The sequence below is a fragment of the Bos indicus genome, chromosome 26, assembly GCF_029378745.1.
Source record: "Bos indicus isolate NIAB-ARS_2022 breed Sahiwal x Tharparkar chromosome 26, NIAB-ARS_B.indTharparkar_mat_pri_1.0, whole genome shotgun sequence".
Taxonomy (NCBI): Eukaryota; Metazoa; Chordata; class Mammalia; order Artiodactyla; family Bovidae; genus Bos; species Bos indicus.
Window position 1 is genome coordinate 37160309 of NC_091785.1, and position 288358 is coordinate 37448666.

Genomic DNA, 288358 nt, shown 5'->3' on the forward strand with positions numbered 1-288358 from the left:
TTCAGTTCAGTCACTCAGTCCTGTCAGACTCTTTGGGACCCTATGGACTGCAGCATGCCAGGCCTCCCTGCCCATCACCAATTCCTGGAGTTTACTCAAACTCATGTCCATCGAATCTGTGATGCCATCCAACCATCTCATCCTCTGTTGTCCCCTTCTCCTCCTGCCTTCAATCTTTCCCAGCATCAGGGTCTTTTCAAATGAGTCAAGTTCTTCGCATCAGGTGGCCAAAGTATTGGAGTTTCAGCTTCAGGATCAGTCCTTCCAATGAATATTCAGGACTGATTTCCTTTAGGATGAACTGGTTGGATCTCCTTGCAGTCCAAGGGACTCTCAAGAGTCTTCTCCGACACCACAGTTCAAAGGCATCAATTCTTTGGTACTCAACTTTCTTTATAGTCCAACTCTCATATCCATACATGACTACTGGAAAAACCATAGCTTTGACTAGATGGACTTTGTTAGCAAAGTAATGCCTCTGCTTTTTAATATGCTGTCTAGGTTGGTCATGCTTTTCTTCCCAAGGAGCAAGCATCTTTTAATTTCATGGCTGCAGTCACCATCTGCAGTGATTTTGGAGCCCCCAAAATAGTCTGTCACCGTTTCCACTGTTTCCCCCTCTATTTGTCATAAAGTGATAGGACCAGATGCCATGATCTTAGTTTTCTGAACTAAGGGTCAGAATACTCCATACCTAAAAGTCTAGTTGGTTCTGGATGGCCTTAAGGGGCCAGGGCAAGTCTCCTCTCTAGTCCTGGAAGATCCCCAAGCCAGTGACTGTCCTGAGACTGGGTGAGTCCAGAATGAAAACAGAATTCTGACCCAGCTGGAGCAGGTATAGAACTTTGGAACCAAGCTGATCTCATCTTACTTACTCATGCCCAAGTTGGAGAAGGCAATGGTGACCCACTCTGGTACTCTTGCCTGGAAAATCCCATGTTTGGAGGAGCCTAGTAGGCTGCAATCCATGGGGTCACAAAGAGTCTGACACGAGTGAGCAGCTTCACTTTCACTTTTCATTTTCATGCATTGGAGAAGGAAATGGCAACCCACTCCAGTGTTCTTGCCTGGAGAATCCCAGGGACGGAGGAGCCTGGTGGGCTGCCATCTATGGAGTCCTACAGAGTCGGACACGACTGAAGCGACTTAGCAGCAGCAGCAGCAGCATGCCCAAGTATGAGACCAGAATGGCTCCTTTTCTATGAAAATGTAATCCTGCTGAGAGAACTAGGCTCAAAACCATATTCTACATCCTGTGGAAGCCCAGAACCCTGCAGGGATATTTTCCTGTGATCACCTCTGGCTCCTGCCTCTGCTTCTGGGCTGCTGTCTCAGTTCTACACTCTTTCAACTCAAATGGGAAATGTAGACCCTTAATATCCACCAAAAACCTTTGTAATACTCCCGTACCATTGTAGTAAGGCTTCCCTGATGACTCAGAGGGTAAGGAATCTGCCTGCAATGCAGAGGACCTGGGTTTGATCCCTGATTAGGAAAGATCCCCTGGAGAAGGAAGTGTCAACCCACTCCAGTATTCTTGCCTGGGAAGTTTCATGGACAGAAGAGCCTGGTGAGCTACAGTCCATGGGGTCGCAGAGAGTCAGACAGGACTGAGCCAATAACACGTTCACATTGTACTAAACATCACAGAAGCTGGAGGTGAGGTGGAAGATTATCTGAGTAATCTTCACATTACTGAGATACTTCAAATTGTGCGTTAATGCATTATGCATCTTAAGATATTCTTCGCCCACTTCCCTCCCCCACACAGAAGTTGATGATTTTCCTGGGAGTCTCAGTCTCAGACTCCATCTTGCATGCTCTTCCCTGTTCTGCCCTCCTACCTCATCCTTACTCCTCAGATTACCTCTGAGAACCTCCAGTCTTCTCAACCCGTTATATAGGGTTGATCAGGTGCCCAGCAGAATTTGTCCCCTAAAGTTCATTCATTTGTGCTCATGCTCAGTCGTGTTCTAATCTTTGCCACCCCATGGACTGTAGCCTGCCGGGCTCCTCTGTTTATGGGACTTGCCAGGCAAGAATGATGGAATGGGTTGCCATTTCCTTCTCCAGGGAATCTTTCCAATCCAGGGATTGAACCGGCATCTCCTGCATTATAGGCAGTTTCTTTACTGCTGAGCCATCAGGAAAGCCCATGTGTCAGGTTTAGTGTTACAAATTTTATGTGCCTTATCCCATTTAAAAATCAAGATGTCCATAAACGTTGGCCCTGTCCCTCCACCCTGCCCAGGCCTGGGATAGCCAGGCCACCCCCTGTCTAGCTGACCTCATCATAGCCCATCTGGCCAACCCACTCCCACATTTCAACAGTGTCTGCCAGTGCAAATGTCTGCTGGGTTGGGGGCTTTTCTTCTTTTGCCTTTCATTAAGGGCAGCGAGCCCAGGGTTTCTGAACCTTGGCACTGTTGTCATTTGGAGCTGGAAAATTCTCTGTTATGAGGGATGTCCTGTGCATTGTGGGAGGTGATACTGTGTTCCTAGAAGCTTATTATTTTTAATGGCATTCTCTGGAAGAATAGAAATTCAGCAACCTTTTAAAAATATTAATGCTAGTTCACAGAAACTCAAAAGTCTGAGAACCCTTGACCCCCCAGCTCTCAACATTTATGATTCTGAGTATGTTTTTGAAGGAAGTAGTACTTAGCCAGCCTGCTGACCTTTTAATGAGTTTCAAATGATGTCATTGAAATGTATCTGCCCCACCAGCCTTCCTGGGAAGTATCCATTTCAAGGGGAAAGGCAGTTGAATACTGGAAGATGGGGTACAAATAAGACCAGCATTCTCACCAGCCAGATAGAGGCGTGAACCACTTCTGCTGTTAATTCTGAATTCCTCTTGGTGAGGGAACAAATAAGATGAGAAAGCCAAAGCATGTGAATATGGAGACTGTGAGTAACCTACTAACCATTTATAAAAATGATACAAAATAATGCAAATATCACAAGATATGGAGAAAACCGTAGAGAAGTTTAGAATGCACTGAAGATAGTTAAACAGAAAGAAGAATCTTAGAACACTGATGATACTGAAGCTATATACAACCTTGCAATCCCACCTCTGGACCTCTTTTGCTTTAGAGAAATATATCCCTTAAGCTATTTAGCTATTTCTCAGGTCTCTGTTGTAATTGTTTAGTCGCTAAGTCGTGTCCAACTCTTTTGCCAACTGAATCATGGGATTCAGTCCTGATATAGGTTCATCACGTCTTTTTGTCATCACTTGTACGATGTGTCTTATAAACCACAGTGTTTTCCAGTCCTCAACGGAGAGCTTGGAATGTAGTAAGTGCTCAACGGGTATTTATTAAATGAATGAATATATTCATGTGTCATCCTCTCCACTTTTGGTGAGAGAGAGCTACCCTATTTTTCTGAAACTTTGAGACTTCTTGTTTGAAGGAAGAGGCTAGGAAAGAGGCAGCGCTGATATCAGAATGCCCCATTAAACTGAGAGAAGAGACACTGCCCTTGGCTGTACTTCCCTGCAAAGCAGAGGAGGGTAACTGTGGGCGAGAATGATAGGCTGCAGCTGCAAGAGGCTTGAAGTTTGTAAGCCCTTGAGATCTACTGGCAAATCCAGATCTACTGTTGGGAATCAGTGTAACAGTGGGGTCCCAGGGCACATTCGCCTCTTTTGTTTTTATATTCACTCCTTCAGTCAGTTCAGTTCTCAGTCATGTCCGACTCTTTGAGACCCCACAAACGGCAGCACGCCAGGCCTCCCTGTCCATCACCAACTCCTGGAGTTCACCCAAACCCATGTCCATCGAGTCGGTGATGCCATCCAACCATCTCATTTTCTCCTCATGCCCTCAATCTTTCCCAGCATCAGAGTCTTTTCAAATGAGTCAGCTCTTCGCATCAGGTGGCCAAAATATTGGAGTTTCAGCTTCAACATCAGTCCTTCCAATGAACACCCAGGACTGATCTCCTTTAGGATGGACTGGTTGGATCTCCTTGCAGTCCAAGGGACTCTCAGGAGTCTTCTCCAACACCACAGTTAAAAAGCATCAATTCTTTGGTGCTCAGCTTTCTTTACAGTCCAACTCTCACATCCATACATGACTACTGGAAAAACCATAGCCTTAACTAGACGGACCTTTGTTGGCAAAGTAACGTCTCTGCTTTTTAATATGCTGTCTGCTACTGCTGCTGCTAAGTCGCTTCAGTTGTGTCCGACTCTGTGCGACCCCATAGATGGCAGCCCACCAGGCTCCTCCATTCCTGGGATTCTCTAGGCAAGAATACTGTCTAGTTTGGTCATAACTTTCCTTCCAAGGAGTAAGTGTCTTTTAATTTCATTGCTGCAATCACCATCTGAAGTGATTTTGGAGCCCCCAAAATAAACTCAGCCACTGTTTCTACTCTTTCCCCATCTATTTGCCATGCAGTGATGGGACCAGAGGCCATGATCTTCATTTTCTGAATGTTGAGCTTTAAGCTAATTTTTTCACTCTCCTCTTTCTCTTCTCCTCATCAAGAAGCTCTTTAATTCTTTTTCACTTTCTGCCATAAGGGTGGTGTCATCTGCATATCTGAGATTATTGATATTTCTCCTGGAAATCTTGATTCCAGCTTGTGCTTCCTCCAGCCCAGTGTTTCTCATGATGTACTCTGCATAAGTCAAATAAGCAGGGTGACAATATACAGCCTTGATGTACTCCTTTTCCTATTTGAAACCACTCTGTTGTTCCATGTCCAGTTCTACTGTTGCTTTCTGACCTGCATATAGGTTTCTCAAGAGGCAGGTCAGGTGGTCTGGTATTCCCATCTCTTTCAGAATTTTCCACAGTTTATTGTGATCCACACAGCCAAAGGCTTTGGCATAGTCAATAAAGCAGAAATAGATGTTTTTCTGGAACTCTCTTGCTTTTTCAATGATCCAGCGGATGTTGGCAATTTGATCTCTGGTTCCTCTGCCTTTTTTAAAACCATCTTGAACATCTGGAAGTTCCCGGTTCACGTATTCCTGAAGCCTGGCTTGGAGAATTTTAAGCATTACTCTACTAGTGTGTGAGATGAGTGCAATTGTGCAGTAGTTTGAGCATTATTTGGCATCGCCTTTATTTGGGATTGGAATGAAAACTGACCTTTTCCAGTCCTGTGGCCACTGCTGAGTTTTCCAAATTTGCTGGCATGTTGAGTGTGGCACTTTCACAGCGTCATCTTTCAGGATTTGAAATAGTTCAACTGGTATTCCATCATCTCCTCTAGCTTTGTTCGTAGTGATACTTTCTAAGGCCCACTTGACTTCACATTCCAGGATGTTTGGCTCTAGGTGAGTGATTCACTACTTAGGTGATCTGATTCCACCACATGGCTTCACGTATTAATACTGTGCAAAACTAAGCTGATATTCACCACTACTGGTTCTTCGGGCAGCCCTCTATTAATGGTGCCTCTGTTCTTCCAGGTACTCAAGCCAAAAGCTTCGTGTTGTCCTTGACACCTTTCTTTTGCATATATCTACCTCTGGTCTGTTGATCAATCCTGTTGGTTCTATCTTCAAAATATATTTGAAATTTTACCAATTCAACATCCTGGTTCAAGCACCATATTGGGCCTGGATTTTCAGAGCAGACTCTCCACTGGCCTCTCTCTTTCTTCCCTGGCCACCCTGATGTCTGTTCAAACACAGATGCCCCTGTGACTGCATTAAAGCATAAGTCTGATTGTTTCACTCAAGTGCTCAAAACCACCAGTGGTGCCTTGGTGGGCAGAATAGTGACCCCCTCAAAGAGGTCCACATCCTAATCCCCAGGACCCTTCCATATGCTATGTCATACAACAAAAAGGAAGTAATGTTGCAGATGGAATTAAGGTTGCTATTCAGCTTCCTTTAAGAGAGGGACATTATTCTGGATTATCCAGTTGTGTCCAGTATGATCATAAGGGTCCTTAAAAGTGGAAGAGGGAGGGAACTTTCCCAGTGGTCCGGTGGCTAAGACTCTGAACTCCTGACACAGGGGTTTGATCTCTAGTCAGGGAACTAGATCCCACAGATCACAACTAAGAGACTGTATGCAGCAGCCTACGGTTCCACGCGCTGTAACTAAGACCTGGCACAGCCAAAAATCCAAACAGAAGTTGTTTCTTTTTTCTAAGTGGAAGAGGGAGGCAGGACAGAAGATCAGAATGACGTGATGGGGAAAGACTCAGTCCACTTATTGCTGACTTTGAAGATGAAAGAGGGCCAAGAGCACGAACTGTGGTGGCCACCAGAAAGGAACACTTTAATTTCCAACCGGTGAGACTGCTGAAAGTTGGCCTTTTGACCTCCAGAACTGTAAGAGAATAAATTTGTGTTTAGCCACTGTTTGTGGTTAATTTGCTGCAAGAGCCACAAGAAACTCATACAGTTCCCTGTCTCAGGCAAGGTGAAAGCTGATGTTGAACCTTGAAGTCCAAGGTTCCAGATGACCTGGTCCCTGTTGCCTATCATCTTCCACTTTCCACCTCATTCACTCTTCAGCCACCCTTTTAATCCAGCCATTAATCTACAGCTTTGTAGAAGGAATGAATGACTTTGAAACTTTGTTTTCCAAAAGAGAAGTGATTTGCCCTGGTGTCCCAGCAGGGACTTGAACTCAGGGCTCCTGCCCAGCTGCCAGTGGGTTACTAATTCCATGGTGCTTAGGTTTTATATCCGTTACCTTCCCTAAAACGTCGTGTGGTTACATTTTCCCAACCACCTACTGAAGTGTTTAAATTATCTTTCAACAAGGGAGTCTTTCTTCTGACCATATTCCTTGCCAGAAAAGTAGCTCGTTTCTTGCTGTCTAAAATTCAAAGGATAGGGACTTCCCTGGCAGTCCAGTGTCTAAGCCTCTGAGCTCCCAATGCAGAGGGGTTGGGGTTCAACCCCTGGTCAGGGAGCTAGATGCCACATATTGCAACTAAATATCCTGTGTGCCCAAGACCCAGCGCAATCAAATTAATAAAATAAATAAAACTCAAAAACGGAAACATTTTCTCTTGAAAAGGCGGAGGAAGATATTCCAAGGGCATCAGACTATAGTGATCAAGACAGGCAAATTCCTTAGGAGGAAGAGTCAGGTGTGGTTTTCCTTCAGCCAAGGAGGTATTTACCATGTGGATTCCTGTTTACACCCTGGGATGTAGGGTGAGCTAGGTATTTAGAAACCAAGACACTTTTCTAAGTAACGTTGGCCTTGTCAATCTGAATGTAAATAGCCCTCCTTGTTTTGCTGACTTGGCACTTATATTTCCAAAAGAGAAGGTCTGATTGGTTAGCTCCCCAAGCCCCCTCACCCCTCATTTGTGCTGAGTCATCTCAGTGTTGTTCAGCCTCTCTCATGTTTCACTGGTGTGTGTTGCAGGCTGCTCTGGGACCGATCTCTGGTCTACTCCGCTCTGGCCACAGGAGCAAAAGTGGCTTCCTCTACAAGGCTTGTGGGTACTGGCCTGGCCAGTATAGATATAGCACCTAGTTATGTCACTGGATATTTTTTTGTCTGTCCAGCATTGGTTTCATTTGGAAACTCCCCCTGGATCAGGGGTCTGCAAACTTTTTCTGTAAAGGAGCAGAAAGGAAATATTTTAGATTTTGTGGGCCATGAGTTCTCTATTGTAACTACTCAACTCTGCCATTGTAGCCAAATACAGCCACAGGCGGTAGATAAACAAATGTCGCTGTATTCCAAGAAAGCTATATTTACAAAAATAGGCAGGGGGCCATAATTTGCCTACTTCCTGGTCTAGAAGATCTGGAACTTCGCCCTGTATTCACAATCCAGCCTCACTAGCCTCCTCTCAGAATCTTCATGCTCCAATCCACAGCTCTTTCCTGAAAGGGCTCCCAGCCTGAAACATTCTCCTGAGCCTTTGTATGGTTAACCCCTACTACCACCTAGATCATTGCTGACATGTCACTGCCTCAGGGAATTCTTCCCTACTTCCCTTGTAGCTCAGATGGTAAAGAATCTTCCTGCAACGTGGGAGAACTGGGTTCGATCCCTGGGTTGGAAAGATCCCCTGGAGAAGGGAAAGGCTTCCCACTCCAGTATTCTGGCCTGAGCAGACACGACTGAGCAACTTTCACTTCACCCTGAGACTGGGCCAGATTCCCCTAGTTCCCACTTTCCGAGAGCACCTACCTCTCTTTCATGGCATTTTGGATCATCGTGGCAATTTTCAGTCTTTTCTTGTTAATTTGCTCTCTGTCTCTCCTCTAGACATAAGGGTGAGGTTCTGTCTGTTTTGTCCTGAACCAGGCATAGTTCTTAGTGCATAGTATTAACTCAGTGTGTATTTCCTGAAAGAGAGAGACAGAGGAGACAGAGGGAGAGAGGGAGAGAAAAGAAGGAAAGAAGAAATCAGACCTCAGAATGAGCATCTAAGGGTAACACAGTTACATGGGACATTCTTCTTCCCTGTGTATGTTAAAGTCAAGAGAATATGAAAAACTGGCAACACTGGCACTCCTTCCCACCTGTTCGGATATCTGGTAGCCCTTGGTGCTTGGCGATGCTCCCTGGAGGTGACCTCAAATCTCTGGTCTGACTGCAAAGTCCAATGGAACGTGTCCTTGCAGCCCTTTCTCCCTATATCTTGACCCTCCCACATCAGCTTCCTCTGTCCAAGTTCCCCACAGCACTGTGCACCAAGGTTGCCTCTCCTAACTATCCTTTCCCAAAGTTACTCTGGCCTCCTGGGGTCAGATCCCAGCTCCAGGACTTAGAGGTTATATGACCTTGAGCAAGTCACTTAAACTCTTACAACCTCAGAGTCCTCTCTGTAAAGCAAGGATAATAAAATTACTGGTGACACAAGACTATTAAGAGGATTTAATAAGGTAATATGTAGAGAGTACTTAACAGGAAGTCTGACACATGCTTAGTGTCAATAAGTTATTACTAGCTAAATTTCAGGAAAAGAATAATCTGATTATCTGATTGAAGCAATGGGGCCCAGTCTTAAAATATGTGGACTCAGGGCTAGGGTAGGAATACTGAAAATGTTTGAAAATTATAAATCAGGCTGTTAAAACAGGATTTGTCTTCTCCTTCTGCATTATGAATATGGATTCACATGGCAAAGCTTTAAAAAAAATCTGCACGTTCTAGTTTTTACGTGGCTAAAAGTTGGCAAAATATCAAGGACAACTGAACTTAATTATTATTGTTTATGTGCTATTGATGGCCAAGGAATATTTGCATTGTTACAAAGATTCCTACTCAACCCCCAGAGAATTTCTGGAGTGAATGCATAATGTATATGTGTTCATTATATGTCCGATTCTTTGTGAACCCATGGACTATAGCCTGCCAGGCTCCTCTGTCCATAGGATTTCCCAAGCAAGAATACTAGAGTGCGTTGCCATTTCCTACTCCAAGGGATCCTCCAATCCAGGGATCGAACTTGTGTCTCTTGCATGTCCTGCATTGTCGAGTTCTTTATGAGTGCTGCCACATGGGACCTTTAAAAGGAAATTTGTATAGTGCCACCTGCCCTTACTGTCCCCTACTGCCTCCTGCCCCCTCCGCACTCTATTTTTTAGCTAAGCAGTAGTAGAGCCACAACTGTTCAGTAACAAAATACACAGCAATCAAATGCTTTAATTCTTTATTTCCTGATTGATAGCAGAGTTTCAAGGAAGAACTTGGACAAGTAACTTAATAATAAACACATCAAAATAAAGCAGGGCTTCCTTGGTGGCTCAGAGGTTAAAGTGTCTGCCTGCAATGCGGGAGACCTGGGTTTGATCCCTGGGTAGGGAAGATCCCCTGGAGAAGGAAATGACAACCCACTCCAGTATTCTTGCCTGGAGAATCCCATGGACAGAGGAGCCTGGTGGGCTACAGTCCACGGGGTTGCAAAGAGTCGGACACGATACTGGATGCTTGGGGCTGGTGCACTGGGACGACCCAGAGGGATGGTATGGGGAGGGAGGAGGGAGGAGGTTTCAGGATGGGGAACACGTGTATACCTGTGGCGGACTCATTTTGATATTTGGCAAAACTAATACAATTATGTAGAGTTTAAAAATAAAATAAAATTAATTAAAAAAAAAAAGAAAAGGAAAAAAAAAAAAAAGAAACAGGAATAAGATACTGATCTGCAGAAAATGCCAACACTATTTTTTAAATCAGGACAAAGTAACCAAGATACATTGCTCATAAACACCTGTTAAAAGCTTGTTAAAAACAAAGGTAACTGCAGTGGGCTAGGCCCTCAAATAAAAACTGGATCAGGATGTGTGCGTGCTAAGTTGCTTCAGTTATGTCTGACTCTTTACAACCCCATGGACTGTAGTCCACCAGGATCCTCTGTTCATGGGATCAAGATAGAATTCCTATTTTACAGAGAGGAAATGGAAGCACAGAGAGGCTAAGCAACATGCAGAAGGTCACACAGCCACTAAGTGGCAAAGGAAGCAAACGAATTCAGGTTCATGTGTCTGGATTCCAACCTGGTGACCACCTTGACATACTGGCTCTTTGCTCCCTACCATCTCACATCCAGAGAACCAAATAATCAACATTAGTGAAGAAAAATTCAGTGGGACTCCTGGCTAAGCATCTTTATTCTTCTTACTCCTCAGATTCTCTAGAAAGACAAATAAAGCTTATTAACACCTTGCAAACAGTTAATAAGCATGTGTTAAAAGTTAGTTTTAAGATGTTGTAAAACAATATTTTCTGACCTATCCTTTCCTATTGAGTAAAAACCTGACCTCTGAACTTAGAAGTACTTCTTCCCTCTAATTACAAAACTTTGACTTGCTTCATCTTTTGAAGACCAACCGGCTTTACAAGGTTATTACAAGTTGAAAAAGTGCCAAGACGGTCTTGAGTAACAAGATGGGGAAACATACTGTAGTACTAGGAAGATATCGATGTATCTTTATGTTTTATGTTTTGTTGATATCTTTGTGATTAGTGAGATTTTTAATAGGTTTGTTGAAATATTTTTCACATACCATAAGATTCATCCATTTAAACTGTGCAGTTGATTAGTTTTAATATATTCAGAGTTGTAATGCCATCACCATAATCTAATTTTAGAACATTTTTATCACCTGAAGAAGGAACCTCGTGCCCATTAACAATCACTCCTCATTTCCTCTCACTCCAACCCCAGGCAACCACGAATCATCTTCTATCTGTGTGCTTAATCTGGATATGTCATGTAAAAGAAATGACACAATATGTGATTTTTTGTCACTGGCTACACTTTGGCCACCTGATGTAAAGCGCTGACTCATTGGAAAAGACCCTGATGCTGCGAAGGATTGAAGGCAAAAGGAGAAGAAGGCGGCAGAAGATGAGAGGATTAGATAACATCACTGACTCAATGGACATGAATTTGCACAAACTCTGGGAGATAGTGGAGCACAGAGGAGCAGTTGCAGTCCATGGGGTCACAAAGAGTGGGAAGTGAATCAGTGACTGAACAACAACTTGCACTTAGCATAATGCCTTTAAGATTCATCCATGCTATAGCATTTGTATTTTATTCTTTTTTATGACCAGATAATAGTCCCTTGTATGAATATACAATTTGTTTATGCATTTAGCAGATGTTAGACATTTAGGTTTCTCTGCTTTTTTGGCTATGACAAATAATGTTGCTATGAAACAGTGTGTACAAGTGCTTGTGTGGACATATGTTTCCATTTCTCTTGAATATATACTTATGACTACAGTTGCTGGATCTTATGGTAGCTCTATGTGTAACCTTTTGAGAAACTACTAGGCTGTTTTTCAAAGCAGTTGCACCATTTAACATTCCACCAGCAGTGCATATGGGTTCCAATTTCTCCACTTGCTTACCATTGCTTGTTTTCTTGATTTTAGCCATCCTAATGAGTGTGTGGCAACCCACTCCAGTGTTCTTGCCTGGAGAATCCCAGGGACGGGGGAGCCTGGTGGGCTGCCGTCTATGGGGTCGCACAGAGTCGGACACGACTGAAGCGACTTAGCAGCAGCAATGAGTGTGAGGTAGGATCTCTTTATGGTTTTGATGTGCATTTCCCTCACATCTAATGATGATCTTCTTTGGAGAAATGTCTTTTCAAATCCTTTGCCTATTTTTAAATTGGGTTACTTGTCTTTTATTATTAATTTACCAGAGTTCTTTGTATTTCCTTCTCAGATATATGATTTGCAAATATTTTCTCCCATTCTGTGAGTTGTCTTTTCATTTCCTTGATGATTGGGCTTCCCTCATAGCTCAGTTGGTAAAGAATCTGCCTGCAGTGCAGGAGACCCTGGTTCAATTCCTGGGTTGGGAAGATCCACTGGAGAAGGGACAGGCTACCCAATCCAGTATTCTTGGGCTTCCCTTGTGGCTCAACTGGTAAAGAATCTGCCTGCAATGCGGGAGACCTGGGTTCAATCCCTGGGTTGGGAAGATCCCCTGGAGAAGGGAATGCTACCCACTCCAGTATTCTGGCCTGGAAAATTCCATGGACTGCCTGGTGGGCTACAGTCCATGGGGTGGCTAAGAGTCGGACACTACTGAGCGACTTCACTTTCACTTTTCACTTTCATGCATTGGAGAAGGAAATGGCAACCCACTCCAGTGTTCTTGTCTGGAGAATCCCAGGGACGGGGGAGCCTAGTGGGCTGCAGTCTATGGGGTCGCACAGAGTTTGCCACGACTGAAGCGACTTAGCAGCAGCAGCATACAGTCCATGGGGTCGAAAAGAGTCGGACATGACTGAGCGACTTTCACTTTTCCTTGATAGTGTCCAATGAAGTATGAAAGTTTTCAATTTGGATGAAGTCAAATTTATCTGTTTTCTTTGTTTGCTTGTGCATTTTGCATCATTACTTAAGAAATCATTGCCTAACCCAAGGTCACGAAGACTTACCCCTATATTTTATTGTAGGAATTATAGTTTTAGCTCTTACATGTAGGTAGTACATAATCCACCTTGAGTAGACTTCTGTGTATGGTGTGAGGTAGGGGTCCAGCTTCATTCTTTTTCATGTAGATATCCAGTTGTCCCAAATCATCTGTTGGAAACACTTTGTCCTTTCCTCCATTGTATTGTCTTGTGCCCTTTTCAAAAATCAGTTGACCATAAATGTGAGTGTTTATTTCTCAGGAGTCAGGTGATCCTGCTTGTCGCATATATTTAAGAGAGGTGGGCCAGGTAGCTGATAGGAACTTTGTGTATGTTAGTCTGCTTCTAGATTTTGAACTGTCTGTAGAATGATTTGAATCAGCCATCCTTAGAGTAATTGCTCATGCTGTATGATTAGATATTTCCTCTCAGACAAGTTAGATTCCTTAGAGACCGTTCTTTGATTCTCCTGGCTTAAAGATACAGATCAGAATGTCAGGGTTCTGGGAACTGTTTAAGGGGAGAAATCAGGAGGAATTCAGAGATCAGCATGCATCCATTTACAAATATTAAGTTATTTTACTACAGCAATCATGCCCTCAGCTGTGCTTTGCTCCCTCCAAGTATTATAATCCCAGTCTTCTGCCAGGGTGAGAGAGGAGTAGTGATGTGGAGTGGGAGGAGGGAATTATTTCTCACACAGCTTTCAACTAAGTCCTCCCAATTTTAACTAATTTTAATCTCCCACCTTTACTTTCATTTCTAGAGGTATGTGGTGCCGCTATTTCCTGAGTCTTTTGAATTTTCTCCACATTCCCCATTGCCAATTTAGAATTTGGCTTCCTTGTGTTTGTCAAGTCAGTTAACACTCATCTGTCTGCTCTCTGGGCTTCCCAGGTGGTGCTAGTGGTAAAGAACCCACCTGCCAATGCAGGAGACACAGAAGATGCCAGTTTGATCTCTGGGTCGGGAAGGTCCCCTGGAGGAGGGTCTGGCAACCCACTCCAGCATTCTTGCCTGGAGAATCCCATGGACAGAGGAGCTTGGTGGGCTACAATTCATGTGGTCGCAAAGTCGGACATGACTGAAGTGACTTAGTACACACACACATCTGCTTTCCAGAATTTTGATATTGTCTCTTAGCCAACTGTCTCTGTCCTTGTGGATTTAGGTATTAGAACAATTTTCTTTAATATAGTTTTAAGTGAGATTTTTAAGAGGAGGAAAACCAGATGCTTGGCTTAATACACCATCTTTGCCTGGGAATCTGATAACCATCTATTTTAAAAACACTAAGTGAAGGAGCAGGATGGAGTGGAGGCCTTTCTTCTCCTTGCAGTCTGTTTTCCCTTGGATTCCATTATGCTGTCCTCTCCCAGCTCCTGTCTTTAATCTCCGATTATTTCTTTTGGTTTCCTTTGCTGCCTCTTTTTCCTTTCTCTGTCCCCTAAATGATAAGAACCTCCACATTTGGGTCCTTAGTCCTCATTTCTGGGGCTTCCCCCATAGCTCAATTGGTAAAGAATCCACCTGCAGTGCAGGAGACCCCAGTTTGATCTCTGGGTTGGGAAGATCCCCTGGAGAAGGGAAAGGCTAGGGTCGTTGGTCCTCATTTCTGGCCTTTTCATCCTCGGCCTCATTTAACAGCCTTCATCTCAGACTAGCCTTCCCAGACCATGTTTTCCAAGCTGTTTTCCAAACCCATTACTCTGTCTCGCCTCCTGATTATTGCCTTCACAGCACTCATCACTATGTGAAATTAAGTTTATTAGCTTGTTTATCCTGTCTCAGCCCATCAGAACATAAACTCCATGAGCTCAGGAACTGCATCTGTCTTGTTTAGTGATGTATCAAGAAGTACCTGCCTGGTAGGTAATAAATATTCAGTAATGCTGTCTGAGGCTTCCCTGGTGGCTCAGACGGTAGAGTCTGCCTGCAGTGCTATCTGAAGCAGTGAGTGAAAAATCTGACCTCTCCTGGTGTGGACAGAAGGGAACCCTCCTACACTGTTTGGACTTAAGTTGGTGCAGCCACTGTGGAAAATAGCATGGCGGTTCCTCAGAAAATTAAAAATAGAATTACCATATGATCCAGCAATCCTGCTCCTGGGCATATATCCAGACAAAACTGTAATTCAAAAAGATACATGCACTTCTATGTTCACAGCAGCACTATTCACAATACCAAAGACCTCTGAATGTCTCTTGAGGTTATTAATAGATAATGAAGGTGTGGTACGTATATACAGTGGACTACTGCTGCTAAGTCACTTCAGTCGTGGCTGACTCTGTGCGACCCCATAGACGGCAGCCCACCAGGCTCCCCCGTCCCTGGGATTCTCCAGGCAAGAACACTGGAGTGGGGTGCCATTGCCTTCTCCGGCAATGGACTACTACTCAGCCACAAAAATGAATGAAATAATGCCATTTGCAGCAACATGGATGCAACTAGGGATTTTCATACAAGGTGAAGTAAGTCAGAGAAACACAAAACCATATGATATCACTTATATGTGAAATCTAAAATATGACACGAATGAATCTCTCTATGAAACAGAATCAGGGACATTGAAAATAGACTAGAGGTTGCCAAAGGGAAGTGGGGTGGGAGAGAGATGGACCGAGAGTTTGGGATTAACAGATGCAGCAGACGATACGTGTATATGTGTATATATATAGTGGATAGGCAACAAGGTCTTACTGTATAGCACAGGGAGCCGTATTCAAAATCCTGTGATTTTGATGGAAAAGAATATGAAAAAAGAATGAATCCATCCCTCTCCCACCCCACTCCCCTTTGGCAACCTCTAGTCTATTTTCAATGTCCCTGATTCTGTTTCATAGAGAGATTCATTCGTGTCATATTTTAGATTTCACATATAAGTGATATCATATGGTTTTGTGTTTCTCTGACTTACTTCACCTTGTATGATAATTGATGCTTTTGAACTGTGGTGTTGGAGAAGACTCTTGAGAGTCCCTTGGACTGCAAGGAGATCCAAGCAGTCCATTCTGAAGGAGATCAGCCCTGGGATTTCTTTGGAAGGAATGATGCTAAAGCTGAAACTCCAGTACTTTGGCCACCTCATGCGAAGAGTTGACTCATTGGAAAAGACTCTGATGCTGGGAGGGATTGGGGGCAGGAGGAGAAGGGGACGACAGAGGATGAGATGGCTGGATGGCATCACTGACTCAATGGATGTGAGTCTGGGTGAACTCCAGGAGTTGGTGAGGGACAGGGAGGCCTGGAGTGCTTCGATTCATGGGGTCGCAAAGAGTCAGACACGACTGAGCGACTGATCTGATCTGATCTGATGTATAATAATCCTTTTGCTGTACAGCAGAAATAATATAACATTGTAAATCAACTATACATCAATAAAAATATTGATTAAAAAAAGATCAGACCTCTTCCTATATTTCTTCACCTTTATCTTACATCCCTGTTTCAATACTCATCATACCTAACCATCAGCAGTCCTCTGAGTACTAAGACTTTATACCTCAGGGCCTTTGCACAAGCAGTTCTCTCATAATGGAGTGCCCTTGTCTTCCTGCCAGCTTTCCTCTTTTTTCTTGAAATTTTTTCTCCGAGCCTTCTGACACCCCTGCCTCCAGACCTCCCTGTTCTCAGTACAAACTTCTGTCCTTGACTCAGTCACTCCACAGGGACTTTTAATTTGCTAACATACCCGTCATTCCAACATGACTGTGTTCTTGAAGGCAGGGATTACATTCTATCTGTGTTTGTAACTCCAGCCCAGGAATTCAAAGTGTGTTAAATGAATGATTTGGATGCATTTGGTTTATGCGTACTCCTGTGGGTAGATGAGCACACTGATATTGTACAACTATTGACACTATAAGTCACACTATAAGGGCGTGTTTCTTATACATACTGAACAGGAGCTTAGACAATTACTGGATTCATTGACAAGTAATCAATGGTTTATTAAGAGCCTGATCAGGCTTTATACACACATATTTAAAAGAAATCCATTTGAGGACCAGAACGCATTGATCAAGTAAACTGATGACTGTCAAAATTTCTCTTTTCTTGGAACTCTATAGAAATTGACCAAGATGCTCATTCAGCCCCAGGAAATTCTGCTTTCATTTGTGCTAAAGCTACTTTGCTCAAACCACTCTTGGGCTCATTACATCCTCTAATACCTTTGATCAATAGGTGGAAGGTGCTCATGGGTTTCAGATGTTTTTACCCTCAGTGTCTCATTTCCTGGCTCAGACCGAAATATCTTTGGACTGAAGACAATTCAAAACCATCTATCCTGTCCAGTTTAGACCACATGACTTTTTATGGTTATTCCCATCAGAATGAGAGTAATTAAGACTTTGACTGTGTATGACGAGTGTATGATTTTTTCCATCAAATTGCTTAGCTGGGCAGACTTTCTTCTTCCATGTTCTTTAGTGACCTCAAAGGTCTCTGGGGGTGGGTTTGGGTGGGGTCTCATTCTTAAAGAAAAGGAACCAAAATGTCTTTGACCAAGGACAAATTCCTACTCCAATACTTAATACTCCATGTTGTCTAATGAACAAATCTGACACATGTTCCCAATGTATTATGAAGGTTAGGAAACTTCTACTTTGAAACTACTCTCTACTTTGCAAAAGATCCTTCAAGGGATTTCATACTAATTTTAACCACAAAACCACTGCAAATGGCCTTGCATTATTCCCTTCCCCTACCCTTCATGTTCAGAGGTCATATGTAAGCAAAAAAGTGAAAAGTGAAAGTGTTAGTCACTCAGTTGTGTCTGATTCTTTGTGATCCCATGGACTATAGCCCTCCACGCTCCTCTTATCCATGGGATTTTCCAGACAAGAATACTTGAGTGGGTTGCTATTCCCTGCTCCAGGGGATCTTCCCGAACCAGGAATCGACCTTCATCTCCCATGTCTCCTACATCGGCAGGCAGGTTCTTTAGCACTAGCAGGACTTGATGACTGATTGGGCACGAGAGAGCTGAGGATGACGTCCTGGTGGCTGACTTGGGTGGGTTGACTAGTGAGGAGGAATAAAGGGGGAGGTCAGTGATGATCTTGATCTGCACCGTGGATTGGGAAAAATTCCACTGACAATAAGGAGGAAGAGGGAAACTATGAGAATAGGCTTTTGAAAGTAAATTCTTCCCTGGGGTTGGGGTAGAAAACCACCAAGACAAAACATGTACCAGGAGACGCCTTCCCTCTGGGGCATGACCTTGCAGGCTGCTTCACTTGAGTTCTCATCCAGGCCCACAACTTGAGAGGTGATATTAGCAGCTTCTCCAGCGAGAAGAGTATTCTAATTCAGGAAGTGCTTTCTCACCTTCAGTTTACAACTGCCACTCTGGTGTCTACCTGTGTTGTGTTTCCTTAGGTTGGTAGAAATAGATCTGTAGGGGCTGATAACTCCTGGCACTGATGAGCAGGAGCACATGGGACCTTGTCCTACTGACTTCAGCAGGTTACGTCCAGGGAAAGACCTGGTTAGCCTGATTGGCCTCCCGTGAATTTCTGCACCATCTCTCTCATGGAGGAACTATAAAGATCAAAGGAGATAACTGTGATGACCCAAAGACAAGCTTGACATGTGGTAATGTGTGTGTGCTAGGTCAGCTCAGTCATGTCCAACTCTTTGTGACCCTATGGACTCTAGCCCACCAGTTGCTTTTGTCCATGGAACTTTCCAGGCATGAATATTGGAGTGGGGTTGTCATGCCCTCCTCCAGGGGATCTTCCTGACCCAGGGATCAAACCCTCATCTCTTGCGTCTCCTACATTAGCAGGCAGGTTCTTTAGCACTAATGCCACCTGGGAAGCTGACGCATAGTAGGGGCTGCCCATACTAGGTCCTTCTCTTTTCTCTAATGTCCACAGCCCTCAAAGGTGCCAAATCTCCAAAAGGTCTTCCTGGTGATGAAAATGCTGACTTTGCACCAGACCAATTTGAGTGTGACTCCTGGGGATACGAAAACAACCCTCAGAAGATAATGGTGTTGCCCCATAAAGAGCCAAATACAGTGTCTGATAACTAGCACATGCTCAATTCACCACCCTATATTACCATCAATACAAATCCAGAAGAGTCTAGAGAAGACTCTTCAGATATCTCATATCTTCAGATATGACAGACCAAGGCTTGACTCCATCCCAGAACTACCAAAAAAAAAAAAAAAAAAACAAATTGCCTTTTATTTCATTTATTCATTCTTTAGAATCTGTAAACAGTTTGTGTTGTGGGCTATACATCAACTGGTCACTGACACTTTGCAAGCCTAATCAGGAATGTTTGGTCAACTCACCCCTGGGCTCAGTGGGTTGCAAGGTATAATGAGCTGAATGGCGACCCTTAAAAAGCTATGTCCAAGTCCTAACCCACAGTGACTATACACCTGATTTCATTTGGAAAGGGATCTTTGCAGATGTTATTAAGTTAAAGATCTTGAGATGAGATGATCATGAATTAACCAAGTGGGCTCTAAATCCAATGGCAAATGTCTTTATAAGTGACAAATGGGGAGAGAGGCAGAAGAGAAGAAGTTCATGTGAAAATGGAGGCAGAGATTGGAGTGATGTGGCCACAAGCCAAGGAATGCCAGGAGCCACCAGAAACTGGAAAAAGCAAAGGATTCTCCCCCTAGAGGCTTCTGAAGGAGTCTGGCCATCTTGACACCTTAACTTCAGACTTCTAACCTCTAGAACTGTGAGAGAATAATTTCTGTTGTTCTAAGTCACCCAGTTTGTGGTAATTTGTTACAGCAGTCACAGGAAACTAATACATAAGGAACAGAAACACACACTCAAAGCTCAGAGGGTAAAGCGTCTGCCTTCAATGTGGGAGACCTGGGTTTGATCCCCGGGTCAGGAAGATCCCCTGGGGAAGGAAATGGCAACCCACTCCAGTATTCTTGCCTGGAGAATACCATAGATGGAGGAGCCTGGTAGGCTGCAGTCCACAGGGTCACAAAGAGTCAGACACGACTGAGCGACTTCACTCACTCACTCCAAGTAACTTTGGCAACAAGAAAGGTGGGGAGCGGGCATTTTCTCAGGAGACACAAGAGGTATGGATTCCAAGGATGGAAAGTTCAGGCTGGCCTCATAAGGGACAAGGATCAGGATTCAGGAAGGTCGGAATGGGGTGGCTGTCTTGTTCATGGACACTTGACCTCGTCATCCTCCCTATCAGCAGTCTGGCCTTCTCTGGTTCTTCATACGTGTAGCCAACACAGTCACCTTCAACGTGACTTGTCTGCACATCACATTTCAAGCGCATAAACAATTCTATCCCACTTGAGAGGTCAGGGAGAATCTGACCTTCTTTCCAAGTCTTCTTTCCTGCATTAGACAATGTCCTTAGCTTTCTAAACTTCTGTGTCCTCAAACTCCTCGCTCTGGTATAACCGCATTGTATCACAGAGGGGAGAAAGAAAAGAGCTGTCCATTAGATTCTTGTTTTAAACATGAAGTTAATCTACTGGAAGAAAAACATTATTGATTTGTGTCTATGATTGCCTTCTGAAACAACTGGTGTGTGCTACTCTCGGCAAAATATTTGGCTTGTTTGAACTCAGATCTTAATTTTTAAAAATTCCTATGTACTATTTTTGCATTCTTCCTTCGAAGGGCTCCTTTTGGCCAACTGGCACAGGAGATATTTGGAGGTGGAAGGACTTTGCCTATAATGCCTTTGATCCACAAAAAAAGCCTCAAACCAAACAGAAATCCAAGCCAAGCAGTGGTGTGGCAGAACAGGAGAAACAAGTTCTGGGAGAGAATCTCATTACTTGAAATTCATTAAATAATCAAGGAGAATTTGCTGAGTGCATGATATGCACAGAAGTAGAGCTAGGATTGTGCATGTATGCATGCTCAGTCACTCAGTTGTGTCTGACTCTTTGCGACCCCATGGACTGTAGCCCACCAGGCTCCTCTGTCCATGGGATTTTCCAGGCAAGAATACTGGAGCGGTTTGCATTTCCTTCTCCAGGGGATCTTCTTGACTTAGGGGTTGAACCTGCACCAGGTAAGAGCTGGGATCACAGAGAGGAATAAGCTGGACTCTGTGCTTCCCACATGTAGCATGTGACCATGGGAGAGGCAGTCAGAGATAAAAGAAAATGACTCAGATGAATGCATAATTGCAAGCTACAGCTAAGGTCATGGAGGAGAGGGATTGGCACAGACAGTATGCATAACTTGGGCAATTAGCCTGAGGAGTCAGGGAAGTCATCTCTGAAGAAGGCACGTTTCCCTGAGATCTGAAGGTGTGCTGGTGTTTAACTAGATGAAGCTGATAGAGGTGGGGAGATGGGGGATATTTCAGGTAAAGGGAGCATTGCATGTAGATACTCATTATGCCATCCAGGTAGCAAGTCATAAGATGTAGAGACATTCATACACACGCAGACTGACTGACGTGTGAAGGAATGAGACATCAGGCGGTTATGTGCTGCTTTTCTGTTCATCCACAGATACAAGAGGTTGCATGAGGCTTTCCACCAGGCCTCTGACTCCAGCTAACTCTCACTAGAGCCTCTGGCGTCCCTGGCCTGACCCCTTGGGGTCAACATCCTCTAAAGTGTGTCAAGGAGCTCAATCTAAAGGAGACTAGGCAAGCCTGTATGGGAGGGGGGTTTGAGGGAGAATGAATACACGTCCATGTATGGCTGAGTTCCCTCACTGTTCACCTGAAACTGTCAGAGTATTGTTAATTGGCTATACCCCAATACAAAATAAACAGGTTAAAAAAATAAATAAAGGTGCTTTAGGCAGACAGAAAACAGATTTTGTCAGAAAGAAAATTTATTCTGAAATGAGGGACTGTTTTGTCTTATTTTGTCTCTAAAGGAAATCAACCCTGAATATTCATTGGAAGGACTGATGCTGAAGCTGAAGCTCTAATACTTTGGCCACCTGATATGAAGAGCTGACTCACTGGAAAAGACCCTGATGCTGAGAACGATTGAAGGCAGGAGGAAAAGGGGATGACAGAGGATAAGACGGTTGGTTGGCATCACTGACTCAGTGGACATGAATTTGAGCAAACTCCAGGAGATGGTGAGGGAAAGGCGTGCTACATTTCTTGGGGTCACAAAGAGTTGGATACGACAACAACAAAGGGAGAAGGTGGGATTCATAGGGCATGGGGAGATGTCCCCCTGAGATTTTTCTATTTGATGATGTGCTTGTCTGAGAAGGCTACCTGGAGGAGTCAGTTTATCACCCTAGAAAGAATCAATGCTGGCGACATTAGTAGGAGCATCTACCTTCTCCCCTGCACATTGACTTTCACTGGCCATTCCTGATGGCCCTCTCCTCACCTGTCCCAGGAGCCTGGGCTACACCTCTCTTGTGGTCCAATTTATAGTGCTTTCCTGTCTGTCGGCTTCCCCGGCTAGCTACTGGGCTCTTTGAGGGACTGTGTCTTTTTCAGTTTTTGTTCTGTGCCTGGCACCTGGCAGTCACATGATAAGCATTCAGTAAATATTAATTAAAGGAATGAATACTTCTAGTACTGCTGCTAAGTCACTTCAGTCGTGTCCGACTCTGTGTGACCCCATAGACGGCAGCCCACCAGGCTCCCCCGTCCCTGGGATTCTCCAGGCAAGAGTACTGGAGGGGGTTGCCATTGCCTTCTCCAATGCATGAAAGTGAAAAGTGAAGTCATTCAGTCGTGTCCGACTCCTAGCGACCCCATGGACTGCAGCCTACCAGGCTCCTCTGTCCATGGGATTTTCCAGGCAAGAGTACTGGAGTGGGTTGCCATTGCCTTCTCCAAATGAATACACAGACCTTATTAATTTACACTCTGTTTAGTACCAAACATTTTGAATCTGAATCATGTTGCTTAGTAATAGATGAGAGGAGACTGGATGAAGGATACGGTTCACACCGCGTTGTACAGAGTCATTGCTCAATTGTGACATACCGAGTGGGTGGTTACTAACATCTCCACGTTAATGCTCTGGTACAGGCGGTGCAGTGATAAAGAACCCTGCCAGTGCAAGAAATGCCAGAGATGTGGGTTTGTTCCCTGGGTCAGAAAGATCCCCTGGAGGAAGGCATGGCAACCCACTCCAGTATTTGTGCCTGGAGAATCCCATGGACAGAGGAGCCTGGAGGGCTAAAGTCCATGGGATGTCAAAGAGTTGGACATGACTGAGGGACTGAGCACACACACACATACACACACACTCACACACACACACCCAGCACAATTCAGTTCTTAAAGGCATTGATTTTGTAACAAAGTGGCACTTTGGGGCAGGATTTACACATTCCTAAGCTAGTTATTTCAGTGAGGCAGAATCTTCCAATTACCATTCTTTTTTCACATAAGAGAATATATTTCTGCCCTTCCATTAAAGACAGGACACAGGCTTCTTTTGTTTTTTTTGTGTGTGTGTCTTATTCTTGACCTTTGTAGAGCAGGACAACTAGATCCCCTAATGTGTGAGTGTGTGTGTGTATGTGCATGTTCAGAAAACAAAGGCTCAAAGTCCTTCAGCAAAGGCAGCTGAAGCGCCTCTCTCTCCTCCTTGCATAATGAGTCCTGCCAGTTAGGGCTATGCAAGGGTGGGAGGGGGTGGCGACTTGCCAGCATGGTCTGTGGCATTTGGATAAACAGACATCAATATTTATCAGAGCTGCTCCAGTGTGCTTCCACAGCAGCTGCCAGAACAAGGAGCTCTCCCTGTACTTGTATATAGTTTTCTCAGTATGAGATAAAAGTTTGGGGCCATTAAGGGAAAAAAATGTTTGTACTCTGATCCCCAGTTACCTAGGCTAATTTACTGCACTAGCAGGCTTGGTAGTTCATTAATAATATACAAATACAAACCAAGGGAAGAAATTGACTTGTTAATTGACTTTTGTGATGCTAATCTAAGACTCCTTGCCTTTAAACATTACTCAACAACTGGGCTTGCACCACTTTAGAGGAAGCAGAAAGTCACCCAATGCAAATGCTTGAAATCAATGCCTCTGGGTTATATAAATAGACACAATTCCATTGGTTCTCTTTAGAAGTCTGGAAGTGGAAGACTCGAGGAAAAAACGCAGCGAGATGGGGATAGATAGACTCAGCCATCCTAGAATGCAGCCCAGACATGCTACAAGTTCAGGCCAGGCTATGCTGGACTGTGCTGGGCTATGTAGAAAGTTGCCAGGCTCTCTATTCCAAGCTAGATGGCTGCAAAGCTTGATTAGATGCAGTTTTATCAGGTTTGGCTGACTGGTCCAATTAGGAGCAAAGTTCATCAGTGTCTTAAAACACCAAACCTCTCCCACTGACATCCCCAAGCTAGGCTTCTGTCTCTTGTCCTCTCTGATCATCGCCTATGGAGAAGATACGGAGCTTTGTCAGTTCACTAATGATGAATTGGGAAGTAGCAGAGGTGAGTGGCAAGGTTTCCCAGGCCAGCCTTGATCGTCACATAGATCTGGATGTGAATCCTACCCATTCTCCCACCAATTACCCGTCCCTACAAGTCTGGAGAATGGGAGTTTCAAGTTCATGAATGTGACTTTAGGGATTAACAACTTCCTCATCCCCTTTGAGTCCGCTGGGGTCACCTGGATGACAAATCTGGTTCCTCCTTGTAGAAACCACTCACCCATGGGGTGAGGACCATGCAGATTTTACTGCAGATTTCATAGGGTGGACAAAGGGGAGCCTTTATGTCGCATGCCCCACAGCATACAGCTTAATCTTTCTGCTTGATTTTTCTATTTCTCTAAGGTCCTCCTTTTCAAAGAATTTTCAAAATTTATTTACTTTTAATTAGAGACTAAATTGCTTTACAATATTGTGTTGGGTTCTGCCATATATCCTGAATCAGCCGTAGGCATACATATGTTCCCTCTCTCCCTGAGGTCCTTCTTGATTACTTAATCTCTGGGACTTCTTCTCTGACTTTGCCCTTTGGAGTCTCCTAATTCCTCTCATTCTTTTTTTTTTTTTTAATAATAAAAGAAAAGAAAAATGAGATCTGGTGTGTGAAGACTGAAATTCATTTATCTCCTGTAAAACGGGGATGACAATAATTCCTACTTCATAAGGTGACAGGGAGAATTAAATGAAAATTAACTGAATTCTAAAGCCATGTTTTTCTAACATGACCCTGAAATCAGTTTAATGGGTTTCCACTAGCATTTAAAAAAATGAAGTAAGATAAAAATAGAATAGAAAATATCAGAGGGCATCACTGTAGTTGGGGGTGGGAATCAATCTTATTTTGTGAATCTTTTCTTTCAGCTTTATATATTTTGGTGCAATTGTGTGTCACCACTGACGGAGCATAAATGGATTTTTTAAACTGTAGATTATGGTAAAAAAATGTTTGAAATGTTTGTTATTAAAATTTGTCTTCAGCTTTGAGGTGATCATCTCTGACAGCTAGGGAGACACCAAATCCTAATGTTGGTAGGATCAGAGACCCTACCTCCAGCTCCCAGCCAGGAGGCTATGACATCACACCAAGGCACACTTGAGCAGCAAGGGACTCAGTTCTGCTCATGGATATTTTTGGTAGCCTAGCACTGCACTGACAAAAAAATTTGAAATCATTACTATCATTTGAAAATCAGACATAAACATCTAGATTCTCAGCTTCTCTGAAAAATTCAGAAGATTTAACCATACCAGGTATCTTTCCCACAATCTCTGTCCTGTTTGTATCCTCACTTGTCTCCCGTCTGGGTTTGGGAAACATGCAAAGACTTCTGGTAGATTCCATGGGTGGGTTGCTGCTCATTCCTTGACCTAGAGTCCTGGCTCTATAATAAAGAATCACAAAGCTGGATTGTAGTCAAAGACTTTGGTCCAAATCCTCATTCGGAGGTGGAACAAAGAGGCCCAGGGAGGGGGAGGTGACTCATCCAAGGTCACACAGGTCATCTGTGATGGGGATGGGAAAGTACCCAGATCCCCATCCTCCTAGGTCAGTGCTCCTGTCCTCATAAACACTGAGACTTCCTTAAGAGATGTGCTTGCTTCACTTTAAAGGTCATCAGCCCTCACTTTTCCCCTCTGTCTCTACCGAGGCAAACGTTTACCTTGCAGAACTGAAATTTGATCCTGAGTGGTTCCTGCTTGTTTTACAAGGTGTTTACATGACTCCGCCTTTGTCCTCCCTGACTTCCCTGTGGCTTGGCTGTGGCTGCAGCTGAGTGAATGTGGCTTCTGCAGGAGGAAGACTCTCAGGCAAAGAGATTCACCCCGGTGGGTGTTAGGGAAGGACATGTATCTCCAACGTAGTCTGGCTATTTGTTTCACCGTCTTTAGCTGAAGAGCAGAGAAAACCAGCTTCAGATGCATTATTTGTCCAGCATGGTCACAGGCAATGCTGGCAGCAGCAGATGATGTACGTGTAATTCCCCATCACCCTACAAGAATCTACAGGGTGGCCATTCTCAGAGGTGGAAGCCTCCCTCTGCTAGGCATAGGGCCAGGAGCTTGACAAACATTTTGGCTGTTTTTAATTTTTTTTAATTTATAAAAATAGTCAAACATATACCAAAGTAGAAAAGGATTAGTACAATGAACCTCCATATACCTATCACTCAGACTCAACATTTAAAGATCTTGCTGTGTATACGTTCTAATCCCCCTTTTAAATTTTTCTTTGACATGTAATTCATATTTAGTGAGATTCCGATATATTTAGTGTACAGGTATGTGGTTTTTTTTAATTTGAACTTTTATTATTTTGAAATGATTTCATACTTATAGGAAGTTACAAAGATAACACGAAGAATTCCCATATACTCTTTAATGTGACTCCCTACATGTTAAAATTTTACCACATTTGCTTTATCATACTTTACACACATATTGTCATTGTCATCATCTTTCTGAACCATTTGCAGGTTGGTGAGTTTTGCCATCTATGCAATTATCAGTGAAATCAGATTATAAAACATTTCCAGCACTCCAGAAGGCAGCCTGGTGCTCTTTTCCATTTCTCATTTTTCATTGCTTTTCTTTCATTTTCATTTCAATTCTCATTCTCATTTTTATCATCATAGATTCATTCTGCCCTTTCTTGAGCTTGATGTATGTGGAATCATCCCCCACTATATTTTTACTCAATTTTTTAAAACCCCTGATCTCATGCTGTTTCCTTTCTGTATATTTTGTAAGTCTCTCTAAAAGTTACGGGCATTTTCTTATATAATCGTAATGACAATGGAATTATGTAAAACGTCTTCACAACAAGCTACTGGGATTATCTCTATTTTACAGGTGAGAGCACAGACCCAGGGAGGCGGCAAAACTTGCCCAAGGTCAGCCAGGAAGTAGCTGGTGGGGTGGCAGTTGTCCACCAGAGCCTGTACTTAGGGCTCCCTAGTCTCAGATGTGAACCCAGTGAAGGGTCCTTGTGGAGGTATTTGCCTTCTCGGGGGCACATGCAAGGCTGGCGCCTCTGCAGACCCTTTCCTGTGGTTCCTCTCAGCTGAGTGCCCTTGGCACATAGCACGTGACAGACCAGAAACGCACTCAGAGCGACCCTTTGAGCACCCGCCCGCATGTACACTCACTCACACCAGCACTCTTGAGAATGTTGCCTGCGGTCTCTGGCTGCCTCTCTTTAAAGACAGAAGAAAGAAAACACTCAGCGCCCCAGTGGCTGAACAGACTGAGAAGGCAGATGTGTTTGAAGGCTGCTCAGAGCTTCCCATTCACCAGAATCTAGACCTCAAAAAGATGCCAAGATGAGTTAAACAGTCCAAATGCAGAAAAATACATTTCCTGCCTTTAATATAGATATTTTAGATCATAGTTGCAAATGAGTTCCAATAATACACAAAGTCACCTTTCATTTAAAAAAAGAAACTATCAGTAACACCCACAGCAATCTGCTTTCCAGGAGACAATTAGGTATTAGTAGAAGGAAATCTAAAAGGGTATTTTCCCCACTCTGGAAGCCCAGCACAGAACTTACTGGAAACAACTTGTTGTAAGCCTGGATGAACTGCTAGTAATCACGATTTTATTCAATCTCATAAATTGTATGGCTCATGAAGCAAGTAGATAATTCAGACTTAAATGTATTCACATATAAAACCTTACCCTTTTCCCAGGAGACAGAATTGTTTGGTAAATATATCTTTATTGCCTGTTTCTAAAACAGAGCTGGATGGACCTGCTTGATTGGAAATGGATTTTCAGCAAAAACATATTTTTCAATTCCTTAGAAATAGACTCCTCCCTCCTATCCCACCTTCTTCAAGTCTCTATTCTCCACATGATGGGCCTGTTGAATCCAGGCCCATCTTACAAGGTTTTCAAGCTCTCTTTGCTTTCCACAAAAATCGAAAGAGGGGCCTCATAGACCAGGGGATGATGGTGGCGATGAGTGGAGCCTCCCTGTCTTTCCCTCCTTCCCTCCCTGCTTCCTTTCCTTCCTTTTAATTAGCTGTCTGGCTCCTTTGTAACCTGTTTTATGTACTAAGCTTGTGTACAAGGCTCAGACAGTAAAGAATCTGCCTGCTATGGCAGGAGACCTGGGTTCAATCCCTGGGTCAAGAAGATCCCCTGGAAAAGGAAATGGCAACCCACTCCAATATTCTTGCCTGGGAAAGCCACGGACAGAGGAGCCTAGTGGGCTATAGTCCATGGGGTTGCAGAGTCAGACACGACTGAACAACTAACACAACACTTGTGTATAAGATAGCCTTTGGAGAACAACTGGCCTCATTAACCTTTTCTTTCTCTAGCATGCGAGATGCTAGGTAAGTCAACATGGTGGTGGTTTAGTTGCTAAGTTGTGTCCAACTCTTGGGACCCCATGGACTGTAGCCCACCAGGTTCCTCTGTCCATGGGATTCTCCAGGCAAGAATACTGGAGTGGGTTGCCATTTCTTTCTCCAGGAGATCTTCCCAACCCAGGGATCGAACTCAGGTCTCCTGCATTGCAAGCAGATTTTTTATCGACTAAGGTAATTCCCTAGGCTGTCAGCACTGGGTAGGCCTGGGAAGTGGCCTTGGGTCCTGTAGCTGTCAATTCTGTCCTGAGGCCCATGGACTTGTTGCCATGGTGCCTCCACCTCCCCAATGACTTCTGGGTATCCAGAGAGAGAAAGTGTGATTTTAAATGGAAACCAGCAATACACACTCCAGTGTTCTTGCCAGGAGAATCCCAGGGATGGGGGAGCCTGGTGGGCTGCTGTCAATGGGGTCGCACAGAGTCGGACAGGACTGAAGTGACTTAGCAGCAGCAGCAGCAACACACAAAGGCTTGAGAGGCCTTTCAAGCTTCCTCACCTCCTCCTCTTCCTTTCTCCCCTCATCCTTATTATTTTTATAAAGTTACATGTTGGGGTCTTCCCTGGTGGTCCAGTGGATAAGATTCTGTACTTTCATTGCAAGGGGAGCAGGGTTGATCCCTGGTTGAGGAACTAAGATCCCACATGCCATGTAGCACAGCCAAAAAAATTAAACCACCACCAACAACAACATGCTCATGGAAAAATTAGTAAAACACAGAAAAGTAGGAAGGGAACTTCCCTGGTGGTCCAGTGATTAAGGCTTCACTTTCCAGTGCAGGGGGTTCAAGTTCAATCCCTGGTTGGGGAACTAAGATCCCACATACTTCCTGGCAAAAAACCAAAACATAAAACAGAAGCAATATTGTAACGAAATCAAAAATGACTTTAGAAAAAAAAAAAGAAAGAAAAGTAGGAAGAAGACCAAAAAAAAAACAAAAACAAAAACAAAACCTCATCATCCACTGGCTAGATACAAGAAGGTGTTTTCATCTTTAAAAAAATTTTTAAATGTATTTCAACATAGCTTGGATCATAAAGCATGTAGTACAACTTTGTACTCTGCTTTTTTTCGCAGACCTGGGTTCGATTCCTGGGTTGGGAAGATCCCTTGGAGAAGGGAAAGGCTACCCACTCCAGTATTCTGGCCTGGAGAATTCTATGGTTGTACAGCTGTGGGGTCTCAAAGAGTTGGACACAACTGAGCAACTTTCACTTTCATTTTCAACCTTTCACTGAGTGGGGAGGTCCCTCCCCTGTCTCTCTCCAGCACGAAGCAAGAGGGTTGCATTTTGCACAGAGCCTGTGCTTATGGTGATGGAGCAGGCAGCCCCAAAGACCAGCTAGGAATGAACTTCTTTTAAATTTTGACACAAACACTATTCACATGGAGCATGGCGAGTGCATGGTCAAGGTCTGTGACCCAGAAAAGTGCTCCCCAATTAGTGGTGCTGGAGCATCGCTGCTTCTGTGCAATAAATCACTTCCTTGGAGCTTTCAGGAGAGCTCACTGCCCTCTTGTCTCATTAATCATATGTATATTTCAGGTTCTTAAAGCCTTTCCCACACCTTTATTATTCCCTCCAAAGGACCCAGCAAAAGGTCCCCTCCTCTCCCTGCACCATCAGAAAGCACTCTCTAACATACAGCCCTATAGAATGTAATGCCCCCAAAGGAATGATGGAAATATTCACCAGATGTGTCTGCACCAGGCATCGTGCCAAGGCATTACGTGTATGAGATTTCACTTAATCTTTATGAGGCAGGACTTGTTCTCCCCACTTTGCAAATGAATGAAGTGACACTCAGAGCTAGAATTATATGCTTAAGGCTCCCAGGGCTTCCCAGGTGGCGCTAGTGGTAAAGAATCTGCCTACCAATGCAGGAGATGTAAGGGACATGGGTTCGATCCCTGGGTTGGGAAGATCCCCTGGAGAAGGAAATGGTGACCCACTACAGTATTCTTGCTTGGAAAATTCCAAGGACAGAGGAGCCTGGCAGGCAAAGAGTCGGACACGACTGAAATGACTTAGCACGCAAGGCTCCCAGGTCGGAAGGGCAGACCTGGGACTAGGACCCATCTCCCTACCTTACCTGCCCTGTCCGGCACCGCAGTCTTGGATGATCAGTTGCAGGACCCCTTCATTGTGGCCAGTCAGGACTCTCTTCCTCACCATGATCCTCTTTCTGGCTGGAGGAGCCAGCCACCCTTCCTCCCAGGCCTTCTTAGTACCAAAGGTAAAGGTGTACCCTTGGCTGCATCGAAAGCCCTCATAGGATCTCCCTGGAGCCTGACAGTGTTCAGAGAAATGAGGCAGGCAGAGCTCCCTAGAGACAGGGCCTGTTTATTTTATTTCATTTCACAAATACAATGAAAAGAAAAATTCTGCTAATAGGACTGCCGATTCAGCATGCCTAAGCAAGCAACTCCAAGTAAATACAAAGCATCCCAGCACACCTTGAGATTGATGACAAGTCAGGAACAATGACAGGCAACCAGAAACTAATCAGGAGAGTTGTCTTTTACTAAAGGGAGGGGGAGGGAGAGAGAGCAGACAGGAGGGCGCAGCTGTTATAACCAACTCCTGCTGACTTTGTGCCTGCTTCTTTTGGGGCCCCTGTGGCTCCTAGGAGCTGAGGAAGCAGCCAGGTGGCTCTCTGGGCTGCCTGAGTGCTTGCATACATACACGTGAAGTTGCTCCAGTGTCCGACTCTTTGAGACTCTATGGACTGTAGCCCGCCAGGCTTCTCTGTCCATGGGATTCTCCAGGCATGAATACTAGAGTGGGTTGCCATTCCCATCTCCAGGGGATCTTCCCAACCCAGGGATCGAACCTGAGTCTCCTGGGTCTCTTGCATTGGCAGGTGGCAACTCTGACCAAACCATCACTTTTCCTCCATGGGGAATCTCTCTGCCTATGAAGGAGGGGCTTCCTCTGGTCCAGGTGTGATAAACCTTCTGGGGTGCTGAACCCTGCCCTTCAAGCCTTGCTGGCAAAGCACGCTGTCTCCTGGGCCAACACCGCCCTCCTTCTAATACTGTCCTGGCACCAGCAGCTGTAACTTGGGGCTGATGGATCATGGCCAGCCTGCAAACTGCTGTCAGTCACCTCCTGGGTTGGGCTGGTCTTGAGTGGACCATTTGCATGTTGCCTTTCCCTGTTCTTATCTTTCTCCTTCTCCCGGCAGCTGTCTGTGGTAAGGAAGCTGGTAAGTGAGTGGGCCACTGTCCGCTGGGGGTGGCAGAGAAACCCAAACTGTGCTCTGCTCTGGGCATGTATGGTTCACAAGTCCCCTCCTCTTTCTGGTCACGGTTAGCTCACCTGGAGGTGGTCTGTGCTTGTTCAGTTCTTAGAAGGTACAGCTTAAATGTGTCAGAGGACATTCATGATCATAAGCTTACCCTTGACCTCACATCCTATATCCTAGTCAAGAATTTTCCAGAATGTCCCATGCTCCTGTACCTTCTCCATGCCCTCTCTCCATGCCTCTACTGGGCTATTTAAGTCTTAACTCCAGCATCACCTCCTCCCTGGTCCTTAGGAGGCCTTATTCCTCCTGCGTGTATCCCCACATCTTGTCTGTCCTCTAAAAGGCAGGTAACTGTCACCCAGTTAACTGCTGTACACTTTTTAAACCCAGTTCAGTGCTACATCCCAAAGAAATACACCCAAGAGAGGTATCTCAGGCACGACTTTGTAAAATGCAGGCACGTGAGAGGGGTGAGAAGCACTGGATCCATTTCCAAACCCCCAAATCCTGCTACAGAGGCACCAGACTCAGACCCCCAGTTTTCTTCTAAGATTCAGAAGGTCTTCCTGAGCCTGAGAGCCACCATCAGAGACATTAGGTTGCTTGCACTTCTTTCCATTTTAAGGTTCAGCAGTAACTTCTAGGAGCGCTAGTCCCCGTGGATGGGAAGTGCTGCTGGCTTCCTTGGTTTTCACTGTCTCTTTATCACAGGGCAAAGGGCAGAGCACCATTGTGGGGCTGGAGCCTTTTAGGTGTGTGACTCTCATATCCATGCAGACCTGTGTCTTCAGGAGCCCCTGGGCTCCACCAGGAGGGGGACACCCACACCTCTGCAGGGAGAGATGGGCAGGGCACACCCAAGTGTCCACTTGTAGGACAGTGAGGCCTCAGAGGTTTCAGGCTCTCAGGGATGGCAGCCTGGTGGCGGAGAGCTAGAAGACCGGGTTTCTGCCCAATTCTGCCCTTGTGAGCCGCGAGTTTCTTCCTGCTGGTCACAGTGCAACAGAGTTTCATCCTCTTCAGCCAGGCTTATTCTCCAGCTCCATTAGGTTCTCTGGGTACCTGGTTTTCTGGTCCTAGGAGATAGAGCAGAGGGATGTTCACATTTGGGGAGAATGTTGGGATGATAGAGCAACTGTCATCCAGAAACCACTCACGGGTAGGAGCTGGCAGGGACTTGAGAGTCAATCAACCCATTTGTCTTAAAACTTAAGGATGCAAAAAGTTGGAGGGTTTTGCTTTGTTTTAACTCATGAAGGGCATGAACCACTTAGTGCTATGAAGTAACTGAAGAGGCAGCATGGTGGTCCAAATTGTCAGGCACCAAACTGTGGTAGATACCCATGATGGGGATACATGGATCACAACCCTGAAGGAAACTCACAGAAATAGGACCAAGTCTGGGCGGTGCAGTCTCGTGCCTGTGCCACACCAAGCAATTGATTAGCTTAGTGCTGGCACCTGATTCAGATTAGACCCATCCGAGTTCTTACCTGGGAATTCAAAAACTTGGAACCATTTAGAACATAAGACAGGGTGCTCAGGGCTGGTGCACTGGGACGACCCTGAGGGATGGGATGGGGAGGGTCAGGGTGGGGAACACATGTACACCCATGGCTGATTCATGTGAATGTATGGCAAAAACCACCACAATATTGTAAAGTAATTAGCCTCCAATTAAAATTTTTTAAAAAGTCAAAAAAAAAAAAAAAAAAGAACTTACTTACAAAACAGAAAGAGACTCACAAACTTAAGAGAACCAACTTATGGTTGCCAGGGGTGGGGCGGGGGGAGGATGGGGGAAGGGAGAGTTAGGGAGCCTGGGATGGACAGGCACACACTACTATATTTAAAATGGATAACCGACAAGGACCTGTATAGCACAGGGAACTCTGCTCAATGTTATGTAGCAGCCTGGATGGGAGGGGAGTTGGCGGGAGAATGGATACATGCGTAAGTATGGCTGAGTCTCTTGCTGTTCACCTGGAACTGTCACAATATTGTTAATTAGCTATACTCCAGTTCACAATAAAAGTTTTAAAAAAGTGGGAAAAGAGATTAAAAATTTGGAACTATTTGGAGGTGGGAGCTTCGAGATGTGAGACAGATGTGAGTGAGCGTGTTCTCAGCTCATGGAGAAAACTGGGCTGCATGGACAGTAACTCAACGGGCAGAGGAAAGGTGGTGCCGGAGCTCCTGGTTTCAGTCGTTCCCGTAGCCCTGCTGCAGCTCCTTCTGTGGTTGGATGAGAGACCTTTTTATCTGAGCTACTTTGGTTGCATTTCTGGCATTTGCAACCCAGTGTCCTGACTCACAGAAGCAAAACTGTGTCAAGCCATTTCACAGGCTTGGAGCTGCTTGTCCTTAAAACCCCTATCTGATCTTAAGAAAGATCATAGCATCTGTAGGAGATGATGTCAGAAGAGAGTTCTGCAAATTGGAAGTATCTATATCGACATTACATTAGGCTCCCAGAGAGAGCTTTCAGAACCAAACAAATAAAGCGCAACTTCTGGTGTTCCCTAACTGCTTCTGACCTCAGAACCTCCTCATCGATGCTCTGGTCTGCTATGCTGCATCTAACCATTCCATGTGTTTCTAGGGTAGAAGGAGCACTGGACTGGGAGCCCCGATGCTGTTCCTTTCTGTCATTTGACGTCAAACAAACCACTCACCCTCTGTGGATGTTTCCTCATCTATAAAATGGAGGCCCCAGTGGGACTGAAGTTCCAAATTCAAGTGCTGTGACTGTCTCTTGGAAAACGAAAAACAGACCACATGGTCTGAAAACTCTTCAGTCATTTGATTTAGTTCAGTTCAGTTCAGATCAGTCACTCAGTCGTGTCTGACTCTTTGCGACCCCATGAATCAAAGCACGCCAGGCCTCCCTGTCTAACACCAACTCCCGGAGTTCACTCAGACTCACGTCCATCGAGTCAGTGATGCCATCCAGCCATCTCATCCTCTGTTGTCCCCTTCTCCTCCTGCCCCCAATCCCTCCCAGCATCACAGTCTTTTCCAGTGAGTCAACTCTTCGCAGGTGACCAAAGTACTGGAGTTTCAGCTTTAGCATCATTCCTTCCAAAGAAATCCCAGGGCTGATCTCCTTCAGAATGGACTGGTTGGATCTCCTTGCAGTCCAAGGGACTCTCAAGAGTCTTCTCCAACACCACAGTTCAAAAGCATCAATTCTTCAGCACTCAGCCTTCTTCATAGTTCAACTCTCACATCCATACATGACCACTGGAAAAACCATAGCCTTGACTAGACGAACCTTTGTTGGCAAAGTAATGTCTCTGCTTTTGAATATGCTATCTAGGTTGGTCATAACTGTCCTTCCAAGGAGTAAGCATCTTTTAATTTCATGGCTGCAGTCACCATCTGTAGTGATTTTGGAGCTCAGAAAAATAAAGTCTGACACTGTTTCCACTGTTTCCCCCTCTATTTCCCACGAAGTGATGGGACCAGATGCCATGATCTTTGTTCAGTACCATTCAATAAATATTGCTGAGTGATCCCCCTGAGCCAGTTCTGTTTTGAGAGCTGGTGATGTTGTAATGAGCTGGGGAGACAAGGGCTATTCTTATGCAGCTGATGTCCTACTGGGGGCAGCAGAAAAATAAATAAGTCAACCAAGAAATGAACACATAGGGACACTTTGAAAAAAGAGAAGTGCTATGAAGAAAGCAAAATGGGATGCAGAGTGAGTGAGCGAGCTCCTGAAGAGAGCAGGGCAGGCTATTTGAAACGGGGCCAGTCCTAGAAGACCTGGGGCATCAGGCACCATGATAATAAATCTGTCTTGTTAAGTTGTACACCCAGCATGTAGTGATGGGCCTATGGCCAGTGAAGGGTGTGGATAAACAGTTGAAGAAATCCCCATGCACACTGCTTACCCAGTTTTGGTCTCTGCAACCCAAAGAACTGATATCAGACTCAACTTTAAAAAAAAGGGTATTAACTGAACAATGGCTTGAGTAAGGAAAAAAAATGCCCATCTGAACTCACATTTCCTTTGGCATTTCTTTGCTATGGATGGTAACTTAAAAACTTTTCCAGGTTAAGGCTGATTTGGTATCAGTGTTTTTGTTTGTTTGTTTGTTTTCCCCTCCTTGGACAATTGGGTCCCACTCAGTTTGCCCAGCTGCTGACATTTTCAGAAATCTGACTTTCACCATTGGGCTTCTAAATCCTTCTTCCATAATGATTCTAATTGTTAGAAGGAAGGTACTAAGGCCTTAGACATTGTGGCAGGCACATATCATCATTTAATTCTTATAGGACTGAACTTGGTGAAGTTTTGTGATTCATCCTTGGTCACAAGTTACAAACCAATCACGCCTGCCTCTCAGTCCTGGGTTGGTCGCCTAGCCACTTGGCTTCTGAGCTTTACCAGTGGCTCTGTCTACAAATGACAGGAAGCATCCCATAGGAGGCTTTAAATAATGCCATGTTGTGGGAGCTCTGTGCCCATTATCAGTTGATTGGCACAATGGCTCTGTGAGGTGTCATGGACATTTTTATCATGACTTGTCAGCATCCCTTATTCTCTTCTCAGCTTTGCTCCCCCTTTTCAAGGAACTGCACCTGCCTCATTCCAATGAATTGGGTCTAGAGTCATGGCAATTGATCTTGCCAGGCACCAAAAAAAAGGGAGGAAGGCTTCCAGTCCTCCCAGCTCAGTAGGTGGTTCCAGATAACAGAAGAGGTACCTGCTCCCTGTGGACTGATTCTGCTGTGTGACTGAAAATTATACCTTTTTTTCCCAGCCCTTCCTATAATTATATAAACTGTAAAAAACAAAACAACCTTTCTAGGGATAGAATGGACTTCCTGGGTGGCTCAGTGGTAAAGAATCCACCTGCAAAGTAGGAGGAGACAGGGTTTGATCTCTGGGTCAGGAAGATTCCCTGGAGGAGGGCATGGTAACTCACTCCAGTATCCTTGCCTGGAGAATTCCGTGGACAGAGGAGCCTGGTGGGCTACAGTCCATAGGGTTGCAACTGAAGCAACTTAGCACGCAGCATGCACAGGGCAAGAATAGAATTTTTTTCCTTGACAGATAGACTTACACAGCAATGTAATTATTTCTTTGGGTCCGACACCCTCTGATACCTCAAGGAAGCAGGGGATAATTGGTTTATAGTTCTTTCAAATTAAGCTCAAGTAGAAAGACTGGACTAAGCTTTAAAAAATTCCACTCTGGTAATTTATGAAATCTGGCGGCACTGAAAGAGTCAGAACAATGGTCTTTAAGTCTCCAAAATCACCTCTGCACATTTTCTCTCCTATGCACACCACATTTCGCTATCTCTGGTCATCTCATAACTTCATTTAGAGCCACTTTGCAAGACTAATCTTCCTTGCCAAAACCCTAGTCCAAATACAAATGGAAAAACAAGAGAAAAAATAAAAAAGAAATGTACAAGGGTGTAGTCTTTTAGTGCAATTAGCATTAACAATAGCTCCCTTTGACATTAGAAGAAATGGTGCTTTGTGTTTTTCCTCTGGGTTATGATTCTATTTTAAAAAAACCTGTTTTATATATATGATTTTTGAAGTTAGATGGGCTCTAAAGTTACTCACCAATGTTTATCTCAGAGACTTGAGTCCAGGGCAAAATGCAGAATGCCCTTTTCTGATGAGGTCACCCTGGAAGTCCAAGGCTGAGTCTCCAAAGCTTCAGTGAAATTGGAAATTGGAAGTGTTATTTGTCATTTGTCCAAACCTCCAGAGTCACTTCTCAACATGTATTTACCAGCTCCTGTTTGCCCTACTCTGTCCATCGCCATTTCATCCTAGAAGCCCCAGCTGTAGAGCATTTCTCAGCTTACAAAATGCTTTGCAAACATTTTCATATGACACTTACCGCAGCACTATGAAGCTGGCTGAGAAGGTAGCACCAGCCTTACTTTGAAGGTGAGAAAGCTGAAGCACAGAGAGTTTAAGGGGCTTGCTCAGGGTGACGCAGAATAGCAGGTGTTGAACCAAGGTTTCTTTTCTTTGGCTGTGCTGGGTCTTACCTGCGGCATGTGGGACCTTCGATCTTCCCTGTGCCCTGCAGGATCTTTGGCTGCCGCATTTGAACTCTTAGCTGTGGCATGTGGGATCTAATTCCCTGACCAGGGATTGAACCCACGTGCCCTGCTTTGAGAGTGCAAAGTCTTAGCCACTGGACCACCAGGGAAGTCCCTTGAACCAAGCTTTCTAACTTAAAATCCAGTGTGTTTTTCAAGGCCCTGTGGCTCTTTAACATTTTAACTTTGTATGGTCTTACTGCATTGCCAGTGATGGCCCCATTTTCTCCCTATGACACTAGGGTCGGCGTTCAGATAACCCCTGCGCATCTTGTAACCTGGCAAGGCTTTGGCCTGAGTTGCTTGGCCTCTGGTTACAGATCACACCATTTTCCAAGTTAACAGCACCTATTGGTAGCTGTCAGCTTCCATAGCTCCTCCTTTCCTTGGGTGAACCAACACCCACTGGATTCTGGGAAGACACAGATGGAGAGCTTCAGGCAGAGAATTCTCTGTGACCACTGGATGTCAGTACTGATCTACACCTCTTTCCAAGCCAGGCAGAGCCACCAGCTCTGGGATTTAAAATGGAACAGGAGAGGCACGTTGATCAAAAGCTAAGTGTACCGTGACTTCTTATTTTAATTAAACAGTTGGGTTTCTGCAGCCCCATCTCTGAAGGCTGCTCTTCTTGGATTCCCCCTCTAAGTTGTTTGGCTTAGCTGTTCAACTGGACCTGATCTAGCAGGAGAGAGAGCAACTGGGATTCCAAGCAAAGCTGAGGACATCTCTGTTGGCTGGTTAATTTCCTTTCCCAGGATGGTACCACTTCAGATATAGCAAAAGTATCACCAAGCAAAGAGTTTAAGTGGCTGTCTTTGAGATGGGGAAATCGGAAGCCTTGGAGACCTCTGAGATTTTTTAAATTAAAATTATGGCAACGTGTAGTCTGAATAAAATGGAAGAAAAAAAAATGTTACAAAGCAGTCAAAAATGTAGAAGGAGGGGAACGGAGGGGAAGGTAGGGCATGTTCGTGTTCATCTCACTACTCCCAGATCTTCCAAAACGAACTTCCTCTCTGGAGGGACTTCTGACCTTCCTTATTTGGCCACGGCCTCCTGCCACCTTTGTTTTTTGCTATTTCTCATCACACCTACACACACCCACACACATTCATGTAAGTCTCCACGTATTTGCCTGTGGTTTTGCCCATCTGCGATTCTCCCACTCTCCTCCAGATTCTTCTCTTAAAAAACAACAACAGCTTTATTGAGATATAATTCACATACCACACAATCCACCAAAAGTGTAACATAAAATCATTTTTAGTATATTCACAGGTATGTGCAATGTTTCACAGTTAATTTTAGAACATTTTCATCCCCTTAAAAAGAATCCAATAAGCTTTAGCCATCACTTCCCCAGTCCCCTCAGCCCCAGGCTACCAGCCCTAGACAACCCATAATCTATTTCCTTTCTGAATAGATTTCCCTGTTCCAGACATTTCATATAAATGGAATCGTACATGTGGTCTTTTGTGACTGGCTTCTTTCACTTAGAATAATGTTCCCACGGTTTCTCGGTATCGTAGCGTGTCAGAACTTCATTCCTTTCTATGGCCAAATAGAAATATTCTCATTCTCCCTATCTTTCAAAGTTCAGATGAATCTTCGCCTTCTCCAGGAAGGCTCTGTAGTTCCTCAGGCTCTTCTAGACCTCTCCCTGGGATATTTTCAGTGTAGCATGCAATTGTCCCTGTGTCCTTTCTTCCCTGTCAGATGGGGTCCCAGGCCAGTTCCCCAGGAAGCAGGCTCTTGCACACAAGAAGTTTACCGGAGATGCCCTCATGCCCAGGCTCCTGGGCGAGTGACAGGCGCAAGAGTGGGCAGAGGGAGAAGATGAACTGCAGCTCTGCAACCTTGGTCTCAGCCAACCTCCAGAAGCACTAACACCGGAGCGCTAACATGGGAGCGCTTTCAGAGCTGGGCAAAGACTGGGCGTTTCTACCCCTTCGTCGAGTCACTGGAGGCAGCTGGTCCTGGAAGAAGGCGTGATCTTGGGCCACTTGTCTCTCTTCAGCCCAGGGCAAGTCCTGGAGAGGGACTCAGCTGAGGGCCGCGGCTAGCAGCGCCTCCAGTGACTCAGGGAAATTAGGACATCATGGCGTCCACTGTGGACTGGAAGCCCCTTGAAGTTGGGGGCCATGTCGTTCTTCCTACTTGCCTCTCCCCTCCCCTAGCACCTGAGTTTTGTTCAAAATCGGGCTCTGGAGTCAGGCAGTAATGGATTCAAATCTCAGCTCTGTAGGAACCATAGAAATGCTCCAAATTCCTTTAAGCCTGAGCGTCCTCACCTATGAAATGGGGCTAATAACAGTTCCTACCTTACAAAGTCGCTGGGAATACTGAGTTGATATTTGAAAAGTGTTTAACAAAATTGGTATGTGTATGTGTATGTGTGTGTGTGTTAGTTGCTCAGCTGTGTTTGAATCTTGCCAACCCCATGGACTGTAGTCCACCTGGATCCTCTGTCCATGGGATTCTCCAGGCAAGAATACTGGAGTGAGGTAGCTATTCCATTCTCCAGGAGAACTTCCTGACTCCAGAAGTTCTCCAGGAGAACTTCCAGGGATTGAACTTGGGTCTCCTGCACTGCAGACAGATTCTTTTCTATTTGAGCCACCAGGGAAGCACATAAGCGACTTAGCAGCAGCAGCAGCAGCAAGCTCTCAATAAGCGTTAGTTACTGTTGTTATTAACGTTATTATTAGCAGATGCTCAAGGCAATCTGATCATCAGCTGACAAAGAAATGGGAGCTGATATATAACCTGGTGCTGCTGCTGCTGCATCGCTTCAGTTGTGTCCAACTCTGTGCGACCCCAAAGACGGCAGCCCACCAGGCTCCCTCGACCCTGGGATTCTACAGGCAAGAACACTGGAGTGGGTTGCCATTTCTTTCTCCAATGCATGAAAATGAAAAGTGAAAGTGAAGTCACTCAGTCGTGTCTGACTCTTAGAGACCCCATGGACTGCAGCCTACCAGGCTCCTCCATCCAGGGTATTTTCTAGGCAAGAGTACTGGAGTGGGGTGCTATCGCCTTCTCCAGATATATAACCTAAGGGGCAACAAATGAATAAGATGTCAATATTGAGATGTTAGTATTCTAAGGTAGAAAGTTATTTTTTTAAATTAGGAAATATTTCAAACATTTAGAAAGGCATAGGGATTTACTGAATGCTCATGTTCTGAAACTGATTTGCAGAATTATAGATATATTTGAAGCCTTTTGGGTACCCCTACACCCTATGCACCTGCCCCCAAGGTAAATCTTACAGATGATGTTTATCCTTCTAAGGAATGTCTCAGTGCTGCTGTGTATGTTTGAATCTCTAGATAAAATATGTTTTCCGTATGTTTTAAAACATTTAGGTAAATGACATCATCCCTTCTGCTTTTTTTTTAACTCTACAGGATGCTTGATGTCAACTGTGTTTTTTGCTGTGACTCTGGCTCATTTATTTTCCCTGCAGTATAAGAATAAAAAGACTGCTCCCAAAGTATAAGAAGTGGAGGGAAAGAGATCCTTTCTGAGTGAGCTGCTTGGTCCCAGCTTCTTTCCAGCCACCCTCATCTTCTGGGGGAGGTAGTGTAGCCTAGAGGTTAAAGCCACTGGAGCTGGATTCTGTAGATTTGAATCCCAAGTCTATCATCTGGGGAACCTTGGGTAAGCTCCTTAACCTCTCTGTGCCTTGTTGCCTCATCTGTAACACGAGAACAATAACACCTCATGCCCACTTTAGAGGACTCCTTGGGAACACTTCATGAAGAAGCTTGAGGTTTGGTTTCAGCAGGGTTCCAGTAGGACTCTTCTACTTGGGTTGTTTCTAAGCAGATGACATGGAATGTAGCTCCATGAAGCATCATCCCAGTCACTATGGCCTGATTCCTTCTCCGTAGGGTAGGGCAGCTTTACAGACCTGGATTTTCCACATTTGGGAAAGCTGGGATGCTGACGTGGAAAGCTGACTGTCTGAATTGTGGTCCCATATCCTGCTGGTGGCTCCTGGCCCAGTTGTGTAGAAAGGGCTCCCAGGTCCCATCTGTCATTGCCTTTGAACTGTCCAGCTCCCTCGAGGCCAGTCTTAGTATAGCTCCCATTGCACAGATGAGCAGATGGGCTCAGGGATGTAAACTGACCTGCGATTAACAAGTGAGCTGTGCTGTGCTGTGCTCAGTCGCTTCAGTCGTGTCCGACTCTTTGTGACCCCATGGTCCATAGCCTGCCAGGCGCTTCTGTCCGTGGGATATTCCTGGTAAGAATACTGGAGTGGGTTGCCATTCCCTTCTCAAGAGGATCTTCCTGAACCAGGGATGGAACCCATGTCCCCATTGTAGCAGGTGGATTCTTTACCTGCTGAGCCTTTGGAAGCCCAACCTCCCAGAGACCTGAACCTGTCTCCTTATTCCAAATCCTGTGACCTACAGCTGTCTAGTTGGCCTCCTCAGATTCTATCAGTGACTTTCAGCCTTTTGTTTTCTTGCTTGAGAACAGGGCAGGACTGGAGCCTGGGGAGGGAAGAGAAGCAGTTTTCAGGACCACTCACCCCATGCGAGGCATGACCTGCTGCTGGCCTTGCAGGATCAACAATCACTCGGCAGAAAGCCATGTTAGAACCAGAGGCTATTTTGTGGATTTTTCTAATCTTTCCTCAAGGACTTTAGCTGAGTCATCAAAATGTATTTTCCAAAAGGCTGAACTGCCAGTAGGGTGGGTGTGAGGGGAATCAGTGGGTGGGTGATGAGCGTGGAGGCAGATGGTGGTCAGGCAGCTCAACTTGCATTCATCCAGATGCACAAGTTTTGCCTTGCCTCACCTTGAAATGCAGTTTCCATGGGGGAAAATTTGTCAAGGTAGACAGATTCTCTCCTTTTTGACATGTCTTATGACTATTCTTGCATGCAGTTATTTCTTTTAAAATAATTCACAGTGGCAGAGCTCACTGCCATTAATCAGTTTCTATTTCCATTACAAAACCAATTTTGGAAGGTGATGGTGTCTGCTATTTCATCTTCTTCAGGACTTAAACTTTACGTTTTTCTATTTAAAAAAAAGAAGAAGTCTGTGTGTATGTTTTAAGAAACTAAGGGTCTGGACTCTTTGGGGGTGGGTTAGCAGTAGAAATTTAGGCAAGAAAATTGATAATAAATCGGTTTCAACTCCCATGATAACTTTGACCAATTTGTACTGGGTGACTGGAGTGTTGAGTTGAGAAGGATTCTGAGACTGTGTACGGCATCAGTGGACAAGAGCTGTGATTGATTAGTGATGTCTGTCATGAATCTGCGTGGGAAGGGAGAGCCCAGAGAGAACCCTGCAAACACTCATTTGTAAATAGAGTGAGCTTCGTAGTTTTTGCCCAAGACAAACCTTGATTTCTTTGTAGCACTTGACGGTTTGGAAAGCATTTTCATGTACCTTGTATTCATTGAACCACTCCATCATCTGTGTGAAACTAAGTAGGGCTAATCTGTTTTCATATTAATTCATTATTTATTGGCAATTACTGTACTAGGCTGTGGTAGATTATCTATAAGGAGGATGACCACCAATGTCTTCCCTTCCAGTTCATGAATGCTGTCCCTCAACATAAGTAGAATCGAATTTCCTTCTAGAATCTGGATTGTTCTTACTGATGTGCTTGACTAATAAGATATAGCTGAAATGATATTCGGGGACTTCTAAAGATAGGTCTTCAGAGCCTCTTTCAGCCTTTGTCTTCTTGAAATGTTTGCTTTTGATTACACTTCTGGGACGAGAGAGAGGGTCCTAGCTGAGCCCAACCTTCCAGCCATCCCACTGCAGCACCAGTGATATGGGAAGCTGTCTTGGACTCTCCAGCCCAGCCAGTGGCCAGTTGAATGTCACTGAGTCACCCCAGTTGAGACTGTGTATAACAGAAGAATCACCAAGATGACTCCTGTATAAATTCCTGACTCACAAAATCATGATGTGAAAAGAGTGTTATTTTAAGTGAGTAAGTTTTGGGATAGTTATGTAGCAGTACGTAACTGGGACATTGACACTAGGCTTCCGGAGATGAGTAAGACCCAGTTTCAATCCGTAAGCTCATAGTCTCTTGGGAGAGATGGACCCATGAACAAACAAATCATAATTTGGTGAAACCAAACATGTACAAGATTACTCTATTTAAAAGGGGGATATTTTGACCCTGCCCATGTTTCGTGGTAAAACTAAAGTGAGGAACTGAGGACAGTTCTTGAATTTTTCTAGATACCATATGTCTTCTTGGGGCTTCCCTGGTGGCTCAGATGGTAAAGAATCTGCCTGCAATGCCGGAGACCCGAGTTCAATCCCTGGGTTGGGAAGATCCCCTGAAGAAGGGAATGGCTACCCACTCCAGTATTCTTGCCTGCAGAATCCCCATGGACAGAGGAGCCTTGTGGGCTACAGTCCTGGGGTCCCAAAAAGTTGGACACAACTGAGCAACTAGACACACATATGTCTTCTCAGTGTAAGGCAAAGGCGGAGTCCTTCTGGCTTGAGTCAGTCAGATGGAAGTGGACCTCTGTCCACCTGGCTCTGTGTGTGTGTGTGTGTGACTGTGTGAAAGAGGATCTTTTGGGTCACAGGATCAGAGATGCACTCAGGTTGTTCCAGATTACAACGGAAACTGAAATGCTCCACCTCCTCAAGCAGCCATGCCTCAGGAAGACTCCTCTCCCTCCAACATCATCCCCTCCTCTCAGCAAATCGTTCCTCTGCTCATGCTCATATTTAGTAACAATTTTATGCAGCTCTCCGTGCCCCAGGAGAGAGTCTGGTTGGTTTAGCTGCTGCTCTAGGACAGAGCTTTGGCTCCTAGTCAATCATAAATCCTGCCTTTGGGGCTGTGTCCAACTCCTGGTGAACTAGGTACAAAGTATGGTAGACCCTCTATGGGCATTTTAGAAGAGGTTTATGAGAAATCAGACCCCTGAGCTGCCCCCACAAGGGAAAGAGTCTTTGGCAGGCATGCTTATGAGTGCTGGAGTTAGGGCTGAACTGTGCAACTGATCACCCCTTGCAGATTACAGGCTGTGGCTTTGAACCGGGAATTCCCGGTTTTTCAACCAATTGGCCAAACCCAGTGGCAATGGACCAGGTGCATCCAGGGGAGGCCACTTTTGAGAATAAATTCCCTTGGGAAACTCCGAGGGCAGCTTAAATCTCAAGAAAGCGAGTCGTTAGGAGCACGGGAAGCTGTTTAATTGCCCTGTCCAGCCAAGATGCAATGCTGCCTGGCCAGCTTGCTGAAAAATAATGAATTCACTAGAAGTCCCAGCTGCCTCCCTGCCTGCCCAGGTCCCCTCCTGCTTTCTCTTCGTCTTCTCACCCCAGGCACTGTGGCCCCCTGCTGCCCAGAGGCCCTTGCTGTGGTGCTCTGTTACCTGTCTGTCCCTGGGGCAAGCAGATTCTCAGAAAGAATATACAGAACCAGGCAAAGGGATGTTTTGCTGAACTGTTAATGTAATCACTTGAAAGTTATGTTTACAAAGGTAGAAGGAGTAAATCACATAGAAATACTACTCAGCTCTCCTTAGAAAAGTATGACAGTTCAAGAAATTCATCCAGTCTTGGAAAAGCTGTGATTTTCGGTTGCCATGGCAACACCCGCCTCCGCTCTGGAGCTGCCCTGGAGCAGGCTAGTTGCAGGGTGAAGGATAGTGCGGTGGGGGCGGAGAACCACTGGAGAGGGAGCTGGGAGGCTGTGCTCTAGTTCCAACTCCGCTGGGGACCAGTCCCTCTGAGCTTCCCAAACAGGAGTGCTGCATCATAGATCTCAAAAGTCTTTTCCAGCAGGAACAATCCATTTATATCGATCTATGTTTATATCTACTGCCCCGCACTGCTTGGTTCCCAGACCAGGGATTGAACGCACGCCAAGGGAAAGTGCCAAGTCCTAACCTCGGACTGCCAAGGAATTCACCCATCCATGGTAATTATCTGAAGTCAAGGGACCTTAGACCTTTTCAAGGGGATCTAGCTTTTCACTTTCATGCATTGGAGAAGGAAATGGCAACCCACTCCAGTGCTCTTGCCTGGAGAATCCCAGAGACAGAGGCTCCTGGTAGGAGGCCGTCTATGGGATCGCACAGAGTCGGACACTACTAAAGCGACTTAGCAGCAGCAGCAGCAGCAGTAGCACAGAACTGGTGGAGAAGGAAATGGCAACCCACTCCAGTATTCTTGCCTAGAGAATCCCAGGGACAGAGGAGCCTGGTGGGCTGCCGTCTATGGGGTCGCACAGAGTCGGACACGATTGAAATGACTTAGCAGCAGCAGCAGCGTGTGAAACTGCTTGGTACTAGGAGACATTCTCCCACAGGATGGGTTAAGGTGGGAGGCGGAGCCTCCAGTTCCCTGAGAAATGCCAAGTCCAGCAGAGGCGTCTTTTCGTTCTTGTCCACTAGGGGGCAGCACTTAACTGTGCTGGCCACTGGCTCTCCCCGCTGGAACCTGAATCTCGAGTGACCCAAAGAGGCAGAGGCTGTTCCGACTGGTAGCCGCTGAATTGCTGGTGTAATGACTGTGACCGGGAGTGTCCCCTGGTGCCAAGAGTGATGTCTCAATCAAGCTTTTCTTGTGGCATGACCGTGACTGTTAACTTGGTCTTGCCTCTTTTTCTGCTTCTTAATTTTCTAAGCAATGGCTTCCCAGGTGGTGCTAGTGGTAGGCTTTCATCCCTGGGTCAGGAAGATCCCCTGGAGGAGAAAAATGGCAACCCACTCCAGTATTCTTGCCTGGAGGAATTCCATGGGCAAAGGAGCCTGGCACCTACAATCCACAAGGCTGCAAAGAGTCAGATACGACTGAGAGACTTAGCACAATACTTTCAGTAAGGATTTGGTATTTTCTCTTAGGTTGGCCAGGGTTGATTTCTCTCTCTCTCTGTCAGTTTAGTGGCAGCTTGGGGTTTCACATGTCACGTGATTCTCAGCCTATTTTTCCTATATCACCGCCATCTCACATCCACTCGACTTGACTTTAATCACCTCTGTTACTGGAATATCTTACAGTATTAGTTTTCTGTGGCTAATTAACAACAAAGTACCCAAAACTTAAACAATGTGAATGTATCTTAGAGTTCTGCAGGTTGGATGTCTTATACAGGTCTCACTGGGCCAAAATCAAGGTGTCAGCCAGGCTGCTCTTCATTCTGGAGGGTCTGGGGGAGAATCCATTTCCTTTATCTTTTCTGGCTTCTAGAAGTTGCTCATGTTCCTTGACTCATGGCCCCTCTTCCTCCACCTGCAAAGCCAGCAGTAGTCGGTTATGTCTTTCTTCCATTGAATCACTCACTGTTCTTTCTGCCTCCTTCTACATTTAAGGACCCTTGTGATCACTTTGGTCCCATCCATATGATCCAGGATAATCTTTCAATTTTCAGGTTAGCAGATTACCAACTTTAATTCCACTTGAAGCCTTAATTCCCCTTTGTCATGATAGGTAACATATTTCCAGGTTCCAGGGATTAAGTCAGGAACATTTGGTGGGGTGTGTGTGTGTGTGTGTGTGTGTGTGTGTGTGTGTGTGTGTGTCATATTTTGCAAGGGCTTAACGGGTGGCTCAGTGGTAAAGAATCTGCCTGCTAATGCAGGAGATGCAGGAGACGCAGGTTTGATCCCTGAGTAGGGATGATCCCCCCCCTGGAGAAAGGAGTGGCAACCCATGCCAGCATTCTTGCCGGGGAAATCCCATGGACAGAAGAGCCTGGTGGGCTACAGTCCATGGGGTTGCAAAGAGTAGGACATGACTTAGCGACCAAGCATGCACATGTCATATTTTGCCTTCCATACTTACCTTCTCGCTGAAGTCAGGATTTCTCATCCCGAGAAACCATTTCTTTGGTCCTGCTACCTGTGTGTATGTGCTACCCAGCTCTCCTGGATTCCATGCTAAGCTCCTTGGAGGAGGGTCTACTCTTGCTGTTTCCCATCCTTTTTCACCTACTCCTTTTTAAAAAAACTCAGATATGATTCACATACCATAATAGTCACTCTTTTGAAGTGTACAATATAGTGGTTTTAGTGTGTTCACTATAGTGTGAAGCCATCAGCAATATCTAATTCTAGAACATTATCATTAGCCTAAAAAGAAACCCTATACCCATCAGCAGTCACTCCCAATTCCTCCCTTCCTCAGTCTCCTGCAACCACTAAACTTCTGTCTCTGGATCCACCTATTCCAGCCTGGACAGTTCATATAAATGTAATCATAGAATACATGGCCATTTGTATCTGGCTTATTTCACCAAATTCCCTGGTAGCTCAGGTGGTAAAGAATCCATCTGCCATGCAGGAGACCCCGGTTCAACTCCTTGGTTTAGAAGATCCCCTGGAGAAGTGAATGATAACCCACTCCAGTATCTTGCCTGGAGAATTCCATGGACAGAGGCGCCTGGCGGGCTACAGTCCATGGGGTTGCAAAGAGTCAGACACGACTGAGTGACTTTCATGTCATAGTGTTTCCAAGTGTCATTCATTCTTACATATCTCCCAACCTGGCTTCCATGAACCTTTCCCATGCTTCACTTGCTGAGCTCCCTGTAGCATCCACTCAGTTGCTTCCAAATTTCATGGCCTTTCACAGCCTCAGTCAGTCACTGGTGGCAACCTCCCTTTTGGAGCACTCCATCCTTGGCTTCCACCATGATGCCCCTTCCTGGTTCTCCTTCCATCTCTACGCCCTTGCCTCTCCTCTGGCCTTAGTCTTTCCCCTGGTCTTCTGAAAGGAACTGCCCCCCAATGGTCAGCCTAGGTTCTCTGCTGTTTTCTGTATCCCAGAGGTTCTAACACCCCAGGCTGGGACCTTAGATTGTGGATAACATTTTGTGCATGCATCCGTAGCTTTCATCTGCTTCTCAAATGGGTCCATGAATAGTAAAATGTTAAAAGCCACAGCTATGTAATCTTTCTGCCTTTGAGAAGAGAGGTTGCCAAGAAACTCTGGGTTGCAAGTGACAGAAACCCAATGTAAGCCAAGTTGGACAAAGAGGGAATTTAGAGACTTGCATGCCTGGAGTAGCTCAAAGAACTCAAGGAAGCACAGCAGCTTTGTGGATTTGGGTGAACTATGGATTTGGGTGACAGCATGCTGCTGTCAGAATTCTTTATTTTTCAACTCTGCTTGGCTTATTCTCTCCTTAAAATTAGCTTTTTCACACACCACAGAGGCTGGCACCTGGCAGCCCTCAATTTCTTCCCACTCGGGGACTAAAAAACCAAGCCCTTCTCCTCCAACTGCAACTTAAAAGTCCTGAGGCAGGGCTCTGAGCACCCTGTGTTGGGTCATATCCTCATCACTGGAGCAGTAATGTGGCCAAGTAAGTTGTGTGCTAGGATTGTTGTGTACCCTTGTATATTGTGGGGCAGGGCTCAGCGGTCCTGCCAGATGCCCCTAATGGGCATGAAGGGGGAGCAGCTCTTAGAAGAGGTGTGTGTGCATGTGCTGGACAGTGAGAAACAGCAGATGTCTCCTTCAGGAGCCTGCCAGCCACTTTTGCCATGACTACCACCATGTGGCTAACTCCCAGTTATCCAGATGTCTCCTGAGGCCTACCCAGTGGTCCACTGGCACCCCCAAACTGAGCATCTCTGGGGTCCCCAGTCTTGTCAATGGCACCACTCTCAGCAAGTCTCCCAAGCTTCTCCCAGTTTCTTGCCCCATTGAATGGCTGTCCCCCCTCCTGCCTAGGTAGTGGCCCAGGCCCACTTATCTTTGCACTTCAACATTGTTCCCAGCCCGTGTTCTCATCTCCAAGGCTCCCTGTCTAGGGAAGACCCTCAGTGCCCGTGCCTCAATCCACCCTCCTGAACTCTTAGTGAAATGCCCTGGCTCAAGGCAGATTCAGCCACCATCCATGGAGCCCCTACTCCATGCCAGAAATGTGCTCAGCATCACTTAAAAAAAAAATCCTCATAACAATTCCATGAGTAAGATAGTGTTATTGCCGATTTATAGGTTAGGAAAGTGAGCTTTAGTAAATTAAGGGCTTGCTGAAAGAGGCAGGGGTGGTGGAGGAGAAGAATCGCAAGGAGAGATAAGAAAGCCTTCCTCAGCGATCAGTGCAAAGAAATAGAGGAAAACAATAGAATGGGAAAGACTAGAGATCTCTTCAAGAAAATTAGAGATACCAAGGGAACATTTCATGCAAAGATGGGCTCAATAAAGGACAGAAATGGTAGGGACCTAACAGGAGCAGAAGATATTAAGAAGAGGTGGCAAGAATACACAGAAGAACTGTACAAAAAAAATCTTCACAACCCAGATAATCATGATGGTGTGATCACTCACCTAGAGCCAGACATCCTGGATTGTGAAGTCAAGTGGGCCTTAGAAAGCATCACTACGAACAAAGCTAGTGGAGGTGCTGGAATTCCAGCTGCTGCTGCTGCTGCTGCTATTTCAAATCCTGAAAGATGACACTGTGAAAGTGCTGCACTCAATATGCCAGCAAATTTGGAAAACTCAGCAGTGGCCACAGGACTGGAAAAGGTCAGTTTTTATTCCAATCCCAAAGAAAGGCAATGCCAAAGAATGCTCAAACTACCGCACAGTTGCACTCATCTCACACGCTAGTAAAGTAATGCTTAAAATTCTCCAAGCCAGGCTTCAGGAATACGTGAACCGTGAACTTCCAGATGTTCAAGCTGGTTTTAAAAAAGGAAGAGAAACCAGAGATCAAATTGCCAACATCCGCTGGATCATTAAAAAAGCAAGAGAGTTCCAGAAAAAACATCTATTTCTGCTTTATTGACTATGCCAAAGCCTTTGACTGTGTGGATCACAATAAACTATGGAAAATTCTGAAAGAGATGGGAATACCAGACCACCTGACCTGCCTCTTGAGAAACCTGTATGCAGGTCAGGAAGCAACAGTTAGAACTGGACATGGGACAACAGACTGGTTCCAAAAAGGAAAAGGAGTACATCAAGGCTGTATATTGTCACCCTGCTTATTTAACTTATATGCAGAGTACATCATGAGAAACGCTGGGCTGGAGGAAGCACAGGCCGGAATCAAGACTGCCGGGAGAAATATCAATAACCTCAGATATGCAGATGACACCACCCTTATGGCAGAAAGTGAAGAAGAACTAAAGAGCCTCTTGATGAAAGTGAAAGAGGAGAGTGAAAACGTTGGCTTAAAGCTCAACATTCAGAAAATGAAGATCATGGCATCTGGTCCCATCACTTCATGGCAAATAGATGGGGAAACAGTGGAAACAGTGGCTAACTATACTTTTCTGGGCTCCAAAATCACTGCAGATGGTGATTGCAGCCATGAAATTAAAAGATGCTTACTCCTTGGAAGGGAAGTTATGACCAAACTAGATAGCATATTCCAAAGCAGAGACATTACTTTGCCAACAAAGGTTCGTCTAGTCAAGGCTATGGTTTTTCCAGTGGTCATGTATGGATGTGACAGCTGGACTGTGAAGAAAGTTGAGCACTGAAGAATTGATGCTTTTGAACTGTGGTGTTGGAGAAGACTCTTGAGAGTCCCTTGGACTGCCAGGAGATCAAACCAGTCCATCCTAAAGGGAATCAGTCCTGGGTGTTCATTGGAAGGACTGATGCTGAAGCTGAAACTCCAATACTTTGGCCACCTGATGAGAAGAGCTGACTCATTGGTAAAGCCCCTGATGCTGGGAAAGATTGAGGGCAGGAGGAGAAGGGGACAACAGAGGGTGAGATGGTTGGATGGCATCATCTACTCAATGGACATGGGTTTGGGTGGACTCCGGGAGTTGGTGATGGACAGGGAGGCCTGGCGTGCTGTGGTTCATGGGGTGGCAAAGAGTTGGATACGACTGAGCGACTGAACTGAACTGAACTCTGATTCTGAGTGTAGTGTCTATATTCTGGTTCACCTCCACTGCCTTTTCAAATAGTTGCCTAATGAATTTATTTTATTTATTTTTATACTGTTATTTTATTTTCCTAATTATGAAAGATTACAAATGCTGATTTTGGCTCACACAGCTGTTCTGAAAACTGTAGTTTATAAAAAGGTGTCCTTAAGCAGCCCTGGGGCCTTGCTCATTGCTCACAAAGGGAAGTACTGCGGAGGTCACCCTGATTCCAGGCCTCCCTGCAAGCTGGGGGGTCCCTCTCTACTGCTGGTTGTCTGGGGTCACCAGGAGGGAAGAAAGCCTGGTTCCAAAAATCAATAAGCGGGAGAATCCAGTGTTAAGCACTTAACACTGAGCGCTTGATAATAAGCAAGCATCTGATAAGGTTACTTAATCAGATAAGACTGCATGATGTGTAGTTATAGGACAGTTATGGTGGTGGTTTATTTGCTAAGTCATGTTCGACTCTTGTGACCTCATGGACTGTAGCCCACCCAGCTCCTCTGTCCATAGGATTCTCCAGACAGGAATACTAGAGTGGGTTGCCATTCCCTTCTCCAGGGAACCTTCCTGACCCAGGGATCAAACTTGGGTTGCCTGAACTGCAGGTTCTGGGGGAGAGGGGGGAGAGCTGCATTGTCCTGGCTGCCCTGGAGGAGGTACCCTGTGGCCTCCTCTGGGCGGCTTCCACAGGCGCTGCTGTTTGTTTGCTTGTTAACGTGCTGGTTTTCAGTCTCTCCCCCTAGCCCCCCAGACAAGCTGCAAATGAGGACCTTGCCTGTCTTCTTCAGGACCAGTGGTAGACCGTGAGTAGGTGCTCGATACGTACTGGCTAGGTAGATGGACGGTTGGATGGCCTGGAGGGAGAAGGAAAAGAGTTTCTAGTTCAAGTCCTAGAATGAGATATTCTGAATTGTTACTATACCACCCAGTGTTGTCATTCAGTTGCTAAGTCGTGTCTGACTCTGTTGTGACCCCATGGACTGTAGCCCACCAGGCTCCTCTGTCCATGGAATTTCCCAGGCAAGAGTACTGGAGTGGGTTGCCATTTCCTTCTCCAGGGGATCTTCCCAACTCAGGAATCGAAACCGTGTCTCCTGCTTGGCATGCGGATTCTTGACCACTGAGCCACCAGTTCCACCGAAGTGGTCATTTATTTTCTACTGAGTAGATCAAGTGTGCCTGAATAGGGAAACCCTGCAAGGACAGGGCCTCCAGCCAGGTATAGCAGTCTCCGTGCTCCCAGGCCCTCCAGGCTCCTCCTCCCGCAGTCAACCTCCTGCTGTAGAACACTGGGCTGCTCTCTAATTGACCTTGAAAGAGGCGCTGTTTACAGCGCAACTTAGCAGCCATTGATCTTGAATTGATTAAGCCAGCATTTTGAAAAGGAGAACTACAGGAACAGGGACAAAGAACTCCATGTACTGAGGATTTCACACCATCCATTTACCTCCTTTGCATCTAGTGTGTGTGTTTAAAAAAAAAAATAAACAAACAATTAATGAATTACTTAGAAGAGGAAACAGGTCCAAATTTTTCTCAGCAGGAGGGCACACTGGCTGCCTAGATCCTTGAAAGGGCTTTCCCAGCCCTCATTAGTTCTAACTGGAGAGGTCTGTCCATTCTCCCAAGCCGGCAGCTGATCAGGGCTCAGAGGGTTGGGGCTTCGTCAGAGACTGTAAACTCTTTAGATCTGCTTTTTTTTTTTTTTGTGGCAGCTCCAGCACTTGGCAGGGCACCCGGAAAGAGCAGAAAACCCAGGTTCTCCTCTTGGCTCTGCCTGGCTGAGCTCGACTGGGCAAGTGACCTCCCTTTTGGGGCCTCAGATCACTCATGTGTAAAATGAGGGGGTTGGAAAAGTACATTGGTTTCTAAACCTTTTACTTTTTTTCCCCTGAAATCTGTTCTTTAAATGAAAGCTAAGTGGGTCTCCTCTTCCCCTCCAGCACATTGAAATGAAAGTTGGAAAAAAAGATGGGGTAGGAAGAGGCAATAGGGTCCCCTATGCCCCCACTCCCAATCTCCAGTCTGAGAAGCGGGATCCATGGAACTGCCCAGCTTCTGGGGCATGCAATGTGGAAACCACTTCATGCTCTCCTGCCCAGCTCTAATTGGAGTTGTTCCTCATCAGAAGAAGCCTAATGCTTATGGTATCTAGGAGTTGTGCATGGTTATTGCTAGTAATAATTGCTATTATTGCTAGTAATAAAATGTCAGTCAGTCATGTCTGACACTTTGCGACCTCATGGACTGTCATCTGCTAGGCTCCTCTGTCCGTGAATTTCTCCAGGCAAGAATACTGGAGTGGGTAGACACTCCCTTCTCCAGGGCATCTTCCCAACCCAGGGATCGAACCCAGGTCTCTTGCATTGCAGGCAGATTCTTTACCTTCTGAGCCACCATAGGAACCTGATAAATAAAAGTTTAAGCAGATTGAGGTGGTTGTTCATTCATTCAGTAATGAGAAGTCTGAAGGCAGGCACTCCACGACTAGTATGGTAGCTCCACAGCATCATCTGGGAGAAGAGTTCCAGACTCCTTTTATTTTTCTATTCCTTTATTTTAAGCATATGGCTTCCAACCTCAAAGTTGGCTCATGGTTAGAAAATGGCTGCTGAAGCTCCAGACATCACACTCACGTTCTAAACAAGAAAAAGGTGAAAGGGAAGAAGGACAAACAAGCACTTGCCAATTCAGTCTGCTCCTTTTAAAAAGTTTCCCTGGGTGCATTACTGGAGATTCCAGTTGATGTCACCTTGGCAAGAACAGTGTCACATGACTACTGGGTGCAAAGGAAGCCAGGAAACATTAGTATCATCATTTTTTTAAACCAAGGTGTATTGGCACCCAGCATAAAATTGGCGTTCTGCTAATAATGACAAGGAAAGACTGGATATTGGGTGGGCCACAGGATAAATCAACAGCTAACAGCCCCAGAGCACTTATTAAATACCATGCATGCATTATCTCATTTAATTCTCATAACTGCCTAGTGAGGTAAACACTCATCATTCCCATTTTATAGCTGAGGAAGTCAGAGCTCCAAGAAGTTAAGTGACTTGGCCATAGCAAACAAGTGTTGAAGCCAGGATATTAACCCAGGCACTCAAGCTAGAGTCCAAACCCTTAACCACCAGATTATACTGCTATGGTAAAGACCAAAATGTAGATTACATGCAGGGCTTTTCAATGCTGTTTCAGCATCTTTACAAAAGAGAGACACAGCAGTCCAAAGAGAGCCAGTGCCTGCCTTTTCTCCTCCTCTGCAGTTTCCACATCCTCTTTCTCTAAGGACAAGCGCGGTGGCAGACTGAATTGGCTATGATGCATTTACCAGAAGGTAAGTGTTTAGATATGGTTTGGAGGGAGTTCAGGGGAAACATTTTCAGGGACTTGACTTAGAGAAATGATTGATGAAGCAAGATTAAAAGAGCTAAGTCTATATGGGCTGGCACAGTATGAAAGGGAGGGAGGGAAGAAGGCAGCATGGAAGTGAGCACGTAGGCAGCCTGAGAGTTCCAGAAACCTAGGGGCAGGCTGCGGTCCACGAGGCAGAGGGCTCACAACTCAGATCCCGTTGGAAAAGGACCAACAGCAAGCCCGTGGCAATGTCTTTAAGTTGTTTCATATTTACAGACCACTTGGGCCACTTTTTTCTCTTTTAATCACCACAATATCATCCCAGGTGACATCACATACCCTGGGCAGTGGGAAATCCAGGAGTGTGGACGACATTAACCGCAGCATCTTGGGTTTCCTTGGTGGTCCAGTGGTTAAGACTCTGCCTGCCAGTACAGAGGACAAGGGTTTGATCCCCAGTCCAGGAAGATTCCACGTACTTCAGAGCAACTAAGCCTGCGTGCCAAAAACCAGCTCACATGCCCCAACTACTAAAGTTGCCCGCACACCCTTGGGGCCCATGCCCCACAAAAGAGAAGCCAGCTCAAAGAGAAGCCCATGTACCACGACCAGAAAGTAACACCCGCTTACCAGAACTAGAGGAAACCCACGTGCAGCAATGAAGACCCAGAGCGGCCAAACATAAATCAATAAATTAAAAAGCGGCGTCTTCATTCAGTACATCCACTGACACATCATAGTTGCACAATAAAAGTTCTCTGTAGCTAATATAGCTTAGAACCAAATCCATGGACACAGCCCTTGTGGGTCAGGATTTCTCTTAAGGGAAGTGCAACTTCAGCTTGTTCATCAGGAGGCAGACTTCAGAAGAGAAAGTAGGAATACTCCACTGTAAGACCAAGGAGTAATGCAAGGGAAATTCTCGTGAGCCAACACAGGAAGAGCTAGCTCCTAACCTGGCATTTTATTTTCTAATTGAGTTCTTTTTTAACGGAGGCTTTCTGAGCTTTTGGTAACATTCTATATCTTGATCCATTTGTGAAAATTCATTGTGCTTTATTATTCATATTTGCATTTTCTTTACAAAAAAAAAAAAAACCCAAAAAACCAAAACCAGGCATCTTCAACATTTCAAGGTGCTAAAATGGCATTCTGGTTAAGACTGTGATGTGGCAGAGACCACTGAGTGTCTCACAATCTCACTCTTTGCTTCCTCCTTAGAAGGAGACTCCTGATTTTTAACTGGGCACAGGGCTAGCTGGAATGAAACTACTGTACATCTTCCACCTTCTCTTGCAACTGAGTGTTGCTTTGTGACCAAGTTCTGGGCAATGGGATATGTGATAATCATAGTAAGCAGTTTTAAGAAGTCACCTTCTTTCCTTCCCTTCTCCTTCTTGTTGGCTTAAAAGCAGACGAAATGGCTGGATCTTTGCAGCTATCATAGTCCAGGAGGCGGAAATTGTGCTGTGGTTGTTGGCACACAGCACAGCTGGTCCTTGATCATGTAGCTCTCACAGCAGCCCTGAACTGTTTTTCTCCAGTTCTCTTTTTATAAAGGTGAATAAACTGCTATCCTACTTAAACAGCTGTTTTGGGGTTTCTCTGATTTGTAGCCAAATGTAATTCCAATAGATATATAGGATGGACCCCAAATTCAGATTCTTTTGAGGAGAGGGAGGAGAGAGTGTGATCAGTTTCAATTCTATCGGTAAAAAGTTTGTTTCTTAACCTGGGTGGTGAGCATACAGGTGGTACTTATATTAAATTTTAAACTTTTGGGGGTATATCTAAGTATCACACATTAAATCTCTTTATATGTATTGGTAAAAACAGTGTCAAAGCAAGACCATGAGCTACATGGAAAAATAATCAAATGGTGGCCATTTGGGGCTTCACCCCAGCTCTGGGTTCAGATCAGCTTTGGTGTGAGACTCTAAGTGCTGTTTCTGAATAAGCTTAATGGACAGAGTGAGCTTAATGGACAGAAAATTTGAAGGGGCACAGGTGGGTTCAGCCTCTGGATACCAAACCCAGTGTTTGGGAGAAGGAAGGGAAGAAGAAGAAGGCAAGAGCTTGGCACCATTGTCTTCCTCACTCTGCCCAGGTCCTGTCTGGGATGGGTCAACCAGAATCTCTCACTGCAAACAAGCCATGGAAAGGTCTCTTTTTCCCATTCACCTACCTCATCCCTCTGCTCTCCACCAATCCCCACTTTTATTTTAAAAGAGTAAAAATAAATGTATTTACAATCCTATATTTGTATGACAACAAATTCAACTAGATGTGGTTAAAGTGAAATATCCACAAAGCTTCATTCTCTGGTCTAATTCTACCCTTCGGAGCTAGTCATGCTGAATAGCAGAGTGAGCCTGTGACTGCTGGCAAAGGCAAGTTTAAAGGCTGGAGCCCCAGGGAGACCAGGCAGATATCTTGGTGGTGCAGGAGTAAAGAATCCGCTTGCTAGGGTGGGAGACCTAGGAGACTTGGGTTCGATTCCTGGGTTGGGAAGATCCCCTGGAGAAGGAACTGGTAGCTCAGTCCAGTATTCTTGCCTGGAGAGTCCCATGGACAGAGGAGCCTGGTGGGCTACAGTTCACGGAGTCCCAGAGTCGGCCAGGACTGAGAGATTGCACACAGTCCTCTGCCTAGGTACTGCCCATGGATATTGTAGGCTGCCATGGTAGGGAAAGGCTGCTACTACGGAAGGGTCGGCCTGGGAGCTCCTTGAACCTGTAAACTCCACACCACTGCTTTCACTTCTCCTTCCACTGCCTCCCTCTGAATGCATCTTCAGTTCTCACGATGGGGGCGCCCATCCAGGAAGCCAGCCCTGATCTCTCTCCTCCCTGCAGGAATCCCCAGCCTCACCTTTGGGCCCCCAGAGCTCACGAAGACATCATGGAAACACTTGCAGCCCTTTATAGCATGGACGTGAGCCTGTGTCTCGTCTGGCCTTGGGGAGCCCCTGGGGGCAGGTTTCTCTCTCTGTTCTCTGAGCCTTCAGACCAGCTGGAGCCCACCCCACGCTTGCTGATTGAAAATGGGTGTTTGGCACAGACGTCTGTTTGGAGCCACATCTAAGACAGCCTGTACTGTGGGAGAGGCTCCCCACCTTCCCGGGTGCCTGAGCCAGTCACCACAATCCTCTCATCCCGACAAGAAAAAAAACCCGCCAACCTCTGCTGGGCTGAACCCTCTGAGAAGTGGGAGAAGATTCCAGAGCCGGAGCCCGGCCTGCCCGGAAGGCTGAGGGCAGCGTCTACCTTGAGGGCCTGGGACCGGAAATGGAGGGGCGGGGGCAGGAAGGAGTGGGGAGGAGCCGGCGGTGAAGGCTCTCCAGGATCCACGCGGTTTGTAGCGGCGTCTTCTCTGTCACCTCCATGAAAGCACCTCAAAGCAGGTGTCACTCTCCTCTCATGGCACAGAGAACACTAGGTCAGTGAGAAAGCTTGCCCAAGGTTCTGCTGCAGGAAAAGGAGGCCTGGCTTGGGACAGTCTGCTTGCTTCTAAATAAGCGGAAGTTTGGGCCAGGGCATGCTGTGACTGCTACTTGTGGGCCCACTGCACAGAGAGGCTGGTCACTTGCTGGGAGATGGGTTCAGTCTAAATAGGAAGACAGACAAGATGCTTCCATCAGTTCAGTTCAGTCACTCAGTTGTGTCTGACTCTTTGTGATTCAGATTTGGATTGCAGCATGCCAGGTTTTCCTGTCCATCACCAACTCCCAGAGCTTGCTGAAACTCATGTCCATCGAGTTGGTGATGCCATCCAACCATCTCATCCTCTGTCGTCCCCTTCTCATCCTGCCTTCAATCTTTCCCAGCATCAGGGTCTTTTCCAAGGAGTCAGTTCTTCACATCAAGTGGCCAAAGTATTGGAGTTTCAGCTTCAGCATCAGTCCTTCCAATGAATATTCAGGACTGATTTCCTTTAGGATGGACTGGTTTGATCTCTTGCAGTCCAAGGGACTCTAAAGAGTCTTCTCCAACACTACAGCTCAAAAGCATCCATTCCACACTGCTGCTCTATTGATATATGGATTCTATACCCACATCCCTGTGTACACGGACACAATAAAGCTCAAAGCTCTTTAGTCCTGTTGCTAAAGGTTGCAAAAGAAAACTATTTAAAACAAGTGCATAGTGGCTGAGTCCAGGAGAGAAGAATGCATATTTGGGAAGAGAGATTTTTGAAATCGCTGCTTAGCTGAGTGACCTTGGGTAAATGTCTGGACTCCACTGAACTTCAGTTTCCTCATCTGTAAAATGAAAATAGCCATGTTTCCTTGCCTAGTTGTCCAAGGATTACATGTACGTGAGGTATTTAACTCAAGCCTGGGCCATAGCAAGTGCTCAGTGAATGAGCTGTTATTATTAAAATGAATTGTGTGTGTGTGCTCAGTCATGTCCAACTGTGCGACCGCATGGACTGTAGCCTGCCAGGCTCCTCTGTCTATGGATTTCTCCAGGCAAGAATACTGGAGTGGGTTGCCATTTCCTTCTCCAGGAAATCTTTCTGAGCCAGGGATTGAACCTGCATCTCTTAAGTCTCCTGCGTTGGCAGGAGAGTTCTTTACCACTAGCACCACCTGGGAAGCTATCATTAGGAGACATTTTTGTCTCTCCCAAGCACACAGCAGAGTGCTGAGCCCATGGGGGCAGGAATTGTATCCTCCCTCGTCTCTGATCTCTGGTGCCCAGATATCGTCTGGCACAGAGGAGGCACTTGGTAAAGGTCTGCTGGGTTGAACTCAAGACTTGTTATTCTCCATTGTTATGGGGCACTCTGCCTTTATTCAAATCCTCTGAGTATATTATTCCTTTTGAGCTTTTCCAAATGCCTGTGGAGCAGGCAGGACAGGAGATACTATTGTTCCCACTTTATGGCTGAAAAACACTGAGGCTTAGAGCAAAATGCCTCCTGCCCAAGTCATGTGGCTGAACTGAGCTGAGGTCAGTCTCTTCAGACTGTGGGTTTCACGACCACTGTGTGTGAAAACCATCAACGGGAAGCGCATGGTGTTGCAATGAGCTGAGTTGGAAACCCCTTGGGAGACAGCCCCCTCCATCACATCCCAGGGTTCTCTGCCCACAGATTCAGAAAGGGTTTCAGAGAATAACTCTGTAGGTCATCTAAGTCACACTCATCTTGGCCCATCTTTCTACCCAGGCACAGTCCTGCTCTGCATCCGAGGTAGATGCCAGCTGGACCTCCTGGCCCATCACAAAGGACCTGGAGAGCCTGTGGATTTCAGAGCAGGTCAGACAAGGACTGCCTGGGGCACTTGGAGGAACTGGAAGTACGGGGCCTTGCCTGGCTGCAAACGACACCTACAGTCTGCATCCTGGCCCGGTTGACAGCCTCATTGACAGGTTTAGTACCGGGTTTTATGACTTCGAAGCTTAGTCACTGCCTAAGGAAGTCAGCCTGCTCAGAAACTAACATTTAGGAAAGCCATGACCCAGATGCTTAAGCAGGGAAAGGCTTCTCCACCCTTGGCAGAACTGGCCTCTGGAACCAAGTCCGGGGATACAGGAGGCAGCGAGGCTGAGGTCCTGGTATCTTTCAGTGACCCACATGGTTGTCCTTTATTTGCCCAAGTTTCCACTGCTGAGTTTTAAGGGAGCAAAGAGCAGATGTCTGCTACCACCAGAGACAGCCTGACAAGGGCCAAGGGCTTCTGATCCCTGTCCCCAGGCCTTCCTTACGAGTTGAATCTGATGGGATGAAGAGCAGAGGTCTGGTTTATCCTGTGGTAGATAAATCAACCCCCCTCCTGGCTTTCACTTCATGCCCTGCAGACAGAAGATCAGTCTCTGATCCAAAGCAGTTCAAGCCTGGATTCCTCCACATTGTTCCCCACCCCCACCTTGGCCTCTACGAAAACTGGAAGCTTCTCCAGCATCTCTTCAGCCTTGACCCAGGTCTGCAATCTACCCTTCCCGTGAGGGTGGAGCAGGCCTAGGTGGAGTGGGGAGTGGGGACACACCTCAGCCCAGGTCACACAGCTGCCCTCCTGCTATGAGGACGTGGGATCCTGCTGGGGACTCCAGCTAATTGGGGACCCCGACCCAGGCTGAAGAAGAGATGAGGTGCCCGGTTAACTGGAAACCAGCCCTGACCGAGAGTTGGGCTCTGTAGCTCTTAAGTTTGGATGGGGAGGAGGAACTTGGAGGATGCCATTGATCTTAGGTTGGTTGACTTGCCCAGTTCCCTCACAGCGTGGCTTTAGGACACTTGCCACATCATGTGTTTTCATTCTCCAGGAGCTCACTTAACCCTTTCTCCCTCACTCAAGTTACCACTGTCACTTGCCTGGTGATAACCACAAGAGTCTTCTCACGGATCTCCTGGTTGGAGTGTTAGCTCCACTCCAGCCTCTTGAAATGAATAATAATCATCTCTTTTTCCTTCTTTCCCTCACTGGGATTTTTATCTTGTCAAATACAATCCATCTCCTTCATTTCTCTTTCTCCCTTTCCAAGACATGTAAGTTTTATTTTAAAAATTGGTCCTGCTTTCTAGTGAATTTTAATACCACAAAACCTGCTGTAATACCACAGAGTGAAGTGAAAGTTGCTCAGTCGTGTCTGACTCTAAGACCCCATGGACTATACAGTCGTTGGAATTCTCCAGGCTAGAATATTGGAGTCGGTAGCCGTTCCCTTCTCCAGGGGATCTTCCTAACCTAGGGATCGAACCCAAGTCTCCTGCATTGTGGGTGGATTCTTTACCAGCTGAGCCACCAAGAAAGCCCAAAAATACTGGAGTGGATAGACTATCCCTTCTCCAGTGGATCTTCCCAACCCAGTAATTGAACCGGCGTCTCCTGCTTACCAGGGACAGCCCAGGATCACAAAACATGCTATTAAACAGGCACTTAAATTTTTATACAAATGAATTAGGATGGCATCACTGATAAGTCTATAAAACAAGTAGGATAAACTTGTGCAACTGGGCAGCTCCAGGCTCTAGGGGCCAGTTGTCCAGTACATCACGTCCAAATTTACATCATCACAGAATCAGTATCAATGCAAAGGTTTTATTGAAGCAGCATCAATACTAACCTTTTGGAGGACTTTAGCCCCAGAAAGTCCTAGCTTTGAATCCCAACTCTGCCACACGCTAATTTATGACATAGGCCAAAGAATAAACCTCAATTCTAGTTTATCCATCTAGAAAATGATAGCAAACAAAACTTCATAGAGTTGTTGTGAGGTTTAAATACTGTGTCAGCTAGCTATCGCTGTGTAACAGTCAACCAGTACATCTCAGTGACATCCAACAACAAAATATTTATTTCTAATGTTTCCAAGGGTTGGCTGGGACCGGAGCTGGGCTAGGCTGGGCAGCTCTGGTTCAAGCTGTGTGTCTGGATAACTCCAGTCTGCTCCACGAATCCTACTGCGGGCCCAGGCTGAGGTGGCAACAGCTGCCTAGGGGAATCTCTTCTCATAGCCAGAGCAGACACACAAGAAAAAGACTGCTCAGGCGCATTTCAAGTCCTTGCTTGCATCTTTTCTACTAACATCCCATTGTCTAAAGTAAGTCACGTGGCTGGGCTTGGTGACAAGCATCAGGAAGCACAGTCTGCCCACAATTGCCCCAAGGCAAGAGCATGAGTGCAGGGAGGAATTAAGAATCAGGGTTGATCATTCAGGCAACCACAGAAGACAATGCTCACCGAAAGCAGCTATTCAGCTTCTGACCTGTGGTAGGTGCTTACTGAAAGGTAACCATGATCACTGCATGACCCGTTAGAGTCTGGGCAAAGCAAAGTGTCTCAGTCTCATCCTTGGTAAGCAGCAAAGTCAGGAATGGGCCTCTAAGCTTCTTGCTACTGGTCAACATTTTTTTAAGTGGTCCCATCACTAGCTTTCCATGTCTGACTTATCCCAACCCCATACACCAAGAGAGATAGATAGGATAGATGATGGGAAGGTAGAAGTGAGAAACTTAGGCCACAGCAGCCAACAATATGTCCAAGACTTGTAGATATCAAAGGGGAGATTGATCAGCCCCTCTGTTCCCATTTGCTTAGTGATGGGGAACCACTGGGAAGGACAAGGCCGTGCATTAGAATCCTGGTTCTGCAGCTCACTGGCCGGGTCACGGAGGGCTCCTGCAGATGAAAGTTCTCTTTGAGAGGCCTGTTTGCATTAGGTCCCCACATCATTCACTCTCATGCTACCCTTGGCCTTTTTCTAACTATACTTTACAGTGACATATAATCATATATTTATTTGTGGGCTCATTTCTTTAATGTGGGCTTCCCTCGTGGCTCAGCTGGTAAAGATCTGCCTGCAATGTGGGAGGCCTGGGTTCAATTTCTGGCTTGGGAAGATCTGCTGGAGAAGGTAAAGGCTACCCACTCCAGGATTCTGGCCTGGAGAATCCCATGGACTGTATAGTCCCTGGGGTTGCAAAGAGTCGGACATGACTGAGCAACTTTCGCTTCACTTCTTTAATGTGTGTCTTCCTCACCAGACTGTAAGCTCCATGAAGCCAGGGCCCATGTCTGTTTGGGTCAGTCCTTACTTAGTGCGAGGCACAGTACTTGGTATCTTCATTTGTAAGGTGAATGAATAGATAAGTCCCAACTCTCCGAGCTTCACTATCCTCATGTAAAATGTGAGACAATATGTTCTTTAAAGAGATAGTTTCTTTGAGAAATGTAAAGAAAACTATTAAGGGCATGCCTTCCACGGAGCCTGGCATGGTGTGGGTGCATGGTCCATGGTACATCTGCCCAGCACTTCACCCTTAGTTTTTACCACTGAGTGGTTAAGGGTGCAGAGTTCAGATGTTCAAAGCAGACCCGTACTTCTAGCTTCTCTTTCCAGCTCATTCCCCATCCCCTCAGGGACAATGGGGGCCTTAACGCTAGATTCCTGGGCTGCCTCCCTCAGCTGCTCCTGTCTAGCCTATAGAGGAACCCCTCCTCATTGGTTGCCCTTCTATCCCCGTCCCCCCTTCCTCATGGCCCCTAGGTCCTTCTGACTCAGGATTGTGATTTGCTAAGGACACACTGGTAATTCCTCATGGTGATTAAAATACTGAAATCCTCTCATACCAGATGGTAAAAAGTACTAGTTCACGAGACTACGAAGCATCATTGTAGTTCCTGGCAGACTTTGGCCTTGGCAGCCTAGAGGTTACCAGGTGTCCAGATGCTGGAGAGTAGGTTGGCAGCCTTTGATGGCACCAAGTGGATGGGGGCAGTGAGAGTAAATGCCATGCCAGCCCACTGCCCCAGAGCAGCCAGCATTGGTGGGTACAAGAGAGCAGGTGGCAAGGCAGGCAGCCACAGTGGCAGAGGCTCTCTCCCTCCAGACGATGGGGTAGGTGTGTGTGTTCCTAGCCATGACATGTGGGCACAAGGCCACGCTTCACTGGCTGTAAGAGGACACCAGGTGCCCGGGACCTCGTGACCATCACCCTGACGCCGACGTCCTTGGAAGAATTTGATGCAGTCTTTCCTTCTCTCTTATATACTTTATACTCAAGGCTTTGAAACGTGAGGGATGTATAAGCTACAGATTTCAGAAACATTCAGGAGGTGAATGCATAGCTAAGAATATGTCAGGGGAAGTTAAGCAGCTCTGAGGTTTGTAAGTCCACTAGGGCAGGGTGGAGGCAGCATCCGGAACATGGCCCAGTCCTCCCGCCCATGTCGGGGAGGTGAAGGACATGTGGAGGCTGAAGGTCTGGGTAGCACTGAGGATTTTTCAGCTTTCGTATACCGTCTACTCAGGCTATGCTTGTGTGTGTTAGTCACTCAGTCCTGCCCTGCTCTTTGCGACCCCCATGGACTGTAGCCCGCCAGGCTCCTCTGTCCATGAAACTCTCCAGGCAAGAATCCTGGGTTGAATAGCCATTCCTTTCTCCAAAGGAACTCCCCGACCCAGGGATCGAACCCAGGTCTCCTGTATTGCAGCCACCAGGGAAACCTCACACTGTATTTACAATGTATTTAAATAAAAATTTTCTCTGAAAAATAAAACAAAACAAAAAAGAAATTGATGCAGTCTAGATTTCGGAGAAGGCAATGGCACCCCACTCCGGTACTCTTGCCTGGAAAATCCCATGGGCGGAGGAGCCTGGTAGGCTGCAGTCCATGGGGTCACTAAGAGTCGGACACGACTGAGCGACTTCACTTTCACTTTTCATTTTCATGCATTGGAGAAGGAAATGGCAACCCACTCCAGTGTTCTTGCCTGGAGAATCCCAGGGACGGGGGAGCCTGGTGGGCTGCCATCTCTGGGGTCACACAGAGTCAGACACGACTGAGGTGACTTAGCAGCAGCAGCAGATAGTCAATTGGGAACTTCCCCAGTGGCTCAATGGTAAAGAATCTGCCTGCCAATGCAGGAGACACAGGTTCAAACCCTAGGTCAGGAAGATTCCCTGGAGTAGGAAATGGCAACCCACTCCAGTGTACTTGTCTGGAAAATTCCATGGACAGAGGAGCCTTGCTGGCTACAGTCCATGGGGTCACAAAATAATCGGATAAAACAGAGCCTTCGCATGCATGCACTAAGTCAATCATGGCTTAGACAGGGACCTCCCAGCTAGTGGCAGCCAGAACAAATTAAAAAAATCGCTCACAAATGAGCTGGTAATTATTAGGGGGATTGAATGAATGATTTGTGTTACAACATTTATTTGCAAGATGAAATGACAGCATAAATAATTTTAACTTTGAGACAGAAGGTAGGAGTCTGTTTTGGATTTACGTAAGGACCAGGTGGTACGTATTTTGCATATTCCCTTACTCTGGGCTCCTCCCAAGGATTCTCCTCAGGGTCCCTCTTCAGTCCTGCAGTCACTCAATCCCACTTGGCTTTGGATCTGCTCTGACCTCAGAGTGGGGAACCTTAAAGACAATCAGGCCTTTCCTGGTCAAAGGTGACTTCTCTTGCATAGCGCTTAAGTGTTTTTATGCTAAGTATCCTCTCTTTTTCTACACTGAGCCCTGTGATGGTTAATTTTATTTGTCAACTTGACTGGGCCACAGGTTGCCCAGATATTTGGTCAAACACTATTTCAGGGTGTCTGTGAGGGTGGTTTTGGGTGAGATTAATATCTGAATCCACAGATGCTGGAAAGCAGATTACCCTCCTACAGTGGGTGGGCTTCATCTAAATAGCTGAAGACCTGGTAAAATGAAAAGATTGACTCTTCTGCAAGTGAGAGAGAACTTCCCCTGCCTGACAGTAGAGCGCGGACATCAGCCTTTCCCTGCTTTTGGACAGGAACTGAAGCACCAGCTCTTCCTGGGTCTTCAGTCTGCTGGCTTTCAGACTGGAACATTCACCATCAGGTGTACGTACATATCTCTTGATTTGCAGGCCTTTAGACTACATGTGCATGTCTCTAATTAGTTCTGTTTCTCTGCGGACTCTGACTAATACCAGCCCCAGTTCCTCAGGCTCCCTTTTGTTCTCCCAGTTTTGGTGTGTGTGGTGTCCATCAAGGGTTATGAGGAGGAAATCCTCCCAGGAATCTGTGGGATTGGCATTACACCTCTTATTTCTGCTGTGTCCTTCCCCTCTGGTCACCTTCCTGTCATGTTGCTGAGTCCTGCTCTGGGCTGGGCAGAGTGATCCTAAAAAGATGGTGAACTGGCCCAGAGGGTGATACAGTCATTTCCTAAACAGGTTGATAGGGAGTCTAGGGGTCCCCAAGGAGAGAGGGGTCTGGAATTCTCAAGGAGGAAGAAAGGACAAACTTTTTTTCTTTCTCCACATTCCTTAGGATTATATAACAATAATGTATCCTGCCTGAGGACAGTCTCTGGATTAAGGACAGTCTTTGGATTAAACCTTCTGGCTAATTCTGTTATCTTAAAATGTAAATTATGGGAGTAGGTCTGATGAGGTCTTTACAACCTCCAGACATTCTTTGGATTCACTGGAGAGTATATAACTTCATTAACACTAGCAAGTGGGTACTCTTTCTGCCCCCTTCTGATGCCTATGTCAGAAGCTTTCTCTATCTCCTTTATACTTTAATAAAACTTTATTACACAAAAGCTCTGAGCGATCAAGCCTCGTCTCTGGCCCCGGATTGAATTCTTCTCCTCCGGGGGCCAAGAATCCCGGTGTATTCGTGTGATTCAACAACAACCTTTCAGAGGGATCATTCCCAAAAGCACTCTTGGGGGTCACAGGGAGGCTTCCACAGGGCTGGGCTTAGTGGGTGTTGATTTATGTCGCTTTTCCCAAAGATGAGAGGCTCAGTGTCAGGGCTGCTAATCCGTCTCCGAATGGCTCCTGGCTCAACCCACATGGAATTAAATCCAGAATTAAAATTCAGAGCTTGTTCTGGACTTGAAGGGCAGACTTAGCTGTTTTCCTCTGGGATAAGGAGAGGCCTGAGGCTGGCTTGGGAAGCACTGTCATGGTTGTTTGGAGCCCAGGGGCCGCTGGGATGGTGGATTGTCTGCTGTGTGTTGAGAGGAGACAGAGGTGCCATCAGCAGGGGGTTTACAGATGTAATGGGGGAGCTTAGAGGGGGCACAGGAGGCTGATGGGCCCTCAGACAGGAACAGCCTCCTGGTCTCCCTCTTCCAGAATGTCAGCTCTCCCTGTAGGTGGGGGTACCCCTACTGCTGTCTTTGGAGCTGCCACCTCCCCCTTAGCTTTGCTTTGTGTGTGTGTGCTCAGTCACTTCAATTATGTCTGACTCTTTGTGACCCTATGGACTATAGCCCACCAGGCTCCTCTATCCATGGGGATTCTCCAGGCCAGAAAACTGAAGTGGGTTGCCATGCCCTCCTCCAGGGTAGCCTTGTTTGAGTGTGCTCAAAAAAAAAAAAAAAAAAAATTCAAATGGGTAAAATTGAAGATCTAATTGGTTTTATTCAATGATTAAAGAATGCAGCAGCATCCCACCTAGTGAGTAGAGGATGCTCAGAGGAATTACACAAAATGGATGGTTTTTATAGGCAGGAGGAGGGTGAGGCAAGGAAGCTCTTTAGCAAAAGACAAGAAAGGATTGTTTCAGACCAGGTCACCTTCTTGGGGGCAGAGGCAGGGGATGAAGGTCTATCATGCAGGTTACCTCTTCATCCCTTGGTGGGGGAAATGGAGATGGCCCCGTGATAGATGATCTCATTGGTGCTGACCAGGAAATTCCAGACTGGCTTAGTACCATTACCTTCCTGGGGAAGGGCAAACTATAGTTGTCAGATCTGTCAGCAGAGGCTTTAGTACAGGAGATGTCATCTGGGGCCTTTGGGTTTCTCTTTAACAGAGGGCTGTCTCTTTCTTTCCTGATTTTCTGGTAATGCTCTTCCACAGGCTGCCTGTGGCCATGATGAGAGAAAGACAGGAGACAGAGGGATCCAGGTGGGAAGCTGGTCTGGTCATCCTTCACCCCAGCAAGCCTGCTTTTCACTCCACTCAGCCGTGCTGTTGGGCCTGTGCCCAGCTGAGTCTCAGTTCAGTTTCTCCAGTGTCCAGGTCATAACCTAAACCTGGGAGGCCCACATGGCAGAATCCACTCAAGTGAGGAGGTGGGTAGTGGAGTAGATAATTACGGAAGGACTATGTGGGTTCAAGCCCCAGCTCTCCGCTCTCAGCAGCTGTGTGACCCCATGTCAGTGCATGCCTATGGGCCTCACTTTCTTCCTCCCACTTTTTGGAGTTGTTCCAGTTAATGTGATTAACAGATTGAATGAGTCAAGACCATAAAGCACAGAGTCAGGTTTATCATAAGCACTTGGTTATGTTGACTATGACATCATAATGAACTGTGATTAATTATAGGAGGGCCACCATGTCCTTCTTCATTGCTCAATGAGATGATGTACTTGCCAGGTGTTGCAAGGGTCCTGGGCCAGTTCTCTGAATTCTATTTCCTTCCTTTTCTCCTTGATGAAGGCCCTTTTCTTTCATTGTTCATTGTAGGAGACTCAACTTTAATCAATAAACCTGCAGAAATGTAATCAGAAGGGAGACATCCTGGTCTAAGATGTAAGGGGCCAGGTCCTCCTTGGCCCCAGATAACTGTCCAAAGGCCTGGCTTTCTAATGGTTCAGGCCCCACAGGCCTTTCAAAGTTATCCTACCTCTATGGCATGCTCCCCACTGCTGCAGGACCAGGAAGAACTCACAAAAGGGGAACCCCCAGCCCTGGCACAACCACCAGCCTGACCTGGGGCCTGGGGCAGCCAGCTTCTCTGCTCTCCCTCCTTCTGAGTGAGCACCATCTTTCCCTCTTGATTTGTCTCCCTTTTTCTGTGGGTATCTGTGTTGAGTAATTCTATGTGTCAACCTGCCTGGGCCCCAGGGCACCCGGATATTTGGTAATACATTATTTTGTGTGTTTTTTTGTGAGGTTGTTTCTGGATAAGGTTAACATGTAAATCAGTAGCTTAAGTAAAGCAGATTGCCCTTCCTATATGGGTGGGCCACATCCAATCAGTTGAAGGCCTGAAAAGAACAAAAAGGTAGACCATCTCCTGAGTAAGACCGAATTCCTCTTGTCTGACTGCTTGCTGACTGAGATGGTGGCTTTTTCCTACCTTCTGAGAGGAACTGAAGTACTGGTTCTTCCTGGCACTTGAGCCTGCCAGCTCTTGGGATGGAACTTATACCATTGGCTCTTCCACTTCTCAGGCCTTCAGACTCAGACTGGAGCTACACCATTTGCTCTCCTTGGTCTCCAGCTTGCCGACTCACCCTGCAGATCCTGGGACTTGTCAGCCTCCATGTCATGTAAGCCAATTTTGTAGAATAAATCTTTCTATGTATCTGTATGTGTTATTGCTCAGTCATGTCCAACTCTTTGCAACCCTCTGGACTGTAGCCCGTGAGGCTCCTCTGTCCATGGGATTTTACAGGTAAGAATACTGGAGTGGGTTGCCATTTCCTTCTTCAGAGGATCTTCCCAACCCTGGGACTGAACCCACATCTCCTGAGAGACCTGCTTTGGCAGGTGGATTCCTTACCACTGAGCCACCTGGGGTGCCCCTTTCTATGTATATGCACATCTTATTGGTTCCATTTTCTGGATTACCCTGACGACCACCCTACTAGGGAGCACCCTACTCCCGTAGTGCAGGGACCTTCCTTCCAGGCTCCACAGCCCTTCCTCATTTCTCCCATGTGGCCCAGGAGCCCCCCTGCTGAAGAGGCTCCTAGTCCTCCCAAAGGGGCATGTCATTTGATACCCCTGGGCCTGTGACCCCTCCTGTTCCATAAATGCCCATGTGTTTGGGGAGCTCTGCTTGGCATCAGCAAGAAGACACTGCCAATCCCAACTCCATCCTGGCTTCACTTACTCAGAGGGAAGCAGAAAACGTGATGAATAAAATCCATCCGAGAGCCCTGACCTGGGTGTTGATCAGACCTTGTGTCAGAAGCAGCAGTGTTACAATTAAGTAAATGGATGACCTCAATTCGGAGACAGTGTTTGTTGAATTGAATCTTCAGCAGGTTAACTTTCCTCAGATGAGTAAAAATGATATTTGGGATTAAGTTTTCACTGTGCTGAATGCATTACTGGATTTCTGCTCCACGTCATTGGAAAGGGGACGTAACCTTCACTGAGGAGGTCTGTGGGGACTAGGACAGGTGGCTAGCTGTGGAGCGCGGAGTGACCACAGGGGATTAAGGCTGTGCATGACTCATTTCACACTGAGAATAAGCTGATTTGTTTTTGTTTTTCAATAAGCCTTATTAAACTGTCTGCCACTCACGCTGGATCTGCAGGAGCATCACAAGGCAGGGCTTGGCCGGCAGAAAAACCACTTGCAAACAAGAGCACCTTCCTGCATCAAATCAGGAATAACCTGGAGAGCATCGCTGGCTGGGGGCCCCAGGGAAGGGCCGGAAGGCACACTCTCAGGGAGCAGTTGACTGTGGGCAGCCTTGGGCCACTTGCCAAGCTTCAGGGGCTGCTGTACCAGGTCAAGTGGGCACGGCTGGCTTTCCCTGCTGGTCTCCCTGCATCTGTCAGCCTTTTTGGAGCTCCTTGTAGTGAGGCTTTTCTGAACTGTACTTTATTTCCCTTTCAGATACCCTCGTCTCCCCTTTCCCATCCTCTCCGCAGCCCCTCTAGAGACCTTGCCTTAGTCCTAGGATAGAATGTTCTGGGGGGCTTCTCTGGTGGCTCAGTGGTAAAGAATCCACCTGCCAATGCAGGATACAGGGGTTCGATCCCTGGTCCAGGAAGATCCCACGTGCAGTGGGATAAGCCCCTGTGCCATAACTACTGAACCTGTGCTCTGGAGTCCAGGAGGTGCAATTACTGAGCCTACACACTGCCACTACTGATGCCCGAGTGCCATAGAGCCTGTGCTCCACAATAAGAGAAGCAACTGCAACAGAAACCTGTGCCCCACAACGAAGATTAGCCACAACTCGAGAAAGCTTGAGCACAGCATCAAAGTCCCAGCGCAGCCAAAACCAAATTTAAGAGAAAGTATGTTCTGGGAACGTTCAAGCATCCTCTGGATCCTTTCAGGAGACCCAAGAGGTCAAAACTATTCTCATCAGAGAATATTATGCTGTTATTTGCCTTTTCCCCTTTCCTTCTCTCATGAGTGTGCGGTGGGGTTTTCTGGAAGCTATGTGACATGTGATAATGTCATCACCCTGATGGACTGTGCACTTCTGTGTTCTTGTTTGCTGCACATTTCTCAGCTTTAATTGTGAGTATGGAAAATATCAATAGATACAAACGCCATGAGCATAAGCCCTTTGGGATTCTTCAAAATTCTTTAAGAGTATAAAAGGGTCTTGAGACTAAAAAGTTTGAGAATCTCTGTTCTGTATCTTTCCTGTATTTTTCCTTCAAGGTGAAGTACCATGTTTATTGTCATATTTATGTTTTAACCATTCAACACATACAAAACTGTGCTAATGTTTGGCTCGGTAAAGACATATTTTTTAAAATGTGTAATCAACCAAGTTTTTGTGTTATGTCCCAACTCCATTTTCCCCATGAACTCTATTTTTATTATGTAATTTAAAAAATTGTTTTAATTGTGGTAAAATATATGTAACATAGGGTTTCCCTGGTGGCTCAGACAGTAAAGAATCTGCCTGCAATGCAGGCGACCCGGTTTCGATCCCTGGGTCGGGAAGATCTCCTGGGGAAGGGTATGGCAACCCACTCCAGCACCCTTGCCTGGAGAATTCCATGGGCAGAGGAGCCCGGTGGGCTACAGTCCAGGAGGTCACAGAGTCAGACACAAATGAATGACTAACACATTCACTTCCTCTGGTTTTAAAGCTATGAGGACTTAAATTCTCTGTGCCTTAGGCTCATCCTCTCTAAAACCAGGATACACCACCCTCCTCTCTGGGTGGTTGTGAGGATGAAGAAAGCTACAGGGGAATCACAGGGAGCTCTGAAGGAGGTCTATGGTTGTGTGAAGGCCTGGGGAGGGGGAGAGTCTGGTACAGGGAGGACTGGCAGGTGAGGAGGGGGCAGCACCTCAATTTGCCAAGTGAGTAGCAGACGGTGAAGAGTGGAGAGAAAAGAGGAGGAGAAGCCACGTCACGATGGGTCTCATGGTACTTGGAAAGTTTGGGTTTTGTTCAGAGGCAATGGGGAGCCATGGAAGGTTTTAGGCAGAAAGAGACAGTCAGATGTGCATTTCATAAAGGTCCTTAGACTGCAAGGAGAACTAACTAGTCAATCCTAAAGGAAATCAGTCCAGAATATTCATTGGAAGGACTGATGCTGAAGCTGAAACTCCAATACTTTGGCCACCTGATGCAAAGAACTGACTCCTTGGAAAAGACCCTGATGCTGGGAAAGATTGAAGGTAGGAAGAGAAGGGGATGACAGAGAATAAGATGGTTGGGTGGCATCACTGACTCTATGGACATGAGTTTGAGCAAGTTCTGGGAGTCGGTGATGGACAGAGAAGCCTGGTACGCTGCCGTCCATGGGGTCGCAGAGAGTCGGACACGACTGAGTAACTGAACTGAACTGAAAGGTCAATGTGAGCAGGTGGGAAGTGCAGTGGTGGGGGACACAGTGAGAGACAGTGAGGACACTATTGCGGCAGCTAGGAAAGACACAGCTGGGTGACTTCACAGCAGAACCCCAGAGAAATGCCCTGGGCATCTCTGATCTTTCCTAGAAGTTTCTCTTCCTTGCTTCACGTTGCCTCTTTCTTTTAATGTACAGTCTCCCAAAACTTCATCATTATCCCAAGCACTCCTGGGTCCACCATCAGCACTCACCCCCTCTTGAGGTAAGCCAGGTGGTTAGCAGGACAGAGACCACTCCCTGCCCCTCGAGCATGCCCCTTGGGGTGCCTCCATTCAAGAGCTTATCAAGGTATTCAGAAACAAGCTGACTGTCTGGCTAGGGTATCTTTGCCAAGAGAATACGAGCTGATGCAGTCACTACAGTGGTTGCTTCTGGTTCCTCCTGTCCTCTGGTGCCCCTCCCCCGGGGCCATCGGACCATCACCCCAAGAGAGGATCGCTGTCGTAACACAATGAAGAGGACAAGAGTTCAATTTTTGGCTTTTCAGTTTTGAAAGCCAAGGTCCGGTGATGGAACAAAAGATCTGGAAGGCTGTGTGGCCAACTCAAGCCAATTTCCACACACCCACCAGAGAAGATCCAGTGAATCCCAGTGAGGACTGGGTGGTCGGGGGGTGAAGGGGAGCAAGAGGCTGAGGTGGGCTTGTCCTCCCCGGCTGAGTTTCTATGTATACTATGAGCAGGGAGAGGGGAGGTGGGGAACACAACAGAACCTAAGTACGTTTGAAGATCTGCGAGCAGAAATGGGTATGTGCCTAGCAAAAGGATGCAGGAAAGGTCGCGGTTCTGTGCCCAGGAAAGGGATTTGGATTCTATTCTAACAGCTTTGGGAAGCCAGTGTGGATGGACCAGGGCTGTGAAGTCTGATTTACATTTTTTAAAAACACTTTGGAAGGACTGAATCGGAAGCTCCAGTACTTTGGCCACTTGATGCAAACAGCTGACTCACTGGAAAAGACCTTGATGCTGGGAAAGATTGAAGGCAGAAGAGAGCAACAGAGGATGAGATGGCTGGATGGCATCACCGATGCAATGGACATGAACTTGGGCAAGCTCTGGGAGATGGTGAAGGACAGGGAAGCCAGGCAAACCGTAGTCCATAGGGTTACAAAGAGTTGGACGTGGCTGAGTGACTGAACAACAGCAAAGACACTCAGTTCGGGGTGGAGAATGGAATAAAGCGATGAACCTTTTGGTGTAGAAAGGAGAGAAAACTTTTTGTTACTTACAACCCACGCTCCTTCCTAAGGAGAGTAAACTCCATTATACAAAAGACCCTTCTGTCCCCCTATCAAAAAGTCTAGGGGCAGAGGCTGGAACGAATTGAATTTCAGTGTATAAGAAAAGGGAGGGATTTTATTTATTCTTGGCAACTGTTCTTCTGAGAGAGGACAGAAATATGGAGAGAAAAGGAAAGATCAAATATAAGTCCAAAGATCAGAGCCCCAATTTAGAAATGTTTGGGGGAATTTTTAGCAACAGGCACACTGAACTCAGAATTTTAAGTTATATGTACCTTAAGGTGGGCTTCCCAGATGGTGCTAAGTGGTAAAGAATCCCCCTGCTAGTGCAGGAGATGCTAGAGACATGGGTTCGATCCCTGGGTTGGGAAGACCCCCTGGAGAAGAAAATGGCAACCCACTCCAGTATTCTTGTCTGGAAAATTCCAAGAACAGAGGAGCCTGGCAGGCTACAGTCCATGGGATCGCAAAGAGACATGACTGCGTGACTGAACACAGCACGTCTTAAGCTATAAATCCTTTCAGTTCCCCTAAAGTTTCAGTAGTCTGCATGCACAGTAAGAGGGTGTGTGTGTATATTACAGGAAAGGGCTTCATCTGGATTAACGTGGCACAGGAAAAAACAACATGTGTGGGATCATTAACAGAATTTCAGGGTTGCTCAGAGTGGAGAATCAGTGGTGTCCCTAAAACTTCAACAACTCACCCTTCTCTCAGAAAACATGGCAGGGCACTGACCTGGGAAGATCTATAGAATGGAGATTGGAAGCATTATTATTTAGAATTTAAGGAGCAAGTCATCACCAGCTGGTATCTGATCTGTGAACACTTAGGTGTTTATAAGGTAATTTCATGTTCTACCTAAAACTGACATGACATTTTAAAAAAGGCTGTCCTTGAGAAATTATCACCCTCTGGTTTTGGAGTTGAAGATTATTCTGAGTGAGAACTGCAAGATCTTCTTAAGAAGTGATCAGGCGGTGTCTAGTACAATTTAAACACATACTTCCTCTCACTCAGCAATCAGGACTCTGCCCTACAATATCAAAACCCCAGAATGTCAGGAGAGATGTATAGTAATTATTAGAGGATCCTTTATAATAATAACAAAATAAAAACAAAACCCCCAACAACAACAAAACCCAACCTGGAAACAACTTGAATGTCCATCGACAGAAGGAAAAGTGAAGTCACTCAGTCGTGTCCGACTCTTTGCGACCCCATGGACTGTAACCCTACCAGGCTCCTCCATCCATGGGATTTTCCAGGCAAGAATACTGGAGTGGGTTGCCATTTCCTTCCTCCAGAGATCTTCCCAACCCAGGGATTGAACCTGGGTCTCCCGCATTGTAGGCAGATGCTTTACCATCTGAGCCAAAACTCATGGTTACTGTAGACTGAATGTTTGTGTCCTCAAATTCATGTGTTGAAAACTACCCCTCAACATGATGGCAATTGGAGCTGGGGCTTTTGGAGGGTGCTTGGTCATGACAGTGGGGCCCTCATGAGTGGGATTAGTGCTCTTATAAAAGAGACCCCATGGAGCTCCCTCCCCTCTTCTGCACATGAGAACGCAGTGAGAAGGCCATCCCTGAAACAGGAGGCAGGCCCTCACCAGTCACTGGGCCTGCCAGTACCTTGATCCTGGACCTCCCAGCCTCCAGACTGTGAGGAATAAATTCCTGTTGTTTATAAGCCACCCGGACTGTGATATTTCTGTTACGATGGCCTGAAAGGACTAAGAAGACAATGGTACATCCTCAGAAAGAGATACAGCAGAGTTATTAAAGAAGAATGACCCAGAACCATCTCGTGAGCTGGAACAATACCCGGACATACTGCTATATTTTTTTTAAACAAAGCAAGTTTAGAAATGCTATGTTTCCCCATTTCATCTGGGGAAAAAAACCAGCAGGTCAATGTGTTTTTATAAGCATTAAATAAAAATTAGTGTACATATCAAAATAGTAATCCTCAGACAGTTAGGATTAAAAGGAGAGAGGGAAAGACCATGAACTTAAATATATATATACCTATATAAATCTATTTTTGCTTCATTGATTATGCTAAAGCCTTTGACTGTGCAGATCACAACAAACTGTGGAAAATTCTTCAAGAGATGGGGATACCAGACCAGCTTATCTGCCTCCTGAGAAATCTGTGTGCAGGTCAAGAAGTTAACAGAACTGGACATGGAACAACAGACTGGTTCCAAATAGGGAAAGGAGTACATCAAGGCTATATATTGTCACCCTGCCTGTTTAACTTCTATGCAGAGTACATCATGCAAAATGCCGGACTGAAAGAAGCACAACCTGGAATCACGATTGCTGCGAGAAATATCTATAACCTCAGATATGCAGATGACACCACCCTTATGGCAGAAAGTGAAGAACTAAAGAGCCTCTTGATGAAAATGAAAGAGGAGAGTGAAAAAGCTGGCTTAAAACTCAACTTTCAAAAAAAAAGACCATGCCATCTGGTCCCATCACTTCATGGCAAATAGATGGGGAAACAATGGAAACAGTGACAGACTTTATTTTGGGGGGGCTCCAAAATCACTGAAGATGATGACTGCAGCCACCAGATTAGAGGACCCTTACTCCTTGGAAGAAAAGCTATGACAAACCTAGACCGCATAAAGCAGGGATATTACTTTGCTGACAAAGGTCTGTATAGTCAAAGCTATGATTTTTCCAGTAGTCATGTATAGATGTGAGAGTTGGGAGTATAAAGAAGGCTGAGTGCTGAAGAATGGATGCTTTTGAACTGTGGTGTTGGAGAAGACTCTTGAGAGTCCCTTGGACTGGAAGGAGATCCAACCAGTCAATCCTAAAGGAAATCAATCCTGAATATTCATTGGAGGGACTGATGCTGAGGCTGAAGCTCCAATACTTTGGCCACCTGATGTGAAGAGCTGACTCACTGGAAAAGACCCTAATGCTGAGAATGATTGAAGGCAGGAAGAGAAGGGGATGACAGAGGATGAGATGGTTGGATGGCAACATGGACTCAATGGACATGAGTTTGAGCCAACTCCAGGAGATGGTGAAGGATAGGGAAGCCTAGGGTGCTGCAGTTCATGGAGTCACAAAGAGTTGGACATGACTGAGTGACTGAACAACCATATAATACTTTTTATATTGTGTGATTTGGTTCTATATTTGCACAATGAAGTAGGAAAAACTCCTGAATTACTCTGAGCAGGTGCTATCATTCCAAGCAGTGAGGTGGAGGGGTGTCCTGGGGTTTTGTGAATACCTGATATTTCCCTGGGGCACAAAACAAGACAACACAGTACTTGATTCTCTAAGGGGCCACCCCCAAGTATTGCCTTTTGCACAAGAGTGTGTGAATGTGGGTAGGTGAGTGGGGGTGGGGGAGGAGGGGTATAGCTCCAGCCAGTCCTTTTAAACCCCTTATCCTATGCATCTTTATCCACAACCCTCTTGAATAACCAAGAGTTGAAAAAGGACAGTGTTGAAGATGGGGTTTCTAAGATGGAAGCTGAGTTTCCTTATGCAAACAGAGTAGGTGGAAAATTTGACAAAACTCTATGAGATGGCTGGCAGAGTCCCAGGAAAGCTTAAATTATGTCCAGGCTTGAATTTTCCTGGTAGAGACTTAAATTTTCCTCATCCTGTTGCATGGAGAATCCAGCTGGCGAAGGAATCCTGAGTAACATGGGCCCCTGCTGGCCATTTCTCTTTCCCTCTTCTTCCTGTCTCTCCACTTCCTCTGTGCGTGTGTGTGTGTGTGTGTGTGTGCGCACGTGGGTGCTCAGTCATGTCTAACTCTTTGCAACCCCATGGACTGTAGCATGCCAGGCTCCTCTGTCCATGGGATTCTCTAGACAAGTATACTGGAGTGTGTTGCCATTTCCTCCCCCAGAGGATCTTCCCAATCATAGGATTGAACCTGTGTCTCTCGCATATCCTGCATTTTGGCAGGTGGATTCTTTGCCACTGTGCCACCTGGAAAACCCTGAGCTCTATCTATCTCTGCATTTCCTGTCTCCCCACTTTCCTTCTTAGTCTCTACTTCCTGTGTCCACCTCTTGCCTATTTGTCCTCATCTCACCTGTCTTAACCTGCCGCTTAATGTCCTGGGGCTGGCCTGGGAGTGCAGACCCCTCTTGGTCTCAGCTCTTCCAGAGTTGGCCCCTTAGGGGGAGAGCTGTGCCATGTAGCCTCCTCTGGTTTCACAAAGCAGTGGGACTCGGGGTTTTATCAGCTGGATTTCTTTCCTGACTTAGTTTTCTCTTTGCTCTACCCCTTATCAGCTCCAGTGTGAGGAAGGTGAGGAGGCAGACGTGGCTTTGGGAAGCTTCTTCATCAGGTGAACCAGGACTTGGACTGGAAAGAAAAGGCTGAGAGAGGGTCCCGGCTCTGCAAATGGGGCTGGGCAGTGGAGAGCTGACTGTTCAAGTTCCCTGGGTTTCCTCCATCTTTAAGATTTAACAAGAGGCAAGCAGCCACTGGCTCTTCAAACAGGGCCTGCCAGGAAGGTTTGTAAAGCACCTTCCTTCAGGGTCCTGGCCAGAGCTCCAGCAGACTAGGGCTTGGGCCATTCAGTATAAAAAATATTAAATGAACAATGACTCTCTGCACACAAGTGGCAACTCTCCACTTTGGGGGGGGTGTATTTTCCACTTGAAAAGCTAATGAAAACCAGTCACGGTGAAAAACTCAACAGAAGAATGAATTTAGACTTTCTTTTCTTTAAGAAGAGAACAACACCATGTTCTGGGTGGTTCTCTGTGGAATCTAGACTCAGGGAGAAGAGGGGACTGTGACTCTTGGAGTCCCCCAGACTTCCATTGGAAACTGGGCCTTGGGGGTGGACAGGAGGCTGAGTGGGGTTGGTCATGGCTGATAAGGCAGAAAATGTGTTCAGTCTTCAGGGGGGTGTGGGGAATGTCTGGGTAGAGATTTCTGGAACATTTAAAAATAGTGGGAAAGTCAGAGCCAGAGAGCTGGAGAGAGACAGGAACTCAGCTGTTTTAATAAATTTGACACTTTCTTAGCTGTTTCTTTTTTAGTTCCTGTGCTGAGGTGGCTATGGGGGAAATCTGGGCTGAGTCTAAAATGCTCCAGGTGTGATATTCTCTGTTCATGGCTTAATGAGACAAATGGCTTTTCCTTCTGAGCATGCCACCTTCACTAGGGCACTGGATCTAGATGGATCCTCCCACCCACCAGAAACCCCTGCTTCCAGGAACCTTCTGAGCTCCTCCCACCCTGGCTCTTCTCCACCATCCTCCAGGGCACTGACAACATGGCTCATTTCTACTGCTTCTTCTGCCCTGTGAATCTTTTAGATGCTCTCTCTCTTTCCACTTAACAACCTTCAATGGCTCCCTACTGCTTCCAGAAGTTACCCTTTTTAGGTTGCCACTCAAAGTTCTTTATAATCTTGCTCCCACCTCTAGCTGCATCTGCCATCACTACCCTGAAGTCCTCTTAACTTCCAGAATGAAGCCAAGGATGTATGCCCCTAACTGCTCATTTACACCCAGGTGCTTTTGCGTATGTGATCCCGCTCCAGGAGTTCCTTTCCCTTCTGTTTTGCCTGCTGTGGATTCTCTGAGTCCTTCAAGAAGCAGCTCAGATACTGTTCTGCCCTTACCGCTGCCTGTGCTACCTTGAAGTCTGTCCTGAGCTCCCAAGGCAGAGTGGCGGACCCCAGTGGGAGTGCTTTGGACACCGAGTGGCAATTATTCAGACTGGCCACATTTATCCTTCAGAGCTGCAGGGTCCTTGTCTTTGAAATGGAAATAATAGGACCTCCGGCATGAGGGGAGGGGAGGATTACAAATGAAGCAAAGCCTGCAAGACCCCTGGAAGCACCCTGTTAATTGCTGATCTGTTGTTGTTCAGTTGTTAAGTCGTGTCCGACTCTTTGCCACTCCATGGACTGAAGCACACCAGGCTTTTCTGTCCTTCACCAACTTCCGGAGTCTGCTCAAACTCATGTCCATTGAGGTGGTGATGCCATCCAACCATCTCATTCTCTGTTGTCCCCTTCTCCTCCTGCCCTCAGTCTTTCCCAGCATCAGGATCTTTTTCAATGGGTCAACTCTTCCCATCTGGTGGCCAAAGTATTGGAGCTTCAGCTTCAGCATCAGTCCTTCCAATGAATGTTCAGGACTGATTCCCTTTAGGATTGACTGGTTTGATCTCCCGGGGGTCCAAGGGACTCTCAAGAGTCTTCTCCAGCAGTGCAATTCGAAAGCATCAATTCTTCATGGTCCAGCTCTCACATCCATACATGACTACTGGAAAAACCATAGCTTTGACTATATGGACCTTTTTCAGCAGAGTGATTATATTATTAGATGGTGGACATTTGGAGAATTTTAACATGTGAATTTGGGGGGATACTGTTTAACTCATAATAAAGACCTGTCAGGAATGTCACCCCCTCCAGGGAGCCTTCTGTACCCACACAAGCTCATCTAATCTCCCTTCTCTGGAACTCCGACAGCCCAGAATGTCTGGGGAACTCAGTGGTCAGGGCATGCCTGCCTGGCCTCCTTGGGTGTTCACATTCTGTCTTTCTAAGTCAGGACTTAACTTCAGGTGGATAGCATTTGCGATTTTTTAAAACAAGAAGAGCACAGCAGAAACTCTCCTATCTGATGGTATCAGGACTGGGGATTAGGAGGTAAATTGAAAATCTGAGAGGCATGCCTGCAAAAGGCTTCCTAGCATCACGGGCCCAGCAGGCAGCAGACAGCAGGTTTACATGGGGATGGAGAGCTGAGGTCAGCCACTGTAGGGTTAAATGGAAGTAGACTAGGAGACAGTCTCCTCATAAAAACCAAGCAGCAGCTCCCGAGATGAATAAAGACTGAGTGCAAAGGGGTCCAACCTCCCACTGAGAGTGCATTTAAAATGTTTAAAAAAATTATGTGTTTTTAATTGAAGTATATATAATTGCTTTACAGTATTATGTTGGTTTCTGCCACACATCAACATGAATCAGCCATAGGTACACATATGTCCCCTCCCTCCTGAACCTCTCTCCCACCTCCCACCCCCTAGGATGTCACAGAGCACTGGCTTGAGCTCCACGAGTCATACAGCGAGTTCCCACTGGCGATCTATTTTACGTATGGTAATGTATGTGTTTCCTTGCTGCTGTCTCCGTTTGTCCACCCTCTCCTTCCCCTCCTATGTCTGCAAGTCGGTTCTCTATGTCTGCATCTCCATTGGTGTATGGAGATTACTTAAAAAACTAGGAATAAAACTACCATATGACCCAACAATCCCACTACTGGTCATATACCCTGAGAAAACCATAACTGAAAAAGACCTACATACCCCACTGCTCACTCTAGCACTATTTACAATAGCTTAGGACATAGAAAGGCTTTCCTGGTAGCTCAGCTGGTAAAGAATCTGCCTGCAATGCAGGAGACCCTGGTTCAACTCCTGGGTCAGGAAGATCCACTGGAGAAGGAATAGTCTACCCACTCCAGTACTCTTGGGCTTCCGTAGTGGCTTAGCTGGTAAAGAATCCACCTGCATTGTGGGAGGCCTGGGTTTGATCCCTGGGTTGGGAAGATTCCCTGGAGAAGGGAAGGGCTAGGCACTCCAGTATTCTGGCCTGGAGAATTCCATGGACCGTATAGTCCACGGGGTTGCAAAGAGTCGGACATGATTGAGTGGCTTTCACTTTTACTTTCAAGACATGGAAGCAACCAAGATGTCCATCAACAGATGAAAGGAGAAAGAAGCTGTGCTACATATATACAAAGGAATATTACTCAGCCATAAAAGGGATGCATTTGAGTCTGTTCTAATGAGGTGAATGAACCTAGAGCCTATTATACAGAGTGAAGTAAGTCAGAAAGAAAAAGCAAATATTGTATATTATTGCATATATATGGAATCTAGAAAGATGGTACTGATGAAGCTATTGAGAGTATATTTTTAAAACAATCAACAAGCAATACTCCAGACCATCTTAGACTTCTTTTATCTGGTACCCGGGTGCCAAGGGAAGGGGCCACACAACATGGGGGCTTTAAAAGTAGAAAGAAATCATGGACCAAGTGAGGGGCCCCAGTGGAACTTGGTTCAGATAAATAAGACAGTCTTCTGAGAGTTAAACTATGAAACAAATATAATAGTTCAGAGCAGAGAGGGGCAAAGAACTTTGTTTTACCAGATTCATAGTATTAACACATCCAAAGGAGAATGTGGTCCTCAGAAGCATGTGTGTGTGTCAGTATGAATGTTTGTGGGTATGTGTGCTATTTTGTGGGGTTATATGTATGTGGATGCCCCTGAGTGTGAGCATGTGTGTGGGTGTATGAACCTGTGGTTGTGCATGATCATGTGTGAGTGTGTGTGTGTGTGTGTGTGTGTGTGTGTGTGTACAGCTAAGCAGACCCAGGCAAGAGACAGCAAGCCTTAGCAAAGCCAAGTAGTGTGTTCTTGCCTTTCCCCAAGGGAAAAAGAGGGCCCCTGGGCCAGGAACTTGAGTGGTCTGTGCTGAAGGTCTGTCCATTCAGGGAGATGGGTACATCAGAGGCATCAAGTTTTACAGTGCGATGCCTCTGTGGTTAATATCATCCCCATCAGCCAATGCTCCACTCATTGGATTTTGAGCTCACTTAGCCACTGACTTTCATTGGACTTCCCAGGGACCCTTCCTGCAGGGAGGGGATGTGCCCATGAGTAGAAGTGCCAACCCAGCCCATGGGTATAGAGGCTCAGAGCCTGGACTGGCATTGGCCTGCCTAGGCATGAATCCCAGCTCCTCTCCTCACTAACTGGTATCCTTTGGAAAGTTTCCCAACCTCTCTGAGCTTCAGTTTCCTCATCTTTGAAGTGAATTTAATAATAGTACCTGCCACATAGGCTGTTGTGAGGATGAATGAGATGATCCATGTAAAGAGTTTAATACCATGGCAAATATATCCCAGGCTTTTTAAAAAATGTAAGCTATTATCATTGTAATTATAAATATTATAATAAATAAGCATGTGTGCATGCTAAATTGCTTCAGTTGTGTCTGACTCATTGTGACCTTACAGACTGCAGCCCACCAGGCTCCTCTGTCCATGGGATTCTCCAGGCAAGAATACTGGAGTGGGTTGCCATGCCCTTCTCCAGGGGATCTTCTCTACCCAGGGATAGAACTGGTGTCTCTTACATCTCTTGCACTGGCAAGCGGGTTCTTTACCACTAGCGCCACCTGGGAAGCCCCAATAAAGCCCCAGTTTTATTTTTCATACATCAGTCATGTGCCCTTGAGAAATAGATCCCTTCCCAGGGGCTGGCTGTGCAGTAAACTTCTTGAAGACATATTCTGCTTCTTCATCTGGACCCCCAGTGCTGGGCGCTGGGTCTGGGATAATAGATGCTCACTCAGTGTTTGTTGAAGAAATGAAATGATTTTGTTTGTTGAAGAAATGATTGGGTGTGTTAGTGGGGAGGGGGGAGTTTGGAAGCCCATAAGTCCAGGGATTCTTTACTGCTGAGCCACTGTTAGCAGGCAATGCAGGAGGCACCGGAGATGCAGGTTCCATCCTTGGGTTGGGAAGATTCCCTGGAGGAGGAAATGGTAACCCTCTCCAATTTTCTTGCCTGGGGAATCCCAAGGACAGAGGAACCTGGTGGGCTGCAGTTCATGGGGTTGCAGAGTTGGACATGACTGAGCGACTGAACAATGGCAAGGTCCAGGAATGTGGTGAATTCATGAAGGTACGCTCCCTACACACTTGTGCCTGGTGACCAGTCTCTTTCGCTGGAGACGGCTGACCCCAACCTGCCCCTGCACATTGCTCACTCAGGGGAGAGAGCCAGGGAGCCTGCAGGAGCTCCTGGTGCAGTCCCTCAGTCACCAGGCCAAGGCTTGGGTCATTTCACCAAACTTCCCAGGCTGTTGAATTGGATCGTCTACACTCACTATCATTTTAGAGCTGTCCGGAGGCAAGTGGAAGTGGTGCTGAGCCAAGGCACATCCTCCCATGCCTCGTTACTTATTCTCAGTGGGTTCTGTGGACCAGCAAATCGCCCTGCGCTAGGAGCTTGTTAGAAGTGCAAACGCGCAGACCAGACCTATGGAACGTGCATTTCAGCAAGATCTGCAGGGGCTGTGTGCGCATTAAAACACAAGAGCGATGCTAGAGGAAAACTGCTACAGGGAAGCCGCGGTTCAGTCACCTCTGGAAGAGAAGCCAGCGGCTAAGAGTCACTGTTTCTCCCCCACTCCAGAAAGTGCTCCCAGGGTCTGACCAAGCAGACGAAGTCCATGGGGTGTGCACTCACACTGTGCCTTCTGGCCATAGGATGGCCCTGCTCCTTTCCTGAGACACTCATTCTTCTCAACAGTCCTGCCTCTCCCCACGATGGTAAAGAGAAACCTCTGCTGTTTGCGGATGCAATCAGTCTTTGTTTCCTGGAAAAGCGTTTTTAATTCAAGGGGGCTGTTAACACAAGTGGTACTGCTGTGAGTTTTAAGCACCCCTCTGTGGTACCACCCCAGGCCGTGGCATGCACCCTCTGGCACTTAAGGAGAGAATGGGATGCTCAGACGCCCAGACAATCCCCGCTTCCCCTCTTCTGCATCTTTCCACATCTGCTCAGCTGTGCAGACCTAGCACCCAGGAACACCCTCCCTGCACTCTCCCCACCCCTTAACCTGCTCAGGAGAGAACACAAACATATGTCAGCGACAACGCAGTAAAACCCAGTATAGCCCAAGAACTCCTAAATCTTCCAAACTGCTGTCTGCCCTTCCTCTAACGTTATACCCTAGCGTGCCTGAGTGGACCCGCTCCCTGGGTCCAGCCCCAGCACCTGCAGTCCAGCACCTGCCCATTCAGGCTGCTTTGGGAAATGCCAGGGCTCCAGGTACCAGGCTCCTCCTGGCTGCCACGTCCAGAGCTGGGGACAGCGAAGGAGCCAGGGCCGACGCAGGGTGGGGAATAGAAAACCCAGAACTCTCTCAAGCCCAATTCTTGTAAGGCTCCTTTAGTTTTCATGTGGAAAACCAACCCACCAACCAGCAAATGAATACATTCCGTGAATCGGACACAGGAATCCCAGGGCAGGACAAGGATAATTCCCATTGGGTAGGGTTATGGCAAAACAGTGGTATCTCTTTCCCAAGCAGCCCTGTGCTACATAGTTAGTTGGTTAGTGTCAGTCGCTCAGTCGTGTCCAGCTCTTTGTGACCCCATGGACTATAGCCCACCAGGCTCCTCTGCCCATGGGATTCTCCAGACAAGAATACTGGAGTGGATGGTTGTTTCCTTCTCCAGGGGATCTTCCTGACCCAGGGATGTATCGAACCCTCATCTCTTGCATTCCAGACAGATTCTTTACTGTCTGAACCACCAGGGAAGCCCTCTGTGCTATATATGGGAACCCAAAAGAAAAGTCTGAAATTTTTCATGGGCAGCTAGAAATTGTGCTTCTGTCCTCAGGCTCAAGTTGAAAACAGTGGTTGGAATTCTCCCTTGGACCAGATAAGTTCCTTGCGGGTGATGTGTCCTGTGGCCCCAGTGTTTGCAAAGGGCTTTGTGAGACAGAGGCTCTGCGGGGCCCACTCGCTCCTCCTGCGTGCAAAGAGGCCAGTGCTTTGCCTGCAATCCTTTTCTACTTTGGAGTGGACTCTTCCAGTTTGGGTGGGAGAAGCAAAGTCATTTAAAAATTCATTTCTTAGTGGAGGATTGATCATTTTAAAGCATCCTGCCTGTTTTACCAACTGACCCTATAAAAAGACAAAGCACGATCATTTCTATCCTACTGTTGACTCCCCCAAGCAAGACAATTAGTTCGGTGGTCTATCAGGAGACAGATGGCGTGCTCAAATTGGAAAATTTAGAGTCTCCTTTAAAAAAAAAGTCCATCTACAAAGATGTGGGTGGGGTACAGAAAAACCAAGGGAGGCAGTGGAGGATGCTGAGACTAATCCCTGACTTCCCACGCTTGGACCTGAAGGAGTGAGCGAAGAGAGTGTTACGGAAATCTGCAAGCAGACAGGCAAGTGGGGAGGGTCACTGAGGGAGCTGAGATTTCAGCCCAGGGGTGCAGCCAGTCGGAGCATACCTGTGAGAAGCCAGTCAGAAGAACACCCGTTTCAGCTTCACTGTCCTCCCTGTTTCCGGTCTTCTGCTGAGCACTCACCCTGTCCCCATGTTGTCTCAACCTGACCAGGAGCCAGGGCAGAAGGAACTTAGTCAGGTGGTACAGACAGTTCAGTGTGGCCAGGCCGAGAGCAAGGTGAGAAGGGCAGAGAGAGATGGTGGAGGGGCCCAGAGGTGATACCAGCACAGGAGGCATTCGTACATTCGTCCTAGACCCCACCAACTAATTCCTTCTTAAGGCTGCAGCCACAGAAACATCCCGTCATTTGCCCTTGAACTGTCCACTCGTACCATTACCATGCTATGCTGTCTAGTTATCTAATCTGCCAAACCCGCTTGTAAACTGGGGACAGAAATTGCATCTTACCTTGCACCCCTGCCCCTCACCCTTCACCCATGGCCCTGGGTCCTTCTCTTGCACGCATAGGTACTCAGTAAGTGTGTGTGTGTGTGTGTGTGTGCGTGTCTGCATGTCCACATCAGCGAGGATGGACTAGGTTGTATTGCAGTAACAACCACCAGATCTTGGCAGTTTTACACAGTGAACGCTTCCCATTCATGCTACTGGTCCATGACAGGTCAGCAAGGGGTGATCTGCATGATACAGTTGTTTTAGGACCCAGAATGGCCTCTTTTTTTTTTTTTTTTTAACTGTCCTTTTGTATTGGAGTATAGCTGATTAGCCATGTGATAGTTTCAGGTGGACAGCAAAGGGACTCAGCCACACATGAAACGGTATCCATTCTCCCGCATATTCTCCTCCTACCCAGGCTGCACTGAGCAGAGTTCCTTGTACCATACTGTAAGTCCTTGTTGGTTATCCATGTTGAACGTAAGCAGTGTGTACATGTCCATCCCAGACTCCCTAACTACTGCTTTGTCCCACTGAATGGCCTCATCCTGACACATACATCCACAACCACAGCAGAAGAGGGAAGATGGAGTGAATTACACACTGGCCTGAGGTTTTTGCCCAAAGTGTCACTTTTGCACACACTTTTTGCACACTTTTGCCAAAGCAAGACTCATGACCACATCTAAGTTTACACATGGGGAAGCAGACCCCTTACACACTCAGGAAGCAGAGAGCCTGAACTGTTTTGCGAACGGTCTCCACAGTGGGCAAGGGTGGTCTCCACTGGACAGTCCTGGAGGAACAATTGATGTTTTGAATTTAACTGAACAGTAAGTGTCAATAAAAATCAAATGATTAAATAGATCTATGCCTTTTGACATATGCAGTTCAAATCAGTCAAGTCAGCAACAGCAACAAAATCAGAAATTAAAAAAATAAGTCAAATCAGGTGCCCAGGAATTATGGAATTCAAATGATTTTTAAAATGGACAGACTGGTTTATATCACAATATTCTATCTCTGGCTCATTTCAACACAGAAATTGCTTATGTTATTTGATATGAACTGTTACTTTGGTGTGGTTTCTTGTTCTACCCCATAACTCCATCAGGTTATGCCATTATGTTCTAGATTCTCATGGCCTTGGCTATTCTTTAAGACTCTGACAAGTTGATACAGATATGCTCATTGATTCCGATGCCTTCTTTGGCTCAGCTCCAGGGAGAATGTAGCTGCTGCCACACTCCCTTCCCACTGTGTGGGGAGCATCCTCCAGGAATAGTACCCTCTACCATCCCCAGGCATCAGGTTATATGCTTGCCCAGTCCTGGGCCCCCAGGTAATTCCTGACCTTATAGCAAGTCACTTCACTTCAAAATTAGGAAAGGGTGAAAAAAGTTTCCAGGTCTAGGCAATGTCTTTGTTAAATGGAAAAAAAAAAAAAAAATTTAAACCAAGTTCTCAGGATTGTTTTAAGTAGAAAAGCATATTCACTCATCTTCAGAAATTGTCCACACCTGAGAACTGTTTGGGTGATGACCATGGGCACCTGGGGTTACCATCAAATCGTCTTGTCTGCTCAGCTTCTCAAAGAAACTGCCTTCGAAAATCATGAGGAGGCTGTGACTAAAGGTGTAAAAGACAATTACGTTTAAGAAGACAGTGTCTCCTCTCTGTTCCCTCTTACTCTTTGTAATCTTTTGCACACCAGGAACCCTGGAAGCAAAAGCCAATACTGCTTCCTCAAAACAAACTGTCAAAGGAATTTTGAAGGCTGGATTTAGTGAACAGATCTTTCATTGCTAATGGCAAACCAAATCTTTTGGGATGAACATTAATTCACAAGATCTCTAGGGACCTTTGGAGGTGGGGGTGAGAAAAGAAGTGTGAAATTGACCCTTGTGACTCAAAATGGTCATGACAGTTTCCGTAGCAGCAGTCTCAGAAGGTTATGGAAGTTGTTGTTTGTTGTTTAACCACTAAGTTGTGTCTAACTCTTGGGATCCCTTGAACTATACAGCCCACCAGGTTCCTCTGTCCATGGGATTTCCCAGGCAAGAATACTGGAGTGGGTTGCCATTCCCTTCTCCAGGGGATCTTCCTGACCCAGGGATCGAACCTGCTTCTCTTGCATTGAGGTGGATTCTTTACCACTGAGCCACCTGGGAACCTGGGATGGCCTGCAGGGTCCTTACCTGTCTCCCTGGGGGGCTGGGGTCAATTCAGCTCCAGGACCTTCTACAGGGTCTTTTTGTCATTCTGCCTCTCATCTTCAGTTTTTTTCAGCAATTTAGAGTCTGATTTGACCTGCCAGAGAGGGAGTGAGAATCATCAGAAAGAGTAGCTTCCACTTCTATAATTCCTTTATCTGATTATAAAAGTAGTCCATGCTCATCACAGAGAATTTGGAAAAATCTGAAAACAAACCAGAAAAAGGCATCCATACTTCCCCACTTAGCAGTAATCATCATTGAAATGTTCTGATGACTCTCTCTCCCCTCACTGACTTTCAGCTTTCTCTTTACTGATTTTTAAATTATGTATTTAGATCATTCATTCATATTCATTTTTTGAGCACAAGCTATTGTCCTGTTCTCATCATTAATGATATACTGGTAGGATAAATGGAAAAAGTCTGTTCTTCTGGAGAGAATTATTAAAATCTAAGGAGCAGAAAGAAAACAGGAAAATCACCAAATATTTGGAAATTAAGCAGCACACTTCAAAACAACCCATGAGGCAAAGAGGAAATCCAAAGGAAATAAACAATTACATAGAGTTTAAATGAAAATTAAGATACAACATCAATAAATGTGAGGTGCAGCTAAAGTGGAACTGAAAGGGAAATATATAACATGAAATGCTTACCACTTTAGAAAAGAAGAAACATTTCAAATCAAAAATCTATGTTCTCACTTCATGAATCTAGGAAAAGAGCAAAATTAGACCCAAAGTAACCAGAAGGAAATATTAAAGGTTGGAGCAGAAATCATTGCAATTTAAAAAGGAAAACAATAGAGAAAAATCAATGAAACAAAAAGTTGGTTTTTTAAAGACATCAATAAAATTCATAAACATCTGGCAAGACTGAAATAGATATAAAGAAGACACAGATGATCAATATCAGAAATGAGACAAGGGTCACTATGAATCCTGCAGCCATTAAAAAGGTAATAAGCAAATACATTGAGCAAATTTATGTTTCATAAATTCAACAACTTAAAAGAAATGGATCAATTCCTCAAACACCACAAACTACCAAAACTCAACCAAGATAAAATTAATAATTGGAATGGCCCTATAACCGTTAAAGAAATTGAGTTTGTAACTTTAAAAGCTTCTGAAAAAGAAATCTTAGGTTCTATGCTGGAGAATTCTTCCCAACACTTAAAAGAACTAACATAAAATTTACATCATCTTTTCCAGAACATAGAAGAGAGAACAGTTTCCAACTCATTTTATGAAGCTAGTATTACCCCGTTGTACCCAAACCAGACAAAAACAGTACAAGAAAAGAAAACCAAGAGACTTTCAGTTTCTGGTTTGCTATGTATAGAACTTAGCAGTCACCACTGCATCATAATAAATAAAAACCCGAATAAACGGAAATATCAACAGATCTTCTTATATTCATCAGAGAAATGAGGCAAATTTCTGCTCCAAAAATTGGAGATACAAACAGGAGGATACAGAAAATCACAAGTTAACAGAGCAGACGCCTCTGCAGAAATCAGTGCCGCGGTAGGAAAACCTGAATTGTAATTGACAAATAGTTGGAGGCTCAGTGTGGACAAGTCTGTGAATTAAACTCTCCACCAGTTTAATTCACAGACATGGGGGTCCCTATGTTTTTGTGAGTCTTCGCTTCAGAGGATCCACCAGTGGATAATGGAGGAAAATCCCCTTGTGCTTCCAGCAGGGGATGGAAAAAGGAACCACTTTGAAATGTGCGGGAGAACTCTGTTCTTAACAAGCCTGTACTCAAGCAAAACTATTTACTAGAGACTAACTTGCTGGGGTTTTATCAGAGCCTCATTGACCTGCTGCTGCTGCTAAGTCGCTTCAGTCGTGTCCAACTCTGTGCGACCCCATAGACGGCAGCCCACCAGGCTCCCCCGTCCCTGGGATTCTCCAGGCAAGAACACTGGAGTGGGTTGCCATTTCCTTCTCCAATGCATGAAAGTGAAAAGTGAAAGTGAAGTCGCTCAGTCGTGTCCGACTCTTAGTGACCCCATGGACTGCAGCCTACCAGGCTCCTCCATCCATGGGATTTTCCAGGCAAGAGTACTGGAGTTGGGTGCCATTGCCTTCTCCGCTCATTGACCTAGGTGGAGAGAAATACTCAGTTTCAGCTTTTTCAGCCTTCCAGAAGGAAAATACTAACTTCAGTGTTCTCTAGCCATTCTGTTCCACCAAAGTTGAGGGAGAGAAACAGATGCACTGGTGAAGTTCACAGACCAGGGGCATGGACTCACCAAAAGTCTGAGACCTAACCATGGGACTAAAGAACGCTTCCCCTCCCTGCATGTCTTACCAATACATTGCTAAATGCCTCTTTAAGGCAGTTCCTTTTACCTAGTACATCCTGTCTGCCTTAAAAAAAAAAAAAAATTACAAGGCATACTAAAAGTCCAAAAACACAGTTTGAAGAAACCAAACAAGCATCAGAATCTGAGTCAGGAACGTTTAAATGATCAAACCAGGAATTTTTAAAAATTATCGTTCATACACTAAGGACTTTAATAGAAAAATAAACCAATGTATAAGAAAGATGGGTTGTACAAGTGGGAAAATTCTAAGAGTCAAAAAGAAAAGCTGGAGATCAAAAACATTGTAACAGTCACGAAGAATACCTTTGATAGGCTCATTAATAGGCTTGACATGGCTGATGACAGAATCTTTGAATTTGAGAATATCTCAGCAGAAACTTCTAAAATGGAAAAGCAAAGAGTAAGAAAGACTAGAAAAAGTACAACAGAATATCCAAGAGCTGTGGGACAACTAGAAAAGGGGTAACATAAATGTAATGGATATACCAGAGGAGATGGAAAGGAGAAAGAAATAGGAACAATATTTGAAGTCAAAATGACTAGGAATTTCTCCAAATTAATGACAGACACCAAACCACAGGAAGCTCATAGAGCATCAAGCAGGGTAAATGCCCAAACAGACAAAAGAACTACACATAGTACACATCATATTCAAGCTCCAAGAAATCAAAGACAAAGAAAAAATTCTTGAAAGGAGCAGTGGGGGGCACTTTATTTATAGAGAAGCAAAGACAAGAATTATTCCAACTTCTCAGAAAGCATGCAAGAAGGAAGAGGACAGAGCTGGGTATTTTGAAGTGTTGAGAGAATGTTACCCACACATCTAGAATCCTATACTCTAGGAATTATCCTTCAAAGCTGAGGGAGAAAGAAAAACTTCCTCAGATAAACAAAAATTGAGGGAATTTGTTACCAGTAGACCCAACTGTCAAGAAATGTCAAAAGTTCTTCAGAGAGAAGGAAAATTATATTGATCAGAAACTCAGATCTATATGAAGAAAGGAAGCACACTGGAGAAGGAATAAGGGAAAGAAAAATAAAAAAGTTATTTTTGTTATTCTTAATGGATCTTATGAATGTAGTTTGTCCAAAATAATAGCTACAACGTATGACATTATATCAGAGAAGGCAATGGCACACCACTCCAGTACTCTTGCCTGGAAAATCCCATGGACGGAGAAGCCTGGTGGGCTGCAGTCCATGGGGTCGCACGGAGTCGGACACGACTGAAGTGACTTAGCAGCAGCAGTAGCAGTATTACATTATATACCATATATATATTAGATTATATATAATCTAATTATATATAATTATATAATTATATTTTAATTAATATTATATATATTATATATAATTATATATATAATATATATAATTATATATATATTAGATATTATATAATTATATATAATCTAATACACATACACTCATCTGTGCTTCAGTTCAGTTCAGTTGCTCAGTCGTGTCCAACTCTTTGCAAGCCTATGAATCGCAGCACACCAGGCCTCCTTGTCCATCACCATCTCCCGGAGTTGAATGATATTAACGATATAAGGAATGAGAGGGAAGAGTCAAGACTTTTTTTGTTGTTTTTGTTATTATGCGTTATTTTGTTGTTATTATAAGGTACTTGCACTACCTGTAAAATGGTGTTTGAAAGTAGAGGACTTGAAGTAGTTGTAAATCCATATTGCAAATTCAAGGGCAACCATTAAAATGATTTTTTTAAAAAAGAAGTACATTAAGAAAGGTGTGAGGGAAATTATATACAACATTAAATTAAAGCCACATATAATTTAATATAATTAAATTAATTATAATAAAATTAATTTATGTAAATTCAATAAATTAATTAATTAATTAATTAATTAAAGCCACAAAAGGCAGAAAAATTGTGAAGACAAAAACAGAAACAAAGAACAAGGGCAACAAATAGAAAACAGTAACATATAAGGTATTTGTTGTTCAGTCACTAAGTCGTGTTTGACTCTTTTGAGACCCCATGGACAATATCTCACCAAGCTCCTCTATCCACAGGATTTTCCAAGCAAGAATACTGGAGTGGGTCGCCATTTCCTTTTCCAAGGGATCTCCCTCACCCAGGGATTGAACCTGAATCATACATCTCCTGCATTGGCAGGTGGATTCTTTGCCACTGAGCCACCAAGGAATCCCTACATATGTGGTATATATTAATTCAATTATATCAATAATCTCTTTACATGTCAATGATCTAAATATCAAGCTAAAAGACAGAGATTGTCAGAATGGATTTTTTTAAAAAAAGGACTGAACTATATGTTGTTTGCAAGAAACTCACTTTTATGGATTAAACATAAAAGGATGGAGAAAAATATACTAGGCTAACATCAATTAAAGGAAAGGAGGAATACCTATGTTAATTTCAGACAGACTAGGCTTCAGAGCAAGGAAAGTTATCAGGAATAAAGACAAGCATTACATAATAATAAAAGCATCAACATTTTAAGAATATATAACAATTCTTAATGTGTATGTGCCTAATAACAGAGCATCAAAATACATGAAGAAAAACAGAACTATAAGGAGAAAAAGAAGAATCCAATAATATAATGGAGACTCTAACACCTCTCTATCAAAAATAGATCCAGCAGGGAGAAAATCAGTAAGGACATAGTTGAAGTCAACAGTACCTTCGGTCAACCTCATGTAACTGACATTTATAAGCAAGTTCATCCATCAACAGCAGAATATACATTTTTCTCAAGCTCACATGGAGTATTCATCAAGATAGACCACATCCTGGGACATAAAACATACTTTAACAAATTTAAAGGAAATGGAAATCATGCCACATCAGCTTTCAGACAACAGTGGAGTTAAACTAGAAATCAACAACAGAAAGCCAGAAAATCCCCAAACACTTGGAGGTTAAACAATACACTTGTAAATAACACATAAGTCAAATAAGGAATCGTAAGAGAAATTTAAAAGTATATTTTAATGAAATGAAAATGCAATTTATCAAAATGTGTGGGATGCAGCGAAAAGAGTGCTTAGAGGGAAATTTGTAACACTGAATATATGTATTAGAAAAGAAGAAATATAAAAAATCAATCGTTTAAGCTTCCATACTATAAAACTAGAAAAAGAGCAAATCAACATAGGAGAAAATCCAGATGACCCTGGATGTGGCAATGACTTTTTAAAATACAATACCAAAGGCACCATCCATGAAGAAGTGATTGATAAGCTTGACTTAATTAGAAATTAAAAGCTTCTGCTTGATAAGGTAGTGTCAAGAGAAGGAGGAGAAAATATTTGCAAAAAAGGCATTTGATAAAGGACTATTATCTTAAATATACAAAGAACTCTTAACACTCAATAATAAGAAAACAACCAATCTGATTTAAAAATTGGCAAAAGATCTGAACAGATCTCAGCAAAGAAGATATACAAATGGCAAAAAATGTGTATGAGACTACGTTCCGCATCATGTACCACCTCAGAAATGCAAATTAAAACAATGAGATGCTACTACATACCTACAGAAATGGCTCAAATCCAAAACACTGACAACGTACACAGAAGGACTTGCCCAGAAATATTTACAGCAGTTTTATTCATGACTGCTAAAACTTGGAAACAACCACGATACACTTCAGTAGGTAAGTGAATAAATAACATTCCAGACACGACTTTGTGGGTGAACAACAAAAATCCACCCAATATTCCAGACCGTGGAATATTTTCAGTGCTAAAAAGAAAAGAGATATTTGTCTGTTTGTTCACTAATGAATCCCAAGTGCCTGTAACTGCGCCTGGTACACAGTTCCTGCTGTATATTTGTTGATTGAATGCCAAGACACTCCATTCCCTAGCTCGCCAGCCGAGGAGACTATGTCATGCCAGGATTACCCAGCAGATGGCGGCCGAGGAACGCTAGAGACAGCTGGGAGCCTACACACTGAATGCAAGATTCCTCCCAATTAAGTCCAAGATAACAACCTGCAGACAAAATCAAGTCCAACTACTCCTAACACAGACTTGTATTCATGAGAAAGAGGCTGTATGTAAGAGGTGAGCTGCTGAGCTGATAAAGCCTTTATCTACTATCGGAGGTTGTTTACACACAATTCAGGGATGAAAAAATGAACATAGCTGTTGAGAAGAACTAAACACAAGAGTCCTCCCACGGTGGGGAAAAAAAGCAGTGAAGAAAGCTTATGGTCACGGATCTGCATCAGTCCTCCAAAGGATGGAAAAGTGACATGTGACTGCTATACCACCAAAGGACAGAAACAACACTAAGAACTAACATTGCTTCCTCTGAACATTCCCGAAGATGCCCTCTTACAAGAACCTGAGTCTCTCTTCCACCGTCCTCTGGATCCCTGCCAATCTGTACTCTTCCTGGGTGCTTCTGTTACCCACGCAATCAGGGAATTGAATTGCAGTGGTAACAAACCCTTCAAAAGCCAAGTTCAAGGTGATCCTTGGATCAAATTCAGCCTCAGAATGTGTCAATTTAGGGGGAGGATCCGAGATAGATACTGCTTGCAGATCTGAGTCTGCTGACCCAGAACTATCCCAGCCAGCTGGTCAACCTGCTTACTGCTATACTGATAACAAGAGCTAGCATTTATATTTCCTATGTGCCCTCCATGTGCTGCGTGCATCACCTGCATTTTCTCATTAATCCTTAGAGCATCACTTCCAAGTCCACAATGTTCTCTGCATCTCACAGGTGACACAAGAGAGGTGTTATTTGCCCCAGGACCCAGCACGTTGCTCACAAGCTCACTCTTAATCCCTGGGAGAATGGGAATCTGCTGAGAGGCACAAGAGACCCCGATGGACCTCAGAGAATATTTAATCCAGCCCCTTCTCTTCAGACGGAAGAACTGAGGACCAGAGTGGGGAAGGGACTGACCCAAGCTCACACAGGGATCCCGGAAGCCTGCCCAAGCACTACTTACTAAGAACTACCCTACACCTTAACATCCTCGGCTAGTGCCAGGAAAACCTCTTCATCCCCGAGTCACAGGCTTTATTTAATTTCCCCCAGACTCCAAATGTGCTTCAGTCTTGCTGGCACTAAACACTCTGCGTAAGATTGTGTCACAACAATATAGCTCTTGTTTTAGGAGTTTCATCAAGTAGCAGACTGTCCAGCCAGGATCGCTCATGCATTCTGGCTTCTGCAGCTGGTATCATTGGCTGGAGCCACTTAACCTGAGCTGGTTTGCTCGTTGGTTGAAGGAGAATACCAGTATTTATGAAAGGGTGTTCTATATTCTAGGCTAGTGCTATATAATGCAAATATAATATGAGCCACAAGTGCAAGCCGCATTGTACTTAAACTTTTTTCCAGTAGCCGCATGAAACGAAGTAAAGGAAACAGGAGCGTCAAAGCACTTGACATGCACACATCATTATTAATTTCCATAATTTGTTTCATTTAAGAATCTGTCTGCCAAGCAGGAGATGCAAGTTTGAGTTCTAGGTCCAGAAGATCCCCTGGAGAAGGGACTGGCAACTCACGCCAGTATTCTTGCCTGGGAAATCTCCTGGACAGAGCAGCCTGGCGGGCTACAGTCCATGGGGTCACAAAAGAGTTGGACTGAGGCAGAGTGGGGATCGCAGGTAAGGTAGCTGAGACACAGGGGCCTGGGCTCTCCAGAGGTTCTGGGGGGAGTAGGGACCCACCTCCTCTCCCTACGTGGGGAGATGGTTTGCTTCTAAATTCATCTTCTATGTGTCGCCATTTAAGCGTCCGTTGGGATTTAGTTGGGGCGAAAGGAAACCATCAAAGGGGCTACTAGGGCATATGAATGAACTTACAAGCATCCAACAATCAAAGCACCACACGCACACACCAGCACACACCAACAACTGAAGGCCTCCACTGCATCCCATGGACCAACAACTCCCACACCCCACAACCATATCCCACATCCACAACACATGTACCCAACAACCAGTGTGTTTTACACACGCACTGAGAGTTTTTACTGCCCCATCCAACCAAAGAGCTTGCCCCCGCCACAAACACATTCTCCATAATCAAAGAGCTTCACACACGCTCTCAATAATCAAAGCACTTCATACCAAAGAGCTTCACACACATACACACTCCAACAACCAAAGGGTTCACACACCCACTCACACTTTCCTCACAACCAAGCACTTCACACACACACACACACCCCCCCCAAAGAGTTTTACTCCCCCAACCAAGGTGCTTCTTACACACCCACAAGAGCAAAATGCTTTACTCCTACACACAACAGCCAAAGCTCTCCATACAGACACCCCCACAAAAGAAAACCCCAAGTACTTCGATTTGTTTGCCACAGCAGCAGGTACTTGAACACCAAGATGTTCAACTGTGACTTTCTTTTCAGATTAATGAGCAGAGAAAGATTGGAGGAAGGAGGGGGAGGATGGTGGGAGAGAGCAATTACACCCGAATCTTTTCTGTTGATTAGGGATTCCTTCTCCAGCCTGCTTTGGCTCCAGCTAAATCTTTTTCTAATGAGATGTGGCTTATCCAGATCAGGGCGCTGAGAAAAAAGTTGCAATTAACTTTAAGAAGAAAAGAAGTGAGTGAGAGAGAGAGAAGGGAAGGGGGAGGGCGAGGCTGGGAGATGGTGAGTGGGGGCAGGGAAAGGGGCGGGGCTGGCATTCCTGGAAGAGCTGGGTGAATGGGGCCATAGGGCCCAGCCTCCTGTGGGCCATCCATCAGCTCCTTTGATTCCAGACTTTAGGGATAGCCCTTGATGATCGTTGTGCCTGCAGGAGTGGCCTCTGTGCTGCTCCAGGCTCAAGCCAAGCGTTGGGAGGGCTGGTTCTTCTCAGGGTGGGGTGGCGGGGGGTGAGGTCCAGGGCCTTTCTGACTCTGCATCCCTGACGTCTGGTGGGGATTCTGGGGGAGAAGGCCCCTCTCAACTGCATCTCTTTCACACCTGAGCTGTGCCTTCTGTTCGCTGGCTCCTGCAAAGACACGGGGCCTAGGTCACAGGTTAAGAACCTCCGTGACCCCCAGGTGTCTAGCCAGCATGAACTCTTTTCTCAAGTGCTGAGTCCAGCACTTGACTCTGGCAGCCAGAAGCAGTCCTGGACTGGGTTTGCGGTACTGACATCCAAGCTGGGGTCTCCCCAACTCACCTCACTGTTCCTACCTGGGAGCAGGTCCCGATCTCTTTTCCTGTGAGCCACTGAGAAGGGTGGAGAAGGTCTGGGATTGAAAGAGAGGTTTCATGTAGAAACGGTGGGAAAGCCTCAGGCTCCCGGAAGCAGCACAGATTTACCTTCCTTTGCTTCTCTGTCCAATAGCATCAAGCTCGACCAAGCGACAACTGCAGGAAAGCACCCCCTCTCCCTGGTGTTTAGTTTCTTCATCTGCTAAGAGTTGTAAGGGGGTGAGCTGGGCATCAGCTCTTGTGAGATCTCCAGTCCTGATGCCCTGAGATCCCGAGAGAGGGGCAGACACACACTAGAGATCCCGCGAGAGACAGAGGCAGCCTCTGGGGATCGGGAGCCTCTGATGGGTGAGTCTGCCTTTCCACGCTGTGCCTTGCGCACCCACAGGACACTTCCACCCCCTGCAGATCTTATCCAAGTGGAGACTAGGTTTCGCCCTGTTTGGCAATAAATACCGAGCACTGCCTCACGGCAGTATGGTCCTTTCCCATCCAATGGACTTCCCTGTACAAATTAGGAAGGGTTTGTATTGCACTGCTGGAGCCTCAGTGGGAAACAGTGAACTGGGGGCCTCTGAATCTTGCCTCACCTGACAAGCTTCCTTGATTCCCAAGGAAGAAGGGCCGCCGTGTGTTGGTGGCCACCCAGACACACGGTTCCCTCAGAGATACGTTTGGGTGACCTCTTACCAAATAAGCTATGGAGATGATACTGGGCCAGGGGACAGGTGAGCTAAGGCCGCTCTTCCTGTGCCTAGCTTCCAGAGAGGTGAGCCTATACTTCAACTTCAAGGCCCAGAAGTTTCCTTGAGTCTGGTCCCCTAGATTCATGGTCAGACCTCCTTTGTACCTCTGTCTGCCCTCCACCTTGTTAGCTGCGGAAGACAGTCCTGGCTTTCTCCTATCTCTCTCTTTGGCTGTCGCCAATCTAATAAGCATATGTGCTAGAAATACTAGCCGGAGTGTTAAGTTAGAAATTCTTCTTAAACATATAGTAAGGTCAGATGAAGGAAAAAAAAAAAAAAAACCCAGAAAACAAAACAGAAAACCCTGAATCAGAAATTGGACACAGGAGGGCAGATGTAGACTGAACAGGAAGTGCTGGCCCTAGGCTAAATGAAACAGCTGTCACCATTGTTCTGGACTGAAAACTGCCTTTGCAAACTCCATGCGGGCCAGGCTCAGAAAGCAGATGTTAATAATTACAGCACATGAAACGAAGGGCACAGGATTAGGCAAGTGACGAAAAAGAAATGGTACCAGTAGATTTATAACTCACTCCGGCAAATCTGTTTGGGCTGGTGGGGGTGGGCATGGCGGCCTCACTGCAGACGCCCCCACCCAGTTCCCTTCCTAGTTTGGCATTTTGGCTTCTGGGATTATCTCAGAATGGAAGGATTGTTGAAACTATTTTAAGGGAATGGGCTGTGGGAGACCTTTCCTGGCTACCTTTCTGGGGACCCTAGGCCTATAGGACTACAGCCTGTTGCCTCTGATCTGAAGAAAAGCATCACATCCTCAGTACCGAATCCAAACACCAAAAAAGCAGAATATCAATCCTAAGTGAAATCATCCCCGAATATTCATTGGAAGGACAGGTGCTGAAGCTGAAGCTCCAATACTTTGGCCACCTGATGCTAAGAACTGACTCATTGGAAAAGACCCTGATGCTAGGAAAGATTGAGGGCAGGAGGAGATGGAGGCGACAGAGTTTGAGATGGTTGGCTAGCATCACCGATTCAATGGCCATGAGTTTTAGCAAAACTCCGGGAGATAGTGAAGGACAGGGAAGGCTGGCATTCTGCAGACCATGTGGTCACAAAGAATCAGACACGACTGAGTGACTAAATAACAACAGCAACAGACAGACGAATCCTGGAGTTGGATGCCTCACTGGTAAACAAGAACTCAGGGACACAAAGCCAGGCAGCCATCTTCAGAGCCCTTGCTTTACCAAGGGGTTCATGTTTAAAATCCAGGAGCTCAAGTTCTTTGCAGCTGAAATTGATTCACACTTTAAAGTCAGCCAGCCCCCAGCGCCTGGGAGGAGGCAAGAGAGAGCTGGGAGAATGTTGGGACAGTTGAAGAAAGTAAGAAAAGCAAGTTTCTTGGGTTAATTACATAAGTAGCAGAGAGTCTTCCCATGTTTTCTTGAACATTCCTCAGTGCTTTTCCATGTGAGCCAGAGTTGTAAAAAGCAAAACAAAACAACACACACTCACTCACATCCACCCCAAAGCCTCCCATCCCACCACCCCCTGGAAAGGACGTCTCTAAGAAAGGTTAGAAAGAAGGTAAAGCATGTGTTTGCCATCTTTACGCCTGATATGGAAACCATATGCTTAAATACACTAGCAAACATACTTAATATAACACTCTCTTTTATTAAATGTGGTTTTATAAACGCTCTCCCCAGCCAGGGCACCTTTGCCGTGCTGGAGGCTGGAACTTGGCAAAATAATCTTCCCGCTGTTACATCTATTGATACACATTTTTTGAAAATGAGTCTCGGACCCTTGGAAAATAGACTGGTTCTGATTATTATTGCAAGCGGGAAGGGGCACACAAGGGCATCTTTTTTCCTCTGATAAATTAAAAGAACTGTAACGGGTGCTTTCTGCAACCTGTAAAAGGGCAGAGCCATCTGTGATTCATTTAGCAGCTCCTTACAGAAGATTTATTTGATTAATTCGGTCAGAAGAGAGAGAATATGGATTTTCCCCTGCTCTGAGAGGCGCGTTCGCACTCACACTTGCACACATGCACCCACCCATGGGCAGACATCTCAGGAATGAAAAATGACTAATCGGGTTATTGGAACTGGCCAACGCGGGGCCCTGGTGGTGAGATCGAAGGCTCCCGCCCTGCTGATGGGAGGGCTGGTTTCGGAGTAGATTTAATATCCTTAGGCCCAATGCCACCAGAGGGTGACCCTAGAGAAAAATAATACTGTGGACCCTGAATTACATTTATTGGGCATTGAGCACTTGTGCCAGGCTCTGTGCTGAGCCCTTTGTATGCATTACCTCACTCCACCGTCTCAACCACCCCTCTCCAAGGAAGCACTATTTCATTTCTGCTTTACAGGCAGGGAGACTCCCCTATTCCCAGCAGGCCTCTGCTCGAAATTCTTTACAATTTTTTCAGAGGGTATTTGACTTTTTCCATGCCTCTACCATGCAGATGGAGGCCATGTCCAACATCAGTCTCATGGCAGATAAACTTTTAACGCAGTCATCTGCCTTGACTGTGCTTCATGTCCTGTGGATTTCAGTTCAGTGTTGACGGCGTGAGACGTTCTTTAGAGCTTATTTCTAGTCTCAAGGTGGAGAGCTGGCCTTGATGGTATCTAACTGGCCTTGGGGGTCCCTAACTGGCATGCCCCAAACTCTATAAGCAATTGTCTGCAGACCACTGTCAATTCCCAGTGGGTGGGAACAGACTTTGAGATAGGTCTTCAGAGAAGGTCAAGAAAACAGCACAGAAAGGAAGACTCAGAAAATCGTACAAGATCTGAGCCAAAGAGGAATTTGGAGATCTATGTCAGGAGCGGCAAATATAGGGCAAGAAAGGTGGCTATGCTCTCCTTCCCAAGCTCACAGCAGACATTGCTAATTGATCCCAGCTCTCTCTCCCTCTCCGGCTAACCCTCAAAATCCTTCTCAACCTAGTGACTGTCTGGCTTCCCTGTCTGGTATTCTCTGGATCCACTGCAGTGGAGCTGGCGGTATAGTGGAAGCCAAGGTACAGTGGGTCAGAAGCCTCTGCCTTTTGCCAGGTCTCTGAGAATCCCCATGGACAGAGGAGCCTGGCAGGCTATAGTCCATGGGATTGCAAACAGTCAGACATGACTGAGCGACTAAGCATGCACACACACGCTGCTCTCTCCCAGGCCCCTCACCTCATGGGATGGCACTGAAGCTGCTCTGCAGATAGGATGAAAGGTGTCCCCTGGGAAAGTGTAGAAGACTGAAATCTCACTGCAACTTTGAGAGTCCCTTGGACTACAAGAGATCAAACCAGTAAATCCTAAAGAAAATCAGTCCTGAATATTCATTGGAAGGACTGATGCTGAAATTGAAACTCTAATACTTTGGCCACCTGATATGAAGACCTGACTCATTGGAAAAGATCCTGATGCTGGGAAAGAGTGAAGGCAGGAGGAGAAGGGGACAGCAGAGGATGAGATGGTTGGATGGCATCACTGACTGGATAGACATGAGTTTGAGCAAGTTTCAGAAGTTGGTGATGGACAGCGAGGCCTGGCGTGCTGCAGTCCATGGGGTTGCAAAGAGTTGGACACAACCGAGTGACTGAATTGAGCTGAACTGAACCCCTAAACTGAGACAGACTGGGACAGCTTGAACTGGTTTATGATTTGGGGCTTAAGATTCTAGAAAGAAGTGGAAAGTTTCACTTTGGAGACATGAGCATCTGCAGACTCTCTCCACTGCAGCCTTTCCCACCTCCCTCTCACTTGCTGGACCACAGGAAATGCCTAGATCAAAGACAACCAGGATGCAGAGGCCAAAGGTATTGAGCACTTGTCTGGGCTGGTTGCAGCCTCTCCCTCGTGTCCTCAGATTTTTCTGCCAGGCAGAAATTCTCTCTGGGAAAAATGATGGTTTCATGAATAGAAGGAGGGGTCTTCAAGCTCAGAATTTCTGCCTCTTGCGGGGCCCTTTCTTGCTGGTTCCCTCCTAGGATCTGAACTAAAATCTTTCTCCACTTGGTGTGGCCCAAGAGGGAATCTGAGGCTCAGTACCTAATTCCAAGAGGGAATCTAAATGTCTGATTGGCAAAAACAAGCCTTTCCAAAGAAGTGAAGCTGAGGATCAGGACGGATTCGGAGAATCAGAGAATCAGTCTGAAATAGCATGTATTTTGAAGGGAAGCAGCCATGCACAATGACTCCTGTTGCTACCTTGTTTAGCAAGGTTACCTGGAAGGTCTTTAGGGGACTTACTTAGAGAATGGATAAGAGTTGTGTGTAACTTGCATGTCAGCTTTAGGTTGCTTGTGGGAGAGGGGGGAAGATTTCTGTGATTTTTGAGAAGGCTTGAAAACACTTTATTTAAACATGATTTCTACAATCTTCTTTACACTATGAATTTGTAATTCACAGTGAAGAAACGTTTACTAATGAAATCATACTCTACTCCAGCAGTGTCATGAAAAGATCACAAATATTGAATTAGTGAGGCCCCAAATAATGAGGATTTTACAGAGCTCAGATGACACCTCTTGAATGGGTTTGTTGACCAAACATCAATTGTTGAATAAAGGTGTTTGTCTGTACTGTGAAAGTGGTTTTCTGGAATGTTCCTGAGTGTGAAGGTGATTGAGCAAAAGAGTGATTGGAAAAAGAGTCAAGTTTGGGTAGTTGGGAAGGGGTGGGGAGTGGGGAGGTGGGTAATGAGGATGGGAGGCTCTTGGTGTGCCATTTTGGATTCCACATAGGGATACATGAGTGGGCTGAGGTACGTATGAGTTGTCCTTAAAGACTCCAATAAAGAGAGGGATCATGTGCCACTGGGAATTACAAAGAAACTGAAAGGCCAAGCCAGTATTTCTAGCTGTGTGATTTTGAGCAAGCTAGATAATCTCTCTGTGTTTCAGTTTCCTTCTCTGTAAAATAGAGGTAATAATAACACCTGATAAAAGTTGTTGTGAGGATTAAATGAGATACAGCCCTTAGAACAGGAACTGGCATATAGTATTAAGAAAGCATTATCTTCCAAATTCCCATCAACTGATATATGGATAAACCAGATGTGGTGTATCCATACAATGAAATATTATTCACCTATAAAAAGAAATGCAGTGTAGATATATGGATCTAGGCAGTATAGGTACAATGTGGATGAACTTGGAAAATACTACACTAAGTCAGAGAAGCTAGACACAAAAAGTCACATATGGTATGATTCCATTTACATAAAATGTCTAGAACAGGTAAACATACAGAGATAGAAAGTAGATTGATGATTACTCAGGGCTAGTGGGGGGCTTCCGAGGTGGCACAGTGAAGAATTCACCTATCAATTCAGGAAGACACAGGAGATGCAGGAGGCAGGGGTTTAATCCCTGGGTTGGGAAGATCTCCTGGAGTAGGAAACGGCAACCCACTCCAGTATTCTTGCCTTGGATATCCTATAATCAGAGGAGCCTGGTGGGCTATAGTCCATGGGGTTGTAAAGTTGGACATAGCTGAAGTGACTGGGCACACACACACAGAGGGCTGGTGGCGGGTGGGAAGATAGAGAGGTGACAGCTAAAGGGTAAACAAGGTTTCTTTATGGAGTGATGGAAGTGTTCTAGAATTGACTGTGAATATACTGAAGACTATTGAATTGTGTGCTTTAAATGGGTGAATGGTATGATATGTGAATTATCTCAATAAATATGTTTTTAGAAAAGAAAATAAAATATTATCTTATGTTTATAAGATAAAATTATATTAGTTTGTATTATATTGTAAATATTATATTATTTTTATGTGAATGCAATAACCATAAAAGAGGGTGATGAGACCTGTGACACTGGACAGTGTGTGTTCCTTCTAGAAACATTTATATTAAAAAATGCCTGTTTTGGCTGAGGTTTGACCTCAGTTTCCCCATCTACTAGAAGAGACAAAACCTCCTTGTTCAAAGGACCGTTGGAAGGAAAAATGAGATAACTCACGTACAGCACTTAGCACGGAGGCCAGCACATGGTAGACACTCAGGAGACAGAGTGGGTCTTGTCATTCTTCCATGAGACTCTCGAATTCTGTTGGAGGGGTTTGTGGGGGACAGCCTGATTTGAAAGGAACAGGTGACTAAGGGTCATGGACTGAAGCTGCAAGAGTTACAGACTGCATCAAGCAGACTGCATCAGTTTAGGTGAAATGTTTCAACAACAAAAAAAATTCACAGAATTTTCTAAAGATTCTGATATGCATTGTTTTCACACTTTTATAAGGTTGAAACAATCTTTATCAAATAATATATTTTCTAAAAATTTGAGGTGCCTTTGTGAGGACGTTGAACATTGTGAAAGAACTGAATTCTCCTCCATTCCTGCAAGCCACCTGTAGGTGCCACCATTGTTTTTAGAATTAAGTATTTAGGAAAAAAAAAAAAAAAAAAGACAAATGGCCATGTATGAAGGGAATTGGGCAGCGTCCAGTGCTGGGCTCCTGACCTCACTTGACCACTCAGCAAACATGTGACTTAAGGAAACAAATTTAGCTTCCTTGGACTTCAGTTTTTTCTACTATAATATAAGAAGATGGTGGCTGTGATCTCAGTGTCCCCCCAGCAAAAACCTTCAGTCTGTGATAATGGTCATAGATTGATAAAGGTCAATGATAACAATGATGGTACAAACATTTTTTAAAATTATTTTGTATTTTTGGTTGCACCGGGTCTTCACTGCTGCACACTGACTTTCTCTATATGCGGTGAACAGGGGCTGCTCTTTGCTGCGGTGTGGGCCTCTCATTGCGGTGGCTTCTCTCGTTTTGGAGCACAGGCTCTGTAGTTCGGTAGTTTCAGCACTCGGGCTCAGTGGTTGTGGCACACAGGCTTAGTTGCCTTCATGGCTTGTGGAATTTTCCCAGACCAGGGATTGAACCCATGTCCCCTGCACTGGCAGGTGTATTCTTGTCCACTGTACCACCAGGGACGTTCAATGGCCCAAATCGTATTAACAACTAGGAAAACCCATCTAGCTGTTCCAAAGCTGTGGATACAGGTTCCATGGTGTAGAACTTGTTCCTTCTATTCCAAGGGTCTTGAGTTCTAGTCTCCCAGTCTGATGCTCAGAGCACAGAGGCCAGAGAAGGACTTCATTATCACTTCCATCCTGATTCTCCTCCAGAAGAAAGTATTAATGTGGTTCCTTTCTCTCTTTGGGGCTAGAGATATTGCATTGGCTAGTGTCCCTCAAAAAGTTCATGTCCTCCAAAAGCTGTGCATATGATCTTACTTGGAAATAGAGCTTCTGGAGACATAATCAAGCTGATGGTCATAATGGATTAGGGTGGACCTAATCAAGTGAGATAGTTGGACACCATCACTGACTCAATGGACATGAATTTGAGCAAACTGAGAGACAGTGGAAGACAGAGGAGCCTGGTGTGCTGCACGCAGTCCATAAGGTCTCAAAGAGTCGGACATGACATAGCAACTGAACCATAGCATGAACAATCAAATGATTGGTGTCATTATAAGAAGAAGGAAGTTTAGAAACAGAAATACATAGACACACAGGGGTGAGAACACAAGGTGAAGATGAAGAAGGTAGAAATGGGAGTTATAACTGCCACAGCCAAGGAATAACCAAGGATTTCTAGCAATCACCAGTAGCTAGGAGAGAGGCATGGAAAAGATTTTCCCTCGGAGGCTCCAGAAGACATGGACTCTGATGACATCTTGATGACTTCTAGCCTCCTAAATAGTAAGAGAATACTTTTATTTTGTTCTAAGTCACCCAGTTTGTGAAAGTGAAAGTCACTCAGTAGTGTCTGGCTCTTTGCAACCCCATGGACTATACAGTCCATGGAATTCTCCAGGCCAGAATACGGGAGTGGGTAGCCTTTCCCTTCTCCAGGGGATCCTCCCAACCCAGGGATCGAACCCAGGTCTCCCGCATTGCAGGCGGATTCTTTACTGTCTGACCCAGTTTGTGGTGCTTTGCTATAGCAGCCCTAGGAAACCCATATGGGGCTGGGGATTCCTATTCTCCCAAGTGTCAGGATCATCCTGATGAATACTGGGAGGCAGGAAGAGAGAATGCTGTCATGTGGACACTGTTACCTTTGTCTATCCAATAGGTTCACGTGGCTGCTTTATCAGATGATGCTTCCCCCTGGCCCATGATGTTTAGCAGAGAATTGGGCAGCAGAGGCTGGGAACCACATGCTCAGACTGTAATAGAATAAGGCTGCACTTGAAGCAGGGTTTCCCCATGTAATTTTTACCATGATTAATCTTACCTTGTACACACATCCACAAAATGAAGTTCATGTAATAGTGCTTCTTTCTTACACTTTGATATTTTCTATTCTGTATTTTTAAAATGTCAGTTGCTGTCCCATAAATTGACCGATAGCCCACCAATTGAGTGTAATCTACAGTCTGAAAAACACTTTGAGTTGGAGGAAACGTGAAAATGGTAAGATCTGCCTCTCTAAGCCTATTCTCTTCATATTTCTTTACACTCAGAAAAAATCTTACCTTGAGCCACCTATTCATTCATCAAACACTTATTAGTGTCTACTCAGGCTTTGAAAGGGTTGGGGGCAAGGAGAGAGAAGAGATACCAGGATACAAGCAATGCTAATTGAGCCAGTCTCATATGCTATGTATTGCATTAAGCATATTATATGGATGTTTCTCATTTAATGCTTGGATCATTAACTGTCAGACACTTAAGAAAACAGAAAGACCAAGGTTTGAATTCAAATCAGTCCAACCTCAGAGTTCAATGAGCTAAACCACTCGACTCTTTAGGATAGAAGGAAGAGGGCTCATTTAAGAAAGTTTGAATAAATACAGCAAAAATTGGCTTCTCTTCCTAGCCACGACCACTGTCAACAGATTGAAGAGCGTCTATTCAGACCTTTCCTTATATGTTTACATGAGGCCAATGAGAAATATAATTCTCCTTTTAGTTTGTACTCATAGGAGTTTATGAGAACTGATTCCAGGATTTTTCACCCATGCCTATTCCATGGACCAACTACTCCAGTTTATACCGTCTTGCCCTATTTCTGGATGTTAAACTAATTCCTAAATTTTCATTATTACAGGAGTACTTTTGTAAATGGGGCTTCCCTGGTGGCTCAGTGGTAAAGAACCCGCCTGCCAAAGTAGGACATGCGGGTTTGATCCCTGGGTCAGGAAGATCCTCTGGAGAAGGAAATGGCAAGCCACTTCAGTATTCTTGCCTGGGAAATCCCATGGACAGAGAAACCTGGTGGGCTACAGTCCATGGGGTGGCAAAAGAGTTGGACATGACTTAACTAACAACAATAATTTTTGTACCATGTATCTCTGTTCACATATGTGACAGTTTCCCCAAGGTGGATTACTAGAAGGGAAAGAAAGTACTAAATGGAAGAATACATGCTTTTTAATAAATACTGCCAAATTCTCCCTTAAAGAGTCTGTACGATTTATATGTTCACCATCAGTGCGTGAAAGTATGTGTTTTCCTGCAGCTTCACTACAGAGGATATTATCAATTATTTCAACTTGTGTTAATCTGATGGGTACAGAAATATTCTCCTTGTTGATTTCTGTTCCCTTTGATTACATGAAGTTGAGCTTGGCATCTGTGTGACAAACATGGAATCTGCCATATACACCAATATCCAAACACTGCCCAGGCTTCCCAAATAAGAGTAACTTCTCTCAGGGTTATCACAAGTCACAGAGCACCTCCGGGCAGATTAGAAAGAGGGGCTTCTTCCCCAAGACATGTTACTTCTATCTGTTGGAAAAGTGTTATAATACGTCGATTATTAGACATTTTATCCCAGTCTAGAGAATAAATATATAAATCTACCATATCTAAGAGGTGATTGGCACCTCCTTGCTGGGGAGGGGAGGGTGCCCTGCTGCCTTGCACAACCTGCCCAACTGTATGGAGCCGTCCTGCTCTTAACTTCTGGATAGTCTCCTTGGGCACATGGTCCCCATCTGTATCCTCTGGCAGAAACCTGGTGTGAGTAATGAGCCTCTGGTCCTGGTCTCTCCACCCACATCTCTCTGGTTGACTTCAGATTTGTCCCAATATCTCGCTCAAACTTCATGATGTCTTCTTCTCTGTCTTCCTCCTGAATGAGGCTTAAGGGAAATTTTTGCCTGTAGGGAGCCTTTGAAGAGTCAAAAATTTCCTTGCAGATGTGTTTTTAATACTATGGGAGCACATTAAAGTTGACATGATCTAACAGCAATTCACTGTGTTTTCTTTACAGGCTGGTGGTTCTGGGCTCATTCAGACAGCCATCCGGAAGTGTACCAGGCCTGGGCTGTGCCTGCCCTTGGAGGGGGCACCCCAAGGGGTAACCCCAGGATTTCTTGGCATCTCGTGCCATCTGGACTTGCTTTGCACAGTCACAGAGAGGCTCGTGTGCCCACTCTATGTGTTTCTGGGGCCAGAACCAAGTGAACACCTTGGAAGTTGTACTATTCTGCCCTAATTGGTCTCAGTGCGGAGCCTGGTCCGTGGGTGGTCTGCAGTGAGCTACTGCAGTCAGAAGAGACAGATAAAGACCTGCCATTCTTCAGGTAACCTGGCAGGGGCAAGGATGCACAGGACCGGGATCTCAGAGCCACAGGGTTGGCTGAGATTTTTCTGTAGACTCCTAAGCACTTTTGCAATTTCTAAGAGTCTCATGACATGAGGAAGATGCTCCCGAAAAGATCACTTGGGCTGACTGATACTTCACATTCCTTTGCCGTGATCTGGAAGGACATCAGCTGGACATGGTGATGCCGATTCTCTCGTGGTGGCCAGAAGCTGCCAGAAGGGCAGGACTGCAGCTGAAACTGACGTATTAAAATAAGAGCGTAATTAGAACACGGTAAGTGCATTTGCTGGGTAAACAAACAATTTTCAAAATGTAGAACTGTAGAGAAGAATAAAATAATTGAAAGTGTTCTTGGGAAGGAAGAAGCCCTTACTTTATGTAATAATAAATACTTTTGAACAGCACCCGTGTGCCAGGCCGTGCTTGGGGCTGGAGACAGTGAAACCTAAGAAGAAAAGACCCTAGTTCCCTTGTGTCTGATGTGCTTATAGTTAGGAGACAGAAAATAGGGCTACAAAAGTGATCGTGCTTAGGCACCTAGTAAATGGTAGTTATTAAATATCCTACAATAGGATTGGTTTAGTATATTTTAATATACCCACACTTTATTTTGTAGTCATTATAAACATGGTTTTGAAGAATATGTTATGACATGGAAGAGAGCTCACAGTTCATTCATTCATTCATTCAACAGACATCAGTTAAGCACCTACCCTGTGCCAGGCTCTATCCTGGACTCTGGAGACAGAGCGGGGAGCAGCAAAGGTGAGATCAGACAGGCTCCCTGTTGCTCTGAAACTTATATCCTCTTCAGGGGGACAGTTAATAAAAAAGTGCAAAAATACCCAAACAGGAAAAGGTCAGATGGAGACAGCAAAGAAAGTTGACATGGTTGGTGCCTGCAATGCAGGAGACCTGGGTTCAATCCCAGGGTCAGGAAGATCCCCTGGAGAAGGGAATGGCAACTCATTCCAATATTCTTGCCTGGGAAATCCCATGGACAGAGGAGCCTGATGGGCTACTGACCGTGGAATTGCAAAGAGTCGGACATGACTGAGCGACTAACGCACAGGGGAGAGAGGAAACTGCTATAGCCTGAGTGGTCCAGGGGGGCCTCTGGGAGGAGGTGACCCAGAAGGAACAATGACCAAGAGGGAGCCAGTAGGAGAAGACAGGGAAGCTTTATGGAAACTTTAGGTCAGCTAACCTTTCTTTAGCGTCACAGACTGGGAAACGGACGTGACATGGCTTGGTGGGGACGTCGGTGGCAAAGCCAGGATTAGACCTTGAGTCTGGGCTTCCTGGACAGACAGTGCTCTTCCTATGCTGTGTGCCAGTTTGACTCTCATTAAATGTCTCTCTCCAATGCTTTTATGGACCTAGGGCCACACAAAGGATATCTCTCCATCAAGCAGTCTCCAGGATTTCTAGAAGTCGTACAGTGTGCATGGTGCTGTGCCCAGAGCCATGAAGAGTGTAACACGCTGAACCAGGAGGGACCCACATCCATCTGCCATGTAGGAAAGTAAAAGCAGCTACGACAGAGCACACGGATGTGGGTACAGCATCCTGAGATGCCAGCAAGCAGTGATTGAAGGAGGAGAGGTCCCTGAGGCCAGGCTGGAAGACTGAATTCTCATTTGTCCACAGACAACAACAGCCTCCACTTGGTTAGCCCCCAGCCGCTGCAGGGGAACAGGGTGAAGAGGGAGGTCTTCAGCCTTGCACCCAGGGATAGGGTGTCCCAGACCTTCCAGCAGCCCCAGCCCAGGGATGCAGCCACAGGAATGATAGGCGACCAGCCTCACCCCTGCTCACTTCTGTTCCTTGTTGCTCTGCCCCCCCACCCGCCGGCTTTGATCACAGTCTCACAGAGCTTGGCCAGGCTTCGAGGTCTCCTGCTGTGACGCCCCAGGCTGGGACTCCAGCTCACAGGGACTCTCTCTCTCTCTCTGTATCACAGCCTGGATCTGGCCTCCTGCCTGCTGGGCTGTGGCAGCAGCAGCCCTAGGGACGCAGGGGAGGTAACAAAGGAAAAAGGTAACTTTGGGTCAGATTGAGGAGAGGTTTGCCAGCCAAGGGCAGCTAGGCAGATGCACTTTGGTGGGTGATGGAAGCCATCCCGCCCCTGGCTGTCTGAGTGGCATGTAAGACCTAAGAGGGGTGGTTAGAGGTAGTCATCAGGAGTTCAGGCACCAGGTGGAAAGACCTGTTCACATTCCAGGATAAGCCATGTACTCCCAGGGTAATCATGGCCAAGAGCCTTAACCACTGTGGACCTCAGTTTGCTCATCTGTAAAATGGAGGTAATAATTGCTTCAGTATCTCAAGCATGCATTGCATACTCAGTCGTGTCTGACTCTCTGAGACCCCATGGACTGTAGCTTGCCAGGCGCCTATAGGATGTTCCCCCCAAGGACAGATTTTCCCAGCAAGAATACTGGAGTGGGTTGCCATTTCCTCCTCCAGGGGATATTCCTGACCGAGGAATTGAACCTGCGTCTCTTAGGTTTCCTGCATTGGCAGGTGGATTCCTTACCACTAGCACCACCTGGGAAGCAATTGCCTCATAAGATCTGCCAATGCCTGACACACAAATGATATGAGTTCTATCCCAGGGTCAGGAAGATCCCCTGGAGAAGGAAATGGTAACCCGCTCCAGTATTCTTGCCTGGGAAATCTCATGGACAGAGGAGCCTGGTGGGCTTCAGTCCACGGGGTCGCAAAAGAGTCGGACACAACTCAGTGACTAAACCACAAGGTTGTTATGAGAATTGAGGATGTATATGTGGAAACACTTGGCTCGTTGTAATCACTCTAAACTGTAGCTGTCAATGATGCTGAAGTCTCAGCTGGTTTGGGGAGGAATCAGAGCCAGCTCTTCCGAAGCACACCCCCCACAGTGGTTCTTGGAGCCTCGTTCTTGCCTTTGGCATGATTGGAGTCTAACTCAGTCTCTTGCACCCTGTTCTCTTTCTCCTCTGGCTCCTGGCCCAGGTTGGATGTCACTAGTTCTGAGGGACTGCCATGTGTTCTTCCTTCATCCTCCTGTACCCAGCCTCTTTCTGCTCTAGCTTCTGCTCTTAGCTGCCCCATGGCTCTTCCAGCCCCGCTCAGAGTCCTCGATGACTCCCCGTGACGGCAGAGGAAATAGCAGCCGCCTCAGTTTTTCATTTGGCTCAGCTGGTAAAGAATCTGCCTACAATGAGGGAGACCTGGGTTCAATCCCTGGGTTAGGAAGATCCCCTGGAGAAGGGAAAGGCTACCCACTACAGTATTCTGGCCTGGAGAATCCCACGAACTGTATTATAGTCCATGGGGTCGCAAAGAGTCAGACACAACTGAGCGACTTTCACTACACTTCACAGCTTTTCATTTAAGACCCCTGGCAAACTGACCTCTTCTTAACTTTCCAGCCGTAGGTGGATCTGGGAAGCTGAAGCCTGAGTTGGAATCTAGGCTTCACTGGATCTGAACTGTGAAACCCTAGGGAATGTATATAACCTCAGTGCCCTTTGGTTTTCTTATCTGTGATGTGGAAATAATTATCCCTGCCTTATCAACTTCACAAGAATGTTTGAAGGTCGGAGTGGGGATGGGTATGCTGACTCTACCTTGAAAGTGACTCACAGTTTCTAAAAACTCAAAGTTTTTAGACCACAGTGGTGTCCTTTGTTCTTGGCATTCCCTCCACCTGGAGTGCCTAGTTACCCTCAGTTACCATGGACTGCCTGGGCGCATCCTTCAGAGCCCAGGGCAAACACCATGTCTTCCCTGCAGTCACTCTCATTACCCTGCCTGAAATGATCTCCCCCCTCATGTTTCTTATATTATGTTGCTTTTGTTTGTTTGTTGTTGATTTAGTCACTCAGTTGTGTCTGACTCTTTGAGAGCCCATGGACTGTAGCCCACCAGGCTCCTCTGTCCATGGGATTTCCCAGACAAGAATACTGGAGTGGGTGGCCATTTCCTACTCCAGGGGATCTTCCCGACCCAGGGATGGAACCCGCATCTCCTGCGACTCCTGCATCTCCTGCGTTGGCAGGCAGATTCTTTCCTGCTGAGTGAGTCACTGGGTACCCAGTCGTGTTGCTTACTTGCTTTCAAACACCGTGAGAAGCCTCATAGTACCTGTCTTCCCATATCTGCCTCCCCTCCTTAGACAGTGAGCCCCTCGAGGGCTGGACTATAATCAGCTCTGGTTTTCCCATGGCAGATCATACCCCCCACACCATCGGTGTTTGAGGAGTACTTGTTGAAAGGACAGCTGACTGGATGCATGAACGAATGAATTTCGGTAGATGAGATGCACTGGAAGGGGAAGAGATGAGTCTGATACCTTCAGGGGGCCTGTTTTATGGCCCAAATTTTCACATACAGAATGGATCCAGAGTGCCCAGACAGGAAGGGTTTAGGGGCAGAAATGGGATGGCAGGCTGGCGTGGGACAGCTGTGTTCTGAAGAGCAAGCACACGTGTTCGCTGGGTACTTGGGTTAGGGGATGGGGCTCAGCGCACAGCGGTACCCAGGAGTGCCAATGAGTGCAATACCTCACTCCTCCTCCTGAGGGCGCCTGCCTGGCGGCGGCGGCGGGAAAAATAGGAGTGTAGAGAAGAGAAGGGGGTGCGGGGGGTGGGGTGGGAGGAGGAGAGGAGAGGCGAGGGGCGGAGGGAAGGGGGAGGGGCGGAGGGAAGGGGGAGGGGTTAGGGTTAGAGGAGGGGCGGAGGGAAGGGGGCGGAGAAGCGTGGGTCGATCTTGGAGCTGTGGAGGTGACTCCTGGCGACCTGAATTTTGTTTGCCACACAGGAGCACCCGATTTATTATCTGGGGCTGAAACACACGGAAGGAACAAAGGGCCCTGGGGACCTTTGTGACCCAGCTGCTCCCTCTCTGTGCGGAGCCGGAGCCGAGGCCTTGCGTTCTCAGAGCCGCCCTTTCTGACTTTGTAGGAGGCAACTACCCTCCTCATCTACCCCTCCACCCCAAAGGTTATAATCTGGGGCCACACATTCCTCAGGCAGTGTTGAATCCTAAGTATTTTAATGCCTGATATCTATTTCCGTGTGCATTTTAGTTTTATCAGGGGGCCAATGGAAAGTTTTTTTTGTTATCTCTTTAAAACAGATGTCAGCAAAAACTTCCAGCACAGATCAAGGGCAGGTTAAGGCCTTTGAGATGGGTCTGAATGTCCCTTTAACATTATTCAATCTAATACCCAACTATACCGCCAGTCATTACCCTGTTTTTATAAGAAGCTCTGAACCATATGTTCGGGAACCAATTAAGCATACACATCAAGCCCTGGGATCAGGTGGAGCTCTGTTTAAATATCTTAACCTTTTATGATTATCTTAATTTAGAGAAAATTCAAAACACATTCAGAAGTCTTAGAAAATGAACTAACTAGGAATTTACTGGCCGGGTTCTTTTCTTGATGTTGGGATCATTTCTTTACAAGCCCAGCCTGGATTCCTGGGGAAATCTTCTGTAATCACAACTTCTGGAGAAATGTAGACATGGGCGGGCCTAGGAAGCTCAGAAGGGGCCACAACAGACTTCTTTACCTTCTACTGGCGGAGCAGCTTCTCCCAGCCCCAGATCCTGCCATTCCCCTGTCCCAGCCCCAGAGGTGTCCTGCTTCCCAGATGGAAGGGGAAGAAAGATAAGTGGACTCTGAATGTGGATGTTTTGTCCCCTTTAATAAGATTAATGAAGTATGGAATGAGTTGGCATAAAACACTCATGCAACACCTGTCGTTTGTGGGGAGTGATGGATTGGGGGGAGTTCAGGGCAGGGTCTGTGGTATAAACTGCACAGATCTGACTGCACATGTGATAGTCACCCTGCTTTTCAATTCCAGCTTCATTCTGGGGGTGGGAGTGAGGGCTGGGGTGGTCAGTGGGTCTGTCTTCATGTCAACCTCAGGTAAAGATGATGTGTGTTTAAAATATATATGCCTCCCCAATTTGATGGACTTATAACAAGGTCTTACAGGCTTTTAGCTGCTCGTGCAATACATTTTTATTGAGCACCTACTAGATGCCTGGTTCTGTTCTGCGCACTGGGGATTCAGTGAGCAAGAAAGACACAGTCTTAACAAGGATATCAAACTGCTTCCGACACAGGTGCCCAGGTAGAATACCAGGACCCAACTGGGTCTCAAAAACCCTCTTTCTGGTGAGATGAATGGAGAGAGTAGCAAGAACGCATATACACTACCATATATAAAATACATAGCCAGTGGAAATTTGCTGTATGACTCGGAACTCACACTGGGGGTCTGTAACAATCTAGAGGGGTGGAAAAGGGTGGGAGATTGGAAGGACGTTCAAGAGGGAGGGCGTCTATGTACACCTTGCCTACTTCATGTTGATGTATGGCAGAAAGCAAACCAATTTTGTAAGGCAATTATTCTTCAATTAAAAATAAAATAAAATTAAAAAAAAAACCCTCTTTCTTAGGATTAGTAAACCTTTAGAATAGGGTTTCCTGATAAAATACAGGATGCCTTGTGTAAGTATATCCCAAGTATGGTCTGAGACATATTTATGCTAAATACTTATTTGCTGTTTACCTAAAATTCAAATTTCACTGGTATGCTGTATTTTTGTTTGATAAATCTTGCAAACCTACTGTAGAAAAAGGATGAGGGGTAGTATCTCAATCTTGGATGTTAAGTACAGATTTTGGAGGTAGGCAAGCAGAAAGCAACCTTGTGCCAAGTCTCTTTACCGATGTTATTTCATTTAGATCTCACCGTAACTCCATGAAGTAGTTTTTATTATCATCCTCACTTGGCCAAGTAGACAGAAGCTCAGGGAGGTTAAGTGACTCGCCCAACGTTACCCAGCTAAACTTCTAGGACACTTTTGCTGAACTTGGAGAGCTGAGCTCTTTCCGTGGCACTCCAGTGCCACGCTGATGGCTATCTTTACAGAGTTCTTATTTTCCTAGCCTGCCCTGGCTTCTCTCAGCTTCTTCCCCCTTTTATCCACAAACGTTCAAGGAGAGATTCACTCTCGTCAGATCAATGCCACTGCTGTAATGAAAACCACCACCCAAACCCACGAAGGATGAGATCTGTCGAACCCTAATGAGAATGGTTCCGATTATGCAAAAAGCAACCTCATGGTTATTCTAATGTTACAAGTAAATATAAAACATTTAGAAATACTTGGCTTGGGCTGTTTTTTTCAAGTACAGATGTCTGACTCCCTGCCAGTTTGTTATTAAAAATGCTACGGTGGTTTGGGTACAAAGATTGCTGTAAAAATAAAAGCTGATGCACTCCGAGCACTCATTTTGACTTTGTAGGGAAAGTCAGCAAGGGTGAGGCTAGAGCAGATGGTGGTGAATGGCGCCTCTCAAGTGGGGACCCCAACCTTCATAGCTCAGTCGCTCCTCCCCGAAAACCCTGCAGGAATTTCCCATGGCACCTCAAATCCCAAATGGGCTCCCGCCTGGCTCCGGCCCCATCTGCTCACCCTCCCCCTTTCACTTGCTAGCTTCTTCCAGCTCCCCACACACTTGCACTTGCTCTGTCTCTGCTCACCATGTTTCTCCCCTGGCCACCATTCATCTAGCTGGCTCCTTCTCGGGCTCCATCCTTCAGGTCTCCTCTGACCACCTTCTCGGATGTGGTTGTCCTTCTCTCGCCTCCCATCACTCTTTATCACGTAACATAGCATCTTTCCTTTGTTTCTCTTGTAACTCTGAAATGATCTTGATGACTTTTTGTCTGTCCTACCAGAAAGTAAAGCCTGTGAAGATGGGGACCCCATCTCTCTTGTTTACACACCTTGTCCCCAGCACGTAGAGCAATGGGAAGGAACATGGTAGTCGCTCGATAAAGGTTTGGTGAACAAACTGATGGATTTCCCAAAGCACCTCAAGCCTTGTGTTGCACAGTCTCTTCTTGGTCCATGGACGGGGCAGCTTCTCCAAATGTAATCAGCTCATAGGAAACACTGAAACTTGGGAGAATATTAAACCTCTGTGAGCAATGGTTTTGAGGCCAGCAGGAATTTCCAGGATGGTGCTCCAAAGCTCAGCAATGTGAAACACTTGAATTTGCCATGGTATTTTCTTATGTATAGAAGGAGAAGTGTAAAGAGATAGAAGACTGAGGGGGTTCAAATGTCACCCTAATATTCTCCCTGTTTTTTTTATTAAAAAAATATATACATATATATATATATATATATATATATATATATATATATATACATGCTGCTGCTGCTAAGTCACTTCAGTTGTGTCCGACTCTGTGCGATCCCATAGATGGCAGCCCACCAGGCTCCCCCATCCCTGGGATTCTCCAGGCAAGAATACTGGAGTGGGTTGCCATTTCCTTCTCCAATGCATGAAAGTGAAAAGTGAAAGTGAAGTCACTCAGTCGTGTCCAACTCTTAGTGACCCAGTGAACTGCAGCCTACCAGGCTCCTCTCTCCATGGGATTTTCCGGGCAAGAGTACTGGAGTGGGGTGCCAGTGCCTTCTCTGATATATATACATATATTCTCCCTATTTCAGACAAATGTGGTGATGTGACCAGAACAATTTTGAGGACATGAAGGGGGAGCATTCCCTGGAGACTTCACTCCTTACACGGGCACTCAAGACTCTTCGCACGCTTGTGTCAATGTCCCTTCCCCGATTCCTTTTCATGCTTCTCTTTACACTGACTGTGTTCCTCGGGTCCTGAATTGTCTGTCATGCCTCCACACTTCCCTGCGTGCTTTCTCACACCTGTCCCATGACTCTCACTGTGATTTCAACCTAGAATTCCCTTCCTCCTTCCTCTGTGTAGGTCCGAAGCGTGCTCACCAGCTGGACCTGGTTGCAAGATCATCTTCTCCATCTTTTCTTACATCCCCCCTCACCTGGCGGTGACCTCTCCCTTCTCTGAACTCCCTGAATGTTTTTGCTTTTCCTTGTCATGTTCTACTTGATGTCAAGCTTGACTTCAAACTCCTTAAGGGCAGGAGCTATGCTTCATTTTTGTGTCCTTCACTGCCCCCAGCACAGTCCTTTTTGTGATGGGTTAATGCCATGAAATTAAAAGACGCTTACTCCTTGGAAGGAAAGTTATGACCAACCTAGAGAGCATATTGAAAAGCAGAGACATTACTTTGTCAATAAAAGTCCGTCTAGTCAAGGCTATGGTTTTTCCAGTGGTCATGTATGGATGCGAGAGTTGGACTATAAAGAAAACTGAGCACCGAAGAATTGATGCTTTTGAACTGTGGTGTTGGAGAAGACTCTTGAGAGTCCCTTGGACTGCAAGGAGATCCAACCAGTCCATCCTAAAGGAGATCAGTCCTGGGTGTTCATTGGAAGGACTGATGTTGAAGCTGAAACTCCAATACTTTGGCCACCTGATTCGAAGACCTGACTTGTTTGAATAGACCCTGATGCTGGGAGGGATTGGGGGCAGGAGGAGAAGGGGACGACAGAGGATGAGATGGTTGGATGGCATCACCGACTCAATGGACATGGGTTTGGGTGGACTCCGGGAGTTGGTAATGGACAAGGAGGCCTGGTGTGCTGCAGTTCATGGGGTCGCAAAGAGTCAGACATGACTGAGCGACTGAACTTTACTGAATGACATTTCCTGAACACACACAGCCTCAAGTCATTTGCTCTGGGCAAGGATGGGACAGTGTCAAGTCTTCTTTTCCAAGACTGGAGGAAAAAGTCATGTGACTTATGGAATGTGCAATCAAAACCAGTGACTGCGAGACCCCCATGTGTCCAAATGAGAGGTCCAGAAAACAAAGGGAACTTTCCCTTTTGCATTCAGATGTCTTCCTGTTGGGTGGCCAAAAGTCCGGAACAAAATTCCTGGGCACCCTCAACTCTCTCCGCTTCCCATCTTTCACAAATGTTTTATTCCAAAACTCTGTCCAAATAAAAAATCTCCAAAGAAAGTCAAGTGCTAACACTGAGCACATGAGTCTGAGAACTAGAGATACGAGTGGAAACAAAGACTCTGCTTTTGCCAGGTAAATGTTGTCAAATACAGAAACATGCAAATGTATTTATCTCAAGTGGGTTGTAAACAGAGTGTACATCTCACATGGGGTCCAAATTCACTTGCAACAAGATGGTAACCAGTTTTGGAGAATTTTACATACATTAAGCCAAGGATCCTCCCTTACTGCATGATTCAGGAGATTTGGAAATGTTCTGCAAGCAATGTGGTTTTAAAATGAAGCCCAGTACAAGCTTTTGATCTATATGGGATAGTATGTGTGCATGTGAAACTCTACTGAACTGATGGGCTAAATTTAAACACTCCTCACGTACAGAATCTGGATTTATTGTTTTGCTTTGGGATACACACACCTTTTGAATTTTCTACATCTATGGCACATGGAGAGGTGAGGAGGGAAGCCTGTGATCTTTCTAAGGCCAACACCCCAGTGTGGCCTTGGCCACTCTGGGGGCATTGTCATATTTTCAATAAGCAATTGCTATTAGAGAGTGAACCAGTGAAAATCTTTCCCTGAACTCATCGTGGATCGCAACAGGAGGAAACACTCCATCACTGGAAAGTGACACTAATGTATTCTATTAGATTTGCTTATCATGTTAAAGAGCATATTAAAAGGAAATGTTTGGAAAAGGGATGCCATAACATGGTATGATGGATTGAGAATTCCTAATTTGGAAAAAATGTGCTAAGACAACATGATTGATGTGAGTGACCTACTTTATTTTATAAGAAAGTATGAGCTGCCTCAGGCTCATTGGTACACATATTTGGAAAAAGTTGTTTTTTTTCCACATTAAGTTTTTATTAACATTTTCAAAAGAGCAGAAACACCATAGAAGGATATAAGTTGTGCCTTGTCAATGCAGATGTGTTTGTAGTCATTTGCTGCTTAGAAAATGTGTCCCCCTTGCTGGAAGGGTTTCTGAATTAGGAGTTTCTTGCCAAACAAACATCTGATGGGGAGAAATATGACACCTTTTCCTACTGATAAAAAAATGACAGTGAAGGGGTGTTTTATGTAAAACATAAATGGATCTTCTGCTCCTTGTAGGTAGCAAACTCTTAGCATACTTAACATTTCAGGAGCATCCTGGCCACCTTCCTGCTACCCAGAGGAGACAAGATCAAAGCTGAATTAACCATTTTATTTCTACTTGAGAATTTGGAACCCCAAACTGAGGCTCCCCATCACTGAACAAAGCTGCTAGAGGTCAGAAACTTTCTGGAAGTCAGGAATTTGGGGTTATCCCAGAAAACAGAAATAACTGTGAAGGCTCCAGGGAGGGTTGGTGGCAGACAGAATACTCTGCTACTATTAAAATAATGGTACTAGTGCATTTAAGAACTTAAGAAATTCGTATGGTATAGTGTTCATTGATGAAAGGGAAACATAAAGAAGAAATATGTATTAAAATGTGGAGGTGGGAGAATAAGCTTTCTAGAGGGCAATTTGTTCACTCTATCACAGAAACCTTAGATTTCTGCATGCCTTTGGATACAGAAAGTCCATTTCTAGAAATTTCTCTTAAAGAAATAATCATGAATATTCACAAAGATTTATGTCATAAGATGTTCACTGTAGATTTATAATATTAAAAAATGGACTCTAAGTGTTCAAAGATAAGGGATTGCTTAAATTCATACACCTAATGGGGCCATTAAAATTATAATTTAGAACTATAATGTGAAATTTTATTAAGTAGGAAAAGTGGGTTAGAAAACAATATGCATATTATGATGCTACAGGTAAGACTCTATAGACATATGTCTACTTAATTCTTAGGTATATATGTCTGTTTACATCAGTAGATATATGTATAATGTTATATCTATTATGATACTATTTTAAATATATATGTGTATATAACATGTATTTTTTTGAAGGGCATTCATCACAAGGTAAAGAATGACTACATCTGAAGAGTTGATTTTACAGATATTGCTTGTTTCTTTCCTTTTGTATGTTTTAATTTTCTACAAGAGACATGCTTTATTTTGGTAATAAGTAAAGCAGTTATTAAATGGAAAATCCAAGAGACTCAGATGATTACTTAATAGAAACAATAAGAGACTTTGCAAGGATTCCCAGGCACAAGCTAGTTTTCTCATATAATAGTTAAAAATATAAAATGAAAATTATTCCATTCACCATAGCAAAAACAAAACAAAGCATAAATCTCCCACAAAACTGAAAATACAATGACTTATTCATATAAGAAATATCTAAGACCTGTTTAGAAACATACTGAAGTACATCAAATAACATCAAATGAAGTAAATTACTCTTCTGCTTGGGATTGCTAAGTATTGTGAAGATTTCAGTTCTTCCCCAATTAGTTTATAATTCTTATGCAATTTCAATACTATTTCTGATTAAAAGAACAGACAAGTTGATTTAAAATTTTATCTAAGCCATACACATGAGAATAGACATTTTTTATAAAAGAATAAAAAGAAGAGGATTGCTTTATTGGATTTTAAAAGCTATTACAAAGTCAGAGTAATTAAGCAGTATGATAATGTTGTGCTGTGTGTTTAGTCGCTCAGTCATGTCTGACCCTTTGCGACCCCAAAGACTATAGCCCACCAGGCTTCTCTGTCCATGAGGATTCTCCAAGCAAGAATACTGGAGGGAGTTGCCATGCCCTTCTCCAGGGGATCTTCCCAACCCAGGGATCAAAACCAGATCTCCCGCATTGCAGGCAGATTCTTTGCTGTCTGAGCCACCAGGGAAGCTTATGGCAATGTTGTAGGAATATCAGATAGATAAATGGATAAAATAGAGAATAGGATAGAAGAGAGATGACTGAAATAAAATATGTCTATGGGAATCTATATATGACAAAGATTGTATTTCTTCTTAGTGAAGAAGGACCGGATTTTTCCATAAACAATGCTGAAATAGTTATCTGTTTGGAGGGTAAAAAAGTCGGTTTTCACCTTATGCCACATTTACAGAAAAAACAAAAATAAATGTATTAAAGATGTATACGTTTAAAACAATGATATGAAGTTGGAAAAGAAACTTAAAAATAAGAATTTCATAACCTTGAGAATGAGGAAGGCTTTTCTTAAAAAGAGACATATCTCAGACTCCAGAAAGGAGAAAACTAACAATTCTACCAGCATAAGTATTTAAATCTTTGGTGTGGGGACCACCACCCCCACTCCCACCCCCTGCCCGCAGCCCATGGAAGCAAGTTCCCTTTGTTCCAGATTGGCTGGGACACAGGGAACCCGTGGAGTCTTCTGCACAGTTGAGGATGACTTTTGATCCCCATCCCCTGACTCAGTGTCTAGGGTACCTGGGCTTCCACCAGCAGCTCTGAGGCAACACTGGCTTGGCTCTTGAGTGGCTAACACCCCCAGCTTTCTGCTCTCTTGGGGCTCCCTGAAGAAGGGCACAGACCTGTGTCCTGTTTCTAAGTGGTTAGCGGACAGGCCTCTAACCACTGAATCCCTGCTCTGTAAGCCCTGTGTTTGATTCGAGTCTGTGCTCCCACAGTCTAGCCAAGTGCCTGGTAAACAGTAGGTGCTCGCTAAGAGTGTGTTGAATCTCAGTGGATTGACTGTAAAGGCCCAGGTCTATCTCCAGTCCTCCTAAAGCTCATCCTGATCCCCCACTATCCCTGTCCTCACTGAGACTCTTTTTTTTCTTTTTCCTAAATAACATGAATGTGGTTCATCTCTAGGACCTGAAGCCATCCAGCATGGCTAGGGGCCCTGCTACCAGCTTAGCTTCGGAACGAAGGGGCTAGAAGAACACAGGACAGCTTTCTCCAAGAGATTTAGAGCCAGAGATGGCAAAGAAGTGGAGGAGGATCTCCCTGCTTCTCTTCTGAGTCCACTTTTCCAGCAGTTTCATCAGCTTCAACATCCACCCCCCACCCCCCGTAAGAATCTGACTCCACCACAGCTCCCTACAGCCAGTGACCTTGCTTTTCTGCTTCTTGGTCCCAGCACACGGCACGTGCACGTGAAGAGTGTGATCTCAACAACTTGCCACAATAGAAATCTGAAGCTTAGGAGCAGCAATGATGTTACAGGCCGTATAGTGCGGCTCCTGCCATTGAACTCAGAAGCAGCAAAGACCTGCCCAAGGTCACAGAGATGATGGAAGAGATTCAGCCAGGATGCCTGATCTGATTTTCAGAGATCAGCCAAAGCTAAAGCTAGTTCACTTGGCTTAGTTTGGGAACCAGGGGACCCTGTTGGGATCCCATACCAGATCCCCTGCGTTGGCTCCAGCTGAAGCTCAGTTACTGCTGGAAGAGGCATGATGCTCTCATAATGAAATAATATCTTTAGCAAAGATCCTTGAGGCTACTTAACTGTGAAATAATTACATGGGCCTCAAAACTGGGAGATCAAGTGTTTCTATTCCAACATCCCATGATGCTCTTAGAAAAAGCTTCACTATAAACTGCAGGTGGGGTGGGGAGAGGCAAGATTTCTGAGCCAGGACACAGTGTTTTAATTCCACCTTTTATGTTTTGGCATCATCTCATCTATGTGTATATCTCTCTATAGACATATTAAAACAACATTATAGGAGATTAAAAGAGTAGCAATTGTCATCTGTAATCATACTGCTATAACTCAATTGTACCCACATGTATGTGTCTCCTTATTTAATTACATAATGCATAAATGCACCCTTGTTGTCAGAAACTACCATCATTAAGTTGTAAAGAGCATAAAGAAGGCTGAGCGCTGAAGAATTGATGTTTTTGAACTGTGGTGCTGGAGAAGATTCTTGAGAATCCCTTGGAATGCAAGGAGATCCAACCAGTCCATTCTAAAAGAAATCAACCCTGAATGTTCATTGGAAGGACTGATGCTGAAGCTCCAATACTTTGGCCACCTGATGTGAAGAGCTGACTCATTGGAAAAGACCCTGATGCTGGGAAAGATTGAAGGCAAAAGGAGAAGGGGTGGCAGAGAACGAGATGATTAGAGAGCATCACTGACTCAATGGACATGAATTTGAGCAAACTCTGGGAGATAATGAAGAACAGGGAAGCCTGGCGTGCTGCAGTCCATGGGATGTCAGAGTCAAACATGACTTAGCAACTGAACAACAGGTTGTAAACGTCCCTCTTCCACACCATCCCCAACCATGTCAGCTCTCCTACCCTAAAATAACACGGTTGTCAGCTGTGTATCTTTCAAGAACTTTTCCCTGAGTTTACATGTAAGTATCCACATGTAACTTTATATTATAATGTGAATAAAACACAGATAGATAGTGTTTATTTGAAACATTAATAGGATCATACTATGTTTTATTCTGGAACTTGTTTCCCTCACCTTTAACAGGCTTTGGGAATCTTTCCATAATACTATACACAGATAGCTAACTTCCATCTTTTAACAGTTACACAGTTTTCTGTAGTATGGAAGCATCATAATTTAAAAAAAACCTGTCCCATATTAAAGGATACTTGGATTGTTTCTGATTTTTCAATATTCTAAACAGTATATATATAGGTTCATTTTAGCTGTGAGCTTTCTGCCTCTCTCACATCACATGACTGATGAGCCTCATTCATGTCATCAGAAGGTCCTACTAAGGGATGTCAGAGATTTTGTCTGTTTTCTTCACTGCTATGTTCCCAGTGCCCACAACAGTGCCTGCTCAGCCTAAGTGCACAATAAACATTTGTTGAATGAACAATTGACCATAAAGGGAGGACGCAGCTGAAAATCATTTTCACAAGTAATTGCCTAACACTCATACTTTATAAAGGTATGTGTACTCCCTAATCATATTCTAGGGCTTCCCTGATAACTCAGTTGGTAAAGAATCCTCTTACAATGCAGGAGACCCTGGTATGATTCCTGGGTTGGGAAGATCCCTTGGAGAAGGGATAGGCTACCAACTCCAGTATTCTTGGGCTTCTCTTGTGGCTCAGCTGGTAAAGAACCCACCAGCAATGTGGGAGACCTGTTTGAGCCCTGGGTTGGGAAGATCCCCCAGAGAAGGGAGAGGCTATCCACTCCAGTATTTTGGCTTGGAGAATTCCATGGACTGTATAGTCTATGGGGTTGCAAAGAGTCGGACACCACTGAGCGACTTTCATCTTCACTTTCATCATATTCTAGCCTTAGAACAGTTGTGTGAGGTCAGTAAAGCCTGCACTGTTATTGCCCCCAACTTACTGATACAGGGGAAACAGGAAATTTCAAGTCTGAGCACATTTAATTTTCTAGTTCTCCAACTAGCCCTTGAAGGTAAGGATCATAATTCACTAAATTTCTTAACCCTGTTAATTGCAAGTCAGTTGCAAATTTCCTTATAAATGGTAAATGCCCAATATTGGTTAAATGAATAAATGATCCCCTGATACTATAAATGTTAAGTGGTCCCATCCTTGTGAGAGCACAGGGCTTCCTAGCCCAATCTGCTTTCAAGATGGCCACCAAGCTGTCCTGAGCCAACTTCACCACCTGGTGGCTTGTGGGGAAATCGCCTTTTCTTTCTTCGCCACGGCGTCAGGATATGCTTTTTCCTCCATCACTACTGGCTCGAATCTACCTCTGACAATCCTTCTTCTAAGTTTACATACCTTCTAAATTTCCTTTCCTTTTCTCTTTAGAATTGTAAGTCTTACCCTCCTCTACTCTCTCCAAATTATTTAAAAGTAAAGGACAACCAGCCAACCCCAATCATGACTGAGAAGTCAAACTATAATACTCTGGTAGCAGCGAAAAGGGAAAACATATATTTTGAAGTAGAAATAGATTTAGGGCCGCCTTCAAAGTGCCCCAGGACCTCTTATAGTCTCTCCATAAGTCTTCATCTAATTCCTTATCCCATCAACTCTGCCTACTTTGAAATGTGTTTTCTCTTGTCAGTTAACATTCACTTCTATTTTTCTGTTTTTTAAAAATCATGACAACCTCTACCCAAATACCTATAAGATGTCAACATAGTGCCTTGAAGATAGCAAGATATGTTTCTGGAAAAAGAAAAGAATTTTGCTTTATTCCTATTTTTTTTTAATGGGGCTGCTGCTACTGCTGCTAAGTCGCTTCAGTCGTGTCCGACTGTGCGACCCCAGAGACGGCAGCCCACCCGTCCCTGTGATTCTCCAGGCAAGAACACTGGAGTGGGTTGCCATTTTCCTCTCCAACGCATGAAAGTGAAAAGTGAAAGTGAAGTCTCACAGTCGTGTCCAACTCTTAGCGACCCCATGGACTGCAGCCTACCAGGCTCCTCCGTCCATGGGATTTTCCAGGCAGGAGTACTGGAGTGGGGTGCCATTGCCTTCTCCATTTTATGGGGCACACAACCACTATAATTATGTTTATACCAAGTGTGAAATTCTATATCTTATGAACAGTTCACTTAGTAGACTTTGGGAGAAGAGAAACTTGGAACTTTGACCATCATTTATAACATCGTTTCTATGAGGTGCAAACATATTGAGTCCTGCTGCTGCTGTTAAGTCACTTCAGTCGTGTCCGACTCTGTGCGACGCCGTAGATGGCAGCCCACCAGGCTCCCCTGTCCCTGGGATTCTCCAGGCAATAACACTGGAGTGGGTTGCCATTTCCTTCTCCAATGCATGAAAGTGAAAAGTGAAAGTGAAGTCGCTCAGTCGTGTCCAACTCTTAGTGACTCCATGGACTGCAGCCCACCAGGCTCCTCTGTCCATGGGATTTTCCAGGCAAGAGTACTGGAGTGGGTGCCATTGCCTTCTCCATATTGAGTCCTAGATAGTGATTAAGAAAGAAACTTTTGGAACATAATCTATTTGAAAATTAAGACCTTCAATCTCCCTTTCTGACTCCGGTACAGATTCTTATTAGGCTCCAAGACACACACACACACACACACACACACACACACACACATCCTCACCACCTTACCCCCCTTTAAAAATACTGAAAATCCAAATAAATCCCTCCCACCCCTTCACCTCCATCCCCTGCCTCTATCAGGAAATGCAATGCCTCATTGTAAATATAAAAGAGTAACAGCATCAAAGAGGGGGAGTTTGGTAGGTGGTGGGCCCAGCTGGATCTTCCGATTGTATTCCCTTTTTAAGGCCTTTTGGACTTAACTGCTGTCCTGCAGAGGGAAGCAGTGCAGGGGGCTAGTGCACTGGGAGGTGGATAGCCAATCCTATTACCCTCTTCTATTTAGTTCCAGATATTGTATTTGCCTTGTCTTAGCTCAGCATCTCTTGCTTTCTTTTTCTCCTTCTCCATATTCCTAGTTTAGTCTTTTGCTATAGTATTTTTCCAGGACTCTTTCTTTTCTTTTTCTTTATTGAGGCATAAAATTTTACAGTAAAATACACAGGCCTTAAGGTCGGTGAGTTTTGGCAGTTGTATGTGTTACCATGGCCCAAATCAAGATATAGAACATTTCTAGGATCCCAGAAAGTTCCCTTATTCCCCTTTCAGTGAACCTTCTCCCAGAGGCAACCACTCTTCTGAATTCTATACCCAGTTATGAACTTCATGTAAATATACTAAATATAGAATCATAGTAAATATAGTAAATATGGAATCATATAGTATATTTCTTTCCTTTCCTTTCCTTACCAGAACACTGGCAATGAAAAGGTATAAATATAAACTTCTTTTCTTTTCCAAGATTGTCAGAAGTTAACATCCCAAATGCTGACAGTAGTGACCGCTGGTCACGTGGGGTTTAAGTGACTGTTACTACCTTCATTATATATTCTAATCTAGTATGTGGGTATGTGTTAGTTGCTCAGGTGTGTCGGACTCTTTTCAAGCCCGTGGACTATAGCCGGCCAGGCTCCTCTGTCCATGGAATTCTCCAGGCAAGAATACTGGAGAGGGGTAGCCATTCCCTTCTCCAGAGGATCTTCCTGACCAAGGGACAAAACTGGGTCTCCTGCATTGCAGGCAGATTCTTTACCATCTGAGCCACCAGGGAAGCATTAGTCTAGTATACAGATATACATATAATTTTATAATAATGAGAACAAATAAAGCTTTTTCACGGGAGGTGGGGCCATGGCTCTTGGGGACAGTGAAGACTGTCCAGACAGTGAAGACTGTTCAGAATGAGTGTGAGGATGGAGCCATGGCCACCTGAAGGCTGAGAACACACTCCCTGCCTAAGGACTTGCTGGTGGCAGGGGACATGGTACATCATCTCAAAGTCAGAGACACCTTGAGCTGTTTCCTACCTGGAGTCTCAATTATCCTGTTAGATGTGGAATTATTTGCTCAAAGGATTTCTCCAACCTCCAACTCTTCCCCTTAAATCTTAGCAAAGAAAAGCATTGTCCAAGCAAGAGTTAAAAATGCTATTAAAGTCATGAAAAAATACACACACATATGCAACTTTAAACTCCTGATCACACATTTGAGCGATGCAAGTAAAGCAAATGGTAATTGAACAAAATATACAAATAATAATACAGCAAAAATTGTAGATAAAATCTGTACACTATGGCCTCTAATATTTGAACTCAGATAGCAACAACTTGTTCTGTTTCCTTGATGGTCCTGCGATACAGATTGGTACGTACATGGAGAAAGAATGTGTGTAAGAGGGGCAGAAATGAAGAAAAAGTTTTGAATCCCAAAATAACATTCGCAGAAATACTTAAAACAAAGAGAAAACAACCTAGCAATTTCACAACAGAATGCAAGGCCTAACTCTGTTGGTTAAATGGTCTCATATGTGGTATCTGTGGAGCTGGGAGGCTTGGAACGAGCCAGCTCAGGCCAGTGCCAGGGTTCTGCGTGAACTGGCTGGGCAGTGATCATGTACTGATAGTTCAACCTCACTGAGCCTGTTTCTGCCTCTTTAAACTGCAGTGATAGTGGCCGTACCCACCTGAAGGGGTTGGTGGGAGGGATGACTGAAGAGAGGTGTGAACAAACTCCTTAGGCACCGTATATACTAGCCATATGCCAACTGCTTATTGTCTCTTCCAGAACTGGAATAAATGCTCTGGAGAGAATGGGGGATCCAGACTCTGGTGGACTCAAGAGCAAAGTGTTCTCTCTTTTCTTACCCTGTGGAACTTCCTCACTGGGGAAAGGGAGATGTTTTGATAGGAAATGAGATGGTGGATGGTGGGGGTGGGGTGGGATACTGGAATCAGATAGACGGGCTTGGAATCCAGACCCCTTCGTTTACTAGCTGTGTGTGACGTTAGGTGAACCTCTTAACATTTCAGAGCCCCTATTTTCTTATCTAGAAAGTGAGAAGTATTTTGATGGATTGTTCTGAGAACTGGATGAGAGAGGTCCTTGTAATAACTGCTTAGCCCAGTACCCTTGGCAGGTGCCATGAGTAATAGAAAGGGACCGTCTCATGCAAGATGCTTTGATGGCAAGCAAAGACCCTTTCTTGCTCCCAGCACACATGAGCATCTGCTCCTTAAACCAGGACAGGGTTGAGGGGGTGGGGGCTCAGAGCAAGGGGCAGAAACAGGGAACTCTTAACACTTCCACAATTAGAACAATGTTTTCTACCACACCGGGCAGGGGCAAGACAAATCACCTGGGTGAAGGAAATACTACAGATGGGCCAGATGTGCTGAAGTCCATCTGGGGGAGATCCACATGGTTGGCACTGTGATCCACCCTTCATCTGGAAGCCCTGGAGTCCTGTGCGTGTTCAGACGCCTCCCCGGGCAGCCAGGCTCCGAGACTGTAGCCGTGGGGAGGAGGAGGAGGAGGGGTCAGTTGTTTTATTTTTAGCAACGTGAAGACATTTTCCCACTTCCTGGTCCCCAGCTTATCTTAGCAAATACCCCAGAGTCCAGCCAGGGACCGAGTCGCGAGGGCATAGTCTGTGCTCTTCCACGTCGGCAAAAACCTTTTTCCTAAGGCTGGGGACTGGACCAGATCAGAGGAGGACTCCGGGTCTCGCTGAACCCGGGGTTTTGCCTGAAGTGGGAAGCCCATCCCTTGGTCAGATTTTAGCCGAGTTTCATTGCTTTGTTCCACAAGGTGTTCGCCAGGTAGCCATTTGGGAGATCTACTTTCAAGAAATAAACAGCTCGCCACACCCTGCCTCCTGGCGGTCTCTGATTTTTCTTGCCCTTTCTCCGAGTCTTCCTCCCACCCCCCATTCCCCCTCCCCCTCCACTCCAATTTCTCTTCCCGACTGCCAGGCCTCAGAAGTAGACCCCTCAGGTTCATCGGGCTGTAAAGTCGGGGCGTTTCTCTTTCCTGATGCTTTAGTCGGCACTAGACGTCAATGATCTTTTTTCCTCCTTCCATAAACTGGATCTCCGGCGTGGGGCTAATAACCTAGGGACATCTGAAATCCCGATTCCGTTCCACCTGGCCCCAGCCCTCCTGCGGGAGCTCCCGACTGCTTGCTTTCTTCGGCTCTTAATAGATATTAGAAGCCGACCACCTGATCTGCAAGCGGTCTAAGCCACAGACAGCTTTTCCAGGCGCGGGGTTGGCGGAGGGCGGCTGCAGGTTGGAGCCGGGCCCTGCGTGCGCGCCCGCGTCGGGCGCTGAGGCCGGAGCAGTCATTCCGGCGTCTGGAGCCCAGAACCCGGGGTGAAAGGCCTCCGCTGCTCTCGCAGACGCCGCAGCCGAACATATGCTGCACTCTCCAAATTCATTTTTAATTCATGACATCAGTGTAGGGACCACAGGAGCCTCTAAACAGCCTCTCTCAAAACCAAAACAACCACGCGAGCGGGGAGAGGGGACGGCCGCCCAGTCCAGAACGTCGGCTCCTCGGTCCCCAGGGACTGGGCATTTGGAAACCACTTTCCAGAGCGAACCTGCTGTCCCTTACGGCAGAGTTCCCTCCCTCCCCCACCCCACTTCGGTCCCTGGAGCCGAAATTGGACTCCAGGGTTATTATAAAGACATGGCTGGTGTCAAAGTGGTTTCGATTAGGATTTTAAAAAATAACGTTGCATGAAAACGATCAAATATGTACTTGCAGGAAGATTAAAGGCTTCCTTAAATACATTTACACACATAAAATAAATATATTTATATGTACTTATATATTAAGAACTATCTACACATACAGTATAATATATAATGTATAAAAAGATGTTAAATAACTAATACAGTATTGTAATATTAGAGGTTAAATATATGCCAAGCAGTACATAATATGATGAAATCCATATAATATATGTTCTATATTAAACAATATAGAAAACAAACGACCCATATGTAAAATATATTATATTAGACAGAGTATCCTTCTCTGAAATATCCAAAGTGCTGGAGCTGGATGTCCCTGAACCCCAGCTCAGCACAGGGCACCTAAAAGGAAGGAGGGAGGCTCACAGTGGCTCCTGGGTGCTGATGCTGCCACCCCAGCTCCCCACAAGACACCCAAGTGTCTTGGGCTGGATCAGCTCCTTATTGGAGTGACGGAGTTAACAGATTATCTTTTTTTTTTTTTTTTATAACATAACCACATTTATTTAAGAATGTATTCCAGTATCAAATGGCAAATTTCAACAATGCAAAAACTATTACATTTGCACCAAACTCATACTCTCTTAGCAAATTTCAAGTATTTAGCACATTTTTAGCAATAGTTACCATGCTCTTAACCGAGGAGGTCAGACTCCAAATGACCGGGAGACACAGATTTCCTAAAGGAGACCTGAGGACATCCATTAACAGGACCACTGCAAGCCCTGAATCTGGCCTTCTGTCCCGCGAGTGTAAACCTAAGTGTTCTTTTCTCAGGCACCTAAGACAACTTTAAGGGACATTTTCCAACGTAGGCATTTAGAGGCAATTTGGAGATTGAAACGAATCTTTATATGCAAGACTTGAATGTTCTGGAGGCCCTTTAAAGTTGTGGTTAGAAAGGCGGTTAACAAACCCGAGGATGGGCTGCAGGAGACGACTCAAGGCAAAGCAAAATGCAGTTAGAAATTTGATATTAACCGCGCACTCGCCAGTCCTGCAGCCTAACTACCATCGCTGCGTGCTTACTCTTCTGGTACCGGGGGAAATAGGAGAAACTGACAGCGAAGTCACCCTGAAGAATTACCTCGTTTAAACGGGAAAAAATAGCTCAGTGGCTTACTGGCAAACTAAAACAATGTGCGTGGGAATTCTTTTTTCTCCGGAGTTACCCAGCAGCGGAACCTCAAAATCAGTAATGTGGAAGATGGGGGAGGAGGGTGGTAAATGAGGGCGGTTTTCGATGGACAGGAGCGGCCCGCCTCAGAGCGGCCTCCAGACCCCAAGGCCCTCTTCCGAGAGCCCCGGTTCCGAGTCGGAGGCCCGGGGCGCACGCCACTGGGAGCGCCTGGCGGCGGGGCCGTAAGCGGCCCCAGGCGCGCCGCCGCGCCAGAGCTTTTATTTGCAGCCTCTTGAACTCTCCGCTTCTGGTTCTCTTCCCTTCGAGCGCCCTGCCATGGAGTGTTAGACAAGCCCTGTCGTCTGTGGGCTCTCACCTCAGAGTCAATATTATCTCAGATGGGCACAATAGACTGGAATGAAAAGCTAATATTGAACCAATGAAGTCCCTGCCCGCGATGCCACCCTTTGTTGCGCAGCCCCAGGCGAGCTGCTGGCGGCCGGCTAAGTGCGGGGCGGCTGTGGCCCGGCCTCTCAGGGTCCCCCCTCCCCCCACCGGGGGTGTGGCCGGGTTGGGGGACACGCGGGACGCAACTGTGCTTCGGGTCGCCGGCAGTGGGGCCCCACTCTCGCCTCTCCTCCACCGCCAGGGGCTTGGTGGGGTCTCGGGAGAAGCGGGCAGCACCGCGCGCCCCCCCACCCCAGCTCAGACATAGAGGGGACGCAAATAGGGGAGCGGGGCCTGGCGTGCCCAAGCTCTGGGTGCCCTCCCCTGAATATAAGTGTGGTGGGCAGCCAAGCAGCTTCGGAGCCCTAACCTTCAGAAGGTTCCTTCTGGATCGTCTTGGGGAGCGGCCTGGCCGTGTCGGGGCCGCCTGTAATTAAAGATCGCCAGGGCCGAGGCTCCGGGAGGAGGGTCTTCTCAGGAAGGGGGCCATCAGACCCTCACTGTGGGCCTCTTCGGAAGCTCCCAGCTGCCGGCCACTCTTCTGTCCCCTGGCCAGGCCAGCTCCTCTCAGGCTGGGCAGAGCCAGGGAGGCAAAGATCGGTCGCTAGGCCAGGGACTTTCGGGGCGCCTTGCTGGCTGTGAGGAGTCCCCGAGTCGCGCTCCGGGATCCCCGAAGCCGGCGCAGGGCCGCTCTGTGGGTATCCGCAGAGATTTCAGGGCCGCTTTGAAGAGCAACAAGAGGGTGTGGAGCTCACTAAGTCTCAGCCGGGTCAGCCTCTGCGCTGACTGGCCGCAGTGAGGCCGCCGACCCTGAGATCCTAAACTCGGGGCTTTAGTCCGCAGAAGACTACCCCGGAGGAAGCGAAAAGGTGTGGGGTGAGGCCTAAGGTGGAAACAGTGGCCTGGAGGACAATAGTGGGCAAGTGAGTTGGAGGCGAGTGATGGGGTTACGGGCCTGGACTGGCTTCGCATCGTGTCCCGTCAGCCTGCCGCGTCTTCACTGCCATTTCTCATTGGCTTGAATGCATTGACGTTGGACGCTGGGGAGCTGGAAGCGGAAGGAACCCGGCCTCAAGGCTCTTTGCAGATGACCTCTCTGAGCCTCAACTTTCTCATCTGGAAAATGGGTATCATGACTCCTTCTATACCAGATGACGAGGTTCACTGAGAACTGAGTGTGCACAAACATGCCTTTAAAAGCTAAAATTCGTTACAGGGAGAGGAATTGCCCTTCTAAGTCTTCCCCAATATCCTCCCAGGGTTTCTTGGAGAGCTGCATTGTCCAAGAGAAAAAGCCTCCAGTTTCTTTCTTTCTTCCAACAGCCATGATCTTTCTAAGCCCTAGTCCAGCCCCCAGAGCCCAGAAAACAAGGAAGTACAAAAAGAGGAGACAAGTTCCTGAGAGAGGGCCCAGCGGCCCGCCAGCATTTCAGAAACTGTCCCTAGGTTTGAAAGTGGATTGCCACTGACATCCCGAAGGATGTCTTTAAAGGACTGGGCCCCACTTAAAGTTACAAGGCCCATGAGGGGTGTCAAGAGCAGAGTCTGAAACGAAAAGACGGCAGAGAAAGTAGCGTAAGAGTCAGCAGATGAGTTCCCCGCTGCCCGTGCTGGTCCTGTGACCCTGTGCTGCAGGTCACCTTATTCGGCCGCAGGCAGCTCCTGCAATAGTCAGTGACCTGGAGGCCCAATGAATCCAAAGCTTTTGGGACTGTTGGAGGGGAGAACAACAACTCTAGACACCCACCAGCGGGGAGAGGGCAGGGGAGAGGGAGCTGTTTCCACTGCTGACCGGGCAGTCACCTGAGCAAAAGCGTCCAAGTTCCTTAATTCCTGCGCCGTCAGTCTGCCCCCACGCCTATCCTTGCTTGGGTTTTAGACTTTCATTTGAAGGTAGCCAAGGGAGAGAGAAACCGAAACTTCCTTTGATCTGTTTCTTTGCTTTCAATAGTGAAAAGGGACAGCCTGTGTGTTAAGAGATTGACGAGTTTCAGCGTCGTGAAGGAGGTAAACTCGACGGTCAGGTCCTGAACTTTCTGCATCAGTGCGGAGTTCCTGGCTCCTGAAACGCTGGCTCTCAAAAGGGATGGCTCTCCGAGACCCAGACGCTGGCAGCCTCCTCCTAACTGCTGGAGAAAGATAGGGTGTTTCCTGCAGTCGTCTGGGGCTGCAGAAGCCTGGACCTGGGTCCAACCCTCCTGGGAAGGCTCGGTCCCCGCCCCCCCCCCCCCCCCCCCCGTGGACGCCTTGAACAGTTACACACCGGTTTCCAACGAACCCCGCTCGGATTCCACGACTTCATCTCATGGAGGAGCCGACTTGCCCTGGGACAGATAAGGGCTCTCAGAGAAAGCGGCCAGTCACCACGGCCGCCCTATCCGACTGGGTGATCAACCACTACCCCAGCAATAACCATCGGGACCCTTGTCTGGGGAGTTCTCGGCCGGCCGCGAGGGGGCGTGAAGTTAGGAGAGCCGCACGCGAGACCCCCACGGGAGAGAAGCGCACGGGAAAGCCCTCTCGACTCTACCCCAGGCCAGGCCAGCGCAAGCTAGCATGGGCCCATTTTGAGCCACCGTGGTCAGGCCGCAGGAGAGAGGACCTGACGCATGAAATCGTGGTCTCATCTGCTTGGTATCGCCCCGACAACAGGTGATCGGGGCCTCGCCGTCCTTTCTGGAGCACTACCCGCTCGCTCTTCTTCTTTGCACCCTTCCGAAAGAAGCCCCACTGGGGTGAAGCTGGAATTCAAGCGTGGGTGGTGAACTTTGAAGCCGCGAGCTGATGGAGGGAGGAGAGACGGATTTCCAAGCTGCCCTCTCTTTCTCTGAGCCAACTTTGACGTTCTCTCCCGGCTCAGGCTGCGGTCGCGGGAAAAATCTTGGCAGTGGGGCACACAGGGGCTCAGCCGCCGGCGGGGATGCGACTAGCGCCCGGCCCTCGCCACTAGGCGCCGCTGCGCGCACGCGGATACCCGCCCCAGGCCGCTGCGCCAGCCCAGCGAACGGCCTCGAGGGAGGACAGCAGAAAGGGATTTGCCGTAGTAACAATTTTAAGAAATGTTTCTAGGATATTAATTGTTTTCTTCGTTGTCCCACCGCCGTCCTACGCATTTGGAGAGGCCGGGTGGCTGGGAATCACAGTAGGTTGAAGGAATTCTTAGCCGGGTCCCAAGGATCTCCCCATCCCGGACACCTTTCTCAAGCCATCCCGGACACCTTTCTCATGCCTTGGTCCCAGGAAGCGGCTTCCCCTCTATCGACATCCGCGCTTCCCGCGCTGCTAGGCGGGCCCACAGTGCAGCCTCATGGTACAGCTGGTACCGCTCACCTGGAGGCTCCTATCTGCCACGTTTAGCGGAGTGCCGCAGGTACAAAGCCATTGCCTGACATTAACATTTGATAAACGGTAAAAAAAAAAAAAAAAAAAAAAAAGACCCCGATGCTGGGGACAATTGAGGGCAAGAGGAGAAGGGGGCGACAGAGGATGAGATGGTTGGATGGCATCACTGACTCAATGGACACTGACTCAATGGACATGAGTTTGAGTAAACTCAGGGAGATGGTGATGGACAGAGAAGCCTGGAGTGATGCAGTCCATGGGGTCGCAAAGAGTCGGACAGGACTTAGCAACTGAACAAAAACAACTGTGCCAAGCATTAGCTCACTTACTCCTCTCAAACAACTAATAATAATAATCCTATATTTCCTTTTCAGAAAGAAAACCAAGGCTCAAGAAGGTGAAGGTCAAACAGGTAGTGGCCCAGGCAGCACCTGGCGTCCATCCTGGGTTGCAGGAAGCTATGCATCCACCCCAGTTGTCAAACAGGCCTGGCAGGAGCCTGGGGAGGGAAAAGCACTGCTGTTTGCTCCTCCAAAGGTAGGGGGTCTGCTGGGAAACTCAGAGCAGATGGTATGGGAGAGAGGACCAGAAATCGCTGCCCTTTGATGTCTCCCTAGCCAAAAATGCAAGCCTCTCTCACCCCCAGAGTCCCCTTAAAGAAGTCCCTGGCCTTTAGGAGAAGGTGGAGGAGAACATGTCAGGAGCATGAGGTGAGCAGTAGCTTATGTTTGTACAACTTTATTGTTCAGTCTTGAAGCCCAGTGAGAAGCCTTGGAGGGGAACCTTGCTTTGATAACAGCAATATCAAAGACAGGGACTACCTTTATTACAGCTCATTCATTACATGCTAGACACTAAGCACTTTGCTGGGCTTATCTTGAACAATCAGCTAGGTTTATCACTGAGCAATCTCAAGAGCCAAGATGTAACAGGCACTGAGAGGTTAGGTAACTTTGCCTAAGATCATCCAGGTCTGGCTTTGGGAGGTTCGGGGGTGGGGGCAGGTTTACTAAGGTGTAACTTACATACAGTAAAACTCATCCTTTGTTGTGCACAATTCTGAGTTTTTAAAACACACACACAGATGTATAACTGCCTGCCATGATCAGGAGGTAGAGGGGTTCTATCACTCCCTCTATGGCCTTGCAGGCAGCATTGGCCATGATTTTAACAGATGACAAAATGGAGTCTGGGAGAGGTGGTGGTGTTGCCTAAGATCGCTCAGTTAGTAAGTGACAGATCAGTGACTTGAACTTTCATCATGTGCCTGCCAGATCAGCTACCTGCACAGTGTAGCCTCCTAAATCTACTGAGCTCAACCCTCAGCGGCTGGGGGTGTGGAAGGGAAAAGCCTCCGAAATCCCCCCCCCCCCCCAACACTCTCCACTGCTCGCACCGGTACTTAGGCCAACACCCACCCTTCCAGAAAGGGTGACGAACAAAGAGAGGCCAAATTCGGCAAGGCTGGGGAAGCCACACGTAAAGAGAACAGCAGCCTCTGGGTCCAGGGAACGGAGTCTAGGGGCAGCTTAGGCTTCGGGTCCAGATAGACTAGGGTGCCCAGCGACTTGATGCGCCTCCACTGCCAGCCTGGTTAATGAGTTACTCTCCTAGTTAATTCCCCTGCACGTCGAGGCTGGCAGCACCATCTCTTCCAAGCTTCCCGGTCCTGGCGCATGAATTAGCATAGATCACTTTCCCCTTCCAGGACTTCCGAGTGAGGCCCCTCACTCACTGGAAACCCGCTTCGTCCTCACGGGGGCCCAGGAAAGGCATGGGGCCAGCAGGAAACAGGGGCAGAGGAACTGGCTTGTCCTGCTGCTGCCAAGAAGGCCGATAGGAGATTCTCTCAGCCTCACCCACCTGCCGATAACTAGATCCCTCTGGGGGTAAAGCCAGACCCCTTCAGGGCAGTTTGCATGAGGCCGGTGGCCTGTTTCTTGTTGTAGGCTGGGAGAAGCCTGGGCCCTCTGCCCTGATCCTACTTTGGGAGGGAGGCTGGGGGTCTGGGCTCCAGACCACTCACTTCGTTAGGACACTTTCTGGACACATCTTGACCAAAGCAGGGGAAAGCGTTTAAGGTGGTAGCGGTAACACTTGAGTGCTTAGCCTGAGAGTTTAGGAGAGATGGCTTCACCCCTCTGCCCAGACATTGAGTGGAGGCCCTTGGCCTTCAAGATCGTGTCCTGCTATTCCCCTCAGCTAAGATCACTAATATTGACTGTGCTACGAATGGCCGTTCCCCGCCTGCAGACAGGGTGGGGCTTTTAGTACCCCCAGTTTCCATTTGGAGCCTAAGGCCGAGTTTGACAGGTCTGGTCTGCAGGCGAATCTGAACCTCCAGCCCTCATGGAGATGTTTCTGTGCAGAATGGGGTCCTCTCCCATCGACTCCAGGATTGGGGATCTACAACCCACCTAAACTGGGTGCTTCTTTCTGGGAACAGAAGGCTGACCTCTACTTCTACCCCAGACTGGCTGGCTAGTGCAGCCCAAAAACTTCCAGTTTTCCTTGTGGCTTCAGGCTCTCTGTTGGCCTGGGCACAATGGGGCTTGTGTCCCTACAGCCTAAGTGAAGGAAGGTTTTCTGAACTGGAGATGATATTTTTGGTGGTCTGTGGTTTAGGACCCAGGGAGATAGTATTCAAAATACACCCCATCCCAAAAGGCTGGATCAAGCACCCTGTTTCCTTGGGCTTGTAGGAAAGGATGGGGGGATGCCACAAAGCAAGGTGGAGAGAAACTGCTAAGAGTGAAAACCCAGCCGAGAGCCTTGCCCATAACTGGCATAAGAGAGCTGAAGTCTGAGGCAGGGGCAGGCTTCTTGGGACATGAACACAAAGCTGAGGCCCAAGACTGTCTCGTGTGTGAATATGTGTATGTATATGCCCTGGGAAGGTTGGGAGGAAGCAGCATCATGATCTCTGCTGGGTCCTCCCTAAGGCCAGGTGCCCGGACAACCCCAGAAAACACACTCCTAACCCCTCTCTCGCCTAGAGTGTTTTCCAAAAGGGGTTTTTGGACCCTCCTCTCATTGCACCCCCAATACAGACTATGCCTGGAATAAAGAGAAATTGACATGAACATAAATACACAGTAGATGAATCCACAGAGGATCAGGGGTGACCCCAGGGCAGGGAACAGATAGCTGGCAACACAGGGGAACACGTTCCCAGACCTGGGGACTTACGACTGATGAATCTAGGGGCGGTGCAGCCTGACTTACAGGACTTCCCTTTTCTCCCCCTCCCAATCGACATTTTTTCAGTCTCACGGCAACCTCATCACCAAACACAGGCATTTCTTCGTCCTTAAGCAAAATGACATGGGCCGCCAAGTAAGAGATTTAAAGGATGCCAGTTTTTTTTTTTAAATCATTAATTGTAAACGTGCAAAATACCTGCTGGTACTTCACTTTAGAAGAATGTAATTGGCAAAAAGAAAAAAAAGAGAGAGAGAAAAAGAGGCGGCTGATGAATAGATAATAGATCTTTAACCACCAATAAACAGAGAGCAGCGCCAGCAGCCTGGGGGATGTGATCATAATTATGCTGCTGCGTGAGCCAATGGGGACGAGGGAACTCGGCCCTAAAATCATCCCAAAACCGAAGGCAAGCTCGAAAATGCGGACACGGCCTGGGACTGGAGAAACGATCTGCACTCCCTAATTGTAAGCCCGGGGTTTGCACAGCAACCCGCCCCTGGGACGACAGATGGCAGAATAATAATAGAAATAGTGACAATAAATAATAATAATGACAACAACACTGACAAAAATAATAACGACAACCTAATGGTAATAGTAACAGCACATCAGCCTCTCCCTTGACCTTGGACCCCTAGTCCCAGATATTGCAGAAGGAGCTTTTGGGGGAAGGAGATGAGCCCCTTCCCGGAAAGGAAAATCGAGACCCTGTGGGGAAGTTGGAAGCGCCCACCGTCCCCGCAGGGTCATCCACTCCGGTCTCAACTTGGAAAAGAACGAGCCGCGTCAAGGATGGACAGATCAGCGACCCTGAGACCTCGAGGCTACGCGCGGTTGGACCACCTAGCACCCCTTCACGCCAGGCTCCCTCCTCACCTAGGAAATCGCCGGGAGTATAGCTGACCGAACAGCTCCGTTAACCCTCGCCGGGAACCCACCCTTGCCTGCTTACCCTCGAGGGCTCCCGTGGCGATTCCAGCTCCCCAGACGCGGGGCTGCGGAGGGCAGCAGCGCGAAGCGCTGGGCGCGAGGAATCTGTAGTGTCCGCGCGTCCGTCTGTACCCCCAAGCCCGGGCTCGGCAGGCTGGGGAATCCAGGGGGCCACAGAGGAGACGGCGCCGACCGGGGGCTCTGCAGAGACCGGGGTGCCCCGGAGGGAGTGATGGTGGTGGAGAGGAGGCGGTGGCCGAGGGGGAGGAGGTGGGGAAAGAGGAGGAGGGAGAACTGGAGGAGGAGAAGGAGGAAGAGGAGGAGGAGGAGAAAAAGCGAAGGAAGAGGAGGAGGCGAAAGAGGAGGAGAAGAAGCCGCTGCGGCGCCGCGGGAGCGAGTGAGCTGGGGGCGCGGGGCGACGGCGCCGAGAGGCCGGGCGGCCCGGCGGGCGCAGGAGGCACTGCCGCGGCAACGGCGGCGACTCCGTTCCACTCTCGGCCCGGATCCAGGCCTCCGGGTTCCCAGGCGCTCGCCTCCCTCTGACGCACTTTAAAGAGTCTCCCCCCTTCCACCTCAGGGCGAGTAATAGCGACCAATCATCAAGCCATTTACCAGGCTTCGGAGGAAGCTGTTTATGTGATCCCCGCACTAATTAGGCTCATGAACTAACAAATCGTTTGCACAACTTGTGAAGAAGCGAACACTTCCATGGATTGTCCTTGGACTTAGGGCGCCCTGCCCGCCTTTTGCAGAAGAGAGAAAACTTTTTTTTGCCTCCCCCGAGAAACTACCCCCCCCCACTCCGCCTCTAACTTCGACCCCCCCCCCCCACGCCATCTCGCCAAAAAAAAAAAAAAAAATTACCCCAATCCACGCCTGCAAATTCTTCTGGAAGGATTTCTCCCCCTCTCTCCAGGTTGGGCGCGTTTGGTGCAAGATTCTCGGGATCCTCGGCGTTGCCTTTCCCTCCCCCTCCCCCCTCCTTTCCTTTTTCCTTTCCTTTCCTTTCTTCCTCCCTTTCCTCCCCCCACCCCCACCCCCACCCAACAAGTCCCCAATTCTCGTCCGTTCTCGCCGCGGGCAGCGGGCAGCGGGCGGCGGAGGCAGCGCGCCGCGGTCGCCGGGAGCCGGGAGCCCCGGGCGCCCGCTCCTTGGCGCAGCATGTTCCAGCCGGCGCCCAAGCGCTGCTTCACCATCGAGTCGCTGGTGGCCAAGGACAGTCCCCTGCCCGCCTCGCGCTCCGAGGATCCCATCCGTCCCGCGGCGCTCAGCTACGCCAACTCCAGCCCCATAAACCCGTTCCTCAACGGCTTCCACTCGGCCGCCGCCGCCGCTGCCGCCGGCAGGGGCGTCTACTCCAACCCGGACTTGGTGTTCGCCGAGGCGGTCTCGCACCCGCCCAACCCGGCCGTGCCAGTGCACCCGGTGCCGCCGCCGCACGCCTTGGCCGCCCACCCCCTGCCCTCCTCGCACTCGCCACACCCCCTCTTCGCCTCGCAGCAGCGGGACCCGTCCACCTTCTACCCCTGGCTCATCCATCGCTATCGATATCTGGGCCACCGCTTCCAAGGTACGTGCCACGTCGCGGGGCCGCGGAGCGCTGCATCCTACGCTGCCCTCGGCCTGCTCCGGGTGGGCGCCCGGCGAGGCCTGGATGGAGGTTTTTCCGGCTCGACCGCCCGCTCGCTGCGTCTGGAAACTGGGCGGCGAGGAGTCGGGCTTGGTGTTGGTCCCCAGTCTCCGAGCTGCGGCCAGTTTGGGGGCTGGCCTGCGGCCGCTTGACCCTTTAAGGAGGGACGCAGAGGAGTTGCCTCCGAATGCTCTCAAGGCGGGCTGTCTTAGCCTGCTCCGAGTGCTGGCCACCGAGGAATCCATGGCCCGCGGGGTGCCCAGGCTCTCCGTCTCCTGGGCTATGCTCTCGCCGCCCTGGCTCCGAGGGGCGCAGGCAAGGGCCGGCCCCAGGTTCGCCTTCCACTACGTGTTCGCCACCCACTCCGCGCCCCTGTCTCCTAGACCTGCGACGTCTCGGTCTCTGACCCTCTTCTGGCAGCGAAGAGACCCTTACGCCCCCGGAGCAAAGTCTGGGGGGGTTGTTTGATCCTGCTTATTTCGGAGGCTGGGGAGGGGCGGGAACCCGCGCGGGTAGGAACCTCTCCGAGGCTCGGCACTCTCGCGGTGACCTGTTCAATTCCGGAGCCGAGCCGCCACGGCGGGAAAGCAGGTTCGGACTGATTTTTGTTTTTGTTTTTCTTTTAAAAGAAATGAACCGGGTCGGAAGATGGGCTAGAGGAAATCTGTTTGGGTGTTTTCCTTTCTTGCTGTTTTTTTTTGGATTTTTTTTTTCTCTGGGTGGAGGGTAGGAGGAAAGTTAAAACTCCGGTAAACGGGACAAGTAATTAGTTTGGCGATCCTAGCGGGGAAAAGACCTACCTCCGGAGGCAGCCGATCAATACTCGGCGGCTTGTCCATTTGTTAACCCTTTGCATTCCTGCCAGCGCCTAAAGTCGGGTAGACGCCCCCCCCCCCTTCCTTAATTTCAAAAACCAAACCAAACAAAAACAACGTTTTACCCTTATTCCCAGACCGAATTTGCCTCCATCCCCCCGAACTGTCGGTTTGTTTTTCTTTGGGTTTTTGGTGAATCGATTTCCCACCCCAGTGAGTGGACCTGAAACTGGCTCTGCTTGCAAAGTTTAGGGCTCCCTTTCCTCATTTTCCAGCAGCCACGGTCTTGGTCCTCACACCAGACTCGGAGTAGCTGGGATCTTCGGGGGCCGCGAACAGTCCTAAAAGGTGCCCGCGGCTCCGTACGCCGCCCCCCCCCCCCCCCCCCGGGTTACGATGCCTTCCCTCGCGTCTCCTAGTTCTCCGGAGCAGGGCAGCGGGGAAGCCGGGACCTCGGGGAGGCAGCGGCAGCAGAAACCCTGCGCACCCGCCGGAGAGATTTCTCTGAAGCCCGGGCTGCAACAACACGCCCGGCCTCTGCGCTTTTCCGGAGGATAAAGACTTTGAAAATACGTACCGGAGAAAACTTTAGATAGCGGCTCATCACCTCTCCGCCCCTCATCCCCGGGGGCAAACTTTTCTCCGAGATGAGAAAAAAAAGAAAGCCGTTTCTTTGGGTCCAGGGCGCCAATCCCCGGATCCGGCCTTGCTGCCCCCTCCTCGATCCCCGGGTGCCCGGCGCGGAGGTGGTGAGGCCCGCGGCGCCCGGGGGTCTGCAAAGCCCGCCTAGGACAACTGCTGGGTGGCAGCCGCTCAGGTCCGGGCCCAGCGGACAGGGCCAGGCGGCTGGACCGGCGCTCCCTTCGCGCGTCTGGAGGGGCCCGGCCCCCTCTGGGCCAAGCCGCACCGGGTACGTCCGCGAAGGCCTTGAGCTCGCTGCCAGGTCAGCCCGGCTCCGGAGAAGCGCGCGGCCCGGGTTAGGACGGCCACCTCTAACAGGACTTCTGCTGTGTTCCCCGCAGGGAACGACGCAAGCCCGGAGAGCTTCCTTTTGCACAACGCCCTGGCCCGAAAGCCGAAGCGGATCCGCACCGCCTTTTCCCCGTCCCAGCTTCTGAGGCTGGAACACGCCTTCGAGAAGAATCACTACGTGGTGGGCGCCGAGAGGAAGCAGTTGGCGCACAGCCTCAGCCTCACGGAAACTCAGGTGAGCGGGCCCCGGCGCGGCCACCGCATCCCCGATCCCTGGACAGAGGGCCTTCCGCCAATAGGCCGGGAGTTACTCCCACGCCCTGGGCTCAAGATGTGTAAGTTTTGAGGGGCTCTTGGTTTCCTTGGGCTCCAGCACCGGACTGTAGGAGCCGACCCGCTGGAGGTTCCGAGGAGTGGGGGGGACCGGCTGAGTTGCTTTTTCTGTAGGGCCGGGCTGGACTCGCAGGTCCTGGGTGAGACACCTCTGCACTTTTGATGAGACTTTCGGTGCGAGTCTGCGGGCACGGCTGGAGCCAGGAAGAGGTGTAGGAGCGTTTGGGGCTCGAGGCTGGGAAGAGAGGGCTGGGAGTGGGTTAAGAGCGAGGTCCGTGCTGCCAGAGGCTCACGGCTCACACGGACAGCTCCCAGTTACTCCCCTTGAGGGGACGGGAGAGTCAGGCCATCGAGCCAGGCATCCTGGGTGCGTCCCTAAATCGGAGAAACTGAGCCAGGAGGCTGCGGAGAGGGGCTGCCTCAGGGGGTAGACCCTTGCTGCGCAACAGGGTCCCCCGGCGGGCCAGGCTCCGGCCTGCCCCGGGGTTGGGGAGGTGGTTTCGGGCTACAGTAGGCGCCACTGTACGCGGAGCCGCAGGGCGGGGTCAAAGTTCCCGGCAAACAGTAACATTTTCGGGCAGATTAAGTTGTAACACTTTTCCCGGGAGGCGCAAAGAGGTCGAGGCTTTTGTTTTAAAACGTTCCCCCAGACAAAACCGAAGAGGGCCTCGCGGGTTGGTGCGGGGCCCGGCACAAGGCGCGCCCGGCTGATTTCTCCTGGATAGCCGAGGCGGCGGTGGTCTTTGTCCGCCTCGCTGCCCACGCTGCCTGGAGTCTTTGTGTGCGTGTCAAGCCCCGAGCGCACCGACGCGCGCCTTGGGCGAGCGCCGGGGAGAAATGAATCGTCCTCCCCCTCAATTAGCAAACTCAAAGCAAATTAAACTCAGCCTTGTTCCAGCTCAGCTTTTTCATGGGAACACTTTGGGGGACTGGGGGCATTCGGGGAGAGCAAGCCGGGACCTGGGCCTGCCGACTCAAAGGAGAAAGCCCAGCGGACTTCAGGGGCCTGGGGGTACTGCCAGCAGAGTGGGGACAGACCCGGGGCCGTGGAAGGTGCAGTCAACACCATTTTCCTCACCTCTCCCTCGCTGCTGAGAAGCTTGGGCAGTGCCACTGTCTGGTCTGGTCAGTGTATAGGGACCCATCACCAATCTCCCCCAGGGACCGGTGCAACCCAGTCCCACATAAGTGCTCCCCAGACTACTAGCTGCCCTCTGGGGAGGCCAGGCCGCCAGCCCCGCCCTGGTGGGAAGTGATGCGATGGGGTGGGAGTTTGGCCCTGGCCTGCCCTGGAGCTGGTCAAGAAGAGGACAGAGGGGGCTCTTCCCTTATCTTTCTCGGTTTTCCTTTTACTTCCCCTCTATCCCACGGTCTTGCGGAAGCTTTCACTTTAGAGCCTCTTTTCCGAGCTGAAAAGATTCAGCTGGGTTAGTCCCCAGGGCTCTGTACCCCCACCGTCCCCCCTGGTTTTCCCCCTAAACCCCCACCCCTGACTGTCTGCCACAACCGCTCCTGCTCACCTGCAAGAGTCCTGGGCACAGAGGAGGAAGCGCAGGCAAATCCTGACTGCCTACCCCAGGGCCCAGGCCTTGCAGAGGAGGCACTATATTTAGACAGTGGCTGCGGAAACCGGCAGAAAATAGAAAGCACGTTGGGCCCAGCAGCGGGAATCAACTGTTTGCGGCACTGGTTAGGTAGAGAGAGTCAGGGACCTTTTAATTTTCCTTTACTTATTATTTTATAAGGGCTTCCCAATGTTTGGCAGGCTTTTGCACTCAACGGGGATGTGGGTGTCCTGAGTTGGCTGAAGCTAAAAGGGGCACCGAGCACGCGGAGCCGGCGGGGCCAGGGGAAAGGTTTCACCAGGAGGGCTCAGAAGGGCCGGGATCAGGCTTCCCCGGGCCCGGCAACAGGAGCTCTGTTCCCCAAGGGAAGGCTGTAGCGGGGTGTGGGTGCCGGTTAACAGGATGCGCGGCCCGGGACACTGGACTTTTGTAGTCTCAGCCCAGGGTCTGGCCAGGCAATAGAGGAGGAGGTAGGAGGGCGCTGTGCAGGAATACTAACGCGCCCTCTCTGCCTCTCCTGCAGGTAAAAGTATGGTTTCAGAACCGCAGGACGAAGTTCAAAAGGCAGAAGCTGGAGGAAGAAGGCTCAGATTCGCAACAAAAGAAAAAAGGGACGCACCATATTAACCGGTGGAGGATCGCCACAAAGCAGGCGAGTCCCGAGGAAATAGATGTGACCTCAGACGATTAAAAACACAGACAGAACCCCACCGAAACGGACATCACAGAGCAAAACAGAGACAGGGAGAGGAGGGGAAGACGAAAAAAAAAAAGAAAACAAAAAACCCTACAAAACAAAAACAACCGCACACACACATTCACGGAGAAGGGGACAGGGAGTCAGAGAGAGGAGCCGCGGCGCGACGTAGACGGGCGGCAGAACCAGGGTCCTCATCCGAGGCCGCGCCTCGATGGCAGAAGACGGGAGGCTCCTTGATGAACACGCTACCCTTGTCTAAAGAGGCAGCTGAGTGAGTGAGTGAGGCAGAAAGAGAGAGAGAGAGAGAGGTCCTAAGGTGGCAAAGCCGAAGGCGCTCTGACAAGGGGAGCTGTCAGTCAAACGCCAAACCAGCGAGACAAGATGATTGGCAGGTATTCCGTTTATCACAGTCCGATTTTTTTTTTTAAATGATGATGATAATGGTGATGATAAAAGAAAAAAAAAAAAACCCAACCAGGCACAGGACTTTTAAATTTTGCCCTTCGAAGTGTTTTTTTCCCCCCAATCTTTAAAAATAATGAGTAATAATCGAGATTCCATATCCAGCCCCATCCCACACCTGTTCAAAAACTTGAATTGCATGTAGCAGTTGTTGGGCGAATGGTGTCTAAAGACAGAAAATGAATTGTAATTTTCTTTTCCTTTTAAAGACAGGTTCTGTGTGTTTTTATTTTGATTTTTTTTTTCAAGAAACGTGCAGTCTGTAAACACTTTTTGATACCTTCTGATGTCAAAGTGATTGTGAAAGCTAAATGAGGTAGGCTCAGCAATAGTGGTCCTCTTTCAGAGAAATGGGGAACAGGATGGGGGGCTGGGGGTGGAGGGGGAGGGTGCCCATAAGAGGAGTCAGAACTTGTTCTGGGAAAAGAAACAACAAAAAATCTAAATTCTATTTCTTGGACATTCCCTTTCCTAACATGCCGAGGCTTAAAACCACGAAGTAAACTTCTCCTTTTAGTCATTGAAGATATTGGCTGAGTTCAACCATTTGCCGTAAAGGCCATTCCAAACTTTAAATCTATATATTGCAAAAACTGAAGGACTGTAGTTAGCGGGGATGATGTTAAGTGTGGCCAAGGACACTGCGGCAAGTTTTCAAGCACTGAGTTTCTATTTCAAGATCATAGACTTACTAAAGAGAGTGACAAATGCTTCCTTAATGTCTTCTATACCAGAATGTAAATATTTTTGTGTTTTGTGTTAATTTGTTAGAATTCTAACACACTATATACTTCCAAGAAGTATGTCAATGTCAATATTTTGTCAATAAAGATTTATCAATATGCCCTCAGAGTAGTCGTCTTGGGAAATTGAAGTGATTTTTTTTTTTAAAGCATCTTTTTAATTTGAGTGTGGTCCTTCCCCAACTAGGCTCAAGAAGCACAGGCTCACCACCCACAAAAGGGCCAGACTGATGGATTCTTGGGCATTTTAAAGAGAGAAGAGGGTGGAAAAGGGAGAGGATTAGGAAAACTTAAGTCCTTCAGAAAAGAGATGGAAGAAAAGTTTTCCATCCAGACCTTTGCCCATTGCACGGCCTAAAGAAGGAGTTTAATTTGAATTTCAGGTTAAACATGCTTACTACTCTTAACCTCTAGTTATTTAAAAAAAAAAAAAAAACTAGACATGTAGCTATGCACTGAAGAATATTCCCCTAGGATTAGGGAAAACACTTAGCAGAATCAGAATCCTAGTATTTTTAAAATGTGTTTCTGACCTCAAACCCCTGAAATATGTCTCTTCTCCCTCTCTTTTTCTTCCTCCTTCTCTTCCTTCCTTCTCTCCTCCCTCCCTCTCTTCTTTACTTCCTCTCTCCAGCCCCAATCTGCTAAAGGTGATGAGATGAGCCCAAGGGCCTCAGCAGCCTTATAAGGCAAGCATTCTGAGAAACCTTCAACTCTCAATTTTAACAGTAAAGAAAAAGTTGTAACCAGTCTTGGAGGAAACTTAGCTCCCCCCACCTCCTTCCCCCTTCTGGGGGTACGAGGTTGTTTTTGCATGCTTCATTTGCTTCTTATCCTGATAGGCTGCATTAATCAGTTTTATTTCCATTGATAGAGAAACCTCGTCTGTTCTGTTCGAGCTACAAAGCGTCCTGCGAGCTTTTGTGAAAGTGCAAATCAGTTTAAGCAATTATCATACCAGGAATATGAAGGGGAAAGAGGAGGCCTTGCCCAGTGGTCTCCTTTAATCTCTTAATCCACGGATCCAGGGGGGCTGCCTGGACATAATTTAGGACAATCTCCCCACCCTTTACACTGTGATAAGGCCAAGTTACAATGCAGGGCAAAAATACAAGCTTTGTTAACATCCTGCCTTGAAAAGTTAAGATTAGACATTCTGTGCACGTGTGGGGACTATAGGGCACTATGGAAATTTTTCTTTCTTTTTTTTCCCCTCCCTTCCTCTCTTCTAAAGTAGATTTCATTCTTGGTCTCTCTCTCTCTTTTTTTCCCCTTTTATCTCTGCCTTTCTCACCCCCTTTCTCCCTCTCTGTTTCTCTGGAGAACTCTGACTGTTTGTAGGGGCATTTCCACACAGACTTCCTGGAAAGGTGTGGGTGGACTGGCGGAGACTCGGCTCTGAGGATGCTGGGCCAGAAGGAGCTGATTCAGAAGAGGGGTGTGCTTCAGGAGAGGGGGACAGGTGCTGCCCTGTGTATCCTGGGGACTCAGTCGGGGATTCCAGCCACTTGGACAGTGGGACTCTGGCCAATAGCTGTCTTCTGTGCTTCGCAGTCCCTGCTGCAGCACCTCCGCACCTCTTTCTTTTAAACAAGTTACCTTTCCCTTCGACCCACTTCCTCAAGCCCAGAACGCCTCAAATACAGAGCACAGACCTGTTAAAATTCAGACTAGCCTTTCCTGAAGAAAATTTCCCATCTTGACAAAAGGCTTATTTCTGCAAGAAGCATATACTTTTTTTTTTTTAAGTACCAGAAAAGGGGGAGCGTGATGAAGATTTATTATTATTATTTTTTTGGTAAATGTCCTATGTAGTGTAACTGCAATAAAATCATCAGAGAATACTATTAGCTTTGAAAAAAAAAAAAACTAAAAGCTTTATTACAAACCAAGCTTTGAAAATAGGGGGGATTAGGCGGCTGAAAGGGTCCCACAATGGTAAGAAGAAAAGGTTTCATGCTAATGAGGTTAATGCCCTTTGTATCTCGGGCCTCCACATCTTCATTACGCGCTATCTCCGGCTGCACGGAGCGGCTCAGAGAGCCGCAATCCACTCCAACGCCCCCCTTCCCGGCCCAAAGAAGGATTTGATAGCAGCTCTGTTCAAACTAGATAATTATATCTTTTCAAGTCGGAATTAAGATAAAGAAAGTGAAGCAGAGGCGGCTCGCCTTGATCCACTGCAAACAAATTTGGCGCACTTTCGAGTCCTTCCCCCGCCTCAAAAAGGCTGGACAGTCAGCTTATTAGCCGCTCGTTTGCTTTATTAATTCATCTATTTAAAGTGGCAGGATTAGAGGGTCTAATGTGGACGCGGGCTGCCGTGGCGCCGAGGAATATAAATATTTGCGAGATGCCATCCCACGATGACTATCTGGGCGCGGGGCGCGGGGCAGGGTGCGGGGCGCGTGTGCTGTGCGGCTGCGTCCCCGTGTCCCCGTCGCAGTGCGCGCTTGCTGGGCTGGAGCCCCTTGGGGAGGGGAGCGTGGGAGCTGTGTGCTGCAGGTCTGTGTCCTCCCTCGCGGTTCATGGGTACCAGGCCTAGATAACCCTGGCAGGGCTCAGTGGGCATCCAGGGTCAGGTTCGGCTTTTCTCCCTACACCTGGAGCTGCACGCATGTTGCCTTGAGTCCTGCCTGTTATCCCGGATGGCAATGTAGGTTACACGTTTGATCGATGACCCGCTCTCTTGTCAATTGTGTGCGTTCACCTGAGCTGAGTGGGTTTAGGGAGCCGAGAGGCATGGGTTCTCCGTTAATATTTCCCCAAGAGTCAAACGGAATGTACAAGGCAAGGGTGCCCAACCTCATTCTCCTTCCTGCGAGGTACAGAGGAGCTCGGCGCGCGTTTCTCATTTGGGGTCCAGTTCCTCAGGGCGGCAAAGGGCCTGGTAGGCGCAAGCAGAGGTTTGGGGCGGGAGGGCGGTGGTTGCGTTCAAGGCATCAAAAACTCATGAGATAAAAGCCTGGGACCTCCGGACTGTTATCCCCTTCTGCCTCTTGTTTTGCGTGTCCGGTACCCCCGGCTCGCTCCAGCTCTGTTTCTGGCAGCCAAGCGCAGCCGGAGCGGGAGCTTTGGCGGCGGCCCGGAACCTGCCGGGCCACTTTTGTGCTAGGGGCGGATTGTGGCAGGCAGAGAGCCGCGCCAAGCGGGCCCGGCAGAAAGGGGGCTCGGGCCTGCGCGCGGCCTTGGAAACCTCGGCTCCTCCCCGTCCCCGCCTCGAGTCGCAGGAAACAAAGTCTCGGACGCGCAGGCCCATTGGGGCGGGGTGGGGAGGAACTCTGGCGGGTCGGAGGCCTGGCCCGGGGCCCCGCGCCGCCGTTGGGGGGATCTGGGCTGGGCTCCCTGCTTGTGGGCAGCTGCAAGTCGGAATAAGGGTGGGGACGTGAGTTAGGGCGGGAGGCTGCGCTTGTGACTTTGTAGAGGTTGAGTGTATGAGTTAGGTCTGTAAAACAGTTGTGCTTGTGTGTCTGAGCCAGGAGTGAAGTCAGGGTGTGTAGGTGCTAATTGTGCTAACTGCGTGAGTTAAGAGGCAGGAGAGGCCAGTGCTGTGTGTGTAGATCTGAGTGTGTCAAGGTGGCCAGCTTTCCTTGTGCGTCCAGATTGTATGGAGTTCGGACAGGAAGGTGTAGAAACACAGTTTTGGGTGGATTCGTGTGCCAGCGTCGAGTGGCCGTGAGCCCCGCGATAGCTGTGGATCTCGGAGGATGGGAATGACCTCGGTGTGTGTGGCTCGCGGGAACATTTCTCCGTGTTTGGGTGGCGTCCCGGGTGATGGCGGCACTTGTGTGTTGCGGGATCTAGACATGCGTGTCTAGTGAGAAGGCTCGGGTTTGGTTATTGTGTCCGCAGCGCACCACTCGCCCCGAAGTTTGGCAAACAGCTGGGGGTTTTTTGGTAACTGAGCATTTTTCCAGGCAGGCCTTTCTTATTCTGGCAATCAGCGTTTGGTTTACGTGGGTGCCGCCTCCGGGCAGCGGCAGGCCGGGCGGGAGAGGGGCCTGCCGCGTTTGGCGGGCGGCGGTGCCCCAAGGCCGAGTTGCGGGGCCGCGGGCGCGCCAGGTCCGCAGCTCCGCTCCCGCGCCGGCCGCTCGGCCGCCGCCTTCACGTCCCCCAACCCGTCCCTCGGCGAGCGGGAAGTGGGAGTTTTGAGAACCCGCTGACCCCAACCGTGACCCCGCTCTGGGAGGTGGCTTCTCCTGGCGCGACCCAAGACTCCGGGAAACCCGAGGCAGTGCCACGCTTGAAAGCGAAATGTCCATTCATCAGCAGAGCCCCGGCGTCTAATTGGCCTTTTGTTCGTTAGTGCCTGTTGCCCCGCAGGGGGTTGGGGGAACTTGGGAGGGCCTCGCCGGGACTGCAAGTAGGGGTGCCTGGCGCTCCGGGCTCGGGTCCGCGTAGGGCAAAGGCGCGTCGCACTCCTCGGAGGGGGCGCCAGAGCGCGCCAAAGATCACGCCCACGTGCGAGGATGCTCGGCTGGAGGCAGGGTCTCCGAGAGCCCCCGCGGGATCCTCCGAGCTGCTGGAGACCCACGGACTCGTCTCTGCTCCCATCTCCACCTGCATGCAGACTTAGTCTCCACGTCTTTTCTCCGCGCCTTCGGGTTTTCAGTCCTGCCTTCCTGCCTTTCCTAAGTTCCCAGCGCAGGCACTGGCTTTGGGACTGAGTTGGGCTCACGCCCAGCCGTTCTTCCTGCTTCTTTCGCCCTGCTCTAGCCGCCTACCATCGAGCGGCTCTGGGTCCCCCTTCTAGGCACCAAGCTGGCACTATCGTCCCGCCTGCACCCAGTTTCACTGGGGTGAAGGGATTGAGAGAATATATTTTTGCCCGCCAAGGAGGTGGGAATTGACCAACTGTTAGGCGATCAGATAGCGGAGGAAGACCGGGTCTCCACCACTGCAAATTCTACCTGGCTCTAAATCAAGCCTGACCTTCCCTCTCCCTGTCTCCCACCCAGTGGACCAATCAAGCCTCCCTGGTCCCCCCTCTAACCCACATCTACTGCACACCGCCATAGAGTCCTACAGAGAGCGCAGGGGCAAGGTCTCCTCTACCACCATAAGCCCAGAGACCCAGACACACCTGATGCGCCAGGGAGGTGCCTGGAATGGGGATGGGGTCGCGTTTGGAAAATGATCCAGGGCCCCCAACCCACGCCTCTCCTCTTTCCCGGGCGAGGACCTGCTTTGCCCGGCAGTGGTCTGGCTGCCCGGCTCCTGGTCTCAGCCCGGCCCCAGGCCGCCCCTGCCCCCAGCTAGCTCTAGGTCCTATATATAGCGCGGGTCTCCACAGCCCTAGGCTGGACCCTGACGTCAGGAAGAACTTGATCTTGCCTGCTTCGCTCCTGCTTCTGAAACTGATCCTTGAAATGAGAGAACAGACTCTACACAATTCCCATGGCCTTGACATAAGGTACAGCGATAAATATACACCACTAATGAGCAATTACCATATAATCACCTTCCAATTAGCTCGCATAATGATGAATTAAACATTCTAGCAGGCGGGATTAGGTTTCTTACTTTGTATATTATTTACGAAGGCTATAGCTTCTGCAAAGAACCAAATATCAAATTAGATGGGGAATTTTCACTTGGGGGTAATTATGCATTCAGGCCAGCGGCTGTATTCTGGTCACTTGTCAAATGAGGCCTCCTGCAAGGTACTGACCAGTTCGTTTGGGCGTTTGTTTCCTCCGTTTCCTCTTGTTCTCTTTAGGCTGCAATTGCCTTTCCTTTTCCTTTAACCTCCCTGGCCAGAGGGTGGGAGGCTAGTTGGGTGGAGGAAGTGTCGCTTGGGACGGGGAGGCGGGGTTTGGGGAGGGAGGTCCGTCTCGCACCTAGGATGCGGCTCAGGCGTCCAGGCCCTCTCAGCGCAGGTCTCCTGGGCCCTGCCGGCTCTGGCTCCAGCTCCTTTCCTCCGCGGCCGGGAAGGACGACCCCGGGCGCACCCCGGGAGCCATCCGAGCGCTCGGAGAACAGACGCTCCGGCAGGGCGCTACTGCTGGCGCGGGGCCAGGGCGGCGGCCCTCCCCGCCCCGCCCCACCTTCACGGCCCGGCTTGCTGCTGTATCCTCCTCGGGTTCTCCCCTAGGCCCCTCGGGGCCTCCATGAGGTCTATTCGCCCCTTTACCCTCGTCCGCACCCCAGTGACAGGGAGGGAAAGAGGGTGTGTGGGGAGGAATATCGAAACAAACAACAAACCTCCATCCGCCCAGAGCCACCTCTCTTGTTCGGAAATGAATTTTGGCAAGAGATTAGCTCCTAATCTGATCTAACGCTGCTGACATTTGGGAAGAAGATGAAAATGGCAGCTCAATTTCATTCAGAAAAGGGGTCACTTCGCGGGGCCTCGCTGTGCTCCCCAGAGAACGTGGGTGCCCCTCCTCCCTCTCCCCTTAACGAGAGGAGCTGGTCTGAAGCTGGGTGGGGGCAGGGAGGCGTCCGGAACTGCCCACCCCCAGCCCTGGGCTTAACCCTGCCCTGTCCCGGCTTGAAAAGTGAGGCTGTAGGGAGGGTGTAGGCTGAGGCATCGTCTTCAGTCCTTCACCCCTCACCTTCTCCTTGTCTTCAGAGCATCGTACTTAAGGATTGGCCGGGGAGGCGGGGTGTCCTAGGCCCCTGTCCAGAACTTTTTAGGCTGGAGAACCCATGGGAAATAACATTTCAGGCCTCATCAGCGTTGACGCGGTTAGTCAGGTGTCCCAAGACCTTTTCTTGTGCTTCCTAGGCAGGTAAACATGCATTTAGGAGAAAGAATGTTGGACCTTGCACTCCCGTTGGGTCCTAGACCTGCCTTATTTAGAAATCATGGATCTGACTTAGCCTCTCCCAATTTGGCTCAAAGAGAAGTCTGAGAGGTGGGAGCTAGGACTTTCTGTAGGCAGAGGCCACCCCCATACCACCCTCATGTTCTTGGCCACCCAAGGGTGTCATCATGCCTAACTTCTCCCCCCAGCTGAAACTGTGTGACCAATGGCCTTATCCTGGTTCCAGGCAAGGGGGACAGGTGAAGTGACTTTTGGAGGGCACTTGCCTTATCACTGGATCTTGAGGCAGGATTCCTGTCCACCCCGACCCTTCTAAGGTCCTCTGTGTGGGGTGCAGGAACTGGAATGGTGGCTGAGGGCATCACCTTCAGCCTGTGCGAAGGACAAGCAGAAAGATCTGTGCCTGGGCCCCTGGGAGTGAGTCTGGTAAGGAAGGGATTTTGTGCCTGAGGATGGCCGTGCACCTTGCATGTGATACACAAGTAGGTGTATATGGATGTGGCTTGCACAGCATGTAACCTGAGCATGTGGACACATACACAGATGTGTAAGTGTGCACATGGCCTTGGGGTGAAAGGGCTGTTGGAGCACATACAAAACTTAGGAAAAGGCACTCCTTCTGGGTGGATGGTTCCCTGTGACTTGAAGAGTGAAATATGGGCTGGATTGCAATGAACAACCCCTACTCCACTGCTGCCCCCAGACCACTTATGCCATACCCAGCCTGTATGCCATACACTCTGGCTCTGGTGGGGATTTTGTGTGTTGGGTGTGACATTTTATTTATTTTTGTCTGTGCTGGGTCTTCATCGCTTTGCCGGGGCTTTCTCTAGTTGCGGCAAGTGGGGGCTTCTCACTGTTTGTTGTGGTGTTCAGGCTGCTCATTTCTGTGGCTTCTTGTGTGAAGCATGGGCTCTGGGGCTCAGGCTTCAGTAGTTGTGGTACATGGACTTAGTTGCTCTGAACCTATGAGATCTTCCTGGATCAGGGATCAAACCCATGTCCCCTGCCTTGGCAGGCAGATTCTTATCCACTGCACCACCAGGGAAGTCCCTGGGTGTGATATTATTGAAGGTGTCTTTATGATTGAGACTCAACTTTGAGCCAAGCTGTGTCTCCTTCACTGGCTGGGGACTGCCCCCTTCTCAGTGTGGAGGTTTGGGGTGTACCAGCCACCTCTGTCTGCCACAACGACATTCCTAAACATTACATAAAAGGCTCGTAACCGCAGGTGCCTTTGCACTTGTAAGTGAGGCTCAGGAACAGAGTGCCCACATAGGGATGAATGAGTGGACGCAAACAGTTGTTTGAGTTTGTGGGAGAAGGCTGCAAGCCTGTGTATGTGTGTGTAGCAGTGGTGAGGATAGGCACATGAAAATCCTTTATTAATAGGACTTTCTTTGAGTGCTGGAGAATGTCCTATCTCCTTGGAATTTACCTGGTGACGTGACAGTTGTTTGAAGCATTGCCTGCCTCCATGCTCCTTCCCTCCAGTTATGAAAAAATACAAGCTCGAACAGTAGTAAAGTGAATTATTTAATTTATACATCCCCCATCATCAACAATTACGTGATGAGTTGAATTGTGTACTCAAATTCATGTACTGAAGGTCTATACCCTAGGATCTCTGAATGTGACCTTATTTGAAGACAGGGTCTTTATAGAGGCAATCAAGTTAAAATGAGGTCATTAGGGTGGGTCCTAATCCATTATACCTGGTGTTCTTCTAAAAAGAGGAAGTTCGGGCCCTGATGCACAGAGAAAAGCTAATGTGAAGACCTGGAGAGTAGGCAGTCATCTCCAAGCCAAGGCAAGAGAGGCTGGAGCAGATCCTTCCTTCAAACTTTTAGAAGGAACCATTCCTGCAGACACCTTGATCTTGGTCTTCCAGCCTTCAGAACTGTGAGAAAATAAAATTCTGTTTTTTCAACCACCCAGGGCATGATACTTTGTTTCAGAAGCCCTAGCAAATGAATACAAATGATGAATCAAGGTCACTCTTGCTGCATCTGTCATTCTGGACACTCTATCTTTCACTAGTGACAATTTTAGGATGTACTTTAAATAGGATTCTTTTAGAAGCTTAATCACAATACCATGACTCCTTAATTATTCTCCTCTCTATGAGGTGATAGGCTGATTTGTGAGTAGACAGGGGTCTGGATGTAACTTGTGGCCTGAGGTGTGAACTCCCCTCGAGTATAGTGAAGAACAGCCCATCTGAGACCCAGGGCAGGTCCATCTATAAATGCTGGTGCCCTCCTCCCATTTGGAGGATTTCCTTTTCAAAAAGTCTGTGTGTCTGTGTTGAAGGGTAAAGTAGGTGTCTTCCCTTTCCTTAGTGGGGACCATGGATCTTGATGTTGCTGATCTGACCAGAGTACAAACTGTAGCAGGAACTGAGGAGACTCAGAGGGAGCTTTGCTCCCTTATCTGGGGTCTAGCTGTCTGCAGTCGTGAACCTGCTTCCCTTGGGTGCAGGCATCTCTGGCCACTACTTACCCTGCCATGCCCTTGCATGGAGTGCCCATGGGGATCAGCAGGGGTCCCCAGGACAGAGGGGCAGAACCCAAGCAGTGCTCCTTTCACTCTTTAGTATCACCTCTGCAGCTGGGGAGGGACCCACCAGGAGCGGCAGCCCAGGAGGGTCTTCCTCGTTGCTCTCTGAACAGTTCCAGGTGGACCTTTCTGAGCTTCCTGGCACCCCGGTGGCTCCTAGGGAGCAACTGGGTCAGGGCTGCCTTCCTCTGGTTTGCTGGGGGCAGGGGTGTAAGCCACAGCCGTGGGGCTATGGCCACTTGGAGGGGAGCTGAGCCTGGTTCCCCATATGGCCCAGCTGTGGCTGCATTGCTAAGCAGTGTCCCTGGCAAGTAATTACACCTATGCCAGGTCAGTTGCACCCTAAGCAAATTAGGTGCTGATCCGAAGGTGTCATGAAGCAATGGTGAGTGCAGTTAGCCTTTCCTCTCTGGGCAGCAATTGCAGACAGAGAAGCCCATTCCAGCACCTGCTGGAAGCCCATTTCATTCCACGACCTGCCTTGTTCTAAGTCCAGGCAAAGAGACCTCAAGGCCAACTTCAGTTCAGTTAGTTCAGTTCAGTCGGTTCAGTTCAGTCGCTCAGTCATGTCTGACTCTTTGCGATCCCATGGACTGCAGCAAGTCAAGCCTCCCTGTCCATCACCAACTCCCAGAGTTTACCCAAACTCATGTCCATTGAGTCCATGATGCCATCCAACCATGTCATCCTGTCATCCCCTTCTCCCACCTTCAGTCTTTCCCAGCATCAAGGTTTTTTTTAGGATTTCTAAATATTGGGGGAGAACCTTTGGATGTGTCTGGATGCTCAACATAATTATCATTCTTTAGGAACAAAATACCCAATAAACCTACTATTGTTTCCTTAGTTATATGTCTTCAGATATAAAACAATCCCTTGATCTTGGTGATGTGCAGATTAATTATTCCAAACAGTTTCTTTTGAAAGTTGGGAAGCATGTGTCTTAACCTCCTTCTCCATTTCAAGAGAACCATCCTCTCAAGTTTCCTCCAAAGCCTTGTCACTAGAGGTGGGGGGAGAAATGGACACCTCTGGGCTGTGGTGGGGCCAGGCTGGTCAGTGGGCTTTTGCGGCCTTGGAGGCCTCAAGGAGGGCAGGCCCCCACAACTTTCCAGACTGGCCCGTCAGAGACTGACCTGCAGCCCCAGAGGCCTGGTGGGGGTGGCGGAGGGAATGCACGCAGGTGAGGATGGAACAGTTGCGGTGTTTGTTCCGAGTCTCTGGACCTTCCAGTCAGGACGTCCCTGTGACTCGCTGAACATTCTTGCCCCACGGCCACCCCCAGGGGACCACCTCTCGCTTTCTCCCACCCTCTTTTGTGTGTGGAACCCTCCCAGTGGCCTCTGAGAAGCACGCCAAGGTCAGACAACAGCGGGTGCAAGGCCTGGCCTGAGGGGGGTCCACAGGGCTGCAGCCAGGAAAAGAGCCTGGAGCTTTGTTAGGTGTGTGTGGATGACACCGTGGGTGCTGAGGGCAGAGGCCCCCCCAGAGAGCTCTATGTGTATATGTGTGTGGGAAGGCTGTGTATATGGATGTGCGTGTATACGGAGATACATGGGTATGTGGGTGTATATGGATGTATTTGGGTATATATGTATATGGAGGTGTGTGTGCGGGTGTGTATATAGGTGTGTGTATATGGGTATGTATGTGTGTGGGTGTCTGGGTGTGTATGTGCATTGGGGAAATGGAGCAAGGAGGGGGAGTTTTCCTGGGAGGGTTTCTTTTCCGTTCCTGGTCTCAGTCTTGGCTCACAAGAGCCTAAAATGCCTCCGTCTGTTCCCTTACTTGTCGTCACTAGGCCTTCCACCTCCAGGAAGTCTACCTGGATTTTCCAGCCAGCCCTCTCCCCATACAGACCCTGCTGTCATTTCCTCCTGCTGCCCCTGGTAGTTACCTCTCCCATCAGGTAAATCCATCTCTCCAGTGGGCTCCAAGAATGCATGTGGGAGCAGGGCTGCTCCTCGTCTTTCCTGCTGGCTCCTTGGTGCCCAGCTGTGGCCAGAACTGCTTGGTCCTTCCTCTTCTAGCCCTCCTGCTTCTCTCTCCTCCCAGCTCCCTCTCTCAGCCCCATTTTTGGTTTCTCCTTCTCTGTCATTTCTGCTTGTCTCCATGTGTCTGTCTTCCCTAATTCATTACAAAAAATATTTGAGGTGAATATAATTAAATTTAAGATACATATTGACACCAAAGCACCCATAGTGATGGCACCATTTGGCCACCTGATGCGAAGCGCTGACTCATTGGAAAAGACTGATGCTGGGAAAGACTGAAGGCAGGAGAAGGGGACGACAGAGGACGAGATGGTTGGATAGCATCTCCGACTCAATGGACATGAGTTTGAGCAAACTTCGGGAGATAGTGAAGGACAGGGAAGCCTGGTGTGCTGCAGTTCATGGGCTTGCAAAGAGTCAGACCCAACTTAGTGACTGAACAATAATAACAAGATACATATGAAATATAAACCAATTATAATGTAAAAAAACAGTAAAAATTAACAGTGGGAAAACCATAAATTAAAAGAATCAAGATGGTGGGAGGCGGGGGTTGGGATTTGGAATGTGGATGTGTTACAGGAGCCTGTCATGGTTCTGTGACAGCAGTGATGGTGAGTGAGTGTGCTTTGTGCTGGGCTCAGACCTTTATGTGTCTGATCTCATTTAATCCTCTCACTAGTAACCCCAGAGGTGGGGACTATACCCCCATTTGATAGATGAGGACACTGGCTCAGAATTCAGTCTCGTCCAAGGCCGCAAGGCCAGTATATGACACAGCAGACGTTTGAGCTGAGGTGCTGTTTGGCTTCTGATAAGCCCCTCTGCATCTTGTACCAAAGAATGCCAGGCTCAGCCTGGGAAGGACAGAGCACTTGTTGGGGACAGCAGTGGTCAGGAGGGTCCTTGGGGAGCAGGATGCTGGGAAGGGTGGAGAGGAGGATCAGGGGGTCTTTCCACCCAGGAATGTCAAGCGGTGAGTGAGGAGTGATGGGGATGAAGGCTGGGTCAGTGCAGGGGCTTCTGGGGGTTAGGCAGTCAGATCCAGATTCTTGGAAGGAGGAGGCGGGGCGGAGTAGAAGCAGACCTAGCCAGAGGTCCTCGGAGGTGAGATTCCACCTGCCAGGGCGGCCCAGGTAGCCTGGCTGCAGAAAGTAGAGGCCCTTATCAGCTCCCCTTTCTGCACAGCAGGAGGGGCCTCTTCCAGAAGAGGAAAAACAGCCTTGTGTTGGGGCACACCTGGCGGCCCCAGTGGACTGGGCATTGGGTTTCAGGAACACTCGATAACATGCCTGGGGCAGTTCCCCGGGGAGGGGTCTGTGTGCCCCTCTCTGCTCATATCCAGTCCCCTCTCCTGGCTGCTCACCAAAAGACTACTTACTTTCCTGAGAGCAGGTGAGCAATAGTACACGATGGTGTGGTGTCAGGGGCGCTGGGCAAACACTGCTGAATTAAGTGACTGAGCTGAGGTCTGAGGGGAAACAGGAGTAGCAGGCGTGGCGGGGTACACAGGGACGGGCCATTCAGGAGGAAAAAGGGGAAGGTGTCTCATCTCATGGGGCAAGTAGACAGGCAGGGCTTACAAGGTAGAAACAGGATCACTTCTTGCCACCCTTGTCTAGGGCATCAGTCTTGGAAAATATCTATGTGGTGGGTTTAAAAATCTTAGCTGAAATGAATGACTTGGGTGCAATGAGAAGTGGCTGGTAGATGCAGCTGCTCTTGTCTTGAAGGGAAAGGGTTCAGACCCTGGTGATTAAATGATGGCCCATTTTGGGACTTCGCTGGTATACAGTGCTTAGGACTCTATGGTTCCACTGTGGGGGACATGGGTTCGAGCCCTGGTCAGGGAACTGGGATTTCACATGCCCTGCAGTGCAGCCAAGAAAAGAAAAAAAAAAAAGAAAAAAGATATGGCCCATCTTAATGGATTTTCACTTGTGCTAGCTGTTCAGATTTCCGAAAAACTGACTATGGTGGTGGTAGTTTAGTTGCTCAGTCGTGTCTGACTCTTTTGACCCCATGGACTGTAACCCACCAGGCTCCTGTGTCCATGGACTTCCCAGGCAAGAATACTAGAGTGAGTTGCTATTTCCTTCTCCAGAGGATGTTCCTGACCCAGGGATTGAACCCACATCTCCTGCATTGCAGGCAATCTCCTGCGTTGGAGGTAGATGCTTTACTGATTGAGAGTTTCCCTGGTGGCTCAGACAGTAAAGAATCTGCCTGCAATGTGGAAGACTTGGGTTTGATCCCCGGGTTGGGAAGATACCCTGGAGAAAGAAATGGCAACCCACTCCAGTGTTCTTGTCTGGAGAATTCCATGGAGAGAGGAGCCTGGTGGTCTACAGTCCAAGGGGTTGCAAAGAGTCGGATACGACTGAGTGACTAACACTTCCCCTTTCTTTACTGACTGAGCCACAAACTGACTGTAGGACTCAGTTTATTTAGCATGAGGAAGCCTGTTTCCTACCATGGTTAAAGTGCATGTCTTGGCAACCTGTCCTAGAGGCCCCCAAGTCTGAGATGAATTGATCCAACAACCATGGACAGGCTACTCAGCAGCTGTGTGACCTGGGGTAAGCTTCTTGGCGTCAGTTTCTTCATCCACAAATGAGGGCAGTAATAAGACTTATAACATGGAGTTGCCATGTAAATTAAATGAGAAGAGCATGCAGTAAGAACTCAATAAATGCTGCAATTATCTCTACAGTTGGGGAGCAAATGACTGCCCTTGAATTCTCAAGAATTCATCTTTCTCTTGACTGTATCCTGCTATCAGGATGTATAGATCTCAGAGATCTCAGGATCTCAGAATGCCTGAATCCTGGGAGTCATGTTGCCAAATTTAGCAAATAAAAATGCAGGATGTCCAAGTTTATGCTGTGGGATGAACCTGGGCTTGAACCAGAAGACCTGATTCCAGTTTCAGCTCTTTCTGATGGGCTGTCTGATTTGTGAAGAGGGAAAGAGCCCTTCCCTCTCTGGGCTTCAGTGGTCTCACCTAGGCAGGACCCTCTCAGCCTGATAAGACTATGACATACCTTGAGCATCATGTGTAGAATGGCCTCAGAAGGAGCCTCTGACCAGGCTCACAGGTGGGTTTGGCAGGAAGGGTCCTAAGCTTTAAAACTGGTGGGGAAGGCCATGGGAAAGTCTTTTCTTTTAGTATAATTCACCTAGACCTCTAGTGAGTCTTTCCCTGCCCTGTATGCTTTGTTCAGAGCTGGGTAGAGGCCCAGGCCCTGCACGGTTTTAAAGTTGCGCACACACAGAGCACCGTCCCAATGGGCATGGGGGCACACACATGCACACATGTCACATGCACTCTCACACACACAGCTGCTTCCATGGTCTGTGCAGAAACCACACCCCTTGCTCCCACCCAGCGTGTCGTGTGGTTGGTGGTCTCAGAGTGCCTGGATCCTGGGAGTCATGTTGCCAAATTTAGCAAATAAAAATGCAGGATGTCCAAGTAAATTAGAAAGTAGAGCTCCAAAAGAGCTGACTTTTGTAATTTATTTAAACTTTTAGAACGTCCTGCCAGCCCTGACAGGGTGCAGCACACATTCAGCAAATACACCTTCTGGGGAATTCCCTGGCTGTCTAGTGGTTAGAACTTGGTGCTTCCACTTCAGGGGCCGCAGGTTTGATCCCTGGTCTGGGAACTAAGATCCCCAACGTGACTATATAAAAAAGGTACGTTCTATGTATACAAGATTCCTGGCAACCTGTCCTGGAGATCCCAAAAGTAAAATGGATTGGTCCAACAACTATGGGGAGCTTCCTGGCTTGGAGACAAGGAGTTCTGCTGGAAAAGGTCCAGGACAGGGCTTAGGGCTTTGCTGCGCCAGGGGACCTGGCCGCACCATCTCCTGAGAGCTGATTTCCCCCTCCTCTCTCACTGAGCAATGCCCTGCTCTCTGCTCACCTTTCCATCACCCTGTTGTTTGGGGGAGTGGCTGTGGGATACTGCTATTCCAGGGTGAAACTGACTTAGGGAAGTACCACCTTGTTGGGAAGAAGAGACAGTTGGAAGGACCCAACTCAGCCCCTCGCCCACCCCCAGCAGGGGCCTAGGCTAATGACAGCCCCTTTTCAAATTTGTTGTTCATCAGCCTGCTGAGTGGGCTGGGACCCTCCCTGTATTGCAGTGATGAATGTTGCTGCAGAAACAGAAAAAAGCAAGAGAATGGTACCTCCTCCCAGAATTGGGACATGTCAGCATTTTGTGTCTGCCCTGCCTGACTGATGGAACTTGACATTTCGGGCTCATTAGTGCAGGAGCCCCTTCAGCGAGCAGCTTGCCGTGGGGAGGTCACAGAGGTCCTTTCATTTTGGCTTCCAGAGGGAAGCTGTCTGGTAGGTAGGGCTGACCCTTGTCCCAAGGTGTCCCTTGCTGCTTGGCTGAAGCCCAACCAGGCTCTGTGTCCCCTTCTCCAGGGAGGAGGCCAACCACTTCCCCCTGCATCTCCCAGGTCAAGACCCTTGATTGTTGGAGTGGGAAGAGATCTCAGCAAGTCCTACCTGACCATTGGTATGGGGGGAAATTGAGGTCCAGGGATTTGCTCAAAGTCACTGAGGGTCTCAGGAAAAGAGTGGCTGCAGAGAAGGATGTGGGCTCAGGAGGCGGAAAGATGAGCCTTGAGCCTTACACTGTGACCTTGCATGGCACCTGTCCTCACGCCACAGAAAACACATGCAAAGTGACCATAGCTGAGCCTGGTGAAGACAGAGGGCTCTGCCACTGCTGGTTGTGACTGTCCTTAAGCCCAGATCTCCTGACTTATGGGGTGGCCTGTCAGTTCCAGGTGAGTCCTTTTCTCTACTTTGGTGAGTTGCCCAGCAGAAGTCATGCAGCAGCTCTGCTCCAGCTTTATCCTGTGGCCTGGAGTGAAATGGTGGAGACCAGGTCACTGGGAGGCAGGGCTCCAGCAGATGAGAAAACGCTGCCTGTGCATAGCAATACTGTCCTTATTATGCTTAGCTGGGCTCCAGAAAAACCCCAGCTGAATGAATGAATGATGGGAGGTTTGCTTGTTGATTTCTTAGAACCTAGGACCCCTCTGGAGATCGCTGAAAGTGCTTGAGTCTCCGAGCCAGAGGGCTTATTTTATTGTTTTACTGTTTATTCTACAGACTCAGTGGAAAGATGCAAGCAGTGTGTTGGCACATGGAAGGTGATTCCAAGGGACTTCCCTGGTGGTTCAGCGATAAAGAACCTGCCTGCAATGCTTGAGACACGGGAGACGTGGGTTCGATCCCTGGGTTGGGAAGATCCCCTGGAGAAAGGCATGACAACCCACTCGCGGTATTCTTGCCTGGAGAATCCCATGGACAGAGGAGCCTGGTGGGCTACAGTTCATAGGGTCGCAAAGAGGTGAACACGACTGAAGTGACTGAGCAGGCATGATTCTGAGATGGAAGCTGCACTGAGCTTTCCCCACCTCCATCTGCACAGACAGGCGAGTCCTCCCATCGTATCCCTCTCAAGCCTCTGGACAGGCAGGAGATGCACTCTCACTGTGCAGGTGAGGAACCTGAGGCCCCCCAGAGGGGAAGTAGATTTGTCCAAGTCATCATCTCAAAACCAGGGCCTCAGGCCAAACCTCTGGGCTCCCAGGCCAGTCCTTGTACTGATGTGGTGCCTCTGGATGAAATTAAACCAGTCAGCAATTTCTCAGCCCTTCTCTTCACCTGCTCTGGGGGATCAGTTGCATTTTCCTCTTTCAAGGCGTAAGCAGCCTTTAGGTTGAGAGTGCATTGGGTTTCTGCCCCAGGGACCTGGGTCAGGCTTTAAGCACGGCTCCAGGAAAAGGGGAAGGGAGGGTCCCTCACCATAGGTTAGGGTATATGGGCAGGGGGCTGTGACCTCAGGTCGGGGGTCCTATTTAGGCTGGCTTCCAGGTGAGCTGTTTCCTCCTTTGGGCCTGTCTTGCAGCCCAGGCCGGACACACAGCGCTCCCCACCTGGCTTGGTGTCCTGGTGATGAGGATTTGATGAGCTGGCTGTGGAGAGCTCGGCCGCTGGGGCCATTCTCCCAGGCCTGGGGGATGCGTCTCTCCTCTGCTCAGGGCTCTTGAGTTTTGTGTTTCAGGCCAACCTGCTCCTCATGTATCTATTTGGAACCAGCAAGCCCCCGAGAGCATTTTATTGGGTTATTTTGAATGAAGAGTTTTAACAGCCTGCAGTGCAAACATAGAAGCCTTTAAGGAGAGAAAGAGTAAATGAAGCCAGCAAGGGGGAGAAAGGAGGAAATCCCTGCTGAGTTTTGGCTCAGGGCGTGATTGTGTTGGTGACAGGAGGCTGTGATGTCCTGCCTCATCTAGGACAGGAATGATAGCTTACATCCCCGTGGCTTACAAAACACTCTGCCCTACGTAATTCTATGTAAACCACACAACCACCTTGAGAGGCAGTGATTTGTTTTCCTTATTATCTGGATTTTACAGACAGTAGAACTGAAGCTCAGGGAGGTGCTGAGACTCGCTCAAGATCACACAGCAGAGAACAGGCAGAGCTGGGATTCTGGGCCAAGCCTGGTGTTCTCTTCCTGACATCACAGTACAACCCTCACTCCTAGTCTTTCTTTTTCAAATACAAATTTTTAAGCTTTAGTCAGATATAGTTGATATACAAAATTGCATATATTTAACATACATCTTCATGAGCTTGCTTTTCTTTTTGGCCAAGCTGTGCAACACGCAAGATCTTGATTCCCCCATCGTGGATAGAACCCATACCCCTTGCAGTGGAAGCACAGAGTCTTAACCACTTCACCTTCAGGGAAGTTACCCTGCTCCCCCCGAGTCTTTGTTTTCCATGTCCAGTTAAGTGTCAGAAGTGGGTACTGATGATGCTCTGTTCAGATCCAGGGTTCCCCACCTAGGACTACCCGCCGGCTTCTGCGTGCTTTGCTTCCCATGGCTCTTGCCTGCCACCTTCTTCAGGAGGTGGCTGCCTTTGTGCCGTTGAAGCTGTTTGCCCAGGCACAGGGCCACAAGTGCTTGAGAGCTAACTGGGTGCTTTACAGCCCATGAGTGACTGGAACCAGCTTCCTCATCTGCAGGCAGGTATAGTTTGCACTGTAGAGCTCCCCAAGGAATCAGGCTGGTGCTGGGATTCCCCTGGGATGGCATCCTTGCTTTGTTTCTCTCTCTTCCCTCTCTTCTTCGCCCGCTCCCTCTCTCCAGTCTCTCCTGGAATCACCTTCAAATCCCTTGCAAATAAATTCTCATCCCAATATCTGCTTCTGAACCTGACCTAAGAAAGGTGCTGAACAAGGATCTGGGGATCAAAACTGTGAACAGAGGTGGGATCAGGGAGGGAGGGGTGCGTCCTTTGCTAAAATCTGATCTTGGAGAGGAGCCCTTAGTGAAGCTGTGGTCAGCAGAGAGGTGGGGAAGAGGTCGTCTGAGAATGTGCTAGAATTATGATCGTAGATGGCTGAGATCTCACCCACTCTTCTGAATGACAGAGGTGGGAGGTTGGGGAGTGGACCCTGGCTGTAGATAAGGGCACGAACACCTGGCTACCCTCTTGGGTCTGAGGCCGAGATAAGCCGACAGGGTTCTATTTTGTTGTTGTTCAGTTGCTAAGTCGTGTACACCTGTTTGTGATCCCATGGGTTTCAGTACGCCAGGGTCCTCTGTCCTTCTCTATCCCCCAGAATTTGCTCAAAGTCGTGTCCATTGAGTCCAGTTCTATTAGGGAGTGCTTTCAGGGACACAAGCTTCCCACATAGCTCAGTTGGTAAAGAATCCGTCTGCGATGCAGGAGACCCCAGTTAGATTCCTGGGTCGGGAAGATCCCCTGGAGAAGGGTTAGGCTACCCACTCCAGTATTCTTGGGCTTCCCTTGTGGCTCAGCTGGTTAAGAATCTGCCTGCAATGCGTGAGAGCTGGATTCAATCCCTGGGTTGGGAAGATCCCCTGGAGAAGGGTTAGGCTACCCACTCCAGTATTCTTGGGCTTCCCTTGTGGCTCAGCTGGTTAAGAATCTGCCTGCAATGCGTGAGAGCTGGATTCAATCCCTGGGTTGGGAAGTTCCTCTGGAGAAGGGAAAGGCTACCCACTCCAGTATTCTGGCCTGGAGAATTCCATGGACTGTATAGTCCATGGGGTCTCAAAGAGTTGGACATGACTGAGCAACTTATACTTTCTACTTTAGGAACAAAAGCTGCAAAGAGGTGAGGGAGACAGGAATGGGCAGTGGGGAACTGAGGTGATTTTAACAAAGCCCCCAGCTTATCCATGGCGACCTCTGGCATGGGCTGGCCCTTCAGGGATATCCTGAATCAAGGCTGGGGATGGGGTCTTTGTATCCCCCATGGGCCGGTCACTGGATATTGGCTGCCCCAGGGAGAGCACCTTGGACTAGGCATCTCCCTCCAGAGGAGAGCAAGGTCTGGAGAAGGAATCAGCCATGGGGGAGCTGGGCTGCTCAGCATCACAGACACCTGTTGACTGATGGTTGGCCTGTTCTCAACTGGCATTTTCTTGTCAATGGTTCATCTAGTCTTTGAGTGGAGAAGTTGTAGAAAGGAAACCTGCCTGCTTTTAATTCCATTTAAGCAACATGGATTTCCTCAGGGCTTCGTGTGTGTTGGGCTTTCAGAGGCCCTGTGGAGGATGAGAGATGAATGAAGAGAGGTCCTTAGCCTCACAAAATTTCAGTTCTCATCAGAGAGACACAAATTTTGTCTCTGAAAACTGAAATGATAGCTCAGAAGAACTGGTGTTTTAATGGCTAGTCTTTACTAAATACTTAATGTGTGCCAGGCACTGTGCTGAGGACTTTATCAGCATTAGCTCAGACATCCTCTCAACAATTCCTGATGGCTAGAGAGTCTTTCAGCTTCATTTCACAGATGGATTCACTGACTTTCCCCTATAGCTGACTTTCCCCATATGTATATGGTCAAACTGGGGATTTTTAACTCAAACATTTGGACTCCAAAGCCTGAGCCTGAGGAACCACCCTCTGTTGTCTTTGTAGGAACTGAGAGGATACTGGGGTTACCTGTAAAGTTTGGTGAGGAGTATCAGGGAGGTCTGCCTGGGGGTGGTGGCACTGGCTCTGATATTAAAGCTTGTGTATATTAGGAGAGTGGGGTTTGCTCCAAAGTCACACAGAGAGAGGGCTTCTCTGATGGCTCAGATGGTAAAGAATCTGCCTACAATGCTGGAGACCTGGGTTCGATCTCTGGGTCAGGAAGATCCCCTGGAGAAGGGAATGGCTACCCACTCCTGTATTCTTGCCCGGAGAATCGCATGGACAGAGGGGCCTGGAGGGCTACAGTCCACAGTTTCACAAAGAGTCAGACACGACTGAGCAACTAAATTTCACTTCACTATTCACATAGAGAGAAGGCAATCCCTCATTGTATACATGATTAATGAAATGCTTTTTTTCTCTGAGTGAGTGAGTGAAAGTTGCTCAGTCATGTCCGACTCTTTGTGACCCCATGGACTATACAGTCCATGGAATTCTCCAGGCCAGAATACTGGAGTGGGTAGGCTTTCCCTTCTCCAGGGGATCTTCCCAACCCAGGGATCGAACCCAGGTCTCCTGTATTGCAGGCGGATTCTTTACCAACTGAGCCACAAGGGAAGCCCTTTTTCTCTGAGAAGTCTCTAAATATTGATCAGTAGAAGCTTCATGGTTTAATGGTACCCCCACTCCTGAGTGGAAGAGGAACTCTTGTCCGCTTACAACTTTTGCCGTTGCCACCAGATCCCAACAGCTACATCCTGTCTCTGCTCTCACCCAGTGACGTACTGGTATGTCTTTAATAACTGCTCTCCAAAAAACGAAAGCAAAAAAAAAAAAAAAAACAAGACAAAACCACTCTGACTTGTAGTGTTTGCCACTGCTCTGGTGTAAATACTTCCAATCTGGCCAATTTGCGCTACTAACACGATGCTGTTGAAGGTAGAGTTAGGGACATGGTTGTCAGAGGACAGTGTGAGCTGGCTCTAGTGAACCACTGCCAACCTCTCTCAGGGCTCTAACATCTCTGTTGCCAGAACTGGATCCTAATCATCCAACATTTACAGTATCTGGAGAGAGGAATGACTCCCTGGGTCGATTTGGCTGTGACCCAAATGGCAACCCACTCCAGTAATCTTGCCTGGAAAATTCCATGGATAGAGGAGCCCGGCGAGCTACAGTCCATGGGGTCACAAAGAGCCGGACATGACTGAGAGACTGAGCAGTGGGTGTCACACTGACCAGCTGAGGACATGGATTTCGTTGTGTAAGTCAGCTCCATGTTCCCATGGAGTGGACATCTCCCAGCCCTCCCCTGGGACACCATACCACCCTCCCCCACCTTCCTCTGTGCTTGATGCTCCAAGGTCTGGATCTGCACCGGGCCCTCTCTGATGCCACCCTAACTCCTCACACTAGAGAGCACTTTACAGTTTGCAAAGCACTTTTTGCAGCCATCTGCTCATCCAGCCTTCCCAACAGTCCTTCAAAGTTGACTGTGTGGCTACAAGTACCATCCATTTACAGAGAGGTCATCTAAGACTTGGGGGAGGTTTACAGACAGGCTCAAAGTTTTCCCTGGTGGCTCAGACAGTAAAGAATATACCTGCCATACGGGAGACCTGGGTTTGGTCGATGGGTCAGGAAGAGCTTATGGAGAAGGGAATGGCTGCCCACTCCAGTATTCCTGCCTAGAGAATCCCCTGGACAGAGGAGCCTGGCGGGCTATCGTCCTGGGGTTCTCAAAGAGCTGGACACACACTTTCACTTTTCGTGGCCACACCAGCTAGTACCTGGTGGCAGAGCAGGACCTGAATTCCATGGTTCCCACCGTACCGTCTAGCACATTTCCTTCTGTTTGGGGCAGATTGAGCGTCACAAATATTCCAGAATGCATCATAAACTGAAAGCTGGATTACAAACCACATGCCTAGATTTATCCTTTTAATTTAGAAATGTTAATCTTTCAAAAGTGTACCCAGTTTTTCATCATTCCCCTGCTCAGTTGTCAGTAGTAGGTGAAAACCGGGAGATTCGGGAGGAGCAGGGGAAATGACACTGATATTAGGCGATCCTGTCCCTCCATGGCTGGTTCATTCTCTCCCCGGCCTCTCCCAAACCCCGACACTGTGAAGTCCAGGTGACCACGAAGAGGTAGGCAGAAGTAATATTTCAGCCCAAGGTGTTTTAGGTCAACAGCTTCTGCTGCCAAGATGACAGAGGTATTTATGACAGGAAATCCCTGGCAAGGGTGACCTATGCTTTTCAAAGAAATGGCAATAAAGTCACTTTTGCCTAGAGCATGGGACTTCTGAGGCTGATCTGCAAGTATCTGAGGGCAGCGGCATTAACATTCCTGCAGGAGATGGAATCTGCTCTTCTGGTTAGGAAGTCTTGAACAGCATACACCCGGTCAGCCCAGGGAGATTTATACCCATGACTTCACTTGTGATCTGTTGTTTTCTCAACTCCAGGATGGGAAACTTCAGTGTTTAATTAGGCATCCAGGAAAGGCAAACCGTCTCTCTGCCAGACACGCCCACCTACACTGCGCCAAGTCTCATCTTCGTTTTCTTCCAGTGCAGTGCTAAAGCCTGGATGAAAGTTTGTAAAACTTGTTTGATGTTGGGGGGACTTTATTAAAAATACATATTCCCAGGTTCCCTCCAATCTGATTTAATAGATGGAAACATTGATGTGGAGAAGCTATACAGTAGTTTTAACAAGATCACTTATAATTCTTATTCCAAGAATTGAAGTAAGATCAGATTTATCTGGATTTTTTGTTTTTTGTTTTTTTTTTTTAGTTGCTAAGTCGTGTCCAACTCTTGTGACCCCCATGGACTATAGCCCACAAGGGTCCTCTGTTCATGGGATTTCCCAGGCAAGAGTGCTGGAGTGAGTTGCCGTTTTCTTCTCCAGGAGATCTTCCCGACCTAGGGACTGAACCCACGTCTCCTGCATGTCTTGCATTGGCAGGTGGATTCTTTACCACTGAGCCACCTGGGGAGCCTCTAGAGCCCATTAAAAGCAGTGCTGACCTCCTTGTCTGGGCCTGAGAATTTGCATTTCCAACACGCCCTTGGGTGATGGGGATGCTGTTTGTGGGGACGACTGTCTGAGAGGCGCTGGTGTAGACAAATCCTGGAGCTGGACTTAACTTGTGTAGCCTCAGTTTCAGCATCTGTAGTATGTCATAGTATTTACCTCTGAAGGGTTATGACGAGGATTACCTGAGTTAGTGACTGTAGTTGTGGTGTTGGAGAAGATTCTTAGGAATCCCTTGGACTGCAAGGAGATCAATCAATCCTAAAGGAAATCAACCCTGAATATTCATTGGAAAGACTGATGTTGAAGCTTAAGGTCCAATACTTTGGCCACCTGATGTGAAGAGCCAACTGATCGGAAAAGACCCTATGCTGGGAAAGATGGAAGGCATAAGGAGAAGGGGGTGGCAGAGGATGAGATGGTTAAATAGCACCACTGACTCACTGGACATGAGTTTGAGCAAACTCCAGGAGATAGTGAAGGACACGAAAGCTTGGCGTGCTGCAGTCCAAGGGGTCCCAAGGAATTGGATATGACTGAGAAACTGAACAACAACGACAACAACGCTCTTACAGCAGTGTCTAGCACATGGTAAATTAATGTCACATCAAAGTTTGTTCAACAGATAAAATAAATGCCAGCTTAGATTATAGGTACCTCTTCATTCATCTCACACGCTAGTAAAGTAACGCTCAAAATTCTCCAAGCCAGGCTTCAGCAATATGTGAACCATGAACTTCCTTATGTTCAAGCTGGTTTTAGAAAAGGAAGAGGAACGAGAGATCAAATTGCCAACATCCGCTGGATCATGGAAAAAGCAAGAGAGTTCCAGAAAAACATCTATTTCTGCTTTATTGACTATGCCAAAGCCTTTGACTGTGTGGATCACAATAAACTGTGGAAAATTCTGAAAGAGATGGGAATACCAGACCACCTGACCTGCCTCTTGAGAAACCTGTATGCAGGTCAGGAAGCAACAGTTAGAACTGGACATGAAACAACAGACTGGTTCCAAATAGGAAAAGGAGTACATCAAGGCTGTATATTGTCACCCTGCTTATTTAACTTCTATGCAGAGTACATCATGAGAAACGCTGGGCTGGAAGAAGCATAAGCTGGAATCAAGATTGCCGGGAGAAATATCAATAATCTCAGATATGCAGATGACACCACCCTTATGGCAGAAAGTAAAGAGGAACTAAAAAGCCTCTTGATGAAAGTGAAAGTGGAGAGTGAAAAAGTCGGCTTAAAGCTCAACATTCAGAAAACGAAGATCATGGTATCTGGTCCCATCACTTCATGGCAAATAGATGGGGAAACAGTGGAAACAGTGTCAGACTTTATTTTTTTGGGCTCCAAAATCACTGCAGATGGTGATTGCAGCCATGAAATTAAAAGATGCTTACTCCTTGGAAAGAAAGTTATGACCAACCTAGATAGCATATTCAAAAGCAGAGGCATTACTTTGCCAACAAAGGTCCATCTAGTCAAGGCTATGGTTTTCCTGTGGCCATGTAGGGATGTGAGAGTTGGACTGTGAAGAAAACTGAGCACCGAAGAATTGATGCTTTGGAACTGTGGTGTTGGAGAAGACTCTTGAGAGTCCCTGGGACTGCAAGGAGATCCAACCAGTCCATTCTGAAGATCAGTCCTGGGATTTCTTTGGAAGGAATGATGCTAAAGCTGAATGATGCTAAAGCTCCAGTACTTTGGCCATCTCATGCAAAGAGTTGACTCATTGGAAAAGACTCTGATGCTGGGAGGGATTGTGGGCAGGAGGAGAAGGGGACGACAGAGGATGAGATGGCTGGATGGCATCACTGACTCGATAGACGTGAGTCTGAGTGAACTCCGGGAGTTGGTGATGGACAGGGAGGCCTGGCGTGCTGCGATTCATGGGGTCGCAAAGAGTCGGACACGACTGAGTGACTGAACTGAACTGAACTGATTCATTCATCCACTAAATGACTACTCAATGACCCTTACCCTGTGCTGGAACGAGCAGAAGTATGGGACCATGGTGTGGAAGGCAGACACAATCCCTTCTCCTTCTATGGTAAAAAGCACTGAATTTCCTGGTTATGGGTGATGCATTCTTCCAGCATGTCATTTATCTACGCAGACTTTGAAAACAATCCTGTGATCAGCACAGGACCCTGTCCTATGGCCCTAGCTCCCTGTCCTTTGTCTACAGAGCACCCACACACCCATCTGTGCAATGGTTTAGCAGCTATGTCCTTGAGGATGGGTTGCTTCATTAGGATGGCTGTGTTTCTGTGGTTCGTCCCTGCTGAGTTCCCAGCACATGCGCTGTGCTTGGCACATTGTAGCTGCTCAATAAATTTGTTGAATGGGTGGATGGATAGATGATGGATGGGTGGATGAGGGATGGTGGAGGGGTGGATGGTGCACAAGGGTCAATGTGGGTCACTTCCCATCCTCTCCCAGCGGACCACTGCAGTTTCCCGACAGACTTTCTCACTACTGTTCTTGGTCCCTTCAATCCATTTTCCCCTCTGCACCTGCAGGGAGGATTCTAAAATCCAAGTTTGCTATGCTCACTCCCCTGCCTGAAACCTCCCCCCGATACTCTCTTTAAATAATTTCTTCTATGGGCATATGTAGTCCAGTCTTCATGACTTATGAATTAATTCATATCTTCATTTACAAATAATCAAAGCCACAAGGCTGCCAGTCAGAATTGTTGATTAGCCAGAGATAAGAAGTGCTAATAAAATTTCAGCTCAAAGCAAAGAAACTTGGTATCTTACCGACCTTTGCATATTTACCTTGCATAGCAAGGTACAGTTCCTGCAAAGCTTTTAGAAGTGCTGAAAATAGCTCATGGATACTCCTTCCCCATAACTGCCTACTCAGACTCTCAGGGGTCAGAGATGCCTAATGGGGAAACCACGTGATTAGGGGCAAAGGGCAAACTTCTTAACCTGGAGTTGAGGCTCACATACTTGGCTTGATCTTCCCTTTTGGGTTTTGTCTCTTGCTCCTTCCCATTGGCTGTCTATTTTGGGGTGTCTCCTTGATCAGGTGGGAATGACCTGAGGGCCAAAGTCTAGTCTAGTAAAACTTGTGTTCGAAAACTATGGAATAAAAGACTGGCTCTGCATAATGTGGGCTTCCCTGGTGGCTCAGAATCCATATGCCAATGCAGGAGATGCTGGGCCCTGGGTTGGGAAGATCCCTTGAAGAAGAAAACGGCAACCCACTCCAATACTCTTGCCTGGGAAATCCCATGGACAGAGGAGCCTGGTGGGCCCTAGTCCATAGAGTCAAAAGAGTCAGACGCGACTGAATAAGTAACACACACACACATTTACTGAAAGGATCAGGATGCAAAGCTTCTGTGGCAAAGCAATTGCTTGAGACCTGGAACTTACAGCGGACCCCGAACAAGCACACAGGTGATGACAGTGTTCTGTGGATCCCAAGGGTCCTACACCAGGTGACCACCGATGTGGATGGTCAGGGGCTGACCAGGAAAACAGAAACCATGTCAGGTATTTATAACAGAAGACATATAATACAGGGAATCTGCTACACAAGTGATCTGGGGGAGTCTGGATGGCAAACAGGGTTCAGTGACATCCTCGGAGGGGAATCTGGGCAGGAAGCCATGCCCACCTGAAACTGGAGAAACAGAGGGAAGAGACAGTGCTTCTAGAGCCCAGTGTACTAGCAGGCCTGTGCAGTGAAAGCTGGAGCTGCTGCCAGAGAAGACACCCCAGGCAGAGGAGCAGGAGGGGAAACGTGCATTCCTCCTTCCCCCACCCTCCAGTCTCTTTTCAGTGCCTCACATTGGTTGACACGGGAGTTTGAGGAATGAGGCCTGCTGGCTCATCCTGCTGTGCCATAGAGGGGGAGAATGTGGAGTAGACAGGAGAGCACAAAGGCCCAGGGCTGGCCCAGCATCCTACACAGAGTGCGGGTGGGTACTCCACTAAGAGGCTAGCAGAAGACCTCCAGGCTGTGAGAAAGTCATACAGGTTTAGCCAGAATAGTAATGCCAGCCATGTATGGATAACACTAGGTACCAAGTGATACTTGATTTCACAGAAGATTTTATGACAACCTTGTGAAGCCGATGGAGTCTTATCCCCATTTTATGGATGAGGAAACTGAGGCTCAGACATTAAATAACTTGCTTTAAGTCTTAGCCACTCAGTGGTGCAGTTGGAGCTGGAGGTTGGATCTGTGTCTCTCATAACTCTGCTTCTAACCACCACCCTCAAGGGCTTCCCTGGTGGCTCAGATGGTAAAGAATCTGCTTGCAATGCAGGAGACCCAGGTTCCATCCCTGGGTCAGGAAGATCCCCTAGAGAAGGGAATGACAACCCAGTCCAGTATTCTTGCCTGGAGAATCCCATGGTCAGAAGAGCTGGCAGACTAGATCACATAGGGTCACAAAGAGTCGGACAGGACTGAAATGACTTAGCATGCTCCACCTCACTTAGCTATTCCTGGGCCGAGTGAGAAGGGAAATTGCTGATCAGAATTCCCTGCAAATCATTCACAGTTTGTGGATACAATTGTCTTCAAGGGAACGGAGCCATAAAGTATATAGAATTTTCACTCTGTGGGTTGGTTTGGCAAGTTCTTCTTTTCAGCAGATCCTTTTGTTGGTATTGTGAAGTGTCAAGTTAGTGGCATCTCTAGGTGGAATTTTGGCCAAATATGAACACTGGGCAGATCCTTCTCCTGACAGTCTGGTCCCTGAAGTGGGAACTTCTAGTGAGCTGAGACTTGAACGAACCTTATTCTGCATTGTCTTTTTTATTTTTTTTGGTAGCAGTTCCAATGGTTGTGTAGTAGAATCTCATTATATTTTTAATTTGCATTTCCCTGATGACTAAAGATGTGGAACATCTTCTCATGTGCTTATTGCTCATCTGTACATCTTCTTCAGTGAGGTGTCTATTCAAATCTTTTCCTGTGGGTTTTTTTTCCCCACTGAATTTTCTTCTTATTGAGTTGTAAAAGTTCTTAATATACTCTGGATGTATATTCTTTGCAAGTCCATGGAATTCTCCAGGCCAGAATACTAGAGTCGGGGACTGTTCCATTCTCCAGGGAATCTTCCCAACCCAGGGATCGAACCCAGGTCTCCCACATCGCAGGTGGATTTTTATCAGCTGAGCCACCAGGGAAGCCCCTCTTATTGAGTTGTAAAAGTTTTAAATATATTCTGGATGTATGTTCTTTGGAAGTTATCTATATGTATATACCTATCAAGTGGTCTATGTGTGTAAACATATGTATCTATCATCTAAATAGTGAATCTTTTCTTGCATCTGTTGCTTTCTTATTTTTTCTTAACAGTGTCTTTTGAAGAGCAGAAGTTTTAATTTTGATAAAATCAACATTATTTTTTCTTTTTATAATTAGTGTTCTTTTTTTGTGACCCATCTAAGAAATTCTAACTACCTCAAGGTCATGAAAGATTTTCTCTTAACTTTTCTTCTAAAAATTTTACAACTGTAGTTTTTATCCAGGCCCATGACCCATCCATTTAAAGCTTATTCTTTGGTGTGTATGGTGTGAACTCTGGGTCAAGATTAATTTTTTTCTCTATTTGGATATCCACTTATTCTCCTGGTGTAGTCCCTGGCACTTAGCAGGTATACCCTAAAAATTATTGTTTTCTAACCTCCCCTCGACCTAATTCCTGGGCCCCGGGAAGCTCCATGAGCAAATGAATGAGAACTCTCTTTATATGTGTTAGGAGAAGGTAATAAATCAATTAAGGTGTTCAGAAAGATAAAAAGAAGATCAGGACATCTGCTCCGTCCAGGTGGTTGAAATCAACGCGTTTCCTGAGGAAGTTTTGCCCAAGTCCCTTCCAAAGTGTTCTGTTGTTTTAACTTCTAGAAGAGTTTAATGATAAAAATATGTCCTGGACATGCGTTTCTGTCAAATATGGAGCCCAGCCAATAACGCTATTTTCAGACCTGACGGTAAGATGCTGGGGACTCTGGGTACCAGAAATGATGATAAGTGTTACGATGGCAGAATCGGACCACTCTGCTCTGACAAAGGCAGTTGCATGGCCTCAGGGCATTCTCCTTTGCAGGAAGATGGACCCCTATCCCTGTGCTGTCTTTCTAACCATGTCAACATTATTCTCATGTCATCTACTGTAGACTTGAGCACAGAGAACCTTCAGGGAAAGTGTGGGTCACCTGCCAGAGCAAAGCTACTGACCCCCTTGTTACCTGCAGCTCTGAAATGACTGAGCTGGCGTGGGGGAAGGGGAAAGGTGAGGAGGGATGAAGTAAGGGAAAAGTGGGGAGGTTGTGATAGATAGAAAAATTGAACACGATTCTTCACTCCTCTCTAGGACTGTTCTACATCCACTCCCTTGTCAGAACTTGATGGTAGACAAGGGGAAGCTCTCTGTCCTTGACTATGAGCCTTGCTTTGGCCAACGGGGTGTTCGCAGATGTAATGTGAAGGAGGACTGAAATGTGATTGCTCAACTGGCTTTCTATTTCTGTGATTCTGCTGTTGCTGTGAGGTGAGTGTGCCCTGGCCAGCCACTGCTCTTTCAGTCAAAGACCCAGAATGTGACACGTGGAAGAGAGCAACCCCAGTTGAATCACAGATTTGCCAATAAGAAAAGTGAGTATTTGTTGCTCAGTTCAGTTCAGTCACTCAGTCGTGTCCGACTCTTTGAGACCCCATGAATCACAGCACGCCAGGCCTCCCTGTCCATCACCAACTCCCAGAGTTCACTCAGACTCACGTCCATCGAGTCAGTGATGCCATCCAGCCATCTCATCCTCTGTCGTTCCCTTCTCCTCCTGCCCCCAATCCCTCCCAGCATCAGAGTCTTTTCCAATGAGTCAATTCTTCGCATGAGATGGCCAAAGTACTGGAGTTTCAGCTTTAGCATCATTCCTTCCAAAGAAATCCCAGGGCTGATCTCCTTTAGGATGGACTAGTTGGATCTCCATGCAGTCCCAGGGACTCTCAAGAGTCTTCTCCAACACCACAGTTCAAAAGCGTCAATTCTTCAGTGCTCAGCTTTCTTCACAGTCCAAATTTCACATCCATACATGACCACTGGAAAAACCATAGCCTTGCTAGTCATTGATATTTTGAGGTTGTTTGTTATGCAGTGGTATGTGTTAGTAGCTGACTAATACAGAGGCAAAAGCTGGTATGTGTCAGGGAGGTATTATGTTGATAGGAAGTTCCAGTTCCTTTCTCAGGATTTCAGCTTGGTCTGACAGCCCTCGGCTACCTGCTTCTTCATCTCTCTGGCTCCCAGGGTGGGCTTCCGTGCTCTGCCTCTCAGAGGAGTTTTTGGAAAATGGGTCAGTCAATCCTGTTTTCAATTACCTTGTATGGTAGGTTGTTGGAGTAACAGCCCCCAGTAAACCTACCATTTTCTGTGTCAGTTCTCTCATGTGGGTCTTTCTCAGAATGATTCTGGGCTTGGCTTAGTAGACACTGCTGCTAAGCTGCTAAGTCGCTTCAGTCGTGTCCGACTCTTCGAGACCCTATAGATGGCAGCCTACCAGGCTCCGCCATCCCTGGGATTCTCCAGGCAAGAACACTGGAGTGGGTTGCCATTTTCTTCTGCATTCGTAGACACTAGCAGATGTGATAAGTGCATATGCATTGGGCTTTCAACCTCTTGCTGCTGGGAACTCATTTGCCATTTTGTGAAATAGCTTGGCCAGCCTCCTTGTGGATGAAAGACCATGGCTAGAGAGGACCAGTCATAATAGAAGCCTTAGACATGTGAGTGAGGAGATCCTGGACTGTCTGGCTCCTACTGAGGTGCCCAGGCCAGAAGAAGTACCAGCCAACCCATGGGATCATGAGAACTAGTACTTGTTGGTTGTTTTAAGCCACTTCATTTTAGCGTGGCTTGTTTTGCATCAATAGCTAACTAATATACCCAGGCAAAAGACAGTTTCGAAAACCAAAGGGGCATCATTCAGGCATATTCACTTTGTGTCCTGTCTGACTCTTTGTGACCCCATGCGCTGTGGCCCCCAGGCCCCTCTGTCCATGGACTTCTCCAGGCAAGAATACTAGAATGGGTTGTCAAGCCCTTCTCCAGAGGAATCTTCCTGACCCAGAGATGGAACCTGGGTCTCCTGCATTGCAGGCAGATTCTTTACCATTTGAGTCACCAGGGAAGCCCGTCTGACACTTTGTAAACACTTACTGTGTGTTTGGCACTGTGCTGTGGGCTGGGCTTGGGATCTTCAGGAAGGAAGCAAGTTTTACTTTTCAAATGTGGAACCAGGAGGCAGACAGCCTTGCAGGGGCTTTGTCTAAAGTGCAGTCAAGATGCGTCCCATCAGCAGTGGATGTTGACTCTGTGGAGAGCAGGGTATCTAAGGCTGAGAAGGGCAAGTCAAGGAAGCATTGAGTAGTATGAGGGCAGAGGTCTGAGTTTCAGGTTCAAGTTAGGCTGACTGTGAGAGCAGCAGCGGGTGAAGAGAACAGAAGGTCCCAGAAGGTGGGGGATGCCTGCCCCAGACAGGAAGCTCTTGCTCCTAAACTGTAACATCAGGATAATAATATTGCCTGACATCTGTTGCACACTCTCACACCTAGTTTCTCATTTGATTCTCATGACCTTGTGAGTAAGTGGGCCAGGTGTTCTAGCTCCGTTTACCAAAGTGGAACTGAGGTAGAGTAACCCGCCCAGGCCAGATGGCCACTAAGGCACAAAACTGGACTCTTCTTGAGTCTAAGGCCCATGTGTATCTCTATCCATCGCTCCCAAATCTTCCAGTACCTGGAGCCCAGCACTGGTCCCACAGTCTCCCTGGAGGTTCTGAAGATGCAGATCATGGGCCAAATAGCAAGGAGTGGGATAAAATGGCAAGTGCTAAAGTTGGTCAGGCCAGGGAATTAGGCTCATGGGAGTAGGGTGGGAGTGAAGGACCCTAAAGGAAGGAAGGAGAGGCTGTCCAGCAAGAAGGAAATACATGACACTAGTTAGTGAACAAACCAACCCCTCGACTACCCATTTGCCTGACTATAAACCAACAGTCCATCTTCTCATCCACCTGTCCACCCATCCATCCATCCAACTATTCAATCACCTACTCAACCAGACAACTATTTATCCACCTAACTGTTAACCAACTACCCATCCATCTATCCTTCCATCCAAACAATTTTTTGTTCAGTTGCTCAGTCATGTCCGACTCTTTGCAACCCCACAGACTGCAGCACTTCTCTGTCCTTCACTATCTCCCAGAGTTTGCTCAAACTCATGTCCATTGAGTTGGTGATGCCATCCAACCATCTCATCCTCTGTCGTCCCCTTCTCCTTCTGCCCTTAATCTTTCCCAGCATCAGAGTCTTTTCCAATGAGTCGGCTCTTCGCATCAAGTGGCCAAAGTATTGGAGCTTCAGCTTCAGCATCAGTCATTCCAGTGAATATTCAGGGTTGATTTCCTTTCCAAACAATAAACCTTTCAGATAACCCACCAACCAGCCAGCCTACCTTCAGACAACCAAGCATCCAACTAGTCATTAGTTCCTGCTGTGAGCAATGCAGGGTGCCAGATGTTGAGTCTCACTTGACTCTTTCCCCAACCCCCTTAGCTCCCACATCTAGTCCATCAGCAGTTACTTAAAAATATATGCCCTAAAATTATACTTCAAATCTGCCTCCTTTCCATCTTCATTGCCTCCTCCCTAATCTGGATCATCATTATTGCTCCTTGACTCTTGAAATAGCCTTTTATCTGATACTTCTCATTCTGCTCCTGCCATTATACAGTGAGAGGGATCACATCCTCCTCTGGGTTAAGCCATGGTTTACTCATCACACTTAGCAGTAAATCCAGGCTCCTTACCAGGTTGATGGCACCCTGGCTGACAGCTCCAATCTCATCTTCTACCACTTCTTCCTCTATTTACCCTACTCCGCCCTCTCTGGTGTCTTTGTCTCTCACCCTCATAAGCTTGTTCGTGTTTTAGAATCTTCTCCTTTGTTTTCTATTTTGGAATGAACTGCCTTCAGGTCTCAGCATGCCAGGGCTTCCTTGGACTCCAGTCTTCAGATATCACCTCATCAGAGAGACTTTCCCTAAGTGCCTGCTAAAATGTTAGTCACTCCGTCATGTCTGACTTTTTGTGAGCCCATGGACTGCAGCCCGCCAGGCTCCTCTGTCCATGGAATTCTCCAGGCAAGATACTGGAGTGAGTTGCCATGCCCTTCTCTGGAGGATCTTCCTGACCTAGGATAGAACCCAGGCAGATCTTGCATTTTAGGCAGATTCTTTACCATCTAAAGGGCTACATCTAATCTCTCTCTCATCATCCTGTTTCATGCTCTTCATAGTCCATATCACTGGAGTGCATTTATTTAAACTCAATAATAAATGAAGAATAAATAAATTGTGGGTTGTCTGTTTCCATGTTTAGAATAAGCTGGATAGAGCAGGGCCTTGCGTGTCTCACTCACCTCTGTATCTCTAGGTGCCCAGAACAGCAGCTGGCACCTGGCAGGACCTCAGGGAGTGGCAGTTATGGATATTACAGGCACCACCTGACTTCTCCTTGCCGCCTGATTTCTTTTGTCCCAGAGTTCACTTCTCAGTCTCCCGTCCACATAAAAGGTGTCCTAGTTTTTCCAACAGACGGCATGCTCACTTATTTGTCTTCATCCTCCCCGTGGGCCCTCTGAGGGGTACTCACACCATAATGAGCACCCAGGCTGGTGCCTGTGAGGAATCTTCTTACCAGCTTCATTTTCACGGCCCACCCTGGTGGGATGTTGGCTTCACTCGTTTTCATGTAAGGACATCCTTCATCTTTCTTTTTGGGGGCATTGCCCCCTTGGGCCCTCCCTCACACCCAAAGCGCTCTCCTTTTGGTGTGAAATTAAGCAGATGGAGTCAGAGCAGAGCCTTGCAGGGTACGGCATAATTGAAGTGCAGTAGTGAGCCCCGTCTTGCCAGGCATGCAGTAGTGAACGTGACCCAAGTGGAGAACTTACCAGAGAGCTAAGTGTTTTCATTCAAGCTCCAATTCTCAAAATATACTTTTAGTAGAATTATCTTGAAATGCACCATCTATGATATTTCCTTATTAAGAAGAACTCCTGGACCATAGTTAGTTCTTTGGCTTCTAGGCTTGGGGTTCTCATTTTGAACAGGAATGATTTGTGAGCCATAACACCACGAACCCAGTGACCACAGGACCAAATGGCCCCAGGCCATAACAATGTGGAGAGAGATCCTTAAGTCTGCTTTCCCTTTTCTTAGATAGACTTTATTTTTTGAGCAGTTTTAGGTTCACAGTCCCTAGAGAACAGTTAGGGTAAATATGCTGGATCACCTTGGAAATGATGTCCCCACTCAGGGAAGCAGCCACAGGTCTCCATCAGTGGCTGGAGACTCATGTTTTGAAAGCAAAAGAGAAGAGAGAAACCGTGTCCTTCTTGAGTCTTGAAATCCTGGCCACACTCATTGCCTTCAGGCTTGTAGGTGGCCACGGACCATACTTGGAGCAGCTGCCCACACATCTGTGTCCCTCCACAGCCCTGAGAAATGTGTTGTGCTTAGAGAGGAATGTAGAGCGGTAGGCTTGAGGTCTGGGTGGGTGGGGTGGTGGTTTACGGTAAAACCTTTCCACTAACATCTCTTCTTTTCTGGATGTAGGACTAGATCTGGGATTCTCTAATCCTTTACCCCTAACCTAACCTTGCAGGGCAGAAGTGACCCTATCTGGCGGCCAAACTCACAAACTCATCAGCAATCGCTGATATATTTCCGATTAGCTAACACCGTGGTGGACCAAATGGGAGTCCTGGACAGGGGGCGCGGGGGTTGTGGAGGTGAGGAGGGGTCTTGTCAATGAAGCATCTGGGGTTCAGGAAGGAGGCTGTGTGTCCTCTTGTCCGTGTCAGCACGATGCAGGAGTAAAGTATACTGGAGAGTTCACCCCCACATTCCTGGGAAGATCAGAATATTTTGAAGACTAGCAGTAAGCGGTGGGGCTGGGAATCCTGCCTCTGCCCTTGACACAATCATGGAAGGATCAGGTCTTTGGACTCATGCAGTAGTTTTTTTTTTTTTTTTTTTTGGCTGAGAGGGATCTTAGTTCCCCAACCAGGGATCGAACCTGTGCTCCTGCACTGGAAGTGCAGCATCTTAACCCCTGAACCACCAGGGAAGTCCCACAAAGACCTAGTTTTAAATTCTGGCACAGCCACTTTCAGGCTGTGTCACCCTGGACAAGTAGCAATCTCCCTCAGTCTCAGTTTCTTCATTTATGCGATGGAACTACTAATACCTACTTGTAGGGTTTCATGGAAATTATATGAGGGGTGGAGGTGAAAGCCTGGCCAAGGTAGATGTTCAATACATACTAGCATTTTCAATCTTTTCCTGATTATAACCTCAGCCTGCTTCTTCTTTTCTTTTCTCTTTCCCTGTCTCTTCTCTTTCCCCGAATCTCTGTGTGAACCATACGCAGATCACTTAGGCAGTCTGTTATTACAAACCTGGGAAGTTGACAAGAAAGCGTGGCAAACCTTTTATTTCTCTGAAGCCTGAGTGTGTGCATATGTATAATGAGAGCCTGGGTGAAAGTGAGCTTAACTTCTCCAATTCTAACCACAAACACACTGTAGGTACCATTATTCCTGTCTATTCTTTGTATCCTAAATGATTTATTTTAAGGTCTGCTATAAAAGCAAGACATTGCTTAATTGTCTTGCTATAAAATATGTAAAGTATTACACTATTGGGGCTCATTAGCTAAAGTGGAGCTGCTGTTTAGAAATCCATACGGTGATACTTGTTAATGAACGCTGCAAATGATGCTGCTAACTACCTAAAGAGTAATAATAGATATGTCATCTCGAACAAACAAGTCCCCAGTCCCTAGGGGGTGAGGAGACATTGGATCATAATTAGACCGAGGGGCAGAGCAGACACTTGTATTTTTGTGGATATGACTCTCCGTGTGCTTTTCCATCACTCCTTCCTGGTGTGCAAAAGTGGAGTGCCTCTTCCATCTCTACCCTCATCTGGGTAACGGCTATTTTCCTGCTGATAGTGGAAGTCACCACTGGGTGTTCCTGAGAATCAGAGTTCCACTTGCCGAAATGTGGGGCCATCAGGATTCTTATTTACAGGTGGAGTGGTACTTCCAGTGGGTCTCTCAATCCCTTGAGGCTAAAGATGAAGCTCATTATTGTTATCCACTCCACACTCTCAAGTCTGAAATAAAGCAGAGTGGGTGTGGGGGGAGAGGGAGTATTAGGGGCACCAGTGTGTTAAAAGCCATTTGGTCCTTGGAAACCAATATGGCGGTTCCCCAAAAACTAAACACAGAATTACCATATGGCCTAGGAAGTCCACTTCTGGGTATATGCCCCAAAGAATCGAAAGCAGGTGCTCAGATAGATATTTGTACACCCGTGTTCATAACAGAACTCCACAGTAATCAAAAGGTGAAAAAACAACCCAAAATGCCCACTGATGGATGAATGGACAAAATAAATGTGATAAGTATATACACTGGAATATTATATAGCCTTAGAAAGAAATGAAATTCTGATACATGTTATAGCATGGATGAACTTTGAAGACTTCCTTCTCAGTAAAATAAGTGAGATACAAAAAGATGAATACCACATGAATCCACCTGTGTTTCAGTTCAGTTCAGTTCAGTAGCTCAGTCATGTCCAACTCTTTGTGACCCCATGAATCGCAGCACGCCAGGCCTCCCTGTCCATCACCGGCTCCCGGAGTTCACTCAGACTCACGTCCATCAAGTCAGTGATGCCATCCAGCCATCTCATCCTCTGTTGTCCCCTTCTCCTCCTGCCCCCAATCCCTCCCAGCATCAGAGTCTTTTCCAATGAGTCAACTCTTCACATGAGGTGGCCAAAGTACTGGAGTTTCAGCTTTAGCATCATTCCTTCCAAAGAACACCCAGGACTGATCTCCTTTAGAATGGACTGGTTGGATTTCCTTGCAGTCCAAGGGACTCTCAAGAGTTTTCTCCAACACCATAGTTCAAAAGCATCAGTTCTTCAGTGCTCAGCTTTCTTCACAGTCCAACTCTCACATCCATACATGACTACTGGAAAAATCATAGGCTTGACTAGACAGACCTTTGTTGACAAAGTAATGTCTCTGCTTTTCAATATGCTATCTAGGTTGATCATAACTTTCCTTCCAAGGAGTAAGCATCTTTTAATTTCATAGCTGCAGTCACCATCTGCAGTGATTTTGGAGCCCCCAAAAATAAAGTCTGACACCATTTCCACTGTTTCCCCATCTATTTACCATGAAGTGATGGGACCAGATGCCATGATCTTCGTTTTCTGAATGTTGAGCTTTAAGCCAACTTTTTCACTCTCCTTTTTCACTTTCATCAAGAAGCTTTTTAGTTCCTCTTTACTTTCTGCCATAAGGGTGGTGTCATCTGCATATCTGAGGTTATTGATATTTCTCCTGGCAATCTTGATTCCAGCTTGTGCTTCTTCCAGCCCAGCGTTTCTCATATGTACTCTGCATATAAGTTAAATAAGCAGGGTGACAATAGATAGCCTTGACGTACTCCTTTTCCTATTTGGAACCAGTCTGTTGTTCCATATCCAGTTCTGACTGTTGCTTCCTGACCTGCATACAGGTTTCCCAAGAGGCAGGTCAGGTGGTCTGGTATCTTTTTCATAATTTTCCATGATGAACTACAGACGGAGGTTCATGACATTGTACAGGAGACAGGGATTTGATCATCTCTGTGGAAAAGAAATGCAAAAAAGCAAAATGGCTGTCTGGGGAGGCCTTACAAATAGGTGTGAAAAGAAGAGAAGTGAAAAGCAAAGGAGAAAAGGAAAGATACAAGCATCTGAATGCAGAGTTCCAAAGAATAGCAAGAAGAGATAAGAAAGGCTTCCTCAGCAATCAGTGCAAAGAAATAGAGGAAAACAACAGAATGGGAAAGACTAGAGATCTCTTCAAGAAAATTAGAGATACCAAGGGAACATTTCATGCAAAGATGGGCTCAATAAAGGACAGAAATGGTATGGACCTAACAGAAGCAGAAGATATTAAGAAGAGGTGGCAAGAATACAAAGAAGAACTGTACAAAAAAGATCTTCATGACCCAGATAATCACGATGGTGTGATCACTCACCTAGAGCCTGGCATCCTGGAATGTGAAGTCAAGTGGGCCTTAGGAAGCATCACTATGAACAAAGCTAGTGGAGGTGATGGAATTCCAGTTGAGCTATTTCAAATCCTGAAAGATGAAGCTGTGAAAGTGCTGCACTCAATATGCCAGCAAATTTGGAAAACTCAGCAGTGGCCACAGGACTGGAAAAGGTCAGTTTTCATTCCAATCCCAAAGAAAGGCAATGCCAAAGAATGCTCAAACTACCGCACAATTGCACTCATCTCACATGCTAGTAAAGTAATGCTCAACATTCTCCAAGCCAGGCTTCAGCAATACGTGAACCGTGAACTTCCTGATGTTCAAGCTGGTTCTAGAAAAGGCAGAGGAACCAGAGATCAAATTGCCAACATCCGCCAGATTATGGAAAAAGCAAGAGAGTTCTAGAAAAACATCTACTTCTGCTTTATTGACTATGCCAAAGCCTTTGACTGTGTGGATCACTTGTGTTTAGGTACCTAGAATAGTCAAATTCATAGAGACAGAAAGAAGAACAGTGGTTATCGGGGGCTGGGGGTGGGGAAGGGATGGGGAGTTACGTTTAATGGGTACAGAATTTCGGTTTAGGATGATGGGAATGTTCTAGAGCCAGATAGTGGTGGCAATTGCACGACAATGTGAATGTGCCTAAAGCTACTGAATTGTGTACGTGAAATGGACAAAATGATAAATTTTGCCACAATGGTCCTAATTTAAGTGTGATCAGATGTAGCTAGAAACAGGGCCCACATTATGCCCTGACCCATTGGTCTGGTGACACTGTCAAAGCTAAAGAACAAAGGCAGCACCAATCCCAAAAGCATTTCTGCAATAACCAAAGGCCGTGACATTGAACCAGAGTCAACTTCCGGCTGCCTCAGTCCCGACATCACTGCTCTCGCCTAGTTCACTGTCTACAAAGTATCTCAATGCTTGCTCATGCCTTTGATATGCCTATGTCCCACAGCCTCCCAGCCATAAGATATTTATTTAATTATACAGAGGAAAATGGTAATTCTGCAGTAAGAAACCTGGAGACACCAGATGAACTAAGGATCAAAGTCAACCTGACAGTAACACAGACAAATCAACATTGTTTATCTCCCCGAATGATGCCCTGAGATGGCGTAATACCTTTACTACATGATTTTCCTGCTGAAAATGCAGAATCTGAACCTGGTCATAAGAACAACTTGGACACACTCAGATTGAAGGACATGCCACAACATAACTGCTTTTTCTCTTCAAACTGGTCAAAATGATGAAAGCTAAAATCAGAAGACTGTCCAGATTCAGTGAGACTGAAGAGATATGACAAGTAAATGAATGGGTTGTCCTGGACTGGCTTCTGGGCCAGGGAAACGACAGTGGTGTGACAGTTGGTGAAATCTGAGTAAGGTCTGAAGATTAGATAATGCTGTTTTATCAATGTCCGTTTCCTGATTTTGATAACTGCACTGTGGTTATGTAGGAGAACGTCTTTTTTTTTTTTTTAAGAAATACCCATTGAAGTATTTAGAGATAAAAGAACATTGTGTCTCCAGCTTGCTAGGAAAGATTGAAGGCAAAAGGAGAAGGGGGTGGCTGAGGATGAGATGGTAAGATGGCATCACTGACTCAATAGACATGAATCTGAGCAAACTCCAGGAGATCATGAAGGACAGTGGAGCTTGATGTGCTGCAGTCCATGGGGTTGCAAGTGTTGGACATGACTTAGTGTCTGAACAACAACTGCCTCAACCTTACTCTCAAAAATTCAGAGAAAAAGTTAAACTTATACATGTTTAAGTTTGTATACATTAGAGAGAAAATGGGAAAATGATGAAGCAAGTTGGGAAAATCTTAACATTTGGGGAAACTGGGTGAACAGTATATGGAAATTCTTTACGTTTGCAGCTTTTGTAAATCTGACAGTATTCCAATAAGAATTAAAATTTTCTACAAAAATTCATAAGCATTATCGTACTATGTAACCACTTGTTTCATTTAATTAATTTGTCCAGGCCACTGTGGGAGGTCAGTACTGTTATATCACCCATTTCAAAGGTGAGAAAATGGAGCAAGATTCAGTAACTTGCCCAAGTCTCAGTGCTAGTAAATGGCAGAGAAGTTTTTAAAAATAATTAATTGATTTATTTACATTTCTGGTTGCGCTGGGTCTTTGTACCTGTGTGTGAGCTTTCTCTAGTTGCGCCGAGCGGGGGCTACTCTTCACTGGGGTACAGTGGCTTCTCATTGTGGTGGCTTTTGTTGCGGAGCACAGGCTTTAGGCTCATGGGCTTCAGTAGTTGTAGTGCTTGAGCTTGGTTGCTCTGTGGCATGAGGAATCTTCCTGGACCAGGGATCAAACCAGTGTCCCCTGCATTGGCAGGTAGATTCTTATCCACCGTACCACCAGGGAAATCCCCAAATGGAGGAGTTTTGATTCGAGATTTGATTATAGGCAGTTTCATTGCAGTGCCTGATGCTTACACAGTTCACAACAGGTATCAATTGTGTCCATTGCTAAGTGCTCTGCACATGATGCTTTATGTAATTCTCATGATAACCCTGTGCATAGGCAGTGCCATTCTGATTTTTTGGTGGGAACATGGCTGCTCGGGAAGGCTGAAGGATGGGCAAATGTCCTACAGCTAAGAGACAGCAGATACGGGATTTGAACTCTGGTCCTCTAAGGCCAAAGCACTATGCCTTGTGCTTCCCTGCCAGCTTCAGGCTGGGAATTATCAACAGAGTATCCAGATCCTGGAGCACATCAGGATGGTGGCTGCGCTGCCCGGCTTCCTTGTGGAAGAACCGTCTATCTGTTACAGGAAGTCTAAAAGCTGCAAATTTTCAGAGATGTGGGCGTTCACAAGTCCAATGACATAACTTAGTTCAAGTGTCTGCTGTACACTGTCACGTGCGTGCATCCCGTACAAGAGGCTGCGCCTTTGTTTACTTTACTGTATAATACTGTATACAGGACGGAGTACAGTATCTTTATTTCAAGCCTGGGATGTCTGGAAGCAGCAGTGATGTCGCTGGTAATGCTAAGAAATACCAAGCAGTAATGACGGAGACAAAAGTACGAGTAATTGAGAGAGTGGAACGAGGCAAAAAAATGGTAGAGCTGTTGTATTGTACTCCTGTACTTTTCAAGGCTCTGTACTGTAAGATTAAAAAAGTTTCCTTTGTTTTTTGTTTTTTATGTGTTATTTGTGTGAACAGTATTATAAACCTATTACAGTACGGCATAGCCGATTGTGTTAGTTGGGTAGCTAGGCTAACTTTGTGGGCTGAACAGATTGGACTTACAAACGTGCTCTCGGAAAGGAACTCGTTTGCATGTAGAGGGCTTACTGTACAAGCCTGGGCTCTATATTCTGGGGAGCTCCACGCTAGTTGCACAGTGGCAGGCGCTGTCATTGATGGGGATACACAGTATCACTGCAGCTGGGAAGACTCCTAGGGAAACTTCTACAGACAACAATAATCCACATAATGATCTGATCCCCGTGAACTGTACCCGACTCTTGACCCCTCTCAGTGGGAGGGGCCGGGGCGGGAGATTCTCTTCTCCGAAGAGCATTTCACCGTGGCTTGTGGCACGTGGACCCAGGGCCTTGTTAAGAGAGTCTGCAGTCATCACAGAGCGCCAGGCTGGGCTCCCTGGGTTATATAGCAACTATATATCTATAGCTATAACTATATATCACTAGCTATCTATTTTATACATGGTTGTGTATATATGTCAGCGCTACTGGGATGGGGGAGGGAAGGGAGGATCAACGGGAGGGGATGTGTGTATGTATATATATATATATACAACTATGACTGATCTGCATTGTTCTATGGCAGAAACCAACACAGCATATTAAAGCCATTTTCCTCTAATTAGAAAGATTTTTAAAAAGAGAGAATCTGAGGGATTTATCCACTGCTCCAGGCCTGCCTCCCTCTCCGAGGGGCGGCTGTGGACAGCATTTGCTCACAATTTTGGCAAGGCAGCCTGATCATGAGTTACGTATAAAAATATTCAGGGGAAGACAATGACTCATAATTGGGGAATTCGAGGGGACACACGCGATGTAATGTGGTTCTAGCACAAAATCCAAGGGGCCGCCCGGGTGTGAAAGACAGGGATCGGCAGACGAAGAGGCCCGAGGGGGGACTATTAATTCCCGCAAACAGGCTGTAGATGTCACTTTGATATTTTCTTAGATTAAAAATATGTGTGATGTTCCTAGATGTGGGTCTTGGAGTATGCAAATAAATCAACTTCAAAACAGAATCTTAGCCGGTTAGCGCTGGCTGGAGCCCACAGGTCACGGAGTTCAGTGGCCGTATTTTGGCCCGAGGTGGAGGAAGTCCCATCGGTCCTGACTCCGGGCCCAGCGCTTTTTCTCACTAAGTTCTCTCAGCCGGGCCTCCCCTTGGAGGCCTCCCCAGCTCACCCTCCGCCTGCATTCCCCAAGCTGTTTTGCATTAGAATTCCCCTGGGCCAGTGGCTCTTACACTTGAAAAAAAATTGTATCCCACAGTAAGAAATACATTTTACATTGTGGTGCAGTACACACAGACACACACACACACATTCACACACAGACACTGGATCAGCAGTAAGTCAGGGTCCCAGCAGGAAACAAAATCCCTCCAAGTGGTTTGAATAAAGAGACTTATTTGAAGAGATACTGATGGAGGCGTGGGCCAGTGAAGGAAAACATGGCCGAGGAGACATGCAGACCCTAGCAGCAGTGGGAAGTTATTACCACCCCCAGGGCAGAAGGGCAGAGAAGGCAATGGCACCCCATTCTAGTACTCTTGCCTGGAAAATCCCATGGACGGAGGAGCCTGGAAGGCTGCAGTCCATGGGGTCACTGAGGGTCAGATACCACTGAGCGACTTCACTTTCACTTTTCACTTTCATGCATTGGAGAAGGAAATGGCAACTCACTCCAGTGTTCTTGCCTGGAGAATCCCAGGGACGGGGGAGCCTAGTGGGCTGTCATCTATGGGGTCGCACAGAGTCGGACACGACTGAAGTGACTTAGCAGCAGCAGCAGCAGCAGTAGCAGCAGCAGGGCAGAAGGGATGAGGTGAAGAAGAGTGTGGGATCCTGAAGAAGACTCCTGGCAGGAGCTGCGGTCCTGGGAGATGTGGTCTTCATCCGAGGCACTGCGATGAAGCGGGGCCCATGTACACAGACACTACTGGCCCATCCCAGGTGGTGCCAGTGGTAAAGAATCTGCACACCAACGCAGGAGATGCTAGAGACGACCCCTGGGTTGGGAAGATCCCCTGGAGGAGGAAAATGGCAACCCACTCAGTATTCTTGCCTGGAGAATCCCATGGACAAAGGAGCCTGGCAGGCTACAGTCCATGGGGCTGCAGAGTCAGACACAGCTGAGCATGCATGCAACATAGCCCACGGTCCATATGGCCCCTTTGTGAGCATGTGAAGAAGGGCACCGCCCTCTAGAGAGACATCCCAGTTGGCACACAGCCTGGCACACAGGAGAGCATCTCTGTGCACCTTCCTTCTGGGGATGTACTCCTGTGTCAGAGCATGGGTGGTGAGTCAAGTTTGGGCTCATGCATGAAGGCCAACCTGCCAACTGTTCCCCATGGCCCTGTACACATGTGCAAAAACAAAATAAAATTTTCTGAAACAGGACTCATAGTTGGTTGCATTGCATCCATATAGCTTAAGTCCGCTTCTCTGATAGCTCAGTTGGTAAAGAATCCACCTGCAATGCAGGAGAACTTGGTTTGATTCCTGGGTTGGGAAGATCCTCTGGAGAAGGGATATGCTACCCACTCCAGCATTCTTGGGCTTCCCTTGTGGCTCAGCTGGTAAAGAATCCTCCTGCAACTGTTTACAGTAGCCAGGACATGGAAGCAACCTAGATGTCCATCGGCAGACGAATAGATAAAAAAGTTGTGGTACATATACACGATGGAATATTACTCAGCCATTAAAAAGAATGCATTTGAATCAGTTCTAAAAAGGTAGATGAAACTGGAGCCTATTATACAGAGTGAAGTAAGTCAGAAAGAAAAACACCAATACAGTATACTAATGCATATATATGGAATTTGGAAAGATGGTAACGATGACCCAAATGCAAGACAGCAAAAGAGACACAGATGTAAAGAACAGTCTCTTGGACTCTGTGGGAGAGGGCGAGGGTGGGATGATTTGAGAGGGTAGCATTGAAACGTGTATATTATCATATGCGAAGCAGATCGCTGGTCCAGGTTTGATGCGTGAGACAGGGTGCTCAGGGCTGGTGCACTGGGTTGACCCTGGGGGATGGGATGGGGAGGGAGGTGGGAGGGAGGTTCTGGATGGAGAACACATGTGAGCCCATGGCTGATTCATGTCAATGTTTGGCAAAAACCACTACAATATTGTAAAGTAATTAGCCTCCAATTAAAATTAAAAAAAAAAAAAAAGGGAATCTGCCTGTAATGCATGAGACCTGGGTTTGATCCCTGGGTTGGGAAGATGCCCTGGAGAAGGGAAAGGCTACCCACTCCAGTATTCTGGCCTAGAGAATTCCATGGACTGTATAGTCCACGGGGTCACAAAGAGAGACTTTCATTTCACTTCACTTCAGCTTAAGTCCATTCCGTTCTTTCATGAAAAAATGCTGGTTTTGACATGACTAATGGGTGGTCTTTGCAGTTTAAAAATATGCTCTTAAATGTGGGTTGGGGAGCTTCCAGTGCCTGATGACCAGCTGTAGCATTGTTTTCAGGGCACAGAATGGACTTCACTCTGGCTCTGCTCACCCCCTGGATCTAGACTTCCCGGGGGAGCCCAGGCTCCAGCACAGGTGGGTAGGGCAGGGAACCTGTGTGACATTATGTGGCTTTGGTGTTAGAAGGATCTGGGCACAAATCTGGCCTCCATCATGAGTGGTGTTGGCTGGGTGACCCAACCTCTTTCACCTCAGTGTCCTCCTCTGTAAAATGGGCATGATAATTACCCAACTCTTAGATTTCTATGAGCATTAAATTACACTCGATGGGGTCAGTAACACACACGGCACATTCATGCCCCCCCGCCCCTCAAATATTGCAACAGTTGTTATTGTGATTATGGCTTCTAGGGATTCTGATTCTTTGTGAGGATGTCTTCTCCCACCCCTGGGAATGGCAGGCAGAGACTGTTTCTCAGGCAGATGTTGAAAACCCCAGGATTGGCTGACCTGGAGTGAGAGCTGGCTACCAGCTTCTGCCTTTCTAAACTGTGAACAAAATAGGCCAAGGGTCAGCTTCTATGTGCCCTGGGGCACTTGGAGGATGGGAGAGGCCCTATTATAGTCACTGGGTGCATTTGTACAGCATTCTCCTGGTTACTGAGAGGCTGAACTGAAAAGTCCAAATACTCAAAAATGTTTTCTGCACTTAGCTTTCATGAGGGAGAGATGCACACAAATAAAGCAGCTGAGAGTTGGGGTTTGTGCATGAGAGCAATTTCCTGGGCAGGTCTTGGAGGATTAGGGACGTAGCCCCGCTCTCAGTCCTTCTGCTCAGACCATCACAATAAAGCTCGCTGGCCCCTTTCCCCAGCACCATGAAGAGCGCCCTTGTCACTGCACAGCAAGGGCAGAGTCAGTGGTCATCAGCTACAGCCTTCAGAGAGGACAGTATGCCCCCCGTTCCCTGTGTGTGCATGCTCAGTTGTGTCTCTTTGTGTCCCTTTTGCAGACTGTTGCCCGCCAGGCTCCTCTGTCCACGGACTTTTTCGAGCAAGAAGATTGGAGCGGGTTGCCATTTCCTACTCCAGAGGATCTTCCTGACCCAGGGATTGAGCCTACATCTTTTGCATGTGCTGCATTGGCAGGCAGATTCTTTATCACTATGGCACCCCACTCCAGTACTCTTGCCTGGAAAATCCCATGGACGGAGAAGCCCTGGTAGGCTGCAGTCCATGGGAGCGACTTCACTTTCACTTTTCACTTTTATGCATTGGAGAAGGAAATGGCAACCCACTCCAGTGTTCTTGCCTGGAGAATCCCAGGGACAGGGGAGGCTGGTGGGCTGCCGTCTATGGGGTCGCACAGAGTCGGACACGACTGAAGCGACTTAGCAGCAGCAGCTGCAGCAGCAGCGCCACCTGGGAAGCCCCACCCCCTTTCCCTACACTTTGCTTAACCCAGTTTGGTTTTTCAGGTCTCATCTTCGAACTCCTCTTCCAGGAAGCCTTCCATGACCATCCTAGTATAGCCAGGCCAGCCCCACCTCTGAGCTCCCTCGTAACTCCCCCCTCAACCCCTTCCACACACTGAATTCCCTGAGAGCTAACCCCTCCCACACTTAATGGGAAACTCCTTTAGCTCGTGGAACCCTTGAGCATGGGTGGGACTGTGAGTTACTTGAGGGCAGAGCTTATCTTGATTCACCTCTGTGACCCCAGTCCCAGGCAAGCAGCTTTGCAAGTGGCAAGCAAGCACTGATTCCAGGCTTGTGGAATGAATGGTGTGAAAAACATTCAAATGAATACGTTTTGAACTTCATGTCATTTTCCCCGGATGCTGTGTGCTGACTACATTTGGAGGAGGCTACTTAGTTAAATTAAAACCAAATGCAAACCCTGATCAAATCCCTCCCACCCGAACTTGCTGATTTGTATAAGGGGAGCATCAGTCAAAAAAGCTTTGGAGATGAAAACAATCAGAGCACCGTGCATCCTCATTTTTTCTTTTCTTCTTAGCAACTTAGCTTAAGGCTTGTGGAATCTTCCTCTCACCCTGACCTGTAGGCCTGGGATTCATTCACTCACCTTCCCCTCACAAATAAAAATAGCTTTGTTCTGATCGCCAGAGTAATATATATTTATCATAAAGAATCAGACAATACCTGGAAACAAACAAACAAACAAACAAGGAAGAAAGTAATAATTACCTACAAGCCACTCCTGAGAGACAACTCCTATTATCAGATAGTAGGAGTGTGTTCTTCTAGATTTTTCCTAGTGTGTGTAAACACATACACATATTTAAAAACACACATTATCATCACCTCCACAGTGCTTTGCAACATGTTTTTCTCAGCGAACATCACACCGTGACAGGTTTCCATGTCAATAAATACAGTTATGGGACTTCCCTGGCAGTCCAGTGGTTAAGAATCTATCTGTGCTTCCATTGCAGGGGGTGTAGGTTCCATTCCTGGTTAGGAAGCTAAGATCCCACATACTGCAAAATAAATAAATAAACAAAAAGTAATCTTAAGAAAAAACATTTCTGAGTCATGTCATTGTTTTCAAAGCTCCTTTAAGTTCTATTCATTACGTGGCTTTATCATAAGAGTCTCTCATAACGGGGCATCTAGGCTGTTTTCAATCTCTTTGCTATTGGAAACAACACTGACTGTGGACATAAGCACGTATCCCAAAATTTGGGAGGAGAATGATATTTTGTGTCCTGTGAGAGGCTTGGCAATACGACTGTTTATCCCCCCACTAAATAGACTAATTAGTGTGTAGATGGCCTTAACATGAGAAAGCGAGTTTTCTCTTCTGCCCAGATGATAACCAGTCTTATCAGAAGGAAGATGAAGCCTTTTGCAGGGACCTGGGTATTTTTTCAAGTTGGTGAAAAAACCCAGCGAGTTCAGGGAGGAGAACAGTTTTCCCTGCGGCCATCACGCCCGTCTTAGGGGCTGAAACCTTCTCTCTACCAGTACACAGATGTGTGTTTTACTCTCTGGCATGACAACCTACTAGGGAAATACAGACAGAAAGCCCCAGAGAGCTCAATAAGACGACATAAACATGCCTATGTCGAAGAAGGTGAGAATTAAGATCAAGACCCGAAAATCTTCTATCCACTTCCTCCCCGTTCATGAAAAAGGGTTTTCTTCCAACAGTCTGTAATCAAATGTGAAAGCGTGTACCATGATACAAAGGCACTTACATTGGTGAGCTCCAAGAAAAACCCTGGTGATGTAACTTGATTGTGTTGACAAATTAACCTAATGAGAATAGTTTCCCACTATGAATTCATTAAGCAAAAATGTGCAAAGTAGGTATTTGCAGCCTGTTAACCCTTAATTGGCTCAACACTGAAAACACTTAATTGTGACGTGTGTCACCAAAATCCCTAATGTAGCTAATCACTGGTAGACTTATGAAATTATACATTTTAAATGATGATCTTTAATTAAAAATTATTTGGGATTATCTTTAGCCCCCGCTTTAAAATGAGCAGCTTGGGTACACTTGAGAAAATGGTGGTGAAGACAATAGCGTGGGGAGGGTTGCTATCTGCTTGTAAATCAAAATTCTGCTCAAGGGGAATGTGGAGATAAGACCCAAGCAGTTTTCAAATAAGCTTCTAACATTTCAAAGTGGTATGATGGAGAGTGCTGGACCCAAAGAGATGAGAGATCTTGCTCTTTGAAGGCTGTCCCCTTGAATGCATCACTTCTCCGTTTTGGGACTCGGGGTTTTGATTAGAAAAATGTGGGGATCGGATTGGTCTGGTACACACAGAAGGGAGATGAAAATAAATATGTTAATGCAGCTATCTCCAACATTTTTGGCATCAGGAACCTGTTTCCTGGAAAACAATTTTTCCATGGACCGAGTGGGAGGGATGGTTTTGGGATGATTCAAGCACAGGTTGGATCCCAGAGGTTGGGGACTCCTGTTTTGGCTTAAACAAAAGTCAAGACACAACAGATAAGCTTCTCACTTGATGAGTCGATGAGCGAATGTGATATAGACTCTAAAATGTGCCCTGGAAACTTAAAAAATGGAAACAATACAAGTGGGGTTCCATTCAATTTTCTTTCTGGCTCCTGACTTCAGAACATTTGCTGATACAGATAAGTAATTGCTTCCCTCCTTCCTTGGTGGTCCCAGTAGGTGGGAAGGAAACTTTTCATCCTAACCAACAAGCCCCATATTGCAAAGAGAATACTTTTCTTGAGTTGGGGAAATAAACCAATTAAATTTTGGAGTTGTGCTAATCTTCTCAACCCCTTCTATATCCTGCACAATCCATTTCAGTGTTCAGATACAAATTATAGTAGCATCTTTTGGCTCCCTGGTGACCCTTCATCATGTACACAATTTTAATGATCTATATTCTAAGGTGGTTGAACAGTGGTCTCCCCCAAGAGACCTGGAAGTCTCCGAGGTATTGTGTTCAAAAAACACAGCTGGTGGCAGGCCTTGAAACCTCAGTGGGGTTGAACGTGGAGTGGGTGGGGGAAGGGAGGAGGTTGACCTGATGACCGTGTCTGCACAGAGTGTTGTGGCCACTTCAGCAACATGGCGGCCTCTGGCCTGATCCCCAGTAAAAAGAAGGATGTTGGGAAGAGGGTGAGGGTGGACTGCAGTGGGGCTGAAATGCCAGAACTGTCAGTCAAAGGGAATATGGGTATTCTTAGGTCATTGTGATTCTAGACCAGGAGCAAAGAAGGCCAAGATCTCTGGGTGAGGCTTACCTGAGATCTAGTGTGGCCCCCTGTAGGTCAACTGAAATTCACCCATCAGTGATTCAATGCCTCTTGGGTGCAAGGGTCCATGCTGGGCCCTGTGGGTCCTGGGAGGCCACGGGGCCTCCATCCACTTCCTGTTTTTCATCTTAAGTCCCTCCCTCCCAGCCAACTGGCTTGATATAAACAGACCCTGGCAGCTCATTGATGAGCTCTGGAGTTTTGCTAGCCTGTTCTCATCAGGCCTCAAGGATTATAAACCTCTATTGTTTGAGCTTAGCTGTTCCTTGAGTTAGCCTCCTTGTCAAAGGCATGGACTCCATGACCCCTGGGCTCTTTATGCTCTGACTGGGCTGTTTTTCCAGACCTCCTCCTGGCTGGGGCAAGCACTGTGGCTGTGGGTAAGAGGCATCCACGTCTACCACCTCAGGGTTTCCCTGAGGCTGGGTTCCTCTCCCTTCACAGTGAGGGGTGACATGGAACACTGTGAGGCACCACCAGCAGAACATGAGATGAGATCCCTGACCTCGTGGGCTTTACGCAGGCTGGGGAGGGCTCATGACTCCCAGAAACCAGACGCATGAAGAAAAGCCAGGGGGAAGTCTTTTCAAAGCTCAGTATAAACTTTACCTCCCCTGCTATCAAATGAAACTATATAACCAAGAGAAACAGATAAAAACTGAAGGTGGAACTTCCCTGGTTGAAATGAGGAGTAGGAGTCTCTAGAGAATAGAGAAGGCAATGGCACCCACTCCAGTGCTCTTGCCCGGAAAATCCCATGGATGGAGGAGCCTGGTGGGCTGCAGTCCATGGGGTCACTAAGAGTCGGACACGACTGAGCGACTTCACTTTCACTTTTCACTTTCATGCATTGGAGAAGGAAATGGCAACCCACTCCAGTGTTCTTGCCTGGAGAATCCCAGGGATGGGGGAGCCTGGTAGGCTGCCGTCCATGGGGTCACACAGCGTTGGACACGACTGAAGTGACTTAGCAGCAGCAGCAGAGAATAGAGAACATGTAAAAAACTATCAGTCACTCAGAAAATTCATACTCCTTTGAAAAAAGAAAAAAACAACAAACATTAAAATATTACACTAAAATCTACTCGCCCTCCATGACCAGGCTTTGCTTCCCTTGAGCCTTCCCCAGAGGTAACCACATTACGAGTTGGTGGGTATTCTTGTTAGACCTGTAATACACACTTGCAGGCAAATCTCTGTCTCCCTCCATAGCACTGCCTTGAGAGTGTTTTATATCAAAGTTACCAGACTGTCAACCTGTATACACTTGTCTCATTCCTTTTAACTGCTGTATAGTATTCCATTGTACAATTATTCCTCATTTTGCAGAGCAGCCCCCTGTTGACGAGCACTTAGGTTACTTCTGTTTCTCTTGATCACAAACAAAGCTTGTGCATGACTTCCCAGGCACAGGTAAGAGAGTTTCTCTATTGAGGAAAGCTTTTCTAACAACTTGGAAATCACTGTATAGGGACTTGGGTGGGGTGGGTGGTAGAGATGGGGGAGGGAAGGGGGAAGGATGGACGGTGAGGCCTCACAGAGGAGCTGGGCTTACTTCAGGTTCTGAAAGATGAACCAGGGTTTCAAATAGATGAAGAAAAGGAAAGGGGGGTCTGAGTGGGGAGAGGCAGATGGTGAGGTCAAGGTGCCAATCCAGAGGGTATAGGAGGTTGGTGACTGGTGCTGGTGGGGGTTGGGGTGGCATGGAAGAGGATGCTTTTTGGGGGGTGGGTCAAGAACAACTCACAGAGGTGTTTGCAGGTGTCCGACTGCAAATGTTGGACCCAAGGCTGGCTCTTTATTAGGCACCTCGGTTTATTTCAGCCTTAAAATTGTCAAAGTTGGGGGAGGGCTGTGCCAACACCTGTCTTCTTCCCTCTGACTCTGTAACCCAGGCCTCTCCTTTCTCTTGCCAACATGCTGTCACTCAACTGTCACCCCTGCACAGCAGTAGGGAGGAGCCAGCAGCCAGCATCACCAGCCGCCCCGGGGGTTAGAGGTCAGGGCCCATCCAGTGCTTATAGGACCCTTAGGAGGCATACAGAAGGACACTGCAGGTGAGCTCCCTCTGGGTGATCCAGGGAGGATCCATCACTAGGGTGCTGGGTGGTACCTCACTGCTTCACGGTGATGGAAATCATGGCCATGGTCTGCTCACACCTTGGCTGTGTGCCTGGCAGGGAACCATGGTCCCTAAACTACTGTGAGGATGCTGGGGGAGGTCCTTCCACGTTGGCCCTGGGAGTCGTCACAGAAGTAGAACCCTGGGAGGGGCACGGAAGTCCGAGGAGGGGGCAGCAGTGAACGTCCCTTCTCCTGGAGGGATCATCACTCCTAAAACTCGTTCTTGCTCCAGTACAGTCTTTTCTACATTTTTTTAAAGACTTCTAAAATTTTTTTGACATGGACCATTGTTGAAGTCTTTAATGAATTTGTTACAATATTGCTTCTGTTCTACGTTTTTCAGTGTTTTGGATGTGAAGCATGTGGGATCAGGGATTGAACCCGCACCCCTTGCATTGGAAGGCGAAGTCTAAACCACTGGATTGCCAGGGAAGTCCCTCCAGTGCAGTCTTATCAGCAGGAATCCTCTGACTATGCCTCTTTTCCCACGTGCCTTAGCATTGGCTCCTCAACCTCTTGACGTCTCCCAAAGAGGGCCGAGGAATCCGCATCTTGTCTCCTGGGTGGGAGGTTCTGAAGACCAGTGGGGAGTGGAGATAAGGGGTGACAGCATGTTGGAAGTCTCAACTGTACTTATGGCATCTGTAAGCCTCTTGGCTGTGGCCTCTATCACCAGCCCCTCTGAGGTCAGCGCATGTTCCAGGCAAGAGGTCTGACACCCAGTGGGCTTCCAGGAGAGAAAGAGGCCTGAGCCCTGGAGCTAAGGTTGGAGGATAGAGGGCAGTGGGGTTCGAAAGGAAGCTGGGGCTGCTGGCCTGAGGGACTTCCACTATCTCCTGTGGGCAATAGGGAACCACTGAAGGTTTTAGAGTAAAAGCAGCAAAGTACCTGCTAAGGAAATATAAGATGGATTGGGTGGGTGGGGAGTCTAGTTGGGAGAGACTGGGTTGTCTGAGCATGAGTAACAAAGAGCTGAGCTATGGGACAGTAGAGCCAGAGAAAAAGGAGGAAAAGCTGCAGAAGAAATTCTGGAAAACTCAGTAACTGCACTGGAAATCAGGGAGGTGATACATGCCCAGTGGGATGATGTGGCCCAGCTCCTACTGGCTGCGTTTTCTTTGGGAAAGCCATCCTAATTAAGGTGACTTTTGTCAGGTGGATGAGTAATTAAAGGAGCAGAACTTCTAACCTTTGAGGCCCTTAGCAGTCCCAGGTCAAAAACAATGGTCTGGTCCTTGGAGACAATTAATGCCAAGGCAACGGAAGAGAGGCCTCCTCCACTACACCCATCTCTGCCCCCAGCTAGCTGTGTGCAGGGATGAAACCTGTCTGGATCTTTGTTTTCTTATCTGGAAAACGGGCACAGTGCTATCCCTAGACTTTGTGGAGCCGTTAACTGGGCTGATGGGTGCCGTGGGAGTTGAATGCAGAGCCTGGCGTAGAGAGACTACGTAAATGGCAGTTGTCATTCATGACAACAGGATTCCCAGGTGGCTCAGTGGTAAAGAATCTGCCTGCCAATTCAGGAGACGCAGGAGACCTGAGTTCTATCCCTGGGTCAGGAAGATCCCCTGGGAGAGGAAATGGCAACCCACTCCAGTAGTTTTGCCCAGAAAAGCCCATGGATGGAGGAGCCTGTCGGGCTGCAGTCTTTGAGGTCATGAATAGTTGGACATGACTGGGTTTCTGAGCATGCACAGATTCATGACAACCTGGCTGAGGCTTTTCTCAAAGCTTCTTCCTTTTCTCAGCGCTTCTCAAGAGTCCTGTCTGATTTCAGATGAGTCTTTCCTCTCAGGATATCCCACACGTCACTTTGTCCCATCCCATCAGTCAATCCTGAATTCCCATGAGGACCACTGAAGGGCCATTTGAACTACAGGCACTCATGGTTCCATCGGACTCTCCCCAGCCAGAGCTCTGTCTGAGGTCACCACTTCCACAACGGCATTCGGACTCATTGCCTTGTCTACCTGTGAATTTCTCTCTCCCATTTTCCTGGCCTGTGATATTGAAAGTGCATATTTTTCTTGAACCTGGGTCAGGCAGTGGGTAGGTTTTTTTTTTTTTTAAGAATTTATTAATTTATTTATGGCTGTGATGGGTCTTCGTTGCTGCTCACGAGCTTTCTCTAGTTGCGCGAGTGGGGGCCACTCTCTAGTCGCAGTGTCTGGGCTTCCACTGCGGTGGCTTCTCTTGTTGTGGAGGATTGGCTCTAGGGGTGCGGGCTTCAGAAGTTGTGGCACACTGGTTTAGTTGCCCCGTGGCATGTGGAATCTTCCTGGACCAGGGATCGAACCCCCATCCCCTGCATTGGCCTGCAGATTCTCAACCACTGGGCCACCAGGGAAGTCCCAGTTGTGTCCTTCTGTCTGTAATAAAACCCAGCAATGTTGCTGGTCCAACACAGCCAAGTGTTTAAGACAACAGTGACATAAAAGGACATAAAAGCGGTGACAGCCTTATTAACACTTTCTCCAGTTGGCACGTAGCTCTGAATGCAGTGCCCTCAACTGTCCCACATGCTCTTCTTATCACAGTGGCACGTTCTTCCTGGCACTAATGAGGTGGTGCCAATGTTCAGCTGAAAAGGGAGGGGATTAACCTTGGGGTCCTCTGCGATGGAAGGATCCCCACATGAGGAGAGGTTCAGGGGCATCTGGGGTCCAGGGAGGTCAAGGGAATACACTGATGAAAAGTCTCTCTGTGGAAGAGGACCGTGGTCCAGGGCTGAGACCTACAAGTTCTTGGAATGTGCCTGATGGAAAGAGGGAGGCTGGGTGGGTATTAGGATTTCTTCTTTTTGCCAAGAATGGAAATGAGGCAGGACATCAAAGTCCACTCAGCGCCTTGTGGCAAATTCCTGGCAGAGAAGTGAGTTATTTTGTCTTGTAGGGAGAAGTCTGCCTCCTCAGCATATCCATTAGGATTCACATGTGTTCCTGGAGTTACTGGAATGTGGATGAAGACAGGTGCACCCATCTGAGGCCTAGTCATTTGCCTGTGCGTTGATGGCTGGAGGACTCCATTTGAGGAATGCAGAAAGGGTTAGTGAGCACAAAGACACATGTGTGGGGCAAAAAGAAACATGTGATCAAAAAGCCTTGCCAAACAAGTCATAGAGTTTATGGTGGGAGGTGAGTGTAGATGATACTTTATTGTTCTATTTTTATCAGCTCAGAACTCATTTCAACCTTCATTAGAAACTCACCACCCCCCACCTCCACCGAGAGAAAATTATCACTTTCTGTTCTCAAACCATGAGAATGAACTGACATTACGCCCTGATCCAGGGTAGGCACATGAATCAGACCTGGCCAATCAGAGCATTCCACTCCCCACTGGCTATGGTGAATGGTTCAGGGTTAGGGCAGATGACCCAAGCCCATCTAATGAGGCTGAATTTAGATAATATTGTGAATGAGGAACATTTTGTCTACTAGTGCTTAAGCCTGGAATTAATAGCAAGCAATCAGAGAGAAAAGAAGAGTTTAGAGATGAAGAGACGCAGATTGCCTATAATACTGATCGAGCACCTAGATTCAGCCGTGCCTGAAGCCCACTTAAACAATCAGTCATATAAGTCTCATCCTCCCTTTTTTGACTTGTGTTTATGTTCCTTCAACCTTAAGAATATTGGCTACTTTAAAATTTTAGAGGTAGACTAATCCAATAGTCTATACTTTAATACCTCTATGGATGGGGAATCTCATTCTTCTTTGAGGCAGGAAAGCCTCAATTTAGAGCAGCTTTCTTGGGACTTCCTGGTGGTCCAGTGGTTAAGAATTCACCTGCCAATGAAAGGGTTATGAGTTCAATCCCCAGTTTGGGAAGATTCCACATGCCAGATCAGATCAGATCAGATCAGTCGCTCAGTCGTGTCCGACTCTTTGCGACCCCATGAATTGCAGCACGCCAGGCCTCCCTGTCCATCACCAACTCCCGGAGTTCACTCAGACTCATGTCCATCGAGTCAGTGATGCCATCCAACCATCTCATCCTCTGTCGTCCCCTTCTCCTCCTGCCCCCGATCCCTCCCAGCATCAGAGTCTTTTCCAATGAGTCAACTCTTCGCATGAGGTGGCCAAAGTACTGGAGTTTCAGCTTTAGCATCATTCCTTCCAAAGAAATCCCAGGGCTGATCTCCTTCAGAATGGACTTGTTGGATCTCCTTGCAGTCCAAGGGACTCCACAAGTTGCTCCACAAGGAGCAACTAAACCTGAGTGCCAAAATTACTTAGCCTGAGTGCTGCCATTACTGAAGCCTGCGTACCCCAGAGCCTATGCTCCACAGCAAGAGAAGACATCGCAATAAGAAGCCTGACACTGCAATGAAGAGTAGCCCCTGCTCACCACAACTAGAGAAAGCCTATGCACAGCAACGAAGACCTAGCACAGCCAAAAATAAATACATTTATTTAAAATTAAAAAAAAATTAAGCAACTCTTTTTCAGAAGCATGAGCTTGTGTGCAACTCTTCTGGAAGAAATTTTTAAGTCCTGCCAGCTTGTGACTAACATTTTCATTAATTCTTCTGCCACAGTCCAACTTGAGCGCAATTCAAACTGTTCTGACAGGTACCTGGGGATGCAGGATGTGTGAAATTGGTAAGCAGGCCAACTTGAAAAAGCAGGTAGCTGTTGGGCATTCGACGTCATCCAATCCCCACACTGGAGCTGTGAGCTCATGACCAACTAAACCAGGTGTGTGGAGCTCTGGTACCGTCACGTTACCTTCCTATTAGTTTTGCAATCGTTTTTCTTGTCTAATAATGAACTGATATTCTTTAAGGGATGATTTGGTAAGATCTTGGCCTATATTTTTCTTGCCTACTTATTGATACTTTGCATGTGAGATCCAGAGGCTTCCCTAGTGGCTCAGCGGTAAAGAACCCACCTGCAATGCAGGAGATGCAGGAGAGTCGGGTTCGATCCCTGGGTCGGAAGCTTCTCTGGAGGAGGGCACAGCAACACACTCCATATCCTTGCTTGGAGAAGCCCATGGACAGAGGAGCCTGGCGGGCTACAGTCCACAGGGTCGCAAAGCGTCAGACATGACTGAAGCGACTGAGCACTCACACACAAGTCAGATCCAGGCTCTGAGAGTGTCTGAGAGATGCTGTTAATGCAGTTGGTGGAGTCTTTGCAAAGGGTCTGCTTGGAGATGTCCTAGCTCTTTCCTACAAGGGACCAGTGGGTGAAAAGGGCTTGAAGGTGCAAGGATGCAGATACATCCAGAGTGGGGCAGGTTGAATACAGCAGCCTCATCAGTCCCAGGCCCTGCTGGCTTCAATACAGGCAAACTGAGGCAAGGCTGAGTTATGTGATTCCCCAACGAAGACCATGACATTCACTGTCTTCTACTGCATAACAGAACTGGCAACTTCGTGGGGATAGGCCCAGGTTCTTCCACAATTTAAACATCCCCAGGACCTGTCTTTCTCTTCTCTGTCTCTCCTCTGGTTTCCACAGTGTTGTCGTCATTCTCAGTGTAAGTCCCACATTCACATCTTTCTTGAGACCAACACTCCCAGACTGAGATACTGCCTTCTCTGGCCCTCATCGCTCATAATCTCAGAAACAAACTCTGATTGGCCAATTTGTGTCACATGTCCTCCCCAATCAGGTGCTAGGAGTTGAGCATGGAGTACTCTGATTAGCTAGTCACCCTAGAAGAAGTAGGTGTGGCCTCTTGATTGACAGCTCTATCAAACTCCAGTGAAGTCCGTGCTGTTACCTTACAAAAGGGATGTACTGCATACCCCCAAAGTAAGTGAGATCTTCTATATTCATGGTTTAAATTTCTTTTCACCTTTCAACTCCATCAGATTAATGTTGGCTGCCCACAGTTAGTGGATTGGAAGCCTACCACTGATTAGCAGGGTCTGCCATGGGGTTAAGACGTGGATACAGTGGACACATGCTCTGTTTTTTGCTGCGTGTGAACTTCTAGGGCGTGAGAGGCTAAGTTCACATCGATTTAGTTTGGAGGGAAGCTCCTAATCACACACGAGAGTTGCTGATCCAGAAATCCCAGGGCACATCATTAACTTGCTCCGAGCCTCTCTCCCCATTCCATTTCCCTGCTCCACGGGAGCGGTTCCTCCCTCCCCATTCAGGGCCTCTGCTTGTACTGGGGGAGGAAGCCAGATACTCTAGCTGAGGACCCTTCTCTTCCCCTAGTGGTGGAGCAGAGGTTCTCAACTAGTCTTCTTGGGAGGAGGGGCTGTCCTGGGGCCAGGTGCTTGCTTTTTGCTTTCTTACCCTAGTTGGAAAGGAAACAAAACAAAACAAACCCAGGAGAAGAGAAGAGAAGAGAGTTCCATAGCAATTTTGATGCTTTACTCTTAGCTGATTCTTCTCTGCCAACCAACTGCATCCTGGCTGGTGAAAGGGGATGGGCAGGGGCCGGGACACCTGGGGTTGAAAGCCATCCTTGACTCCATGAGTGGGAGTCCTTGGCACCTTTTCTGGGCTCCATGTCCCCGTCCTTTACAGACTTCTCCAGCCCAGACCCTCTGGAGTTCCATGATAAAAGTTGCTCTTTTGTCCTCCTCATAATGGTTTTTCACACAGAGCCATACAAGTGGTTCCTTCTAGTCACACACACACAGGTGCAATCCCATATAGACTTTTTATTTATTATTATTCAAAAATTAAAAAAAAAATTTGGACCACACCATGTGAATTTCAAAATCTCGGTTCCCCAACCAGGATTTGAACCCTGGCCAGAAGAGTGACAGAGCTGAATCCTCACCACTAGGCTACTGGGGTACCCCCCAGGTTTTTTTTTTTTTTTTTTAAACAAAGGTAACTTTCAATAACAAAGAGAACTTGGACCCCACATGTTTCAGATATATTTGACCTCCATTTGCTTTACTCTCACAGGGCAATGGTTTAACTGACCCCCAATCCATTTTCAGTGATCATAAAACATGAAATCAAATGCCAACTGTGCCTTGTGACTTGTTTCCTTTTTTGCTGGGTAAATTCCTTTGCTTCTCTAAACATGATATTCTTCCTCTGTAAAGTGTGGTTGCCCACTTATTGGGCTGTTGACATTTTCAAATATTTAATAAAGGGTTTGAAAAATCATAAAGAATTGTACAGGAGACAGGGATGAGCTGTTATTAAACTCTCACTCAAAACTGGCCTAAGAATGGGCCAGAAATTCCTTCAGGCCTGTTTGTACTGTGCCTTGCACGTAGCAGACACGTGGCAAATATTTGTTGAATGATTGGAATCCCAGGGGCTGTTGGAGTTGTGGTGGATCACACAGCACATGGGCTGTGCTTCTTTCGGTCCCAGAGCAGGTCTCTGATGGGGCAGCTGGAAGGGTGGGTCGTGGGCCTGGACCAGGGCTTTCTGGTACCTGCTTGGTGCCAAGGCCACTTATTCGCCTGACATGAGGCATCTGTCAGCCAAGGTAGGAAGATGGATTTCCAACAGCCGGTGGGGGTGGTGCTGGTGGTGGAGCTTGCGTTTTTCTGCTTGTGTTGTAGCTGTTTTTCCTCTTTCCTTTTGGGAATAAATTACTGTGGCTTTATAGCCCTTACAAGGGGTTCCTGGAAACTCCAGTTGGATGAATCCCAAAAACTGAATTCTTTTTCGAGTTTCCAACTCCCTCAGATCCTCATTTGGAAGGAAAATGGGATCAGTCTCTTTGCTTTTTGACAGACACCCGATCACCCTCCACACGGGGTCACCTCTCCTTGATCTTGAAAATCTTTTTTTTCCCTCCCAAAGGACTCCCAAGGACATGGCTGAGCCACTCAGAAACACAGCCACTCCCGAGGGTGAAGAGAGCACTTTGGAAGCCATGTCGCCTCCATGACCAAGTGATCAAACCAATCAGGACAGAGCTGGAGGGTGGGGGTGGGGTTGAGGACTTGCCCAGTCTCCTTGTCTAGTCCTGTATTCCTTTCTCCTAAGAAATAGGCATTGACATCCATCGAATGCTTTTGCACCCATATAGGTGCATAGGCGTTAGTGATGCTCTGTTGTCAATTAAATTAAACAACTCCTCTGTCCCTGCCCCTATCTTAGAAAAACACTCTGTGCAGCCAAACATCTGTAGCCCAGGATATGTAATCTCCCTCCGTGTCGTTTTGCTCCAGACAAAAATGGTGGAAAAGCTGAAATTTATGCCTTTGGAATCTGAGGCATTAACCGTTGTAAATCAGCCGTAGGTGCCCAAAGGTAGCAATTACCGCTCTCATTAATAGATTTCCCCAGTCTCGCTCATAAAACAACTCTGGAAATGTCTCAGGGGACAGGGTGGGGGAAGTGTGCCCGGGGATCATTAACAGTCAAGTACCCTGGGCGTAAAGGGAGCCCGAAGCCCTCTCCCTGGGGCCAGCCCGGCGGACGTGAGAGAAACTTCATGCACGCAGGGGCCCCCAGACAGGACCGGGGTGCCGCTTGCATGAGGTGGGCATGCGGACTGAGCAGAAGCCCCCACATCTGTGCAGTCCCTCCCAGGCACTGGGAAGCACTGGGTCTTGAAGAGGAAAGGGCTGAGGAGAGAGAGGCTGGGAGGCTGAGACAGGGAAGGGGGACACATGGAGGGGGAGAAGCGAAGAAAGCTCCCATCTCTTGACTACCAGTGACTTTCTTCTCTTGGGAACACCAGGACTGGAAGCCATCTTGCCTTCAGTAACTACGTGGGGACAATGGGAGCCCAGGACTGGCCCAGGGCCCCCTGGCAAGTCAGTAACTAACTCAGTCGTGACCATGAAGAAAGATGTAGTAGCCTGCCCAGAGCGTTCAGCATGGACCCTTCCCATCTCTGGTTGGTTGTAAACTGGATTTGCACCCGGGCAGTGCCTTCTTCTGCCTGGTCTGGATACGGAAGGTGCTTGAGCTGCGGATGTTACTTGTTCACTGCTAGGCCTCCCGGGTCCCGAGGCGGGGCTGCCTGTGGGGAATGGCCCACGGTGGCTGGGGCGAAGCGGGGAGGGCGGATTTATTATCTCTGGTCTCCGGTGCTTCACGGGTCAGGTGACATGGCTAATCCTTCATTACACCTAATGTTAAAGGTTAGTCCACCTCTGGGATGTTTCCCAGCTTGAAGGTGCCTATGGAAAATTAGTTCATTCGTAAAACAAAGTGTCGGGTTACAGACCCAAATGGTTTCCCCTCATCTCTGGTGGAGGCGGGGTTGGGGCCGGGGTGGGGGCGGGGGGCGCTGCTGCTGAGAAACATCCCGCAGCTAGCCTCCTGACTCATCGGTTACCTCTAACAGGGTGTCAAATGAATGATTCCCTTTCAGAGAGATAGCAACTGTGCCAAAGAGGAAGGGCGAGTTCAAAGGGCTTCAGAAGCATCGGACAATCACTCAGACAGACAGAGGTCAGCGTGAGGAAGATACAGCCCAGGGAATTTCATGCCGATGGTTCAACTTCCCTGTTCCTCCGCAAGTGTCTTCCCACCCCCATGGCCGCTGTGCTTTGTAGGATCAATGGAGATGTTGCCAAGTTAATGAGAAGTGCTGGGGCCCCTGACTCTGCCCTGGGCAGTGCCCAGGTGGCCCCAGAAGTCATCACAGCCAAGTACCTGCACTCCGAGGCCGTTTTGCTGGGGCCGAGTTCTGCTCGCTGTAAAGATGAGTTCCCATCAGTCCAAAATATATTAACTCATCCTGCAAGTATTTACTGGGTCCTCACTGTGCCAAGTACTATTCTAGAATCTGGGGATGGATTGCAGTGACCAAACGGACAAAACAAGAATGGCTCCCCTCCCAGGGCTTCCATTCTAGTGTTCGAGGGCACAGACAGAAAACATGTGAAACGTGTTAGTAAAATGATAGCGTTTTCTGATGGTGATGAGGACCACGGATAGAAAGAAAGCAGGGGAGAGAGATAGAGGAAATACTGACCCGAGTGTGTGCTGTACGTTTTGATAGGGTATTCAGAGAAGCTCTCACCCAAAGTTGAGAGTGGTGCAGAGGACAGAAGGCGATGAGCCTGTAAGCCCAGAGGAGAGCTCAAAGAACAGACACTCCAGGCAGGGAACAGCGAGTGCAAAGGCCCTGAGGCAGTAGGGTGCAAGTTTGTTTGAAGAGCAGCAAGGAGGCTGTGTGGCTGGAGCAGAGAGAGTCGAGAAGAGTAAGAAGATGAGGTCAGGGAGAGCAAAGGGCCACGCATTGGTTTCTGTGCCTCTGGCTTGTGTCCAGCATTCCCTGACCTTGACCATGGATGTGATGTGTTGGTGTAGTGTTTTAGAGTAGGGGTCAGCAGACTACAAGTCTTTAGCCAAATCTGCCCACCTGCTTGTTTTTGTTGATAAAGTTTGACTGGAACAAAGCTACACCCATTCATTTGTGCCTGCGTGCTAAGATGCTTCACTCTTGTCCGACTCTTCGCAACCTTATGGACGGTAGCCCGCCAGGCTCCTCTGTCCATGGGATTCTCCAGGAAAGAACACTGGAGTGGGTTGCTATGCCCCACTCCAGGAGATCTTCCTGATCCAGGGATCAAACCCACATCTCTTACATCTCCTGGATCGGCAGATGGGTTCTTTATCACTAGCACCACTTGGGAAGCCCACCCATTCATGTACATATTGTCTATAGCTGCTTTCAGGCTATTGGGTTGGCCAAAAAGTTCTTTTGGGCTTTTCCAGAAGATGTTACGAAAAAAGTCAAATGAATTTTTTGGCCAACCCAATACAGACTCATAGTAGTTGTGACAGTGGATGAACTGAAAGCCTAAGATATTTACTATTTGGTCCATGTTTTAGGGCACGGGCTTCAGAATTAGACCACATTGGTTCAAATCTCTGCTCATTTATTATCCAGATGGCCCTGGGCAAGTTGCATAACCTCTCAAAGCTTTATCCTTGTGAATGTAAAATGCTGATAGTATCTATCTTACAGGGTTTCCTGAGATTAGATTAAACCACTAATATGAAATGCACAGAGTTGATAAATCCAAATACTTTTTAAGGAGTCAGCAGTGGGTGCCTCATTCCTGACTCATAGGTTCAAAATCTTAGCAAAAATCTTCCTTGGTCAAGTCTCAGTTTCCATATCTGTTAAATGGGGATAATTATTTATGAAACTAAAATGAGATATGCTTTGTGGCTTCTGGGAAGCACATTAAATGGAAGTTGCTGCTTTTAATTTCATCAAGTTACCTTCCATCATCTCCTTTGTGTGGGGCCATCTGCAAGTCCTTCAGTATCTAGGAGAAAAAATCCAACATCTGTCTGTATATCCATGTGCCACTGTCCTGCTGCTGGCTCCCGGAGCATACTCCAGCTGACAGTGCCTGGAAGGGAGTGTGTATTAAAAAACCTCCCTTCCCCACAGCTTGGCATCTGGCCTAAACTCACTGCTACCTGAAAGAGTGCCAACCTGTTCAGCACATTTGAATTTGCAAATAATCTCTTATTTACTCTCAGAGTATCCACGAAGCTGAAGCTTGTGATGGGTTTTTATTATGTGGTAATAAGTACTGTTGGGGAAGATCTATCTTTGCAAAGCCCAATTAGTGTATTTATTTATTAGGCTCTTGTATCATCAGGTAAGAGTAATAAAATAAGAGGATCATTATAGGATTCTGCCCACTGAACCCAGTTTGTGCATTTGCCGATGGGCAGGGGTGGATGGCAAATGGCAAGAATTTGGGGTGGGACGGTAGTGGTCCGGCCTTGGGAAACGTTGATTTTGTTGGACTTTGTCATGCCTCTTGGCTGTGATGACAATTCATTTGAGTTACATTGCATTAAAAAAAAAAAAGTGGCGAGAGTCCAGTGGTTGAAATGCAGACGCCCACATGTATTTATATTTGCAGTGCCTGGGCCATGTGTGCGGTGATACAGCGAACGAGAGAGTTGTGGAACTGAAAATAACATATGTCTGTCTGAAGTGCCAGAGGAAATTGTAGCACGGGCGAGAAGGGGAAGGGTCCAGATTTAGAGATGGGGGAAGAAATATGCTCCTTGTTCAGCCGTGGTGTTTATACACAAGCCCTCATTTCTGCTCACACATAATGAACAGCCACAGAACTGACGGGAAAACAAATGCAAAACTGGGCAAGTTGATTGTTTCTTCGAGAGCTGGTTGGAGGAATGGAGTTCTGGATTGGAAATAAAGTTCTGGCAGATTGAACTTTGACCCCCACCCCATCCCCTTTTTGCGGTTTTCTGAGTTCCTAGGATCTGGTTCGTGAGAACGACGCTGTGATTGTGGCTGAAACAGGTCAAGGTGGACATGGTTAGAAAGGAATCCATCCTTCACCACAAACCTCCTTGACTTAAAAATGATTAAAATAAAAATCTCCAAGTCAATTACTTTCAGTCCCCTGAGAGCCAGAGGATCATTTAGGGTTTTTCTGGACTCAGGGACCCCTAAGATCACATTTCTCTTCTGGCTGGGGTGTTATTTTTAAGCCTTGGTTACCAGCCTCCGACTCTTAGTTCCATGTGTCAATATGTATAAATAGATGTGACTAAATTAAAAAAGAAATAATAGGTTGAATTCACATCTTTGTTTTTTTTTCCATCTTCATGAAAACAAGTAACAGGTTTGACTTCATTTTCCACATTTCTCTTTGCCGTTTTGACATTATCAGATGCGGCCCAGTTCACATCTGAGTCTGACGTTATCAGACTCAGAGCACATTTGATCTTTGCAAACAAAACTCCATAGAAAGACTCGGTCTCTGACACCTCTCAGTGGTTCTGTGACTCATTGCCTTCAGAGCACCCCTGAACCCCAACCTCAGATCCAGCTGGAAACCTCCCACCATGGCCCTTGGCTTGAAACTAGACCCTCAAGATTTTAACATACATGATGGCCAAGCCACTTACATCTGACTTCCTCACCTCAGTGTTTTCATCTGCAGAATGGTTGTAATACTCTCGCCACCTGCCAAGATCCAGGAGAGGATGAGAGGAGTTGGAGAAACACCCTTGGTGGGACTCAGAGTAGCTGCTGAAGTGAAATAGAGCCCGATGACCGCTCAGCAATTGTTTTCTGTTTCTTTCTCATCTTACTGGTTAAATGTGGCCAGCACCTGGTTTTCATGCCCTTATCTCCCTTCTGTTCAGAAGTGAGTTCAATTTGTCAGGCATGCTGGTCCCAGAGACCTGAGCCTGGGGGCTGAGCTATCACAGCTTGAACCAGGTGCCTCCCCTTTGGTTTGGTATATTACACCTCATGACAACTGCCAGAAAGACACTGCTAGTCCCATTTCACAGATTGGGAAACTGATGTGCAGCTCCTCCTTTCATACCAGTTGAAACTTAACTATAACACTTGCGGCAGTTTAAAAAAATACGGTTGTTACAACCAAAGACATATGCAGCTGTCTGTCTGTGGAGAAGGACGCGGCAGGCAGAAGGCAGGGCATTCAGATGAGGGTCTTGGGAAGAAAGCACTGGATCCTTCCACATCCTGGGTAGTGGGTCTAATAGTGTCCCCTTACCTTGAAAAAAAAAATTGTGTCTGCCTAGAGGTCAGAATATGCCGTTGTTTGGAAATAGAGTAATGAACATGTAATTAGTTAAGGCTCTTAAGAGGAAATCATCGTGGATTTAGAACAAGCCCTAAGTCCAATGACTGGTGTCCTTACAAGAAGAGGAGAGGGACACAGACACAGAGGGAAGAAGGCCATAAGACGGGGGCAGAGACTGGAGCCAGAGGATGCTGGGAGCCACCAGGAGCTGGAAGAGGCAAGGAAGGATGCTCCCCTGGGGCCTCTGGAGGGAGCATGACTCTGCTGACACCTCGATTTTGTACTTCTGGCTTCCAGAATGGTGAGAGGACAAATTTCTATTGTTTTTCTTTTTTAAGATTTTTTTTTAATGTGGATCATCTTTAAAGTCTTTATTGAATTTGTCACAATATTGCTTCTGTTTTATGTTTTGTGTTTTTTTGGCCACAAGGCATGTGGGATCTTAGGTCCCTGACCAAGGATCCAACCTGCACCCCCTGCATCGGAAGGTGGAGTCTTAACCACTGGACAGCCCAGAAAGTCCCAATTTCTATTGTCTTAAGCCACCAAGGTTGGGCAATTGGTTAGGGCGGTCTTAACAAACTCTTTCCTGCTGTCCTTCTGGTGAGCTGTTTACATTTGGTCACCAGAAATGAGGGCAGGCGGGAACTCGTGCTGAACACACACAAGGAAGTGTTGGCTCTGTCAAGGGAAACATTAAATCTCTTTGGTAAAACAAAACAAAAGGCTGGAAAGTCTCTTGTTTTTCCTTGGAGCGTGCCTTAGAGACAGGATCCGTGAATCTGTGAGGAGTCTGGCAGTGTGGGGTATGGGATCGGGGCAATGATGTAAAATGATATGATTTATTGCTTTGTTGAGCAATATTTTCAGCCATGGATCTTGCTTTCAAGCTTAACTTATTACTGAAACAACCGGCAGGCCAGGGGACTCTGAACACAGAGAATATCTCCGGTGACAGCAGAAAGAGCATGGCTGATGTATCTGTGGGGGAAGGGGGGAGGTTAGTGATTTGAAGACTTGATTATGGAAACACTGCGCAGGGAGACTGGATGCCATCATCAATAACCAAATGACACTGGAGTTTGGGGAATATTGAAGTAGTTGGTGGCGCCTTATCTCCAAGGGACTGATATGAGAAGTCTTTTACAATAGGACACTGGGAAGGGGCATCTAACCCCAACAGGGGAGTGGGAAGTGGTATAATTAGCATTATTGTGGTAATTGAGAGATCTGGGAAGGGTCAGCCCAAATGTGAGGCCACATTTTGAAGAGGACACATGACATGATATATGAAGGAAGATCAGCCAAAAACAAATTACAGCAGTTCAGCTGGGAGATGACTAGAGGAAAATCTAGAATCCAACAGTTGTTGTTAAGTATCTGGCCATCCATATGTGAGTATATGCGTGTGTATGTGTTGTATTTTTTAAAAAGTGAAATATAACAATTGCAAGACTCCACTAATGCCTCTGCAGAAGTTAGAAATGGTAATCTATATCCAAAAGGACACACGCATTTCTAACTCGGGGTGGAGGCTGTTGCTGGGATGGCTTACCCTCAGGAAACTGGCAATCTGTCACTCGAGGGGGTGAGGACAGGCCTGCTGGGGACAGGGGAGGGCTTAGTCCAGGAGAGGGTGGGAGAGAGTTCTCTGGAGCCAAGGGTTTCACGGCTGAGTGTCTGCCTGCGCAGAGGAAAGACCACCTGCTTTTGTCCATCTCTCTGCTGGAGTCCAGGGAGTTGGTCTTCTCACCAGGCTGTCCATCAGAGCCCAAATCACAGGGGTCAAGAATTACTCAAGCTGCCTATTATACAGAGTGAAGTAAGCCAGAAAGAAAAACAACAGTACAGTATACTAACGCATATATATGGAATTTAGAAAGATGGTAACAATAACCCTGTGTACGAGACAGCAAAAGAGACACTGATGTATAGAACAGTCTTATGGACTCTGTTGGAGAGGGAGAGGGTGGGAAGATTTGGGAGAATGGCATTGAAACATGTATAATATCATGTATGAAACGAGTTGCCAGCCCAGGTTCGATGCACGATACTGGATGCTTAGGGCTGGTGCACTGGGATGGCCCAGAGGGATGGTATGGGGAGGGAGGAGGGAGGAGGGTTCAGGATGGGGAGCACATGTATACCTGTGGCGGATTCATTTAGATATTTGGCAAAACTAATACAATATTGTATAAAAAATAAAGTTTAAAAATAAAATAAAATTAAAAAAAAAGAATTACTCAAGCTGATGAAAATGAAAATGTGATTTAAGATGAGATAGCGGCTCTCACATTTTGAAAAAGACACCATAGGCTAGTGGCTCAGAGCCTGAGCTCTGGAGTTTGCAGCCTGAGTTCAAATCCTGCCTCTAGATATATGAGCTCAACCTGTTTGAGATCTCAGAGCTGTTTGATGCCTCTGAGGTCATGAGATCAGCATAGTGTATGCGATTATCACATTGCTGGATGGGAGAGAACCGGGTTCTAGAAACACAGGTTTGCTCAACTGAAAAATATTCTTTCATCTGTCCACTTGTGTGCACCCACATTGTAGGAGAGGGGATTCCATTAATTGCTCCACAAACATCCCAAAACTTGATGTTATCTTATTTATAAAATTGTTCTGACGGGTCTATAGCAGTCTATAATTATGATTTTAATGTACATTTACTCGACTGCTGTTTATGTGAGTACTCTATTTACTTACAAGCTGTGCTGGGTCTTCACTGCTGCGAGGACTTTCCTCTAGGGGCTGTGTGCAGGGTCCTCACTGCGGTGCTTCTCTTGTTGTGGATCTCAGGCCCTAGGGCGTTTGGGCTTCAGTAGGAGAAGGAAGTGGCACCCCACTCCAGTGTTCTTGCCTGGAGAATCCCAGGGACGGGGGAGCCTGGTGGGCTGCCGTCTATGGGGTCGCACAGTCGGACACGACTGAAGCGACTCAGCAGCAGCAGCGGTTGTTGTGCACAGGCTTACTTGCTCCACAGCAGGTGGAATCCTCCCTCATCAGGGATTGCACCTGTGTGTTTCTGCACTGGCAGGCATATATATATACATATATTTTTTAACCACCGAATCACCAGGGAAGTCCTTATCTGAACACTTAAAATTTTTTTTTTCCTATTTAAGACTTTTGCCCTTTTTCTGTGCAGTTGTTGACTTTTTCTTAATGAGTTCCAGTTCTTGATATACTATGGATATGAATTTTTCAGGCTTGCCTTCTCATTTTCTTTATGAAACAGAGATGAACAGAACAGAAATTTTCATTATTGAACGGAAATTTTCAAATTTTTTCAAGTTAACTACACTTTAGTAGATTCTAATGATGATATAAGATTGAATCATCATAGGAATTATTTCCTTTGAAATATTATTTCCTACAATGGATTTCTTTAATTTTTATTCTTAATTGTGGAGATTCTCAAATTTAATGAAGTCCAATTTATCAATCTTTTCCTTTATGATTTTTGCATCCTGTTAAGAAAATCTTGTCTATCCTTTGGCTGTGAGGATATCCTCTCATGTTATTGTCTAGAGGCTTCATTGTTTAACTTTCACAATTGAGGCCTCTGTTCCCATTTGGGATTGACTTTTATGTATGGTGGAGGTTGGGGTGACCTTTGCTTCTTCTTAATCCAGACATCCATCTTGACCCTGCAGTGTGGGTGGATCATTTTTCCTCCATGCATTGCAAATGAATGTTTATTGTAAGCTTCCCAGGTGGTGCTAGAGGTAAAGAACCCACCTGGCAATACAGGAGACCTAAGAGACGCAGGTTTGATCCCTGGGTCGGGAAGATCCCCTGGAGGAGGGCATGGCAGCACATTCCAGTATTCTGTCCTGGAGAATCCCATGGACAGAGGAGCCTGGTGAGCTCCAGTCTGTAGGGTCGCATGGAGTTGGACACAACTCAAGTGACTTAGCACACATGGACAACCATATGTGTGAGCCTCTGTTTTCTGAACTCCATTCTGCTGGCTCAGTGGATACTTCAGGGATGAATAGTAGATGCCCTGGGCCTCACGTGCTCCTGAAGAAGATGGAGGTTCTGAGCTTTTGCCTTCTGAGGAGCTCCTTTGTTTTCTCGGCTGAATCATATGGTTCATCTCTGCCCTTTGCTGACTTCTTCCATGTATGTGTGTGCTTAGTCACTCAGTCGTGTCCGACTCTTGCGATTCCCATAGACCTTAGCCATAGATACAATTAATTGGCTGACAAAATTATCAAGATAGCAAAGGCGTCCATAGCATATACCACCTGCCAGGTTCTCCTCTAAATACGCTGTAACTCATTTAATCTTCACAAAAAGACATGACGTATTTACTACTGTTGTTTTGCTTCCAAACTGGGGCTCCAAGACCACATGGGTGGTACATACAAGGTCTGGAATTTGAACCCAGGGCTTCAGCCCTGGAGACCATGCTCCTAAGTACAGTGCTGGGCTTGCTTTCAGCCAACAGCAGGAAGTGAAATGGTAGAGGTCACAGTCACCCTGGCCTAGGAATAAAGACATCTGAGCTCTTATCTTGGCTTCTATTAATACATCTACTGGATGGGAAGTTTTGGACACATTGATTAATCTCCTTGAACTAGTTTCTTCAACTAGAAAGTGAGAGAGTAGAGTGTTATTTTCGGCTCTGACATTTTACAATATCATCTCTTTGGAAGATTCCTAGAAAGACTGTGGAGTTTTTGGAGAGGAGACTGGTGTACAATGGAGACTAGGGTAGAGGCACAGATGGGGGAGGAGCCCAGAGGGAGTGGTGAGAGCTGGCTTGAGGTGGGGAAGGAGGTGGGGAGGCAGTGGGAGAGAGAGAGGAGGGAAAGTCCCAGCCCTCCAACCTGTCTCTTCCCATCTGTTTACCCCCTTGAAGGACCCTCCAATCCAGCCTATCAGGTTACACGATGGAGGGGGTGGTGAGGCCTAGGGGCTAAGTTTTCTAATTGACCTACCTCTTGGGAATTTGTTTGACAGGCTCCCATTTGTTCCCAAGGCCATGGTCCCTGTGTGAGTCTCTTGGGGGGCAGTTTCTCTGCCCAGAGCTGGCTAATTTTTCACCCACCGTGTCCACTCTCTGGTGAAAATCACACCAGACTCTTCCATATAGACACCAGAGGTCCATGGGGTTGTCTCGTGACCTTGGAGGCCCTCACAATCCGAGGCTGGGGGCCTGGGACAGTCTTTTATCATTAACTTCTGGACAGGGACATTTGGTAGAGGTAGTGGTGGGGGAAGAGGAATGGTTAAAAGGTAACTTAGAAATGCCACAAAAGGCATTTTAGACAAATTTAGAAAAGCCAGAAACACACAAAAAAGAAGACTGAAAAAGTGATCTGTAATCACTTAATCCAGAGATAACTGTTAACATTTTGGGATTGATTTTCTTTAGAAGTGTTTTCGATGTCTCTGTTTCTCTCTTTCTTTGTGGATCTTTCTCTCTGTCTCTGTATGTGTGATACGTGTGTGTGTGTGTCTGTGTGTGTGTGTGTGTGTGTGTGCGCTAAGTTGCTTCAGTCGTGTCCAACTCTTTGCGACCCCGTGGACTGTAGACCACCAGGCTCCTCTGTCTGCAGGATTCTCCAGGCAAGGATACCGCAGTGGGTTCCCATGTCCTCCTCCAGGGGACCTTCCCAACCCAGAGACTGAACCTGCGTCTCTTATGCATGGGCAGCCAGGTTCTTTACCACGGGTGCTACTTGAGAAGCCCATATATACATACATACATGTATATATTTTAAAAAATGAAAATAGATTGTATTCTTCTGGAGCTAGATTTTTAAATCTGGCAATATGTTATAAGCATTTCCTCAATCACTCAACGTGTTTTCTCATCTTTAACATTTGCATGACAAGCCATAGGAGACAGTTTCTCATGTTTGCTATTACACACTGATGAACATCCTTATTCACACAGTTTTGAAAGTGTGAATTTCCTTAGGAAATTTTTTGAAAATATCAGAATAAATATGTCCCCATGATTTTGAAAGATAATAAAGTTCTTATTCCTGTCCTTGTCATTACCAACAAACATTTATATAGTACTACTAACATTAAAAATTATGTTTTAATTGAATACTTTAGAGATTACCAACTCTCTCAAGGCCATCTTATTTAATTTTCTGAGAGGAGTGTATTTATTAGGACCATTTATTCCCATTTTACAGCTGTGAAAATTGAGGCCTTAGGAGGGGAAATACTCCTCCAGGTCACCCAACCTAGAAAGGGACAGGAAGCATGTCTGAGTTCCATCCACTCTGCTGGGCTCCTTGCACCCAGCAGAGCCTGTGAGCCCTCCCAGAAAGAGGCCTCTGCTTGCCAATGCTCTGGACGGGTCCCAGCAAATGGGCTGAAGATTGACACCTGTCAAAGGAGAAACCCACGTAATGCCTGCTGGGGCATCAGAGCAGCCTTCCTGGAGCTGAGCCTCAAAGCAGGGAGAGAGGGAGCCACAGAAGAGTGCAGAGAACACCGCAGGCAAGGGCATGGTGTGAGCAAAGGGGGAAGTCAGGGAAACCAGACACCGCTCCCTCTACTTGCTCAGGCCCGGGGGCTGAGATCAGCTTACAGGAGGCCTGTTCCAGCACCTTTGCCAGACATGGACAGTAAACGTGCAGTGTCACAGGCCATGGGATAATAATGGAGGTTTAATTTTCTGTTAAGCAGTCTTGTGTATATTTAAATCATTTCATTATACAGATAGAAATATTTTCCTGATTTCTTCTTTTTGCCTCACGATGCTAATAGCCTTTTGCCTGATTATAAGAATAGTATCTACTCAATTGTAAAAAGTAAAAATTTTACACAAACAGAAAAGCATAAAGATACAAACAAAGGCAAGAGGAGGACCCTCCCTATCCTGAGATAACTGTTTAGCGTCCCAGCTTCCAGACTGTCTCTGGGTGCACAGACTCAGGGGATTTTCCTTCACAGTTTTACATAAAGGAGATGGAGCCAAACACACTCTTCTTCTAGTGCATGTTTCCCCACTCAGCAATCTGTCTTGGACCCCTTCCCTCACCATTACGTGTGAATTTGCATCATTATTTTTATTTATCTTTGTTGAGTCTGACCTACATTAACTCAAAAGGGTCATGTTGCCAGTGTATAAAAATGTTCATTAATATGCACAGAAATTAGGGTTTGACTCTTCTTAAAATGGCAAGGGCTTTGTCAGCCTTGGTGGCCCATGAACAAGGGATCTTCCTGTTTATATTTTGAAGTTTATTTTTATTAGGCAAATTTTCAAGCTACTTAAAAGTAGAGAGAAGAGTGCAAGGAAATTTCCCACACCTGGATTCAATAATGATCAAGATTTTGCCACATTTGCTTTGTCAACCCTTTATTTTGCTGAAATATTTTAAAGCAAATCCAGTTATCTTGTCATTTTAGCCCTGCATCCTTTAGTATGCATTCCTTATATATAAAAAAAAAGAAGATACTTTTTTATGCAGCCACAATGCCAGTACCACACCTAACAAAATGAACCTTGATTCCCTGGAGAGTCTATCATCAGATTTCCTGACAGTCCTCCAAACTCTCTTTTTAAATAATGGTTTTGTTTAAATCAGGAAGCAAAAAGGGAGAATACTTTTCTTTTTTTTTCTTTTTTATTTTTTTACTTTACAATTCTGCAGTTCTGTAACCTCATCTAGCTAGATTATAATGACATGATTTCTTTGCACTGTGGTTACTGTTTATGATAACTGACACTAATATTCTGTTTAGGGTAATGTAGTAGTTTTGTAAGAAATTACACTTATTTGAATAAAATGAATGAATCAGTTTAAAGAAAAGTCATAGAAACGTAGTTGCCATATGTAAAATAGACAGCCAGTGGGAATTTGCTGTATGACTCAGGGAACTCAAACAGGGGCTCTGAATCAACCTAGAAGGGTGGGATGGGGAGGAAGATGGGAGGAAGGTTCAAGAGGGAGGGGATATATGTATACCTATGGCTGATTCCCGGGGACGGGGAAGCCTGGTGGGCTGCTGTCTCTGGGGTCGCACAGAGTTGGACACGACTGAAGCGACTTAGCAGCAGTAGCAGCATGGCTGATTCATGTTGAGGTTCGACAGAAAACAACAAAATTCTGTAAAGCAATTATCCTTCAATTAAAAAATAAATAAATTTTTAAAAAGAAAATAAAAGTCATAGAATGGATGATATGCAAATACAACAACCTTCTAGAAAGTGGTTTGAGAATGGAAGATACTGCTCATCATCTTTTAAAGGACATTTGGGGTGTTTCCAATTTTTCCATTACTGAAAAGAGTGCTGTGATGAATAATCTTGTATATACATAGCTCTGTGCCCCAGTCTGGTTATTTTCTTAGGGTATATGCTTTAGAAGGGGAAGTGCTGATTTTAAAGGCTATGAGTCTCTTAAAAAGTGTGAGTGTGCTGTACTTAATTTAATATTTTGTTCCTATTTTTATCTTTGACTCAGGGTCCTATTGGGTGTATCAACAATTGTACCCTGATGGCCTCAGGCTTCCTGCACTTGTTCTGTCTCTCTCCAGGCTATGATGGTGAAGGTTTTGCATCCACCTTTAACAGTGCTTCTGTCTCATCCTTTTCAGTACATTTTTCCTTTGTCATTCTCTCCCCACCTTTTAGTTTGCTACTTCTCAAGTACTGTGAGCTGGGAAACAGATTAGTAAGTTTGTTCCGGTTGTACCTAAATTAAGAGTAAATAGAATCTCGAGTGAGGATCTGAGGGGACAAACGTGAGGCAAGACTTTTCTTAGGTCCTGCTCACCCCCACCTCCTTTTAAATATATCCTGCTTCAGCTCTCCAGGGCTATTTGAAGGGTGGTGATGGTCATAGAAGTTATTGCTACTTATGGCAGAAACCTTGACACATGGAAAATATCATGGGTCCTTTGTGTTCCCATAGAGATTTTTCAGGATACAACAGGAGTTTGCTGATTACCTTGCTCAGTGGTAAAGAGTCCACCTGCCAGTGCAGGAGACGGAGGTTTGATCCTTGGGTTGGGAAGATCCTCTGGAGAAGGAAATGACAACTGGCTCCAGTATTCTTGCCTGGAAAATTCCATGGACAGGGGAGGGCAGGGAAGCCTGGAAGGCTACAATCCATGGGGTTGCAAAGAGTCGAACATGATTTAGGGACTAAAGAACAACAACAATCCTTACTTACAGCATTTTGACGTAGCCAGAGTTAGCATGATGACCTCTGATTTGTGGAGGAGGAATCTGTGGTTCAGAGGCTAAGTGATTTTCCAAAGACCACACAGCTGATTGTGCCAGAGCTATGACTCAGATTTTTTTCTGCTTACCACCTGGGCCAGATGCACCTGGGGGTTTGAATAATGGGTGTTTTCAGGAGAAGTGATGCTAACAGCAAAGAACCAGTATGTCATGGGGCATTTGCCCAGCCAGAGTATGAACAGGGTCCAGGGACTAGGACAGATTCACGGGAATTTGGCTTTTCTATGACTCGAGACATCCTCAGCCAGAAGTACAGCTGGGCAGGAGTGGGGGCCAAGAACGCTAAGTCCTCATTACTACTCAGCCTCCTGGCTGTGGAAGGAGGAGCAGGTCTCCAGGAGTCCCTGAGCAGGGTCCCAGAGCTGTCCCAGCTGTGTGCTCTGAGCCAGGAAACACCCTGCCTCTGAGCCTCAGCTGAAAAGCGGGCTCAGACCCACATCAGGGGCCTTCCAACAACAGTCCTGGGGAGGCCAACCCCGCACCACACCTTTCCAAGACACCTTAGTCATTGAAGCAGCTCTGTGTATTGTTTTTAATTCTTAAGGTTTCGTTTGAAGGATTCTGAGGCCAACATTTTTTCTGAACAATTGACCAAAATGATCTTGCATATTTCACTCTCCTTTCCTCCTGAGTGTCCACCCCTGGCTCACGGCACTTCCCCACCCCATACTGGCCTTAACGAGCCTTTTGGAGACAGCCCTGGATGCTACCCCTGACTCCTCCCCATTCTGCTTCCTCAGTTTCCCTCTTAGCCCCTGCGCCCATCCTGGCCCCACTCAGTCGCCTGGTCTCCCCAGCGGCCTCCCCCATGGTGGCCCTTAGCCTTGGCCCTGCACTTGGCCTTCCGTGCGGTTGTGTTCACTGTCGGCAGAAGAAAGCCCAAGATGTCAGGCATTCCAGGCCCTTCGCTCCTGCCCTGGGACTGGTTTCCAGGTTTCTGAACACTGCCATCTCTCATGCATCTAGGGTACAAGATTCTCTTTGCCCGGAATGCTCTCTCTGTCCCTTGTCATCTTGGAGCCCCTGGACTCTTTCTGAAGACTCAGTTCAAATGTCATGTCCTCAGTGAAGCCTCCTGCAAGCACCCACTCCAACCAGTGAGTCACTTCTATGTCCCTGCAGCTGCTGCTAAGACTTGTCACAACACCCGGGACTGGGTTCCCTGCTCAACCCCTAGCTTCCTGAGGTCTGAGATGGAAAATTTCACCCCAGTCACAGACATTCAGTGCTTCTAGCAAATCTGAGTTCAGCAAATGCTTGGTGAATGGACAAATGAGTTTTCTCTGCAACCAGGGCCCCGTGCCAGGTACAGGGAGCTTGCACCTTGCCATTTGACCCTGTGAGCATGTATTAATATATCCTACGGTGTTGACCCCTAGAATTCTCAGACCGCAGCTTTGTTTACACAAACTTTAAAAAATACAGAATGACACAAAAACAGATGTATTTACAGTCGAGACAGGAGGCACACTCTGCCAAGCCAATTTAATAGATTAATTAAACACGGTTTACTTGGTTAAACAGGTCTTGAGTTTCGTCCATTTTCAACAGTATCAACTCCTTCTTAGGTAGATTTTACAATGAATATTTGCTTCATTGATCATTTTTTCTGGTCCTCATCAACTTTTACAAACTGTAACAGTTTCTGTTGGAATTCTCTTTTGTGGGTGTTACTTTTTTTGTGTGGTAGATTTTAAAAACCTAATTAGCTTTTAATTTTTTAGAGCAGTTTTAGGTTAACAGCAAAATTGAATGGAAAGTACAGAGACCTCCCCCTTGCTCCTTGGTCCCCACACCCACACAACCTCCCCCACCATAGACCTCTCCCACCATGGTGACACATTTGTCACAGCTGATGAAGCACACTGATGCATCATCATGCTAAGTCCAGAGTTTACATTAGGGCTCACTCTTGGTGGTGTACATCCTATGGGTTTGACCATATGTAGAATGACAGCTATCAGCTGTGATAGTACTCTACAGAATAGTTTCACTGCCCTAAAAATCGTCTCGGTTCTGTCTGTTCACCCCTTTCTCGTCTGTAACTCTTGTGATAAAAATCTTATCAGAATGATTTCAATCTTTCGTTAGTTCCAAATGTATAATACATTTTAACATGTTCAATTTGAACAGTTCGCAGTTGTATTTTTGTGTAGGTCACTTTCACCCGTAACGATCGATTAAAAATGAATCTGTATTTATCCTTCAGGTCATTTACGTGAAAATTGTGAGGAACTTCCTACTGGATATTCCAGGCTTCTTCTAGGAACAAAGAGGAGCCAGGTGAAAATGGAAAAGTCAGACTGTCCCTTCTCATACCCTAATGTCCCTCTCTTTACTGTGAACATGAGCTGGTCGCTATCCCACTGGAACTCAGAGGACTTAAGTCTCTGGTCAAGGTCATGGAGCTTACTCTGAGGTCAGAATCAAGACCCAGATTCAGCCAGCTTGGCTCCAAAGCTGATGCACTTTTGTTGAGCTCTTGCCCTGTTCTGCAACTCTCCCAGGAGATGACAAAATTTTGTAGAGTCCTTTGGTGGAGGGTGTCCATCAGCTTTCCATGAAATATCAATTATCAGACCAGACCAACCCTGAGTTGAGAGGCTGGGGAGGGTAGCAAAATCCTCTTAGAAGCAGGAGACTGCCTTCTAGAACCAGTACTCCAGTCAACCTTGGGTATGACCTTATATAAACCATTTACCTTCTCTGACTCCTGGTTTCCTTATTTGTAGGATTCATTTATCCAGTAAATATTTGCTGGACACTGCATGCTGAATGCCAGACAGTGCTATAGGTACCAAGGTTACAGCCGTGAACAAACCAAAGTTCCTGACCCTATGGAGTTGACTCTGAACTAGATGGTCCACGATGCTAGGGAGGAGTAGGGCCAAGGGGATACAGAATCAGTTCAAGGCCAGTCTTTGGCTAAGAGCAGTTGATCGTTGGGCAGGGGAAAACAGACTCCCACTGTGAGACCATTGGAGACACAAATTGTCTCTAAAGATGTCAAGCACCTGCATCATTTGGCCCCCTTTATCCTCTCTGGCCTCCTCGAGGGCCAATCATCTTTCTACTCACCAGCCAAGTTCTTTCCAGCCTCTCAGTTTGTATGCCCCAGAAGCAGGCTCTGAGGTTAGCAATTTGAGTCCGAGCAGTTGATGTGGGAGGTGATCTTAGAAAGCAACAGAGGCAGAGCAGAGCAGTAAGGCTGAGAAAGAAAGGAAAGGAAGCCAAGGGTGTCTCATTACAGCAGCTCATTGCTGAGAGCAGTTGGAACTCAGTCCTGATGGGGAATTATAAGGATGAGGAAGCTGGAGTATTTACCCATCAATTCCTATAGGGCGTTGGCTGAAGGCTGCTCCTAGGGACATTCATTTCCTGGCATTTCTGATCTGTTCAAGGCACCATCCAATAGAAAGCCCTCAGGCAGAGACTTTTGGGGGTTTTCAGTAGAGGACTGTAGATGTGTGCTGGAAAGGTAAGTGCTGATGTGGAATATGGAAGGGTGCTGTAAGACCTCAGGACCTTTGCACCTACTGCTCCTTTGATTAGAGCAGCCTTCTCCCCAGGTCTTTGCAAGGCTGGCATCTTAGCCTTCTGCTCTTAGCTCAGAGTCTCCTCCTCTGTAAATTAGCATCCTGTGCCACTAGGACTCTCCATCATGTATTCTCATTTCTTTCTTTTGCAGTGCATGTCACAATCAGAAATCAGCTTCTGTGCTTGTTTACAAGCATTTCTGTTATCTGCAGTGCCTAGAGAAGCATCTGTCCCATAGTTGCACTTCCAGAACTATTTTCTGCACACACATGTGCCTTGCCACCCACAGCCAGCTAAATACAAACATAACTTTGACTCCCACTCCCAGACTTGTGACCAGATGAGGGAGTAAAGATTGAATTTGGATTATGGGAGACATGAAGATGCTGCTCAGGTTTTCAGGTACATTGGCTAGACATCTGCTCCTTAGAAAAGTCTGACACCTGTATTGTGCTTTGGGGGACAGATGGTAGTGACATCCCAGCAGGGTAAGAGAAGCAATGCCCAATATTGATGAAAATATTGGAGCCTGCAAGTTCCCCGAATGACTGGATATTTTTACTACATCCCTTCTAACAGCCCACTTGTAGGTATTAAGCAGACAAGAGCCCAGTGAATGTCCTTCAAGATAAATTTCATGTCATCTTTTCTTGTGTAAAGAGGTTTATTCCATCCCTTCAAAAATCTGTAGGGTATCCTGCTTCTATTTTTTAAAACTATATTTAGTTTGCTTTGAAGATGAATAAAACGAGACGCTATTATGTTCCTTTCTTACTTTGCAGCATCCAGAAATTCCTTTGCTATTAATACTCTAGAGAAACAGATTTCTTTGATTTTTTTCTTTCAGTTTAGAAGATCAAAAGCTGCCAGAAATTGTTTCAGGAGAAAAATAAATCTCTGAGAAGTTGGATTTGAAATTCCGAGGGGCCAGCGCTTGTGTCCGCTGTGTCAGAACTCATGTAATGAGAAGGGCTCTAACTGTGGCGTCTGCCCTCTTTGTGTCTCTCCTCCTCTCCTAGGGAAGCCCTGCCTCAGCCTCTACTATCTGCTTTTTCTTATGAAATCATAGAATATTGGGCCTAAATTAAATTTATGATAAATCTGAGCAGGCAGAATCATTTCCCAGAGAGAATGAGTAAAACAAATGACTGCCAATCTTTGGAAAAACCCTCTGTGTATTGGAGCTGAGGACTCAGATTATGGAAAATTTTGAATGAAGGATTCCATTTTCTTTGGACGTCTGAAATGTACCTCACATCTGTTTCATCACCCCTTTTCTATCATAAAGGAAGTGCCTGGACCAATTCCTTATGCTGTTTCTCCTCTCTGCCAAGAGGTCAAGAGTTCAACAACCACTTCTCTATACTTTCCTATGTGCCCAAGGATGTTTGTGCTTCGGGCTCCAAGAGGACTTGGGGACCTTAGAATGCTAATAGATGGCATTTGGGGAGAACAGAAGATCTCAGAAACCCCATCCGTAGAGGTCGGATACCTGGTAGGAGATAGAAATCAAAGAAGGGGACAAAGATCCAGTATCGCCTGTGTTGATGCTCTGCAGTAAAACAATAGAGACTGGATTCAAAGAAGACGATGACGACAGTATCTTCACGACACACCCATTGGAGCTGAATCCTGCAGCTGGGTCTTTCCCAGATTTCCCAACTCAGCTTCATCCTTGGATTACACATAAATATTGAAATGATAAAATTTCAAATATACACAAAATTGATTAATGGCATAAAAAAAAAAAGACAAAAGAAAAAATTAGTACCATCCACCATCCCACTCACTCTGCAAAATGAACGGCAACACTTTGGTATTATTTTTTATTTTGTGTATGATATATTAGTATGTATACATTTATGCAATCATAAATAAAACAGGTATGTGAAAGTGAAAGTGTTAGTCACTCAGTCATGTCCAATTCTCTGTGACTCCATGACTGTAGCCTGCCTCTGTCCATGGAATTCTCTGGGCAAGAATACTGGAGCGAGTTCTCATTCCCTTCTTCAGGGGATCTTCCTGACCCAGGGATTGAACCTGGATCTTCTGCATTGCAGGCAGATTTTTTATGATCTGAGCCACCAGGGATGCCCATAAACAGGTATTTGCACATGTTTACGGGATTTCCAGGGGGCGCTAGTGGTAAGGAACCCGACTGCCAGTGCAGGAGATGCAAGAGACATGGGTCTGGGCTGAGAAGATCCCCTGGAAGAAGGCATGGCAACCCACTCCAGTATTCTTGCCTTGAGAATCCCATGGACAGAGGAGCCTGGCAGGCTACTGTCCTTGGGGTTGCAAAGAGTCGGAAACGACTGAAGTTACATAGCACACACGTACTTATATACACATTTGAACAATAAATATGTCATGTACATACTTGTCTTGATAAATAAGCAAGCATTTTATAGATGTCTATTTTGTGATTTGCTTGTTCTCCTGCAGTGTTGTGAAAATCTTTTGTGTCCATAAATACATATTTACATCTATATAATTAAGTTTTGGGGGATATAATTTTAGACAGTGAAAATGTTGCAAAATAGTACAGAGAGCTCCTGTATGGCCTTTTCCAAGCTTCCCCTGATGTCAATATCTTGCACAACCGTGACATGATGATCAAAAGTCAGAAATTAATATCACTGAACTACAGACTTTATTTCGACTTCTCCAGTTTTCCCCTATTATTATCCCTTTCTGTCCCCAGGGCCAGTTCAGGATCCTACATTGCATTTAATTTTGTCTTAGTGTCTCATCTGTGACAGTTCTTCAGCTTCTTATTTTTTGTGACTTTGACCCTACTGAAGCATACTGGTCAGCTGTTTTGCAGATGGCCCCTCAATTTGGGTTTTTCTGATGTTTTCTTATGATTGGATTGAAGTTGTATTTTTTTGGTAAGAACATCCCATGTGTTCCTCACCCATTTATCTTCAGGGGCTGCATGCTGTTGTTATGTCCCCTTACTGGTGATGTTAACCTTGATTGGTTGGTTAAAGTGATGTCTGCTGGATGTCCTTCCAATGTAAAGTCATTTTTCCCTTTGCAATGAATGAATCTTGGGGGAGATACTTTGGGAGTTTGCAAATATCCTTTTTTGCTCAATGTTAGTTTGGTGATTTAAGCATCCACCAGTGGATATAAACTGCAACAGTTATTACTGTGATATTTTAATGATGATTTTATATTTGCTTCATTCCTTCATTTATTAATTGAAATTCTTCAGTACAGAGGACAGTCCTTCCTTCTTCCTCCCTCTCTTTCCCCCCACACCAACCCCGGTCCCTCCATTCCTTCCTTCCTTTTTCCTTCCGTTTCTCCTTTCCTTTCCTGTTGATTATTCATATTAGTATGGCCCCATAGATATATGTTCTATTTTATGGTTATAATCCAATGCTACCTTTATTTTGTTGCTCAAATTGTTTTGGTTTGAACCTCGGGAGTGCTTTCTGGTTGGTTCCAATGCCTTTTCATCAGGTCCACCTCCCACCTCCCCAAACTTCTTTTGAGCACTTTCTTACTTTCTGGCACCTGGAGGTGTGTATTTTCTATGACCAGTCTTAGAATCAACTGGTTCTCCCAGGAGCTTTGGTTCATTTTACTGGAGAGTGGTATTTAGAAATCAAGATCTGGCTAGATGTCCTCACTTGCTTCTAAGCCCATTCAGCAGACAAAGCTTGGAGATATATATTTGGTACACAACACACACATTTATTTTCATTTCTTAAAAATATCCCTTGAGTCTGTGATGTGGTCCCATCATTTCATGGCAAATAGATGGGGAAACAGTGTGACTTTCTTTTTTTTGGCTCCAAAATCACTGCAGATGGTGACTGCAGCCATGAAATTAAAAGATGCTTACTCCTTGGAAGAAAAGTTATGACCAACCTAGATAGCATATTGAAAAGCAGAGACGTTACTTTGCCAACAAAGGTCCGTTTAGTCAAGGCTATGGTTTTTCCAGTGGTCATGTTTGGATGTGAGAGTTGGACTGAAGAAAGCTGAGCACTGAAGAATTGATGCTTTTGAACTATGGTGTTGGAGAAGACTCTTGAGAGTCCCTTGGACTGCAAGGAGATCCAACCAGTCCATTCTAAAGGAGATCAGCCCTGGGTGTTCTTTGGAAGGAATGATGCTAAAGCTGAAACTCCAGTACTTTGGCCACCTCATGAGAAGAGTTGACTCATTGGAAAAGACTCTGATGCTGGGAGGGATTGGGGGCAGGAGGAAAAGGGGACGACAGAGGATGAGATGGCTGGATGGCATCACTGACTCGGTGGATGTGAGTCTGAGTGAACTCCGGGAGTTGGTGATGGACAGGAAGGCCTGGTGTGCTGTGATTCATGGTGTCGCAAAGAGTCGGACACGACTGAGCGACTGAACTGAACTGAATAACTAATGTTGAACATGTTTTCATAAGCTTACTTGTCATTTGCATGTCTTCTTGGGTAACATTTTTGTTTATATCTTTTTTAATATAAATTTGTATCATCCTTAAAACATGTTTTGTTTATGTCTTTTGTCCCATTTTAAACTACATTGTTGTTTCCTTATTGTTGAGTTTTGAAAACTCTTTACTTACTCTGGATACAAATCTTATGTCAGAAATGAGACTTGCAAATCTTTTTTCCTACTCTGTGACCAGTATATTAATTTTCTTAACAGTGTCTTTTGCAGAACAAGTTTTTAAATTCTAATAAGGCTTATTTATCAGATGTTTTTCTTTTATAGATTGTGCTTTTGTTATAATATCTAAGAAATATTTGTTAACCCTAGGTCACAATGATTTTTTCCTGTTTTCATCTACAAATTTTATGGCTTTATATTTAAATTTAGGCATATAATCCATTTAGGGTTCATTTTGGAGAAGGCAATGGCACCCCACTCCAGTACTCTTGCCTGGAAAATCCCATGCATGGAGGAGCCTGGTAGGTTGCAGTCCATGGGATCGCTAGGAGTCGGATACGACTGAGTGACTTCACTTTCACTTTTCACTTTCCTGCATTGGAGAAGGAAATGGCAACCCACTCCAGTGTTCTTGCCTGGAGAATCCCAGGGACGGGGGAGCCTGGTGGGCTGCCGTCTATGGGGTCGCACAGAGTTGGACACGACTGAAGTGACTTAGCAGCAGCAGGGTTCATTTTTGTATACAATATAAGATTCAGATTGAGGGTTTTTGGTTTTTTTTTTTTCCTTGTGCTGCTTTCTTTTAGGTTGAGTATTTTTAAATAAATTTATTTTTATTTTCTATTGATTTATAATTTATACCTCTTTTAGATTGCTTTGTAGCTAGCTGCCCTAGGGTTTAAAATATGGGTTTTTAGCTAATCAGAGTCTGCTTTCAAATAATATACCATTTCATGTATTGTATAAGGACTTCCAACAGTATAGTGTTCCCAATTCCTCCCTCCAATTCTTTGTACTACATTTGCATACAGTTTACATTTACATATGTTATAAACATATAACACACAGCTACTATATTTTGCCTTCGAGAGTCAGTTATCTTTTAGAAAAATTAAAGTTAAGAAAAATAAATTTCATTTTACCTTCTCTTTTCCATATCTTTGTTTAGAGACAAGTTTCTGTTTGATATCATAGTCCTTTGGCCTGAAGGACTTCCTCTCACTTTTCTTCTACTATAAATGTCTTGGCAATGAGTTTTCTGTTTCTATTTCCCCGACAATGTCTTTATTTCCGTTTCATTAAAAAAAAAGATTTGTGCTGGATACAGAATTCTGGGTTGACAGGTGTTTTTCTGGCTTTCAATACCTTAAATATATCACTTCATTATCTTCTCCTTGCATGGTTTCTGATAAGTGCTGTAATCATTTTCTTATTTTCTCTGTAGCTAAGAAGTCTTTTTCTCTGGCTGTCTTCAGAATTTTTCCTTTGATTTCCCCCCCTCCTTCTTATGTACCTAGGTAGTATATTTTGCTTTTCTTTTGAATGTATCTTACTTGGTGTTCTCTGACCTCTCTGGATCTGTAGTTTAGTGTCTGTCATTAATTTTAGAATATCCTTAGCTTTTATTTCTTCATATATTTCTTCTGTCTCTCTTTTTTTCCCTCTTCTTAGGTGTCTGTCTGTGTCTGCCCCAGTTAAGCAAGTGCTCTTGCTTTATCTCTCCCTCTAGGCACCATCTTTCTCCAGATTTTCAGGTGGTTGGCTGTCCCATGACCTCAAGTCTCTGATGGGTTTAAGAAGTATAGCAATCTTGTAACTTCTGTGTATTTTTTTTTCTTATAAGAATAGGAATGAAGCTCTTTCCAGATCTTTCCATCTATAAGTGGAAACCAGGAATCCACAACATAATTTGAAAATAATTGCATTATATTTTATGTATGTGTTGTGCCTTGTTAAACCTATGTTCTATTTTTGGCATTTAGATGACTTAATATTTGCTTTTGTTATTAGTAGTGATGAAGCAATAAATACACTTGGACATACGTCTTTGTGCTCTTATCTGAGTAGGACAAACCAGTAGAAACTGGATTGTTAAGTCCATATCTTTTGAAGAATTTTATGAAATTTTGCCAAATTGTTTCTCAGGAAAGGCACCCATCTGTCAGCAAAGATGACAGTGTTCATGATACGGTGTTGGATCTCTAGGGAAGCTGTCACCATGGCATGAGTGACTCTCCCTCACCACAGACATATCATTTGCTTGAACATGCCTAACCGTGAACTTGTGTTTCCTAGTTTCCATCTCTGGCCAGTTTTGGCTATCTGAAGCACTGCCAGAAAGGAAAGCCTGATGTGGGGCTAGATTAAATACTGATAAACCTCAGCCCAGGCTGTGACTACAATGTGCTCTTCCAATGACTGATTAAGATATTGGAAGAGCATTTGGCATTTTCTGTCTTACGAGCTGTAAACCAGTTCCAAGGCACAGACCGCCCACACTCAGGCAAGACTGATAGCTCAGATTGGACATGGTGGAGATTAATTTCCGATCAAGGCAACTTCTAATTATTGTGCTGGCAAATAAATAACTGAAACAATCTTGAAATATTTTTGGTGTTGGGGGATGTTGTGGTTTGGATTTTTAATTCCAAATTAAAGTATTTAATGCTTTATAAAGCAGTTGCTATTTAAACTGCCAATAATATTTAACGTGAATTTACTCACCATTTCCTATCCTCATACTGTATAATTTATAACACTAAGCCCTTTCAATACTCCAAAATGCCAGATAAACTTTTCTCATTTGCTCTTAATTTGGTCATGCAGGATAATACCAACATCTGAAGGCTCTTTAAACTGCTTTTTAAAATGCATTCCTGTGAGCGCACCCGTGCCCCCTCTGCTCCTTGTCATCATCCATAATTATTTCCAATCCAAAGCAGCCCTTAATGCACTTATTAATCTGGCATTCTCCTCAGTGTGAAGCACATTCAGCTCGATTAATTTTTAAAAACCCTCCCTTTTTATAGGGGACTGCAGATGCTTGGCTATTACTGAAAAGCTATTAGAAGTTAACACCTTTCTCTCCCTGGAGACTGGCATCGTCCTAGGCCTTCAAATGCCACCCTGTTTTGCATTATCAGCTGCTAAGACGAAGTATTAGAGTCGTTTTTTTCCTTTTCACTTCAGGATTGGTAATGCTATTATTAGCTAATGGCAGAATCCTGCATGGCCTGTGGCTAGAGTGAGATGGTTCCTGGGCTAAAACAAACAGATTTTTAGATGTTGTGGCCTTCTCAGAGTGTGTACCTCCAGCTCTGGAATTCCTGTGCTTCCAAGTGAGACAGACAGGACTGGCCTCCTTGGGGGATGGGGAGGGGGAGAGAGAGAGAGAGAATGAGCTTACCTTCTCTCCCAGTGACCCCTTCCGCTTTGGATGACACCCTTGGGCCTTTCCAGTCATCATGAAAACATCAGAAAATGGCTGAGACTCTTGTGTAATATGAAAAATGCAGGTTTCCTCCTGTTTTCTTAGAAACTACAATAGGGACAAAAGCAAAGTGATGGCTTTTGGCTTCACAAGGCCTGATGATGCCCTGGGGGCCTGATGGGGACCAGGAGAGGACGCTGACAGATGATTTTGCCAAGGCCCATTTCGGGATATCGGGTTTTACAGTGTGGGGCTACGCTTCCAGCTCACCTGCAGGGAAATAGTAGAGATGAAGGAAGCCAACCTCTCAGAAATGGCTGTTCTTTTGGAGCTGGTCATAGCCTGTGGTTCCCACTGAGGAGGGACTTGGGGTGGAACCATGCCAGGAATCAGAGCCTCCAGTTGAGTTTTCTGGGCTCTGGGGTTGAGCTCAAACAGGCAGAGATGGCTGCAAACCAACCAGACAAAGAGGGTGCTGACCATGTGTATCTAGTCACATGGTTTCTGGGAAAACAGGAGGCCAGGAGACGATGCTGGAGATGCTGAAAGAGAAACCATGGGCCATCCTGACTGCAGATCTTCCCAGGAGCCCCTCTGCTAGGGTGAAGACAACCCTGGCACCCACCCACTGAGCCTGGACCTCTGACCATGTGTCCCACCTTTGCTTTCCTGAAGCTTGACTATTGGTCACGTTGACCTCACCTGTAGACAGTTTCCTTAGGGAATGTTCCATTAAAACATTCATAGCCACAGTGCTGGGGAAGACACTCTTATATCCAACTTACAGACGAAGAAACAGAGGCTCTGAAAAGTGGAATGATTTCCTGAGATCACACTCTGATAGGGACAGGGGTCAACCCTGGCCTTGCTACTGCCAAGGCCTGTGCTTGTCCAACCTCAACACCCGCCTCCATGGCTTGGATGGTTTCACTAGGGTCTTGAGTCTTCACCAACAACACCCTGGTCAGTTTAAGTTACAAAGGCTGGTCTCTGCATGGTCTTCTTGACAACGATTGATCTCCTAAAGAAACTTTTCCAAGGCACTTTTCTAAAGGGCAGTAGTAAAAACAAACAAACAAACAAACAAACAAACAACTAGACAGGAGTTAAGATGTGGAACGCCCAAGAATAGAAACAACTCATGAATGAACTGTTCTAATATTAGGCTTTAAAACAATACTGGTTTTTGTAATACTATAAAGATCATTTGATAGGCAGTTCTATGTTTCCTGGATGCCCCGGATAAATGCATTTTGTTTTATCTCAACATGACATTGCTTGTAATTTAAAACCTCCACTCGACTAATCTCAAAAGATAGTAGATTAATTATGATGATGTTAAAAATACCAATAATAATACTCTCAACACTTTCCATATATTGAGTGCACCCTGACCACTCTCATGTGCATATTGCCATTGTGGGGGTGGGGCTCTGAGAGGTATATTGCCTGGAAAATCCCATGGACGGAGGAGCCTGGTAAGCTGCAGTCCATGGGTCGCGAAGAGTTGGACACGAATGAGCGACTTCATTTTCAATTTTCACTTTCATGCATCGGAGAAGGAAATGGCAACCCACTCCAGTGTTCTTGCCTGGAGAATCCCAGGGACGGGGGAGCCTGGTGGGCTGCTGTCTATGGGGTCGCACAGAATCGGACACGACTGAAGCGACTTAGCAGCAGCAGGAGCAGCTGAGAGGTTAAGTAACTCTCAAACTTCCAGAGGACAGTTGAAAGGGTCCTGGCACTGTAATTCATTTCTAATATACATTGCATTGTTGCAAACTTTATCTTTTTGAAGAAAGTAATCTGACAGTAGCTATTAAGAATACATACACATTTGACCATGCAATATGGTTTGAGGAAATCTAATCTACAGGCAGTTTGACCTCTGGATTTTCTGCTTCTGAGACAGGCAAATAAGGATATTTTTCTCTAGGATTATTTGTCATAGCAAAAAAAGAAAAAAAGAAAAAAAAACACCAACAATCTAAAAGAAGTCTTTTAAAACAAGATTGATAAACTAATCAATCATGATTAATAATAAATTAGAGTGTTGATGTGGAGTAGTCTTTGATATATTAAGTGTCAGAAGCATACTCTCAAGTAATATCTGTAGTATGATCTTACATTCGTAAAAATAGAATCAAACCAAACCAAGGCCATACATGTATCTATAATCTAACTGCATTTGTATGGATGTGGACAATGTCCTCCTGGGTATTAATATGGGCTGTGAATGTGGTTGAAAGATTATTAGCTTTTCCTTCTGTATCTTTCATGGATTTATTTGTTAGAGCAAGCATATATTATGTTGTAACACAAGCTTCAGATAAAGAAAATAAGAGGAATAAAGTTACCTGGAAAAGTCAAGGCTGAGAATTTGGGTTCCCACTTTATAGTCAGAGGATGTTAAAGATTACCTGTGCTCCCATTATGGGAAAGGTTATTCCCACAACTAGTCATTTTGAATATGCATTGAGATTTTTCACTTTTTAAATTGCTAGCTCCCGATGTTGTATTCCTACACTTGACCTTAGAAAAGAATTTACATGTTAACACAGTTCAGCAATAATATAATTACTGCAATGGAGAATATTCTTCAGTTGTCATAGAGGGCTTGTCTTTCAAATAATTTTTCCTCATGATTTAAACAGCAGATATGGATGGCAGAATTGATAACAGATAGTGAAGTGAAGTAGAGGTTTGAATAAGAGCTGTTGCCGAACCAGAATATTCTATCTTTCTAATAAAAAGTAATGCTGATTTAATGCCTGATAATACACTCGATTGAATATTTTTGAAAGGCTGCTAAATAGATTGATTTTCTAATGGACTTTGCTCAGACTTACTCATGCCTTTCTTGTCCCTCAAGGAATATTCTAATTTCAAATGATTGAATAATTGAAATGAGTTCCCACTCAGTCTAAAAGTTGCAATAGAACCATCAGTCTCTGTTGAGAGGAATTTCTGAGCTCTAGGAAACTTAAGGTGAGATTAGAACCATGTGTGTAGACTCATTCTTACTCTTGATGTTCCAGTGCCTTTCATCTGATTGCTATCACAAGACCACTTCCCTTTGTGCCTCTCTCTACAGTGATTATTCTTGTGGAAGTCTTCAGATGAGACAGCTGGACTCTCACCTACTAATTCTATCATCTATGTCATTTTGGGGTCTGTTTCTATTGATTGATTTTTCTCCTCATTATGGATTGAATTTTCTTGCTTCTTGGCATGCCTGATAATTTTTGACTGGATGCCAGACATCGTCACTTCTTACCATGGGTGGTGCTTGACATTTTGTATTCCTTTAAATATTCTTGGCTTTGCTCCGGGATACAGATAAATTCTTTAGAAGCCATTTGGTATTTCTAGGGTTTGTTTTTAAGCTTTGGTGGGTGGGAAAAAGGAATCTTTAGACCATGGCTAATGTTTCTCTAGTACTGAGACAAAAAATACTCTTTTGGGTACCTACCTGGTGCCTGTATATTATGAGTGCTCCTTTCTGGCTGATGGGAACACAGACCCTTCCCAGCCGAGTGTGAACTCTGGCGATTGTCCTGCTTGGTCCTACCCTGTGTTTCACCACCCTCTCCCCGCTGCCTTCTTGAGTAGCTTTCTCACATGTATGCACTGATCAGCACTCTGCTTAAGACTCAAAGGGAGCAGGTAACTGGACAGTTCTTGCTGTAGCTTTCTCCTTTCGCCTCTGTCTTTTCATAGATACCCCATCCTTCAAATTCCAGCCACCTTGGCCTCCCCAAATTCATAACTATGTCTCTTCAACTCAGCTATATTGCTGGACTTGTTTGAATTTCCCCACCTTGTGCTATGTATGGTCTGGAAACTCCAGCAGCAAGCTGGGCCAATCACAGGGCTCATTTTACTTATTTCCCTTCTTTCAGGGATCATTGGCTGTACTGCCTATTGCCCAAGTTCTGAAAAAATTTTTTTGTTTTGGCATCTTCTTCATTTTTTTGGTTAAGGTAAGAGGATATTTCCAGTCCCTGGTACTGTCTCATCGTTGGAAGTGGAGACCTTAAAGACTCCCAACACAAAATGCCAGGTGGGTCACTCATTCTCACTGGGCTTCTTCACTGTCTTCATCTGCAGTGAAGCAGTGTCCCTTAGTGGGGCCCTAACGCTGGAAAGTCTGATTCCAGTCTGGGAATTTTGAACGGGGCTTTAGGTCTATGAAGAAACAAGATGTCCAGGGAGGCTTTGCTAGTTACAAGAGGTAAGATGGTACCTGCCATGTGGTACCCACAAGAGCTTCTTTAAATCAGAAATCTGTCAGTTTCCTACCTGAAATCCTGCAATGGTGACCTGTTGCTCCTTTGGTGAAAACAAACATCCTGGTGCTTTCCCATATCTGCAGACTCATCTCCTGTACCTGCCTCTGGCCATGCTGGCTTTCTTTTACTTCTTTAGACCTTGCCAGCCTGCCTTGTGATGCACTCTAGGCATATTCTCACCTCTAGCCTCTGTTTATCTCTCAAGTCTCAGCTGTGGTTCACTTCCCTAGACTAGCTAAGATCCCTGGGGGGTCTCAGAGCCCTCTGTACTCTCCTTTAGAACACTTACACCAGTGTGATGACAGGAGGCCTTGTTATCCATGGGTAATCATACCTGGAAAGAGCAAGTTCACCTAACAAGGGAGCCAATATTTCATAGGCAATAGAGGGAAGTTTAAAAAAAAAAATTTGGATTCAGACTTTAGCTTGAAAACTGAACCTATACACCATAAAAATAAATTTGTTTTAATCTTATTCTTTCCAGTTTTAGAGTCTAATTTCCATCACACACTGTGGTTTTAGAATGAACAAAGTTATGTGTTGATAATTTTGAGGAATGTAATTTTTAATGACAAAATTGGATAGTGGCACAATACGGCTTCCCTAGTTTAATGTTTCTTTATATCTTCGCAACACAAACATAAATAAAGCTGTTTATTGCAAAAGGAGCTTAGAGCTTCTAAAGCTTTCCTAAACCACTTGATGGCCCAGCCATTCTGTTTTGACCACCAGTTCATCACCTCTGCCAATCCCCGCCCCTTCCCTTTGTTACCTGATGAACTGCAAGATGCCCATCTGTCATTGGCTTGGCGTGAAGTTTAAGTATTTCTCTCATCAACTTCATAAAACCTTACATCTTTGGTAAACTCTTCAATTTCTCTCTGCAATTTGTTTTCATTGTAATTGAATTGTACTGTCAGATAACCCAGAATGAAAGGAGATGGATCAAAAGTGATGACAAGTCTTTGGGCCGTGATAGACTCTGATACTGTATAGATTTGAATGGAAACAGCTTACAAGTGGTTGGTTCAATAATGCAGATTTTAAAATGATTGAGATTATTTTTGTTTTTCTATGAAACCTCATGAATGTGGACACGACTTGATACATACTTAAAGAGTATGAGGTCCTTGTAAAAATGTTCATGTACTTACTCGTACGATGTTTTCTCCCCAGGTGGACATCCGCTCCACCAGAGAGGGACCTTTGAACTACAGGTGCCCAGAACAGTCCTGGCCCAAAGTCAAGGCTCAAGAAAATGTTTTCTGAAAAAATAAATATACTAAAGAAGAGCCAAGAGGAGAGGCGCCTGGGTGAAGTTTCAGCTTATCAAATCATTCCATTGTCAGTGATCTGAGCTCCTTAAGATCAGAAACATATACTTTGGTGGTAACCATTGGGCGGATTCATTGAAATTCTTTCCTTGTTCTTAAGTAGTGTTTCCTAACATGAATGCATGACCTAGTTTTTTTTTTTTTTTTTTAAAAACAAGTTCCTTGAATAGCTTTTGAGAGATTCAGTCCCTACTGACAAAGTTCCATATAGCCAAAATTATAGTTTTTCCAGTAGTGACATATGGATGTGAGAGTTAGACCATAAAAAAGGCTGAGCACTGAAGAATTGATGCTTTTGAATTGTGGTGTTGGAGAAGATTCTTGAGAGTTCCTTGGACAGCAAGGAGATTGAACCAGTCAATCCTAAAGGAAATCAACCTGAATATTCACTGGAAAGACTGATGCTGAAGCTGCAATACTTTGGCCAGCTGAAGCCAAGAGCCAACTCATTAAAAAAGAACCTGACGCTGCAAAGATTTGAGGGCAGGAGGAGAATGGGGCAGCAGAGGAATGAGATGGCTGGATGGCATCACTGAGTCAATGGATACGAGTTTGAGCAAACTCCGGGAGACAGTGAAGGACAGGGAAGCCTGGCATGCTGCAGTCCATGAATTGGAGATGACTTAGTGACTAGAAAACAACAATAACAAAGGTCTATCTTTAGAATTGCTTCTCAGGTCCAGGAAGGTATAGGGTTATGTCCAGATAAGGAACCAACATTTTAGTCCCAGACCATCTCTCAGAGGAAATGCAGTGCTTTTGATGATTTTCTTTACTCAGGAAAATGACACTTTAAAATGCTTACCCTGTGGATATTTTAGATGGTCTAATATTGGCCTTTCACCCTTAGTCACATCAGTATCCCTGATGAAGGAGGCTACTCCTAAAGACACATGTTGGAAGAAAGACAAATTTTGATGTTCGATGTTTTACCCTTCAAGTAAAAATTACGCTCCTGGAAGATTCAAGTGGATTCTGTGGGCTTGTGTACACTCAGGCAGTAACCCCAAGGGTTTACATAGTCCAGTTTGTGAAATTCATGCTAATAACTCTTTTCTGGAAAAGTATCCATTTTCCCTGCTTCTCTCCTGCAAACTTATTCCCGGATGCACCAGCAACCTCAGTATTGGGTCCTTCTGAGCAATGATACTGAAATAGAAAAATAAAATTACTCTTGGCTAATATATACTCTTTATTGCTTCCAGCCCCAGCTCCAAGAATGCAACTTCATGAAATATCAGTTCCATTCAGAGAGCATTTAGAGGGTCATTATGATCTATTTCAATCACTGAAGAAAACAAAGAAAACCGACATGTTGCTCCTGTTTCCATTTTTTTTCCCTAGGTAACTTTTAAAAAGAAAATCATTGGGTCACTTTCTAGATAAATAAAAATATGAATTTGGGGGTTCTGCAAATCATAAGATTCATTAAGATTTTTCTTCCTTTTGCAATCTGGGGGCTTTCTCTTCCACAAGGCATAGTCCCAACCCTGTTTTTGAATTTTCTGAAAGCCTCACATCCCAGCAGAAAGCTCTTTCTGGATTTAGATGTTGATAGTAATTTCCTTTCTTTGCATGCCAGGAACGGTTATAGTTTCGTTCTGGTCAGCTTTTTTCAACTTCATATTTTAGCCTAAGAGTCCAACAAGATCATAAAATGCTGAAGAAGCATTTTGTGTTTATGTTCATATGTCAAGTAAGCAAATCTCAGAATCTCTTGCCTCGAGGCAAGAAAACTCCAGAGACTCAGCTATGCCTCAGCTCAGTTCATAGACTATTAACTGCACTCATGAGTATCTGTGATTGAGATTTAGAATCACAGAATGTGACAGAATTGGAAGGAGTTTTTAATGCTTGTTTAAGTTTGATAATTTAATTGACTGTCCTCATTTTATAGGGCAAGAACTAGGTGCACCAGAAAGATCCAGTGACTTGCTGAAGGTTGCACAGTGAGTTGGAGGCAGGACCCTTGTCTCCGGGGTCATTATGGGATGCCACAATGTAAATAGTTAACTTCTGCCATGTATCAAACAGCTTCAAACTTAGTGGCTTAAAACAACCAGCAATTATTTAGGTGATGATTCTGTAGGTCAACAATCTAGCCTGGGTTCAGCTGGGTGGTTCTTCTGGTCTGTTAGGCATGACTGATCTTGACTGGCCTTGCTCATGTGTCTGCAGTCAGCATATGTGTTGGCTGAGGTTATCTGGTTTATGATGATCTCATCTGGGATGGCTGATGTGACTGAGGTTTCTCTCTTTAGGGCAATCGAGAGGTTCCAGGAGCAGCACGGGAGAGATCCCTCAAGGTGCAATCACTTTTAAAGACTCTGCTTGTGTCATGATTGCCAATGTCCTATGGGTCAAAGCAAGCCACAAGACCAAGGCCAGATGAAAGGAAGTGAAAGAGAATAATTTGTGGCCACACATGGTGATTTCCATTTTTTAATTACAGGGTATCTTATAGGCCATGTTTTTACATCTCACTTCTGTTTACCTTGTATTACAATATTGACATACAGCCTTTGTAAATTAGGTCATGGGATAGACTCTCAAAATCCAATTTTTAAATTTATGGGGGATCATAATTTTTTGGATAAAAATTTCCTCCTAGAGTATAACTTTAGATGGACATATACATTTTTTAAAAGCCATTTCTAGTCTCCCAATTTATGATGGAAATATTTTTCAATCTTCCAAAATGCTGTTAAAAAGAAACCTAAAATGTCAGTTTATCCACCCAACTATTTTCTGCATAGCTCTAAGAGGCAATGATGGTTTCATCCTTTATATTTTTAGAGCTGTTATATGGTTTGCACATGAATCATGACCTTTTGGGATTTCAAACCCATTGACTTCTGTAACACCTGTGGAGTAGTCAGACACGGGTTATTTGTCCCAACCCAAGAACCTGATTCCATCTCCTTGGGGGGAACAGTGGATGATCCCTGGAGCAGGTGATATGTAAGCTGGCCCCTGAAGGATGAGTATGGTCAGCCTGATGAAAGGCAATACTATGAAGCATTTTCTAGGAAAGAGGAATTGGTGGTGATCAACATGAGAACTGCATGTGAGTTTTTATGACTGGAGGGGAGAAAGAAAGAGAGAGAGAGGGTGTGTGTGTGTGTGTGTAGTGGGAGAAAAGGGAAGGGAAAAGATGGATCCTTCCCTCAGCTGGGCCCACCACAACCTGAATTCACCTGGAGGGAAAAATCATTAATTTGTGTGAATAAATCTTGAAGAAGTGGCCATCTTGCTAACCAGAGGCCAAAACTCATGGCCACCTGGTGCTTTCCTCCAGCTGGGGCAGGTGAGCACATACCAAAGGACTGGAGTGGTGTGAAAAGAGACCTTTGCTTGATTGGTGAAGGCAGGTTGTGAAGATGCCACCTCCACACCAGTTAGCACCTCCTCTATAGATCTGAGTGCCTGGAAAAGTTGTATTTCCTCTGAGGAATTGCTGCACTTTTGCTAGGTTGGTTTATTATAATCTGATGGATGCCATTCATAGTTAGACTATAACTGAATGAAGGTCCCTTTTTTCTGTGGCTGCTAGGAAGCTCAAGGATGACTATTTCTCTAACATATTTTAAAAAGTAAAAATCACTTTATTGATTTTATAAATAAAAATAGAATGATTTAAACATTTAATCAATACAGTGATGTATGAAAAAGTATTTAAAAATCACTACAACTATTACCATGAGATGAAAAGTATTCCAAATATCATACTATGTTTGAATGTGTATACTTATATATATCAGTTGTTATTCACAAATGGGCTTCTATATATCTATTTATTTCTACTTATTTACCTATGTATCTATCTACCATATATCTATTTATCTACATGTATAAAAGTTGATTCATGAGAAGAAGATCATATGAATTATGCATGTTATTTTTAATATAAAGTCTTAAAGTCAATTTTATTTGAATTTAAAAGAAAGAAAAGAAGCTAAAGGGAAGTGGAAGGAATTGTTGAACTTGAAATAAAAGTTCAAGTTCAACTTGAAACAAGAGATACTCTTTTAAAAAGATCTCTCTAAGGTTAAGAAAAGAGGTTTTGAAAAAACATGGAGGTTGGAGTAATTATGATTTTCTAACTGCAAATTTCAGTTTTACATATTATCAGTTACCTCCCTGCCATGAAAACTAAGGATGTTCATACCTTCTCTTACTCCCTTCCCCTATTAATTTTGTAAGTTTTATAACTATTACCCTTTGAAGACTTATAAAATGTTCACAGTTCGCACAGTGATTTAGTATTAATTCTTTATCTAAGTAGACTCTCGTCGAAGATTCTGTTGTCATCATTGACTCTTTTACCACACGTATTCCATTGCTCAAGTCCTGATTTTAATTTATCTCTCAATTGGCTGGATTTCATAGCCAAGTACAACAGTTTTGTCAAGAAGTCACTGTATTCCATCAATTTTTAAAATGTGTATGTTTGCTTTTTGCCTATATACCTGACCAGCACCTTGGCTGAAAGAAGTACCTTTGGCCTCCCTTCCTTTTGAAGTGAGTCATTTCCCCACTGTGACCTTGAATGTTGCCACAGAGGCCCAAGAGCAGCCTGGTCAATGGTCATTTGCTTTTTATGCCTGGATTATTGTGGACTTTTACTTCCTTATTGAACTTAAATTACTTAATCAGGACATGCCATGGTGTTGAGAATTCTGAATTAATTTTTTTAATCTCGGGAACAGCACATATTGTGGATTTGTCCTCCCTGCATTTCAGACAGTGCTGTGTATTATCCAATACTTTGTGCATTCATTATTTTTCCATTCCATTTTTTGATTTCTCTGTATCAGTTCAGTTCAGTTCAGTCACTCAGTCGTGTCTGACTCTCTGCGACCCCATGAACTGCAGCACGCCAGGCCTCGCTGTCCATCACCAACTCCCGGAGTTTATCCAAACTCGTGTCCATTGAGTTGGTGATGCCATCCAACCATCTCATCCTCTGTTGTCCCCTTCTCCTCCTGCCTTCAATTTTTCCCAATATCAGGGTCTTTCAAATGAGTCAGCTCTTCGCATCAGGTGACCAAAATATTGGAGTTTCAGCTTCAACATCAGTCCTTCCAATGAACACCCAGGACCGATCTCCTTTAGGATGGACTGATTGGATCTCCTTGCAGTCCAAGGGACTTTCAAGAGTATTCTCCAACATCACAGTTCAAAAGCATCAATTCTTCAGTGCTCAGCTTTCTTTATAGTCCAACTCTCACATCCATACATGACTACTGGAAAAACCATAGCCGTGACTAGACGGACCTTTGTTGGCAAAGTAATGTCTCTGCTTTTTAATATACTGTCTAGGTTGGTCATAACTTTCCTTCCAAGGAGGAAGCATCTTTTAATTTCATGGCTGCAGTCACCATCTGCGGTGATTTTGGAGCCCAAAAAAATAAAGTCTGACACTGTTTCCACTGTTTCCCCATTTATTTGCCATGAAGTGGTGGGACTGGATGCCATGATCTTCGTTTTCTGAATGTTGAGCTTTAAGCCAACTTTTTCACTCTCCTCTTTCACTTCCATCAAGAGGCTTTTTAGTTCCTCTTCACTTTCTGCCATAAGGGTGGTGTCCTCTGCATATCTGAGGTTATTGATATTTCTCCCAGCAATCTTGATTCCAGCTTGTGCTTCCTCAAGCCCAGCGTTTCTCATGATGTATTCTGCATATAAATTAAATAAGCAGGATGACAATATACAGCTTTGATGTACTCCTTTTCCTATTTGGAACCAGTCTGTTGTTCCATGTCCAGTTCTAACTGTTGCTTCCTGACCTGCATACAGGTTTCTCAAGAGGCAGGTCAGGTGGTCTGGTATTCCCATCTCTTTCAGAATTTTCCACAGTTTATTGTGATCCACAAAGTCAAAGGCTTTGGCATAGTCAAAGCAGAAATAGATGTTTTTCTAGAACTCTCTTGCTTTTCGATGATCCATCAGATGTTAGCAATTTGATCTCTGATTCCTCTGCCGTTTCTAAATCCAGCTTGTACATCTGGAAGTTCATGGTTCACGTATTGCTGAAGCCTGGTTTGGAGAATTTTGAGCATTACTCTACTAGCGTGTGAGATGAGTACAATTGTGTGGTAGTTTGAGCATTCTTTGGCATTGCCTTTCTTTGGGATTGGAATGAAAACTGACCTTTTCCAGTCCTGTGGCCACTGCTGAGTTTTCCAAATTTGCTGACATATTGAGTGCAGCACTTTCACAGCATCAGGATGTGATTTGGATTTTCAGGATTTGAAATAGCTCAACTGAAATTCCATCACCTCCACTAGCTTTGTTCGTAGTGGTACTTCCTAAGGCCCACTTGACTTCACATTCCAGGATGTCTGGCTCTAGGTGAGTGATCACACCATCGTGATTGTCTGGGTCGTGAAGATCTTTTTTGTATAGCTCTTTTGTATATTCTTGCCACCTCTTCTTAATATCTTCGGCTTGTGTTAGGTCTGTACCATTTTTGTCCTTTTTTGAGCCCATCTTCTCTGTATCAGGGATGCTAATTTCCTGTGGTTTTTATTAATGTCTCTTTCATAATACATTTATGTCTGTCTTTTGGTTGCTGTGTTTCTGTTCCCCTTTGGGAAGAATCACCACAAACTGGACATTGCTAGTCGCCTAGCTGCTATACCATTACTTTTTATTTGGCTCATGCTGAATAGTTCTCTTTAGACATTGGTTTTGCTCTCATGGAGTGTGGCTGGCTTCTTGACTTTCTTTCCATTGTACTTGATAGTTTGCTTTTCCCCCCTTGGTATGTTATTTTTTTTTAAGTCAGGTTTATTGAGGTATAATATACATCCAATAAAATTCATCCTTTTTCAGGCATACAGTTCTGCAAATATTGGCAAATATATGCCGTTGTATAACTGCTGCCACAATCAAATCTATACTGTTTCCATCCCCTCACCGAGTTCCCTTGCTTCTCTTTGTAGTCAGTCCTCCCCCCACTCACCATTCCCTTCTGTCCTCTGGCCCCCAACCCCTGATGTGTTTCCCATCCCTATAATTTTGCCTTTCCTAGAAGAATCATACAGTAAGTCAGGTTTGCTCTTGAAACTCCAATACTTTGGCCACCTGATGCAAAGAATTGTGTCACTGGAAAAGACCCTGATACTGGGAAAGATTGAAGGTGGGAGGAGAAGGGGACAACAGAGGATGAGATGGTTGGATGGCATCACTGACTCGATGGACATGAGTTTGAGCAAGCTCCGGAGTTGGTGATGGACAGGGAGGCCTGGTGTGCTGCAGTCCGTGAAGTCACAAAGAGTCAGACACGACTGAGCGACTGAACTGAACAATTTTGCCTTTCCTAGAATGCCATATAAATAGAATTATGCAGTAAGTCATCTTTTGCTTATGGCCTCTTATAAGTATAAGCATAATGCTTTGGAGGTACATCCATGTTACTTGCATGAATCCATAGTCTTTACTTTCTATTGCTTTATTGTTAATTTTTATTTATCTATTACTTAACTTTTTATTGAGTATTATTCTACTGTATGGGTGTCCTACACCTTGTTTATCCATTCACTAGTTAATGAATATTTGAGTTATTTCCAATTCTATGTGATTGTAAGTAAAATTTCTATAAATCTGCACAACTTTTCTTAATGGATGTTCATATCCTTTGCTGCATTTTGAGGAATGGTATTTCATATTGTAGTCACATGTTTTTATCCTGATGCTCCAGTAAAGAGGCATCTGGGTTAGACCCCCACTTCTGACATTTTGCTAAGTGCCCTCTCCTGGGCTCACCATAGCCAGTTGTGGGCAGGGGGTCTGTACACTATTTCCTCTACTGGCTTTGGATTATTTTCCCCAATCACCTGTCCAAGAGAGTCAAGGTCTTTATTATATTCCTATTTTTCCTGTTTTTTTTCTTTTTTTCCAGCAGCATTTTCTAGTCTCCTCCAGTCATCGGAGAGAAAGCTGTGGGTCCCCCTTTGGCTGGCGTCACTCCAGATCTGACACTGCTAGGGGCCTGCTGGCATACTGTTGGCTTCCTGTATTATTCAAGGGTCCCCAGAGAAAGAAATTCAATAGGAGGTGCATGTTTATGTTTATTATAAGCTATTGACTCATGCGATGATGGAAGCTGAACACTCTTATGACCTGCCTTCTGTAAGCAGAGACCCAGAAAGTAGGTGGTGTGGCTCCAAGGCTTGAGAGCCAGATGGCTGATGCTGAAGATGCAGGTTGAAGTTTGAAGACTTGAGCACCAAGAGTGCTGAGTGCAGATCCATGGCCCTGCTCAACCAGCAACCTCACCCTGCTCCTCTTTTTTTTTTTGTATTTGGGCCCTCTGTGGATTGGATGATGTCCACCCACATTGAAGAGGGCAATGCACTTTACTCACTGTATTCCCCCCCAACCCCCGCCATAGTTTGGCTGCGCTGTGTGCAGGAAGGATCCTAGTTTTTAGACCAGGGATCAAACTCCAGCCACCTGAGGTGGAAGTGCAGAGTCTTAACCATTGGACCACCAGGAAGTCCCTACTCAGTCTATTGATTCGGTGGTTAACCTCTTCCAGTAACACCCTCACAGATATATATATATATATATATATATATAAACCAGGTATATTTTTAACCAGAGAGCTGGGCATCCTGTGAGCCAGTCAAGTTGATGCACACAATTAACTTTCATACCCCAAGGATTGTAAGGGGCTTGGGTAGTGCCACTGGGCACTTGCTGTGCTAAATGGTTTTGCTCTGCTCCTTAACTTCTTGTTTCTTTTCTTAGTTTTGGGCTGAGCCTCTTTCCCTAATGACTGTTTCTTTCTTTCCTTTTTTTTTCCAAAGCAATTTTATCAGCTATTAAAGGAGGGCAGTTCCACATCCCTCTATGAACCATCCTAATGCAGAAATCTCTGCTTGCTGTTACAAAACATGCAGACATTTGCAACTGTGCTTTTGTGTGCTAACTTTTCATCTGGCCTCATCCTACTATTCTAGTCAGGTTTTCCTTCCCTCAGATTTCTTCTATTTTTTAAATTTATGGTGTTATATGCTTATTTACAACCTGTCTTGGATCCTTTTTGGAATGAAGTGAGGTATAAATAAATTCAAAAGATTAAGAAAATATGAGAATAAATCAGTGAAAGGTTGCCTAAGACCTACAGGATCCAGCAGCTGTTGGTAAGTCAGTATTTTGGATCTAGTGGTAACTTCTCTGAAGAAAGCAGTACTGCTTTTCAGGGAGTTGTTTCATGTAAAGGCAGCTGAGACAGCATTGATAGGAGTCACAAACTCAAATGCCTCTGGGGCCAGGCAGGTCCTACTGGTTAATGAAACAGGGTGGTGTAAGGCAATAGGGAGGGGAGGGGGCTGTAGCAAACCATGGAGCACTCAGTTCAGTTCAGTTCAGTCGCTCAGTCGTGTCCGACTCTTTGTGACACCATGAATCGCAGCACACCAGGCCTCCCTGTCCATCACCAACTCCTGGAGTTCACCCAGACTCACGTCCATCGAGTTGGTGATGCCATCCAGCCATCTCATCCTCTGTCGTCCCCTTCTCCTCCTGCCCTCAATCCCTCCCAACATCAGAGTCTTTTCCAATGAGTCAACTCTTCGCATGAGGTGGCCAAAGTACTGGAGTTTCAGCTTTAGCATCATTCCTTCCAAAGAACACCCAGGGCTGATCTCCTTTAGAATGGACTGGTTGGATCTCCTGGCAGTCCAAGGGACTCTCAAGAGTCTTCTCCAACACCACAGCTCAAAAGCATCAATTCTTCGGCACTCAGCTGTCTTCACAGTCCATCTCTTGCATCCATACATGACCACTGGAAAAGCCATAGCCTCGACTAAACGGACCTTCATTGGCAAAGTAATGTCTCTGCTTTTCAATATGCTATCTAGGTTGGTCATAACTTTCCTTCCAAGGAGTAAGCATCTTTTAATTTCATGGCTGGAATCACCATCTGCAGTGATTTTGGAGCCCCAAAAAATAAAGTCTGACACTGTTTCCACTGTTTCCCCATCTATTTCCCATGAAGTGATGTGACCACATGCCATGATCTTCGTTTTCTGAATGTTGAGCTTTAAGCCAACTTTTTCACTCTCCACTTTCACTTTCATCAAAGGCTTTTTAGTTCCTCTTCACTTTCTGCCACAAGGGTGGTGTCCTCTGCATATCTGAGATTATTGATATTTCTCCCAGCAATCTTGATTCCAGCTTGTGCTTCTTCCAGTCCAGCGTTTCTCATGATGTACTCTACATATAAGTTAAATAAGCAGGGTGACAATAGACAGCCTTGACATACTCCTTTTCCTATTTGGAACCAGTCTGTTGTTCCATGTCCAGTTCTAACTGTTGCCTCCTGACCTGCATACAGGTTTCTCAAGAGGCAGGTCAGGTGGTCTGGTATTCCCATCACTTTGAGAATTTTCCACAGTTTATTGTGATGCACACAGTCAAAGGCTTTGGCATAGTCAATAAAGCAGAAATAGATGTTTTTCTGGAACTCTCTTGCTTTTTCCACGATCCAGCGGATGTTGGCAATTTGATCTCTGGTTCCTCTGCCTTTTCTAAAACCAGCTTGAACATCTGGAGGTTCATGGTTCATATATTGCTGAAGCCTGGCTTGGAGAATTTTAAGCATTACTTTACTGGCGTGTGAGATGAGTGCAATTGTGCAGTAGTTTGAGCATTCTTTGGCATTGCCTTTCTTTGGGATTGGAATGAAAACTGACCTTTTCCAGTCCTGTGGCCACTGCTGAGTTTTCCAAATTTGCTGGCATATTGAGTGCAGCACTTTCACAGCATCATCTTTCAGGATTTGAAATAGCTCAATTGGTATTCCTAGCCCTATCTTATAATGTCTACAATAGGCAATCATGTGGGCTAATCTTGCCAGACTTTTTAGAGGGACCAGATATAAGACAACTGGCCAAGTACTGGTTTTGAGTACCCACCAGTATCTTTTGTCATGAAATCCTACCTTCGGATGAAATCTTCAATGGAAATCCAGTATGTACAGGAGTGAAAAAGCTGTTTTTACAACTCAACATTCAAAAGCTAAGATCATGGCATCCAGTCCCATCACTTCATGGAAAATAGATGGGGAAACAATGGAAACAGTGACAGACTATTTTCTTGGGCTCCAAAATCACTGTGGATGGTGACTGCAGCCATGAAACTAAAAGATGCTTGCTCCTTGGAAGAAAAGCTATGACAAACCTAGACAGCATATTAAAAAGGAGAGACATCACTTTGCCAACAAAAGTTCATATAGTCAAAGCTATGATATTTCCATTAGTCATGTACTGATGTGAGAGTTGGACCACAAAGAAGGCTCAGCACTGAAGAACTGATGCTTTCGAACTGTGGTGTTGGAGAAGATGCTCGAGTGTCCCTTGGACAGCAAGGTGATCCAACCAGTCAATCCTAAAGGAAATTTACCCTGAATATTCATTAGAAGGACTGATGCTGAAACTGAAGCCTCCATACTATGGCCTGATATGAAGCACTAACTCATTGGAAAAGACCCTAATGCTGGGAAAGATTGAGGGCAAGAGGAAAAGGGGACAACAGAGGATGATGAGATGGCTGGATGGCATCACCGACTCAATGGATGTGGGGTCACAAAAAGTTGGACATGACTTAGTGACTCAACACAACAAAGGTTAGGCGGCTTAGCTGATTTGAATGTGGCAGCCTGAAGCAGAGAACTCCAGAAGTCCCCTCCTTCAAGGCCACATGACTTGGAGGAACAGTTTAGAAACCTTCAGACTAGATCACAGGCAAGGTCTTCTTTCCCTGCCCTGATCTCCTCTTATATTTTCTTCTGTGTCTCTGGGAATAGTCTCTAGGCTTCCCAGCCCTGGACATGGTGGCTTTGCACATTACAGATTGTCCTTGAATTAACTTTCAAGCACGTGTGTGCTTTGCAAATTTGGAAATTATTTTTGTCTCATGGACAAACTCTGAGTGTGTGTGTGTGTGTGTCCATGGGTGTGAATATGTGTATCTGTGCGTATGCGAGCCTGGGGATGAGAGCACATCTGTTTTTCGGGTGTTTATAGTCCCGAGAAGGCCAAGTTGATAGTGCAGGGCGTGTCTGGAATTAGTGACATTCTAGAACAGAGGTCAGCAAAGTACCACCTATGGGCCAAATTCAGCCTGTAGCCTGTATTGTATAGTGTGTCAGCCGAGAACGGCTTTTACATTTTAGAATGTTCGTTAACATAAAAGACCTGCACACGTCCTACAAAGTCTAAAAATTTACTATCTGGCTCGTTACTGAAAATGTTTGCCAAGCCCTATTCTGAAACGTCTTGTATGTTCTCATTTGTTGCTGTTGTTCAGTTGCTAAGTTGTGTCCAACTCAGGGACTGTAGCACACTAGATTCCTCTGTCCTTCACTATCTCCCTGAATTTGCTCAGGTTCATGTCCATTGAGTCGGTGATGCTATCTAAACATCTTATCCTCTGCTGCCCTCATCTCCTTTTGCCGTCAGCCTTTTTCAGTATCAGAGTCTTTATCAAAGAGTTGGCTTTAAATATTCTCATTTAGTCTGAACCAACCAGTCACAAGTCTTTAAATAAGCCTCCCGTATAGAAGTGGTATCAGCGGGCTGCCTCACTCTGCTCTGAACAGGCTGCTACCATGAGCTTGCTCCCCATTCTCCTCCTGACCAGCGTGCTGCTCCCCAGGTGAGTGAAGACAGCCCATTACTTGACCAACCTGGAGAACGGGGGCTGTAACCCTGCAAAACCTGTGGCCAGGCTGAGTGACTCATATGTCCCTCTCCAGGCTTGGCCCCCTAGGAGCTGGATTCCCCAAGGAACACTCTGTTGCTGCCACATCCACGTTTAAGGTCTGCTAAACCGGGAGGCTTCCATATGATTCCTCTGTCTGAGCCATTGTCCAAGACAGTGAAGACTTGGATTAAAAAAAAAAAAAAGACTTGGATAAACTTTAGGATTCAGACAGTCTAGTTTTCTCTGAGCCCAAGTGGATCCCACTGACACTCTTTGGGCTAAGGAAGAGGGCTCTGCTGTTGCAGGGGCTCCATGGCTGTTGCTTCACTTCTAAAGTCTGGGAGGGGCTCTTGGAAGTCATTCCAGCCAGTTGTCTACCCTGGGAGAACCCCTTCCCCCTGTGCTTCCCAGATGCTGGCTCCAGCTGTCACTCATGGTGTCTGAGAGCACAGCTCTTCTCCAACTCCAGAGGAAGCCATTCATGTCATAGTCAGTGACTCTAGCTAATGAGCACGCTTCTTGGTTCCGGTGGGCAGACTTCTGCTCTGGTCAGCTGTCTTGGGAGCTCCTTGGGCTCCCCCTTGGGCTGAGGAGGAGTGCAGGGCACTGAGTCAGCACACCCCCATTCAAACATGGCTTCAGCCCCAGCCCCCACCGTGATCTCGCCAAGTTACTGTCTTCCTATGGGACTCGGTTTCTTCATTTGGAAAAGGCGAAGGCTGGGCTAGATCCCCCAACCAGTGGACAAATCTTCTAAGAGGTTTTTTTTTTTTTTTTTTTCACTACTCTATTTTTATTTTAGACAATGGTTGTAAACATTTTCTGGCTCATCTGGCGGGTCAGCGTACACCTGGACATAGCCATAAAATGTCAGTGCCTAACTTTTGTATTCAAGAGGACACTGAGTCAATCAGAACTACGTACTTTAGTCCTCATGGGCTGATGAGAGAAAGTGCAGATGTGACTGAACATTTGTATCCACCGAAGGCCCACGATGTCATAGCTTTCTATGTCAATGAAGGTTTTTGAAAGAGAAGAGAAAAGCTGAGTGGGGGAATTGAGTCATCACACAACACTCTTTTCATAGCAGTCTTGCCAAATGCAAACAAATCTGTACACTAGCAGCACATTCATGCTGTGAACAGCAATGGCTCTTCAGCAAAAGCATCATCGACTGCATTATTTTAATGCTGTTCATTTTAATTTTAATGTTTCTGTCATTTTGTTGGCATTTAATCCAAGAATGCTTTTTGGTTTTCCAGTTGTATAAGAGCTAAAAGCTGAAAACATTTATACCTAACTTTATATATGTGTGTGTGCGTTTACTACTATAATAAAAATAAGTTAAGTCAGAGTTGGGGCCCTGTGGACACTTTTTTCCCTCTCCAAGTGTCATGCACTTTACTCAAGAATCAATGGTGTAACCGAGGATCTTTGGATCATGTCTGTAAAGGGCCAGAGAGTAAATATTTAGAATTTGTGAGTCATATTATCTCTGATGCAACTTCTCAGCTTGGAAGTTGTAGTGCACAAGCAGTCATAGATAATATGTAAACAGATGGGTGTGGCTCTCTTCCAATAAAACTTCATTTACAAAAATAGGCAGCAGGCTGAAGTTGGCCCTCAGGCCATAGCGCGTGGACCCCCGATCTACAAGATAACCGAGGCATCTTCCTTCTCAGATACTTAACAAAGTAGTCTTACTCAGGAGGTGGGTTGTCTCTGGTTTCTCAAAAGACCCTCTTGGTTTCTGCAGTGTTAATTTCCTGGGGTGCTCCAAGGAAACTTGCTGACAGCCCAGATCACAGGGAAGATTCCTTGCTTTGGCCGTGGTTTCCTGCTCCAGCTCCGGACCCCAGGGTCAGTTGAGATTTCACCAAGTCTCCCCAGGGGACCACCTTGGCACCTTTGTCGGGGAAAGATCTCCACTCCCTGGCACACACACCTTGCCAACATTTGGAGGCTGTTATCAAAATAATCCTGTAGCCCAACCTTATGAAGCTGGGCCCTTTTATCTTTCTTTATAAATCACCCTCTCCCTCCACTTAATCCTGCCTGGCCCACTCCTCTGAACTCCCTCCAATCTGTCTCTAGTGAGCTGATGCTGGGCTCCGCAGGCTGCAGGCAGCCAGGTGCGGCCTTGCTGAGGCTTTGGGGAGAGGGAGGGGTCTCTCTTTCATCTGCAGGGGAGGAGCTCTAGCTGCAAATCCTCACACCTTTTCTCTGCTCTTGCTGAATGGAACCCAAATAAGTTATTTATTCAACATTCTCTCAACATTTGTTTATTGAGCTCCCCACTAAGTGTCACACAGCATGCCAGGCACTGAAAGCACAGCAGGAGATGATGGCAATGCCACACCATCTTGGGATTGACATGGAATGGATGGACAAAAACACCAATCCTTACGTATTTTCAAAGTGCTATGGAAGGAACCAACCAGGGTTGAACTGGACAATGGGCAGTAGAGTAAAGGGACTTCTGTCCAGACAGAGTGGTTGAGAAGGCCCTCCAAGGAAGTGACATCTTATGCTGCTGCTGCTGCTGGTCAGTCGCTTCAGTCGTGTCTGACTCTGTGGGACCCCAAAGACGGCAGCCCACCAGGCTCTGCTGTCCCTGGGATTCTCCAGGCAAGAACACTGGAGTGGGTTGCCATTTCCTTCGCCAATGCATGAAAGTGAAAAGTGAAAGTGAGGTCGGTCAGTAAGTGTCCGACTCTTCGAGACCCCATGGACTGCAGCCCACCAGGCTCCTCCATCCATGGGATTTTCCAGGCAAGAGTACTGGAGTGGGTTGCCATTGCCTTCTCCGGTGACATCCTATACCTAGGTCTAAAAGATGCAAAGGAGTCAACCATGAGGCCATTGGAGGGAGGAACATCCCATACAGTGAAATACCATGTGCAAAGGTCCTGAGGTGGGAAAGGGCTTTTGGTTTTATTGTGTGAGGAGCAGAGAGGAGAAGGTCTGCTCAGAGATTCCTGCCTAGGGCTGCTCAGGGTGGTTAGAAGAGCCCTAGTCAGTGCATGGAAGCATGTACACATGCAGATGTGAATACTCTTCACATAAAAGCTTAATAATCACACAATGAACTTAATAATCATTATCAAAATAGCTCCTACTTAATGGCAAGGACCGGGCTTCCCTGGTGCCACCAGTGGTGAAAAGCCCGCCTGCCAGTGCAGAAGACATAGAGATGCGGGTTTGATCCTGGGTCGGGAGGATTCCCTGGAGGAGGGCATGGCAACCCACTCCAGTATTCATGCCTGGAGAATCCCCATGGACAGAGGAGCCTGACAGGCTATAGCTCATGGGATCACAAAGAGTCAGACGCAACCGAAGTGACTGAGCACAGCACAATGGCAAGGGCCTATATGGCACGGCTCTACACTTTATCAAATTTATTACACTTACTATTCAGAGGGGGGCTTTCCTGAAGGCTCAGTGGGTAAAGAATACACTTGCAACGCAGAAGACACAGGAGACACATGTTCGATCCCTTGATCAGAAAGATCCCCTGGAGGAGGAAATGGCAACCCACTCTAATATTCTTGCCTGGAGAATCCCATGGACAGAGTAACCTGGTGGGCTATAGTCCAAAAGGGACGCAAAGAGTTGGACATGACTGAGTGACTAAGCACATGTGTGCGTGCACACGCACACACACACACACACACACACACACACAATATTCAAGGCAACCCTTTGAAGGAGTAATGCCCTCCCTGGCATTTTACAGATGAAGAAACTGACATTCAGAGAGGTTAAGTAATTTTTCCAACATCACACAGCTAATAAGCGACGGAACTGGGATTCTAACCCAGAGCAGCTGGATTCAAAGCCCTTATTTTATTTTCACTTTGATTCAAAATTCTTCTATTACATTTGGAAATAAATTAAGTCTCCAGCTTGTTCATTCACACCCTATGCAAGATGCAGGCAATACAGAGGAAAAAGACACAATAGTGTTCTTGAGAGTTCTTGAGAGCTCATTGCTTAATGGATGAGACAGATGCCGAAGAGAGTACATGCTGTGCTGGGGTCAGGGCAGGGGCTGTGGATGTATTGGGACTGGGAGGTCAAGGAAGGCTTCCTAGTGCTGAATCTTGAAGAGAAAGATGGGATTTGGAAAGGTGCTTGAGGCAGAGGGAGCGGCAAGCATGAAGGCTCAGAGGCATAAAAGTGTTTGCTGTGTTCAGCCGTGGACAGTATGTCATTTGGCCTGGCCAGAGCCCTGGCTGTGGAAAGGTGATGAGCGCATGCTTGGAGGGTTGGCTGGGTGCATCGGGGTGTGAGGGGCTGTGTTCTGGGGTCTGTGTCCTGTGGTGATCATGAAGAAAACCACTGAGTGTCTTAAGTACGGAAGGCTGGGGTCAGACTGCCTAGGTTCGTACCCTGGCCTCATTGTCCACTCCTGTGTGATCTCTGCAAATGACTTCACCATCATGTGCCTCAGTTTTATCATCTGGAAAATGGGGATAGTGATAGCACTTCCTTGACAGAGCTGCTGGGAGGCCTAAATGAGTTAATTCAAGCAAAAGACTTGGGACAGGGCTGGACATAAAGTCAGCACTGAACAGCGTTCAGTGTTGTCGTCACCACCATCATCACCACCATCATCATTTGATGGATCACGAACATGCCCATCTTGCAGCTCTGTGGATGCTGGCCTGGAGGAGGTCTTGTCGGAGGCTGGAAGGCAAGTTAAGGGCACTGGCAGCAGTGCAGGGACCCATGAAAGGGCCCGGATGGGGCACTGGGCATAGCAAGAAATGAACTATCTGGAAGACGAGCAGGAGGTGGAGGGGACAAAACCTGAGAAGCAGTTGGAAGCCCAGCAAGGAGTTGGCGAGAGGAGACTAGCATTAGAATCCCACGGACAGAAAGCCTGGCAGACTACAGTCCACAGGGTCGCACAGAGTCGGACACGACTGAAGTGACTTGGCACGCACGCACACACGGCTGCTCTTACGGCTCTTTTATGGATAAGGAAACAGAGATGCTAGCTTTTATGGATAAGCATCTCAGAGATGCTAGTAACTGACCTAAAGTCACACAGCTAATTAGTGGTAGAAGCTGGCCTGTCTGACTTGACTGTTCTTTCTCCACTGCATTGTTTTAATTTTCCGACTTGATCTGCTACTTCCTCCAATGGCTAGTCTCCCCACCAGACTCTTGTAATTCCTGGTCCTGACGCAGAGCAGATGCTTATGTGTACATACAACACTGTACTTCCTGTTTCCTGTACCCATCTGTGTTTCTGATAGTGGCTGGAAACTGGTCCTTTAATACAGCTTTGCCAGGTGCTTGGTTTAGTGGGAGGAACTCGAGTCTGCAGATTATGATCAATTCTATTTTTAATTTGAATCCCCCCAATAGCTGAGTCAGTGGGCCAGACACCTTCAACGTCTCCCTTTCCTGGGCTTAAACACGAGGAAGAGATGCTATTTTCTGTATGGATTTGAATCGGCTAGGAAGTTGCCAGAAAATGTCCTGCCATGGAGCAGCCTGGAGGGACTGGACTGTGTGCCCTGGTGGCCTTGGTTGGGAGAAGCGAGTCCTTCTTGCTCAGCCTCCCACTCCTGGTCCCCCAGTTCAGCCCAAGTGCAAGAAGCCGGGGTCCCAGGAGGGTCGGGAGCTGAGCTGCAAATGTCCGGCCCGGCCTGGCCTCTCTCAGCACATGTGATGCATTAGGCCCCAAGGGCTCCCTGGGGATTCTATTCCCATCATCTCCTCCGCAGCAGTTCGGAGGTGGTGGGAAGATCAAAATGAGCACGTTTGTGTATCACGTGCTGAAGGCTTGTTGGCCTGGGGCCGTCTCTGCTGGGGTATGGGGAAGGAGGTGACATTTGAGGTCCAAGTGAGGAGAGGGGTGAGCTCCAGCAGAGTGGGGTTTGCGCATACCCGCCCAGGGGCGGTGACCGAGCGGCAATCGGTAGCCTGTGAACCAAGCAGCCACACTTCCAGGGCCCAGCAGGGCCTGGATGCAGCTTTCTGGGCCCTTCTTTTGGGCCAGGTCTTGGCTCCCCACGTGTCAGACTGTGGATCTGCTCCTGAGGAGGAGGGAGGCTGGCAGGGCGAGCCCACTGGGAACCCCGAAAGAAACTCCAGAATGTCTGGAGGGGGTGGGGCACAAATGACCTTCCTCACCCTAGATTCCATCCCGCTTGAAGGGCAGCCCTGGGGATGGAGACCACAAGATCCCGAGAGACAGCGCAGCTGAGGGTTTCAGCTCATGTCTGGCCCCAGGCTGAATGCTGGGCAGTGTTTTCCTGTGGGTGATTAGTTCTTTTAGCCACTGATTCATCGATTTTAAAAAGTATTAAAAAACGATTCCTCGCTAAGTGTGAGGAATGAGCCAAATAAGTTTCAATTCCGGCCCTTGAGAAAAGATGGATGCATATGTAAGTACAGAATAATGAGCTAGTTATAGCATTCCTCCTCCCACAGTTCAGAAGCTCCTCCCCCACAGCAGTCAATGTCCCTGACTGCAAAATGCAGTCAGGTTCACTGGTCCCCTTCTGATCCTTAGTGAGTCTGCAAGTGTGATGCTAAAGGCATTTTGAGTTGTGGGTCCCTCCAGTTCTCCTCTGGGCTTCCGTCCCAGTGCAGCATAGCAACCCCAGAACCTCTGCTCTGGGAGGACTGGGAGCCCAGAACACTGGTTAAGCTGAGATGCAGATGCTAGGCAGTAAGGTCGGTGTACCCTCTGTAAAGCTGTGGTTCTCACACTCCAGCCATAGGTGAGGCAGAGGAATGAATACAGGTGTTTCCCGGACCACTGGCTAACAGCTCCAACAGCTGCTCTAAGAGCCCCTGATGTTTGGCTCACTCTGAAGGGTCAGCCTAGTTATCCCTTGTGTCTTTACCCCCAGGGCTCGTGCCTATATGGCAGCTGTAGCATATGTGTTTCTTTTAAGGGCCACATCTTCTCGTGGACCAGGAGGATTTCACACTTGAGGGGAACTGATGGCTCAGATGGTAAAGAATCTGCCTGCAATGTGGGAGACCCGGGTTCGATCCCTGAGTTGGGAAGATGCCCTGGAGGAGGGTATGGCCACCCACTCCAGTCTTCTTGCCTGGAGACTCCCATGGACAGAGTAGCCCGGCAGGCTACAGTCATTCCATGGGGTTGCAAAGAGTTGGATATGACTGAGCAACTAACACTTTCACTTTCTTTCCAGATAGGGAGGTGCCCTGGTGGAGTCCCTTATGGACCTTGGCCTCCTTGGCTTCTGGGCTTGAGGAGGCTGTGTCTATACAGGTTTGATGAGAGCAGGTCCCATGATGGCTATGGGCATGGACTCTATCCAAGCACCCCTTCCCCCATTTGCCCAAGGCAGGCAGGAGCAGGAGGAACAGGCTGACCCCCGTCTTGAGACATGTCCACTTGCTGTCAGGTCACCAGGCCCTTCTGCTCGGATGGTGACTCATGGGAAGGCCCGAAGGGACAGGTGTACTGCAAGAAGGCTGAGCTCATCTCCTTGGAGAGGGAAGCGTGTGTGGGTGTGTGCTCAGTTGTGTATGACTCCTCTATCCATGGGATTTTCCAGGCCAGAATACTGGAATTGGTTGCCATTTCCTCCTCCAGTGGACAGGGAAAGCCTCTTCAAACCCTGCGGTTGGGGCCACTCTTGGGGAGCAGCTGAGGTCCTCTTTCTGTAAACTAGCTTCATTCAGACCCCAGGACACTCACTGCCCTGGCTGTAACTATCTACTCGCACCTTTTCCCAAAGCAAATGCCAGGCTTGTTAGAACCCTCATTTACATTTCATTAGGAGGTGTCAGGCAGGGTGTTAAAGAACAAAGCTCTTCTATCCCTGAATCCAGAGTTTTCAGGGCAGCACTCAGCTCTAATTCTCCAGCCACCACCTCAGTGGATCGGCCTCCCCCACCCCAAATCAGAGCCCAGAACCATCTGAACCAAAATACTGCCTCCCATCCATGGAGGGAGCCCCGCTGTGTGTCAGCGTCAGCACCAGGCACTTTGCCTATGTTTTGACCCATTCTCAACACAAACCTGAAAGGTAGGAGTCATCATCTCCATTTTACAGGAGAGGAAACTGAGGCTCAGAGACAGTTAAGTGACTCAACCAAGGCCACGAAGCCAGGAAATGGCAGAACTGAGCTGCAGACTTAGGTCAACCTGCCTACACTTTTCCTGTTCTTTTCATTTCACTAAGCTGACTACCCCGCTACCCAGGTGAAGGGAGTCAGGTGTGACAATTACCTGTATCATAGGAGTTTAGTGTGGGCTCTTGGAAAAGAAATGCAAGAGAGAGTGAGGGTGAGAGAGATTCTGTATGTGGTGTGTGTGTGTGTTTAGGAGACGTTCATACAGCTTTCATCAACTTCTTTTTGTCGTTCGGTTGCTCAGTCATGTCTGATTCTTTTCGACCCCATGGATTGCAGCATGCCAGGCTTCCCTGTCCTTCACTGTTGCCCAGAGTTTGCTCAAGCTTGTGTCCATTGTATTGATGATGCCATCCAACCATCTCATCCTCTGTTGCCCCCTTCTCCTCCTGCCCTTAATCGTTCCCAGCTTCTTCTTAATGTCCCCCAAATCACAGAGCCCAATGGTGGTGTTTCTCTGTCTACTACGAGGCACTGTGTGACATTTTCAAGTTGACCACAGCTTAACTGAGCTCCTGGGTCAGAACACTGTGGAGGCATGGAGACCTCCGATACGTGCCTTCTAGAGGGAACACGGCATCACCGCTGTCTTCCAGTCTGGAACTTAGGGCATGGACAGTTTGAAATCTTGTGGAGCAGATGCTATGGTGGATTTATCTTAAAGGCACAGAACCCTGAGGCTCAGAGGAGAGTGGGGAAGTCCTGTTGTTTTCTCTGTATTCCCAAGGACCTGCAGCCATGACCAGCAGTGCGCTGGTTCTGAAGAACAGTGGTATGCCTCTCCCGCCCATCCTGGAGAGCCAGTTCCTCCTCAGGTTCGTAACAATTTGTGTTTTAATGCATTTCCACATGCAAAATGTGTCTCAGCATTTTTCATTAGATTTTTAAGGCTCAGATTGATGAGGCCGAGGTGAGAGGCAGACACGGGGGTCTGAGAGACAAAAGGTTCAGTAATGAGTTCGAAATTTACAAAACACGGAAGCAAATGTGGCTTCAATACACGGCGTGACCCTTTATAAGGCTGGAAATTACTCTTTAAAAAATCATGCTGGCCTGACTTCAGAGTCGAATGGACGCAGGGATACCACAGATTGACTTTGAGAAGTGGGTTGGTATTGCAAGAATTTTTTAATTTCCTGTAACTCACAACAATTTTCCCCCAGTGAGACTTTAGAACCACTCCTGCGATGGTACATTGACTGCATTTGTGGAACGATCTGCTGCTTGAAACAACTGATAAAGAAAAAGAAAACCCAAGGAAGGAAGGACACGAATGGCATTACCTTCCCCCCCCAACCCCCCATCACGAAAAGTTTAGTAAGGACTTCCAAGTAAACGAAGGATCCACCACTTCAGCCTACGCGTTTTAAAAAGTGAAGTAAAAATGGCGTCACTTACACTTCTGAACTGAAAAGAATTTGGGAAAAGCAGATTATTATTAATTATTTTTAATAGCTTCTTAATTAGCCCTTCAAACAAGTTTTTCAAAATCCCCAAAGGTGTCTAATTTGCATGACATGTTTTTACTTGTCTATGCATTTCATTAGCAGTACTTCTTTTTTTAAAAAACCTAACAGCAAGACAGTATTACGCTTTCAGAAGGTGGACAGGGGAAAAAAAAAAGGAAAGAAAAAGAACTTGAATCATTGCTCCAAAAAGTCTTGTGTTTCTTGTTGCAGTTCTGTGGTGTCTTGCCTGTATCTCAGGGCACTTATTAGAGCTTGTCTGTCTTTCAGAAATCACTAAACAAATCCGTGAGAGTGAAAACCTGCGTGGAAGATGGGCTGCTGAACGTGATCCACCAGGGGCGGGGGTTTATTAGGCGGATGACCCCTTCTTCTTCCCAATAGCAAATCCATTACAATAATGGGCTCCGGAGCCATCAGCGGGTCAGGAGCCCGACGTGTGGACACTGAGCAATCCGCACACGGCTGCTTTTTACAATGTGTGAAGCCAGGCAGAAAAGCGGCACATTTGATTGAGAACAGAGGAGAGCGGCCGAAACCAGCCTTCCCTTTGCACCAGCTTCCGGGGGCGATTCAGGGCTGGGGAACAGGAGAGATGACACTTGGCAGCCTAGGGTGTGGGGCTAAACAGAGGGCCTGGGACCCGGAAGGAGAGGAGGGGGAGCTAATTAATGCTTTGCCCTGCTTGCCTTGCACTCCTCCCTTTTGTACCTCTGCCGCCAACAGGACAACACTGTTAAGAAAAAATAGCAACATTATCTAGTGCTTAGCATGCGCTAGGCCTTGTCCGGAATGCTTTACTTGAATTATCTCATCTTTATCCTGGCAGCAAAATAAGACCCTTTATTGCTCCATTTAACAGATAATAATCATTTCCTATCTCACTTTTATTGAGCATTTACTATGTGGCAAGACCTGTACTATATATGTATTAACTCAGTGAATCATCACAACACCCAATGGGGTTGGTTTTTTTTTTTTTTTGCCCACTTTACAAATATAACTTCCCTGGTGGCTCAGGCGGTAAAGCGTCTGTCTACAATACAGGAGACCCGGGTTCGATCCCTGGATGGGGAAGATCTCTTGGAGAAAGAAATGGCAACCCACTCCAGTATTCCTGCCTGGAAAATCCCATGGACCGAGGAGCCTGGTAGGCTACAGTCCATGGGGTCGCAAAGAGTTGGACACGACTGAGCGACTTCACTTTCACTTTCACTTTACAAATGAGGAAAGACAGGCACAGAGAAGTTAAGTAACTTGCCTTGGTCACACAGCTGCTGAACGTCGGAGATGAGATTTGAAGCAAGGTGGTGGGGCACCATCTCTTATCATCCTTGAAGGCCCATCCTCCCAGGAAGTCTTTCCTCCCAGGAAGTCTTCCCGTGGATCTGCAGGTCTCTTCTTCTTTGGCCGCATATTATTGTGTGTGCTGTCCTCTGAGAGTATACGCCATGGGAGAGCAGGGCTCATGTTTTCTGCCCCCTGGATTCTCAGCATCACCCAGCCCATTGCCTTGCATGTAGCAGGTACTCAAGACGTATTTGTTGAATGAAGGATGTAACCACAAAACAACTTTAGCTTTGAACTTGAGTGCCAGGTGGAATTTAGCACGTAGGGCGTTGCTAGGAGATAAGTGACTGTGACGGTCAGTTTTTGGTGTGTCTGTTTTTGGTGTGTCAATTTGATTGGGCCAGGGAACATCCAGATAATTAGTAAAACATTATGACTGGGTGTGTCTGTGAGGGTATTTTCGGAAGAGACTAGTATTTGATTTGGTCGCCTGAGTGAAGAAGATCACTCTCACTCATATGATCAGCATCATCCCAACCCTTGGGTGACTATGTGGAACAAAAAGCTGGAGGAAGGTGAATGTTTCCTCTTGCTTGAGCAGAGACATATATCTTCTTTTGACCTTGGACATCAATGCTTCTAATTCCTGGGCTTTTGGACTCAAATTGGGACATACCCCCTTGGTTTTCCTGGTTCTCAGGTCTTTGGGTTTGGACTGGATTTAACTACTGCTTCTCTGGACCTCCCTGGTGGCTCAGACGGTAAAGAATCCACCTGCAGTGTGGGAAACCTGGGTTCGATCCCTGGATTGGGAAGATCCCCTGGAGAAGGGAATGGCTACCCACTCCAGTATTCTGGCCTGGAGAATTCTGTGGACAGAGGAGCTTAGTGGGCTATAGTCCATGGGGTCGCAAAGAGTCGGTTACAACTGAAGAAACTTTCACATCACTTTCTGGACATCCAGCTTGCACAGGGCAGATCACGGAGTTTCTTGGCATCCATAATCATGGATGGTTCCTGATTATTAACAGAAACCTCCTCTTCTAAATAAATACCTCTATCTATATATCTTTTTATACAATTCTATATAAGGCAGTGGCACCCCACTCCAGTACTCTTGCCTGGAAAATCCCATGGACGGAGGAGCCTGGTGGGCTGCCGTCTATAGGGTCGCACAGAGTCGGACACGACTGAAGCGACTTAGCAGCAGCAGCAGCATATAAGTGTGAGGGACAAGGAAGCCTGGCATGCTGCAGCCTATGGGGTTGCAAAGAGTCAAACATGGCTTGGCTGCTGAACAACAACATCTATCTATCTATCATCTATCTGTCTATCTCTATCTATCTATTTATATCCTATCAGTTCTGTCTCTCTGGAGAACCCTGAAAAATACAAGGCACAGTACTGTTTATTAAATTTCAAGGTTATTTGTCTTCTTTTCTTACCTACTAATGGAAATTTCTCTTCTGGAGTCACACTCATTAGCACTCAGAGGCTGTCATGGCAAAATCCTTCCAAAATAGCCCCAAGTATATTCGTGGGAGGAAGAGAAGCTAAGTCACCAACAGGAAGAGTGTTATGGCTCAGCACACAGGAAGAGTTTGAAATACAGGGCTGGCAGCCTCTTGCCTCTGTGCTGGGGCAAGGATGGGAAAGTGCAGGCCCCAGAGGGCTTGTGAAGATTTGGGGTTTCCTGGGAGAGCGGCATGGAGAACCCAAAAGGCTTGTGCCAAAGCCACGTGGAAATTTTGTGATGTTGATTCATCTTTCCAACATACCTAGTTTCCAGCAACACACAACTAATCAACGGTAGTAGAAGGCATGTAATTGGCACCTCTCTTATTATCAGATGCATGAATCAAGAGAGAATCTTTCTCTAGTTGGAGCAGGAGCTTAATCAAAGCGGTGCAGGACTTTGCTTTAGGACACGTCTTCCATTTTCCTCTGGGGTCTCTTCATTCCCTTTTTTCCCCACCATATACACCTTTTGTCCACTCACCCACTTTGAGCCTCAGCATCCTCATCTGTGAAATGGGCAATAATTAAACTTACTTCAGAGGGCCGTTTGGGTGGTTGTGATGACTAAATGAAATGAGGCATGTAAAAAGCATGGCAAAGTGCCTCCTAAAAGGGCTCAGTGATCATTGGCAGTTATTCTATTATATTATAGACTCATACTCTCTTCTGAAGGAACTGTGAGAAGCAAGAATTTCAGTTCTCCACCAGGCCAGCCTCCGGGGAGATGGGAGCTTCATGATGTAGACGCTCTCGTCTTTCCATCCTTTCTTCCCATGCCTCCTGCCTACCTGGTCCCCAGCCCTTCCCCCACCCGACACAACTGCTCCTTGGGAAATGACTCAGCCCCAAGTTGAGAAACCCTACAGGGCAGCTCATTCCCATGAGATACCAAGGCCCAGAGAGGTTAGAGGCTTGTCTAAACTCACACAGCTCATTAGAGGCTGAGCCAGTTGAACACTTGGTATGAATTGGAAACACCATGTCCCTTCTCTGCAGGCCACCCGTTGTGTCGAAGGGCAGAAATACCGTGGGTCTTACTGAAGCAATGATTCTTGACCAGGGCTGGTATTTCCCCCAGTAGAGAACACTGGGCAACGTCTGTAATATTTTTAGTTGTTGTAAGACTGGGTGGAGTGGGGCTGCTTCTAGCATTTAGCGGTAGAGGCAAGAGATATTGCTAATTATCCTATAGGGCTCAAAATAGCCTCCCTAAAGAGGGCTTGGCCTACCCTGAACATCAACAGTATCGAATCTGGGAAAACCTGTACTAAGGGAATTTCAGAGATCAGAAGGGGAAATCAGTTTGAGGGTCCAGGGGTCACCATTCTACTCTGCCTGGATGTGGCCACAGAATAGTAATGGCAATTCACACCACGAAATCTACTTTCCAAGGCAAAGGGCTTTCACAGGGATCATGTTATTTTCTTTTTAAGTTGAAATATAGTTGATTTACAATGTTTCAGATTATAGCAAAGTGATTCAGTTATATATATGTGTGTATATATATGTAATTCTTTTTCAGATTCTTTTCCATTATACGTTATTACAAGATATTGAATAGAATTCCCTGAGCTGTACAGTAGGTCCTTGTTTATCTAATTTATATATAGTAGTGTGTGTCTGTTAATCCCCAGTTCCTGTTTTATCCCTCCCCTATCTTCTCCTTTGGTAAGCATAAGTCTGTTTTCTGTAGGCCATTTGCAGCCACATGAATGGATCTACAGATTATCATACTAAGTGAAGTCAGTCTGAAAGACAAATATTATATGATATCACTTATATGTAGAATCTAAAAAAAAATGATTGTATTGTTTAAGTCTCACTATAACCCCAAGAAAGTCGGTGTGATGAGTCCATTTTACAGATGTGAAAAAAGGGTATCTAAGAACAGGTACAACCTGCCCAAGGCCACACAGGCAGAAGTGGCCTGTGGCAGGGCTTGAGGTCAGGTCTTCTGACTGCAAGCCCCTTGCCATCCTCACACCAGCTTTACCCCATTCTAGGGCTGGGCCCTCAGGTGACAGACCCCCAGAGTGTGGGGGAGGAAGGACCCATGGCCATTTAGAAGGGAGCCAACTTCCCAGACACCTAAAATGAATCCCACAGTAAATTCCACTTCACTGAGTCTCGCTGATCAAAGAAGATTATCATCAGGAAAAACAAATCCTGGGTCTTGGGAACCACTTCTGCATGAGTGTGAAATTTTAACCAAAAGCGTTCATCTGGGGAGGTTTGTAGGGCTTCTCAGGTGACTCAGAGGTAAAGAGGCTGCCTGCCAATGCAGGAGACATGGGTTCGACCCCCAGGTCAGGAAGATCCCCTGAAGTAGGAAATGGCAACCCATTTCAGTATTCTTGCCGGAAGATTTCATGGACAAAGGAGCCTGGCGGGCTACAGTCCATGGAATAGCAAAGAATCAGACTGAGCGACTGAGCACAGATGTGTGGGGAGGTTTGTGATACAAGTGAGGGTCCTCGGCACAGAACAATTACCAGTTCAAGGACTAGGCCCCATCAAATTTTACCATGGAGCACCAGAAGCTCAGAGAGGAGTGGATCTCACCCTCCCACAGCAAGTGGGAGGCCCTGGCTGTATCCTCTGGACACTGGCTCTGATCCTGCTTCCCTGTGAAGAAAACGTGCGTAGAAACTGGCTCAGACCTCCCACACCAGAGCAGAGTGCCTTTCAGACAAAGGGATGGTGGCCACGTGGGCTGAGCAATAGAGCCTGCAAACCCAGATCCCGGGCTCGATTGCAGCCAACATGTCTCCCGGGCTCACAGAAATGCTCTCTCTTCCCCTCTGTCCCCTACCTGCGCTGGAGCCTGGCAGTGTCACACGTGGTTCCCAATGGGGCTGGGGCCGCTTGTGGACAAGAGGCTATCTCTGAGTCAGGGGCTTGTCCAGGAGCAGTCATTCCTGGACCCTGGGTTTTGGAGCCTCAGGGGAGAAGCCCACGGAAGCGTGGAAGCGAGGCCTCAGTTATCTGCCTGGTCATACCCATTCGTGGCGGAGGATGAGAACACACCCGCCCAAATGGGGCTCCATGATGGATGTGGAGAAGCAACCAAATGTCCCTCATTAATCACCAGCTCCATCTGGTTCCCCGCCTGATGGTTTTCAGCTGACTTGAAAAAGACCCAATTAGATCAAAACATTTTGACAATTTGTCTTGTGGCATGAACAGGTCCAGATCGAGGCTATGATTTCATCATCCGGGAGGGAGGAAGGAACTAGGGCGTGGGTCACGCACAGAGCTCAGCGGGACGTGGGGGTCTCCCCGGGGAGCCTTCCTGTGAAAGCAGAGAGCGGCCCACCTCCTGCTGGCCGCTAACCCTGTCAATCCAGGGCTGGCAGGAGTGGGCAGGATGGGGAGTGGCCCTGGGTTTGGGTAGAAAAGGCCTGGGTTGAGGGAATATGGGTGGGGTGGAGAAGATGGACAACCAGGAAGGACCAAATATTCCAGCCACTTGGCATGTGGGTGCTGGACGTGGACCAGGATTAGAAGTGGAGATGTGACTAAGGCCAGGCCTGCTCCAACTTGCGTACCAGCGAGGTGCCTGGGGACCCAGCTTCTCAGCCCCGGAAATGAGTCGCTCCGATTTCCTGGTGGTTCTGGTTCCTGGAGATGGGCTTACAGATCCCAGAGATTCCCACACTTCCCTTGCAGAGTGGGGGACTCCAGAGGGGCCCGAACATAGCCACGGCAGGCAGTCATGTCCATGGAAGCAGAGCTCTTGGTTCTTGAAGACCATGGGTTTAGCTGCCCCCTTGGAAGTTCTTGTGGGAAGCTCACCAAAGACAGCACCGCCAGACTGATCATCATCAACTCAGGTTTGCTCATTACTTCTCTCGGAGGCATTCAGAAGGTGCCTTAGGACTGGAAAAGAAAATTAGATTGTCTTTCCCGACAAGTTCATTTCCCCAGCCTCCAAGCCAAACATGAGGCGTGTTGGCACCCTGGGGTGAGGAATCAGGCTGGCATTTCTGGGCTGGATTACTAACACAGGCAGCTGGCCAGGCCACGAGGCCCTGGGGTACACCACTCTGGCACTAGCTAGGAAAGCCAGTTACCTGGGGCTCAGGGTCTGGGAGGAGGGGGCCTGATATATGGGACTGTCTGCTGCCTCACCTGGAAGGTCTGGTAGGGTCTCCCCTCGGGGGCTGCTCACTGCCAGCAGACCCCTCACTCCCATCCCCCAGCTCTGCCATATACGCCCCGCAAGCACATCCCACCCACTCCACTTCCCCGAGTCAAGTGGTACCCCTCCATCTTCGAGGCCTGTTTTTTCATGTGCAGGCATGTGTGCGCACGTGCACACACACACACACAGTATTCACACTCCCCTCACTATCCGTTACCCCCTTTCCACGTACTTGTCGCTCTTTGTTCCTCATCTACCCTCTGTAAGACACCCATGTCCACTCACCCACGTGTACTTGCCTTATTTATGAACATCACATGCCCTTGCCACCTCTCACAGACACTCATGCAATAGCTGTGTCATCCCGGTATCCCACTCAGGTCTTGGGAAGCACACGGTACACACACGTGTGCTTACATGTATCCTTCATCCAGACACACAGCTGGGGAGGGGCAGAGCCAGGCAGAAAACCAGGCTCAGGTGCCATCCTGCAGAGAGCCCAGGTAGTAACAGGGTACCTCCAGTCCCCAGATAAATGCCACTGAGCTCCCCTTGGCTGACTGGCCTATATTCCTGGAATCCTGAGCGAGCCTTCATGAATGAATGAAGCCGTTTTGGTCTTTCAGGAGTGTGTTTCTTTCCTATCTCTTTCTGGCTGGAGTCTGTTTCCCTCCTTAGGATTCAGTTCCTCTTTGGGCTTTTATGCCTGCCCTCAGCTCAGCTCTGAGTGTGAGGGTCTTCCTCACGTGCTGGCACCGGGAGGATCCTTTCCGGGACACTGGCAGGACTGTGGGACTCATGATCTGGGACTGATGGGTCTGACTTTCACTTTGGGTGGGACAAGCCTCCCCTCTCTGAAAAAGGAGAGCGGTTTTTGAGGAACGTGTACTTACCTGGTCACCAATGACCCTTCTGGATCTCCCGGTCTCTGAGTGTCCCTGAGGCCACAGCCAGTCACAGTACTTCCTTACCGGACTTCCTTGATATATTTACTCAGAACCCTTTTTATTTGCTAATGACAGAAGTGCAACGCAAACAAAACAAACAAAAAAAATCAATCAATTGGCTCAGGTATCCAGGGAGGATTAACAGGAGTGCTTTTGGGCATTTGATTAGCCACCAGATGCCCCCCGCTGTGTCTCCATGGATGTTTCTGCACTGGCCTTGTGCTTTTGGGCTGCTAGCAGCTCTAGAGCCAGATTCCCAGGGTCTATTAGCTTAGGAAGGAGAGCTATTACCCCTCTCCTCCCAGTCTGGAAAAAAAAAATCCAGGAGATCTGTGAAGGTCTCATCTTGAGTCAGGTATTGTCCTCAGAGCATTCACTGATTCTAGGTAAGGTTCTACTGTGATTGGTCTACCCTGGTATGACCCCACTTTCATAGCCAGAGTGGCAGATCCCTCCTCATCCGGACCCAGAAGGAGGACGGGTAGGGAAGGATACCAGGAATATGTTATGATTGCCCTCCGCTCCCTCTCTCCCCTCCCCCTCCAAGGATTTGGGCAGTAATAACAGTAGAGATTGGCACTCTCTTCTTGGCACAACTGCCTCAGTTTGCAAACTCCTTGGCAAGCTTCTGCTCTGGAACGCTTGCCTCGGGCCCCTAAAAGAGGCATCCTTCCACCCTCCATCCCTAAGGAGTGTGGGAGACTTTCTCAGGGAACAACCAAGAAAGAGCTGAAGAGAGCCCTGTTTACAAAATTGAGCCCAAGGCCAGCCTCAGCCTCTGAACCATCTCATTCCCATCTGGCCTCTCCCTGAATTGCAGATGTGATTAGGAATTTTGGCTGTCAAGACCCCTAGTCACCATGGCCCACTGAGTCATGAGCTGGACTTGTCAAGTATCATGTCTTTATCTTGTCCAGTTTAGGTGTCAGCTGGGCACAGAACTCCCCTCTCCTTGTTTCCTTTGAATTTTTTTTTGAAAACCCCTCAGTTGAGTCTCCCATGGATGCTGGCCTTTCTGCATTGGTTAAGGTGGGAGGTGTGAAGTATGAAGTGAAAGTTGCTCAGTTGTGTCTGACTCTTTGCAACCCCATGGACTATACAGTCTGTGGAATTCTCTAGGCCAGAATACTGGAGTGGGTAGCCTTTCCTTTCTCCAGAGGATCTTCCCAACCTAGAGATTGAACCTTGGTCTCCTGCACTGCAGGTGGATTCTTTACCAGCAGAGCCATAAGGGAATCCCAAGGTGGGAAGTGGTCCACACTAAATCTGCCTTAGCAACGTGAGCCCCTCTCGCCCCCCAGTTTCCTGATGGGTGCCCTGTAGCTGAGTCAGTTCATGCCGGGAAAGTGTTTCAAGTCTTTGGACATGGGAAACTCCATCATTTGGCCCACTTTCTCTGAAGGATTTTGATGGAATTTCTGGGTGAATTGGCTTCAGCAGACTCTTAACTAACTGGATTAATAATGATAATATGAATAGTAATAGTAATAACGCAAATAATAATTGAGGTGTGGTAAAAAATAATAGCAAATTCTGCCACTTTTGAGCACTCCCTATGTACCAGACACTTCATTCATCCCTTTCACTCAATGTCACTGAAAACTTTAATTCTGTGAGGTTCTCATTTGACAGACAAGGAATGCAAGGCTCAGAGAGGCCAAGGAACTCCCCCATGGTCACAGAGCTAGTCCAAAATTCAGTTCCAGGTTTCTGTGAGCCCAAAGCCTCTACTTCCAACTACCATATCATGTGGTTCAAAGAGTCCAAAACTGGAAACAACCCAAATATCCATCAGTAGGGGAGTGATGATATCCAAATTATGGAATATTAAATAGTTGCTTAAAAATACTGTCGGCCTGCATGTCCTGCTGTAGAATGATTTCGAAGACAACGAGTAAGGGAGAAAAAGAAAGTTGCAAAAGATACAGAGACATTTCAGGACCACACAGCAGGACTGGAGCTCTATGCATTCACATATGCAGAGAGGAAAGGCCGAAAGGATGTGCCAGAACTGCGCATCACTCTGGGAAGGGGAGTGAATCTGGGTGAGGGCTAAGGGTTCTTTGGCTTGAGCTGTATTTCTGAGATTTTTTTTTTAGATGAATTTGGCCTCCTAAAGAGAGGAAACTTGGGTCCCCTTTCCTTTAGAAGTTTGACAGCCTAGGTTTACATCCTGGCTCTGCCACTCAGGGGCTATGTCACTGTTTTCGGCTTCCACATCTGTAGCATGAAAATTACCACCACCATTACAACAAGACGACTACTATAACGATGATGATGATAAAATACTATGTAGGGTTAATGCAATTTCCCAGTCATAGCACTGTTGATGTTGGATGCTGGATGATTCTTTGTTGTGCGGGGCTCTCTTGTCTATTGCTGGATATTGAGCAGCATCTCTGGCCTCTACGCAGGCATGCAGGAGCACCCCCTCAACCCAATCATGATAATAAAGACACTCCCCGGGGGGCAAAATCACCCCCACTGAGGACCACTGGATCAATAGGATGACAAGATGAGTTAATTCATGTAGGTGGGAGGACAGTGCCTGGCCCAGGGAGCCCTGGTTAAATGTTAGCTCCCATTCATCCAAAGGACGGAGAAGATGGATGGAATGACTTTCTCTAACCGGCCAAGCCCCGGGGGCAATGCTTGGTGCAGGGGAAGAATTCAGGGCTGGAGGTCAGGGCACCTGGGGTCTGCTTCTGCCCCCACCCCTCAGTGGCTGACTGTGAGTTTGTCTTTTCAGACCTCAGTTTCCTCATCTGTGATAAATGTGGGGGTTGCATGCAGGCACTCGGTTCCCCAAGGAGTCCTCCTCTGACTCTCAGAGCTGGAGGGTAGAAGGATGTGAGTGAGCCGCCCGCCCTCTCCGTCCCCCCTCCCCCCGCCAGCTGCCCTCCCTGGCGGCCAAGGCTTCTGGCTCTCCGGCTGGGAATCCTTCTCAGATGCAGCACCCCCTCCCTCCCTCCACAACTGCAGAGCAGATGCGGCCCGAGAGGCTGCTGCCCAGACACAGGTGGTACCACCTGCCACAAGTTCCTTGATTCTTGATCGTCCTACAATCACTTTTGGCCCCGAAACAATTTGCTCGGCGAAGGGAGAGGAGGGTCTGGAGGGAAAGGAGGAAGAAAGGGAGGGAAGAGGGGTGGTTCAGGGTTAAGAGTGGCCTTTGAAGTCTGCAAGCATCTTATATAAAACATCCTCAGTCGTTCCCCATTTGGATGATGTCAGGAGAGCATATTAGCATCCCGAGATCAAATGCAACAGCCAGAATCACTTGTTGCTCACCAGGCTACAGTCATATATCAAGTATTCCAGGCACACGCAATTCGTAACTTTCCCCGAAACAGATTGATATTTTCCTTTTCCACTTTCTGGGAAGGCGTCATCTGACTTTGCTTCGAGTGCAGTTTGGAGGAGGTGGGGAAATTAAACCAGCGCCCGTTGTCTCTGCACACTGCTGGCCACGCCGCTGCTGGGACGATGCCGTTTCATTCCTCCTTTGTGTTCGCTTGGTGATGGGCTGTTTACTATCAAAGCCAGGCAATGAGCAGAAAATCCAAATTATTCTGTTAGGCTCTCCAGAACTGAGCCCAAATGATAAATAGAGCAGCAGGAGTTGACTTTTTTTGTGTGTGTGTATTTTCTTGACATGTTTTTGTCTTTCCCTTTTCCTTTTGGTTATTTTGAACCCATGGGGTCTTCCTAAAGCAGAGGTGTTGAAGAATCAGTCAGACTGGGAGATGGGGATTTTCTCCTGCTTTTCTCCCCTGAGAACTGCTGATTGTCAATTGCGAATCACCGGGGTCAACCCTTCTGTTTTACAGATGAGGACATTGAAGCACAGAGAGGAAAAGTGACTTGTCCAAGGTCACACGGCCTTGACTTTGGGCAATTTGTTTACCCTCTCTGGGTGCTTCCCTCCTTATCTGTCAGTAGGGATGGAGTACTTTTCACAACATGGACCAAGAGGAAGGCAAGAGAGAATAGAAGTTTTTTCAATAATTACAATGTGTTTTCCAAAAGCAAGGGTCCCTGAAACTCCCTATTAGATGAACTTAAAATGAACAGGATATACCTACTTTTCTCTTCTGCCTTCTGTTTCTTTTCCTTGTTTTATACATCTGTGATAGCTGCACAGCGCTGGAACTTGGAGCAAACGCAGGCAGATTTGTGAGCCTGTTGTGAGCTGGGGTCACCGTGCATCGAGTGGAACAAGGCAGGTGGATTCAGAGGCAGACTGTAGTCTCCTGGAACCAGCTTGGGGAAGAGGATGATCCAGCACTGACCTCACCTTGAGTTGTGTCTGACATGCACCTATTTGCACCTATCCCTTTGTGGAGTAACCTGGGTCATTCAGATCAACTCCTCCGCCCCACCCCCACCCCCCACCCCATCCCCAGGCCCTGTAGTCATGTGTGTGTGTGTTAGTTGCTCAGTCTTGTCCGACTCTTTGCAACCCCATAGACTGTAGCCCACCAGGCCCCTCTGTCCATGGGATTCTCCAGGCAAGAGCATTGGAGTGGGTTGCCATTTCCTTCTCCAAAAGGAACTATAGAAAGAAAGAAAGTGAAGTCGCTCAGTCGTGTCCGACTCTTTGCAACCCCATGGACTGTAGCCTACCAGGCTCTGCCATCCATGGAATTTTCCAGGCAGGAGTACTGGAGTGGGGTGCCATTTCCTTCTCCAGCCTGTAGTCATACCTGTGGATAATATTGTATTTGCTGCTCTTGGGGGCAGCCAAACACACGAGACAGCTCAGCTCAGCTCACGGTTACGTGGACTCTGCAGTCAATTGCCTGTGTTCAAACCCCAGTGCTATCAATCTCTAGCAGTGTGATCCTAGTCAAGCTGTTGTCTTTCTGATGTCAGCTTTCACCATTTTGATTTTTCTTGGAAATTATATATATGCACATATAATAGAAGACAGACAACATATGAATAAGTGATAAATCCCCATGAACTCACTTCCCAACCTAAGAGGTATTTTTTTCCAATATCTTTGCGTCAGCTATGGGCCTCTTTCCTTCAGCCCTCTGCCTCCACAAGAGAAGTAGCTGTGATCCTGAAATGTGTCTATGGCTCTCTTCCTTAAAAACAACAGAACACAACAGAAAACAGCACAAACTTTTTTTTTTTTTTTACTATTTACATATCCACCCCTAAATAATATATTTCTTATTTTTGCTTGTTTGGGTTTTTTTTTTTTTAAGCTTTAAAATAGTTGTATTGTACTCTCTTGAGGTCTTGTGTGACTTGCTTTTTTCTCACTTAAACATATATTTCTGAGATTCATTCTTGCTATTAAGCAAGGCTGTGTTTCATCCTTTTTTTTTTTTTTTCCCAGTTGGAGAATATCCTGTTGTAGGAATACATTAAAATGTATTTATCTAGTCTCCTTTTGATGAGCATTTGGGCTGTATTGATTTTTTTTACAATTATAAATGCGCTTCTGTGCACATTTTAGTGCATGCCTTCTACTTCACACGGGGTTGAGTTTCTATAGGACATACACAGAGAAGTGGAATTGCTGGAACTTAGAGACTAGGGAAGGGCTTCCCAGGTGGTGCTAGTGGTAAATGAACCTGCCCACCAATGCAGGAGATGTAAGAGATGGGATCAATCTCTGGGTTGGGAAGATCCCCCGGAGGAGGGCATGGCAACCCAGTCTAGTATTCTTGCCTGGAGAATCCCATGGACAAAGGGGTCTAGCAGGCTATAGTCCATGGGGTTGCAAAAAGTCGGACATGACTGAAGCAACTTAGCATGCATGCAGGCAGGGAGTAGGGATCTTCAACATTATATGCATGCATGCTCTGTCACTAAGTCATGTCTGACTCTTTGTGACCCCATGGACTGTAGCCCACTAGGCTTCTCTGTCCCTGGGATTCTCCAGGCAAGAATATTGGAGTGGCTTGCCATTTCCTTCTCCAGGGGATCTTTCCCATCCAGGGATAGAACTGGAGTCTATTGTATCTGCTGCATTGGTAGGTGGATTCTTTACCACTGAGCCACCTCAATGATTTTCCAGGGGCTTATACTAAAAGCCTCCATTTTTTTTCACTTAGAATATGAATGTCAACCTCATATGGCTGATGCAAGAATTAAATGCATGCAAAGCCTACAGAACATTTATTTTAGCACAGTTCTGCATAGAGGAGATGCTCAGGACCCTGGAGCTTTGACCAGCTGGCTCCATTCTCCAGCAGGGGTGGTGAGGGTCCTTCTCTGTCTTCAGCAGTACATTCTGTCGCTACTCATCATGAACACTTTACCAGGGTCTGCCCCGTGACTCTCACTTTAGAGCTTATAAACCACTGCTAGTTTTCTCTGTCCACACAGCATGGGGCGCTCTCTCATGAAGCCTCAGAACTAGATGCTTAAGTTCCTTGCCAGCAAATTCCTTGCCTTCTCAAATTGTTACGGGGATCTGGCAAAAAGGCAGATCTTGATCCAGTAGGTCTGGGGCAGTTCAGTGATTCTGCATTTTGATCATCTCCCAGGTGAGTCTGATGCTGCTGGTGCTGGGCAGAGGCTGGGAAATGCTTTTGCCCAAGCTGGGTACTGGAGGAAGCCTTGGGGAAACCAGGCCATGGTGGCAGCAGATGGGCCTAGGCCAAGGGGCCAGGCCTTGCCAAGGAGTAGCCTGAGAGTGGGTCATGCTCTTTCCATTGTGGAGGGTCAGCTGTTCTTCCAGGATTTCTTTCAATGACTTTATAAAGAGTTGGTTCAAGTTTTGTTAGAATGGATGAGAATCGAGTGGCCCCAACCGCCTGGTGTGGTCCCTACCAGAACATTCCAAAAAGAAGCTTGGGAAATCAGCTTCTTATTGTCAGTTAGGTGTGGAGTGAGACTCCCATTTTTTCTCATACAATTTACCCTGAAGCCCTGCAAAGCACGGACCCAACCCAGTGCTGACTCCTATCTCCAGCCCAGGGATTCCAGGGGGCCACAGACAGGAGAGAGTTCAGGGACCACCCCACCCCCCCCAAATGTACAGCCTGGGATTGTGCCCTTTCCTCCCACCCAAAAGCTGCCTTCACCCTAACTCTAGCTAAAATGATTTCGTCTCTAGGTAAAATGACTCTTAGCTTTTCATAGCCAAGAACTTCTTGGGATATTCCAACTAAGGGCATTTCTTTAGAACTTAGAAGTGAAAAAACTCTCATTCTGTGGTGAGCTCAGGGTGTTGGGCTTTCAGAGATTAAGTTCTTTTTTAAGTGGAGGTTTGTGCTTTTCTTCATCTCCATCTTGGCTGCTGACAGCCAGACACCCAGGAAAGTATGCAGAAACAGCCACGGCTTGTCACTGAAGACATCTATCACTTCTCAGTGCTGTGCAGGACCCCTAGATGAGACACCCAAAACACCTGAAGGGGGCACTTTTTTCTTCCTTTTGGAAGTGACAATGCCCAGAAAACCTCTGACATCAGAGTAGTAGTGACTCAGATTTCCCAATATTTAAGCTGAGATCCACATGATAGCTCAATTGGTAAAGAATCCGCCTGCAATGCAGGAGACCCCAGGTCAATTCCTAGGTCGAGAAGATCCATTGGAGAAGGGATAGGCTATCCACTCCAGTACTCTTGGGCTTCCCTTGTGGCTCAGCTGGTAAAGAATCCACCTGCAATGTGGGAGACCTGGGTTCGATCCCTGGATTGGGAAGATCCCCTGGAGAAGGGAAAGGCTACCCACTCCAGTATTCTGGCCTGGAGAATTTCATGGACTCTGTAGTCCATGGGGTTGCAAAGAGTCAGACACGACTGAGTGACTTTCACTTTTCCACATGTCCAAACCCCAAGAATGATGCTTTGTGACATGTGAGTTCATTCCTGCTTCTGACTCCAGCAGGACTCTCACCTTTTGGCACCAGCCTGGTGGCTCAGATGGTAAAGAACCTGCCTGTGGTGCGGGAGGTCTGGGTTTGATCGCTGGGTCAGGAAGATCCCCTGGAGGAAAGTATGGCAACCCACTCCAGTTTTCTTGCCAGGAGAATCCCATGGACAGAAGAACCTGGTGGGCTATAGTCCATAGGGTCACAAAGAGTGGGACACCACTGAAGCGGCTGAACATGACTATTATGAAGAGGAGATTAGGAGACACACACACACACACACACACACACACACACACACACAGAAGGCCATGTGGAGACTTTGGAAGAAGATGGCCACCTAGAAGCCAAGGAGAGAGGCCTCAGAAGAAACCAACTCTGCTGATGCCTTGATCCTGGACTTGGTCCTTGACTGTGAGAAAATAAACTTGTGTTGTTAACATCACCTGGTCTGTGCTACTCGTCATGGCAGCTCTGTGAACTGCCATACACGGGGAGATGTTTCCCATACAGGTCATGGTCTTATGCAATTCTATCCGTTCTCTAAAGACTAGCAAACACTGTATGTCTCCTCTCAGAGGGTCTGAGTTAGTGCTCTTTACAGAGTCCATCCCTGTCTTCAGGAGGATAAGAGGCATGTTCTCGAGTTTGACTGTGCCTGGTAGGGCACTGGCTTCAGCGGGCACCCACAGGACAGATGATGGTGGGCCTGGTGACCAGAGCCTTGGGAAGACCTCCCGCTCACTCTTGGTCTGTGAAAGTCTGGCCATGGAAATATTTAAGGCCTGCTAGGAATATAACCCAGGTTTTACTTTTTCCTGATCAAATTGTGTTAATCGAGCACCCACAGTAATAATAGTCATCAGTGGTAGAGCTGTGTGAAGCTAGCAATTTTCACTTCACAGGAATTTGCCTTGGAAAATAACAGTTTTTCACCTTTGGAAACCGCCATTTGGTTTCACGAAACATTCAAGGTGAAAAGAAATATAAAAGAACATTTAAACTTTTTCATGAACTGGATTAATGGCAGCGCTGGTGAGAGGGTCCCCTGTGGTGTGGACCCAGACCAGTGGAGGTTGGTGAAAATGAGGGGAAGCGGGGAAACCCAGGTTGTGTGATCCCTGTCTTTCCAAGGGCCTCTCTGGGAAAGGGGTGGCGCAGGAGTGGCACCAATCCCTGGGCAAGCAAAGAGGAACACAGGACTTTAGGACAAATGATTATTATTTTCTTTGACGTCTTGCCCAGGGTTTTCTGGGAAAGAGTGAGGTTTATTTATCATCTAGCTTATAAAGGTCCGCTACATTCAAGTGTCAGTGACTAACCACATGGATCTGGCTTGTGCCTCCTTAGGGTTTTAAACACGTAGAGTTCATTCGTTCAGCTATTACCCCGTTTCCCTTGTGTATCTTATGTGTGCAGTCACAATAGATACTGGGCAAGCATGTGTGTGTGTGTGTGTGTGTGTGTGCATGCACTCACTTGTGCACAAGCTTTGTGGGGGAGAGGAGGAAGATGGAGAAGCTGAAGGCAAGGCACATAATAGACTAAGATGTCACATCTTTACACTCGAGGAATTGGAAGTCTTAGAGAAGAGACAGAAATTCTGCTTGAGACATCTGGAAAGCAGTCGTGGGACAAGCCAAGGTACGGGTCAAAGTGTAAGGCCTGGCTCAAAGGAAAAATGTGATGCTTACTGAATTTGTCAGTATAACTCAAGAGCCTTCAAACTGTAGTTCTTCTGAGACACTGTCCTAAGAAAATAGTCAGAAATGTAGACTGGGATGTCAGCACCAAGATCTCTGCAGACTTATTTAGAACAGCTCTAATTTGGGACCATCCTAAGCTCTAACAATGAAAGGGACTGGCTTGATAATTGATGAGCTAGGCCAGGTCAGTAAACTATGGCCCTTGGGCCAACCCAGCAGTCCATCAGTTTTTATAAATAAAGTTTTATTGGCACTCAGCTGCAGCCATTGCTTTCTGTATTGTCTGAGGCTGCTTTGGCACCATGATTTATTTCATGGAGTTCTGGAGGCTGGAGATTTGGTAAGTCCACAATCAGGGCACCAGCAGACTCTGTCTGATCAGAGCTTGCTTCCTGATTCATGGGTGGCCATCTTTTCCCTCTGTCCTCATGTGGCTGAAGGAATAAGAGAGCTCTCCAGGATCTCTTATAAGGACACAGATCCCATTCATATCTGCCCTAATCACCTCCCCAAAGGCCCAGCCCCAAATACCATTACATTAGGGACGAGGTTTCAATGTATGATTTTTTGTGTGGGAAGGGGACACAAACATTCAGTCTATGGCAGGTGGATAAATCAGGGGGCTTCCAGAGGACATCTACTTTGATTTGTGGGGTGACTGGAGAAGGGGAAAGCTCCACTCTTCCTCTGTTACTCATGAGAGCCTCAAGCTTTCTGGGGTGTACCAGGGAAGCCCGGAGACAGCTCAGACTGGCCACTTCTCCTATCCTGGGCAAGATGAACCACTGGGATCAGCCCTGCTCACGCAGGCCCCTCGGCAGGGCCGTAGCACATGGACTGAGAAGCCACTGCGGCTCCACTGACAGGGCCAGAAGTCCATAAGGCCACTCTGGCAAAGGTGACCCCAGCTCCTACAGTGGGTAGAATTGTGTTCCCGCCCAAAGAACTGTTAAAGTCCTAGCCTGCAGTACGCCTTCAGAAACAGGGTCTTTGCAGATGTGATCAAGTTAAGATGAGGTCATGCTGGATTAAGATAGCCTTACAAGGAGAAGGAAAACTGGACAGAGACACAAAAGAGCCAGGGAAGAGTGCCTTGTGGAGGTGGAGGTGGAGATTGCGGTGATTCATCTACACGTCAAGGGAAGCCAAACCTTGCCAGCAACCACCCGGAGAGCAGCTTGCAACAGTTTCTCCCTCAGAGCCTCTGGCAGGAAGCGACCCCGTGACACCTTGGTTTTGAACTTCTGGCCTCCAGAGCTGTGGCCTTTTGAATTTTTGGCCTGTTGTCCAAAGCCAGTGTGTGGGCATTTGTGATGGGATGGCAGCCCTGGGATAGGGACTGCTCACTCCTGGAAGGATGGGCAAGGTCTGGCCCTCTGGTCCCCTTGGGTGTCCTTACGCAGAGGGTCTCAGGAAACTTGTCTGCTCTAGCCCATGGATGGTGCCCCTCCCCACCGAAACCAAAAGGAACAAGGAGGATACCTGGCTGGGCTTCCGGCTTCCACAAAGGCCAACACCTGGGGGGAAGCACACAGTTCTTTTTTTAAACTTTTTATTTTGTGCTGGGGTATGGCAACCGTCAACAATGTTGCGATACTTTCAGATGGACTGCGAAGGGACTCAGCCACATATATATATATATTCACATATCCATCATCTCCATCAGCACCACCTCCAAAGCCACCTCCCCAGGAAAACACAATCTGCATGCATGCAACAAGGGAAGTCTCAAGTTTAAAGCTGCTAAAATTTGGGGGGTAAGAATACAGAATTGCAAAGGCAAAGCCATGCACAGGGCCTTGGAATGCTCAAGTTCAGAGAGGGGTCCTCCAGTGGGAGCTCCTGGACATGAGTCAACTCAGCACGCTTGTTTTGCACACGCACTTTCAATGCAGCATCCTTCTTCCTACCAAATTTCAGCTGCCTTTGCCTTTGGTGACTTTTGTGTGCATATGCCATATCTGACTCTCTGCGACTCCATGGACTGTAGGCCGCTAGGCTCCTCTGCCCATGGAATTTCCCAGGTAAGAATACTGGAATGGGTTGCCATTTTCTTCTCCAGGGCATCTTCCTGACCCAGGGATCGAACCCATGTTTCCTGCGTCTCCTGCCTTGGCAAGTAGATTCTTTACCACTGAGCTACCTGGGAAGCCAAGCCCTTGGTGCCTTCTGCACTGATGTGTAAATGACGGCTAGCAGATCTTTACTTGGGGGCAGGCTCTCAGGAAGGAGAGCCCAGAGGTTGCCGGTTTTCTAAGGAGCATCAGAAGCTTGGCTCTGACACTTACTATCTGTATGACTTAGTATTCCCATCTGTCAAGTGGGAATAATAGTTAAAGAAAGACTAGAGGTGGAGACGCTGGCCTGCAGCTTAACAGTAGGTGCCAAGTAAGTGTCTGTTCCTTTCTACTTCCCTTTCCTGGAGGGAGCGAGAGCAGAGGGCCTGAACGCCCAGATCAGGGTCACTAATCACAAGCTCGACAGACTGCCCCAGAGTTGACCTTACCTATGAGCCCTGGGTTCCTTTTCTCCCTCAAAGCACCAGGAAATCAGGGCTCACTGCAGATTTACTCAGCCCTGAAACCTTGTTTGTCAGGACTCAGCCTCGGGAGGGCGTGGGAGTTTCCATTTCCCATTAAACTACTGAGCAGCCACTGAGGACCCCTGCTCTTTCCGTGTGTGCCAGGCCAGATGGCCACCAGCTCTGCGACAGCCCTCATGGTTGCCCACGGCAGGCGAGCCAGGCTTCCTGAGCTGTAAATGAAAACTTAAGATTTCTTCCCTTGGCTGAGTCTCTCATTCATGCAGAAAATGAGACATGATATCAAAAGCACATGGGCTCAGGGTATTAGGCCGCCTTTATGGGCCTGTCAAGTCTGGTCTCTGCAGGGCGGAACCTCGTTTATCTGATATCTGTAGTAACTTTCGGATTCCTGGGGCCCAAGCTCTGTTGGCTTTTCCTGGACACAGTAGCGATTCTCTCTACACAGGGCTGGGAAGCTAGTTTTTTCTCTGAGGCTCACGGGTCTGGGTGTTTAATAGTGGGGTTTATATCCCCACATCATTCAAGTGGATACTAAGCCCCTGAAAGCTTGGATACAGGGAACAAGGTTGGGTCTATATTTTATGATGCTTCTCCGTATAGAAAATGGGGTCTCTGTCCACCTCTCCCACCGCCATCCAAGACATTGGGTTGCGAAAGAACAGCATTGGGAAATTTCCATCAGAGCCCACTGCCTTGTAAATGCTGAATTTGTCAATGAAACTCCATGAATGGCCATGTTCATTTATATAATTTGCCTTTGTGCTTCTCTGGAGTGGGATCTGACCTGTTTTTTTTTCTCTTCACATAGAACTTGGTTCAAAAGCAAGGACTTGAAAGGCCCTTAAGGGTCTAACTAACAAGACGATGTTTGAGCCAATGGCACTAGGGCTGCTGGGAAGGCTGCGGCGCTGCATTCGCCCAGAGGAAGGGGTGCATTTTTCTAATTCACACGAAGGTGACCGATAGGCTAACTGTGGTCCTGAGTGGCAGCCTGAGATGTTGGCATAAAGGATGTTCACAGAGGAACCTCAGTAGGGCGAATTTGTAGGGGCATCCTCCTTGTCAAGCTCTTTCTGCCCGAGGTCAGCATAACTAGAGGTCACTGTTACCTTCCTTCTACATCTAACTCAGTTACTATCTGCTGATCCACCTGTGTGCTGTGAATATATATGCTCTTTATGTATGTGACTTTTTAGCTCTCATACAGGTATTTTCAGCCCCTCTGCCAGCCCTCTCCACTCAAGCCAGCCATTCCTGTTGCTTTATTGTCCCGGTGCCATCATTGATCACCCAAGATGTCCTGTTCGTTGTTGTCCAGTTGCTCAGTCGTGTTCGACTCTTTGCGACCCGGTGGACCACAGCACGCCAGGCTCCTCTGTCCTTCACTGTCTCCCAGAGTTTGCTCAAATTCATGTCCATGGAGTTGGTGATGCTATCTAACCTCTGCTGACCCCGTCTCCTTTTTGCCTTTAATCTTTCCCAGCATCAAGGTCTTTTCCAATGAGTCAGATATTCATATCAGGTGGCCAGAGTACTAGAGCTTCAGCTTTAGCATCAGTCCTTCCAACGTATATTCAGGGTTGATTTCCTTTGGGATTGACTGGTTTGTTCTCCTTTCAGTCCAAGGGACTCTCAAGTCTGGGGGCTGCTAATAGTCATACTGACATTCCCTGGGTATCTCTGTTGGTTCAGTCTTCCTGGTGAAAAGAGGGGCTGCTGGGAGGATGGAATGTGATGGTGCACACAAGCCCTTAGCCCAAAGTCTGGCACAGGAAAAGTACCTAGTGACAAGGCTGAGACTAGGATGTGACCAGAAAAGTAGGTGAGAAACAAAATTTGGGTGCTGACCCTGAGAGTGAGTGCCTCTTTAAATGTCAGCTTCAGGCATCTCAGTTACCTCTCCCTGGTCCCATCCCCTCAGCTATGAAGATATAGCTGCTCCTCTGCCCGCTGCTGCCTCCTGCATGACTTACTCCAGCAAGCGCTTTCCTAACTACTCCTTACAAAATTTCAAGGGATCCCAAAACCACTTTGCTGGATGTTTTCCACAGCACTGGCAAAACATGAAATAGAACAGAAGAGAAAATATTAAAGTTCCTTTTGCATAATAGGAGTCATTACTGACTCAGGAAACCCTCTCTCAGCTATACATATGCTCCAAGGCCTGGGCCCAGCAACAGGATAGGTGGAGCCCAATCTCAGCCTTCCTGCTTTGAGTTACCTCCATCCAGGACACATGGGGCTGCTCAAGGTTTGTCTCCCATCTACCTCTCCAGGGTGTTCTCTGGCCCTTGTTCATCATCCTTGAGACCTCTGTGCGCCTTAGGGATGGTCACTGCTTGTACTCTGGGGAGGTTGAGGGGCTGGGGCACCCCTGAAGGGTGGGAGTGAGGGCAGAAGATACACAGGCTTGTACGGCCCTGTTGCCACTTGTTCCTGCACAGCCAGGCCAGACTTTCCTGGGGCGATGGGAGTATCCAACAGGACTGACAACAGTAGAAGTGGAAGATGCAAAACTTCCCAGTCCATAGGACTCCTACAAACTCCCACCCACGGGGAGTCTGGGCTCCTAGCTGGGGCGGCCCTCTCCTCCTCGGAGCCCGCCTCCTCCTCTAAACCTTCTAGGTGAGTCTCTACCCCACGCTGGGAAAGCTCCGTGCTCGGCTTGGAGGTTTGGCCTGACCCTGAAATTCACTCCCTCCTTTCAGCAGATAGTCTGTGAGCTTCAGTAATCTTTGTAATTCCTTTCAAGAAACTGAGTGATTTGATCAAAGCATAAAAAAAGTGAGCATGAAAACAAACAAACATAAAGTTAACCAATAAGAACCTACTGTATAGCAAGAGAACTATGCTCAATATCTTGTGATAACTTATGATGGAAAAGAAACTAAAAAGAATATATATATATATATTCACACACACATATATATACACGTACAGTTGAATCACTTTGCTGTACACCTAAAACTAACACAACATTGTAAATCAATTATATTCCAGTAAAGAAAAAAAAGATGAGCTCGTGTTTGTGTGTGTGTATTTGGGAGAAGACCAGTGGGACATGTGGGGTGTGGTTGGCCACACCAAGTCAGGTCTGCTAGGTTTCTCACAGGGGGAGGTGTGCAGGGCTGATTCTTCCTAGCCATCCAGTAACAACTGGTAGATCACCACCCTCATTCAGACACAACTGCAAAGGAGCACCCGCCCCTAACACACACAACTGTTACATAACCATACCAAAAAGTGTAATAGACATCACACATACATACATACGTACACGGTAGCATACCTACTTACCTGTATACACATGTGACCACATTGGCACACAAATATGTGAACATGAGAAAACATACATATACACATACACCGGTACCTCTTTTAATGAGAAATATGAATTCTCAGAGACTGCAATAAAGATCCGTCTAGTCAAGGGTATGGTTTTTCCAGTGGTCATGTATGGATGTGAGAGTTGGACTGTGAAGAAAGCTGAGGGCCGAAGAATTGATGCTTTTGAACTGTGGTGTTGGAGAAGACTCTTGAGAGGCCCTTGGATTGCAAGGAGATCCAACCAGTCCATCCTAAAGGAGACCAGTCCTGGGTGTTCATTGGAAGGACTGATGCTGAAGCTGAAACTCCAGTACTTAGGCCACCTCATGCGAAGAGGTGACTCATTGGAAAAGACCCTGATGCTGGGAGGGACTGGGAGCAGGAGGAGAAGGGGACGACAGAGTATGAGTTGGCTAGAGGGCATCACTGACTCGATGGACATGAGTTTGAGTAGACTCTGGGAGTTGGTGATGGACAGGGAGGCCTGGCGTGCTGCGATTCATGGGGTCGCAAAGAGTCAGACACGACTGAGCGACTGAACTGAACTGAAACAGTGTAAACCATGCTAAGAGAAAAAGACATTTCTCCAAATGCCACCTCATCTTCACAGACTCCTCTCCAAGGGAAAAGCCATTAGAGTGTGAATTAAGGTGGTCTCTGTTTCTCTTTTAATCCTTCTTTGGTCATCCTGGGCTGCCCTCTGAGCATAAACTGTAGAAGGAGTTGGCACCCACTTCAGAGCCATCTACTTACTCACTTATGGCTACACAAAGACCAGGAAGAAGTTCTGAAATTAACTTTCATCTGCATCTCAGGGCAGCTCGCCTCTTGAGCATGGCATTCTCTTGAGGATGAAAGGGAGGGAGGCAACACATGGATTTATGATCCTCCTGTACCGGCAAAGCCCTGGGATTCTTGCTTCAATTACATAGATGTTAAAGCCTTGATGAGTAAATGAATGAATGAATCATCTTGCAGAGGTTTTGGAATCCAACAGACATGGGCTTGAATCCTTGCTTTGTATTCATATAAACTTGAGCAAGTTACTTAATCTTTATGAGCCTATGTTCCCCATCTGTAAAATGGGCATAATAATACTGCATCAGTTAAAGATAAAGCTACAGTGAGAAACAAAGAGATGGCAAAATATGGGGCTCAAAAAATATGTGTGTGTTTTCCTCTCATGTATCAGTCCTGCATGAACGGCCAGTCCTGCATGAACTGCTCATGTGCAGCCAATGTGCAGTCGTGTTCATTCCAGTTGTGTGGTTATTCCAGGACCAAGACCCCATCTACCATACTGCCCTGCCTCTCAGGGTCATTGTCCTCATCCATATTCGTCAAAATCATTCTGCAGAAATGGGAATGAGAGAGAGAGAGAGAGAGAGAAAGAGATTACAGTAAAGGGTTTGCCTTTGGAGTTAAAGAATGACCCCAAGGGAGGTGGGAGGGAGGTTCAGGATAGGGAACACATGTACACCCATGGTGGATTCATGTCAATGTATGGCAAAACCAATACAACATTGTAAAGTAATTAGCCTCCAATTAAAATTAATAAATTTATATTAAAAAAGAGAATGACCCCAAAGTTGAACACAGAGCTTACAACAACAGTCTACTGATATAAATGTAGTCACATGACCAGACTAGTTGCAAAGGAGCCTGGGAAATGTAGTCTTTAGCTGGGCAACCAGGTATTTGGCTACCATTCTCTTACTATGGAAGAAGGAGCATTGCTCTCTGATGGATAACTAGCTGTCTTACCACAAATAGCTTCATCAGCTGGCTGTAGAGAGGACTAAGTCAGGCAGTGTGCTTAAACTGTAAAGCACAGGGCCTGACATAGTGCCTGCACTTGAGTACTGGGAGCTATTATTTAATAGTTTCAAAGGCATTCTTTTAAGTTGAATGTTATAATAATATAATCAGGGTACATATTTTCTTGTTCTTTTGATGGGGCAGGGTGGGGTGGGAAAAATGAAAGAGTCCAGCCACAAATGTTTGAACAAGATCAGGCAGTGGCTAGTCTGCAAGGCCAAAGCCCCCCTTCTAGGATGGGACAACTGCTCTAGGTACCTCTCAAGATGGAGTTTTAGAGGAAGCACAGGCACCCTAGAGATGTCCCTTGGGTATAGAGATATGAGGATTTGGCAATGGCAGCTGCAGTGATGAACACAGAGCAACCTATGAATTTGTTCTCACTGTTCTCAGTAAGTTCTGCTTGTCACACTCAGGAGGTAAGTTTCCGGGAGGGCGAGGGAGAAAGGAAGCAGGACATACGTATTCATGGGGAAAGCTGCAGGAAGCAGTGGGGTACTTGCGTTCTAGTCGTCTCACTGCCTTGTGAATCACCCACCCTTTCCTCGGTTCATTTTTGCCCACGCACAAAACAGGGACCACAGCGATTCTTACCCTAAGAGGTGGCTAGGAAGCAAAAGCAAGATAATGGGTGTGCTGTAAATGCTGAAAGGCTCTCCAGATGTGAGGAATTAGGGTAATTAAATAAAAGTGGGGGAAATCCATCACCAGCAGTCAGGTGTGTCCCCCAGACCCACTCGGGCTCATGTGGTGAGTGGGTGGAGCCCCCTACCTGTCCAACAGACATGCCGGCCTGTCCCCCGCCCTCTCCCCCGGGAGTGGCAGCAAGGTTGTCAGTCTTAATCAGAACTTCCTTTCGGGGAGCAGCTTCCTTCGTGTCACAAACTTGGCACAGTTCAAGCCTCTGCTTCGAGAGTTATTTTCTTTGGGTTTCGTAAATCCTCTTTTGCCCGGAGGAGACAGAAAACTCCACATTTCTTTCCACCTGGAAATCACCATGGTTCTAAGGCTGTCCTTGTTTTCCTGCTAAAGACATATTTGTGTGTC

General features: G+C 46.6%; 2 protein-coding genes across 3 annotated transcripts; one reads left to right on the forward strand and one right to left on the reverse strand.

Annotated features, from left to right (window-relative positions):
• Positions 1 to 26316: 26316 nt before the first annotated feature.
• LOC109553113 (uncharacterized) lies at positions 26317 to 142023 on the reverse strand. The gene is made up of 3 exons (XM_070780462.1): positions 141909 to 142023; positions 140883 to 141508; positions 26317 to 32939 (listed from the first exon to the last, which is right to left on the reverse strand). Exons 1-3 carry the CDS (start codon positions 142021 to 142023, stop codon positions 32883 to 32885), a joined length of 798 nt encoding a protein of 265 aa, XP_070636563.1. The 3' UTR covers positions 26317 to 32882.
• Positions 141927 to 148189, forward strand: EMX2 (empty spiracles homeobox 2). Of its 2 annotated transcripts, XM_019953043.2 has the most exons (3): positions 141928 to 142430; positions 144328 to 144512; positions 146699 to 148189. In XM_019953043.2, exons 1-3 carry the CDS (start codon positions 142022 to 142024, stop codon positions 146864 to 146866), a joined length of 762 nt encoding a protein of 253 aa, XP_019808602.1. In that variant the 5' UTR covers positions 141928 to 142021; the 3' UTR covers positions 146867 to 148189. The 2 variants fall into 2 exon arrangements, with proteins under 2 accessions (XP_019808603.1, XP_019808602.1); XM_019953044.2 differs by lacking the exon at positions 144328 to 144512 and having other exon boundaries at positions 141927 to 142430.
• The last annotated feature ends 140169 nt before the right edge of the window (positions 148190 to 288358 follow it).

Bases quoted from the DNA above. Each gene is read 5' to 3' on its own strand.
- EMX2 (XM_019953043.2), top strand. From the start codon at position 142,022: ATGTTCCAGCCGGCGCCCAAGCGCTGCTTCACCATCGAGTCGCTGGTG. The intron at 142,431-144,327 runs GTACGTGCCACG...TGTTCCCCGCAG, and splicing joins TCTGGGCCACCGCTTCCAAG to GGAACGACGCAAGCCCGGAG. The intron at 144,513-146,698 runs GTGAGCGGGCCC...CCTCTCCTGCAG, and splicing joins TCAGCCTCACGGAAACTCAG to GTAAAAGTATGGTTTCAGAA.
- LOC109553113 (XM_070780462.1), bottom strand. From the start codon at position 142,023: ATGCTGCGCCAAGGAGCGGGCGCCCGGGGCTCCCGGCTCCCGGCGACC. The intron at 141,509-141,908 runs GTTGGGTGGGGG...GAGCCTAATTAG, and splicing joins CGGACGAGAATTGGGGACTT to TGCGGGGATCACATAAACAG. The intron at 32,940-140,882 runs GTAAGCAGGCAA...TCTATCTCCTAG, and splicing joins CGCCACGGGAGCCCTCGAGG to GACCAGAAAACCAGGTACCC.